Source organism: Nilaparvata lugens, chromosome 1, assembly GCF_014356525.2.
Source record: "Nilaparvata lugens isolate BPH chromosome 1, ASM1435652v1, whole genome shotgun sequence".
Taxonomy (NCBI): domain Eukaryota; kingdom Metazoa; phylum Arthropoda; class Insecta; order Hemiptera; family Delphacidae; genus Nilaparvata; species Nilaparvata lugens.
This window is the reverse complement of record NC_052504.1, coordinates 15877857-16166214: the sequence shown is the minus strand read 5'-3', so window position 1 is coordinate 16166214 and position 288358 is coordinate 15877857. Positions and strand designations below refer to the sequence as shown.

The window sequence follows — 288358 nt, the reverse complement described above, 5'->3', positions numbered from 1 at the left end:
AAGCCGTGCGCAACAACATTTTATGAAATTGTAATAAATATGAATATATAACAATTATAACTGTAACATATATCATTTTACTCATAAAATCATAAACTACATGCTTATATAAAGTTTTCAAACTCACCCTTGCTCCTTCACTTATGAAATCCAAGAATGTCCATGATGAATGTTTTTTCCATTTATGATTTTCCACTTACATATTATAAAAAACACTTTTGAAACAAAACTATCAAAAGTTCAATATACACAAAAAATGGGGAATTTTGTTCACTACAATAATCACGGATAAAAATTTGAAATATTTACACTCACTATTTAAAAAATAATTTCTGACTCTATGTACACACAGAAGATCATAATTTTTTTACTTGAGTCAGATCAATAGATAGAAGAAAGGGCAGTCATCAAAGATGAGATTGACATAGACTAAAGCATGTCCTGGCTTGGCAAGCAGGAGATTCTGCATGAAGAAGTGGTGTCATCAATCCCTCTACAAATGAGTTGAACAATCTCAGTAACCCTTTATTGCACAATTTAAAATTTTGTTCTCAAAAAAATATGTCATACCCCATATAGCATAATTATAATGGAAAAAGTAGAGAAAAAATTTTTTTTCATCTTACTTACCCTTACTGGTCCAAAACAAGGTTTGGGTCTCCTGAGACCCATTGCCCATATGGAGGTGTTGGGCCATATACTCAGTAATCTTCTGCTTGCACACTATTTACATGGTTTTGTTACTATTACACTCTTGTTTCTCATATTCATAGTTTGTCTAGTTGAGGAATTTGATATTGCTTATGATGATGATGATGATAATAATAATAAAAATAATAAAAAATCGTAGTTTATAAAAATTGAAGTTTATAGCTATTTATTCAAATTTGATAATCCATATAGCCTACTAAAAATGTAGAATGAAAGTCCTACTGTATTTCTGTCTTTCCTGTTTCCATTATTTTATTTCTTATTCATTAATTATTATGGTAAATTGAAAAACAGTTCTTCTTATTATTGACACAAAGGTAGACATTACATTTTGTGCACTTTGAAAATGTCTTTGTGCTGCAATTCGGGAGTTTACATCGCTGTCGAATCTCACAAAATTCTGGCCAATGACCTATTTGATCCAAACGGACGTCTTTTGGCGGTGCTGGTGTAGTTGGTCCTTTTCTCCTCTTCATCTGAATCTGCTCTTCTATTTCATTCCTTGGCCGGCCTCGTGAAGAGGTGATAGACTCACCATATCTGCAAAGACACACAGCAAGCTCTGTGCGAAATTCAGACAATGATTTTGCTTTTGCTTTAATATTATTGTCTTTGAAGCATCTCTTCTGTAGCAACCAAGAATTGACTACTGTCAAATCTAGAAGGTGAAAAAATAATCGAAAGTACCATTTCTTGCTTTTGATTCGGTTCCGGTATCGTCCAATGTGACTATCTAGTAAATCAACTCCCCCCATATGTCGATTATAAGTACACACTATTTGAGGGCATTCCACATTCACCGTTTTACGTTCTTTCCTATCATAACGCGACACAATTGATTTTGGATTTACACCAACAAAGGATGATGCCAGTGTAACAATTTTATTGTCTTTCCATTGAACTGCTGTTATTGTCACATTTTCAATTTCAGTAGAGCATTCTTCAGCATATCCTCTGGATTTCTTCTTCATCTCAGCTTCACTTGAAAATTTGAGACCTGGGAAACGATTACATCTGACTGTTCCCAGGCTATGTATTTGTCTTTTTTCCAATTCTACAAGAAGTGGTAGAGTTGTATAATAATTATCAAAATACAACTTATAATGACAATTATTTGGAATAGACCTAGCCATTCTCAATACAATATTAGCACATGCCCCTAGGTCTGGTTCTCCTAGTTGTGCTCTGAGTAGAGGATCATCTTCAAGGCCGCTATAAATTTCTATCTTATATGCAAAACTACTAACACCAGCCAAAATGAAAAGTTTATAGCCCCATTTGTGGGGCTTGGCAGGCTTATATTGTTTCAAAAAGTGTCTACATTTAGTCGCACACATTTGTTCATCTATAGAGAGTGACTCTTCCAAAGGAACAAGGGATAACCTATCATTGAGATGATCAAGCACTGGCCTTATTTTGTGCAGTCTATCTTGATTGTTCACAGCCATAGCATTATTATTGAAATGTAGGTAGCGCTTGATGCTTTCAAATGTTTTTACACACATTGTCTCCATGACAGTTTTGTTTCCAAGAGTAGCATTCCAATAACTACGAGTGTTGGGCAAGCACACTAGTGACATTATAATACAAATCCCTAAGAACCACTCTCAATTGAGTTTTGTCTAATAGAAATGCCTTGTTGGGGTCAAGCTGTACGCTATATAGATGTGTTTCATTACAAATCCTATCTAAGAGTTCATCATTGAAAAAAAACTGGAAAAACTGTAATGGAGTCTCTAATGACAAAATTTCATCAGGTAATTTTAAGCTGCCACTGAAATTGATTTCTTCTTTTTTTTCAAGTGAATTGACTTTCCAAATAGCATTTCTTGATATGGAATTACGTGTGGGTTTACCTGGTTTGTGAGAAATCTGTCTATTGTATTCTGTTGTACTAGTCTGTGCTTCTGTGCTGCTGTGTTGATCTGATGTGGTTTCATTATTTCTGGATCGCTTATTACGGGTAGGCCTTTTTGATGAAAGATTTTCATGTTGTGGTTTCAGGACTTCTAGCGGTTTTTTTCTTTTCATGGATGAATAATTATTTTCTTCTCTGATTCCTGGTGATAGTTCCACATTCAATCGACTTACTGACTGTTCTATCTCAGATTGTGAGTTTGAAGGGGGCGCAGGAGGGTCAGATGATTCAGGAATGTGTGCTAAGTTTGGAATTTTTATATCTCTGCTTGAAGAATTGATTGTAGTTCCTTCATCATCATCCGATTCTTCAAGCTCATCCTCACTGAAGAGTGGAATAACCAAAACATTTTCTAATTCAGCTAATAATTGATCTTCTGATATATATTGGTCATCTGACATTATGATGAATAATTTATATTGCAGGAAAATATAAGAAAAAATCGTTCAATTTCATCACACAACTTAGTAAATGTTCACTGCACTAGCCTAGTGATGTTATGGATGACAGTCTTACAGTGTGAACAATAAAATCTACACGAAAACTATAGAATAAATTTGAAATAATATCACCTCAAGTCTTACTAAGAAAAGTTGGCACAATAGATCACCATTGATGACAAAAAATAAGTTTATTCACAGTATTTAGGCTATCAGTTCACAAGAAGACACATAACCTACAAACATAACCTGGCAACTTCATTCATGTCTGACCGGTGACCGGACTGCACAATGGGTACAGGAAGGAACAAACTGTTTTTCATCGATAACTATTCAATTCTTCAAATTTACAAACAACTAACGTCAGAAATAAAATTAAAGCAGACAATAATGAACTCTCAATATTTTTCCCGAATAATCTCAAACTTTTCAAGCACTTTCAAAATCAACTGTTTCACTCGATCACCTAATGCATAGAGCTACAGAAAAGAAGAGTACCACTTTGATTAAAACTGAACTCTAGCGGACAGTTCTTGAACTAGCTGGTTTACCATGCTTTGGGGATCAAAAGGAACAACATCCCAATGATGCAGAATTAATTTGGAGTTGAGCAGATGTGATAATATGGTTTGGGTCTTGTGGTACCCATTGTGCAACTAAGGGTTAATACGGTACTTTAGTAACACCAATTATTATAGAAGTTATTATAGCATTTTAGCTGTGTAGGCCTACGGAAAACTTACCCTATATATTTTATAACGTTGAAGATATATTATCCAATATCAATGGATGTGTGGTTGTGTGAAGAACTTCTTAATTCATTATGGTGAATTATTATTTTATTCTATTACCGTATATTTTATAAATGCAACGATGAATTTTGACATGACACTTTTTGATTGATTATTGATTGCTATAATATCTACCAGTATAACCTAAAAGCAAATTGTCAAAGCGAGTGATTGTCACTGTTGCCAACATGATTTCAAGAGCATATAGACTTTTGGCTACTTTACAAACGTTTCTCAAAATTGATATCAAGTTGGACAATCTGGAGTGCAGAAAAATTTTTTCCCGCACTAGAGCGGAAAAGTGATTCTTTGCGTTCTGTAATCAGTTAATCAGTGCAGGAATGGCCATTTTCCAAGGTGACTGTAGGAAAAAGTCTTTTTCACCACATTAACTCCCTCCACTGTTGTAGAATTCTGTAAAGTATTCAGCTGTTGAGCTGACAACTCAAACAATTTACAAATTTCTACTGCTTTTTCCAAGTTCAAATTCTCCTCCTTTAGTAGTCTCTCTTTTAAGTTCACATTGTTGATGCCACTGATAACGCGATCTTTGATTAAACTGTCCTTGAGTGATCCAAAATTACAACTTGAACTTAGTTTTTTGAGCTCAAGTAAAAACTCATCAAAACTTTCGCCATCATGTTGATTACGACTGAAAAATATGTGGCGATCCACACTTTCGTTTGATTTCGGAAGGCAGTAGTCCTCCAATTTCTGTAGAATCAATTTCCAATCACCATTTTCTTTGACCGTCAGTCCCAAAGTATCAAGTCGTTCCTGTGCCTCAGGCCCCAAACAATGCAGTAGAACAGCCACCTGAACTTCTTCTGATTTTGAAGTTACTCCTGCCGCCGTAGAATAAATGAGATATTGCTTTTTCCATTTCACAAAATTGTTAGACAAGCTTCCTTCGAACGACAAAGGATGTGGCGGTTTCAAATTCTCCATCGTGTATTGATTATTACTCTCAATAACTGTCACCACAATTCCCTTGTTCACACCAAATGTCAACATCGCTGATACTATTACAGAGATAATCCTCACATACGCGTATCATTATCATTATCCATTTTACATTCATAATCCATTATTAGTCAATCTATTCAGGCAGTATCATCAGCTCATCCTGCTTCTTTATTGTTCCTCCTTCTTCTGTATGTGATGAATTTTTCAAATAGATCTCATGAGAGAGAGAAAAATTGTGATTACCTTTTAAAATGAAAGAATTTGCTAAAGGAATAGTTAGCGACCGAGCGATAAAGCTTACTTATCAATAACTGTATATTAGATAAGAGTACCGTTCTGTACTGAATATTTTTCTAGGAAAATTATTCAATAAAATTATAATTATTTTGCAAATAAAGCACAAATTATTTATGAATCGCTCACCGATTTGAGTTACACTTGTTTACTATCGATCAGATGTTTTTAAAACAGTTCGAACGCAGCTGACTGATTCAATGCATTGTCAAATATCATACCGGTTCTCATGCAAGGTAAAATATCATTCCTAAAAATTATAAAACTATCAATAAAGGATCAAGAATTTCAAAATAAAAAATAAAATGTATGTATTATTGTTGAAATTATTTATTATTTAAGAAATTGTATTATGTGTCAGGTCTTATTGTAACTAAATAGGTCATAGCATGAAATTCTATTATTGATAAAACGGCAGAAATTAATTATAATAATCTCAAACCTAATAAAAATTGTACAAGAATATTAATTTATTAATAATTTAATTCAACTGAACCACATGGTAATTAAATCTCTTGGTAGGTCTAAACCAATCACAGTGCATAGAAATAGCACCAAGACGGTGATCGTTTGAAAGCAACACATGTTAATCTATTATCAGACACCAACCCTGCCTTATCAGTTACACTAGCACGTGTACATTGTATGAGAGAAACTATGTCTATAAGATTAAGCAGTTTTAAGGATTACCTAAATTAAATTATTATTGTAATTAAAGGAATTGTATTCTACTGCTTGCCACTGACGTCATGTTTACGTCACAAGCGTTCTACCAATGGCAAATTTTTATGCAAATGATTACATCGAGATTCTGAGAAGCAAGGTCTAGCCTAAAAGCTTAGAGAAAAGAGCAGCACTTCCCTTTTGAAATCCTTACCGTGTAGATCTCTTTTATAGTTACCAAAGACCTATTTATGAAAATTTCTTGTTCGATTTTTAAATGTTCTATTTGTGATCCAAAATTACAACTTGAACTTAGTTTTTTGAGCTCAAGTAAAAACTCATCAAAACTTTCGCCATCATGTTGATTACGACTGAAAAATATGTGGCGATCCACACTTTCGTTTGATTTCGGAAGGCAGTAGTCCTCCAATTTCTGTAGAATCAATTTCCAATCACCATTTTCTTTGACCGTCAGTCCCAAAGTATCAAGTCGTTCCTGTGCCTCAGGCCCCAAACAATGCAGTAGAACAGCCACCTGAACTTCTTCTGATTTTGAAGTTACTCCTGCCGCCGTAGAATAAATGAGATATTGCTTTTTCCATTTCACAAAATTGTTAGACAAGCTTCCTTCGAACGACAAAGGATGTGGCGGTTTCAAATTCTCCATCGTGTATTGATTATTACTCTCAATAACTGTCACCACAATTCCCTTGTTCACACCAAATGTCAACATCGCTGATACTATTACAGAGATAATCCTCACATACGCGTATCATTATCATTATCCATTTTACATTCATAATCCATTATTAGTCAATCTATTCAGGCAGTATCATCAGCTCATTCTGCTTCTTTATTGTTCCTCCTTCTTCTGTATTAGAATTATTCATTTTTAAAGTAAGAATAAAAGATGTGTGTATGTATGATACTATTTTCTTATGGATGAATTAGTTTTAGTACTAATTAGTACTGTAATTAGTTTTTAGAAAATAATTATTATTGATCTTGTAAGACTGAATTGTAAATCTCTTTTTGTCACAATTTTTTAAAATTGTACACTTTAGTAATTGTGGGAATGTTTGAAATTTTTATGTTTGTCTGTAAATCCTCCTTTTTTAAATAATACAATATTATAGAATTATGTTAATAAATGCTTATTATTGATCTTGTAAGACTGAATTGTAAATCTCTTTTTGTCACAATTTTTTAAAATTGTACACTTTAGTAATTGTGGGAATGTTTAAAATTTTTATGTTTGTCTGTAAATCCTCCTTTTTTAAATAATACAATATTATAGAATTATGTTAATAAATGCTTATTATTGATCTTGTAAGACTGAATTGTAAATCTCTTTTTTGTCACAATTTTTTAAAATTTTACACTTTAGTAATTGTGTTTTATATTTAAATCTTACACTTTAATAAATACAATGTTATAGAATTATATTAATGAATACTGATTTGTTTGTGTATTTATTTCAATAATACCTCTGTGATCTCTATTTCATATTTTGTAGGTATATCGATGACTTAGTATGATCATAGGTGATAACTCCTGAAAAGATATTTCCGCTTCGAACTTCTTCAGAAAAGTTTTTTTTTAAATACCGTAAATAATATTATTGAGGAATGACTTGAAAAAGTAGATCTTAGATGATCTTATTGATCTGTATCATCCTCCATGGTTGAAACAATACAGGATTTATTCTACTCATTTAAATTTAGATCAATTTCCCAGGCTATTTTGTCTAGCCTCTCAACTTGGCCTGTTCTACATACCTGGTAATCCCTATCACCCTCCTATATCTATCTCACACCTACCTCAGTACCTGATAATTTTGTTTCATCTCATAACAGCTTTTCCTTTCCAATCAAATCCTTATGTTAAGATAATGATTCCTATAATTTAATTTGTCCTTTATAATTGTTTTATAACAATACATGTATCAGTTGTTTTATACATGTTTAAAGCGCGTAATTCAAGTAAATTATGAATATTATTAATCTTCTCACTAATTTTATATATTTAGAGTACGATAATCATTTTTTCTCAATTTTGATGTAATGAGTACCAATGAAGATGTTGCATGTAGCAATGATTCTGAAAGGGTAACTAACCTAACCAACTAAGTTGAGTAATGTGAAAAAATAATTATCATTATTTTCTTACTTCCAAGCAAGGCATAGGCTGGCCACTAACGACAGGACATGCATGATGAACATGTCTGTATACATTGTCATATATTCACTTTTTGTGTAGTTGAGAAGTTGATATTGTGGTGTATATTCATATTAAATAAAAAGACTAGGTTTTGGACAATTTCTTAGTCTTTTTATATTTAATCGTTATAATATTATTGTAGGCTATCATCACAGCGAAAGGCTTCGAGCAAAATTTTTATATCTTAGATTTATTGTTGTTTATTTTTTCTTCGCTGTTCTGTTTGAGCTGAAATTATTTTTGTATTATTACAATTTTTAATTTCCAAGTGGTTTATTTATTGTTATGAGCAATTTGTAAGCCTCTCGCTGATGACAAAACATGCCTGATGAACATGGGTGTGTGCATGATAAACTTTCATGTACTGAACACACATGTTTATCATGCATGTCCCACCATTAGTGGCAAGCCTCATACATTATCATAATATTAATTAATTATTTATAGTCGTAGATTCACTTGGGTTTTCTCTCCTATAGTGAGGTCCACGTTATAATAGGAGTGGAGAAAGATAGGAGAACAACGTTGCCGAACCTCTGTGTTGTCAATGCTTTCTATAGACGGTAGCTGATACAGGTTTATTGTTGTAATATTAACTGTTCATTTTCGTTTAAAATAATCAATTATATTTTTTAAGCAAGAAATTATATTTTTCAATAATTTCATAATGAATTTTCATAATTAAAATGAAATATTTTGTCAATTAACTATTAATTCTACATTGTTAAAAGACGATCTGGCAACAGAGCAAAGCGAGAAAGAGATAGCGCTATCCGCTTTGTTGAATAATATTCAAAGACAAGGATAGCAATACCATTGCCATAACGTGAACCTCACTATAGGAAAAGGTATGACTAGGTTACTTTACCTTAGGGAGGTTAGAGGAGGAGAGAGAGCGAGAGATAAAAAGTAGGTAATCACATAACACACATTTTTTTAACCTGCACTTATCATTCCCTCCAGTCTCCCATCCCCTGCATAGTAGGGAGGAGAATGGGTAATGGTAGTAGGGAATACCCACTTAGGATTTCGATTCTAATTCCAATTCTAATATTTAGTCCAATTTCAATACTACTCGATGTAATATGCCTAAGTTCTAAAGTTACCTAAATTATAACTTAACAAATTTTAAATGAACCAACACACTATGTATTTGAAAATGTATTTTTATTTACATTAAATAATATCTGAAAGATAGTCATACTTTGTACTACAAATATACATACTTATCTATTCAGATACCCTGAGGTTTTAATGCGGAATAAATAAGAATAAATTAACAAAAATAAATAGAAAATTTGATTGCTACAGTTATCAATTAATATACACATGGTCTAACAAAAGACATACAAAAATAACATAAAACGTTATCATAACAATCCGTTTAAGGATTGAGAAGGTGGGGGAAAGCTGCATAACTTGCAGCAATTAACAATAATAATAAGTATAGGGTTTCAACTGCAGGATTTATGCAGAAGAATGCAGTCTAGTAAGATTTGAGGAATGGGTTACTGTACGGTCTCTAAACATAGAGAAGATAAATAAATTTGATCTGTTCTGAATTGAAAGTCTGCACTCCAATAAATGCTAGTTACCGTATAGTTTTATAGACAGTACAGTATTCCAGCCTTGCATAGTCAGAATAATAATGCTATGATATACCTCAAGCTAATTTCTTGAGTTTGATGCATCACAGATACGAACATGCTATTCGCACGCGGCATCACGCACTGGCACATCAAGCCTGACAGCTTTCTTAGAGATAGATTATCCGTTGTATTTGGTATCAAGCGTGGCTCAGCGATGGAGCCACTAAAGTCATGAGGTTATATTGGTGTCAATCTGAAACAAATAACAAACAAAAATCACTCTTCGGTATTTTTTTCAATTACAATATACGGTAAATTCTTATTCTCAAAGTAGCCTAATTCTTGAGTAGGTTTCCAAGACATAAAACAAACAAGCAAATAAAACGGCCGTTGAAAAGATATTTGGCTATCACATTTTTTTTCAGTTGAATGTTGATTTAGTAAATAAGTAGAAGCAATGAAAATCTTTTCTGTTTTGTAACTTTATCCATTTGTCAAATTATTTCCAAAGTATCCTAATTCTAGAGGACGAAAAATAGGAATTCTAGAATGTAAGTCAGTAGATTCGGCACTAACCATTTAGCACTTTCCTTTGATTATATCCATATGTGACCAGAGACTTATAGAAAGTGAGATCTTTTTCTAGAAAAAATCTGCTCACAACTATAAATAATTCATTTTTATTCAGGACATGAGCCTCAGCCTCGCCTTGACTGATAAACATTAAACAGCATCATCATTAACAAGATCAAAAATTAATACTATATATCAAGTATACCGGGATGAGTTGAATCATGCTATCTACTATAGGAGGCGGAGCAAATATGAAACTTGGCAACTCGTTTCCACTGACTATAACGTGAATCACACTAAGGCCTGAGTTCACCAAAAACCAATAATAGGGTTGAGCGTTAGTTGGGTGCAATCAGATTATATTAAATTGGTTCTGTATTCACATTGGGGGTTTTGTAGCTTAAGAATCATGGCTGCTCAAACCAAGTTCACGTTACCAAAATCTAAAACTAGTGTTGAGCGTTAGTTGGGGGTGATCACATGATTTTCAATTGATTCTGTAATAGGAGTTTTTAGGGTAAAAATCAAGGTTGCTCAAACGAATTTTACGTTTTGCTGTAACTTGGCCTTAGGGTGTAACTAAACACTGGTATTGCTGTATTGTAATTAGGACTGGTACTGCGTCCTATCATTCTCACTGACATGATAACGTGTATCTTACTAAGGCCTGATTTCATCAAAAATTAAAACTAGGTTTGAGCGTTGGTTGGGAGCGATCAGTTGATCAGTTTAAATTGTTTCTTTAATAGTGCTATTTGTAGGGTAAGAATCAAGATTGCTCAAACCAAGTCTACGTTTTGTTGTAATTGGGCCCAAGGATGAACTCTGTATGAGTTTGAGCGTTAGTTGGGAGCAACCAGTAGATCAGTTAAAATTGGTTCATTATTAGGGGTATTTGCAGGGTAAGAATCAAGGTTGCTCAAACCAAGTTTACGTTTTGTTGTAATCGGGTCTATGGGGTTTTAATTGAACTCTGTGTGACAACTTACATGTTCATTGTTTGGGCGCCTGCGCACTGTAGGCCATCTGGTGAGCGTCGCTGGGGGCGTTGATGGGGGCGGCGGCGGCGAGGGGCAGAGGGAGACTGCGGCCCCATCCGGAGCTGTACGAGTCATGGCCGGACGAATGGATCTCGGGAGCGTGGCTGTGCGAGTGGTGCGGGTGAGTCACCACCTCGTAGGTCACGTGCTTCTGCTGGCTGAACAGCTTCTTGAGGCCGATGACGGCTGCCAACAGGAACGCCAACTTGCTCACCAGAAGGGCTTTCCAACCAACAGAGCCAGCGCCTTGAAAGCCAACACTCCCACCATTCCGATCTTCATCATACCGGCGGCCACCAGGGGTCCAAGGTTCTTCATTTTTCCACGTCCTGAGACAACAAAAAAATTGGAAAAGTCAGAGAACATTCAAACAAAATTCACATAGCCATAACACAACAAGAATGGAGAAGTCAGACAACATTCAAACAAGATACATAATCATAAACTTTCACCAATTTCATGAAATGATCAACAAGGGAGTTGGGAAAATTGACTAATGAAATAAGTCATAGCCGATTATTTATAGATACAATGGCATCACTATAAATGGCCATGAATAAGTGCAGAATAAGGCTCGGTTGCACAAAAGCCTGTTGAATTTTAATCATGATTTAACTCCAAGAGAACCAATCAGAGAAGTATTTTCTGAGAAGAAGGCTTCTCTGATTGGCTCTCTTGGCATTCAATCATGATTAAAATTCAACAGGATTTTGAGCAACCGGGCCTTTAAGTTTGGATTATAATATTATTGAAAATACTAACTTGTAGAATAGATGCATTCCACACTTCAAAGGTGCGAACAGATCAAATATGAGCCATGTTCACAATCTACGTTTAACGCTAATCTATGATTACATGTAGGCATGGTTGCATTTATTATAATGTGTTACATTCCGGGTTTAAACGACTAACTGAAAATAAATCTCCGTTTAAATCGAGATGGTGCATAAATATGCCTAAGTCGCGACGATGATCGATGCCACTAAACAGCTGTGTAAACATTATAGGAGTTATAATAGATGAGCTATAGAAGGTCGATAGTAAGCTGAAATCTACATATCGACCTGACCGTTGTGTTTGTACCCTATCTCATACCATAACGTAGAATTCCTTTATCCTATAACCTATTCTCTGTTCATACATAGGCTCTCAATCAGACTGTTAGGTCTGATCTCCTGATCAATAAGTAAGTTAGTAGTAGAAATTATTTCAAACTAGTAATCAGATTAAGAAACAAGAATCATAACTTGATTCTCCACTCTCTCGGGAGGGAATATAACTTGAGGGCCGATAACTTCCGTGATGATAATGACAGCTTTCTTGGAGGCATCGATAGAAGACGGAAACGTCAAATTAGGTATTCCACTTTTGAGACGTTCGACTGAAAAGTGTGATACGGGACCAAAAGAAGACCGGTCATTAGAATTTAAACACTGGGAACTGTTCTTTCGCGTCCAATTATTGTTGTACTAGAACACCATATTCGGTGTAGGGTACCCACTTCTTGTAACTTTACAGCCTCTGGTCAACGGGATACCTGTTAGACATTATCTAATTAAATTTGAACATAATTATTTTTCTAGAGTACAATTTCAGGATTCCAGTAGAGGAATGAGGCCAAAGGACAGATGTATAGATTGTTGCTGTTGATTAGTATTGCAAATCATCACACTTTCTCCAATTATTGTGAATAAAAACAATGAATTTTCATTGAAGCTTTTTCTCCAATAGAAGTGATAATGATATAAGCAGCTATCAGATAGCAGCAGCTTTGTCTTCAAAGTTGACGATCTACAAGTGGTTGAAAGTAAATGAAAAACAACATAAGAAAGGATAAAAAACATTGTGCTTGAAAAACGAGATGCAAGAGAAACGAGGTCCAATCAGTGGTTATCATTCGTAAAGAATCTGACATTGGAATTTCTCTAGCTAGAGATAGATTATGTATATTATATAATTTTGAAATTCACAATAGTGAGTTCATCCATAATAATCATCTACGATGGAGAATATTATACCATCGTCATTATTAGAATTTATTTTTTGTTATATCATTATCACTTCTACAGACCTGTCATTACCGGCAATTGAAATTACCATGGAATTTAATTATTGTTGCTATATGGTAGCCTCTATTCTTATAAAAGAAGCCATTCTTATTCTTAATAAGCTATTATTAGCCTCTATTCCTATTCAAGTTGTATTGAAGAGAAAAGATGGCATGAGCAATATTTTATCTATGGTTGTATATAAGAAAAAAATTATTTCGAGTTTATCAGTGAACCATCAGTTTGTAATGAAGGGCTTTTTGGTGTCAGCTCTTGAATGATTTTAATATGACCTGAAGCAAATTCATACTTTTTCTATTTACGAGCATAGGAAAGTAGCCTGATCCCATTTCCACGCATGTGCGAGTGAGCTTTTACTTGTACGATAACACAAGCAACTAATCAAATATGAATCTGGCGGGAAAGGGAGAGAGAGTGAGAAAAAGAAAGGCTACGAATGAATGCGAAAGAGCTTTTGTGTAAGCGGAACCGGAAGCAGCTCAGCTATCAGATAGCAGCAGCTTTGTCTTCAAAGTTGATGATCTACAAGTGGTTGAAAGTAAATGAAAAACAACATAAGAAAGCCATTGAATATGGCAGTGGGCAGGATAAAGGATAGAGGTAGGCGTGTACGTGAGATGCAGGTTACAAACGTGACGTTTTTCATGGTAGCTGTTTTGTTGTGTGGCTCAGCCTTCAGCCTACACGCGTGCGGCGATCGGCGACCCGCGCGAGAAAGCCCTTTCGCCGCGACATCGCATACACATTTGTGAATCTCTCACAGCCGCATTTCCCTGCCAAGTCCATTTCCATTATCAGAGGCGGACGACGGACGCACCATCACGTACGGTCAACAGACATCGTCGTGACTTTTGGCGGCATCGGAATTCCGACCTGCTTTTTACGGTCATCTCACTTACTAGATTGAAGGAGAAAGGTGTAATACACAACCAGCCCACACACACCAACGCAGGTCACATCTAATCTGACTTTTCAATCTACTGATGCCATCTCTGATACTGGGCTGCTGCCAATACTAACTGAATATTGTGCCTTACTGGTTCATTGTGTGCTATGCAGTTATGTTGTGGGTACATGTTGATTTTCTGATTGTATTATGTGCGTTACATTGTTCATGCATCAAGAATCTCTAATAAACCCGAAAGAATTTCTGGATTTATAAGTATCTCTTCAACCTTCAAGACTATTGGGTTTCATGTACTGTGATGAAATTTCCAATAAATAATATTTTCAAGCAAATGATTCATTGGATGAACTGTTCCCCTTTGAGAACCACCATTTACCTTATCAGTGAAATTCTTATTCTTTCTCATGATTTATGTGAGAATATAACTCCAAAAAAGGGATATGTGATCATTGGCAGATAGAAAAAATTCGTAATTTCTCAAACATTGAAGCTTCTACAGATTTTCATTATTAAAAATCATGAACTAGTTATTTTCTATTGAATGTCCAGGCATCACTTTACAAATCCCTCACTGGATATTTTCTATTATTTACGGTTCAACAAGAAAAAAGGAAAAGCATCATTTGCAACATAATGTAATTTCTATATCTGTATGCAATATTAATTCCAATCTCTTTAGCCATTTAAGTAAATGTGATGGGACTTCTGAATGGGAAGTTCAATGAACTAGGATATTCGAAATTGGAATGATAGTTGTATCAAGCACTCGTCTCAACGATGCAGAAGTTCAAATTGATTTTTTTTTAATGATTGAAAATCAATAGTTGAAACTTCAAAGATCATTACTATATGAGCGACGAGTTTATTGTACCTAGTGCAATATCACCATACCAAGAGACCGGTACTCAACACACTGAGAATTCATCAATCTCAGAAGGCGAAACCAGAACACACCACTAATGATCGCACATACGGTGGTCAAGGTTGTATTATTTATAACTTTCATCACGTCGTTCCAAATGGATGCTTCACTATAATAATTCTAATCGTGAGTCGCTTTTTTGATGATTTGGATCGTTCAATCCAAGTGAGATCTCAGATCGTAATTATTTTTCTGCTTTCCCATCATGTGCCTGCCTGGCCACAAATCAAAAGACACTACTCTAGATTGATGGGTTCATTCCAGCCGAAGATAGGCGAAATCTCTCTCACCATTATTTTTTCGTCTGGCAAACTTATCCTTATTGCACTTGGGCCGACTGGCAGATAGAAGTGAGGAAGTAATGATAGGCTGCGTTTTCTCCTGGACAAGTGTATACGGGTCAACTCATCCGTCTCACCATGAAATTTCATGTTATAAACATTAATTGGGAACTCTCAATCAATCTGCAACTTTGCCGCCAAACATTCTCATGCTTCAATCATGATGACATTTTTCTTCTTGCACTCATTCTTCAGTGAAATGCAACACATTTTATTTACTGTGTATTTTTGTGATTTTTTCTTCTGTCACTCACTACCCGTCAGTACGTCAGTGATCTTACAAATGTTGCTCTAGCACAGTGAGATATCAATTTCCTGACAGCTTCAATGTCTTTCCTAAAATCATTGCTATAATACTCTTCCACAAACGATTATTTCCTCTAGCGTCTTGAAATTCTCTTCAGTGATGAGTATCGAAATGATAATCAATCATAAATCCGGATTTAACCTATCTTTTCACTTTTATTCTATTTACTAGATTTGGTATGCTTCCTAAACAGTTGGAGAGGAACAGTTTTCGGCTGACCCTGTTGGTCTTCCCTGAATAATTTTGAGAAACAATTATTGTAATCGGTATCATTGATACAATAGATAAATTTTGAATTAGACTCATTTGAACAGAGTTATTACAGGAAATTCATTTTTTATCATCGATTAGCCTCTTGATGTCTATGAAATCATGGAGATACACATGTTTTTCTGAATATTCTTGATATCCGTAACCATTAAACTTGAACGCACCCTAGAAATTTCAAAGATCGTTCCGGAAAGTTGTGAAATATTAGGAATGATTGGTAATGTTGATCAGTCTTTCCACTTTCTTGTTATGAATATCCTTCTGACACCACTTATGCTTGAAATTTAAATGACTTGATAGCGTGATGTAGCTGAAATCTTAATAATTGGATTGTGAATGTACAGTACTTATAAGCAAGTACAGACCTTTCTCCAGCTTGGATGCTCTGTTCTGCTCTCAAGTGGTCTGTGACTGGTCAGTCACTGGTCGCTCCGGTCAGTTTTGACCGCCGGACCGAATCAAACCGGTGAAAGTAATTAAAGCCGGAATTATTAATTATGATGTTCACAGCTGATGCTGATAATTTGCTGGCAGTTTGTTGCTCTGTTTCCTGAGGAAATAGCTTAATCCTTCTAGGCTTATATTTCGTTTTGGCCATTGCTGTATTTGGCTAGCCACTTTTCATTCGTGTTTTTTCGGTTTCACTTGGCCTCCTCATTTATATAACATTACCGATGTGTGTGAATAAGAAAAACGGATTCACTTTCATTTAACCGTATATGGTGTTTGTTTTAGTTTTAGTGCAAATGAATTCAATTACCTTCTTCAGCAATCATAAATCATTCCAGAATAATTTGGGTTTCACACTTTCGATTTTCTACACTAAAATTCCACTGCTTACATTTGAAGATTTGACCGATCAAGTTCATAATACGAATCTGAACTTTTATTACGCTCATTATCTCTGAGGATCACGTCATGATATATACTTTCAGAATTATTCAGTCGCTAGCATCTCTATTCAGGTAGACCAAATGAAGGCTTCCATTTTCTTTATTCTAATGTCCTATAACAATATATTATTTTCAATATAAAATAGTTATTCACTCTAGTGAACATAAAATGTTATGAGTTACATAAAAATAAGTCTTGACAGTTCTCTTTATTTGTTTCCAACTTATTTATCCTAGTTCAATGTCAATTCTATTACCTAGTTCGAATTGACTCCTATTGATGCTGATCAATAATCAATATATTTCACAGTTTAGATGTGTATTCAGTATGTATAGCTTACGATTCTCTTTTAAACACATAACAGTGCAGAATGGAATATTGAATAAATCTATCAGCACATCATCACTGATAAATTAATGAGTTTTGAGGCTTCTGACTCAACACTTGGAAACAATGACCGCACTCTTCAAGTAGCCTTCCTATGTCTCTAACTTTCTATCATCTCATTATTTGAATATCTTTCTGAAATTTCATATCTTCGCCATAAGGACAATGATCACCTACGAATAGAGCTGAACAAGTATTCTCATAGAGTAATTGCAGCAGAGAGTATAGAATGTAATATAATATTATACATTCCATACTCTCTGAATTGCATCTGCACTTACTTTCTCCTCTCTGTCAGTCTCTCATTCTCTCTCTTTCCCTCTCACTCTCTTCTGAAACAATCCTTTGATTACGGTTTGCAATTTTTGGGTAGTCAAACCACAAAAATATATTGGAAGTGAATACTTGAGCTAGTTGAAATAGTTGTTGCGGTCAAGGAGAAATAGAGGAATAGGAGAAATAGACATAGAACTGTTTACATCCGATGTAATAAGAAAGTGAAGCCGGAATGTTTGTTAAGTACGAGTAGTAGGCCTACATCGATGGATGATGCTTGAATTATAGTTTCGGCCGAACTCTGAAATTACTTGGCTACTGCTTGTTTCTGGGTCGCCGTAATTAAGGAGTCAAAGAAAGTTCAACAGCGGTGATAATGTCCGATCTTTATCGAGACAGGTGTAGGCCTCGACCTGATCTTCCTCCTCGGATGAATATTCGCCACTTTAATAGATTGGTCCCGGATCGCCAGTTAATGCCAGCTTAATAAGTCATCCTACTTTTCAGACCCTAAATCAAAGTGTCAGCTACCCATTACTTTCTAAGTGATGTGCACTTCCCTCCTCTATCCTTGCCTACTGCTGAGCCTGAGCACATCTCTCAAGTCGCATCTTGACAGCTGACTTCTAGAGTACTCTTCAATCTCATTCGCACAAACACTCATCGAGAACAAACACCCCCTCCAATAACTACAACTCTATAGTGATGATTGATCTAACTTTATCAAAACCAAATTAGTTTAACCTGGAAATGGGAATATTCGAATACACGGATGAGGTGACGTTATTCCCTGCTTCAAAATTCTAAGATGCCTACTGTCTGCAAATTGTAAGAGGACTTACTTGAAGGCAAAACAGTGTTGACTCATACCTTCAGATTTTTCACACTTGTATCTATTTCGAATTATGTGTTACAGTGGAGTTTGTTTAAGATATAGATCTTACTATATCGAAAGTTAAAAGAATCTGTTGAGTCTATGTTTAACAATCTGTGTTGGTGTTGAAGTAAATCGTTGTAAATCACTTGCACTGTTTTAGTGTACGATACATAGATTCAGTTTATTTTTATCATCACTATCACTATTATAAGAGTATATCAAGTACTAGGAATAAATCATTTAAATTATTTCAAACAAAAATCCTTGTAAATAGGAGATATATTATTATGGATGTAGGAGATTGTAATTATGATGGGGGAGATCTAATGGCTTGGATATTTTTAACTTGGATGAGGTTCTTCTTGATTGGAAATGTTTTGGGGGCGTAAACCATGAAATAATATCCTATGTGCTAATTTTTCAAGCTATAAATTTGAAAATAGCAAAAGTTCCAAAATATTCAGATTCTTCTCAGAACAATTGGAAATTTCAGAGATAATTTTTCCTGCTAAACGATTCATTTGTGATAAAAGTTGAATATACCCATCAATTTGTCATCCTTCTGTCATTAGATATGGATTTAGAATTGTGTGAATATTATTTGAAATCCACTGAATGATCAATTTGGTTTTTAATCGTTCATAGTAATAATTAAGGATTCAATTGTCCCAATAAATAATTTCATCTCCCATAGTGTCAAGGATAAAAGTAACAAGTGCAATAATTGAAAGGAATCTTGGTTTAACTTTCTGATATCCGACTAATACATTCATGGCAGTGGATGTGTTTTTAAAAATTCAATTCATGATGATATTATGATAATTTGGAATGCTTTATGTGGGGTCATTTCGCATTAAGAGGAACTGATTTGAAAGTTGCATGCGAAGTTGTGTGTACGTACTTAGTGGAAGCTTGTCAGCAAAATTTATGCAAGTGGAACACACATCTGTGATTCCAAGAATCCGATTACCGGACTGGTAAAAATGAAGTGCAAATGACCCAAAACAGCAGGGAACCTGGACCTGACAATTTGACAGTCCTGTTAGATGGAACCGGAAAGGCAGCTTTGTTTGGAAATGACGACCTTGAAGCTAATGATATGTCAGCGCAAGTTTGCCAGGTCAGTAGAAACTTGAATGGTAAATATGGAATAAGGAAAGCTATGAACTGGATCCATCTGCTTTTGAGAACTTGAAGAACCAGTTCCAGGGAAATGAAGTGGAGAAATGCGTAGGAATCTCTCAACTTGACCTATTTAAAAATTAGGAAAGTAGAATAAGCAATGTGCCTAATGAGATAATGATGATATTATTTATTTCAATAATATTTTAGCCGAAATATCAGTATGAGAGATTGCATATTTCCTATTGTCTTGAATGCATTCACTGTATTCGTATTCAATCAAAATTAATCAAGATTAATTAAATTAATTGAGTAATACTAATCAAAAGCTAGTATTATATGTCAAAAACTCCTCATGACAGCCAATTACAATTATAGTGCGGTCCACGTTATAACGGCAGTATTTGATTAACTTTGATGTTGCTATCCTTGTCTATCATTCAACAAAATAGGTGGTACTGTCCTTTTTTAGCTGCATAACAATGCCAAATATGTTTTTGACAGTGTGGAAATATAATCAATTAGGGCAGAGAACAGACAACGCTGCTCTTCTATCTTTATCCACTGCCATTATAACGTGGACCTCACTATAGTACAGAATGACAAGATGGGTTGAAAATTGTATAAATCAAAGTGATGCTATTGAGTTTCTCAATTTGACGAGACGTATCGATTAATCAATCAATCTTATTGTAAAATTCAACAATTTCAAATTCAAGAATATAACGATTATCATTATTATGAACTTTGGATATCGTTTGCAACATATTTAATTGGCTTGAAGCTTGACTTATGAATTCGTTGCTGCCTCATATTATTTGACTTGCCATTTCTACATTCTTCTATTGTACTTTAAAAACGAGTACACTAGAATATGAATAAACAGAAGTAGTTTGTTCGAGTACACCTTTTTGAATATTTATAGTTTTTATTCATTATTTATTATAATTTTTCTCATTCATATAAACAAACACTAGTCACTTTTAGACACAGACCGAAAATATTCAAATATGCACTATTCAATGTTATTTAGTTGATCTATTAAAAAACTTTTGAAATTCTGAATAAACCAAAATCCAAGAGAATTTAGATACTCAACACTTATGAAAGTAATCAAGAAGTCACTACTACTCAATACTATGAATATTCCATCCATTCCAATATTTTGCTTCTCCCATTATAGAAACTTGAAACATTTTTGAAACAAACCTGAGCGTTTTCATAACTGTGATAACTATGCTTAATAATCAATAGAAATAATATTATATTTGTATTCCAAATACTTGAATCTAACTCAAATTCTACAGACCTTGTCAATCGCTACGAAGTAGTACACATTACTTATCCAAATTGATTGGATTCAAAAATTATGTAAATGAATGAAAATGCAAATAAATAATTTGAATTTATCAATGTATCTTCGTATTAATTTCGATATTTCTAATTTGAGGTTTTACATAATTCAATAACCTTTGTAAATCAGCAATCCTACTGCAAATGATCAGGTACTTTATTTCAAGTTTCTATCAATTTTAATTATTGATCTTTTTTAATTTTCTGAACTTTTCTGCAGCACCATGAGCACACACATAAATGATCATCAATGGAATAATATTGTAATTTTCATGCTACACTGCAGCATGTTTCAAGACTTTATTGAGAATATTGATTGAGAAGTAGTTACTCACCGGTCTCAAGTGATCGTCCGGCGCGAAGTGAGACGCCAAGGTTGAGGGATCCCTGTTGGTCGGGCTCGGCAGAGAGGACGACATCAGCTTCGGGGAGGACACTCCAGCGGAGGCTGCGCGACTGCACGTAGGCCCACAGCTTCTCGGCGACCAGCTGTCCGGCAAGGTCGTCGTCACTGGCCGAGTCACCCTTGAAGGCCCTCGCCAAGGGCGTCTGAGCCGCGTCCACCACCGGCGACGTCTGTGTGATCACTAGCGACTCTGTCAGCTCGAAGTCGTTCTTCTTTAGTAGCCTGTTCATGTAGGAGACCAGCTTGAGCATGACGCAGGACGCCGTGTCGCGTTGGCTGCACTTGGCGCTGAGTTTGCGCAGGAGGGTTTCCTCGGTGGAGGGCTGCAGCTCGTTCTCGTCCTTGACCTTCTCCAAGGGCGAGCCGAGGGCTGAACAGCTGATGAGCGCCGCTGCCGCGATCAACACGCAAACCGTATTCCTCATGGTGATGATTGGATGTAGTGTTAGTGACCTAGAGAAGTGACTCTCGCCGACGACTGACTGCAAATGGCCTCGACCTCACGGACGCCGCCTCTTTTATCTCAGCTGCTAGTAGCTCCCTATCAATGTCCAGCTCCAGCTCCCTCCTTACCCAAACCGGCTCTCCGCCACCGCCACCGCTACATTACACTTTCAAAAGTAAACATTTCTGATTCTGCTCCTCTTCTTATTACTCTTCCTTATTTACTTTTCAATTTTTCTTCTTCCTCTATTTCTTTTCATCTTCATCTCTTTTCTTCTTCTTCTTCTTCTTTGCCAATTACAATAGATACATTTCCAAAAGTAAACATTACTACTCCTCTTCTTATTGTACTCCCTTATTCACTTTTGTCTCTTCTTCTATTCTTCTTCCTTAATCACTTTTGTCTCTTCTCCCATTTTTCTCCTTTCTCTGTTCCTTTTCCTCTCCCTTTCTCTTCTTCTTCTTCTTATTTGCCAACTTCATTGGATACATTTCCAAAAGTAAACATTTCTACTCCTCTTCTTAATTCTCTTCCTAATTTACTTTAGTCCTATATTCTTCTATTTTTGTTCTTTCTCTATTGATTCTTTTCTTCTTCTTCCTCCTTCCATTTTCTTCATTTTCTATATTTTCCTTCTTCCTCTTCTTTTTCCCCTTCTCCCTCCTACCTTATTCTCCTTTTTCTTCTCAAATTTTCAATTCTTGTTTCGCCGCACTACCATAAAATTTTCAAAACAAAAATACTATTTGAATACCTAATTTATCATCGACGTGAAATAAATATATTTCCCTCAACATAACCTTATAGGCGTTGCCGAGCAAAACAAGAGGTTTGTGCAACGAGCATCAATATTAGAAATCTTAACACGAAGAATGAAGGAACAATTGCATTGATAGATCAATAATAAAAAAATAGAAACAACAGTAGAGGTGGGATTGGAGAAAAAAACCGAAATTAAAACTAAAATCTAAATGGAGGTGACAAAAGATAAGGAGATCAATCATGAATGAGGTGAGATACATTAACACAATGTCATTTTATCCATTCAACTTTATTCCTAATGGATGAATATTTAGTATTTTTCACCAGAAAGTGTTCAGGTACCATATTAATAAGTTTATTGCCTCTTCTTTCACTTCTTCTTTTTCTTCTTCTTCTTCTTCTTCTTCTTCTTCTTCTCTTCTTCTTCTTCTTCTTCTTCTTTTTCTTCTCCTTCTCCCTCTCATTCTTCTTATTCTTATCCTTCATTATCTTCATCCTTCCTTCTCCTTCCTCTTCTTCATCTCTCATTCCTACTCCTCCTTCTTATTCTGCTCCCACTCTCATTCCTTCTTCCCCTTCCCACACTGCTTCCTTTCTCATTCCTTCTTCCTCTTCTCACTCTGCTGCCTCTCTCATTTCTTATTCCAACTTACCAACTAACAAGCTAGTACTTATTCATTCTTTGAACCTGATGTCCACTCTTCGGCTCTTCCTTTCTACCTGGTGCTCGCGAGTTTTGCGAGACCTTGCACGCAGATATTCACCACGCAATACCATTGCACTACAATTATTATTGCTCTAGTATGCGGAAAATGTAGAAAAATATTGTGACTGTGTGAGAATGCTCATTCTAGTGCCCTAGAACACCTTATTAGCACAGTTATTGCCGTTATACAATAAATGTACCCATAGTTGAGAAGTTTTATTCTGTCATTATACCGTGCTTCGATTGAGCGGAATGAATTACATCAATTAGCCTATTATTTCGAAGTTTGGAGTCTTTTGAATGTATACTTGACTAGTCGTCAGGCTTGCTTCGCTCGCCATATCCGTCTAGCCAGGGGGCTTCACCCTTGGACCCCTGACTGGATCGTCGAAAAATGAGATCAGCGGCCTCACTTCGCTCGCTTGCATTTTTCATTTGAGCATGCTTCATTCCATCAGAAATTCAAAGTACTGAGAAAACGCAGAAAAGCTGAGAAAAACGCTGATTTTGGGCGTATCTTTGATGAAATATTAAAGTCACCTCATCACAAAATTTTTAGACCCTACCTAAAACACTGTATCAAATTTGAACATTTTCTGTCTATAACTTGATGAAAGAACTGAGAAAACGCAAAAAACCGCTAATTTTGGGCGTATCTTCCAAATTCCTTCTAACACAACATTATTACACCCCAGCTGAGCTTCTGTAGTAAATTTGAACATTTTCTGTTCATTTGTTCTCGCTGAAGCTGAGAAAGCACAAAAAACGCTAGAAAACGCAGATTTTTGGCGTATCTTTGACGTTATTTCAAATTCCCTCTAACACAACATTATTACACCCTAGCTGAGCTTCTGTACTAAATTTGAACAATTTCATTTCATTTGTTCTCGATAATCTGAGAAAAAACAAAAAAACGCTAATTTTGGGCGTATCTTTTGGACGTTATTGCAAATTCCTTCTAACACAACATTATCACACCCTAGCTGAGCTTCTGTACTAAATTTGAACATTTTCTGTTCATTTGTTCTCGATAAAGCTGAGAAAACGCTAAAAAACGCTGGAAAAACGCAGATTTTGGACGTATCTTTGGGAATTTTTCCAAATTCGTTCTTAGTGCGCCTCTAAAGGGCCAACTGAACATATCTACCAAATTTGAACGTTTTTGGTCCGGTAGATTTTCAGTTCTGCGAGCGAGTGAGTGTGTGAGTGAGTCAGTCAGTCAGTGAGTGAGTGGGTGCCATTTCGCTTTTATGTATATAGATTATGGATCGATTCATTTAGAATCGAATCTATTACTAATCAAGTCAAATCTCTAATCAATCTCATTGTTAAAAAACATGAAGGAAGAACCTACGTGTTGCTTTTGATTGTAAACGTTTCACTCAACAAATTATCTGTAATGATTTGAATAGTGGTAATTCCTGATTATCTTCACCGAACTTAGACACTGTAACTACGATATTAAAAATTCATTAGCATTTCAATAAATGCAATCTCTCAGTAATTTCCATCTCAGACACTGTATTTAGATAATAGGTGAATTTTAATGTAAGATTATGAAAATTTAGATGAATTTACAGTGTTTCAGACCAAATTCATTTTATATCATCCTATTGCATTTTATATCGACCTATGCAAATAAAAATCAAAATTCATCTTTATTTTCAATATAAATGCATGATTTATATAAAAAACTATAATCGACCTCATCGTTCAGTAGTATTCCATGCAAGATTTAAAATACATTTCATCGATGTAAAAATACTTAATTGTTTATCATTTATTTTTCATAACACGAAAATGAATATTACTCTTTGAGACGCTTTCTTCTTCAGGCTATTGAAGCTCTCTGGATCAGATCTGATCTGCTCTCTATTCCAGACCATATTCATTTCCATAACATTCAATTTGTTGTCACATCGTCGTTTGCAGAGAAGAATAAATATGAAAGGCATATTCTGCATAAAATCCTTTCAATCCTTCAATTCCTCTAATTTTTCATGATCATAAGGGTATGATTGCCTAAGGAGCTCGCAAGCAGAAAGTGATTACTGTTCTTCATACTGTAGTCAACCGCACAAAAATAGTCCGATGGAAATTGGAACAGATGCTTGGCTTGAACACATGAAAACTAAACGAGTTTTTGCAAATCTGGTCAGGTTGCCCAGACTAAGAAGCACATTCCTCCAAAATCGTTCCTTTTTCTCGAGGGTAATCGTCATGTATAATTTGTAAATTGGCGAAGACTTTTATGACTAATATTGAATAGTTTTAACTATTATGTTCAATTGTAATCAATTACAATTTTCATGTTCTGCAAACTGGCGTGCTATACAAAAATTAGAATTTTCATAGTTCGCCTTGAATTGAATTGAAATTCTCCATTTTGAACCATCAATTTCCTAATATGTCATTTTCCCTTATTGCATACTTTTTTATTGCGGATTATGACGACTCTAGCTTTCTGCTTTTGCGTGGGTAATGGGAAGCGAAAGGGTGATTTGATGAGATGAACGTCCATGCCTACCGGCGGGGTTCGAACCAACGACCTGGTAGCGCTAGCAGACTGAAGGGTGCAACACCTTTGGCCTATATGCACCATCCACGTTAAACGCTTATCGCTAATCCACGAAGTAGGCATGTTCGAATTTGATTTAACGTGTTTCATTCCAGGTTTAATCGAACAGCTGATATATCTCTGTTTGAACCGACGGCCCTTAGTAATCTCGGCTATCCTGGCCACCGATATTCTCTGAAGCTAACGATGTTATGTAGAAATTTATTAATGTAGCCTAGCCCTAGAGCTTTAAATTTCACTAGGAATACTGCAGATATGCAGATGACATGTACCCATATTGCAGTGAATTTCCCATAAACAGGTTAAACTCCTGTGGAAGAATTTATGAGGATCATAAAAAACTACATTTTTCCAAGCAACCTTAATCGCGTTATGCAATTGGTGTCGTGTGCCTGTAACCTTGATTCCTGTACAATAAATCGGAAGAACTGGATTCGTATTGGAGTCCGACTGGTCCGTTAGAACACTCTTCTGCTGGAATAGTTTCCTGCTATTCAAATTTAAATATAGGATCATTTTTTCTCGTATTCTCAAATTTAATCCCGGTTTCTACCTCCATGCTATCAGTAGTAACTGGAAATGCAGTAATAATTTAGTGGTAACGGAAAACTTCAATCTACGAGTGTATCGAGAATAGTTTGATGAGATGCTTGAGTAAAGCAATTATGGTAATAATGGTATCAGTTATTATGTAAGGTATACAGGTTTTAAGTTTGATTACAATCTCATTTTGTAGAAGAGTAATGGCATCTATTGATGGTTCTATGCAGTTCCAGTTCATTATCGACGAGTCCTTATAATCATTGTTTGATTAGAAATGTTCTGTAACTTTTATTGTGAACTATTTAGTTTTAATCTCTTTATTGGATTTTTTATCTGTTGTCCTCTCAGAGCCAAGACACATGAGGTGTCAGGAAGCTCCCCGATTGGCTAATTGGGTTGGCGTTCGGGAATCAGCTTCCAATCGGCGATTGAAAGACAGTTCCCGAACGTCAACCCAATCAGACAATCGGAGAGGTTCCTACCCTGCCGAAAAACGCCTCATGTGGCTTGGCCCTAACTCATTATCTTAAAAATAGAGGTCTCTCAGATGACTACAGGTGCCTTTTTAGACAATTTTGTCCAATAGAGGCATTTCAAATTCCAACCATAGTTTAACAATAGAATGACATATTGAATCCGTGGTATTTACCTTCTGTGATATTGTGGCATTAATTCTGTGGTATTTGACCTTCTATTTATATGTGTTGTCGAAAATTTCAGCAATTATTAATGAACGTAACCAGTGGGAGGTTTACAGTAGGTCAATATGGATGTTGTCTCTCATATAACCCATCAATTAGTTGTATAACCTTAGAGTTGCACTGTATAGTTTATAGTTCTATAATTTCAAACTGTGAAGGTTTTCGAAATATCCTTCATGATCATGATCAGAAACTTTGATGTCGTATGTCTTTGAGGTTGAAGCGTTCAAGAATACGAATTTGAAACTGTATTTCATTATTAACTCATTTCATACATAACTCATAATACGTGTGCTTACGCAATCATCCAAAAACTTCTCAGATTCTGGAATGTAACAAAAAACTTTTTTTTAAAACTGATGTAATGCATAAGTTGCTTTTGAGTTGGAGAGTATAGAATTTAACCAATTGTGTATCATTGTGAGGTGAATATATGGACATGAGGTTGACTCAGACAGTTTTATTAGTTTTTGGAGAAGAGCTTTAGGAAATTTTTATTAGTAACTCATTGCAAATCATAATTTTCAAGTGTTAAGAAAAATGCATTGTATAATATATTGTGATGCTTCTTGTAAGAGCCACCAAAATTGAAAAATTATAATATACAGCACAAAAAAATCCATCTTAGAATGATTCTGGCAAAGTAGTCTTCATGCTTAGTATATTTACCGGTTATATTGAAATCAAAAAAACATTCTACAATAGTCTAGTGCACCCACTACTTATACTTCACTAATAGTTCTGCAATTTCAGTCACGAAACTGCACTTTATCTGTGTAGATAGAAGAAGCGTTTGCGTATTATAATAAGCTATAGCCTACACCGAAGGAGCTAGGAGTGTACGCTCGTTGGTGAGTCACCCTAGTGAAGAAAGTCATTACCAAGGATCGTGCTTTTGGCACACGCCCTGAAGGAAGTGTGCTTCCCTGGCTGGGATCACTACTTTTACTCCAGAAGAACACCTAATAATTTTAATATTCCCAGGGTTCAACAGGGTTAAAGCCAATATAGTAAACAATTAGCAACGACAGGTTGAAAGAAATGTTTCTTGTTTCGAGGTCGAAGTTAAAGCAACACACCTCATTTCGCAGGCTTCACACACATGCAAGGAAGAGCAGCAGCAACAGAGAAACCGGTTGATTAAGCAGATCGTATTTTCTTATCCTTGTTTGTTACCAGTTTCGGAGTAGGCTGAACTGAACGTGTTATAGCTGAAAAAGCAATCGGAAAACGATTCCGTTCCGGACAAAAATATATAGTTCAAAGAAATTTACCAAATTTAGACCATGTTCGTATGAAAACGAATTAATATTGTCACATACACAAAAACATTTAATTATTGAACTTGAAACCGGTTATCTTTTTCCTACATGTGTAGAGAGAAATTTGATCCAGCAATCATTTCTTCATTCCAGAGCGAGATCTTTCGAAGCAATACGTGAATAAGATTATCTCAGTTTCATTGGAGGCTTTTTTCATAACTCTCCCTGACTGGGTCAACGGCTAGTGGGCTAGTCTTCCTGTTAACAATCATTAACAGAAAGCGAATTGAAGGTAATTATCTTCTCAGACGTTTCACTTTTTGTATGTATATCAACTTGAATATTAGGATGTCCACATCTGCAGCTTCCTTGGCTACGATACCGCTAGTTTCATTTCATTTTTCATCCCCATTAATGAAAATCTATTATCTATCAATCAACAAAATTGTTTTGATTGGAATTGAATTTCCTACTCATGTTTGATTTGACAACAATTATTTTCCTCGATTGAATTTTTTACAGTATCACCTTATTGATTGCAAAGAGCCAATTTTTTCCCAGTTCTCTAAAGTGACTGGAATACTGCTTCCAGCAATAATAATAATAATAATATCGAGTGACCTGGCTGGCTCAGGTCTGGTGTCAGAGTTTTCAGGTCGCAACTGATCAATTTCAGGGCCTCTGACATGACCTAACGACTGCTTTTTAGGCAGCCGGGACCGACGGCTTAACGTGTCCATCCGAAACACGGGAGTGGCCCGAGATAAATATCTTGGCCCGGGCCGGGATTTGAACCCGGGCCTCTGAATCATAAAGCCAGCATCTGATCCACTCGACTACGGCCACTCCTATTATCTGAATTCAAGTCTGTGCTTCCAGCAATATTGATGGTGTAGAGGTTTCTAGAAATTAAAGTCGAAGAATATGTATTGTTTTCACCTGACATGAACTTAATTTCCAGCTTAGTTCATATAGTATGCTTTCTTTGTCATTCCATATCTATAAATATAATATCTGAATGATTAATGAAACTAGACCTTGATGAAACACTTGCTATATTCAAAATTCGTATTTTTTATGGGAATTCCGATATCATAACTATATTTTGTGACATGATAGTTGATTACAGACCAGTAACTGAATACGTTCATATCTGATGTCACATAACAGTCAATTCACATGAGATTGGAATAATTTATAAAAATTTCATTGACTATTCATGATTATATCATAACTATCATTATTCTGCTCCTTGGTTTTTCAATATCTGATTATCGAATGTTTTTTTCAAATAGTGTGATTGTGGAACTAGCCGTAAAAACTCAATTCAGTTATGTTTATCAACTTTATGTAACCAATAAATGCTACTAATCAAATAAACTAACATTATTTTTATTATTGAACTGAATCAACTACAGCTTATTTATCTTCATGAGTTGATTCAAATTCCATCAAAAACTACAGACGGAATTTGTATTTTCATGGTTAAGTAGAATATTATCGACGCGCACTCGCACTGTGTTTGGAGAGTTGACTATATTGCGCCTGAATTGTGGACTGTTGAGTGTTGACTGCGTTGGAGTTGGAGAATGGTGACAGTGCTTACTGCAGTCTGCTAGTGGCAATTGCGAAGGAGTGTCTTCGCTGTTCACTTCACACCTTTTTCGAATACAACTAATTACTCACGAGGAATTTGCGACTTACTAATGATTTATTTATATTTATCAATACACGATTGAGATACCAATTTACTCACTCAACTGGATTGTTGAGTTCAGACTGATTGTGTTGAACAGAATCCACCATTGATCCACGATCGTGGATTCTGCCGGTTTGTTTCACACATCCTTCTTTCAGGTTACAAGTTTTGAGAAGATAGAATCTATTCTGGATCTTAGAATATTCTTAATATTAGAATAATCTATTTTAATATATTTGGATCTAAGAATCTAATCTATCCGAATCTAATAGATTTGAATCTAATCCATAAGGCAGAATCAAAGATTTGATGAGTCCGACTTATTTGCAAACTCAATTTTCATTAAAAATCCTTGTTTTGTAGATATTTTCTACTAGGCGGACTTAGGACTTCATAGTATTTCTACCACTCAAATTACATCCTTTCAAGATGATCCTCATTTCGATATGATTATTTCCTTCGTGATAATGAAAAATACGTCGAAAATTAGATGGTATAGATCGTGATGCTGGATATATTCATATGATAGTATATTTCCTCAATAATAATAATAATAATATTTTCATCTTTCATCTTCTAGAAAGCTCGTGAATATTTTAAAAGTAATGTATTTATGAAATGATCCGTGTATTTATCTAGTAATAATATTCCGATCAGAATGGATTGATTGAGAAGAGTATCCATCAGAGATTCAATAAAATTATTAATTAGAATTTTCACTCCCATTCAATAGAACGAGAAATTACCCTACATAATATCCTTAACTCAATCACTAAACTACAACTTTCAAGATTTGTTTCACATACAGAAAATTGAAAGTATCCTCATAAAATCTCCTCTTTGTTGGAGCAGTACATGCAGAAAATCGGCATTATTTCCATCAACGGCTTTGACCGTGAAATTAACATTATCCGAGAAATTCATTACCAGTAGCCAGCAGAACGGCATGTGCTTCGGAATGAACAATTATTGTTATTGTTAGCGTCGTGATGTTAGATTGTGTAGACATTGCCGGCCATTTCCTGCTATTCGAATAGAATTAGTTTATGATTGTTCACAAAAGTATTACACTTTCGCGCTTTTTTCCCACAAGAGGCTTGTTAGAGAACGAGTTGAACAAAAGAGGCGAACGATCTCATCTACAAATTGGTATGGGAATGGCACTGGTCTGCCCTTAGCAGCCCTGATGCACCTTGACCCCTTTCACAACTTTCTTCTGTCGCTTGATCTTGACCTGAACAACAGCAGCTAAACATGGCTCGCTTGCCCAGGTTCCAGTATCGCGGCAAGACAAATCGTTTCGCCAAGTGTTTCCGCCTATAGCGATCAACTTGTTGCTGCAAACCTCACATCGCCATACGGTACTTTCTATTAGTTGGGGTCGTTACATGCAAAGCAGATGCGATTTTATGAAGGTCATCACATAAAATGAGTTTTATATCAGAAAAATAAGTTATTGGATGGCTTCCTATTCAAACAAGTCGACCTTATTTGTATAAATCGTTAAATAAGGTGATTTACAGTGTGATAAATATCAAATGATCTCATTGATGTACTCAATATTCTTTTGCAGGTGTTATGATGTAATACTTTTCCAATTTCTATTTTTTTATCTATGCTATTGAAATGTCAGTTATTTGGTGCATTTTATTGTATAGAATGCCACAAGGAAGAACGCCAAATGAAGTCCATAACTATAGACCTAACTTACTGGAAAGGCGAGATTAAGAAGGCCAAGAAAGAGATGGGTACCGGAACAGGATAATTAATAAACCTAATTCCTCAAGTGAAGATGATGTTATTGGAATGTCAATGGAGTTTCTGATTGATCGATTGATATAATACAATTATTCATAAAAAGTGTATCTAGAAGCACTAGCCTACCAACCAATTTTACTTGAAAACGTCATTGTCCTATGGATAGCCTACCCAACCCTTATGTATAAGCTTAATGACTCACAATATCTCGCCAAGTCTGTATTTCAAGTAATCAATATTTTGTTGAGACACTTTCTTGGCGCAGCTTAAATTCAGCCGTGAGTTACGAGTTTGACCTGAAATCATATACGGGATTGAGGACACGCATTTCACAATATTCTTAACTTTGTTAATAGATCGCTAAATACCTCTTGACGTTATGATGCCTTGTAAATCTTATAAATCAAATTTGAAAGTGAACTACTTTGAAAATATTTTTTTACCTAATACTTAAAAAAAATTATGTTCCTCACCAACATCATCAGTATAACTATGGAGCATCGAAGCTGTAGCAATATTGAAGGACTGAGAGCAATGTCCACATAGATATAATACCACTGTGGAGGGAAAAATATAAATATATTATATGCTCAGTCTAGGTTTATTTCAGTTTCAGGTAGAATATCAATGAAGACATAATGAACGCTTCTTCATTCACTCCTTATCTCGATTCATTCAATATAAATCATAATATCATAGCTGATTGTATTAGAAGCACAGCAAAATTGTTTGATAATAGACAAGCAATGACGAGTTTACTACAATGTCTGCTTTGGTCAGGAAAGTGGGTTCAAAATCAATCCATATGTTGTGAGCTCAATAATATTCAACTCAGCTTTCACTTGAAGCTCATATTACATTACCTTGAAAGTAAATCCGGACGAACTGGTGGTTGATGAGACGAGGATTGTCATACCAAATTCACTAGAGATTGAGTTTCCGACTCTAAAAAAAGGAGAGAGTTATTGACGGAGACAGAGAGTGTTCGAGATCGAAAAGAGAGTGAAGGGGTACTTGGACACGGAACAATGGACTATAGCATTCATTCAACTTTCATCTCAAATACAAAAATATCCATTACTTCTGGTAGATCTACTGAGATCTGTCAAAGTCTTCTACCGTAAATGTATTTCACGAATTCTTGGTTTGATCGTTGTAACTCAGAAAAACCCAAATTAGTTTCTCACACGGAGTCAATTGAATAAAGTAATTGCAGATTTGAGACACCATCTTAACAGGTTCGTTTAGTCAAATGGGGTAGCTATTTTTTAATAGACTCGAGTAATAGTATCAAGTATAATCTGTATCAAGATATTATCCCCTCCATACTGCTGAAAATCTCTCATTACAATAGATTTTTCAGAAAAAAGACTATCCTGATAAACATCATGTATATAAGCTTTATGTTTGTCAATTATGGGAATTTGTTGCTGATTCGCTTCTACTAATTTACTCAATTTACTAATTTAATCAATTTTCTAATTCATTCAATTTACTAATTTACTTCTTCACTAGTACTCATTCGCTTCTAATGCTATAGCAGAACCTCTTCAAGAAAACTAACTCGACCTTTTGTATCCATTTTAATCGCTTTGATAGTTTCCCATTGGCCTTGAATCACAACTGTAGGCTACGCAGATCAAGTGGATTTCAAGAAATGGAGCATAAGTCATAAATAGGCATATTAATACTTGAACTGATGCTTGGATAGATGACGATGAGTGGAAGACTATAAATAGATGAGCTATCAACTTATTAATACTAGTAGGTCAAAAGCATCTCCCATCATAGAGTTAAAGTCAATTGTTTATCGACACACCACAATAACGCTTTATAGAGTCAAGTGTGTCAATGTGTTTTGATTCGTATACTCCAAGAACATTCAACGTCTGCCCCAGCTACTATAATCAATTATAACACATATTCACACCGATATGGGTGAAAGTTCAGCCTCTTCCGTATCAAGAGTATGCCTGAAAACTACAGTATGCTCAACTACATTTCCATCTCCTTGGTTGGAATTCATTCAACAAGATGCTGTTAGTTGTAAACTCCAAGGTACACTGACACTGGCTTTCTTGCTCAACTAGTTAGCAATTGATGTTGATGAATGTGGCATGCGTTGGAAGTGATTCGAGGAGTTGAATGATCCTGATGAGTTAAAAACTACTACATCGATTAGCTGGACTCTTTTTCTATTAGTATGCTTTCGATAATCAACGGAATGAATGTAGGCTAGGTGTTGGATCATAAATCGCTCTTCTCATCAATCAATCATATCATACAAGTGTTCATACTCGAGTCGTAACGAAGTACTGGTCGGTGTTTGGTACCTGGCGGTCTATTTAAAGATGCACTTCATTGAGGAGATAGAAAATATTAGAATGGTTGATTATCAATAATCATTACCAACAACATGTATGCCTGTTCCGACTGACAACAGCATAAAATTACCTTAATTCCAGTCCATCTGATGATATTTGTAAGTTTTGCCGCGATACAAACCCTGTTCACGTAAAGTTCAATGGTGGTTGATGGGGCCGCCATTCTGCCATTCCGCCATTCTGGTGGGGGTGATTTCTGCATCTAAACAAACTCACAGGATTTATGTCGTGTTTACTTCCCTTAACAATTGAACGTTAACAACAATGAATTGATGATTAATGATTAGGTCTATAATATATTCTACATGTATCATATAAAATCAATCCATCGTTAAACTGTCGGTCCCGGCTGAAGTATGACAGTCGTAAGGCCCATTGACGGCTTAAATGATAAATTCAGGCGGTGAGACCTTCCCGCAAGGTACTCCCCACCAACATAAGCCATACGAATTTACTTTTACTTCAATCCATCGTTGGAAATAACCTTTGAGGAATTTTTATTAGTAATGAATCCCCTAACTATTGTACTGTATAGAGTATAGGTTATTTTCAAATCTAGAGTGGGATATAGTATGAGCTTGATATGGTTATTAATATGTACAGCAGACTACTACTGAAAATCTATTGTTTCGATTGCATCCTTATATTTCCAAGTTGAATGACTTGTTTTTTGTATGTTTTTAATGAATTTAATCACTTTTCCAAGTTGGTGATTGGAAGTACTTGATTTTCCTCTTGGCATAAATCATCACTGAATAGTCCAGGATCCCAATCGTCTTGGTAAAAAACTTGTCCTCGCCTCCAGCTCATCACCTGATAGCTCAGCATCCACTTTCCGTCAAATACTAGCCAACTAATAGCGATTGTAATGTATGATCCATTGGGTAGGTACGCCTGCAGGTAAAACGTGAGCGTTATTATAGTGGAGACCCGCTGTCTTATGACGTAACTGTGGATGAGGAAAGGTAGCAGCTCGATCACAGCAGCTGCAGTCAAGTTCAACAACCAAGGTAGCTAGCTGGTAGCGCACCATAATGTAGAAGCCACACAACTGGTAGCGTTACGTGTTGACTATAAAAATAATTACAGGGTCCGTCACATAGCCTACGCCCACAACATGAATAAACAAACTTTGATTTCAAGCAACACTATCCGTTTTTCCGGGGACAAGGTCGCTGACTACTCTCACTAGTTCATCAATGGTTAACCAGTTCTGTAACAAGGAAATTCTGCCATTTCACCAATGCTAATGAGTTGGAAATTAGTCTATTTTTTCCTCTAATGTTTGATTACATAATAGATTGTAATTTCTAGGTGGATCCAACCTATGATCAAATTATGTGATATAACGTTTTCAGCTGATCATATTTTCTGTCAATTGCAGGGTGATTGAGTAAGTTTATAACTTCTTGAACTAAGTAGGAACAAATATTGTATGGAGCATCATAGACCATGTATGATTGTTATGACTGCCTACTGAGTAGAGGTTCGTCTATTGAATGAATGTTCCCACTCATGCAAAATGCTTCCCACAAAATGTCTCACGATCTATTTTCTTTCCGGAGCCCATAGCTTGTGGACAAACATGCGATGATTTATGCTTAATCGAGGTTTCATTCTGAACAGTTCTTCAATTATGTGCATGAAATGCTCTTTGTCGAAGAATCCAAGGACAATAAGGTATGAGTGCATTCTGCATTGTCCTGCCAATTTTGATTAAATTATGCACTTATGCGATTAATAATTTCAACATGAATGAATATAAGTTGAACTAACTTCCATCAAAATATTGTACAAACATTTTCCAAGTAGTTAATAGGAGATATTAACAGGTTATTAGGAAAGGAGCAATACAGTATGTGAACTATCAAACAATTGATCTAATTATAGCAATATAATCTTTGAATTAGTTAAATTATTTTTTATAAGAAACTTTGGCTTTACGTACTCGTGTTACTACTGCCAGAGAATATGCAATTTAAATTACATTCTATATTTAAATATAGAATATTTTACATTATTCTATATGTAAATATAGAATGTAATGTAAATTACATTTATATACATTTACATACTATTTGGTTACTATCCATCCAAAATCTTGACAATGGAATCGTTTAGCTCTTCTAAAGTACATGGTGCAGTTGGCTCAATAAACGATTAACCTGGATAAACCGGTAAAAATGAAGAACTGTCACCAATTTTGTATTTGGGAACTCTTCTAAAATTGTAGATTCACTATGATTGCAAAACATATCTGAGGAGAGGTTTAATTTTCTCACAGAGATCTTCTTAACAAAATAAAAGTAAATTGATTTGAACATGCACTTCATATTACTGTATTGTGTTTTTATTCCATGACCAACTTATGGGAATATAATTTCTTATCGATAGAAACGCAACCCGACTGGCTTTCGAACTTGTTCATTATTATTCTCTTGAGAAGCTTGAATAAATATAATTATAGGAGTAATGTAAGGATACATGTTTGTACAAATAAACAATATGTAAATCAGTACCATACTATTGCAATAACGTTCATAAAAACACCAGAGAATTATTCATTTATACAAACAGCAATTATTCTCATTCTAATATTTCTCCAATCCAATACCGCATCCAATCTAAATTAAAATCAAGAGAACAAATGAGTCGGCAACCAATTCTTGTTCGATTAATTCGATTCTTGTGGAACAACTCTATCGAATATTTATTTATCTAGCCCCGTGAAACTTGTTCCATTAAAAATCCGGTGTTGTGTTTGGGGATCCTCACAAGAGTAATTGGAAAATGTCTCTGTGGCATTGGCATTGGCTGTGGGTCAGTAAAACAGCGACCTTTGGCCGACAAACCTTGTCCAAGTCCGAATTAGCCCTGTCTTGTCCTGTCTCATGTCTCACAAAACCAGTCCATAAATCATCCCAACCAAGCATCCGTCCGCCTTTTCTTTCTATTGAAACCCGTACGAAAGTTCTACTGGGCGCTAATATCATTTTTTGTATCTTGGCAACAACACTGATAAGGTGGATAAGCTGAAAACTGCGATTTATTATTTCTGAAGATTTCTCTCCATTCTTCCAAATATATTTTCCTTGTGCATATAGCAAGTGACCTTTAGGCTGCATATGAAACTTCTAATAAAAAAGTGAAATCTTGAAATATTTATCTCTTTTTCACTCTTCATTTTTTCAAGTTTCCTTCCAGTTTCATTTTTTTTCAAGTACAAGGTGACCCAAAAGATACAAGAGCTTTTGTATAATGATGATCCAGTATCTTCATGCTACACTAGCATAATAAATGCTTATATTGTTGTAAATAAATAAATGCGACTAACCCCTTGAGACTAGACCCGAATATTGAATCGCTAGTATCACTCCCTCATGTTTCAAATCTTTGGGATGTAAGGCAAGATATTATGTTGAATCACCCACTTATTGTTCTTAATAAGCATAATGGAACACTGAAGAAAAGTTAAAACTCACAATTTATTTATTCTCATATCTGGTGGAATTGCATGTGGAGTTATTGAATTACATATAATTAATGATAATGTGAGAATGTATAATAAAAGTATCCATTTGGTTCATCTCATGACTGCCAAGGAGGTCTGGAAATTAATTTATTGAAATATGAAACAGCAAGGACTAGAAGCTACAGTACATAATTAAAACTTGCAAGCAATAATTACATTGGCACGAATGCCGTAAAAACCATTCAATACAGGACTGAATATAGTAATACAACTGACGGACAACTGGTTCTGAATGGAGAAGCGTAAAAAAGGCAACAGTGTAGATGTGTTACAGCTCATCAACGGATTTCAAATATATATGTCGTTGATTGGAGTATCACTGTTACTTTGGAATTTTGATTATTGTGTAGCAGTGGACTGATCTAATAGAAATAAAAGTTTGTTACCCAAAGGATGTCCGGCTTTCTCTGATCTAATTCACACAGCTGTTTTATTCTGTATAATTATTTTATCTCAAAAATCTTCTACACTTCAAATGAAACGGAGTTGTCCATTCTTGTCGAAATTCAACTCAGGATATCTCGAGCGACGTTTCGCAATAGTCAAGGACGAAAAGAGTCATATCCTTCTTGTAATTACAATTGAAGTGGAGTCTGAACTGCAGGACAAGAGGAAAAACGAAAGTAACTATTGTACAGCTAGCTGACACTAAATAATGGACAACCTTTGCTGAGCTACTTTAAATATTGTGTCATCTCAGCACCAGATTATTTTAAATTCTACATATAATATATATTTTAAGTAGAGAGCTCAAGATTGATAGTAGTCTTGCATTGACACCAAATGAACTTATTGCTTTGTCCATTATCGACCGATTTCATGAACGTAGGAACTACACTTGGTAAATCACTTAATAAATCACTTTACTGAACGAATATGGTGTTAAATTTTACTCATGTTACATCAGTTATGTATTGTTTTCTCTCTGTGTAATGAACTCACACTCCTTTTCTATACTTCCAACCAATACTTTAAAACATTTCCTCCAGAAAATATCAAAATGCCATTATTGGAAACCAATTGACAACAGTTGCTAGAAGGATCATGTGCAATATATGTAAGGAACGTATAGTATTTCAGTGAAAGTTAATTGCGTTGTCTGGAACTGGAAACAGTATTCAACCAGCTGTAGCTGAGATGATTGACTGTTCTGCATATAGAAAGCATTGCGGGATTTGCACTTATTGCAATTGGATTATTACTGGAAAAGCTCTAGGAATCTGCCAATGAACAGTAGTTGACCCACTTATGGTTCCGATCATCCTCAGCCTCTGGATGTGCACAGCAACAAGGCCTACATGTACAGTAATAGAGCTTAGTGGTATAGTGATGCCTTTACTGCAACCACATCCTACACTTGCAGTCTCCACTACTCTTGTCATTTTCCTTTCGCTATCGCCGACTTGGGCTTCCAATATCATTCATATCACGACTGCACCTGTCAAGGACATCCTTTCTACGCCACAAGCCAATCAATCGCCTTCACTCCTCTCATTATCACCATCCGACAATTTCTCCAGTTGTTGGTGGAGCAGACGTGGAGGGCTTATTCAATTATCAACTACACTGATGGAGTTTTCTATGTTTTTGCTATGTTTATGTTTGGATGATCACTGAACAGACAAGATAGAATTATTCACTTAAGATCTCTATTTTATTTACTCATTTTCATTGATCTTGTCCAAATTTCCTCTGTTCCCTGTTCTATTTTTTCTGCATTTTTTAGTTTCTTCATAATCTCTTCTTCTTTCCCTCTCAGCAACATTAACACTTAATGAGACAATGACATGTTATAACACAACTCTCAATAACAATAACTGTAACTCAATTGTTTGTGCTTTTGAGAAATATAACAATTAAAAATGTATAATATTCTGACAAATCCTTCATGAGGCTGCATATTTGTGTATATGAGTGCACATATATACATTAAATTATTGAATTTTAAGCAACTGCGACAACATACGCTTATATATGTAGCTTCAAATTTGAAAATCTCTTGTAAGATATTTATAATTCTTATGAGAGATATGTATTACCGGTACCTTCGAAATTTCTTCTCACGACAATATCCCAAAGGAAAATCGAGCCTGTAGCAGATGCAATCTATCGGTGAACTTGAAAACCTCCTATGAATCAGTTGCTCGCTTGTGATTGGCTGTGGGCGTGTCCGGTAGTGAAGCCTGAAGAAATCGGACCAATCACAAGGCGTCAAATATCTTATGGCGGTCTGACGACCAACACCAGGAGCCAAGCATTTGATGGTGGTCTTCTCTGATTTTCTATAACTTCAAAGACTATTGGTAGCCGAACTACAGCTTGAAAACCTCCCAGATTATGAAAATAAATGTTTATGGCAATTCTCACAACTAACATGGCAGTTTTTGTAATGTAATAGTCATTAATGTATAATGTAAAGTAAATAAATACGAATGCAATTAATAGTCCTTGATTATATTTTTCTAATACATGTTTCTCCGTCAATGTTATCTGATCGTCAGAGTCACCTTTTCTCGATTCTTCACGATATTTGTGAGCTCTTGTGACATTCTTTCTCAAGAAAATTACAGTAAAATTTTATTACAATGAAAATGATAATTTTCCACGTAATTTGATTGCGTTAAAGATTAACACAATGGAATAGATGTAGCTACAATGAAACAATGAAGTTCGTCGCAAATAGCAATTAACACATTTGAAAATAAATAATAAGACAAACTATGTCATTTCTCAAGAGAACAATAATAAAACCACTAAATTCAAGATATGGTGATTTCCAGATCATAATCTCTCATTGATACTGAAAACTTTGCTGGACATAAGTACATAAGCTGGATAATCAGTAAACTAGATTTAGAAAGAAAACTGAACATTTTTAAATCAGGTCAAATTGGATGCATCAGGAGAAGAATTTAGTCCAAGAGAAGATTGAATTTTTCATGGAAATTAATTAAAATGTTCTTTACTTGAGAGTTACACGTAAACCCAAGCTCTTCAGAGAACAAGTTTGTTGAGAAGCTGTAGATATTCGCTAAGTTTGAGGCCAGTATTAGAATTCTGTCATTATTCACAGTGTAACTACTGGCTTGAAACATACAAGAATTTCAGCATTCCTCCATCAGACCAGATATTCAAATTAATACCAGTAAAAGTTCAGGAAGAAGAGAATGTTGAGAGAGCGACGATTAAAGTTGGCGACAAACCACTTATTGGTGGGAGATATGAATCGAAATCCTGAATCCTTTACAAATAGGATTAGATGAGACTGAATGAGGTTCATGATTTGAACGGGAGTTACTGGAGAGGTGACAAGAGAAAGAGAGAGGGAAAAAAGTGGTGTGGACCGGTATTTTGAACGGAGATGGTCAATCATTATCCCACTTCCACAGATAGAGTGGAATACCCGATTATTGGACCCACTTTGCTTTGCAGTGGTGCAGCCTGATCGGAAGACAACTAAAAGGAAGCAGACTTTGGCTGCTGTATATTTGAAGCCGTTATAGTAGTTCTGAGATCATTTGCATTACGTTTATACATTCCCCAAAATGAAACCGGGTTGATGTGCGTGTTCTTCGATACACATAATATGTGTCAATTTGTTGATTTCTTCCTGTTGAAAGCCTGCTTTGCCAAAATGAAATGATAAGATCGAACTCAATATTTGAACAACTTTAGTGAATGACCCACCACCAGTTGGAAGTCGGAATCTGGTTTTATTTCAGTGATAGCATTTCAAATGTGCCCTATTGACGTCATCTATGAACAATATTAATTCGCTCATCCTGATAAAATAGTGTTATCCAATCCTATAGACTGACGTTCTTCCACATTTGGGTGAAAATCAGACATACCGGTTTCAAATTGCATGCATTGGCCCTAGTTAGAAATGCCGGTTTTTTAAATCGGCACACCGAAATTCCTCCCGCATCCTCAGTGACATGAATTCAGATTATATTTTTATGTTCCGGAACATTCTCACAAAAAAGGGTAGAGGTACATGTGCATGTAGTCAGGTCGATTATCGTTTATGTCAGTAAATAAGTGACTGTTGCTGGATTTAAATAATATAGTAAAATATTAAAGGGTTCACATTCGTGTTGAGTTTTAGAATGTTTTCGTTGGGAGTTAAATTTTCAATGCTGATAAATTCTTGATAATTATCTACTTCTAGTAATTATGTATCTAAACCAGGAGTAAAATAGATTTAAAATGAAATACAAATTTTAATAACCAACCAAATGTAAGAAACAAGCGTACATGTAAGTGTTTAAATATGTAGTTGTTTTTTGAATGAAGGGTACTAGTATTTCCGAATTGAAAAAAATTAATTAACACTAGACAAAGATAGAATGTTAGTATAAGTCCTTTGGATGAGGGCTGCAACAGTTCTCACTAGTAGGTAGGCCTACAGTGTTTTTTATTGGTTGGTAGTTGGTTTTGATCTTGATGTTATTTATAGTTACATAAGTTGATGGGTTTTACAGTATACAATATATTGATTTGATTTTTTCGATTTTATTATTGAATTCTTTTCCAACAGGACAATCATTCATATCAAACTCCTGTCATATTTTTGTGCATTGTACATCGCTTGCCTGCACTTCTGGTAAGCGCAGCCATGGTATGTAATCTTGAGGTACCGTACTGCTCAATCTTTTTTAATCTTCTCAGGGGTGCCCACCACCCCCAAGTCCATGGACGCATCCCCCCCCCCTGTGGGCACCCCTATTTACCCGGAATGCAACACATCGAAACAGGGCTCAAAAGTGTTAAATAATCATGTTTTTCCCACATGAACTTTAATTTCAAAAACAAAAATGATTGCCAACAAGAGATTATTGCATCAGTCGAGTTGCTCGAAATGACAACTACTCCACCACTAACTTTCCATAACAGAGGAGTAACAAGATTCGGCCAGGCTAGTAACTTATTCCCTTCACATACGATCCTCTCTTAGAAATTTCCTGCCGCTTTCTGCTCGAACTTTTGAATTAAATTATGGAACGATCTCAGTATCACAGTGGAGTTCTAATCCAGTAGAAAGCGATGTGAGAATAAATCAAATGAAACCGTCTGCCTTGACCGACCCACTGCCGGAAACAGACAAATACACATACACATACACATACATCCACTGCAGCAGTAAGAAGAAAAAAGCCAGTTTTGCCAGTATACAGCTAGTGTCGTATTCGTCGTTATTATCAACACTGAAGCAGTAGAGGAGAGAGAGTGGACTCTGACGACAATGGCAATAGACGACTTCTGTCCATCTTGTTATTGTTGACAAGTTTCTTCTCTCGTCTGCTGACCTCCTATCCTCCCAATTGGTCCAATCATATTTCCATTGTAGACCCAACTTTTCACTCGGCAATTTCGAAAAGGCGTTCCTCCCCATTCATCTCCTATAATGGAATACAATTTAAAATCTCCAAGGTTTTCATTATGGTAACTCGCTATTATTTGAAACCAGCTACAATTTATTACTGAGACTCCTACATATCTCTGGAGAGATATTTCTTTAAGCTTCCCTACAAATTTATTTGGAGGCGGAGTAGATTCTTCTTTGCAATTATTTTAGTGTCATTGACAATGTAGCTGGTGGGTACAGTTTCGACCAAATGAAATCTCTCCGATTCCATTGAGATTTTACTGGTCCTGTACAAGAATAGATTGATTATACTACATTGTGTTTTGAACTTGCACTTTTACACCAGTAGGCTACTCACGGTCAATAAACCTCAACAACGCTATGTGACACTCAGCTATTTCTAGAGAGTTTTTTCACCATAACTTGTGATAATTTATTCGTTTTTCATTTTGTCTTCATCCTACTTGAACTATTGATATTAACTATACTAAATTGGTTTTGTTAACTTGCACTTTTACAACAGTTCTCACGGTTTTCTTGTTTGTCGGGCGCGTTTCATGGCACTGAGCAACATCCTAGTAGCTCCTTGTACGCTGAGGATGTGGTACAGTGCCACGAAACGCGTCCGTCAAACAAGAAAACCGTGAGTACTGTTGTCAAAGTGCAAGTTAACAGCTCAATTTAGTATAATTAATATCAACAGTTCAAGTAGGATGAAGACAAAAGAAGATAAAGAATAAATCATTACAAGTTATGGTGAAAAACTCTCTAGAAATTGCTGACAGTGTCACATAGCGTTGTTAAGGTTCATTTGAGGTTTTATGAAACAATCTGGCGAGAAACAAATTTTTATTTGATATTTTTCAAAAAAACAGTTGCTACTCACTGTTATTACCAGGAACTATAGGAAAAATATTAGGTCAAGACAATTGGAAAAATTCTAGGGAATATATTCAAGGATTCAAGATGCATCCGTTCCTGTGGAAGTCTACGTGATTTTCCATGAATAATCTGCAAGGCTTATTAAACTATATTTAGAAAGAAGAGAGTGACTCTTTGTTTGATGATGGAACCTTGATGATGTTCCCGGTACAAACGACTCTTGCATTTCAGTGTTCTTGCAAATAGAATGAGAATTGAACAAAGTGCGGTAACTTGAAAAAAGTAGGAAAAATGACTTGATATGGAATACTTAGCATCTCATAAATCATCAATTTAAAAGCTCTACGATATTGAACTATTATACAATATTAGTTCTTCAATCTCCAAATATTATCATTCTGTTGATATTCCACCTCCGAACTAGTCACATCATGGCTACTGAGGTAACAATTATTAATCACTTCGAAAATAGATCCTCATTGCAACGCATATTTGGGCTCCCAAATTATTGAAGATAATTACTTACCAATACTTCAATATCTTCAATACTGCCATCGCAGCATTGAAGTTCTTTATTGATAACGATTCGTGAAACAGATTGAAGCAATCATTTCACAATCAATTTTTTAATTCACTTTCCACTTCTAGAACCACTACAAGGGTTCAATGTTTTCACTTGTCCATCCACTTATCATATCATCACGAATTTACATGCTTAATTCTTGTGCACTAATTTTTCTATCAAGTATCATATAGGTTAGTGCAAAGCGAATTAATAGTGAAAGCGCAATGCAATCTTGCACCAGAGAATCAATTAGACATTTCCAGCCAAGTGCTCCATTCATAAATGGATAATGACAGGGGCAAAGTGAACCAGTATGAATCCGAAAGTGACCACATAAACACGCAAGGAACATGAAAGAGAGAGAGAGAAGTGATAAATGAAAGAGAAAGATAGGAATGATGATATAGAGTAGTATTAGTGATTAGAATAAGTGATATGATGAAGATTATTGAACGGGATTTGTATTCTCATTCAATATCCAGTTTAAAATGAGGGTGAGATGCAGGTAGGAGATTGAAGAGTGTGAAAAGAATTAATTGGAATATTTATGGGCAAGTGGATGAGTAACAGGGTACTAAAGTGAGTTGGAAGAGCAAGCAAATCTGACCATCTCGAGAACAAGAATACTTTCATGACGAGCTAATTAGGTAGGCCTAAATGGGAGGATTCAACTTCGTTTATGAACAAATAACTTTGTTTAATAACAAGTGAGAAATTGAACTTGAGTGGATATCGATTCAATGTCCATCTTCATTGCGTTCAAGATACTCGTAGGCCTACACTTCTATCACGGTAACAAAGGTCCTTCTAATTGTTCAAGAATTGTGATTCCAATGTGATTTGTGAAAATATGATTTCAATATGTTGCTTGGAGGTTAAAATCCTTTCAAAGTCAACTTTGCAAGTAATAGAGTCTTGGATAAATTACACGGTGAGTTCAATAATATAAATATTGTAGTACCTATTTTAAAACTAGTGTATACATACCTTTTCAAAATTTTCTTTCTTGTTCTCTTTTCATTCTTTTTTCTTTTTCTTTCTTCTTCTCTCTCACGAATACTTTTCCGTTTGTGATCATAATTTTTTCCTTCTTGTCTTTATAAACTCTATCAGTTAACATGCTTGATTCTTCTACACTAACTTAATATACCAGCGCACAAACCTAGGTTTTGCTGGCATTGTCATATTGAAAACGTGTTATTTTTAGTTCAAGAATTTATGTGTTGATTGGAATGTTAGTGAGAATTTATTACCTTTCTGTCATTTATTATATATTGTATGCATCTATTGTATTGTTTTCAATTTGATAAAATAGATTTGAATTTAAATTTTGAAAAACATAATAATAGACCTATCAATCTTCGAATTATGAACAATATTGTGAATAATTTTGATAGGAGGGTGATTTAAAGATTTGATAACCATACATTCATGGGTGTGCCTAGGTTTTGCTGGCATTGACCGATTAAAAACGTGTTATTTTTAGTTCAAGAATGTATGTGTTGATTAGAATGCTAGTGTGTATTTATTACTTATCTGTCATTAGTTATACATTGTATGCATCTATTGTATTGTTTTCAATTTGATAAAATAGATTTGAATTTAAATTTTGAAAAACAAAATAATATCAATCTTCGAATTATGAACAATAATAGTGAATAATTTTGATAGGAGGGTGATTTAAAGATTTGATAACCATACATTCATGCCTGTAAGGTTTGTAACGGAAGCAAGTGAATAAAAAATTCAGCATACTCGCTGTTTGAAGGAAGGTCACCGTATCAGTACGGCTATGATTGTGAATAGGCGGGAATGGGCTTTATCTTTGCAAGTAGTAAGTTATGTTCGGGTGATAGAAGTATCCGGGTCAGCAATCTTCAATTTTCTCTCGGAAAGGGCACTTTGAGTCCCAACTTTCTCTGCTCATTGAGTAGTGATTTCGATTTGAAATATATTGAAGATTCAAAATGTGGAAGGTCATAGTGGAGAAAACAATCATTCTTGAACTGTAAAAGCATACGGTATAATCATAGGAGCATCTTGTTCTTAGTGAATCGATCTACTCACAAATATAAACATGAATAAATTAGCCAGTTTGTTTCCAGATTATGGATATTTTTGTTACTTCTAACCCCAAAATCTCCAGGATGAAACCCACATGCCAGGATCAATATAAACATAATAATTATTGCTGTAGGTCTACGTAAAAACAATATTCTATTCACTCTTCTCTTTGACAATTATTCAAACATTGCAATTATTGATTCATTATTCATTTGTTATGTCCAAATAAGTGATAGGAAATAAGAAATGGGAGATAAGTAGCCTGATTATTGAAACAGGCAATGAAATATTAAATTTATCTATCACTTATTTGTTTATGGTACAGTTTTAGTTCTGTCACATTTCTCTGAATTCAGAATTTTGTCATTTTATCAATCTGAATTTACTAAAATTCAAACAAACCTGTAAACAGTTACTCATATTCCATTAGTACCTATAGTGAAGTCCACGTTATAGTGTCAGTGTTTGATTAGCAATGGTATTGCTATCCTTGTCTTTCATTCAAGAAAGCGGATAGCGCTATCTCTTTTTCGCTTTGCTCTGTTGCCAGATCGTCTTTTAACAATGAAGAATTAATAATTGATTAACAAAATATTTTATCTTAATTATGAAAATTCACTATGAAATCATTGAAAAATATAATTTCTTACTCAATAAAATACAATTGATTATTTTAAACAAGAATGAACAGTCAATATTACATCAATAAACCTTTATCAGCTACCATCTATAGAAGGCATTGACAATACAGAGGATGGGCAACATTGTTCTGCTATCTTTCTCCACTGCCATTATAACGTGGACCTCACTATAGCAAGTCATCCTATCATTCCTATCGGGGAATTGAAATTTCTGGGATGAAATTCAACTACATTCAATTTATCAGCCGGGGAAAAGTCAGCAATGAATTTACTTCAGTGGCAATCAAAACGAAATGGAGACCATAGCTGCTTATCGAGAAATGAAGATGAGCCTTGAAACCAGAGGAGTCTGAGAATCAGGAGAGTCTTCCGGACAAATTGCTAACCACTTTCGCCAAGTCATTATTTGGGTGCTTAGGAATTGATGAAGTCATGTGGGAATTACGGGAGAGAATTCTATTTCATCAACAGCATTGGGGCTCGTGAAACCCTTCCATGCTCAACCGTTATCTGCAGAGTGTTGAATTTTATCTCAGGGAATGATATAGCTTACTAAACGGCTGAATTCAAAAATTATTTACCATTTGTAGTACCAAGAGTAGATCTACAGGCTCTAAGGTTTTGTCGATAAACTGGTTCACTAGAAAGATAACACAAGAAAAGAGAGAAAATCGAAATTGGAAAATACGGAATTTTCATCGGGATAGCTATTAATTTTATCGTGAAAATGAATAGTAGGCATATTCATATACCCAATTATATTCAGAATATTGGAAAATCTACTTCTTCCGTTCTAATCCATAATCGATTGAATTATGAAATAAAACAAAATTCGAGAAATGAATATTTTTGAATGAGTACAAGGAAAAATATTGAATTTTATAGTTGAAGATAGAGTCTTACTTAAACAAAATAAAGGTTTCAAACCATGAATTCATCAGAATTATATCGTCAGTTCACGTATTCATTTCCATCAAGAGGCTGGAGATTATAGGCTTCAATATAGTTGTCTGTGGTTGACGTACAGTACTACTGTATAAAATTTGTACTGTGTACCGTAATGAAATCTTATGTAATGAGTACGTCACTTATAAGTGACATTCGTTTTACAAGTCTCAAAAAAATTAATGTTTCACAAATCTCATCATCACAGTAATTTTCCTTGACAGAAATAGAAAATAACAAGAATTTCGACTACGTTTTGTATGATAATTATACAAAAAAAATATGATAATCATACAAACTTGATGAGTTCAAAATTAATTGTTTCAAGTGTTTGTGTTTTGTTTCAATGTGGAAATTAGTGAAGAATTGGAAAGTCGCACATAACCTTTATTTGGACAATTTATTTTATGAAATCTGGATGAAAAGAAGTTTTGGACTGTAGTCTGTTTCTTTTGTCCTTAAGTTGATTGTAAATGTTAATTAAATAAATAAATAATAAATAAATAAATAAAAAATAAATAAATAAATAAATAATAAATAAATAATAATAAATAAATAAAAAATAAATAAATAAATAAATAAATAAATAATAAATAAATAATAAATAAATAAATAAAAATAAATAAATAAATAAATAAATAAATAAATAAATAAATAAATAAATGGACAAATAAATAAATTAATTAATAAACTTAAGTTACTTAAAAAAATTTCTATAAATTCGTAAAACGTTTATACCATGAGAAATTCCTCCAAGATTCACCTTGAAGTATAAGTGTGATATACTCTCATAACAAATTCCTGTCATTACTCATCCACAAGTATATTGCCGGCCAGATACCCGAGTTGACTAGGCGTTGCACCCTTTAGTCTGCTAGTGCTTCCTGGTCGCGGGTTCGAATCCCGCCGAATCTCATCGAATAGGCATCGACGTTTGTTCATCTCATAATTCATCCTCACACTTCCCATTACCCACACACAAGCAATAAGCTCATGTTGTGAACGACAATAAAAACATTTGATTTGATTTAATTTGTTGACATCATCCTAAATAATAAATAAGTATTATGTATGTAGACTTTTGGGAGTAAAACAATCCCCTTCTCTCCCAAGTTAGAGCAGCCATGCTGGGGCTGTAAAACTATTCTGTAAAATCTTCTGCCGCTGGCAGCTATTACGTCTATATAGTATCAAAGTATCTAGTATCAGTATCCCCATGAGGAAGATAGTATCTGGTGCCGAAGTAGTGAGCGAGCCCATAATCAGCTCTCTAACTACTCTATTCCTTACGGAATGATTCTACTCTATGCACGAAATTTTCTGCTCCTCAGACTTAGAAACTGAAACTCACTGAGAAACTTAGGCCTACTAACTGAAAAGATTGAATTCTGAAAAGTCGAACTAATTATGAACTGAAAAAGTAATAAAAATAAAGTAGTATTTTAACTACTACTATAGTATACTAGCTATTTTAGCTACTAGTATAGTAGTATTTTAGTAGTATTCAAGCATCAATCTTGTAGTAAAAAAGCAATATTATCGTGCAATTGAATAAACATTGTTTGAATGGCCAGTCCAACATTTACGATGGTAGCTAAAAATGTATGACTCATGTTTAAAACTTAGATCATGCTTTTTGATCCATGTTGATAGCATAAATCATACTTTTTCATTGTCCACCTGTGAAACTGTGCATCAGGCGTAGACGACGACGATACAGGTGACTGACCTTAGAAGAACAATATTGAAATTCAATTCTTCCAACCTGCGCAGACCGAAGACAAGGTGTTAATCTGATCGTGTGTGTGAGCATGGAGTAATGAACAACATGTTTATCTCTTCTGTGGTGTGAGTCATTTGGAAAAACTACACCAGCCTGAGTAGGATATACTTCTGGGTAATATTCCGAATAGAAACTGAAACAAGACTGAAAAAATGTATTTAATACAAAAAATATATATCTGGAGGCAAACAGGTAAAACCCAAAACTTGCCTCTTTAACACAAGTTACACAATACAAAATGTTATAAAGATATATAAAATGTGTGATAGTGACAGATTGTGGGGAGGCAAGTGTTGGCAAGGGGTGGAAGCACCCAGCCCCATAAGCGCAACTCACCGAATTGTATTCAGGTCGTGCGGCAAGCAGCATGGCATACCTCGCCTGTCAGTTTGGCCCACATAAACCGGTTCCCATTTCAGGATGTCCACCCAGCTTCCTGTCAACTTGCAACTTTTGGACACCGCACAGTCCTCGTGATCACAACTCATCTTTGAGGCCCAGGATGACTGCTGTCATTGCGTACTATCTCTCCTTGTCTACAGGTGAATGAAATTTGAATTTATCTAAAGGTGCTTGAGAAGATTAATGGTGGCTGAAGTGATAATAATACTATTGAAACAAAAATATGATTGCTTCTTGACTACTGCAAGTAAGTGACGAGTTACAAAGAGAGTGAATGTGTTTGAAAAGTCAAGTACAGTAAAATTTGTATGTAAAGGGTGAGGGTAGTGAGAGTGCAAACTTTTGCACATATCAGTCATAAAATTTGTTATTTTAAGCCTATCCTGGAAACATACTTGCTGAGCTAGATTGCAAATTGATGCATACATGAGCAAATTTACATTCATAGCTTCAACTCTCTACTATGAATTACTCTTGAATTATTATTTCTTTTATACTTCTTTATGAGGATTATCCCTATTATGAATGAATTCCTATACAAGTGTTGTGCATCTATAGTGAGGTCCACGTTATAATGGCAGTGGTTGATTAGTAATGGTATTGCTTCACTTGTCTATCATCCGCCAACAAAGCGGATAGCGCTATCTCTTTCTCACTCTGCACTGTTGCCAGATCGTCTTTTAACAATGTGGAAATTAATAATTAATCAACAAAGTATTTCATCTTAATTATGAAAATTCATTATGTAATTTTTGAAAAATATAATTTTTTGCTTAATAAAATATAATTGATTATTTTTACGAGAATTAACAGTTAATATTACATCAATAAACCTGTATCAGCTACCGTCTATAAAAGGCATTGACATAAAATAACTAAATGACAAGACAAAGGATCAGCAACGTTTTTCTCCTATCTTTCTCCACTACCATTATAACGTGGACCTCACAATAGAATTTAGGTGATTAATGGAATTTATTTATAAACTCTTTGTAGACAACAGGTCAACACCCACAAGTACCTCTTTAACATAGCTTGAGGAAATCAGCATTTATAAAATATATTAAGTTTGATAGATCAACGTATTTAAATAAAAAATCTCATTAAAGAACTATTGAAATAGCTAGGCTTACTACAGTAATGTGCAGTGTTTCGGATGGACACGTTAAGGCATCGGCCCCGGCTGCTTATAAAGCAGTCGTTAAGTATTCATGTCAGAGGCCCTGAAATTATTGTTCTGCTGCGACCTGAAAACTCTGACACCAGACCTGAGCTAGACAGATCATTAAAAAAATGGTTTATTCATCCTTAATAACAAAATATAAAAACTTGGAAATTAGAATTACATTGGAATAATAGTATACAGTATAAAATTAAATAATATAATAAAAATTCGGCATTATTATTAGTGTACTGTTTAAAGAAATACTCAGAGTGTATAACTAATGTGCTATAATGGCATGATACTCAATGAACTGCTAAAACTGACCAGGATGATGCAGAGCTCTTGCATAAAGCAGCAGTTGGGAGCACTTGGAACCAGAACACTTTACCTTATCAGACAAATTTGAAATTTCAGGGAATAATTTTATTCAATTACTTATCCAACTAAAATTTTAAGGGCCGGTTTCCGAGCTCGGGACTTAGCTAGTCCTATTTAGACTTTAAACAGCTGGAGTCAGTAAATTGGTTTTCCAAAATGGGGCGTAGTCGCAGTCATTGTCATAGTCACGTTTGAATTAAATTTAGAAAAACTAGAAAATTGAACACAAAATAAAATAAAGAGAAAATAGTGTAAAGTTTCAGCTATTTTGAATTATTTAGGAATGTCTTAATTTCGTCAAGGAAAAACGTTTCCAATTATAGAAATAAGAAAATAAAAACTACGACTACTGTTATAAAAGCTGCGACTACGCCCCGTTTTGGAAAGCCAAATTTCTGACTCCAGCTGTTTAAAGTCTAGGACTTAGCTAAATCCTGAGCTCGGAAACCGGCCCTAAAAGTTGTAACAATAAATAGCCATAAGAGTATAGGTGAGTATTAGTAATAAATTTATATCTCATTATAAGGTTCAATAAAAAAATTTATAAAATGAAGTTTCATTATAAAAAATGGTAAGGCTCTTTGTTGGAGAGGATCAGAAAAATTAATAATGATGAGTGAATTCTAAAATTGGGCTGGTGAATGATAGGCTACCGTACTCATATATTACATAGGCCTACATAGTCACAAATTGGATCGTTTGATGGATTTGCTATAGACAATAAATAATCTATCCTACCCTATCTACAGCCTACAAGTGGGAAACTTATTTGTTTAAAAAATGAAATAAATTCATTATAAAAGTACCTGTAAATGGTAATTGTAGTAATATACTGTACGGTATATTAGCTGATAATAATTTATAGTACCTATACTAGACTATAATAATTTTCATATTATAATGTAAATCAGTTTGTATTCACATGGTTGTAGTAGGAAGCATAATGAATAATGAAATAAATAATAGTAATTGATATGTTTCATAGAGAAATTATTTATAAAGCGGAAATTCCTATATAATAAGAGAATTCTACAAAAGAAACAAAACAGATACTGTGAACGTACCCTGGTTGGTAGTTTTAAATTTGGCGCCATGTAGTTAGATTCAAGATGACAACTGCTACAACAAAGACGAATAAAGAATAGGATCCCATTTACATGTTATATCATGATATTAATTTGGGCTCAGAAGAATTTATAGTGGATACACCGATTTTAAATAACTTAATTAAACATTTAGTTTTCTTAATTAAGGTGTGTACTATTTATATCTGCAGTCCTAATTGAAAGTTCTGGAATGGTCCACCTGATTGAAGGCTTCGATTTATTTGAATTTAAACAGCTGTATTCACACACACCTGTCATCAGTGTCATCGTGAAGTGAATGAAGTCCTCAATCCGAGCACAAAACATAAAATATTAATATTGTAGTGAAAATAAAAACTTATTATTTTGCATTGCTATTATAAAAACTAGGTAAATGGCTTTCGATTTATCGTAGTGAATGAAAACTGTTATTTTATTTTATGGGTAATTATTTTATGTTTATTTTTTAGTGTTTAAGGACTACCATTATATTATTTTATTATCAAGGTATTGTATTATTATTTATTTATAGATTTCAATGTAAATCATTGCTACATTATCTGTAGACTGGTTTAAAATAGAATTTATCTATTATTATAGTCAGATTGCGGTCTGTATAACCTTAAATTATTAGGCTTCCCTGTCAGGTACAAAATCGATTCTGGCAACAAATATAGAAATTTTCAACATGACCTTGATATTTCCTTGTATAGTCCTATTTTATCAGTTGATTAATTAAATTTCCTTTCATTTCACTCTGTCAGTTGAGTTAAAATGGTTTTATGACTAAGAAACTTGTTAGTATCGCGTGGGGTCGTCATGCATCATCAATGCCTCTTCTGTATTCATACTTGACATAGCCTATTCCATCTCTTTCACTTTAACTTGTTTCAAATAAAATTGTATGTTTAAAACCTATTGATTGCCAGATCGCATGTGATTTAGGCCTATCTTATTGTATTTATAACTCAACTAAAACAATTCATTATGCCACCTAGGCCTACAAGAGGAATAAAATACCTAAAATAGTAATCCCTAAAAAGCTTGAAAGATTTTTCATTGTTTATTACTTATTTTCATTGATTAGATCAAAAGCTAAATCCAATATTCACATTATTTGATTTCTGACTGCTCCAGCTCAATTACTTATTGTTATTCTTTTTAGAAAGATCTGTTATATCGTCATTTTTTAGTGATCAATGTATAAAAATACAGTTTTCCATTTTAATGATTTTTCACTTCTTTTGAATGCATTAAGCTACATAACTTACTTTATGATGGCTAATAATATATTTATGAAGTGCTTTGTTACTGTCTGCATTTTTAATAAAATTTTCAAGTTCTCTCAACTTGAAGACATTTGAACCAGATCGAGCCGAGTACGATTTACAAGAGTGCTCTGGAATCATCCAGTAACTATTCCCATAGAAATCATATGTTCTAGTGCACTCGTTGGAAATCGCACATGATTTAACCAAAACTCTCTTAAGGGCAGGTCACACCGAGCTCGCGTCCGCGGCGGTAGCGAAGTCAAAAAACTCGCCTTCCACGTTATTAAGTTGTGCAGGTCACACCGAGCTCGCTACCGCGGAGGTAGTACCTCGGCGGTAGTTTCACTTCGCGAGCCAGGCGAACTTTTGAAACGTCTCCTAGTGGGAGTACCGCTAGCGGTAGTGAGCTCGGTCTGACGTGGCCAATCTAATAACATGGAAAGCGAACTCCAGAACTTCGCCATCGGTAGCGCATGCACAGAATACCGAGACTCACTAATAAAGGACATTATTACTGTTACAATAATTTATAATTACGAGTATTTAGCACTACTGTAATTCTATTATCATCATTATTATTCCATATTATATTACTATTATTATTTTATACATTGTGAAAAACTATTGAAGGATTCTCAAAGTACAAAGTCATCAAATCCACCATTTCATATTCATTATATACCTATTCTTATGCTCAGTTAGTAGTACTAACTAATTATTTCAATTTTCTGCCGATTGTATTATTCATTCAAGCCATTTCCTTTCAAAAGAAAAATTAAACAAAGTTACGAAACTTGAATTAAGTCAAGATGATATTGATAGTTATTTCAACTATAGAAACGGTATTATCAGAATAGAGTCTCTGTTATTCCAACTATCGATATAGACTGATAGATCAATACATTGAATAGTGGTGAGATTGGATTATTTAACGTTGCTCTGAAATGATAGTGTTGTTCATTGCCTGAACAATAGTTTTTTTCCAGTTGTTTGACATCAATTTACTTGATGTCAAACTTGTCTTCATCTACTTGTCTTCAGCAAGTAGATGTGTCAGGATAATTTTATTAGCATTGTCCTCATCATCCTAACATAGCCTCATCAAAACAAGAACAAAACCAAACTACCGCTGGCGGACGTTTTTTGGTGTGAACTGCTTCCAGAAAAACTACCTCCGCGGGAGCGAACTCGCTACCGCTAGTAGACGTTGGTGTGCCGCTTTACGTCCGGTTTTACCAAGCCAGGTCCACACATTCAAAAATGGTTAAGCCCGGGTCCGATTCACGAGTGTGCACTGGAATTACCAATTATGTATTCTCAGAAAAATGATATTTTATATTCTCCAGTGCACTCATTGTGAATCAAACCGTGTTCAAATGTCATGATTGAGCTTGGTGAAACCGAATACAAGTGTTTTAATTGATAACTTTGTGATTGCAGGTTGTGGTATGGCTGCAAAGATGCCGGAGCTAAATTATTCGTGTGAAATTTGTGGCGACGATGGACTGACTGACGAAGAAATGAGGCTACACATACTGCTGTGTCACCTGAAAGGTGCCACATCTTGTCCTTTCTGTGATTTAGAAAATATATCTCCCGAAGAGATGCTGGCTCACGTGAACACAGCTCATTTAGATTACCTGACGCCCGAACAGGAGATGTTAGCTTTTATCGATGACGAGGAGGTGACGAGTAGACAGGACAGTACGTCGGCGTGGTCGTCGTTACCCCGTAAACCGTATGTGAATGGAGTTAGGAATAGTAATGACAATTTGAACAATAACAACAACGAGTGTTGTGAAGTGAAGGCGGGGTGCAGCGAGGGGGCCGCCGGGTGGGGTTCGCCGCAACGGTCGCAGCTGGCCCTGAACCTTCGCAGCAGTGCCTCGGGGTCCTCGTCGAAGCCAACCCTGCAGAAGTGCCCCATGTGTCCCTACGCCGACGAGAGCGCCGCTCTCCTGGAGGAGCACATCAACCGACAACACTTTGATCTCACCAGTCCCTCGTTTCTGGCCGACTCACCCTCCACTGCGTTTGCGGCAGTCTACAGCTGTCCGCTCTGTGCACAAACCTTCCAGAACAGTCCTGACCTCGAACTCCACGTCAACATCGAGCACAAGGACATTCTAAGCCCTGCAAAGGTATGCTTTCTGAGAATTTTTCTCATTCTTATCTCTTTTATTAAATTCCTGACGCAAATAATAAAATAATCAATAATAATGAGCAATAGGGTCCGCCCGAAACGGTCACTGTGTCCCGTATTTTGATGAGGAATAACATGTTCCAAACTGGGTTATGTTTTCATCTACGCTTTAATTCATAGATTCAACCCGTGCTGTTATTGTAGCAATATTCTCTGTTCAGGTAAGCAGAGTCCCGTGGTCTGGGGGTATTAGGAAGAGGCTCCGCCCCCGAGCAAACTTTCCAAATTCAGCTTCAAAAAGGGTGTTGAGTTATTTGGGAGTAAACATCTTTTATTTCAATAATATTCCGTTCTTATTTCTTATCCCAAGAGGTTTCGGTACGGCGTACCGTCACAAAAACAGCACTGGATATTGTTTCAGAATCTCAAAGCTACTCGAATCTATTTCTTGAAGCAAAAAACTGAATAAGTTAGGTCTTCCTAAATGTTATTCTCTGCTCATCATTCTACATATCCATTCATTTAAATACTGTATATTCTTGTATCTTGTGTAAAATTATGTGATGAATATAAAATACTTTAAAATAATAAAAATGTAGGGAACTAGTGTGAAGGCAAAATCTATCTTCATCCTTCAAAAAAAGGCAGTGAGGATAGTTGAAAAAATGCCATACAATACTCACTGTAAGCCTCTATTTATAAACCTTCAATTTTGACTTTTCCCTCAATGTATTATTTCTTTATGTGTTATTTTATGTACAGGGTCATTTGGATAAGTATCTTACAAATGGAAATTTCCACAATATCAATACACGAAACAGACATAAACTTCGGAATGAACAATATTCTCAATTCTCATACAAAGTCTCAGAAAAATTTCAATTTCATGTCAATTAAACTTTATAATGCCACTCCAGATTATTTCAAGCACTTGCCTTTGTATAAGTTCAAGAAAACACTAGAATAAATATTAATTATACAGTGCTTATATACTGTAAATGATTTTTTTGACGTTGAGTGGAGTGAATTTTTGTAGCTAGTGTTCTATATTGCTGTATTATTGTTGCCATTAAGCAATTTACTGTTTATATTTTCCTGACAATGTCAAAGTTCAAGAATACACTAAAATAAATATCAATTAGACAGTGCTTATATACTGTAAATTATTTTTTTGATATTGAGTGGAGTGAAGTTTTGTAGCTAGTGTTCTATATTGCTGTATTATCGTTACCATCAAGCAATTTATTGTTTATATTTTCCTGGCGATGTCAATGTATTTCTTGTAAATATTGATGGCTAATAAAATTCTTATGTTTTATTTATGGAATTTTATTTTCCAGGGTTGCCAAGAAGCTGTAATGCGCGTTGATAAGCCAAGCAACGAAAGCTGCCCTATTTGTTGTATGTCTAATTTTAAATCAACTGATGAACTAGCCATTCACATAGAAGACCATTTCAATCAGAAAGGTAAGATTCAATAAAGAGTTCAATTTCATTGTAAAATTTTGTGGAAATCTAGAAGACATAACCTCATTTCGGACTTTTTAATGTTACCTAAATTTGGGAGAGAAATAGTACAAGGTATTCTTAGTTTTTCTCTCCCGATCTGTGCTTCATTGTAAAAAAGAATAAATAACAATGAAAATAAAAATGTAAGCGAAAGTGCAATGCTTCGCTTATTGCTTATTCATCGCTATCATAACACTCGTCATTTCATTTACCTCGTGGACATTAGTGGATTCATCGTTAGTCAATTCAGTTTAGTTTAATTCAACTCAAAACAGTTAATTCATCATTAGATCAATAATATAAAATAATGACAAGCCAGCAGCTATCATATTTCGTTTGGTAACGATTGTCAAGTGATTCAAACTCTATAATTTTTGTCATTACTGATTTAAAACTCATTCAGCAATTCAAATATACAGCGTGTTCAGGAGAGACAATAATAGATTGATGTGAGTGTAATCTTTCTAATTGAACGTTTTAGTTATTGATATCTTTATGATTGATTCTAGTCAAACCTATTTCAATTTAACTTACTGGTTGCTTTTTCGATAATAATTTATACTTGACTTATTCAGTAATAATCTCACTTTTTCTTCTCAAAACTAATATTTTGTATAAAACTCTTAACCAATAATTTCCTATATTTTCAAGGAATCTCACCAATTACACCTGACGTTTCTACCGATCGGCTATTAGCGAAAGAAATGGAAAAGCGTGATAAAGAAGCTAGAAGATTGCAAGAGCAGCACGAATTTGAACAGCTACGGGTAAGACATAATGCTATTTTTCCTACAGATACCCTGAAAAGTGACCATTTGTGCACTGATTGCAGGCTGCAAAGAATCACTTTTCCGCACTAGTGCGCAAAGTGAGTACTTTGCGTACTCCAGATTTGCAGCATGACAACGCAAAATAGTTAGTAGGTTATATGGAGCACCAGTGCAGCAAAATCAAAATTAAGTTGGTAACAGTGACTGCTGTGGCTGCTATAGTGAGCAGAGGTGCAACGAAGCACAACGCGCTAATTATTAAGTAGATATTATAATGGAGGACAACGACAGCACAGTGCCACCACAGCACACACCACACAGCTGCCCCCAGCCATTCAAACACACATACATTATTCAGGCAATTTTACCCATAATTACCCACTTTTCATATTCAATGGTAACTGTAGGAAAAATTTAATGTGAAATACGTGCGCAAAGTTCGTTTGCTGCACTCAAGAAACCATTCCGCCCTCGCCTACGGCTCAGGCGTAAACGTTTCTTTCGATGCAGCAAACTGTCACTTTGCGCACTAGTTGCACAAATAACTATTATCGTAGTATCGTAGATCTATTTTTCAAAACGTTTTCAGATCGACAGAAACGATTTCAATACTAAACCTTCATTTTTTCAGTACTGAACCTCTTTTCGTTGCTTTTGAGAATAGAATATGATTAGTATTATATATTGTTTATCAATATTACAACAGTTTATGTCATTTTTTATGTGAAATTGTTGATATTTGTTGAAATAATTTTTTTCCATCATGATTAGTCAAAGTGCTTGAATTTTCACTTTTATATTGTTTGCTGTTTTTGCCATTTATCAAATCGATTCTACTTACTTTACTTTCATTGGCGCTACAGTCCGATGTGGACCTTGGCCTCCTGCACAATTCGCCTCCAATCGGCTCTCCTCTCCGCCACATTCTCCCATCCTGTCTGACGCCCAAAACACGCAAATTGGCCCTCATCCTCCAGCCATCTCCTCCTGGGCCTTCCTCTTCTACACGTTCCAATCATTTTACTTTTTAACAAATTATGCGGTAGCCTGCAATGCTCCATTCTCTGGACATGTCCCAACCATTTCAACCGTTTCGCCTTTATAACTCTTACAATATCTTCTGGTCCTATGAAATTGGCAATCTCTTCATTATTTCTAATGCGCCACCCATATTCTGTTCTGATTGGTCCCATGATACGCCTTACAATTTTTCTCTCAAAAACACGCAATGCTTGCTCTTCTCTACTAGTCAGCGTCCACGTCTCAGCATCATAGGTGGCCACTGGTCTGATCAGTGTTTTTGTATAGCCGCAGCTTATACATAGGTGATAAGAGCTTTGACTTCATTAGTTTCATGTGGACAAAGTACGCCTTGTTTGCAACTAAAATCCTGCTTTCCACGTCCTCTCGTACCTTGGTCTCACTATTGAGAAGCGAACTCAAGTACTTGAACTCCCTCACATTTTGAAGCCAAACTCCTCCCCCACATTCCATATCACCAACATGTCTTCTTCTCTCGTTTGCTGACATCATAAGATACTCAGATTTTTCTATATTAATCTCAAGACCAAACTTCTTTCCTTAATTTTTTAGAGTTTGGAGCACCAGCTTTGCTTCTTGATATAAGCACCACATCATCTGCGTACGCATATGCTTGCTTGGACTTAGTTACAATACTGCCGCTTGTCTGCAATGCTTTAAGAATAACATCAAGTGCCAGGTTAAAGATAACTGCCGAGAGTGCATCACCCTGCCTTACGCCTCTATTCACTCTAAATTCTTTACTTAACTTTTTATCTATTCTGACACAAGCTCTTGCACCTTCCATTGTGAGTAAGGCCATTTTTTACCAACTTTCTTGGTAAACCACACCTGGTAAGTACTGTAGGTAACTGCTTCCTGTCTACACTGTCGAACTCCTGTCGGAAGTCAACAAATACTATGTGCAAGTCTACATTAAACTCATAGCACTTCTACATTGTCTGCCTCATTACAAATATTTGGTCCGTTGTCCCTCTGCATATAACGTCACTCGCATAAAAATAATTGTGGAGAAGATAGGCTATGTTGAGCAGTGTTATTCCCCTATAATTATTGCACATGAGTTTGTCCCCTTTCTTAAAAATAGGACAAATTATTCCTCTTTTCCATTCATCCGGCATTTCCTCACTTACCCATATTCCAGTTATCAGTTCATGACATAATCTTGATATAATCATGTATATAATATATATAATCACACGTATATAATCACTTCCAGGTGCTTTATTACTCTTCAGCTTGTCGATAGCCTCCTGCACTTCCCGCATGGTCGGTGGCTCCACTAGAGGCTCTGCAGTCATTATTTCAAATCGATTCTACTCATATCTTAATTAAAAGACTCGTATTTTGAATGTTTACAACCTATCACTCATCTCATAAACTTTGTTTTTCATAATTTTGGTTCTGGTTATATCAAATACAAAAGGCTAATAATTTTCCAGTGAACATCATAACTAATTCAATTTTTCCAATCGCATATATGCAGAGTTTCATGTGAATGAATCACCCTCTTTGTATTCAATAGTATACTTGTTAATGTAATAATCAGTGAAGTAGGCCTATATGATGATAACGACTTAACCACTCTCGACTATGCATGGCTTTAAATTCAGGATTGAATAAATTTTGGCAAGTGCCTGTTGCATCTCGTAATTTTTATGCTTGTTGTCAATAGATAAATTATTGAATGAACTTCTTTATGGAATAACAGGTGAGACTCGGTCATTTCACTATTTATAATGGAATAGACTAAAAAAGTAAATAAATAAAAAAAATAGTCCTCGCCACTAAAATGATAGGCTACTGATTATATGAGCTATTCCATCAAAATGATCAATTTCAAACTTATAAGCTAGGCTACTGGTTATTTAAGTTTTCAGTAAAATAAACCATTTAAAACTTGAAGGCCGGATTCCCACATATCAGTCTCAATGAGCATGACCGGCACAGTGAAAATATTATTCCCATAAGTTCTAATGAAACAATTCATACAGTGAGAATATTATTGCCATAAGTTCTATTGAGACTATTCATACTCCGAGCTGAGTGGGAATACGTTGGTCCAATTTTAGAACTCATGTGAATTATATTTTCACTTTGCCGGTCATGCTGAGATTCCAACTTTATTCGTATAACTTTTGAAATCAAGAATATATTAATTTGTAATTTTATTTTCACTGTGCCGGTCATATGCGCACTGATGTGGGATTCCAACTCTATTCGTATTCCATTTATTTTCATAAATTTATTTCGGGTTAAAGAAACGAGACGAGACCTGTACACTGGGCTAGTGTTCCAAAAAGGTTCATCCAGCAACTCTCGACTATCACACTCTATTGTCCTTTGAATCCGCTTCATTATCCTTATTCGTGGCCGGAATGGCCCCGTCTGCTTTCTTGAAGGCAGTTTAAGCTGGTAGGGACTCATCTATTACTTTCCAACTTACCTGTTACTTGTATTCTCACTTTATTATTGAATCTAGATCAGTGTTCAAGTACTTGTTATTCAATTATTTCTAATGGTTCATTTTGATGAAACTCAACTTGTTCACAAGCTGTATACAGACTAACTTGAGTTACATACAATTCATGGTTACACACCACGTGCGCTATTCATCAGCTGATGATATGCGTATTATATTATTAATTTGTATGAATATAATATTATCAAATAATTCAATATAATGTTTAGTATGATAATTATAGCATCAGCTTATGGAAAGCGTACGGCGTGTGTTCGTGGCACAAGTCTTCTTGAAAAAATCTTTATAAAAAATAATACGTTCCTAGTTTGACTAAATTTGTACTTATAATCGAGAGTAATGTGTGTGTTTATCAAATCAATGTAGGCTACCACTGGTTTACAGCTGAAAATGCCTTTAAGTAATCAGACTGGTCCACCAATATATTCCTCGGAGTGGAATCCTTAACAATAGACCACGAAAATGTCGAAACTCATTAACAATAGGCGACCACTGAAGGGTCACTAGAGCTTCTACCCCTTTCGGCGGCCCCGTCTCCTTTCTTTTACCCTTTATTTCCTCCAACATATTTATTTCCTAGAAAAATATTGTAATGTTCTAGGCGCAATATGGCATGGATAACGAAGGCAACTTCCGCGAGCAGAGCCTGACGAATATGCAGCGGGCCGTCTACTCGGGTGAGCTGTCGGTGGCCGACTACTACGAGCGACAGAGTGAGCTCAGGATGGCCGAGAGCAGCGGCGTCGATGATGGCAGCTCCTGCACCAAAGGTATCATCACCTTCATTCTAGTCATATTTTTCATCTCAGACTCTATGTCTAAATCGAATTTATATTTACTTGCAATCTTTCAATTAGCTACATTTAATAACTGTATTTTTTAATTAATTAATTAATTAAAGAACATGATGGCAGCTCTTGCACCAAAGGTACCCTAAGAAGCATCACCTTTATCTCAGTCATAACTTGAGATATGACTCATCTCAGTAGAGACTATCTCAGTCTCTACGTCTGAAATCAAATTAATTTACTTGCAGTTTTGCAATTAGCTACACTCGATTATTGTATTTTTAAATCCTCAGTAGAGACTATCACAGTCTCTACGTCTGAAATAAAATTAATTTACTTGCAGTTTTTCAATTAGCTACACTCGATAATTGTATTTTTAAATCCTCAGTAGAGACTATCTAAGTCTCTACGTCTGAAATCAAATTAATTCACTTGCAGTTTTGCAATTAGCTACACTCGATAATTGTATTTCTAAATCAATTAAATAAAGAACATGATGGCTCATCACTAAAGTTGATGAAAATTAAAAATGAAGCCATACAATAAAATTTAACTGATATGACATTAATGGCTGACTTTATCACCAGTGCTCAAAACTTAGATGAGTAGAAACGATTTAAACTCTCAAGATTTTCAAACTCATGGTTTTTGGTTTCAACAACTTGTTTGGTGCTCTGTTTCAACTTGAAAGTGTGAAAAACTGTGCTTGAGGTGCCTTGAAACTGGATCTAAAATCTATGATTTTTGCATTATGAAGAAAGAGATTTTAATCAACGCTAAATTATATGATAGAACAATACTATATCAGACTGATAACACTTTTTTCGTTAGATTCGTTCATTCAACAGAACTGTGATAAGGTGCAATTCCTTGAAAAGGCGTTTAGTCAAGTTTCCATTAGTTCATGTTTTCTTTACGCTTTTGTAAAATGAATTTATTTTGCAAACTTGGATGTTAATAGGAAATGACATTGGGTAATACGGCGAGGCAGAACATCCAAAAGGATCTCTCTGCCGATAAGATAAAAGCCATATGAATAAATAAATAATTTTGCAAACTTGAATTAAAGTTTCATAACCTCAAAACTATATAACAACTGTACATTGACAGCTATTTTTATCTTGTTTTTTCATTTATAGGTTGGATTGTACCTTTAATTCAAGATTCAATTTAAATGCAAAAGTCAAACGTTCAACATCTAAGATGTTGTAAATATGTTGTGATTCAAGGAAATATGAAGATTCAAGTTTTGGATTAACAAAACTTGAAGAAAGGTCTACATTAGTATGATGGATTAAAGTTTCTGTTCTTGTAGTCTGCATTGGTTTAGTGGATTCTATTTACTGTTCTTGAATTCAACGAAACTTCACCAATGTAAACGCCGCTTTAGCGATGGCTTCAAGCGTAAACTTTTTTTATTTGAAGTTAAAATATTTTCAGTGGCCAACAATATATCTTCTTCTTATAAAAGCAACAAAGCCAACACTTCTAATTCATCTGCCGCCATAACGCTTTACGACATAAAAATCTAATGAATTGTTAAATCTAATGAATTTATAGGTTATGTGCTCCAGTCGCTAGCAGACTATCGAGCGGCTCGATCCGCCTCACTAGAGAGGCGCGTCTCGAGTCGTCACTAAGGAATTGCACCTTAAGACGTGGTATATTTATTTATTAAGAAACTAACCATATCGATGTTGAATGTTTCTGTTATTCTTTTTGGTAAAATGTAGCTCTATTTGTTTACAGATATAGTGCCTCTAGTGATGGCGGTTAGCAATAGTTGCTCAAACGTGGCCCAAACATTCATGTGTTCTACTGTCGACCATTATGCCTCCACGTACGGTGATAGAGGCTGGGGATGCGGCTATCGGTGAGTATATTATCATTAGTTTTGAATCATTTTGACGACACTAGTTTAAAATAATAGTTATTAAAAACTGTTAATTAGTACTCACGTGTACTAATATACGCTTCCAATGTGATCACACTTTAAGGGCCAAACGTACCATCTACGCTTAAGGCTGTTCGTTACACTTTTTTTTTAATTGGATAATCTTTTTCAATATAATTGTTAAGATCATTATAAGAGTGAGAAAAAGTGGCAACTGAAATTTTCAAGTGGTCTAATAAGCGAGTTATGGGTTGTTGAAGTACTTACTTCGTTTTCTTTCCAGATCATAAACGGTTTCGACTATATTATCAGAACTTCTCTTAAAAATTCGAAAAATGTATCTTTCCAAACTAAAACATTTTATTCTTCATATCGTTCATAAATAAAAAAGTAACATTTTTGTAGATTCGATAACTTGTTTATATTGGCATTAATCGCGAAAAACGCATACTAGAACAAAGCCAATGATATACTGAATGTATGTATTAAGAAAAACTTCAATGGAAAACTCGAAACCGTTTATGATCTGGAAAGAAAACGGAGTTAGCACTTCAACAACGCATAACTCGCTTATTAGACCACTTGAAAATTTCAGTTGCCACTTTTTCTCACTCTTATAATGATCTTAACAATTATATTGAAAAAGATTATCCAATTCAAATGAAAAAAAGTGTACCGAACAGTCTTAACGCTAATCTACGATTATATGAAGGTATGGTGTATTTAATTCTAGGTTTAAATGAACAGCTGATCTATCTCCGTTTAAACCTGGTTGGGTTGTTGCAGGAACATACAGATGATGCTGTCGTCACTGCTGCAGCACACGGGCTACAACGAGCAGCTGTACCGACAGTGGTCGGTGGTGGGGGGAGGTGGACTGCCGTCGCGCAGCGCGATGCCGTCCATCTCACGGCTGCAGCAGCACATAGAGTGGGCGTGGCGACAGGGCTTCGACCTGCAGGGCTGCGACCAGCTGGGCGGCCAGCTCTACAACACACGCAAGTGGATCGGCGCCACCGAACTCGTCACTGTGCTCTCCTCGCTCAGGATAAGGTAGGGTCTCCTCGTCACACTAATGGTCTAACATTGAGGAGTTATGCAAGCTACTATGAAATGAAATAAAACTATACTATACTACATATGCCAACAACATAATCTACATAAACTATACTTTGTATATGCATAATTAGTATGATGCGGCAATTTTTGTTCTTGGCATTGACAATTTGCATTGCCATAAGCAATCTGGCTCTGGAAAAAAGTAAGGTTGGTGTACAAAGTTATCCGGCACACATGAAAAAGCTTCCTTAAGGTGCATTTTCGTTTGTGCGTCAACTTCCGCAGTCGACGACGACAAGCATTGTTGACATTCATATTGTCCAAATTTCAAGTGTGTTAAAACAGCTGATCAAATAACTTTTCATTATTTGTGTTTATTATTCAAGAATCGAAACATTTCTAATAATATCAACATATTGCCATTTAAAAGTATAAAAAAGTATAAACTCAACCTCTCCCATTATAACATAATTGAACAGAATCTTTTAAATTAATTAGACAAATCGAAATCTACCCAATCTGAGATCCTCACTCTGTCGTGGTCGGGTCACTTTGCATTTAAGCACAAACGAAAACCCAGATTAAGCAGGCAAATGACTACTCAGCTCATGCAGAGCTGGTTGATGCAGAGGTATGCTGCAGAGAACTAAATGACTTTCATAAATGACTAAAACAGTTCATTGAAATAATAATCTATCTGTCTGATACAGTTTTTACAACTATTTGAACGTCAATACTAAATTCTATTCTTAAGAAGTTGTTTAAAGAATAACAATTACAATATTAGCACAGATTTTGTTCTTATTGGGGTATCCTCCATGTGGGTTCTTTCTGTAAGGTTGTCTCAAGTCATTCGTTTACAGTGATCTTATTGACTTGATGAGTAGAAGAATAACATTTGTCACACTTTTTCAACATACCCATTGATATGCTGCCGAGAGCTCAAATTACTTTCAAAATCGGCTATAACCTAATGGATGCTATCCTTCTGATACAATTTCAGAAACTAAATGAATCAAAAATACTAATTTGTATTGTCAATTTCACCTCATTACCGTATTTCACGTACAGAATTGCTGTTTCGTGTAGGTAAAAGCCTCTATATCATGATAACTTATGTGTCTAAAAAATATGTCTCATTATGTTTCATTACCATACAAGAGCCTGGAGTTCATGTGGGCACCAATATCAGCAGAAATAAATAAAATTCATCAAATAAATTGATAATTTTTGTAGTTTTCATTGCTTCGCATAGAATTGAAGCGTTTTATTACTTATTGGTTACAGGTGTCAACTAGTTGACTTCCACCGGCCCACAAGTCCTAACGGCAGTCACCCGGAACTCTTCAATTGGGTGCTCGAATACTTTCAGGCAAACGATGATTTCAAGCCTCCTCTTTATCTACAACACCAGGGTAAGCTCGCCATTTTCAATTGTGTATCAAATTTCTTCAAGTACTTGATTCTGATTGGTTCTTTAAAATAGTGTTATGATGTAAAACCTTTTATAAAAAGTCTTTATTATGCAATTTTTTTGAAAAAAGTTTATCCGACTTGAATTCTGAAACTGTAATTTATTAGTTGTAACATGGTCGTAGATGAATTCCTATGACTTTTGTTGTTGGAGAGTCCCTTGTGGGAAGGTTCCACCTCGTAGCTACCTTACAAACATTCAGCGATATGTATCTATATACATTACGAATACACATTATTACATTATATACATCACTATTATATATATTACGTGGTTAAGTGGTAGAGTGGACATTATTGTCCAAACTTCGCTAAGTCAAAAAATAAGCAAGTCATTCTATTCTATTCTATATGTGGGGCAGAGGGAGAGAAGGCACCAATCAAATTTGGAGTGGCCCAGGGCCATGAAGGCGCGTCACTACCCCTGGTCTCAATACTTTTCTAAATTTGTATATTAATATCTCAAGATATCTGGCAAAATCTTCCTTTTTACTGATGATACTTTAATATTTATTGAGAGAAGCACTTGGCTTAAAACCAAAAACAGAGCTTTATCTGATGTACTTATTGTGAAAAAATGGCTCGACCAAAAGATATATCACTGAATATTTCTAAAACCAAACCCATGCCAATTTCCTTATCTTATACAACTGGTTACAATCAAGGGGATTCTTAAAATGTATAACTATAAGGACCTTTTAAATAGATTTCGCACATGTCAAAGCATTGAACAAGTCTTTCTTATAGGTATCGAGGCGTCATGTTTTGTTCCAGAAGTAAGTGCATCGAACATATTGGTTTTAAATTGAAAACCTTTCATAAATATAATTATATTAGCATTCAGGTAGCTTGGAGAAATTCTCAATTTTCTCAAAATGACCTATTCAGGCCACAGCCGGACGATAGTGGGCTGCGAGCAGCTGAAGGAGGGAGGCGGTGGCCCCTTGCTGCTGGTGCTGGACCCAAGCCACTCGCCTCACCAGATGCTGGAGCTGCGAAACACGGCTACCGCCCTCGCTGCCATGCGCCTCATCCGCAAGTCGCTGCACGCCATGAAGGCGCGTCACTACCAGGTGGTCGCCGTTGCCGGCATCATGGACACCGAGGCCGAGTACCAGGTAATTCAATGAATCACCACAACTTTGCTCACTTTTAGACTCGTATTACGTTCAGCCACCAGAGATCAACCTGTGGCGGCCGAGTGTAAGGCCGGCTACAGAGCTCGACCGACCGTCAGTGCGTACGTCAGTCGCGCTTGTCTTTTCCATAGATGTTCCATGTATCCGTACAGAGCAGGACTGACGGCACGCATGCGTACGGTCAGGACCATGCGTTTTACACTGCATACGAAGACCATCGGTCGAGCTCGTGCGCATCCGTTCCATCGGTCGACTGACGCGCTATTGAAACAAATAGAATCTTTCAGAGCTGTACTGATCAGTAGCCCGATCGCAACATAACCAATGTGCTGACACCTCTGCACGACAATCAGCTGATATTGGATTGAATAGCATAATGAATGAATTCAATTAATATTGTCATATGCCTATTTGAATTCAGAGTTTTTCTATACATTTCTTCAATCATTTCTAAATTTTTTATTAGAAAAATCATATATTATTATTGTTATCTAAATTTATTTGATCCGTAGCTTAAAGTGACTGCAAGTATTCCCTATGGTGATACAAGCTCGAAGTAACTCATCAAAATTTCTGATGGACATTCTGATGTAGTTGAAAAATTTATCTTCATCCCCAAGCAATTATGTATATAATGGTACTTAATTCCCTTTGAAATGCTCTTTGAGCGACCATCGGGTGAACTTGATATCTACTTCTTTTGTTCCTCCTTTTAAGTTACTAGGATAATAAGCTGCAATTAAACAACTTTTAAACGCGTCAATTTTATGAGTCAGATCAGTTCGTTCGTCAGGAGAGCTCAGGATAGTCAGGATGGTACGTACATACGCACTGACGGTCGGTCGAGCTCTGTAACCGGCCTAAAGCTGGATTCCCACAAATCAGTAACCCGATAGAGAAAATATAGCATGAAAAGATATCCCTTGGTATAGGTCGTTTATGTTCCAAATTTCAAGCATTTTTTTTTTTGTTTACTGAAGCCGGATACTGTTTATTATTACTATTTTGGCCGGGTGAGAATGTAATAACAAAACAGTATGAGAGACTACCAGCGTCGCATAGCTCCTCCAAAAATAACTACCAGGACTATCGGCTTAGTAGAGTTAACAGTGAAATTTGGAATGTAAATTCCCTATACCATGGGGTATCGTCTAATGCTTATCTTATTTCTATGGTGGAGTTGCCATAAAGCCGGCTCCAGACATGCGTCATTCGAGCAGACATCTACACACATGCGTGGTTTGCCGAGCAGTTGCTCGTTTTGGGAATAGCAAATATTCGTCAACTGAATGTCATCTACCGTCAACATGGATGTCGATGTTGATGATGCTTATCCTGCTTTTATAAATAAACCAAACTAACCCTATGTATCCTGTTCAATAACTGTATAGGTCATGAAAAGCCCTAGAATTTCAACTTCAATTGATTAGAAATAAATATTTGTAGAAATTTTCAAAACATTTGAAGAATTTAGGTTATAATTCAGTAACCTGGACGGGACTGATTATTATCTAGTTTTCATCAAGATTTTAGTTTATCAAATGAGCTTTATAATATTAAAAAGTGATTGATATTAATATCTTAACGATCATGTACAGACTGTGATAAAATAAAAATCTTATCTACAAATTAACTTAACCTCAATGTAGATACAAATCCAAAAATAAACAACAAAATGATACAAGCACCAAGCCAAATGTGTGGATGAGGAAAAGTTCGCCTTTTGCCAAACATTCGTCCACTTTGATGTGTGCAAAAGACCTACACTGACCGCGAAAACAACGAGCACAAATGTTCGCTGCTTGTCGAATATCAAACATCCATCCACACTACTCGTGATTCGGCGAGTATGCTTGGTGTTCGCCGAATGCTGCATGTCTGGAGCCGGCTGAAACAAGAGCACGAATGTTCGCTGCTTGTTGTATAGACAAACATCCATCCAACACTACTCGCGATTCTAGAGTGACGCAAATCTGGAGCCGGCTTAATAGGAATAAACCCATTAAAACTCATGGTGATGATAATATTTTCACTGTACCGGTCATGTTCACTGTTAAGTAGAGTTTATATTAGCCAAGTTTTGTTGAGTGATTCAAGAAAACTTGAAACTGCAAAAACATAAACTTGAAACCACTATACCAATGTAGTGAACCATTCTTCAAGTATTCTTGAATCAAATATATGTTCAACACGTTTGACTTTTGCATTGAACTTGAAGGTACAATCTAAAATACATGTGGGAAAATGATATAAGAACACTTGCCAGTCAATGGCACGTTTGTAGAATACATAAAAACAACTAAATAAATAAGTATGATGCAGATGAAAAAGAGATTATACGACTTTTAATTCTTGATTTCAAGGAAACTTGTCTAATGTAAACTCTGCTTAACTGTCCAGCTCTAAGTAGGCTGTAATACCAGTGAAACACCAGGATTGGCTGGTGGGCTGGAGACCCTGGTGTAATGAGCGCGATAAGAACTAATGCCCCTTGACTTTCTCGGCGACTCACTGGTGGCTAAAATTAATATGAGCCTTAAAAACTGTACTTATGATGAAACTATCACTTTCCTTGCCACGGCATGATGCCAACTTGAAGAAATTTAATGGCTACGAGACCCACTCTGCTATGTCACATGTACGTTCTTCTAATGTAAAATACTTATTTTGCAATTATTTCCTTGTTTCAGCAAAGCAAAGTGCTGAGATCAGTGAGAATACCTCAGGAACGATGATTGAACATGAATTGGGCATTGTTGAGCCATTTTTGTAATCATCAAGTCGATACGACTCATCAATCACTCATCATTAGCAGGTTGTTATCGTAAGGGAAACTCGAGTAGTGTTTTTGTGTTGGCTTCACTCATCACACGTGAGTATAAATAATAATGTAAAACTCATCGAAAAATGAGTCAGACTCTGCTCAGGGAAGTGCAACTCAACATTTGAACATTTTATCACTTTGATTGTTCTTTGTCTTTTTGGACGCTTATCAAGAATCATGCAGATTTCATGACTCAAATTCCAGTGAAATCTTATTTAGAACTTAACACAATCAAGTCATCGAGTTAGTAGCAATAATTTCTTATGTGAAATCAAGAAGTCTTTCCAACTGCTTTTTTCAAATTGTATGCTCCAAGCACTTGAAAATTGTTGATAGTAGCTTATAATTCATAAAAAATTGAGCTTAGTTGTGATACAGTTCTTAATATTGAACATTAATTCTATGTCACTAGTTTGAATAGTTAGATGAGGTTCTAACAGTATTAATATATCCTGGGATACATTAGCTGCTATTTCTGTTGAAACTAGTGAATAGGTTATGCAATTTCAAGTAACATCATTCTTTCTGCAGTATTTTTAGCTTATCCTATTTACACCATTGCCTTCAAAATAGATGCAATTCTATTATATATTGAAAAAATTAAATAGTATTATATTTATTAGTATATTTATTGTTGTGATTATAATATATTGAGAATGATACTTTCAAACGTGCACGTTTGCAGTTGCTGAATGTAATTCAACACTATTTTTTATGCTTATTGTTATTGAGAATTGGGGTTCAAAAATTGTCATATTTAAAGTATTGTATGATTTTTGGCTCTTGATCACTGAAGATACGAGGACCTTTATAGATCAGTTTGTCATTATTTGTTAGCAATAATGTTTCAGATAGTAATGTAAGCCAAGCACATATCTGATATATTTTAGCAAAACACGGTCACACGCTTTGAATCTATTCAACTTTCATTAAATTGTTCATTCACCTCATCGTTTGGGCATTCATGCTTAGATTCGTGAGAATTGATGCCTGTTACATTATATTTGAATAGTTTATGCTGTTTCAATTTCCTCCACTTCATCGCTGAAAGATGGTCGGTATCGGGTTCGATTCCCGATGTTGCCTGGCATTCATGAATCACAGTTCACCTCATCACCATCACTCCATTTCATTTCGGAATCGAAGTTCAAACATGAATAATGTGTCTTTAAATTTGAATAGTTTTCTTTTGAAGTGTGTACCTTTCCAATGCGTTTTACCGACCTATGATAGTAACTTCCAATATGACGATCTCTTATGCTACTGATTTTGTACCTGAAAAAAATTTATAGGAGTTACAGTAACACATTATTTTTATGGTATTTTGTTTATTACTCACAAGAAAGATATTTTGAAGATCATATCACAGTCAACCATTTTAATTACCATAATCCATAATTTTTATTGAGAGTCTTGAGTTGTGGAGACTTGACTCCGGTCCTTACTTTATAATATATTGAAATAACTCTAAGAAATCGCTGTAATTTATAACCGTCATGACATTTTCCGCTTCACATATTTCTTTATGAATTCGATGTTTGGCATGTCCACTGATCTTTTGAATGATCGCCCAGGTCCAGGAGGCCCCAAATCTAATAAATTATATTAGTAGAAAGATGCTTTTTCAGTTCAACCATTAACGAGAAAGATGTTCTTCATGAGACACTCTCCAAGATAGACAATGAGGTGAAACAGTATCCGGCCAGAAAACATATGTTCCTATCTACCACAAACCATTTTAATTGTAGTTCCAGTTTCAATTTGTCTTGCTTAGCATAGTGCTTAATTTATTATAATAAGATATCATTGTTGTTGTTGTTGAGTATAATTTAATGTATTTATAGTGGAATTCTTAAATGTAAGGATCTCAGTATTTCTGTTTTTTAGAAAATATGAAATTTCAAATTCAAAAACAAAAATCTATTCTTGATGCTTTTTGAACATATAGCTGAGTAGTAAGTAATCTGCTATTAGAAATGTGCCATATTGTTTTTATTCAAGTTTGTCAATTTCGTACTATAAATTACTAATTTGCTGTTATTCTCATTGTTTTTGTGCAAGATATTTAGATTACTAAATAGTTTTGAGTGAGAAACTGATGTGAAAGATTTAAAAAGCGGAAAGCGAGTTATTCTCGCCAAGTTTTCATGTGGATTTGAAACCTTCAAATCTCACTTGACGTCTTTGTTTGTACATTTGAATAGTCATCTATTAATGTTTCAAATACTGAATATTTTATGCACTTTATGAAAGAGGATTGATTTCTACAGGTTGTATGAATTCAAATTGAGTTAAATTGCATGTCATAGACATTTCCTGTAAAACACTTTACTATAGTGTTCTATTCGCGGATCTTACAAGCCTCCATCACTAGTTTGTTAGTTATAAGATCGATTATTCTGTACTTAAAAAATATCAAATAAGTTTCTTATCATCATCTGAAAATAAATGTAAGATAATTGTGATAATGAACACCGTCAGCCTGATCTTGAATCACGAATTTGGGTTTGGGAGAACATGAAAATAATAACTTTGAATGAATTGATAATACCAATGACAATCTAGTCTGGTTAAGGTATATGCAATTTAGTGTTAGGACCGTTTATAATAGAAATTATCCAATGAGCGTTGTATTTTAAGTTGATTTATGTATTTTAAAATGTGTTTGTTGTTTTCTTAGTGCAACGGGTTTGTTTGGATATTATGATATGATCTGATTGGGTGGTGCTATTATGATATTGAGAAATGTTCTTCATTATTTTGTTGCTGTAAATACATATATATAATCTTATATATGCGATGTTATATGTGAACTGGACCAAACGACAAGATCTCATTACGATGGAACCACACTCAGTTCATAAAAATGAATAATGAGATTTATTATTCAATATTTATATTTTCTCTTGAACTAGTAATGAATCTATATAAAGAGGTATTCAAATTTCACTTTTATATTGTTAATCTCATGAAGAAGATGTAGTCCCTACCATAATTCTACTTATTTGCCATTTTTGTTCTCAATTTATAAATCCTTGTAATTTGTAGGATCTACTTCTCTCAACCGATCATTCACATATTTATATGATTTGTAATTTTATCCACAAATGAATAAATGAATGTATGTATTCCTGCACGTAGCTAACGTATGGATTATTCCTTTATAGATTCTTGCATGTCACATTAATGAATCTCTGCCACAGATTTAGAAATCAAGTCTCGATGGTTTGGAGAGCATATTATTGGAGTGATTCTTTTACTCTGCTGCTTCTAATATGTTCACTACCTTTGTTTGATTTTAGACCATAGACATGAAAAGCTATGTCCACCTGTATCACTCCATCTTTATTGAGAATTTTCATAACTCTTCTCATCACAAAGTTTCCATAATCTTGCAGCGTATTGAAGTTTTGAAAAGTGAAGTAGAGGAGTTGAATTCAGGAGAGCCATGTCATCATTATGCGAATTTGTCAACGATATTTAGGGATTTAGTCAAAGCCACAACTAGTTTCACTTACAATTTCATGGGCCAAGTGAGATTAAGAGTTTTTTTCAAATATCCATCAGATGTTGACAGAGATTGCGGTTATTGTAGAAATGCATGCTGCACTAAAACTTCAATGCTGAATTATCTTCAAACAGCTACCTAGTAAAAATACAGAGATCAGATCTTTTTGTTCTAGAATTAACTAAGACTAGGATTTTTGTTTGATTGCATCGTGGAGAATGAAAGAACTCTGTTTCATTTTATAAGTGAGAATACACTTTTACAATTTGCCACAACTATGTTCAGATAAAAATCGTTGGAGACCGAATAACTATTTCTTTCTATACGTTCAAAAGAGAATCACACACTTCTTCACTTGCTTCCAGACCATTGATAACATTATGCAGATTCTGTTGTCCATCAGAGTCTTGAAGAAAAATGTTATGTTCTCTTGAGAAGATTATGCTTCTGGAAATCATTCTCATCTCTCATTATTCTTGTTTTACTTCATTAGATGACTTTCTTCACAATCTCCAGTGATATCCATAATGATGTCAACATACTTGAACAGAATATCTTGATGGAAGATTTATTTATATAGTAGCAGCCATTTTAGGAAGCCTTTGAAGAACTATCTATTCCAATCACTCAGTTTTGGATGATCGAGTGAGGGTTTGCTCCAAAGCATGATCGGTTGTCACATTTATTAAATTTTCAAGGTTTCATTTGACAGAGAGTCAATGTATAGAGAGAGTCATTGACTGTATAGAGTTAATGTTTCCTTATTGGAAATTATTTTCTACTTCTATGGGTATTTTTTTATATTTTCTAGATATAACACAGACTTATAACATAGTTTGTGTGATTGAATGAAAAAGTATGGGATCTTTTCTCGTACAGTTTCTATGTGCAATTCCAGAGTCCTTCCTTATAGACATGAATACAATTTAAGATAATTTAAACTATGTTACAATAATCAGTCATAATTTCAAGTAGTCATTGATTTTGTTCTAAAAAAACTCCACAAATAGCTCCTGACTTTTTTCAAATTGTATGCTCCAAGCACTTGAAAATTGTTGATAGTAGCTTATAATTCATAAAAAATTGAGCTTAGTTGTGATACAGTTCTTAATATTGAACATTAATTCTATGTCACTAGTTTGAATAATTAGATGAGGTTCTAACAGTATTAATATATCCTGGGATACATTAGCTGCTATTTCTGTTGAAACTAGTGAATAGGTTATGCAATTTCAAGTAACATCATTCTTTCTGCAGTATTTTTAGCTTATCCTATTTACACCATTGCCTTCAAAATAGATGCAATTCTATTATATATTGAAAAAAATTAAATAGTATTATATTTATTAGTATATTTATTGTTGTGATTATAATATATTGAGAATGATACTTTCAAACGTGCACGTTTGCAGTTGCTGAATGTAATTCAACACTATTTTTTATGCTTATTGTTATTGAGAATTGGGGTTCAAAAATTGTCATATTTAAATTATTGTATGATTTTTGGCACTTGATCACTGAAGATACGAGGACCTTTATAGATCAATTTGTCATTATTTGTTAGTAATAATGTTTCAGATAGTAATGTAAGCCAAGCACATATCTGATATATTTTAGCAAAACACGGTCACACGCTTTGAATCTATTCAACTTTTATTAAATTGTTCATTCACCTCATCGTTTGGGCATTCATGCTTAGATTCGTGAGAATTGATGCCTGTTACATTATATTTGAATAGTTTATGCTGTTTCAATTTCCTCCACTTCATCGCTGAAAGATGGTCGGTATCGGGTTCGATTCCCGATGTTGCCTGGCATTCATGAATCACAGTTCACCTCATCACCATCACTCCATTTCATTTCGGAATCGAAGTTCAAACATGAATAATGTGTCTTTAAATTTGAATAGTTTTCCTTTGAAGTGTGTACCTTTCCAATGCGTTTTACCGACCTATGATAGTAACTTCCAATATGACGATCTCTTATGCTACTGATTTTGTACCTGAAAAAATTTATAGGAGTTACAGTAACACATTATTTTTATGGTATTTTGTTTATTACTCACAAGAAAGATATTTTGAAGATCATATCACAGTCAACCATTTTAATTACCATAATCCATAATTTTTATTGAGAGTCTTGAGTTGTGGAGACTTGACTCCGGTCCTTACTTTATAATATATTGAAATAACTCTAAGAAATCGCTGTAATTTATAACCGTCATGACATTTTCCGCTTCACATATTTCTTTATGAATTCGATGTTTGGCATGTCCACTGATCTTTTGAATGATCGCCCAGGTCCAGGAGGCCCCAAATCTAATAAATTATATTAGTAGAAAGATGGTTTTTCAGTTCAACCATTAACGAGAAAGATGTTCTTCATGAGACACTCTCCAAGATAGACAATGAGGTGAAACAGTATCCGGCCAGAAAACATATGTTCCTATCTACCACAAACCATTTTAATTGTAGTTCCAGTTTCAATTTGTCTTGCTTAGCATAGTGCTTAATTTATTATAATAAGATATCATTGTTGTTGTTGTTGAGTATAATTTAATGTATTTATAGTGGAATTCTTAAATGTAAGGATCTCAGTATTTCTGATTTTTAGAAAATATGAGATTTCAAATTCAAAAACAAAAATCTATTCTTGATGCTTTTTGAACATATAGCTGAGTAGTAAGTAATCTTCTATTAGAAATGTGCCATATTGTTTTTATTCAAGTTTGTCAATTTCGTACTATAAATTACTAATTTGCCGTTATTCTCATTGTTTTTGTGCAAGATATTTAGATTACTAAATAGTTTTGAGTGAGAAACTGATGTGAAAGATTTAAAAAGCGGAAAGCGAGTTATTCTCGCCAAGTTTTCATGTGGATTTGAAACCTTCAAATCTCACTTGACGTCTTTGTTTGTACATTTGAATAGACTCATCTATTAATGTTTCAAATACTGAATATTTTATGCACTTTATGAAAGAGGATTGATTTCTACAGGTTGTATGAATTCAAATTGAGTTAAATTGCATGTCATAGACATTTCCTGTAAAACACTTTACTATAGTGTTCTATTCGCGGATCTTACAAGCCTCCATCACTAGTTTGTTAGTTATAAGATCGATTATTCTGTACTTAAAAAATATCAAATAAGTTTCTTATCATCATCTGAAAATAAATGTAAGATAATTGTGATAATGAACACCGTCAGCCTGATCTTGAATCACGAATTTGGGTTTGGGAGAACATGAAATAACTTTGAATGAATTGATAATACCAATGACAATCTAGTCTGGTTAAAGTATATGCAATTTAGTGTTAGGACCGTTTATAATAGAAATTATCCAATGAGCGTTGTATTTTAAGTTGATTTATGTATTTTAAAATGTGTTTGTTGTTTTCTTAGTGCAACGGGTTTGTTTGGATATGATGATATGATCTGATTGGGTGGTGCTATTATGATATTGAGAAATGTTCATTATTTTGTTGCTGTAAATACATATATATAATCTTATATATGCGATGTTATATGTGAACTGGACCAAACGACAAGATCTCATTACTATGGAACCACACTCAGTTCATAAAAATGAATAATGAGATTTATTATTCAATATTTATATTTTCTCTTGAACTAGTAATGAATCTATATAAAGAGGTATTCAAATTTCACTTTTTATATTGTTAATCTCATGAAGAAGATGTAGTCCCTACCATAATTCTACTTATTTGCCATTTTTGTTCTCAATTTATAAATCCTTGTAATTTGTAGGATCTACTTCTCTCAACCGATCATTCACATATTTATATAAATCAATTTTTTGTCATGAAAAGGGGGTTTTACCACTACCTCTACGGTACCAGTATCTGCTTCAACTTAATAACATAGGTGCAACCATGTTTATTTTGAGTGCGGTACAAATTTATTTCTAATCTTTGTAGAATTATTAATGAAACTTTGTTGGATAATTCAAATGAAACATTTATAATTATTTATATAATCTCAAGATCATTCAAATTCTTATTAGCAGCCGTAAATAGACACTACCTCCGTGAACAAAGCCGTAGTGCATTCGTGTGACGTCAGCACAGGTAGGACTCCTAGACCAATAAAAACACTAGCTGATATAAATCAGCTGAAATCAATGAATTTATATTGGTGTAAAAGCCCTATCTGTGCTGATGTCACACGAATGCACTACGCCTTTGTTTACGGAGGTAGTGAAATAGATCGCTCTTGAAAAACGCTTCTAGTAAAGTTTAAATTTATGGTAATTTCCTTTCCATAATATCATTAATATGCGGTCCATGGAAAATGATTAATGACTAGGGTGAAGGACATAGCTATCATTATTGATTAAATTTTTCCCTGGCCAGCATATATAAATTGGAATTCTTTTAGGAACTTAGATATTATCTTAACCGATTCGTAATCAATCCCTGCTCTCTTATATTTACAAATAAGCTTGAAATTACATTCCGTCCTTGAACGCTCGCTTACTATTGCTTCATATTGTGTCTAAAGTTTTAGGCTTACCCTTACCCTTTTCCAATAATTAATACGATTTTTCCCCAATTCAATATATTTTTATATCATTTCAACTTAGCTTTCTCATCAAAGTACAGTAAAATATATAAATAAATTTACGCTTCTTTTGAATTTTAAATATTGAGTTCACATTAATTTTATTTAACTGCTTTAGGACTGAGACTCGCTAGGTGTAAGTGGTGGCCTACTGTAGGTACTAAAGCAGTTAAATTATAGCATACAGTTTTTCATTTTAGATAGCGTTTCTTTTGCTGTCCGTCCTAAATTTCATTGTGGCTAGTTTAAAACTTGAAAAATAAGTAACTAAACCATTTTAAATCTCATGAAATTATATCAACTGATAAAAATATTCAATCTTTATCGAGCAATATTTTCGATATTTCAAAAAACAAATTATACAATAAATTAAATAAAGAACCATTTTTATAGTGATTATTTAACATTCAAGAGTGATATCAATATTTTAAATTATTTCCTATTTTTTAATCATAAAATTTGACTAATTGCAGACAATGCATTATTGGAATTTAATGAGTGAATTGAATGTCTATTAATACTGTGTTATCTATAAGCAGCTATTGCTTTGATATTTTCTCTAATACGTCATTGTGCTTTAATAACTTCAATAATTAATATTTATGATACCTATTTGACTATTTTAAATAGAAAATTCCACTATAACTTAGGCTATGTACACATGGTAGCGTCGCACCGCGCGGTGCGACGCGCGTCCAAAATTCTGCAGTTGTACACATGCGAGCGTTTTATACGCGGCGTCCACCTCCAGTTCAGCAATGGAAGTTGAAGAGGTAACATGTATGTGGCTTGTGTATCGTAGATATAAAGCGAGAAAACGAAGGCAAAGAAACTTTTGCGTTCACCCTATTTTGACCAATAGATTAACGCATGGTGCTTTTGTGACTCTTTACCCTAACTTGAGGAAATACAAACCCAAATTTTTTAACTATTTGCGAATGTCGATTTCATCTTTTGACGAGTTGTTGGAGATCGTAAAGAACGACTTGGCATCAAGTTCTTGTTCTGTTCAGTTCTTGTAATCAGGACTCGCCATATCCCATATGTCACGTCGACTTTTTACTTCTTCTATGAACAATTCTGTGTCAAAATTGTTCATTTTCATGGCTGCACACTGAACAGAGTTGCTGTAAAATCACTACACAAAACAAGTGAACTAGATCAAAGCTCGCGTCCGACTGCTCTCATGTGTACAGTCCAACTGACTGTAGTGTACTGGGAACTGCGCTGTCGCCGCGCGGTTCAGGTTGAAAGTCTGGGCGGCGCAGTGCGCGGCGCGTCCAGATTTTAGTGAGTGGTGCATGTGGACGCTGCCATTAGCTCCATTGTATATCGCACCGCGCGGTCGGACGCGCGTCTCAAACCGCGCGGTGCGACGCTACCATGTGTACATAGCCTAAATCACCATTGAACAGTTTTTTAATCTGAAACAGATGAATTTTCTTTTATTGTTTCCTCAGTTTGTTGTAATCGTTATTAAGTCAATAAGCTGTTATTCTTTTTATTATTACAGAACTTTTCATTTTTTTCTAGTTAAAAACCACCTGTAATAATTATTCTCAGAACATTCTGTTCCTGGTTTGCCGGTTCATCATGAATTCTCTTCTTGAATGTATCATTATACATTACTATTTTTTTTTTCAAATAATATTCATATTTTCCATGATTCAACTTCATGTATTTGCATCTCTAGTGAGAGGTCCACGTTATAATGGCAGTGGAGAAAAATAGATGAACGTTGCCGATCCTCTGTCATGTCAATGCCTTCTATAGACGGTAGCTGATATAGCTTTATTAATGTAATATTAACTGTTCATTATAGTTTAAAATAATCGATTATATTTTATTAAGCAAGAAATTATATGTTTCAATAATTTCATAATGAATTTTCATAATATTAAGATGAAATATTTTAATTAATTATTATTTCTACATTGTTAAAAGACGATCTGGCAACAGAGCTAAGCGAGAAAGAGATAGCGCTATCCGCTTTGTTGGATGATAGACAAGAATACCATTGCTAATGAAACACTGCCATTAAAACTTGGACCTCACTATTTATAATTTTCATCTGAATAATCTAAACAGATTATTGCTAATATTTTTAGAACATAATACAATTCTTGGTAGATATTTTCTTTCATCCGAAATGACGTTCGAAAATTATTCAAACTTTAATATCGACTGTAATTATTAAACTTTTATACTCAGGTATAATTATTTATATTTCTCAGAGTTTATAAATCGATAAGAGCACATTTGAAGTTGTTCAGCTTCAAATTTATTCATTTTCTATTTTGAGTGAGCAATTAACTTTTTATGTACTGTGGATTTTCAAAATCAATCTAATAATTGTAATTCGATTACATCTTCTTGGAATTAATAGTTGTCACTACCATCAACCTGATTTAAATAGTTCTTCCTGGTTGAATCTACTGAAACCCCCAAAGGTTCAGTCAACCTTTTCAATTAAGATTTATGAAAGTTATTATGTGTGTAATATCATAATTGAATTGTCTTTTGTATGCATTCCAAATATTCAAGTGCTAAATGAATTCACTTCTCATCCATATTCACTGTCATTATTTGCTTTCTTTAATAATGTTGTGATTGAATTAAAACTTTATTTGCTAGTTAATAAATTATTATATAAAACTGTTTGAAGTCTCTTTTTTATTCATGCATATACACATATGCATTGGTTGAATATAGGTTTAAGAGTGTAGTTTTGTCAGGCAGTTGGGTTTACAAATTAGTAATTTACATAAAAATTGAAAGAATGTCTTAGTTTTGTTTCAATTCTAATAACTAGAACATGGTGTCCATTTTTTGCCCTGCGGACAACGAGAAATGTTTTTCTCTGCTTCCCAGGAGGGTGATTTCTTGTAGCCCTGACTTTCCAAATTTTTACTTGAAATTACATAAAACATTTTAAAATAGAAATATTTGGGACATCATTCATTTACGAGAAAATCAATGCCAAGGTTGCAGTTACCGTGATACCGGTTCGCTTGCAAGAACAAGTGGCGTTTTGTGATTGTCAGCGATCGATCAGCTTCAAGTCAAACTTGAAAAAATATTCTTCATAATATTTAAATAATGATGTTTGGATATTGGATTAATCCTTGAATTAAATACATTACTGTATTTGAAACTAGGAACATAATTTTATACCTTGCATAACTTCAATGTTGAACACTTAAAAACTGTAATTGCATGTAATAGTTCAGGAATAATGAAATGGGATAGTTCTTAAGAAGAAACATAAATTTATTCACATATTTTATTGAACCCTAAACTCCTACATTAATAAATACAACAGGCTTATCTAAGACATTTCGGATGATTGTATTGCATTAAGTACGCTCTTGAATCAATGTCAAAGCCACAAACAATATCAGTAATATTTATAGGACAAACAATTAACAATTTACAACACAAAAAAGGACGTTTTAACATATCATCGAGATGCTTATTAACAAGATGAGTCCACTCGAACTATGTGGAGGTGATGAACTATATGTTGAATCCCATTTTCTTCATACATTCTCGATGCGCTTCAATCAAGCTTTTGCAGTTCTCCTCTCCATTTTCGATGATGCTGAAATAAGAAAAAAAAAGAATTATTTTGAATATTAGATGTGCAATATCAAGAATTACATACGCTTTCTGACTTGTGTTCAAAGATTAATGCCATTAATTGCATTACATAATGCCAGCGATTGCCAGCTGAGATATTCTACAGGGCGTACACAGAGGGCACATGCTTCTCCTTCCAACATCACAAACAAAAAACCCAATGATAATTTTCCGAAAGAGTAAACCAGATTCCCCCTACTACTGGGGAGAATTCAGTATTTTATATACAAAACACCCCTCAGTGTGGAGATCGACCTTCAGCCATACTAGAAACCAAAAATAATTATTATATACAGGCTGTGGACTCAACTATACGAGCGTTACTCGTGGACTATTTATAGAAAACTACAATATACGAGCGTAATAGACGTGCCCCATATTAGTGGGGCATTCATGCATTCTGAAGACGCGTGGATTAAATTCTGCCCATCTATTACGCTCATTTAGGCTAGCTCGAGCCTATTACTGTGTTGGTAACATTATGATTTGTTCACACCTGAAAACTAGGCCAAACTCTTGCCGAGTCGCTTGCCGCAAGCATGCAATGGTTGAAAAATTGTGGATGGGATATATTTGTAGATGCTAGGCAAGCAAATCGCCTTTGCTCGTCTAGTCTCAACAAAAATAATTAAGAGCGCTGGCATATTAGTAGCTATACATACTATCGCGCTCGTCGTCATTTGTACGCACTCGGCAAGAGTGTGGCGCCGGCATGAGAGTACAGCTAAGAAAAAATAGCGTAGATTTATATCCCATTGTTTATATCATAAGCTAGCTTCACAAAAAAAAACTACGTGGATTATCGGCTTGAGTTAACAGTAAGATTTGGAACATGAATCATGGAATATCTTCTTGTGCTATCTTTTCTCTATGGTACGACTTTCAGCTTAGCTGACGGAGCAGATTTAATACCTACTTCTACGTATGAATGAAACCTAATACAACTTAATTAACTTACTTATAACTTAACTTAGCCTATGCCCCCTAATTTTCATTGTTGGAAATGATTTTCATTTTTTTTGTGATGCTGTAGGTTGTCTATAGCCTATAAAATACTCAGGTATAATACCGCTACATGGTAGATTTGACTCAAACAACTAAAAATAAGGTCATTTTTGCTGTGTGCCAAGAATAGCATTTTGCATTCAGTAGTTCTAACAGATTTAAGGATTGAAAATTTTGTAAATTAAAAAATTATTATTGCACCGAAAGTTGCAATAATATTCCGGATTCAATGACAAATGGACAGACAACTATAGATAGCCTAGTGAGCATTTAGCTGTTATTACTCACTGTACTGCTACTATTATAGAGAAAAATTATTTGATTTTATTCTGATATAGGTTTAGAAATATAGAAATAATAATAAACTCACCATGCATCCCTGACCCTCTTCGTTTCAGGACAAGCACAGCAAGGTTTCAGCTTTTTGGGTTCAGCGGCTTTCTCTGCTGGTGCAGGCTTGGAACTGGAGTCTATGGCCAGAGTCATATTATTATTCCCAATTTTGCTATTTATTTAAAGACAATTCAATGGATAATTTCCACTTACTCAAGGTTAAAACCTACGCGTGATTAGAATCAAATAATTTTTGTTGGTTATGAAAATTTGAAGGCTGATTATTGGCAAGTGCCAACTGGATCAGAACCACGATATTGTAAATGTCAATGCCATTTACATCAATGAGTATTCAAATTATTCAGAAACGGTCACATAAATACCTTATAGGGTTTTAAGATTCATCTTTGATAGGCTATTCTATTCTATTTTCTATACGATGATAGTTTGAGCTGTGAGATAGAGACCAGTTCTTAGTGTGCTATGTTTGAACTCAACAGAAATTTCAAAATGTCGATTGCTCGATGTGCAATTATACGATCTTCAGATGTTCGTGAAGAATACAATTTTTTTGTCAGTCATTCAATCTCATTTCCATGCATGAAATCAAGCCGGTGAACGGCTTTTTTGAAAACAAATAAACATATGATTCTTATTACAGCATACTCTACTGTAATGAAACATATATGTTTTCTTTACAGTCAAGTATCTTTCCTAGTTATGAAATAGAAACAGCAAAACTGCTACAAAAAATCACCTTCAGCACTCCAGGTGGAAGTTTTGTCAACTTCCACAAAATTCCTGATTCGGAATTTGTAAACTAAAGTGAGAGATAAATTACTTTTAACACGGCTCTTTCTCGAAGACGGAGAGGTCCGATGCTCTATTCTCCACTAATCACTCCCACTGCCTATATAGCAGCATTCTCCTTCTTTTGTGTCTGAGTGAGAGAGCTTTGTAACGCGCCGCGGCAACACTCCCCTCCATCTATTGCTGGCAATGTTTCAAGTAGTGTACTGGTCAGCAGGTATGTTGCTTTGTGTATGTTACAGAGATGTCTTCATCACAAGAACATGAAGCAAAATGACACGGCGCATCCAATTGTGCGCAGGATGTCCGTCTGTGTCTATGCTACAAACTGTGGAGGGAGAAATGGGTTTCTCCTCTTCATGTTAAAAGTAATTTATCTCACACTTTAGGTTATGTTTATAGAATGCATGTAGTAACTTCAGCACATGCAGGAAATGTTTTATATTTGTCAATTATTCTTCTTTAGATTATTATGACAAAAATAGTGTATGTTACTTGGACGCGAATGTCTTTTGCAGTGCTGGAATGAAATTCTAGTCTCTGCTAATGCCTTGACTAAAAACATCATTCTCGCCTGCAAAAGGCCCCTTCTCGTCCTTGTGACGTAAGATACTATTGTCAATTAAATTTCTTGAAATTGGCTGTAAAGCGGCTTGTAGACATGGTAAGTGGAAATTTCAAATTAATGATGACTAGTGCTTTCCAAAACCTGTGTCACTTTTCATTAATTCTTATTTATAAAGACCAATGTTTTGTAAAAAATGGAAATTGAGGAAAAGTTACATTATAGTTGTCATCATTCTATTTGAGTTATACAGAGTGATTCATAATTATGGTAAAATATTTTATTACGTGATAGTAGAGGTAAAAATAAGAAAAAAAGTTCATATAAACATATATCCATAAACGCTTCATTAGCGAGCTATACAGGGTGAAAGATTTCGCCCGGAATTCAGTTCCTCTGGTGAAATACACCGATGCGGAATTGTTTGGGGACTAGTTTTTTGAAAACTTATGCTGGATTCATATGGAAAAATATCTAAAAAATTGAATAAAACTAGTCTGGAAGCTGTAGTGTGAGTATTTTTTGAGAAAAGTTGAAATATGCAAAAAATCTGAGTAGAAAAACACAGACTTCTACGTTTGATGCCCAATAACTTTCTTTAATGACCAGTAAACAAATAATTTTTCGCAATAAAAATTGTAGAGAATTTAATTCTGAAAAGAATTATGTAAGCTGTGTAAACTAAATTCAAATAAAAGTTGAATAAAATGTATTCTTTTGTAGTACATTACACCACAAAAATTTGCTGTTTTATGAGGAGAGAACTAATAACTCATAAGTTGTACGGTAGCTGATTGCAAATAGAATATTCGGTTTTTTAAGGAAAGTTTTTCTTATATGAAAGTAGCATATCTAAATAACATTAAACTTATACCAAAAGACTAGTAGATTATGCTATTAAGCCTGGGAGGAAGCTCGAACAGAAGTAGATGATCTCCTATGATTCCTGCCCAAATGTTTACTGAAAACTGATGTTGTGGAAGATTAGGATTGATGGAATGAGGATTCTCAGCTGCCCAAATATGTTGGTTGTTGACGTTAACGATAGCTGTTCTTGGAGAGTGTGCCTCGTCGGTAAATGAAACGGTTTTTAAAAAGTTTGAGTAAACAAGTTTTACTAAAAACCATCGGCAAATACCAGCACAGGGAATACAGTCTCGTGGCAATAGAGTATGAACTTTCTGGAGGTGGTATGGATGTAATTGTTGCTATTTTAGTTTCCTCCAAATAATAGATTGATGGACATTAAACTGCACTGACAATTCTCTTGTGCTCTTCTCTGGAAGTTAATAAATTTCATTAAGAACTTGTTCTTCTAACTCAACAGTCTACAATATTAGATCGGGGTCTGCCTGCATAAATGTGCTCTTTGGATATCAAAGAATCTGTTTCAGACTGACGTTGATGAATAGTGGCAAAAAACCTTGAACTTGGACATACTCGGTTGGGAAAGTTCTCTTGATACAAACGTCTTGCTTCAGTACTATTACAGTAGTGTCCCATCCCATACATTAAATGCATGTCAGCTAATTCGGAGTATGAATAATGTCTAAGATTACCTGCCATTTTTTAAAAGTTAGCACTTAACACAAAAGCAGAGTGGAATGGTTACAAATAACTGGTTAATAGATTGAACAAAAAAAAACAGCATGGTTACAGTAGGCCTAACTTACAGTTTGTTTTTTTTTTTTGTTCAACAGTGAACTAAAATATTTCTGAAAATAATTTTCAGCTGATAATTTCTTTCAAATATTTTCTTATTTAGAACATAATAAATCAGCTGTTTTGGAACAGCTATTATTGAAATCCATGTTTTATTTGCAATCAGCTACAACCTATGAGTTATTAATTCTCTCCTCATAAAACAGCAAATTTTTGTCGTGTAATGTACTACATAAGAATACATTTTATTCAAATTTTATTTAAATTTAGTTTACACGGCTTACATAATTCTTTTCAGAATTAAATTCTCTACAATTTTTATTGCGAAAAATAAAAGTTATTAAAGAAAGTTATTGGGCATCAAACGTAGAAGTCTGTGTTTTTCTACTTGGATTTTTTGCATATTTCAACTTTTTTCTCAAAAACTACTCACACTACAGCTTCCAGACTAGTTTTATCCAATTTTTCAGATATTTTTCCATATGAATCCAGAATAAGTTTTTAAAAAACTAGTCCCCAAACAATTCAGCATCGGTGTATTTCACCAGAGGAGCTGAATTCCGGGCGAAATCTTTCACTCTGTATAACTCGCTAATGAAGCGTTTATGGATATATGTTTATATGAACTTTTTTTCTCATTTTTACCTCTACTATCACGTATTAAATTATTTTACCATAATTATGAATCACCCTGTATATCATACAGTATTATATTAATTATGGAATGAGGCAAATTAAAAATCGGTGGCCACCAGCCACTTCTTTTAATCCCTTCTCTACCTGCCTCAATGTTTCATGTAGGTTTTCATGTAGGCTACTCCATACCTAACAAAGTACAATTATTTTACTTTGATAGCTTCATCAAGGACTGTGTGTAGCAATGTCTTTGCTACTAACTGACCTAGTTGAATAAAGAATCTGGATTAAATTACTGAAGACTCTTATCAATGCTATAATTTCAATTACAAAAACTAGACCTACGGATATTTATCAAATATCTATATATTCAATAAACAAAAACATAGGGGTAAATGTGTAATAACAAATCATGTTTCAAATATTATTCTAATTTCAACTTGGATGGAATCACTCTAGTACATAAATATTGATTCAATAAATATGTAAGTTTCACTTTTATGCCATCTGTTTCAACAAATATGTCGTTTTGTATCCACACCAGTGCCAAATTGTTTGTAGACTATGTAGAAACATGACAACTCACCAAAATATTTCATCTCAATTATGAAAATTTATCATATTACATCATGGCTTCTTGACGAATAAAATATATTTAACATAGAATTGATTATTATCAACAAGAATTAATACCAGATCAGCTTCTCCGAGATAACTTGGATTACATCCATCTACTGTAGAAGGTGGTGGATGAAAAAATCTGGCAACAGTGCCTCCCTATCATCTCCACTTTATAACTGAATCTCACTGTAGCACGTTTCTCTTGGAATGTGAAATGTAGCTGGTCAGGTCTACATAAAGTGGCTAAGTACCAGGATCTCCTTTCAGGCAACTTTATATCATCTCTAAAACTAGTTCGCACTAGAACCCTAGTAGTTCTACCTTCTAAGTGAATTGCAAATTACTTTAATAGTGGAAAAAGGTGTTGAACTGAGGTGCACTGGGTCTTTACCCAAAAAATGTTCAAGTGATAAAACAAAAATATATAATCAGATCACATTAAGATCAGAATAATCACATCAATGAAAATAAGATTACATTATTTATTTGTCAGCTTTTCAGCATTATGGAATGTGATATTCGTAATGTCGGTGGCTCTAACACAAGCAACTGGAATCTGATAAACTGGGGTTTCAAGATCCTTGATCAAAAAATTGATCACGTCTTTGTCACATCCATGGAATTCGCCACTCACAATTGTGTTCTCTGCGGTATACAATTGGCATGGCTTTCCTGAAAATAGTAAAAATAATTTTTGACATTTGATAATTTCTGAATAGACATTGTATAAATAAAATTATTTGAATACATCAGACAGAATGATTGTAGCTATCAGTCGAAAATTGTCAGAAGAAAATTGTTGAATGCATCAGAACTTGTAAAATCAAGCTGTCTTGATGGATCTTCTATTACTATAGGTTCTCGGCAAGCTCAAGCTCTATGGGTCTTCTCGGCAAGGACCAATGTGAGTTAACTGACTCCATCAAATCACATGCCGCCTTACAGCAATTTGGTGTATTCTCAATCTTTGCAGTATAATAGTTGCCAGCTTCTAGCCTGTTCAATGTCCTGTTCATTAATGGATTTGGCACGACAGTATATCTCTCCCTGTCGCCATAAATTATCATGCTCATACCTGTCCTTTGGAGCAAGTATGTATAAGTCCCTTCAACCTGACAAGATCATCAGTGTATCACTCTTGATTAATTCTCATAGGGCTCTGTCTCTGCTGTGATTGCTGAAAGCAATATGCGGTTTGGGTTTTTCAGGAAAGAAGAAGTTGAATCTTTCTTGGAAATAGTTGAAAAAAGTTCTAAATAAACCAGAGTTTTGGAGCACTACATGCAAGGGGGTGCTGGCCATATTATTATTTGAAAGGATCAATGTACAGGTCTTGATTTGAAAATATAGTTTACATTCAAAGTACGGTAGGTGTTTCATCACTCGCCATGGACGAGCCACACAATGAAAGATTTCACACCAGTGCAGAGTGGTGATCACCATGGAGTTCAATGACCTTGGTGTTGTAAACATCAGTTGAAAGCTCACAGTAACATTGTCCAGGCTCTGGTGGGCTCGGTGCAAGTGATGTACAGACCAAAACATTTCAGAAGCTGGATAATATTTGAGTCATCACCAATAAAATTAATATTAAAATAACCAGTTACCACATTTCTACATGTGGAGTGATGTCGATTTATGAAAGGCAACATAAATGTAGCCTACAAATAGGTCACAAAAACTACAAATATAGTTTTGTTCCAATATTTAACATGAGAATCAAAGTCTATTAATTTCGGGAAAGAAGTCAAAAGGACTTGACCTCCTCCGAGAAATTGATTTGCAATAGGTCTAGTATTATCACAGAATAAGTACAGAATGGAAACTTGTAATAAATCGCCTATCTAACCAATGCTTTTTACATGACGCCAATACTAAACACGTCACGTGACCTTGGGAAGTTCCAATCCTGGTCCTCTGATTGGCTCGTAGCAGTGAACGAGATCAATTGATCCGGATCATTGAAGTGATCCGAACCTACCATCAATACTATTACAATGCGGCTCTTCCTAACAAGATGGCGGATTTTAGCGTCAGGGTACTATCCAAGTTTCCGTACTGTATGTATACTGTGGTATTATTATTTGAAGTAATTGAATATGCTACGGTACCTATAACTGAAGACACCACTCGAAGAAATCTTTCACGAAGGAAAGCTCTTGCTTCCTGATTTTCTTTCGATGAAAAATCATTGTTCGATGAGTCTTCAACCTCTGTTGATTGCTCCATGCTATTTATAACACGAATTATATTCTAAAAATGAGAAAATGTAGAAAAACACACTTTTGTTTAGTAAAAAGCATCAATACCGAACCTAACAAGTAGCCTACAACAAAAACCAAGCAAGTACTGTAGCAAAGTAAGTTAGCAAGCACGATGAGCGGGAGAGTAGAGTAACGAATAAGAGAGTAAACAAAAGTTGGTAACACTGCATAGTTTTGTAGCCTTTGAGTTTCCTCTTCACAGAGATTGAATGTTTTCGAGTCAGCTGTCAGAATGTTACAGACAGGAATGTTCCAGCATCACACATCACAGTGGTTGAGAGATGCAAGTTCCAGCGTGTCAGCGAGTACAAAAAAGTTTTCAGTTCAGTTTCAGTTGGTCTGTTGGTTCGTTATCATGTTTTGATGTGATTGCTCTGTCAATCCGGTGTGGAGTGTTGTGAATTTTATTATTTTTCTCTAGAGCTGTATAATTTTATCCAAATAGTTCAGTGAAACTTATTGAGTGATTATAGCTCCTTGTCAGTCTTCGTCAGTCATTCTTCGACTTTAAAGTAAGTTGGTTCTTATTCTAGTTAAAGAAATATTTTTGATTGACATGTGAATTCAAATTTTTATGATTGACTTCTAAATTAAAAATAATTTTATTATTGAAATATTTAATACTCATGAATTGAATCCGTATCTAAATGTTCTCATTCATACGTGATAAGAGTATTTTATTAAATCAGATATGCTGATATTCTTGCCGGTACCGGTACACGAACCCACAATCAATTTTATTACCGGTATCATCTTACATAAAATATAGGTAGCATAAGAAGATATACCATGATATAGTATGATAAACTGTTAACTCAAGCCGATAGTCCTAGTAGTTTTTTTTCAAGTTATGTGACTCTTTAGTCTCTCATACTGTGCCGTTCTTACGTTCTTATATATCCACTCTTCTCTGACCCAGCCAAAAGAGTATGGTAATAATAATAATTTCTCTGATTGCCAATGAATTGCAACCAGAGGAGCTTATTGACAAAACATATTATACATAATTATTATATTATACATACCGTACAAAAGTTGCTAATACTAAACTTAGGCCTAATTATGATACCCCACTATTATAATATGTGTCGGGGTGGTCATAATTTATTCTTAATAGATAGTTAGTAGACAGTAATCAACTTTAGTGAACAAAAAATCACCTTGAGATTGGGAACATAAACTACCTAAGTATACCATGGGACATCTTAAGCTATACTGTATTTTCTTTATGGTATGACGTACCTATTCTAGGAGGGGTTTAATGACGCGCCACTATCAAAATTCAGCACCACCCAGCCCCGCAACTAATAATATCGAGTGACCTGGCTGGCTCAGGTCTGGTGTCAGAGTTTTCAGGTCGCAACTGGTCAATTTTAGGGCCTCTGACATGACCTAACTATTCCTTTTTAGGCAAGCGGGACCGACGGCTTAACGTGTCCATCTGAAACACGGGAATGGCCGAGATAAATATCTTGCAACTCAACACTTCTGAGCATTTACAAGTAACCCCCGCCAAACCCCCCCCCCACCCATTTGTCTTGTCCTACCAAGGGTTGGGGGTCTAAATTTGCGAACAGAACAAGTGAGTCGCGGTATGCTATAGATTTCGATTTCACTAAACAGCTGGCAATGATAAAAACATATTTTAAGTTTCTCTATAGCAAAAAATTGTCTTGAAATTTAGATCAAATAATATTAGGTTGATCGCGAGCACGACCTACAGTGAAAGCTAAATATCGACCTGACCGTTCTGCTTACTGTACACTATAAGAATTTAAATGATTGAACAAATTCGACTCAAAAGTAGTCTGTAGATATATTTGAATTTGACGATATATCCTTTTCCAGCTCCGCAAGGTTGCCAGATTATTTTTTAACCGTGTTGAAATATAATTGATTAGGTGCCGAAATTATGAGAATTTATAGTAAAATCATTAAAAAATATATTTTCTTGACGAATAAAATATAATTGAGCAGTTAATCAGGCTACATCAGCACAGCAGATATGCAGGAATCAGCTATCTACTATTACTATAGAAGGCAATGGCAACGGAGAGAATTGACAACGCTGTGGTCCTATCTTTTCCACTGACATCATAGCGTGGACCTCACAATATTCAGAGTGGCAATAAAGTATGCTTGCAAATTCTCATGTCTGAATCATGCCTTGAACAACCTCTGTTAAAGTTTCCTCTATTAGCAATAAGGTGGGAACTATGAAATCAGTTGTATCATTTTTCAATATCGTAAGTCGGAAAAGGGATCAAGAAAAGAGAAATAATTGAAGAGACTTAAAATGTTGTCAAAAATCCACTTTATTAAAAAAATAAATAAAGTGGATTTTTGACAACATTTCAAGTCTATTTTTTATTAAAAAAATAAATAAAGTGGATTTTTGACAACATTTCAAGTCTCTTCAATTATGGAAAAGTCCACAACATCATTATTCACGCAAAAAACTTAATAAAAGAGAAATAAATCAAGTATTGACGAGTAAGGATATTTTAATATGTGGAACAAGATGGCCCGAGAACAACTTTAGAAACATGACGGCGTGATAGTTTTATACCTGGCATTGACAAGAGTTGAGACTCATTTATCTCATCATGGAAAGATATTGCTTCTTCGACTGCTGCTGTATCTTTGCTCAATTATCTATCCACTTAATTTAGGATATTTAGGAAATTATTAGGATTAATCTAGGATAAAAAACTGATCGTTAGTCCTAGTACTAGTAACAGTTATATTCAATTAAAAAATATATCCATCAACTAGAACATTTTTCATTTATGATTTCATTAGGATAATTGAAGTATTGAAGATCACAGCGTCTTTTTTACCAACTCAAACAAAAGCCAGTGTTTGATGCCCATGAGGCCTATATTGCAGTAACACATTTATATGAAAGGCTGTCGACGTGTGAAGAAAATTTCAGCAGGATAATTGTTCAAACTGTAAAATTGGGAGAGGAGCTGGATATTCATTAATTCAAGCACGTGCAATAATTATTATACTCAGAATGAAGAGGCACAAAAGGCTAATGCCCAAAATGGTCCATTTTCAAATTTATACCACAGTGCAAATCACAATTTTGAATTGAGCAGACAGAGAAATGAGAAGAGCTTCGAAAAATATATCAATAAATATTTATTCATCCCTCTTATGTAATGTTTTTGCTGATCTGACTCATCCAGGCCAGAGAGTATAGAAAACATACTCTTTGATCTATACTATAGAGATTACCTATGTCACATTCTATAATCTCTTATCCATGCTGAGCACAAGTATATTTAAATGTTTTGGTCGAAAAATTGTTTCTATTATTATAATTGAAACCACTTGAAAGTGATATAAAAGAAAGACTTTTGAATTATAGGCGTTTATATTTCTTATCTATACTGTAGTAGGAATTGGAGGAGACTATATTAAGAAATATTTTCTTATTTGAAGATGGAATGGAGTTATTCCAAAGACGGTTCTCGAAACACTCCTGAAATTTTTTCTATCAAACAACCACAACCATGGTGCGTTCAATTTTAATGGTGGAAAACCAAGAAAACCAACCAGAAAAGCTTTCTTTGAAATGAAACATCCAAAGCCTTAATCATTATCAAAATATAACAGACTATTGAGCAACCGGTCCAAACTTTGGTTCATGTAAATTTGGAACGAGTGATGTTTCTCTTTCAACACTTGTGATTAAATGCCAAGAGAACCAATCAAAGAAGGCTTCTTCCAAAGGATATCTCTCAATGCCTTATTCATCATTAAAATCTAACATACTTTTGTGCAACCGGGCCATACTTTAGTTCATATGTAAATTTGAAATGGGTGATGTTAGTTCTTTCAACACTTGTGATTAAATGCCAAGAGAACCAATCATAGAAGGATTTTTCCAAAGGACATCTCTCAATTCCTTATTCATTATTGAAATCTAACAGACTTTTGTGCAACCGGGCTATACTTTAGTTCATGTAAATTTGAAATGAGTGATGTTTGTTCTATCGAAATTTGTGTTTAAATGTCAAGAGAGCCAATCATAGAAGTCTTCTTTGAAAGGACACCCCTCAATGCCTTAATCATCATTGAAATCTAACAGACTTTTGTGCAACCGGGCCATGGTCTAGTTAATGTAAATTTGGAATGAGTAATGTTTGTTCTCCATTCAATAACTGTGGTGCGTTGCAACTACAGTAGGCTGCTCGCTGCTGAGAGAGTAGTGTTGATGGGTCTACGATAATTAATGCACGATTCCGGGAAGTGGTGGCCAGTCATTCAGGGCCGATCGCTCAGTGGGTTTCGTCACACGACAAGCAGTCCTCTCCTCTCTCCTCTGTGTGTCTCCCCTCATCTGATAACATGCGTTTGTTCTTTTTGTTTTGTGAGCTTGCGGCGTTGGTGGTGGTGGTGGTGTACTGACACAGGAGGTCATTTGGGGTCGACATTTTTCTCGTCTGGTATGCGATCTGGGTAGGAAGGGCTGCCACCAAAAACAGCGTGGGATGCTCTCACAATATTCGACACCATCTGTTCTTCATTTCATTCTGGTCGGATTGTTGCATTCGTCTTTGTTCAGTTCTCTAGTTGGAGATCACATGAGTCAAACATTCAACAGATGTATCTTTCAGCGTATAGTAGTAATCAATTCTCCGAGTTACGTACAACTTTCTTGCTGTGAGACTGATTTATATCACCCAGCAATGTTTTTGAAATAATTTAAAACTATACTGAGAAAAAAATCATATCGCATGATGTGATTTATTACCTAAGCTTGTGAAGGAAATCTATAATACAAATACCACTGAAGAACCCACTACTAAATATTATTGTGAGGGCTCTGGAGGGATACGATTTCTCCTGTTGAGCTGTGTTTACACCAAAGTTATTAACAAAATGTTAATAACTTGACCCTTATAGATTCTATTAGATTGAATATAACTTATCATACACATGATGAACATTTATGTGTTTGTCAAGTTCCCTTTCAATCTAATAAAATCTATGAGAATTATATTATTGAAATTTTGTTAATAACTTTGGTGTAAACCCAGCTTTAATATTTATCTTTTCCTAAGGATCATAAAGTACTTAACTCTAGTATTAGTACTAATTCATTGGTATCATACCTTATTCCAGTACAAATTTAATTCATCTTGGACTATACCACAAAATCAAGCTAGAACACAAGGTTCAATAAATAAATGAATCAATCTTTGGGCCATAATAATCGCTGAACCATGATTACTGGTTGATTATGGTCCATTGTTAATACTATAATGTGTTACGTTCTGGGTTTAAACGATCAGCTAATTTATCTCAGTTTAGACTGAGATGTTGCATATGGGCCTTAATAGAGTATTTGGACTGTTGAACCATGGAGAAAAGATATCACAAGATATTGTCTTATCAATATATTATCTTATGTCATCTTTTCTCTTTGGTTAAACGGCATCCTTAATCATTTTCAGGTGTCATGTGGATTTCAGTTGATTATCAACTGAGCTTTTCATGTAGGAATTTAAGATGTGAAACGTCGATTTCTTTGACCCTTGGTTAGCTGTTTTCATGCTTTCAATTTGTATCAAACAGTATCTATAGTGAAAGAAATGGAGCTTAAACCTGTGTAGTCATGTTCCATGCTTCCTCCAGGTGAAGCTGAAGATTACGTTATCCTTGACTTTTCCCGGGTAGCATCTGGAGCAGAGGTCTCATCTATTATTGACGACTGTAAACTCTAATGACCTGCTACTGTAATAATTCTTTTGACCGTCTAGAAATTAGGCTCCGGTTCTGATGTGATGTTCTACTCTGTGGAGCGAATTACGTACAGCCATAGAGAAACGAAATCTTTAGTTATTTAGTTCATCTCTTGTACAGCATTCCACTCTCGACTGTTTGGCCTTCAAGACAAACCTCGGATTAAAGGGCGCAGGCTATCAATCTGTGAATCTCTCGAACTCTGAAAAGTTTAGAACTAATCTGCCGTCGCAGAGATTGCTGCGAACTATTTGAGTGGCCTTTCATGCGTCTTGCGCCGATTTTGAAAAATGATTTGTTATGGACGGTCCGAAAATAATGTCCTTGAAACAGTCATTGGGCTTTGCTCTTCCTGAGGCTTCACTCTTTAATTGTCTGTTCCTTGTCAACAAAAATTAGTTCTTTCCACCAATTTGGTCAATTTTATTTTCAAACATTATATTCAGCCGTTAATGAAAACCGTCGACTCCGTGGAACCATAACGCTTTTAGGAAGAAGTGAATAATTATATAACATTCTTGATCCAACAAGAATTAGGCTTATTCATGATTTACGTAAATGTTCTGTGTGTAAAAAAGTTGTCCATTTACCACTATGAGAAACTATCAAAAAAGAAGCAAAAAATAGCTATTTGTGTGGAGTTGTCATGATATTATATAGCATCACCATAATAAGTCGTAATACTACAGAACGCAGAATCTTTTGTAAACTATTCATAACTTGTGTAAATGAAGCAAAAAATATGAAACCTGCGATTTTTTGGAAAAGAGAGAGTGTAAAATTGATCTCAGCATTGGAATTTGTCAACGATTCATCTTTAAGGATATGATTGACGAGAAGCATGTGACAGAATCCAAAGTCAGGGCAGTGGACTGTGAATGATAATTGGTATTAATACCTACAAATAAATCTCTGAATTCTGTGCATAAAAAACTGATAGCTTGAAGTGTGGTGAGTACGCCAAAAAAAGGCAAAATGAGTCAACAAGATGAGATTTAATATTAATAAAATAATAGGCAGATAGCCACATACAAAAACAAATGTAAGTAGATTAAATCGAATAAAATCTTTAGATGAATTTTATTACAACATGTAATAAAACCGTTAGAAAATAAGCGATTACAAAATCTAAATGAATTTAGGTCAATGACACTAATGACCATTGAAGACTGACAACAATTGATAAGGTACTGTCAATGATACCTGAATTGAGAATAGAAAATTTTAAATGATACAATAATAAAGTTACTGCTGAAAAATTCAATCTTAATGATTTTAAAAAGAATAATAACAAATGACAATGAGATGCAGATAATGCTCTATATATTGAAATGGTTAAATGTTTTGATTGACACTAGTACAAATAAATTCAAGAATGAGAATGTCTTGGCTGACATTAACATAAGCAAGTTCCAAAATCAATGTCATACACATTGAAATATGCGTCAGTGTCCTTAAAATAACGCTTGTGAGCTAAGGGTAGCTGTCAAATACAATGAAATAATTGTTAATATTGAGTACATTAATATAGGCGACATAGGCCTTCAATGAATTGAATGTCAAGTTAAACATCAATAGAACAACTCAGATATGAGAATACGCTTGCAAGCCAAGGGTAGCTATCAAATACAATGAAATAATTGTCAATGTTGAATACATTAATACAGGCGACATGGGCCTTCAATGATTTGAATGTCAAGTTAGACATCAATAGAACAACTCAGATATGAGAATACGCTTGCAAGCCAAGGGTAGCTATCAAATACAATGAAATAATTGTCAATGTTGAATACATTAATACAGGCGACATGGGCCTTCAATGATTTGAATGTCAAGTTAGACATCAATAGAACAGATATGAGAATACGCTTGCAAGCCAAGGGTAGCTATCAAATACAATGAAATAATTGTCAATGTTGAATACATTAATACAGGCGACATGGGCCTTCAATGAATTGAATGTCAAGTTAGACATCAATAGAACAACTCAGATATGAGAATACGCTTGCAAGCCAAGGGTAGCTATCAAAATTGAATGTAATACATATTAAAATCTTGAAATAACGTAGGACAGTGCTCTCAATGAGACATACACTGCAACATATTGAATTCATGAACATAGGCTTGAATGCCGAATAAGTATGGACAATTAAATGTTTTTAATTGCCGTAAAAGCTGAATGATAGCTACAAAAATAATATGAATGCACATTAGAATGTTTGAATTAGAAATAGAGAACAACGTGGTCCAGTATCGACAGTTAGTAATTTCATGAACAGTTATGCAATACATGAGAAAAATGAAAATTGAATAAAACGATTTATGTAACCTGAATTAAATTTTGAGGAAGAGATGCAGCCAGGCAGACAGGCAAGGAATCCACGGTACCCCAAGGAACAGGACATCAGCAAGCGATGATATGATGGCCACGTGATGACGAGAATGGAAGCGTCCAACACAGTAGGCAATTCCAACAATGGGAATGTGAGCAGGAACATGTAGAATTCCAAACAAATAATCCGAATTTCAAGTTGTGGAATTTTCAGAACGATTTCCAAACGGTAGAGAAGATGAAATTGAAAGTTTGAATTTCAAATGTCGAAAACATGTTGATAGAAGAATGGTGATAGACGCTAACACAATACTATGGAACTTTGACAAAGTTTATCAACATAAATACACGAAGAAATTGATGAATAATTGAATCACAGTTGATGAATAGATTTAAAGAATTAATTTGAAGGAATAATTCACATTTAAAAACGTTCAGTAAACCAGATGAATTTGGATGAAAAAGGTTAGACCAGGAGCGAATGTGCACTCACCGACTAGACGTGATCAAAGACAAGGAAACAAGCTAAGGCTCGACTGACAAAGGACAAGCCGGAAATGCTCGATACGTAAGCAAAACGTTCGCAAACGTTTGATGAAAAAATAGCAAATATCTTGAAAGTAAGATGCCTAAAAGACGAAATAAATTCCAAAAAAAAATTGAATAATACAAATATTAAAAATTGAAACGACGAATAATAGACTATTAGAAAACAATCTTGAGTATGACAGTGACGTGTAACCGTGACTGTGACGTCACCGGACAGTGCAGACGGACAAAATGACGTCTACGTAGTAACAGAACAAGTAACGAAGTGGAACCGTTCCAATAAATGCTTTGTCAGATTTTACAGCATGATTGTAAAAGAAACAGTCAGAAAATTAATAATTTGAAGAAAGTTGAATGCTACAATTTGTCGCCTGAACTTCATGAACTTGGATTATATAAAATGTATTTGGGAAATCGTTCATCACTTACTTAACACATTAACTCTGAAGAATACTGAAATGCGTTGACAAAATTATCATTATTCAGCCCTCAAACGAGGAAATCAAATGATTAATTAAGATCTACAAATCCATTTTTAGAATACAATGATTGCAATCAATCACGAGTGCATGAAATAACCAAGTTAGATAAACGTGATCTCTAACTGCAGAATGCTACTGCTCCTGACTTGAGGAAAAATATCATTGTGTTTTTCTTATGTTGCCTTTATCAAATCATTTGTATATAGAACAAAGAAAGTTATATGCCAAACAATCATACAGTATTATCAAAAAGTATTCCAGTTCTGTAACATAGATAATACAATTCTATCATTACAAATTAATAGTTGTAGTATTAGAAAATATTGTATGGTGCACACCAATGATAACAAACCCCTGTATAGTGAATGTTATCTATTTTAGTGGCTCTGTGCAGTAAAATTATAATGGATGTTTTCTCCTATTGAATAGAAGCCTTCTATTGCAGCAGCGGTACATGAAAATAAAGAGATGTTGTAGATATTGTTGAGCTGCTCTTAAAGAGAAAAATAAATGGGACAACACAATTTGTTGGATCTGGAGCGTACCGTTACTTCAAACCATAACAAAGGTATTGAATAATCGTTGTCAACTGAACGTCTTGGTCTCTGATGCCTACTCACTAAAAATAATAAGTTTCTAAAACGATATTGTGTTCCTAATTTTTGGTAGCCTACGATTTTTTCTTCTTGGTCAAGATATTCTTTGATATTGATCAAACATATGAACAGATTTTTCAGACATTTAGGTTTTGTACATGATTCTCTCCAACACAGACATACCTCACAATTTGAGGCAATATTATTATTAAAGGTCATTTCCTATTTGAAATAATATTTTCTCGGTATAGAAACCTCTACAGGTTTTGCCTTATTCTGTTGTCGAAACCCAAAACTAGGCATCCAACTCATCAAAAACACTGCCTATAAGTTAATATGGCGCCAGAATCGCGAGAAGCAGACCACTTATCATGTTTGGTGGATTTGATGGCCATTGACTGCCGAGTCTGTCAGGTGGAGTTTCCAATACACGGAAGGTTGTTGTTACAGCATACAGTGGCATGTCCGTGATAGACAAAGGAAGGTCTCTGACAATGCCAAATCCGCTTACAGCAACGTGCAGCTACTTCTATTTTCAGATAATATTATATACCACCGCTACAACTTTTGATGCATACCCTCGGGCAAGGTCTCTATGTTGCCTGCCGCGCTAACTACGTCATTAAATCCGACACGAGCTCGGCGCAAACGTTGTTTTTACCTTTTTCATAACTTAGCCATCTGACTGATGAAGTAATTGCAGTATTTAGCTACAATAATATTTACTGAGAAATGTTCAGTGAGATCAATACTTAGCTACAATAACATTTACCGAGAAGCGAGAAGTCAATTGTTCATTGAGTAAACAGAGATATTGAAAATTGCACTGGATAATCCAGTTACAAGTTAGCATACCTGCTATCATGTCTATACCATGCAGCCACAACCACGATATAAAGAATTCTCCTTCAGACCACATACAGAATGATTGCTAGCTATTCATATTGTCTTTGATTTAGCATATTTATTCTGAATAAATTTATTTTTGCAGCAGTGATTGTATAATGTTTTGTTTCTTTGCCAATAATTTCAATAACGTAAAGTATCCTCTTTACAACTAACTTCTCTCTATAAGTCTCTATTAGTCTTGTGAGGGAACGTTATACTATACCGGAGATTTACATGGACTATAATTTTATATTTTTTACACTACCGTATATGGTTTAGATTGTGCAATAAAATTTCAGAATGGAATATAAAGGATAGTTGATCAATACAGTGCATGATGCTTCATGAATTGTGATACATTAGGCCTCGAGTGTTTCTTCGCTACTCGTAATGTACTGCATGCAGTTCTTGATTTGTTTAGATAAATGAGCAACTTTTCACCAAAATAAACGAATTAATATTCATATAATCACACTTCTCAATGAAGATGATGATGCCAATTGGATGATAGGCAACCTGCCGCGCGTTGCTGTGTTGCACGCTATTTATTAATACATGCTGTGTTTCTCAATTTATTAGTATGCTAATGAGTTCAACTTAAACTTATATATACAATGGAGGCTTTGTATAATTAAGCAACTTGAATAATTGTTTGTGTTTGCTTTATTGTGTTTGTTTTATTGGTCAGACAGTCAGTCCTTTCACAGCTCTAGCTTCATCACACAAATTCATCACAAATAGATAGTAGCCTGCTTGTTTTTGTACATTCTTGAAAGATTGATTTCAAGTTGCGTATGGTTCAAGTGTTCAGAGAGTGATATATTTTCCAAGGCGCTTGTTGTTTTTGAGTAACTTTCGGTACCTACATGTATGTGGTGTGTGGTGAGTCATACGACTGGACCACTATTAGACAGCAAGAAAGGCAAAGCAGCAATCTCACAATGTGCCCACTCGCTATCCAATCGAGGAAGTTCTCTCTGAGATCAATACAGTATTTTGCCGGTAGCAGGTGAGCCGAAATCCTACTCTATCCTATTATGTGTAATAGGCGGCAATATAATGCTATCGTTACTGCCTACATTGTGCTAGGTTCTATACTGAAGAGGCCTTCAATAAAAATAAAAGAGTTCGATACATTATTATTGAGCCAAATACCTCTAGCTTCATTGCTTTCTTGAGAGAAGTAAATGAGATTATCATCCCACTCCTGTTCCATTCTCATAACCCAAATAAGTGATTGGCCATTGAAAGATATCCTTCAGGCAACTGATTAATGATATCCATAGATAATAATTAGTAGAGAACAGCCAAGTCGTAGCTGAGAAATAATTTATAGACTATTGCTATGAAATAGGGAAATGGTAACATGATTTCCTTGATGCCTGGAATTCCATAATTCCATACAAGTTTGGATTTATCCTTCGTTTGTCGAATATTTGAGCAAATAATGCCATGAAAGATTCGACTTTCGAAGTTTTGTATACCCTGGTTGAATCAAATAAATGTTTGAGCAGTAATTATATTTCCACATCACAGTACCTACTTCAGAGAGTTAATTCAAGAGAGGAAGACAAACATAAAGGAGGCGTCCACATCCTTAATTCGAATTAGTTTTTAATTAAGATTTGAAATTTGAATTCTACACCTGATTTTTTAAATCAGGAAATCAGAAAGATGTACTTTTTGTAGTAGATCCACTTCATATATTATCTGATAATAATCAAATACGATTTCTTCTGATTTTAATCTACAAGACTTCCACCACCTCAGCTACACTCCTACACATAGAGACAATAATTGTCGGCCCAGCTATTTCGAACAAGATCCTACCGCCTATTGTGAGCTGACCTTACACAATTACACATTAACTGTAATGCTCTGTTCCTGACAACAACCTTTGAAAGTAAGCATGCTGTGGAGTTATTCAATGTGAATGCCATAGATCACGGACTAAGTGACAGGCGTAGACGGAACTCGCTTCGGCCTGTCTGTCGTCCCGTGCACGCATGCGTGCCAGCGTGCCGTCCCCCAGGAGCCAACAGGCGAAAGTTCTCCGCGCTGCAATTGCATGGCAACGCAACTCCCCTGCTCACACCAGCTAAAGCATGTCACTTCACTTTCGCTCGACAAATAAAAGAGAGCCGCTTGAAATATTGCAGCCGTATGTTCGACAACGTATGGCGCAGACTGTGTCGCATGTGTCACATTATGTTTTATTGTTTGCGTTCTAGTTTATTTGAACCATTCTGGTTAATATGAAAGAAAGATTTCTCAAGAAATTTGTACAGTGAATTCAGTTTACCGTGGCATACAAGTGGGATAGACTTTTCAAGAGAATGGCGTACAAGTGAGATAGACTTTTCAAGAGTATGACGTACAAGTGAGATAGACTTTTCAAGACGTTTCAACTTGTGTTATTTGGGAATAGTGTGTATTTGTACATAGTAGATTTGTATGATATTTACCTAAAATTGTATTAATTGGAAATGCTAATGTGTTATCTAAATTTGGGAGAGGAATAGCACAAGGTTACCTTATTTTTCCTCTCCCTATCATTTTGATAATGTACTTATTGTATAAATGAATAAAAAATGAATATTTTTATTTGCTCTCGATTCTATAATGAACAATTTCCAACGACTAACTGGGATATCCTTATTTTGTTGGTGGCGAGCGATCCTAAAGACCTCGGTTGATGAATCGTGTACCGTGTTCTATGATTCGCAAACCAAGATATTGCCCCAAGTAGAATTATAGGCCTACCTTGATTATAAAACAAGTTTACTGATTGACTCGAGAACTACCAAACACAGTTTGGTTTACTGGATAGCTTATTGTATTTGGCATCGAACAATAATAAAAGTGAGAACCGTGCATCCGGTATTCCACTGTAAAAGTTTACACTCCCTGCATACTAATAGAACCTTCTGCCTTCGGAAGCTATTTCGTCGAGAGGGAAAGTTGCCGTTTTTATAACACCAGTACTGATGTTTTGTAGGAGATATGAGATTTACAGAGCTCAAGTTGTAATCTTCCAATTAAATGGCAACGAAATAACCTAATGAGTTCCAAATTAAGTTGGACTTAATCAACTGTTTTATTTCGAAAATATTTATAATCACTACCCCATTCTTTCGTGATAACGATTGTTTTTCCCTGTTAGTATTGAATTATAGTGTACTTTACCTCTTTCCCTGTAAATATCTTTAAAAGTATATCATACCTTCTTTTATCACATCCTCCCCATATCCTTCTCCCTCCACATTTCACATCCATCCTCAACTCATTTTCCTCTTGCTTCTGCGTCTACACTTCCGTTCATTTTATCCAAAATTGATCTTTTTTTAAATATACAGTATCACACAATTTAATATTTATTTCTGACTTTTTTCCATATGCATTTTATCATGGTCGGTTTCCCCATATATACCACTTCAAATTCTCGCATAGCAGGCGGTATAAAATACCGCGGTAGAACTTAATTATTTTCTCCAGCTTCAAATGTGTTTGAAATATATTTCAAACTAGATCCGTGTAGCTTTATACAACCAATTAAAAAACTCTGTACTCTGCCTCACTCTTCTATCGTCACTGTTAAAACCTATAAAATGAGTTCAATATCCATGCATACCCGGCATAATGATGATGTCTCTCATCTTATAAGATATGTGACTTTGAAAGAAAAAGTAGACTGAACATATTATGAAAAAGGCAACAAGGAACTTAAGTGAAATTCTAACTTTCGGAATCATTACCGTACACTCGTAATGAGATAAGTACAGAGAAAATTCAATGAACGTTTTCAATGGCTATGAGAAGTCATTCTTGATCGATTCCATGTTCAAAATTGTTCATCCATCTTTGTTAACTGAGAAAATGTGTTGAGATTTCTGAACTACTTCCATTGAAGTCACTGGCTATTTAATTGTATGAGTATGCCCATAGTCATCATAATAATTGGTGTTTTGATTTGGTGTCCTCGTTCACATTCTATTTACTCTATTGTTCAAGTTCAAATTATGAAACAAAAGTCCCGGAAAAGATCTGCAGACTGATAGCAGCAATATTACCCGACTTTTTAGAGCCTTCCATTCAGACTAATAAGATACGAACATCAATTATCTCACTATCTTCTAATCGCTTCGTTACGCCTCAGATCAGAGCAGCAATGAAACTGTAACTCTGTAATCTACATTACATTTACTGGTTTCCATTTCTGTTTCGTTTTCACGGCATAGATGAATAGATGTGAAATTCTGAGTTTTATGGAAACTTCTCAAATTTTTGTTGCATCATAGCAAAAGTTTACATCTTCGTACTAATTAGTTTTCTCATCAGCTAAGATGAGTGTTACACATCTTCGTTTTTGCCTTAATATATATATGACTTACTACCGGTATTAATCATTCTTAAGCCTACTCAATATAGTTGTCAGGTGTAATCAAACCGTGTTATCAATTCTGATGAAACATTTTAATGATAAGAAAGTGAAGCATTTTGAAGTATTTTGAGCAGTAAATTCTAACAAATTAAATTTCAAATAATTGAGAAAATGCTATAGAACCACCATACATAATATGGATGCACGTGAATCTCGAATCAATGTGTAGAATTTCGAAAAATTCCATACCATACTCAAGAATTACAAAAAAATAAATTAGAATCAGTGTTCACATATTATATTACATGCATCTGCATTATAAATAATGTGGACTTAGGCCTACTACTTGTCATAGGGCCTTGGATTATGAATTATTATGTACGATAGCTCAATGATGATAGTGTTGGAAGTGTATAAGGAAACGATAATCATCCATGAAATCCATGAGGTTTTCATGAAATTGCTTTGTATTGATTTTCCACCTTCTCAGTGTCAGAAAAATGGTCAAATTGTTTGTAAATTCAGAGTTTTCTCTAGAAGCGTTCAAATAATTGTGTACTAGCGCTCGATGAAATCTCCCTATTGTGTTGACTGACTCATGAATCCAATTCGGAAGCACGGCGTTATTGAACCCGCACTTTTTTAATAGTGTTAAATTGCTTTTTGTCATAATTTCCATCTCATTTCCGGCTGCAGCACTATGCACGGCAGTTCCACAGCTAGAGATGCGGAAATTGTTCGGACGGTGTACTCTGCCTTGTAGAATGAATAATTTTCCTTTTTTTAGTTTGACAAACACGCATTTTTTCTCATTTGTATCCCTCAACAATAGTTTTCCCTGAATGATATAATGTACTGTAATAATTGTTTCCTTGTACATCTCTTTTATTCGATTACATTATGTTTTCCCGCCAGATATTTCAAGAACATTTACAAAGTGTTAGTGCCGGTCGCACAAAAGCCGGTTAAATTTTAATCGTGGTTAACTTCACGAGAATCAATCAATGAAGCCTTCTTTTCGAAAAAGCCTTCTCGTGAAATTAATCACGATAAAAATTCTATGGCTTTTCTGCAACCTGGCTTCAGGCTGGAAAAAACTTGTTTAACTTGATATAAATTCGTTCTCCAATAATTTTTAACGGATATAATCAATATTTGATTAGTGTATACGAGTATAATGTGGCAGCAATCTAGTCTCTATAATTTTTTTTTATGTCTTGTAAGCCATCATCTTCTAAGTTTACATTATTATCTAAATTTTTACATTTTATCTAACTTATTTGATTGTAAATGTTGACAATCCACTATTCACACGAATTTATAATTGAATTCACCTGAATTGATTGTTTTCTTTTCTTTTTGTTCTAGGTGAGTTGAGTTAATGAACTTATCATAAAATTGCAGAATTAGCGACATAACGACAACCTTTTGGAAAATCCATAATAAGGTGAACCAATTGCCTATATTCTTAACTCTAGTAGGCCTCGCCTAGATAATTTCATTTAATTACATCCCAATTGTAAGATATGCGTTAATTTCTTCATTATACATATAATTTAATACAGGGATGATGTGGTGGAAAAGATAGTCATGTGATGTGCTATTGGGGTTGGTGATTGGAATAGGTAGCCCAACTATTGGTTTTACCTACATTGCTGTTTAGTAGTACTTGATAAAATAGCAGCTTGTGAGTTAGTGTGGTAGTGAGGTATTCTTCTATAAGATAAGTATTGTATACCCTCTGCATTAACAATTTTGTTTGATCATGGTTAACATTGTCGTCAGTAACCATCAAAAACATAGTTGAACTTGAACAAAAACTTACACAGTAGTAATATTTTACCAGTATACTAAAATGTACAATACTGTATCCTATATGAATAGCCTACTGAAGTTTAATGCATGTACTGAGAACTGAATGCAGTACTAGACATACCGTTCTCCAGTTACAATAGACTACAGAACGGTACCCGGTACTTACCTTTCTTTATCGTTGTTGGCTCAGTCCATAGGCCTCCTTTGGTATTTGTAATTGACCTTTCAAACCAATGTTCCATTATCCTCAAGGTCTTACTTATTATAGCATTTCTCTCCTACTGTCAAAGCTTTTATTAGTTTCTTAGCTGGTTTGTTATAATACTAAACTTTGGTTTACTGTAATATCAGTTAATTTCAAACTATATATTATTGATTGATAAGCATATTCATGCAGTAGTATTTTCTTTTCTTGTACCATGTATATAAACTTCTTATTCAAATACTCTCTTTGTAGAGTTGAGTCATTACGGCCTTGACATTAAACGTTAATGTGACAATCAGTATACTCAATCACAACATTATAAGTGGACTACCTACTATTTCAATCTAATGTTTTATGAGGTTCCTATTTCATCTTCACAAATTGCAAATATTCACCTTCCCCATTATTTATTTTCCCGAAATGAAGCTACTCTGCATAAGTTGCCAAACGTTTTACTGTAGAAACAGACAGTATTGCAAGAGAAAATATAGGCCTAGTACAGAATAGGCAGTACTGATACTGTTTTTGTGACGGTACGCGCCGGTACGCCGTATTTACCGGTACGAGGTACCGGTACCTCTTAGGTCAAAACAACTTAATATTTCCTAATTTCTCCCTGAATTTTTTTCCTCGCTCCCAATAAGCTTGAAATAGACATTTTGATGCTAAATTTGAAGAGTACACGTACACCCGGAGTTTCCCCGCCACCCTTCAGAGTACAGCAAGCAGAATCCCCTAGGAACCTAAATTTTTACAAAGACAGTACTGAGTATAGTTTTCATATGACTCGATATGACTCAGTGAATTAAAATATTCAAATTGCATTCAGTTTACAGTGAAACTTATCTATTTTTCGAAATAAATCTTTCAAGATGTGGAATAATGTGGAGAATAATAATTATTGAGTAATCTAAATTATTGGTTCAACAAGATGCATTAAAACAGGAAATTTATCAGTTCAGTAATGGTTAAAGTACTAAACCATAAATCATTATTAAATTTTCTTAATTTATGTATCCAATGAATCATTGAATTATTATTATTATCATGAATCATTATTTAGAATCTATTGTAAAAATCATATCAAAATAAATTTTATTTCCTTTCTTGTTATATCAGTCAGGTCTCTGCCTTTCTATAATCAAATCATTATTAGGATATGATTGGAAATCTCTTGGAAAAATGAAAGGATTGCATGTAGATGTGATGTAGGTGCCTATTGTGATTCAGCTTACATTATTGAGCTATTGTTGGCTTAGTAGTATGGTAACAGTGAATTAGCTGAAGCAACGCAACCTAGGTAATGCAATAAGTGCCGGACCGGGACTGGGCGTAACATGTTACACTGCTAGGTGTTAACCGTCTACTAATATTATAAAGAATTGTTGGTGCAAACAAGGTCATACACGCTGAAATACATTCATAGGCATACGTGCATATATCCTTGAATGCAAGACTCAAAGGCTGGAACTAGGCACTGCATAATGGAGCATTGTTCCTGATTTTAGGCATTACAAAAGAATAATATTCAACTGACAATGATAACTAATGAAGTATGACGAAATGTGATTTTTGATATAGTATGGAAGAGTTTCGGATAATGCAAAAAACTTCAATAGATATTGGTTTAAAGAATTTAGAATCTTTAATAGTTGTCGTGATTTTCGGTGTATTGTATGAAAGAGTTGCTGATAATGTAGAAAACTTCAATGATTATTGGTTTAAAGAGTTTAGAATCAGAATAGTCGTGTTGATTATGTTCGTTAATTTGTATTTGTATTATGATAAATTCCATCGAATAATATTTGAAGCCGTAAACATTCTTTATGATAAAATTTTACATAGGGAAAACTTCATTTTCCTCATATATTTCAAGTGGAAGTCAGATTATTTCTGTAGGAGAGAATTGTTTCTGATACAATGTGCATTATCTTTAGTTGAAATGCCATAAATCTCGTCACATATCTCACAAGAGATGTAGAATATTGCAAAAGATTCAAATGAATCTGATGGACCTCCTAGATAATTTGAATTGTTTGAAGTCAACAATGAAATATTAGATGAAATCGTGTAATAGGCTTTCAAAACTAAATCAATTCAATTTTCATTTATCATTTCTTGATTATTTGCATCTCATTATTTCAATTTGTGATGTTTTTTTAGTTACATTGATAATGGTATTTTTATAATTATTCACAAGAATGATTTATTATCAGTAAATGAAACTTTCGTCATACTGTATATTGTAGGCTACAAATGACCTTACTATTGTATATTGGTAATTTTCTTTGTATATTCGGTTGCCCCATTTCTGCAATGATAACTGGAAAGTATCTGAAAGGCCCGATCTAGTAATAATTGAACTAGATAAAGCCTACAGTACTCGCTTGAATATAGTTGTCAGTTACGCTAGGTAACTGCTGTAGTTACTAGACCATGTTACTTGCCAATCACCAACCTGTAACTTGAATGCAACACCACCTGTAAAGAGTAGAGATAGTGACAGTCAGGCTTCAAGTTCATCCTTGTCATCCAGCGAATCGACAATTTTATTTTTCTCGTGGTTCTTTTTTCCTTCTTATTTTTTTCTTCACAAAATCAAAGCTTAATCGTACTTTGGGAACACGCCCAAATGCTAATCCTCCATCTTGCAGCATTCAATTGTCTATTGTTTATCTTGTCATCTCATTAAGGATACACATCAGGTTGCTTTAAGTGTCCTTGTGCTTAACTTTGTCCTCGAAGATTTGTGTTGTCTCTCAATCCATACTTTTTCTTGGCAATTCTCATTGTTGTCTGTTACGACTCAAAGATCATTCTATAGTATTTATAGTATATAGGTACTATTTTATAGGATAACCATATTTTTCAGCAGTTAGCTGTGTTGTTAGCGAAGAAGAGAATCTGTTTAGTTGCCCATTTGCTATATACATATTTTGGGAAGAAGTTATCGAACTACTTTTCTGAATCTGATAGTATCAAAATCATTGTTATTCACAACATTCTGTAGATAAAAATCAGTAAAAGATGAAGATGTAGATAAAGATTCTCTTCATGTTCAAAGAATGCTGAGCCGTGAACCCTGGGAAAATTATTTGAAAGAGTCCCTATGTCATCTAGAATCTAGTCATCCTAGTGCTGAACACTAATCTCTAGGGCCGGTTTCCGAGCTCGGGGTTTAGCTAAGTTTTAGACTTTAGACAGCTGGAGTCAGAAAATTGGCTTATGATAATATTTTTCTCACTTATTTTCTCATTTCTATAAATTGGAAACGTTTTTCCTTGACGAAATGAAACATTCCTAAATAATTCAAAACAGCTTTAAACTTTACACTATTTTCTCTTCATTTTATTTTGTGTTAAATTTTCTAGTTTTTCGAAATTTAATTAAAACGTGGACTACGACTACGCCCCGTTTCGGAAAGCCAATTTTCTCCAGCTGTTTAAAGTCTAGAACTTAGCTAAATCCTGAGCTCGAAAACCGGCCCCAAGACTCATGTTATCTATCTGCTTTCAAGCTATTTTACAATCATTTTACTCCCTATTCAAAAAGTCATACTGTGTTCCCATTTGCTTCATTTTTCGTGTTGTATTATTGAAACAATTATTAATGAAATACTTGGCTTAAAAAAATTAATGAAAATCAATCGTATTATGACATTCATGGAATCAATAAATGTGGAGTCGTCTACTTGACTTTGTGATCAACATGATTTGAAGATATAAAATTCAGCACATTTTTGTGTAAAAATATCCTCTTGCGGTAAGTTCGTTTCAACTTCAAGTATGTTACACAATTTCGAAAGCTGTTTTTCACATTCCAAGTTTCCTTTTTCCAAATGCTATATAACACAACGTGATTCCAACTCCATATTATTTTCAAAGTGTGACTCATCTCATTCACTTATCTCGCGCTTCACTCTTGACGCCTTGGGAGACCAAAACTCAATTACTTTCAAGTGGACTGATTCATTCCATTTTCATTTATGACTCCCTCGTCCCTTCCCATAATTGACTCAATCAAATATATGTGTGATACGTAGTAGTTCGTTGATTCAATGGCAAGGCCATCATTTCAAAAGAATTTAAACTTGAGCCTATGTTGTCAGTTGTTATTCGCAGTTCAAGCTAAAGGGAGCTTGGTTGTTTAAAGGAGATCTCGTTCATAAAATGTGTAGGCCTACTTGTTCGACTCTTTCATTTTTATCAGTGTATTGTTCATTATCAGCGCATTAATCTTATGCATATTGGAACTTGGAAGGCTCCTATTGTTGGCTGACCATCAGAAAAAATCTGAGCATAATCTAGAGTCAGGGTTCTCTGAAAAGGAATCAGGGTAAGTTCTGCTTTTCAGGTTTATCAAAATGTTCGACTATTGAGAATACATTTTGAATACCTAGCCAGACAACAGTGGTAATCAATCTTTTTCAAAATAGTTTGAAACAAAAATAATTATTTCCTAGAAACTTGACAATATTATTAACGCTATTTACAGACACGCTAACAATAGAAACCACATGGCCCAATGTGTTTTGTGTTTACCCTTGTATATAGCTATTGCATAAGTTGATGGGTTCAGGTTTTGGATATACTTCATCAGTTTTCTTCATTGATATATCCCATAAAATATTGCTTCTTGAGTTTTCTCTAGAAGGTATCGGAAAGGGAAACAATTACACTAATATCTCTCTTCTTCTCAGCCTATATCAATATTTCTCATAAGTGATCTCAATACTTCAAGTTCTCTCACATTATCGAAGTATGGTACCTAACAATGCAAAGTCCACATTCTTATTGTCTCTTTATCAGTATCCTAATCTCAGTACCCTTTATAGAATTATTTTATCACAACATGTTTCAACTAAGATATTTATTTCTATTTATCCACATTCTTATCTTGTCATTATTGTTATGTGAATGATGATAATTTTTTACTTCTTTTTCCTCCTGAATGTTATAGAAGACTGAAGTCATCTTTAATGTCTCTTAAAAATCAGTAGTTTTAGCGAACTTACTGTAATTTTATATCAAATATCTTAATTCAATATGAGTTTTAGAATTTCAAAAATCTTTATCCAACAGGTTATTCAAGAAATCCTAGCCTCAATCCCCTCAATGTCTCATCACTCCTACAGTATTTACACTTCCTGAATGTAATGTAGCTGAAATTCCAAATCTACGCTATGCTGTTCTAGTGTAATCCAAATCATGGCAATCAATTCAAATCAACAACAACAATAAAATAATGCGATCACTCGAATTTCGAAACAGAAAGTGAAACCGGAAGCCCATCTATCGAAATGGAAATTTGTCGCGGCCGACTTGGATTGATTCCCTAAAATTAATCACTCAGTGATTTATCGAGCATCGAATTTTCTGCCCGAAATCGCCCAACAACTAAACGTGACGAATAACATGGACTGAATGCAGCATTGTGGCCTATTTATTTTGCACTCGCTTTCGATGGCATCTCGCTTTCGTTGCGTAATAAACGGCCTCTCAGTTCAATCTGTAAGTTAGCAGCAGTCTGTTGCACTTGCACAGGTTCGATTCCCGGCTAGATTAAATAATAATTGGTCACGTTGTTGTTCTTTCTTGTTGGCCGGGTCGTGAGATTAGTTCTCTTCAACTGAGTTGGTGTTAGCATACTCATGGAATCTGTGCCATCATGTCTGCATTTTAAAACAGCATTTAAATGCCTAAAATTGAGTCAGAGGATGCAAATCAATAAGCAAATCGGCTGTGGAGTTCTTATTTATACAGTTTGTGTAGCCCATACTCTTGACAAACGAGTTTTCGTTCGAATAATGTTAGGTTTGAAGTCAGATAACAATCAAAACGTATTATCATACTTTGTTTCATTATACATTCAATATATAAGCTGAACAGTGATGAACAGTAGTATACTCGCATATCAGTAGGCTTTTCTCCAGTTTATTCTTATTGTAATATTCCTATATATGTTTATTATATGTAATGTGATACCTAGTAGCAAGGGCTTGCCATTTTCACAATCATGTAATACATCCTATACTATTAAACGAGCAATTTCTGTTTATATGTTCAGATGTTTAGATGTTTGTATACTTGTATTTCACCGGATCTCGAAAACGGCTCTAACGATTCTCACGAAATTCAGAACATAGTAGGTTTATAATACCTGACTTCGATTAAAGATTCGATTGTACTAGGTCTCATCCCTGGAAAAACTCGCTGAATGACATTAAAAGGATAATTATATTCATCCTTGGAAAAGCAGCTGATAATAATATTATTTCGTAGTATGTTGATGATAGAAGTGAGTGAGCGAGTTTATGTGTGTGGGACTGTGTCAAAATTATGATTCAGCTGTTGAACTTTTGTAATCATTCAATCATGTACTTATTGCCGGTTGCAAAAAAGCCAGGTTATTTTCAATCCTGATTAATTCCAGTAGATTCATCTCTTTGAAATGGTCTTCTCTGATTTTGGTTTACGTGAAATTGATCAGGATTAAAATTTACCGGCTTTTGTGCAACTTGGCCTTTGTGAGGGAAATTTTTGCATTCCTCTGGGAATTAATCTCAATCTACTGTGATTAGATAGAACATTTCTATATGAATGTTATTATAATTTCTTCTTTCGTAATAAATTTTCTATTTTATGCTTTTGTACTCCAGAGCGAAGCTCGGTCCCCGATATTAGTAAGTTATACATCGTATAAATCCAACACTAATATTTTATATCTATACTATAATAAAGGAAAAAACTGGCTTATACACGTACGGGATACGATAATTATGTTTGACGCATCATCACGTCTGAACTACTGGACTGATTAACTTGAAATTTTGAATATAGATTTTTAATTAACTGAGGTTGGTTATTGGCCTATTTTCAATTCTACAAAATTTCATTACGTCAGAAATTATCTTAGGAAATTGTGTAGATCATATTTTAACGCTTATTCCAAAGCAATATTACATCATACGATATTATTTATCTTGTATTACTGCCCATTGCGATGACTAGAGATTCTCTGGCCGATTTTGTCAAAAGTCTCTGACGTTCATTATTTGTCTTTCCTGTGTAATCAATACTCCTAGAACCAATTGAAGATATTCCTCCTTATGTTATTTTGATACCCGTGGGAAAATCCTTTCTAAATATTGGTCTCAGGATGTTCTTCCTCTTTTAAGCCTTCCGCTACAGGCTAAAGTATTATTATTTTTCAAATTATCTTTTCATTAGCCTTTTTCTCATTTGAGTTACATTATTCCATATAATGTTTCTTGGAACACATTACTGACTGTGAGTTTACTGCACAAATTTATGATGAAAGAAGTATGAGATATTGTAGTTAATAACTAGGATTGACATTCTTCTTGATTATACTCTTCTCTTTTATTGGTGATGAAAACGTACCATGAGTGATTGAATCTTTGTAGCCGTGAAATCATAGATAGTTACCACTAGTAGGTCTGTAAACAGTAGACCTCACGCAGTATTCTCATCCACAAGTACCTGATGTCAACTGTTTTAAATGTTAACAAAATCAGTTCACGTTTGAATTTGTATTCCATAATTTATTAATATTTATGTTAATTTGAACAATGAATAGAATATATTTCTATTCCAGAATTTATATAATATTCATCCAGTTCCGTAATAATCTTTCCATCTAATGAAAATTATTTTTTTTCAATCAAAAATATTATAATTTCTTCAGCATTATTCAGTTATTTGATTATTTTTAATCACCTATTAAATTATTTTTTTCGAATGTGAGATTATTGATACTGATGGACACGCATAATAATACCATGACTGCAAAACAAAAGATTGAAACCAAAGACCTTAAAGCTGCGATTAGACCAAATTTATTAACAAAATGTTATTAACTCAATCCTTATAGATTATAGTTTCTCAGTTATTGAACATAACTTATCATACACATGATGAACATGTGTGTTTGTCAACTTGCTCTCAATCTAATAGAATCTAGATTAAGTTATTAACATATTGTTAATAACTTTGGTGTAAACCCAGCTTAAAGATGCCTACCTCTTCAAGGTTTTTGATTGAAACTATAGACCTTATACAAATACAGTAATAGACTGGCTTCTCCACACATCTGTGTAATCACTTGTCAGCTTATTTATGATGAATAATTCTATAGTCTGATTTTTATATTGGCGTATGAAGGAGGCTCCTTTTTCCTTTTATATTATCCTTGAAATGCAAAATTTCCAAAAACCTTGTATATACGTCGACGCGCAATTTAAAAAGGAACATACCTGTCAAATTTCATGAAAATCTATTACCGCGTTTCGCCGTAAATGCGCAACATATAAACTTATAAACATATAAACATTTAAACATTATTTGAACATTAAGAGAAATGCCAAACCGTCGACTTGAATCTTAGACCTCACTTCGCTCGGTCAAATATTGGTCTCAGGATGTTCTCTCTCTTGAGCCTTCCGCTACAGGCGGAACAAACTTATCAAACTTCATGTGCATCATAGAAAAATACATAAACCTATGTTTAGCACTTTTCAAATATCTTCTCATTAGCCTCTTTCACAACTGAGTTACAATATTCCATATAATGTTTCTTGGAACTTCACATTGCTGACTGTGAGTTTACTGCACACATTTATGATGGAAGAAGTATGAGAAATTGGAACTCAATAACTACATAACTAGGATTGTCATTCTTCTTGATTATACTCTACTGGTGATAAAAATGTGCCATGAGTGATTGAATCTTTGTTTGTGATCATAGCCGTGAAATCATAGATAGCTACCATAATGTCAGTTGTAGTTCTTTAATTAATATGATTGACGTAACCACATCTGAAACATAAAATCGTTCCTCCACTCTCAGATCAGAAAAATCACTCAACCTCAAATGCTTATAACTCAAGAATAGGAGTGAATTTCGCCAATGTGATGACATATTATTCTTCGTCTCGTCAAGTACTATCATTCCTGAGAGTTTGAGCGATTTTAATTCCTGACCATTTTTGCAAAAAAATCATAAATTTCATGAAAAATGCAAATCTCCTAGATTGGGTTGATATTCGAGCTATGGATAGAGGTTGACCTAACAAGTGTCGTGCTATAATATGAGACGTTTCGCTACAATATAGGGTGAGTTATTCACTGAAACATAAAATCTTACCTCTACTCTCAGATCAGAAATATCACAAATGCTTATAACTCAAGAATAGAGGTGATTTCGCCAATGTTATGACATATTATTGTCATCAATAAAAGGAAGTACTATATTAAGTACTGTATTATCATTCCTGAGAGTCTGAGCGATTTTAATTCCTGACCATTTTTGCAAAATTCCATGATGGATTTTTGCAAAAATGGTCAGGAATTAATGAAAAATGCAAATCTCCTAGATTGGGTTGATACTCGGGCTATGGATAGAGGTTGACCTAACATGTGTCGTGCTATAATATGAGACGTTTCGCTACAATATAGGGTGAGTTATTCACTGAATCCACCAACACCAACTGGAATTACTGTAGGCTACTATAAGAATATGAATCATAAATGACTCCTCATCTGGAATCTCTCCTTGAGAATACAATCAAAAGTTGACGTGTTGCATTGCATAGACTCTGTAGAAGGGAATTAATTTGAATGCTCAATTATTGTATTCTGTCACTCCCAATATTAATAATAAGATGATCAGAGCCCAAATTATATTATTACTATTGTGATATCGACTGCAACAGCTAGACCATAGTTGAAAATACTCCTCTTATCTGTCAGAGTAAAGATGAAGACAGGAATTTGTCAGGAGTCAGTCATTTTGTATCTTGTGTACAGGTAGATGAAGAATAGAGATGGGTAGAGAACGTGAGATACCCATTAGCATATATTTACGGAGTTTGAACCTGTCTGCTCTTGGAAAAAAGATGACAACTGCATTCCAAACAACTTTTTGAACAGCATTTCAAGGCCACTTCCTTTGCTATGACCTTATGTGGTAAAAAATCAACTTATAACTCAGTTCCAGGGAGGGATGTGAAAAGTGAAAACATTCCCCCTAACATCATTGATTTATATAATTAAATATTAACTGCTTTGTCAAATTGTATAAAATCTATATTCAATTGAAACTTATTTTATTCTCTTGAATAAAAATTCAACTATTTCACAGGTTAACGAACTCAAGTCCAGTCTTGTTGCATTTGATGACTAGTTCGATCCATGAAAAGTTGAGTTCGATCCACACTCATACACTTAAACAAAAAAACACTTAACAAAAGATCTACTGGAAATGAAATGAGAAATTAATTCAACTTATTTTAAAGATAATAACATTACGTCTGAAACTGATTATGTATTTTCAAATACAATTTCATAAAAATTATTAACTTTTTTCATTGACTTTTTACTCTTATAGTTTATACCAATGTACATAGAATTCAGTATTCTAGGTACCTTGGTTTATACAGTACATAGCTATAAGAATTATAGAGAAATGGAGAATTAAAATTACAGAATAGTTCATATTTCTAAATTCAAAAATAGTTCAGTTGGATTCTATAGTACTTCTCACATTCTAGCATACCTGTAAAATTCCGAACTATTTTGTAATTTTAATTCTCCATTTCTCTGTAATTCTTATATCTATGTACTGTATAAACCAAGGTACCTAGAATACTGAATTCTATGTACATTGGTATAAACTATGTTCTGTTTCCCAGTTTTTTTATACATTCTGTTTTTTTTTTTGATTTGATCATTATTTATTATGTATCTTGTCTATTTCTAGTTAACTTTTTATTTCAATTACAATGCAATCCTATGTTTTAAAGCCCCCGATAGTAGTTGATCGAAACAAATAATTTGAAATTCCATGGTCGTTTTTAAAAGATTCACTTGTTCCTTGAAACATTTTATCTGATAGTAATAATTTTATGATTCGAGATTTATCCACAATTAATTAATGGATTAGTGATGATCCAGTTTTTTGTTCAGATAATTTTCACATAAATCATTTCCCCTGCTCAGGCCCCAATTAACTAGCATTCTATTTTGTCTATGAAGTGAATCACAATTTATTGCCATTCTATCTCGAGTATTGCTCGCTTTATTAACTCATTTTTTACATCATGCACTCAAAATTCCATTTGAGTTTTATCAATCGCGGTTGTGACGCAGTCGTGCAAAAAGTATGAAAACAATCACGTTCTATGGTTCAATGTTCAGTCTTTGTTGCTAGTTTGGAAAATAAAGTCAAATACTTTTTACACACCCTGCTATCAAATTAAATTAAATATACAGTAATGCAGTTTTTGTCCGCGTTTTCTGTAATTTCAGTTCTAAATTCTATTGCGGAACTTTTACTTTTTGCGCTATACGGTAGCTGATCGAACTTAATTTACTTTTTCAATAAACTTGATTAACGTTGCAGCTCTGACATGCTATTTTATCTGCTATTGAGAAATGGAGAAGGTAATTGCACGGAATTGTCGTAATATTAGATAGGGTTAGCTGTCGGTCAAGGACATTGTCATTAAGCTAACTACATACGATAGATAGATTGAGCTATGAGCATGCAATGGGCTGGTCTGTAGGAACAGGAGAAATTTAATGACATACGGTACAGAAGCAAGTTAATAAAAAATGTAGGCCTAACTCACTAGTAGGCTCGTAAGCTACCTGATATTAAGTATTTTCAGTTCTATGCTCTGTCTGATACTTTCCCTTTAACCATTACAAATGTTTTATTCTAATTGAATAGACTAGTACGTACCCTTTTTGTTTTTTTTTCTTCTTCTTCAGAGCTTTTATTTTTTATTAGTAGCATCCAGGCTCTTCCAAGAGACAATTTCAATTCGGCCTACATGAATCTTTGGGTGGTTTAGCATAGGTCTATCTCTTACATAGTCACAATCGGTCTGCTAACTTTACTCTACATTCAAATAGTCAAGAGGGTGGTTCCTTTGTTACTTTAATCTTGTGAAGGTGATGTTATACTAGATATCCATATTGAATGAAAACGACTTGATATTGTCAAACCCACTAATTTATTTGAACAATCTGAGATATTAGTTTCGGTTTTTAGAACATAATCAGTATCTAATAATCTGAAAGTTTACATTGAGCAGCAGGATATTTTAAATACTTGAATGAAGCACTACTACGATTGGCCATTATAGCTGCTGACCAATGACAGTTGAGCTAGACTGTCATTGACTGAGACTTGACGGCTCTCTTGACCGTATTTGGAATACTTGGGTGTGTCCATTATAGTATACTATAGAATACTTGATTGGTCATTATAGCTGCTGACCAATGACAGTTGAGCTAGACTGTCATTGACTGAGACTTGACGGCTCTCTTGACCGTATTTGGAATACTTGGGTGTGTCTCGTCTCGGCCAATGGCAGTCTAGCTCAACCTTCATTGGTCAACAGCTAATCGTTAATCGTCAACCCTACATATTCTGCTAATCAATGTTTAAGCTTTCAGTTTGATCGGTACATTGAGAAAATGATGCCACAATATAATTTAATATAGGCTACATTCATACGATCCATGCTCTTTACCAGTTGTCTAGCCACTGTTCTCGGCGCTCTTAACAGCATTGAAAATTGAGTTTCCCATTAGTTCCATAATGGAAAGGTTTCACAATCCGAAAAACAACAACCAAATTACGGTACTATCCATCGTTCCCAGTATAAAAAGAGCTGAATATGATTGAAGAGGAGATAAGTAGCTGCCGATCAGAGACGATAATAACGACCCAGTCACCGGTGTAAATGCACTGAAATGATAGTAGTCTATAATTTGTCAAATGAGTTGCAGCTCGTTAGATAGCTTCTAACTTCATGGATGTACTTTGTACTGTTCATACCGTAGATGTTGGCACATCAAGAGCCGTAACGGTATGAAGGTGGCATACAAAATAAACAACGAAACGGATGATGGGGGCAGATCACGCAAAGTCCAATGTTAAACATCGGACTCAATTTCAGATAGAGGAAGGAAGCAAGCGACAATGATCACGCACAACTCACAGGAATGAAGAGGAAGACTTCGAAAGAAGGCAAGCGAACAACGACTATCACTGTAGGTACATGTTTCCTCTTGGTACAATCATAACTTGAACGAAGCCTAAATTCAATAAGAGAAAGTTGAATTTCGTGAGAGATGGTAACTAGACTTTCTTGAGCGTCGATTTTCGGTTTTTATGGGGAAATTGTGATTGGTGTTGTTTTCCAGATTCCTTTTAGTAGATAAGATGATTTCGGATAATGCCGATTACTTCGGATTAATGTTGATGAGAAATTATTCCGACGAAGTGAATCATGGATCACCACGAAATCACAGGAGAGCAGGCTGCAGGCAGCAGAAATGAGATTCCTACGCAGAACGAAGGGCTGTGACAGACGAGACCACATAAGAAATGAAGAAATAAGAAGAGAATTGGGTGCCTTCAACATGAATGAAAAAGTTGTATGTCATCGAAACGAGTGGAGGGAACATATTATAAGAATGCCAACGGAAAGAATTCCTTTAAAAATTTTAAATTATCATCCGATAGGAAAAAGAGACATTGGTAGACCTCGGAAAGATGGCAATAGAGGAAATCAAATAAGAATATAGGAAAAGCTGATAAAGAAATTCAAAATTAATAACATTTTATACTTGTATAAGCTATAAATTTTAGATATAATATATTCCTCCAAAACATTTAAATTTTTTGTAGAATGCTGTTGTGAGTCGGAACAGGCAAAAGCCTAATCCATGAAGGCAAGAAGAAGAAGAAGAGAAATTATTGAAATCACGTCTTTATGAAAACTGTTTCTGTACACAATACTTAGTACCAGAAGCAGTAGGCCTACACAATACAAAAACAGAGTACAGGAAAAATACACAGTTGAGGAACATTTCTTTTCTTCTGAATCACTTGTGAAAGGATCCCTCAGACATTTAGGTATTTTTGAAATTTATAAATATTGTGTTAAGTGGTAATACTTGGAACCTATTAGTATCTAAGAATAAATGGAGTCCTAATGCCTCTCACATCATTTAATTAGTTCTCACTGCTCAGTTAGATTGGTTTACCAAATTTTTGAAACATTGGATAGTTTTTTTTTAATAATCCGCACTGTAATGTTACAGCCTGAATAATAACAATATATAAAATAATTCTTGATAAAATGTTAATAGATCTTTTTGCTTTACCATATCGTAAAATCCCATTTACCAAACATACTTCTCAATGTGAAATATTTCATTATTCAATATATTTTGTAAGTAGGTAGTAGGTATTTGATCTTGAGTGAATAAGCTGCATAAAAGAGCTTATTATGAAATGAGTACTGCCCATATCGTCCTATATTATCAATCCTGGCTCGAAGAAAATACATTACTGCACTGTATTCACTATCATTAGTATTATTCCGTTGCATTCTCCAACACTATTGCGAATTTTCCCGTTTATCGCTCTGCTTTTCCATCTTCATTCTTGGATATTTTAGAGGGGACAGAGTTGGTGAATTGTATGTACTTGAATTACTTGAATGAATTGGTTGATATATAATTTAACCAAATTGAGTTTTAGGTGATTGATAGAAGGTCAAGGCTTCAAAATCACAGATACAACCGTCAGGAACCCTTTTGCTTAGAGCATTTTAGAGATATTAGAGCATGCTTGTTGTTCCTGTTATTGATAAGAGTAGCCTCCATTGATAAGATCATCCAACATTCGTTGGATGTTAATCATATATTATATAGATTGAGTTCAGAACGCAGGTTGATGAACACATTTTTGCACTTCGATGCGCGTTCTCTTGCATACTGCATATTATTCTTTAGAAGACTCGTTGGCCATGTAAGGTCAGATTAACTTACCTCTCTTTTCGAACAGAGGCTTGGTCTCGATTATTCATCTATGACTCTCAAGGCTCTTCCTTGTTATCCTCAGAGAAGGAACTTCCTCAGATAGGATACGACCTATTGGATTCACGTATTCTAATTATGAAATATAATAATGATTCTTGTTTTTCCTAATACTAATTGACTCACCAAGTTGAGGCGAAATTCGTTCGACGGCCTTCTTACAAATTATTCTGCAACAAAATACTTCAGCATCAAAGTAAACTCCTGATTTTGTGTGTGATGTAATGAAGTGCCTATGTAATGTCAGTTCGCTTCTGGTCTCTTTAAATCTATTCTAACTGATAATGATGATGATGATGATGCTATTTTACGAGTTTCAAAATCTTCACTTCTCACAGTCACTTCAAATGCCTGATTCGGGAAACAATTTTGAGTCATCATAGCTGAAGAGCACTCTCCATCTATCAATCTATCGTCTTTATCCGTTTAATAATTCCTTATAGTTTAATCTTATCACTTTAATATTATCACGATAATGCCATTATCTGTTCTCAAATATTCACTTACAGTATCTCAGAATCACAATGGTTCAATGGTTTCTTTATAATTCATATATTTTTTGATAAATTTATCACAATAATTCAATACCAAATTAAAATTTAAACCACATTAATTTTAACCACAGACTCATTGGCAAATAAGCACTCAATGATTTCACATTGCACATAATATTAATAACATACTGTAATTACAAATCAGATTGTAACTGATTTATTTAGTAACATATTTATTTATTCATTCAATCATTCAGATTATTGTAACTAATTATTTTGTGTTTTGAATTTATAGAAAACTCGATAGCTGATATTATTCAGGTTACAGGTATCTGTTACAGATACAAATACAAATACTGAGTATTTGAGTGGAGTGTTTTCGAAAGCTAAAGAGATACACTAAAGTTACAGATACTACAGTAACTATATTACCCATAGTAATATGGTTAATATGGTGTAACATTAAATTGATTGAACTGTGATATCCATCATTTGTAATAAATGATTGGTGACCTGTTTGTAAAGTAATAAAAGGGGGCGATCCACCAGTTCCCAGACGGGAACACTGTAATATTGTTGTTGCGCAGCATTTGATGGTAAAGCAAAAGCAGTTGGTTTTTTTTATTATCAACTAGATGATTTTTTGAATTTGAAAGAAAAACATTTTTTGTTTGAATGGGTAATATAGTTACTGTAGTATCTGTATCTCTTTAGCTTTCGAAAACACTCCACTCAAATACTCAGTATGCGTTTGCCTTGAAAAAATTTGTTACACAATCTAATAGGCCTACTTGATCACACGTAATATTAAATAATAAACTTATATTCTCCTTGTTCGTATCTCAAGGGTTCTCTAAAAAATCGACGTTTAAAAGCTTCCCTCACTAGAGATCCCTAACAAGTGGTAGACTGTGAAACATGTGAACTTAATCTTCATATTTAAAGGTCCAGTGATCCTAGCCGAGGGCAATGGCTTGAGAAATGAGTTTTGAGTGTGCGGTTGAAATGATTAGTGGCCGACAAAGTTGATTTCTGATGGCTTTTGTTGCGGTGATACGGTCACGCTTGCCTTTTATGCCGGCTTTATTCATTGCTTTCTTGTTACTTCTGAAGCAGCTAGAGCTGCTGCTGCTACTGCTGCTGCTGCTTATGATGACGTGACGAATCAGCGTGCATGTGGCTGATGTCGATCGAGACAAAGTGCTGCATAAAGCCCTTGTCCAGTGGCCTAAGTCTTTGTTGTGTCTCGTACATACAGCAGTGCAGTCCAATGTCCAATCACACTCACTAAAGAAATTTTCAAATACAGTATATCTATAGCCGATCATACACGCATCTCCGCCATCTTTGGACGGCCTGCGGTTGGTCAAGTTCTGTGGGAACAACAAGTGAAGCCAAACTCATGAGAAGAAACTCATGAGTATACGAACCAAACAACAATTTGAACCATCTTTTTTCCCTGTGTGACCACTTTTCACTCATGTATTATTCCTACTGTTCGTTCTCTTGAGAAGCAGCCTCCCTTTTGTTCGAACTCTCAACTGTTAGCCGTTAACCATTGGTTACCTATCTAAATTTGGGAGAGAAATAGTACAAGGAGTATCCTTAGCTTTTCTCTTCCGATCAGTGCTTCTTTGTAAAAATTATAAATAAATAAATTGTCATGCTAAATTACGGTGGTATGGTGTGATATGAATGTGAATCCCTTAAAATCTTCACTTTTTCTTCAAAGTAGACTTACTGCTCCTTATAATCCCTTTCAACGAATCTATAGTCTTAATGCTCCAACGAAAATAGTTTTCGGAAACCCATTTAGTCATTAGGAGTGTCAAGAAAGGAGTACTGCATCTGCAAAGACAAATGTGGCTGGTGAGACAAAACTCCCTCTGAAATCGGACTCCTAAAATAGAAATAATGGCGTCTAACTTCTGCTGTATGTTGTCAAGATAGCGGAACTCTGTCAAAAAAATATTAATGCTTATTTTCAACACATGAGCTTTGAATATGATACAAAGAAAATGTAAATCTCTGTACCCTTTTAAATTATTTAAAAAATAATTTGAAAAAGTACTGAGATGTATATTTTTATTTGTATTAAAAGTAGCCCTAAAGAAAAAAGACAATAAAATGGCCTACTAGCTGAATTATATTTTTCAATTATTTTGTTGTAAATTACCAATTTACGAATCATGTTGTGTGTGATAAGTCACAATATAAATCTTAACACCCTTCTTGTTTTCGTTCGCTTTCATTTAGTAATTAGTCTTTTTTATGAAACAGTACAGTTTCATTAACTGTTTTATTTGTTACTCAGCCGTACTATTATTGAACGACTACTGTGATTATGTGATTAAGCAGCATGAAAGGATGAAGAAACTTAATTATCATACTATTTTTTGGGCCATTCTTCACCCTTTGAGTGAGATCAAGTGAAGTTTCAACGGTAAACAGTATTATTTACAGTTTTCTTCTGGGTTTAAAATTTTGTGTGTCAGTTGAAAGTAGTTGAATACCGTAATATTCTGCGAAAAAGAGATAGATTGGTGTGAGAGAAAGAGTTTGATTTGTGTGCGTGAGTGTGAGTCGGTGAAAATCTGCCACAATAAGGACGTAAAATGGCACAAGGCTACATCATACAACCATGCACATACAGTACGAACACTCTCTGTTCATTTGTCGATTATAAAGTCACGATAGAACCCACGCTTCTGTTGACAAAATTCACTCGAGCCGAGCATTCTCTCTTTTAATGAACTTCACTTGGTTCTTTTCCAAACCTGGCGAAAATTGAAAAAGTTTGCCATCTTCAAATATTTTGAGGGAGTTGAAATTCAATAATCGTTTTTCAATATACAAGGTCATAGTTTTCTCCCAGTTCTTCGCTACTCTCCAATGAGTAGAACACTAGTAATAAATATTGTGTAGTCTTATAATGTGTAGATATAATGTAATGGGATGGAAAGTGTAAATGTAAGAGTTGTATTACTTGATGATATAAATATAACTTGACTAAATATAATAAGTGTATTATTCAAATGTAATGGAAAGTTGTTTTGCACTCATGATAATTCTGGAATACTTCAACTATCAAATTCAAGCCACTGTCATATGTGATGACAATTTTGACAAAAAGAATGATTGATGGGACACTCCTCAGTCATTCCGTGACAAAAAAGAGATTGGTGTCATAAGGTGGTGTGCATATATTAAAAATGCAGTGCTTACAGAAAAATGAACTTTCTTTTCCCTGCGTGAACCACTGTAGAATATAATGAAAGCTTTCAAATGCCAACAACCCAGTTTTTAGACTTGCAAACTCCTACGCTTTTATTTGCAATCGATTTTGGCCTTGCAGAAATGCTAATACCGTGCTCAAACAACGTTTCATTAGTCTGCCGTTAACTGATTTTAAATTTTGAATTGATAGATATATTGAATACATTTCAATTCTAATAAGTGAAAGGAAATTGTTCTTTGAAGAATTATTCAAGGAAACGACATCAATAATTATTGATTTTATTTTCTGGGTGTTCTCTGATTTTTGAACTTTAGGCGATCGCACACAGCAGCAGGCAGACGGAGAAAAAATCACACGTCTGCAGGCAGACAGACGGACTTTTCGAACATTCGAACTCCTGGGGAGGGATTCTTACTCCGTCTGTCTGCTGATATGTGCGTTCGTCCTCAATGTTCAATTAATATTTCGCCTTTTTCTTATATGATTTCAGTGGAGTGGAACACACGATGAATCTAATTTTGATTTTGAATGATTCCAATCGTAACTCATTACCATTCAAGACACTCCTACCTAATATTCAAAACTCATTTTTCAGAATTTTGCCCCAATTCCATATCTCACTATTTCTCATGTTTGATAGTCATTATAAAGTATATTGTTGTGTTGTACATCCCCACAAATAGGATTTTAAGAATCAATCCTTTTCAATTTTAAAGAACATACCTCATGTCTTGATACTGCAACTTCAACCCCAACGAGGTTGTCTTCGTTAACAGCCATTACTAGCTTTAGGTGTGATAGAAACAATTATAACACTAACCTGGGGACTTTCTGAAGGATTTCATTGATTACACTTATCTCAACTTACTCTTGTCTTTCTGTGAATCTATTATTAGATCAATAGTTATCCTCTCACACCTGATATACTCAGGTGAACAAGAATACTGTCCGATAGTGAAGAGTTTGTTCCATTGACAATCAGTCTCCGTCTCCTGTAAAAATAAGTTGAAAATCGATTAAATGTCAACAGTTCGGTTGTGTTGTGAGTGATGCGGTATTTTTCCATAATGAATAATTATTATGAAAATTGAGGTTGTCAACCACACTCCTCGGTGACTCGGTCCACTCCTTACGATTTGAAAGGAAACTTTGAAAATCTATAAGGAATGAATTATTGAAAAAAATAATATTAATCTATAGGAATGAAACACAAATTGATGTTGTCAACCACTATTATTCATAAATGGAATGAATACACAAATTGATGTTATCAACCACTTCGTTGATCCATGGTTGACAACAATAATTTGGGTATTCATTATGTTCATATTCAATATATTCATATTCAATACACAAATTGATGTTATCAACCACTTTGTTGATCCACGGTTGACAACATTAATTTTTGTGTATTCATTATTAGATTTTTCAAAGTTGCCTTTCAAATCGTAAGGTGTGGACCGAGGAGTGTGGTTGGTGAAGTGAGGGTTGGTGTGGCCAGAAGTAGGTAGGGCACCCCCACCCACCTACCCCATCACCCGCGTCTGCTGATGACGTAACGCTGATGTAATGAATCGCTCGGTCGCCCCACGATCTGACACTGGCCTCTCCCGTATTGCATTCTAGATGCTGGATTTGGTTTCACTGTTTGTGTCTAACTAGCGTTAAAAAGCAGGCCTTTGCGAAGAGTCGAAATCGAATGCAACCTTGTACACGTTACACTTGCACTTTCTTGTCTTGCTAGACTCTTGCTAGACATATAACCATTCTCACTGTTCTCCACTTGGGTCACTTCTATCCAATCAACAACTGAATTTCATAGTTCTAGTTTTCTTTTCTCTACTTTGATTACCAGGGATATTATCGGAATTTCATCAAAAATCAAAATCTTTATTTCGCCAAAATACAATATACGAAATCACTAGAAATATTTCCAATTAATAATACAATAATAATTGAAGTTGCTTTAAAACAGCTATTTCATTTCATGTATGGAATCATTGGCATCATGATGATGATGATGTTGACTGAGACTTCCAGCACAAAAGAGGGATATTTATTTATTTTATTAGATAATAATAGATAGAACATTATCGACAGTATACTTCAATTCAAAGTTTTCTATTCTTTGAAAAAACGATAAAAAATTCATTTTGCCTTGACGTGATAATTTATGCTACTTATACTCTTATTTTATATGCGTAATTTCAATCTCTACATTTCAAAGTTTGTCACCAAGACTATTTCAACACAAAATTTATGCAAAAAATGGTGAATTTACGCTAGCATGATTCCAATACGATAATATTCCTATTCCCAACTTCACGCTACTAGTCTATAACTGGCAAATCAGAGAGCTTAAACTCTATATTTTTTCTTGATAAAATACAATTTAGACCTTGATGTGGAAGCTTAGATTTGATAGAACATGATAAAACCCATTTCATCCAACTCATAAATAGTATATAAGGACGTGCTGGGATGATTTCTTCTAGTTTCGTAAAATCGTAAAGGTTTAGAGTTCAACTCGTCGATCCAGTTTATCGATACACGTTTTCATGTCCCTTGTATTTAATTAGCATAATTAATGTGAGCTTACCTGGGGAAAGACCGCAATCAAATAGAAAGCTCAAATCGCCATTCTCCGTGAGCGAACTGGAAATGAATGAAGTAAAGGTTGGTGAGAAACATTGCAAGTAAATCAGTTCACTGTGAAGAATAGGTAGGCTACGTCAAAATCCAAAGGAATACAAAGAAAAGAAAGATGTGTGATGATATAATAAGGAAATTAGGTTTCCATTTGAGATGTAAATTATACAAGTTTCACATGCCATATAAAAACTCTTTGACAAGATTCACATTGCTCGAGGGAATAATCATATCTCGATCATTCAAGCTAGCCAAATTAGGATTGATTCTAATCAATTATTTTTGCAAGGAAATAAGAATTTATTGTCCTAATTCAATATCTAGTGCCGTCGTGCAGACCAATTCATATTGAATTGAGTTGTGACATTATTTATTGATTAAAGAAAGTTCAATAACAATAATTATACAGTATACAATATACAATTATACAAATAACAATAATTAACTGGAAGTTTAATGACATATCTTCTATTATTTATTAAAAATTGTACAGGTATAATTAAAATATTCAAATGAATACCCCGGTTTCATTATTTCTAGTGTAATAAATTTTGTTGAATACCCACATTTTCCCAATCTCAAAGACAGAGGTGCCCACAGGGGGGGGTTTGGTCGCAGACTGCGTGATCGAAATTCTTGGGGGAGGGGGGGCTCAAAATCATATAAATTATGGAGATGAAATGAATTGAAAAATGTTGTTACCTTTTTTCAGTCAGTAATGGTTAAGTTTTATTTTAAAGAAATGTTCAGTTAAAAGAGTAGAATTTTTTATTTAATTTTAGCGTTATCAGATCCTTAAATTTTCAATAACATAATATATTAATGGACGTAGACTGCGTCCTCGAAATTATTGGGGGGGGGGGAGCTTAAAATAATTTAAATTTAGGGAGATGAAATGAATTGAAAAATGTTGAGTGTTTCAAGGTAGCTTTTGGCAGTGCTTGTGCTTGACAGATAGTGATATTAGCATTATGCTGCAAGTCAGGAGTAGTGCAATTATCGCACAAGTTCTGAAAGTAGGGAAGATTTGAATTTTTGAAAAGATAAACGTCAATGCAGTATCAAAGAACAGCTTTGCAAAATTGTACTATAATTGGGATGCCTCTACAATCGACTATCAGTTGACTACCTTTGTTGCTGTTGCTGAATTGTTAACTGCTGTGCATTGTTCGATTGAAACTGTTGTAATAATGACGAAGTAACTAGGAAGACATTGTGTTGATGAATTAACTGGGAAACAATAGTCGTTTGAAGAATCCACCTCTTTGCATTTGCAACTCTCTTATTCTTTGCGTCTATCTTCTATGCACTTTATCTCTCATCTTCTATTGAGGTCTTTTATCTATTTTATCTGAGGTACATCTCCAATCGCCAATTACTTAGCATTACACAGTTACAAACCACAATAGAACGTACCTCAAGGATCACAAAAATTCTATTAGATTGAATAGATGATGTTTAACAGATTATGTTTGTTGAGTTCCGTTTAATCTTATAGAATTCATATAAGGACGGCAAAATATAGTACGTCCAAAAATCGGTGTGTGTGTGTGTGTGGGTGTAGCTAGCCTTAGAGTATCTGAATTGAATTCAATATAACAAGAAATTTGTTCTATCGTAGTTAGTTGTATCAAGAATTCTTTATATTCAACAACAACTAGGATCGAATTTTTTCTCTGATAAGAATGTATACGTCATTTCAGTCAATTTACACAATGCTAGTGGGATGTCTACTTGACAGGATTCTAAATATGCTAGTAAACTAGACTATCCTCTAGCATATTTTATGTTTGACGCGTCACTATGATAAATCACAAATTAGCATAAGCTCTCCCGATTTGAGTGGGTAATGCCTTGCAAACAGGCTTGCCTACTGAAGGGTGAAACTATTGAAGAGCACATACTGTCACATCTATTATAACTTTCTAATCTTGCTTACATGTTACTAGGATAAAATAATTACACTTGACTGGTTAAGAGAGCATTCTTCAATGTAATTCGACTATACTATAAACCGATAGCAGTAACTGAACTGATGAGCTGAAAGCCATGTCCGGTAAAGAGACCATTACTCGACACTCATATCTCATCTCTTTGAGGAAAGTAGCATCCTATAATGAAGGATGATCCCAACTAGTATGTTGCACAGCTAAGTTTTTTATAGCTACAGTGTACCTTCTCACTTGACTTACTTATACCTTCTCACTTCAGTGATTCTCTACTTGCTTCCTTTCCCTACTACATATTGATAGGGTGTTTTTATCATGATATATATTAGCTTTTCCCACCGTCGCAATTTCACTTGCCGTTAATAATAATTTACACGCTTCCCTATCCTGCGTCATGAGAATTCGGTTCACTTCCTTTCAACCTCTAAATAAAGTACAAGTTTTCCAGTTTCTAGCATCTAATCAGTAGCAATCTGACCAATGAACCTGTGTTTGAAAACTATAGTTTAATCAGAAAAATGGGAATTTCACATGGGAGTCAATGTTTTGTTCAGTAACGCGATGTGAAATCTCCATTCTAATTAATAATGAGAGTGTGCTATTTCTAATACATATTATAATAAGCCATTAGTGCATTCCATCAATCTCAATAAGTGACTTTTCAGAATATTTTGAATTCCAATCTAGGCTACGGATATTCATCATTCATTTTTCTTCAAAATCCAAGTTGGAAGCAGATTGAGAACGGAAGTATTCAGATTGAATGTAGGCCTAAACAGATTTTCCGTCATGTGCCTACACTTCTCACGGTTTTCTCGACTTCTGCAAGTCATTTCCTTCTAAACCTTTATATAAATTTCTTGAACTGAAGATCTCATCAACGTTTGGAGGTTTGCTTAAAAGATCTCTCAATTTGAGAATTTGTTTTGCATTTCTATTCCTCTTTTTACTAATTTTCTATTCTATTATACTGTACAACTGTAATATTGATAGGCTACTTCTAGCTTTCAGTCATAATTTTTTTCTATTATCGTTCCAAAATATTCAGATAATATTGCGAAGTTAGCTCTTAACAATAATGGTGCTCATGATCAGTTCTACCAGTTAAGAATTATTAACTTTTACCTCAAATCCACGAGAGAAAATACAACTCATAATCTAATCCCATAGTTTAACAGAGAAACAACTGATGGATTAGAACGTTTAAGTATTATAGTTAGCATTAGGAGTAAACAAAATATTAAAGAATTTCTACTCTGGAAATAAACATATATTGATGTGTTGCGTGTTCCTTTTGTTCGAAAATCAGCAGTGGTTCAACTAAAAGTCTTTCAGAAGAAAATTGCAGAGAGCACGTTTTCACCACACTGAAAGTAAAACGATTTTAATAAGCAAGCCAGGTATCATGAAAGAAAAAACGAGTTGTTCTAATCGATGCTGTTCAGATGGTCAAGTTCATTGCTGGTGCTGGACATACATATAGTAGCTAAGTAGTTGATAGTGAGTTGACGAACGCGACTTGATCTGAATCTACAGCGACCAGCACTTGTTCAGGTTTGGTCGGGAGTCAGGATGTCGGTCAAGGCTATTCAAATCCTCCTTCCCATCGTCGTCTTCTTGCATCTAGAAGTGCAGCACTTTGTTCAAGAACCGGTCCATTATCACATAATAGAAGAAAGTACCTACAAACTATTCATTCCCTTTTCTGTGCCATTTCCTTGATCGCCGCCAACCCTCTCATTTGTTGTCATTCTCCGTTGTCCGATTCCTTTCCTTTGTCCATTTTCCAAACAGCTGTTATTTGATTTAACAATGGAGGAGGAAAAGGATTGTCTGCAAAGAGCACCTGAAGATAGAAAATTGGTACTAGAATTTCACCCAATTGCGTTCATTAAAATAATGATTGGGTTTCAGCCGCTTGTTAAGTCCATGAGAATAAACTACCGTATGGTATGAAAACTAGTTTTTTATAGTGGCGTGTTCCAGGATATGAAGTGTTTGCTATCTTATAATTTGAAAGACAATTTAGGAACAATGGTGTCAGTGTTAAAGTGTTCAGCTCATCAACTACTCTATTCTGCTATGTAAAATTGCTCTGTCATTTTTTCAATAATTTCATCTGAATTACTGGTGGATCATTCATAAATTTTTCAAGAATGGATAGTTACCAACAAATCCCAATTAAACCTACCTGTGTACATTTATAAATATAGTACGGTAATAAAGCATTAAAATTCAAATGAAAATATCTAGCGTATCAGTATAATATAACCATTGAAATCAATACAATGAATTGATATCAATAACAAGAGTTTTGATATCATTCAAACTACATCTGTATCATTTCATTTAATATTCATTTCTTTTCAAATTCATAATCGATAATACCAAATATACCAAATATTGGAGTTCTTACTCCAATTTCCCATATACAATGGTTGGATGCGGTATCCAAGAAAGTTTATATAGGCTAGTATGTCATCATTTGTCTTATTTTGGTATATTATTTTGTATGTTGTTTTGGTATTTATTTGTTTTATTCTGGTATATTATTCACTCTATCAAAATTTGGATAATATTAATTATTATGTTTCCCAGCTAACAGTGTTACCGTACTGCAGGAAAATGTGTGTTTGATGGATTTCCTTTTCAAGCAAGTTCACTTATTGTTTGCTTCTGCTTTTCAGTATGTTGCAGCAAATACTTCGTGACATGTGGGTTGATCCAGAATTATTGGCAGAGCTGGATGAATCACAGAAGCAGACATTGTTCTGTAGAATGAGAGAGGAACAAATCAGGCGGTGGAAAGTGTGGGATGAACAAGAAAAGAAAAAGCCATTCAAACCTCCATCTATTGGTGAGTGCACTGTTTTTCCTCATTGCAATTTGCATTTTTAAAACAAATAAACTGACGCATTAGTTGGTTGAGTGAAGATACCATATGCTTTTGTGATGAGATTATTTCCTGTTGACTATTTATTTAAAGAATGAAAACTGACTCTAATATTGTGCGATAATAAATCAAAATAAACTTACAAGAAAAAACACAAAATGAAATAACTCATAAGTCTTTGAAATATGTATTGCGTGAAATTAAACCTTAAAATGAAAGGTATTTTTAAAATATTGCCGAAAATCTCTTTGGAGGACCCTCGGTGTCCCAGAGTTTTAGTTCTTTCTACGCCAATGATCGGTTGATGCATATGTATTTGTAATTATTTGATTTTTAGTCTTAATAGAAAATTAATTAAATAAACTCAATAATTCAATTAATAATTTCCAATTAAAATTAAAAATTAATTAAAATTATTAATAAACAAGTAATTAGTCCAATAAGTAGCCTAATTATATGATAATTAGTCGGTATAAACTGACACCACACAGCGTCATTTGCGGTGTTTGTATATTCCGCCGCCTTATTAAATAATCTATTCAACAATCAAGTCCAGTTCTGTCAAAAAGCCTATACAAAAGTCAATGGTTTATTTTCTCTTATTTACACCCGGTTGCACAAAAGTATGTTAACTTTTAATCCCGATTTAATGCCACAAGAACCAATCATAAGAAGCCTTCTTCTCAAAAACCTTCTCTGATTGGTTCTCGTTGATTTAATCAAGATTAAAACTCAATCTGGATTTTGTGCAACCGGGCCTCAGATATTTTGGCCCATATTCAACAGGTGAGAAAGTCTAAAATGAAACCTTACACATAAGGGGTGTTAACTTCTATTTTGGTATAAACCACATTTTATTTGGCCCAGTACAACGTTTACATTGGCTGTCATTTGTTTAGAAAAAATAATGAAGGATATTATATTTTGTATGTCACGTATGTCACCCTGTCAAGTGATTTTCATTTTGAGAAAATTGAATTGAAATTTCAGATCGTGGTGGGGGAAGAAGAGTACAATTCCTGATGGGTGCAGATGGAAATCCATGGACGTGGGTGATGGGAGAGCACAAGGACGACAAAAGCATAGATCAGATATTGGAGGAAGAAGCTAGGGAAGCTGCACGAACACAGGCCGAAAAAGAAGCTGAACAACTCAGGTAGGTCCAAAAATATTCATTCAATTACTTGATTTTACAACAAGACCTGTATCACAAAGTAACTACTTTGTACGTAAAGTAACTTACAGACGTAAATTTTAACTGTGAAGTGGTCGCGCTGATAAGCCATCGATAAGATAAATTGAACTCCATGCGCCTGCTACACCCGTTGTAAGGGTGACCATTTGAAGAGCCGAACTCCTCCAAATACCATTTATAAGTTCAAAAATAGCTTTCCGGTGGATTGGAACCCACCTGAAGCTGTCCACTAATCTCTCATAATCATCCGTCTCATTCCCACGCACAAGTCTAGAACTCATGTGGCCATCATCCTCAGATTAGTGTTTTTCAAACAGTACCCCATATTCGAATGTACAGCAACATAATATGGTACTAGGTAGTGGAACAAATCAAAACATTTTTAGTAAAACATTTAACCTATTTCGGACCATGTGTAACCTTATCTAAATTTGGAAGCGGAATAGCACAAGGTTACCTTATTTTTTCTTTCCCTATCATTTTGATGATGTACTTATTGTATGAATCAATAAAGTAATGTTTGGTTGTTGCCACCGAACTTGGCTTTGTGTTCTTTTTTAACAATCGTTAATAAATATATGGTCAATATAGATTTCTTGGCTACCGTATACAAATAAATGGGAATCTTGTATTGGAACCAAAGTTTAAATTATATAATGTCAATTATTGTTCAAATTAACAAATAGAGAATAATATAAATTAACAAATAATTTATGTATTTATCTATTTGTTAATATAAATTAACAAATAAAGAACAGCATATGGTTCAATTGATTATTAATTCAAGTATAATTACTTGTACGGTACTGAATCAACAATCTGAAAAATGAAACTATTGTATATTCGATAATACATCTACAATACAATAAAGGAAAGAATTGGCTGTTACACGTACGGGATAGAAAATTTACGAATGACGCATCATCATGTCTGAGCTACTGAGCTGATTAACATGGATCTTTGAAACAATAATTGAATGACTAATAAAATTATATTTCCATTCTATTTGTTATATGAACTGAAATATCATAGGCCTATGATATATTATTATCTATAAAAAATTAAATAATTATTAGCCCACTGAACATAAAGAAACTTCATTATTGGGATGTAGTTTTGAAAGTAGAAATTGCTTGAAATCACACCAAATTGAAGGTATTTTTCTGAAATTTTCCGGGGGAGGCCCCCCGGACCCCCTTTTAGTGAGAGGTATAGAATTTTCTTGTTGTTTGAAGGTGTTTTCATTTTCACTTTCTTATGTTATGATATTTTAAACATCAGTGGAAAAACATTTTAAATATGACTTTGTGGGTAATGAAATTGTTCAGAATTCAAAGACAAACCCCAATTTGACACTGGTTTTTAATAAAATCAAAAGAATAGCGAGTTAATAGCTTAATCCCGAACTTAAACCTGCCTCCTAGCAGGTCTAAGTTGGAGTCTAAAATCACCATTTTTGCTCCTGAGATTATCTCATTTTAGCCTGATCCCGATCTCAGCAATCCACCGAGATTATCTTTTAAACTCGAGTTGATCTACGCTTGAACTCAGCAATCCACCGACTGATCTCACTAGACTGGATCTCAGCAAACCGATTTTTAGACCGCCGGTTTTTCCCTGCGATAATTGCCTGTCGGCCAACTTTTGCGCCCGAGCGTGGCTAATCCCGAACTCAGCAAACCGATTTTTGATCCGCGGCTCAAAACCCGGTTTTTAGCCGAGCGTAAGAGATAATCCCGATCTCTGCAATCGCCTCATAGATTCTTAATTAACCGAGGATGGTTATAGGCCTATTCTAAACTCTTCAAGATTCCAGTAGGTCAAGTTTTCAATTAGGCCTTTGCGGAGCACGGGTTACCTGCTAGTTCGATAATAATTGCTTCCACAGAGTATAACAAAGTGGATTGTTAATTTTCTTTCATATGTTTGCAGACTTTCTGTTGAGGCTGAACTGACAGAGTTGCTAGAGATCAGTGGCCAAAATGAAATAGGAACGATAGAGGGAACTGAAGACATCTACTGCTCGGTGGACGAACTGAAGTTGCACAACAAAATACCTGCAACGCCCATCGTGTCAACTCAACTCATCAACGATTCCAGGCGGGATGCCTTACAAGAGATCTCATTAAACAAGGTGAAATACTGGCTTTTCTTTAGATTTCAAATTTTCCTAAATTTCAATGATAAGAAAATGCAAAACATAAACTTATATTTGTTTCAAGATTAGCAATGGAGTTAGTAAACTTTAATGGGCTTGTATTCATTTAATTAATTCATTTGAATGGACTGTATTCATAAAAATATTGCATTAACTTTAAATTTCGTTACATAACTTACTACATTCATATCACAAGTATAGACTGCGAAGGTCGTCATTCAAAAGTATAAAAAGCTCTTGTAAGGATGGTAATTAATAATTTATTTTCTCAACATTGAAATATGATGTAAATGGCATTTTATTCAAAAACAGAGTAAATCGAAGCTAAAGTGAATGCTCTCATTCCATGGACCTCAGATAAGAGATTCTTAAATAATAATTATTTGTAATTCAAAAGCTGTAAGATAGAGGAGCACGATTATTAAAGAGGAGCACTAATCTATAAGTTTTATTAGTTTATTTGTTCTAATCTTCAAAAAGTAAACCTACAAATCTCTGATGACATGTAAAATTCCTGATATTATTTGTTTTTCTCAATTTTTCATACTATTCAAACACGTCTGATGAATGATTCATGCTTATTTTTGAGTGATTCATGTCCTGTTTCTTATTCTAGGACACTTATTAAAACTAATGAACCATTAAATCGATATAGATCTATAGGAATAATGTTTTATTAAATTTAATAATTGCCCTAGTAACATGGACTTCATTTTCTGAATATTTTGCTGAAATGTTTGTTCTGTTTTCAGCCTCACAATGTATCACAAAGGGTCGCCATGTGGGAGAAGAGGGTTATGGAAGAAAGAACTTCTGAAATTTTCAAGAAGATTCAGAAAAAAAAGATGGAAGCCGTCAAAGAAGCCGAGGAGGCAGAATTCAAGCAAGAGCAGCTATGGAGGGAGCAGGGTAAAATATATTTACAGATTCAATTGAAATTTTGTTAAATATTTTTACTTGAGTGATTTTTTCAGGGTGGTTTGCTAATTATTGCAATACGCCTACATAATATGGAGGATGGTTTTGTTATTTAGAAGTTTAAGTGGTATTTAATATTTTTGATTACAATGGAAAGTTCGTTTTTTGCTGTTAATTACAATTCACTTTCCTTTGTAATTAGAAATATCGTAAAATTACAATTAGATTATGATTCTATTAACAATCAAAATGTTGCGTTCTTTTGGGACACTCTTCAGTACCGTACGTTTTGATAACACCGGTTTCAATCAAAATTTTCAGATGTTTTAGAAGCATCTAAATTTAAAAATCTACTTTGTGAAAATAAATAAGGATAACAATTTTGTGAAGTGAACAGCAACAGGACCTAACCTATTTCGGACTATATATGTGTAACCTTATCTAAATTTGGGAAATGAATAGCACAAGGTTACCTTATTTTTTCTCTCTTTATCATTTTAATGATGTACTTATTGTACGAATCAATAAAGAATCCTCATGCTCGTCGAACCTTAAATCTAAAATCTCTTTTGGTTACTTAAATCCTCATATGTGGCTGTGCTAAATATGAGGATTTAAGTAACCAAAAGAGATTTTACAATTATTATTGTAATGTAAATGAATAAATAAATATTTTTCTCAAATAGTGTCATAAAATGCAAATATTTTAAGACCATATTATGAGTTTTGTTGAAGAGTTTTTGTACGGTAGTTGAAGTGTAGTATGAGTTTTGTTAACAGTAACGGTACACGCACAGTGTTAGTGTTTTTGAGATCCAAATAATCGAACTAAGAACAGTCAGTGACTTTATTGAAATAAATGCTTCAAATTTAAATACTTTTTTGTTTTTAGAGAGAAGAGCCAAAGAAGCTGAACAACAGATTAGGGAAATAGCACGTCGGGCCAGAGAAGAGCATCGAAGAAGTTCCGTTCTAGAGATGGACACATCTCCACCCAACACTCCTCTAATAAATACATCACTAAGGTATTCATATACTAAATCCTCTTCCCAATCTAATTCAGTTGTAGGCCTGTAGTTGAAAATTGAAATATCATTATTAGCTGACTATGTGATAACAGAGAATAACCAATTTATCTAATATCATTACCTATCTAAATTGTATATACTATGGTAATATGTACCATACAGCGTATTCCATTGCATTTTTGGTTTAAATGTTATTTTAATTCTAGTGCCATTATTTTCTAAATTGTAATAAATACTAGTTTTAGTTGCTGGTACAATGAAAACAAACAATAGAATTGAAATGCTATTCAATTGTGTTGCTTCTTTTTAGTAAGTTAGTATAGAAAAAATTCTCATTCTCGAAGAAGTTATAGGTAGTATTTGAATAAAATTGAGATCCTTCCAACCAAGATATAGAAAATAATCTATTTGAATAAAATTGAGATCCTTCCAACCAAGATATAGAAATAATATTTTTTCCTTATGCTCACCTGCTGCTCAATTGGGCCTACCAATGTTTCTGTAATATACCGTATCAGTTTGGGCACTCAATATTATTACTATATTTTCCGAAACATGAAATAACTATAGAATTAAATTTTCTTTGAATTATAATACAGTATAATCATTATTTTGTAATAGGTTCTACAGTTTGACTGGCGAAGTAACAATGACAACTTTTTTCATTTTTGAAGAAATATTCAATTTAAGGAGAGTTGATGTTAATTTTTTAAAACTTATGATTCCACAGACATTGATTTTAAATTATTAAGTTATTGATACTTAGTAGCATTTCAACCAAGATTATTCGGTAATACATTTAATCTACTGATCTCCATTAACGGCTGACCGTTGCCGTTCCACAATCTAAACTCAGATTACCTTCTGGTAGCTAAGACCAAGTTTGACCTGTAATCGGAATTGACAAAACACGAATATTGATGATAAGTATATATAACCATTATAGGATGTAGCTCAATATAAAATAATGCTACATGTATTTATTTTGAACCAAAAGATTTTTAGTTCTATTAGGCTACACTTGAAATGAGCAAACAGCCCTGAAAATATGGAATTATAACTTTAATACTTTTTGCAGTGGTGCAGTCAACAAACAGTCGTCGCACCTGGGCTTTGACGGTCCGAAGCCCCCCAACAAGGAGGCCATAATCGAGTGGTTCAGATCCAGTGAGGTCGCTCGCAAGGCTGGACTAGAAACTGACAAAAATGTAGTTGCGCCGTGGTTCCATGGTAAGTAAATAAATCTTCAAATCCAATAAATTTATGAATTAATTGATATATTTAATAATGTGAAATTTCACTTTCTGAGTAGTTGTGAAGGTGATATTGTGGTAGTTATCCATACTGAATAGAAATACTATAATATATTGCCTAGATAGGTATTTATTTAAAATCTGTGGTTGGCAATGTTCAGTCTTTTTATTCAGTACTGTGAAATTGGTACATTTGTGAATTTGGGCATGTGATATCAGGTTATATTTTGTTAATGTATTCAATTTAGGTGATTAAATTATCAATATTTTTTATTTTACTACAAATCTTTATTTTTTAATATAAGTCAATTTTCAAGGCTCCATTGTCAATTTTTTGGACATGTGGGTTTGGACAATGACATTAGATTTCCTATTGCCTAAGAGCTTCAATATTTTCATACGTATCTTAATATTAATACACTATACTACACGTGTTTATTGTTAAAAAATCAACTTTAAAATATTATTATTGATACCACTCGAAAAATGTGAGCTATTCACCAGCTTGTTCTTAGAGAGTTTGCAATTAAGCTCCTTAACACTATCATCGAGGTAGATGGTTCAACTAATAGCCAGGAAGATCATGCAACGTACATTTTCCACTTTTTGTTTTGAAGATATTTCTAGTGGAATAGTAATTATAGCCTACTACTGATAGTCAAACTAGGTTGGAGAATTTTTTGGTCTGACCAAGACTTTGGTGCCTCTGTAGACGATGTTCCTCTCCATTAATAATGTTTCCTCTCCAATACTCATTTAACAGACCATGGTTTTTCTAGAAATAGGTTGAATTTCAAGTGGAGTGAATTTCCGGAACTTGAATGTATATGACATTTCCATATCCGTGTTCCCGCGACAGTAAGTGCATGCTTATTGGAAGTTACTACTGTACCCGTGTACAGCGTAGTTAATAATTATTTAATTGAAAAAAATCATTTTCAATATAAGATACGGTACTGTCTTATTGTCTTCATTGTGAGGTCCACGTTATAATGGCAGTGGAGAAAGATAGCTGAACAACGGTGCCGATCCTCTGTCTTGTCAATGCCTTCTAAAGGCTTAGCTTATACAGGTTTACTGATGTAATATTAACTGTTCATTCTCGTTTAAAGAATGAACAGTTAATCAATTATATTTTATTAAGCAAGAAATCATAAATAATTACATAATGAATTTTAATGATTAAGATGAAATATTTTGTTAATTATTAATTCTACATTCTTCAAAGACACTATGGCAACAGAGCAAAGCAAGAAAGAGAAAGCGCTATCTGCTTTGTTGAATGATAGATAAGGATAGCAATACCATTGCTAATCAAACACTGCCATTATAACGTGGACCTCACTATAGACGTTTGAGTTAATTGAGAAAAAAATGTAATCTATTGTTTGGTTTGCAGGACTGATAACAAGACAAGAGGCTGAAAATCGACTGAGCTCACAGCCGGTGGGCAGTTTTCTGGTTCGAGTTTCGGAGCGCATCTGGGGCTACGCCATCAGCTACAGGGACGAAGACCGCTGTAAACATTACTTGGTCGACGCTTCCAATGGCCATTATCAGTTTCTTGGATCAAACCAAATCGCACATAACACGCTAGGTGAGCATTCCTACATATTTATCTATGTGCAGGTTAATGATACAGTATCATTTTGAGTATACTCTCTATAAGTGTTGTGTTGTATACCTATCATTGGAGACAGGATACTCGAAATGATACAGTATCAAAACAAGATGATTAAATTAATGTGAGCATTTCTTGAAACTCATGTACAGGTAGGCATAATCTTCATGCTCATTCATGTGGGTATAATCTACGGAAAAAAACTCAAAGTAAAAGAGTAATAAGGGACTTATTTTATAAGTTCTATTTTACCGTAGGGTACTATGTAAATACACTTGCATATATGTTTGAGTATTTCGAAGCTGGCAATACTCTCATACAGTAGGTACTGTATTTATCAGGAGATGAAAAAATACAAATAGGCTACTCTTTTTCAAAGAACTTTCATTCACAACATGTTTCAACATAATAATTGTCATGCTCAAGTGAGTGCCATTTTATTTTTGTAAAAAGTTTTTTTGAAAAAAGGGTACTTACATTTTCTATTTCCTTATGAATAAGAGTAGCACTCATCAAAAAGTTGATAATAGTAGGTACTGTTCACTATGTAAGTATATTTGTCATACTGTATCTATATTTATTTTTGGTACAGTCGTTTGTTGTACTGAGCAACGAACAAATAGCATTTTAACAATAATTATTTATCAATACATCTTAACATATCTACAATCATTGAAATATGTACTGAGTCCTGAATATATAGAGTATGTTATGAGTGTCATATAAATTAGTCACTTCAGAAGATAATAATATGTAAGATTTCACACAGTACCTATCGAGAATTTTCAGTGTTTGAAAAATATTATGAATTAATTAGTGATATATTCGGGAGAATTAATGTTGGTGTTTATAATGTACTTCAATGTAGTCCAATACGTACTTGTATTTATTTTGACCTGAAATAGTTTTGTGCATATCATCTGGATTTGTAAAATCTAGTATTAGTTCAGTGGAATGTAAGGGTAGGCCAGAACTATTCTCGTGATCTCTACTATTTGTAGTATTATAAATCTTTACTATTTACTCATAGTTTTGAATGATGAATGTTTTTGTTGGCAGGTGATCTGGTGGCGTATCACAGTATTAAACCGATCACTGTAATTGGCGGTGAGACGCTGGGTATTCCATGCCGGAGGGCAGTCGGGGAGTCCACTCCAGCCATCTTTAATGGACTTCTCATCAAGGCGCGATGACTATCTGTGATCTAATTTATTTTACCAGTTTTTCCTATTGATTTGAGTATGATTCCTAGCAGCATGAAAACGTTATGCCCTCACTTTCAACGTTCAAAATTTGAGCGTATATTGGTTAGTCAAAATGGCGTGTACCGATTTATCAAACAATATTTCAATGCATTTAAACTCAAATAATAAATGTTATGGAACTCCCTTACGAGATGAGAGAATGAAACAGATATTGATTATTTAATTTGTGTCAATATTCATTTCATTCACTCTTTTGTACCCTTCGGAAACCGATGTGTATAATCTAATAATCTGTTTCTTCAGCTCTGTGGACCACATTGAAAGACTGATGAAAGATCTAGTATCAATCCATTAGAACAAAACCTTTAATTTTATACTTTTATACAAGTGAGTTGCTTCTTGGAGGTTTAACCTTTCTTTTCATTTTTATTAATTTTCATCAACAAACTTTCCTCACGCAAGCTTCCTTAAACAGAAAAACTAGCAAGTTTAAATTGTAAAATTAGTAGGTTTTATAAATTGAATTGTAGGCTTTATAAATATTTTTCATTTCTCCTTCATTTGCCTATTCTTATGATACGAATCTCTCATAATGTTCAGTTTATTGGAACTATTCAAGTAATTTACAATTTTTTTCAAGTGACTACAATTTTTTATAATTTAGAATATTCATTAATCCCTTATTAATTGTATAAATAACTAGTCTTAATATGTATTGACAAGAATTATAAATTGAGACTCGCGTTCTCTTTGTCTTCAAGTCGTCATCACCTTCCATTAACACAATGATAGGAGAAAAACGACTTGATAGATGAGTAACTCAAAAATAACCATTTGTAGACATTTTCTATTTCAAATTCAATCCAGAATACATTGATAGGATAATTTATTTCTCTTTTGGAAAATTTATATCGTTGAGATGATTTTTCATCATTTGAAATAATTAATAAAATAGTCAACATAGCTGTACAATCTATGTTGTGTAATTTTTATAATATAGATAGATGTTTATGCAACAGTGAAACATTTCAGATACACCGTAAATGCATTCCTAGTTGGACTATTACTTTTCCTCAATTTATAAAATGTAAATGTTTTGTAAATATTTATTATCATTACTGGAATATTATTACATAATTTACTTTATTAAGCTGTCGACTATTAATTTTGAATGATAGACTATTTAATTAATAATAATTACGTCAAGAATTTGGATGATCATTATTGGATTAACTGAATTCTTCCAATATTTGAAGATTAATAGTATTGTTTGGTTGAGAAATAACTCATAACCAAAATATTTCAAATTCAGCTTTTAAATTCTTCAATCCATTATACAAGGAATTTAAACTGAAAGAATTGAGCTAATACTCTCATACACCAGTAAACATAAATAATCCAGTTATGAAATAACTAGTTGCCATTGAATTGTAGAATTTATTCATTTCTACCATGTTAATTATTAAGCCCATATTTATGAAGTGTTGAATGCCAAGTTTTAAAGTTTTATATGTATTTATTATAGTGAACTTTATAGATGAAAATTGTGATATATGCTTCAAAATATGAAAATATTAATGTTTTATACCAGACTAAGAACAATTTTTTTGAAAACATTTGTAAATTAGACATTAAATAATGTTATATTCTGAGCTGTTATTATCGTTTTTATTTTAGTAATTAGTGAATTAAAATGAATCCTTCAGGGCCGTTTGCACAGTATCAGTTTAAACTAAATTTCATTTTAAACTGGATTAAATCCATATCAAGTCTCGTTCGTTATAATGTTGTCCATTTTTAGTTTAAGCCACCAGTTGATTGAATTCAGTTTAAGCTTTGACTGTGCAAACGTCCCGTATCAATCGCTTTAAGTACTGTAATAGGTACGGTAACGAAATCGCTGAAAATTGTTTCGAGATTTACATAAGTAGGGAGGAAATTACGTCAAATAGGAAACCTGAGACAGTATTTGATCATTTATTTAAAATGGTAAGATCGGTGATCGGTTTCAGGTTGAAAGTACTTTTTTCAATAGGCACAAATTGATTTCACGAATAAAGAAAAAGGAACAATAATACACATCACATAAGTTCAAAAATTAAGGGAATTTATTTCAAAAGTTTCTATCTTTATTAGTACAACTCTTTAAAAAATAGACTAATAAATTATTTTCTAAGTGGAATTACAAAACTCAATAGTTGAGCGTTAGGACGATAACATGAACCTGGGAAGATCCGCAAAGCTTTTTCATGCAATTATTTATCATTCATTATCATTGATTCAATTATTGGTCTAATTCTTTGAAAAAAATGACTTACAAATTACTTTCGAAGTAGAATTACGAAACTTGATGGCAGAGTGTTAGGGAGACAGCATGAAACTGGGAAGATCCGAATAGCTCTTCCCTGCAATGTGGGAAGTTTGAAGTGAAGATTCTAGAGGACCTGTCACATAACCAGGACTTCCAATCGTGTTTGAGGAGCCCAGTTCTTGGTAGATGAACGGGAAGTACTGCACTCTGTGGCTTGACCAGGCCTGCAGACAACAAATCCAATTAATTATATAAAATATTTTAATTGAAAGAAATAACTAAATATAAACATTATATAGTTTGAAGTGACACATAACCTAGATACATTTGGACTGTTGTATAAATTAGAATTGGAACCGTTTTGGGCGTGAGGCGTGAGCCTGTGGTACTTTTCTGTAAGTTGTGTAATTCTGAATGATTTAATAAATAAGTAAATTTATAATAATTGATACATATTCAATCCAATATCCAAGTATATGGGTTGTAGGGAGTTGACGAGATGCAAAGGAAAAAACGTGAACGTACAAGCCTCATTTCCATATTTGATAATGGTCTCACACGTGAGAAGACTTTGACAATAATGCAAGTTTCTATATTAAGGACTGTTGTTGATTATCTTGAGTGACTGTTGTAAGAATCCCATCACATCTCACAACAAATAAATTATTTTGAATAATCACTCATACCTGTATCTCAGATATTCGTCTATGGCCCGGTTTCATGGATTTAATATCTAATGGATAATTAATCCTATAGATTTTTATATACAGATTAATGATCCATTAGATAAATGTCCAAGAAACCGGACCTAAAGCCATAATTTCTGCTTTGCTAGTCAGAAGTGAATATTTTGTTCTTATAGGAGTGACATTTTTTAAATGAGATATTTTCAGTCTGCCAGGGCTTTGAAGATCTTTCTTGTATTGAACTGTCTGTTCAATACTCAGTCTGAGTACTTATATAGAATTCTTCACTTATATTGAACTCAAAGGTTTACTTCTTGCAACTAATTTACTTGTTTGTTAGAAATACTAAAGTAGAAAGGAAATTCCAAGTTGCAACAACTTACAATAGTCAGGTTTGCTCCTTCTTCAAAATTCTTTTGGAAAGTTATCACATTCGGTTTCTCTCCAGGTTCACCTTTGATGAAGCAGCTGAAAATTGGAAAACATTTTGAGACGAATACTATCAGGTACAAAACACGAAAATTAGATACAACAATTTTCAAGCTGATCAATTTTTGGGAGAAGATGTCAAGTAATATACGGTCTTGTGCGAAGATAATGGGAAGGAGGATACTAGGGCGACCATAGAGCCAACCACTTCCCTATACAGAGTGTTTACGAACTCCCTATCAATACTCTAGGGCTAGGGCATTGTTCCTGGGTAAGAAACTTATCTAAATATCATATTTAAATTGTCCGGAAGTCTCAGTTACTCACACAGCGGCCATTTTGCTTTTTTCACTTATTTTTTCTAAATAATGGTTGAACATACGAAATTGAAACTTTGCACAATCATTTATAACAACTGGACAAAGTTAAAAAAATAGTATATTTCGCACCTAGAGCAGAAAATGAGATTTTTGCGGCTTGAAATCGGTTTTCAAGTCTGAGGCCGTAGGCCGAGGACCAGAAAAGATTGAGAGCCGGAAAAACATTTTTTCCCGTGGTGCGAACGATATTTTTCACCACACTACAGGTATTGCTGACAAAATAAATAAAGAATACAAAATAAAGAATACTTGTTATCGTACCAATCTCTTGATTTTAGTGGTAGAATATTTGCAGTCAGGATTTCAGAATCTTTTGAAATTTCACTTGGAAACGGGCGTCGTCATCTTCAAGCATTTTTGAAAATTTGGAATGCGCTAATCAACAATAAATAATTGAATAAAAATGGTTGCGAAGCGAATGCTGAATTAGTTTGATTCGAAACTCGAACTGAAATCATGGCGACTTTGATGAAGAAAGTGGACACTCGCCCGATCTAGTGGATGACTTATTAGCTATGGACTTCCAAGCGGCTGGAAAGAGAACACTTTCTGGCCTAGACCGGAAAAGAAACCTGTTTCTTACGTCAGACGAGAGTCGTCTGCAAACAAAGTCTTTCAGATCTAAGTAGGGACTGGAAAACAGCTGCTTTCTGTGCAGTGTAGCGAAAATATATAATTTTTCAAATTCATAAACAAAATGGCGGCCACTTAAAATGTTGTTTCTTAAATAACTCAGAAACCGTTGGTTTTACAAAAAATAAAAGAATAACTTTTTTTAGTAAATTCAATTACCTATCGATTGATACCTGATTCTTTAAGATTGGACCAATATTAACTGAGATATGGCAGCTTTAGTGATAGGTATTAAATATGATATTTAGATATGTTTGTTACCCAGGAACAATTCCCTAGCCCTAGAATATTGGTAGAGAGTTCTTTAACACTCTGTATATTGAAATGCATCTTGAGAGTAAGGACATTGATGAAAATTTACAAATAATATGAAAATATTACTTCTGGTGTGTGAAATTAATATTTCGTATTTCCACCCCGATTTCAGCATCTATAATATGATAAATAACAGAATAATTGGCTTATACAAGAACGGGATAGGAAATTCATGAATGACACATCATCACGTCCGAAGTAATGGACTGATTAACTTGAAATTTTGCATTTAGATTCTCAATTCACCGAGGATGGTTATTATAGGCCTATTTTAAATTCTTCAAAATTTCAGTAGATCTAGTTTTTAATTATACCCTTGTGGAGCACAGGTTACCTGCTATAGTGAGGTCCATGTTATAATGGCATAGGAGAACAACGTTACCGATCATCTGACTTGTCAATGCTTTCTATAGACGGTAGCTGATACAGGTTTATCGATGTAATATTAACAGTTTATTCTTGTTCAAAATAATCAATTATATTTTATTAAGCAAGAAATTATACTTTTCTATAATTTCATAATGAATTTTCATAATTAAGATAGATATCAATTCTACATTGTTAAAAGAACAATGAATCATACTTTTCAATAATTTCATGATGAATTTTCATAATTAAGATGGAATATTTTGGTAATTAATTATTAGTTCAGCATTGTTAGAGGACGATCTGGCAACAGAGCAAAGTGAGAAAGAGATAGCGCTATCCGCTTTGTTGAACGATATCAATAACATTGTTAAACAAACACAAACACTGCCATTATAACGTGGGCCTCACTTTAGTCATGAGTAAAAACAATATCAATCATTTTGTGTTTCTTTACATAAAAGAAATGAAAGTGACATATGAATAAAACATAGCGTTTCGCCTACAAAAAAGGTGAATATTTCATTTGCTGATACTCGTGCAATGACTTACCACGGAGATACATGAACAGTTGTGGAGATGTTGGTGAGAAAAACAGCTATCAGATCGGAATCGTGGAAGGTTACAGCAAGATGTCTACCGCGGCCATCCCACACCATCTGGTTCACCTCACCACCGACTCTCACAACACTACACAAACAAATGAGATTATAATTGGACAATTAACAGTCAAAGTTACAATGGTGAAGTGATAATAACATTGATAATTTAGCATTTGATTGGGAATCAATCTGGTTCACCTCACCACCGACTCTGACAAGACTACACATACAAATTAGATTATGATTTGACAATTTAACAGTTAAAGTTTACAATGGATGAAGTGATAATAATATTGATAATTTAGCATTTGAATGAGGAATAAAACATCCTCAACCAGAAAATTGAAACATTTTTTTTACCTTTCTATTTAATTTTAGTGACAACACTATATAAACAAATGACATTATAATTGGACAATTTGAAAGATCTCCTAATGGTGAAGTGATAACTTTGATAATTTGACACCAGACGTGAGCCAGCCAGGTCACGACATTATTATTGTTATTATTATCAATATTACTGATAATTTAGCATCTAAAAACATCCTCAACAGGAAAATTAAAACATTTTTCTACCAAGATTCAATTTTGAAAATTATAGTTCAAATATCATTTGGTACTGGAAATTGCACTGAAATTTATGGAAGTGAAAAACATAACCGTAAATTTGAACATCTTATTTATGAAACTTGTAGAATACTTCTATTCTCAAGTGAAATTCAGTTTATACTGTCAGCATTCCTTATAGATTAAGATAGATATCAATTCTACATTGTTAAAAGAACAATGAATCATACTTTTCAATAATTTCATGATGAATTTTCATAATTAAGATGGAATATTTTGGTAATTAATTATTAGTTCAGCATTGTTAGAGGACGATCTGGCAACAGAGCAAAGTGAGAAAGAGATAGCGCTATCCGCTTTGTTGAACGATATCAATAACATTGTTAAACAAACACAAACACTGCCATTATAACGTGGGCCTCACTTTAGTCATGAGTAAAAACAATATCAATCATTTTGTGTTTCTTTACATAAAAGAAATGAAAGTGACATATGAATAAAACATAGCGTTTCGCCTACAAAAAAGGTGAATATTTCATTTGCTGATACTCGTGCAATGACTTACCACGGAGATACATGAACAGTTGTGGAGATGTTGGTGAGAAAAACAGCTATCAGATCGGAATCGTGGAAGGTTACAGCAAGATGTCTACCGCGGCCATCCCACACCATCTGGTTCACCTCACCACCGACTCTCACAACACTACACAAACAAATGAGATTATAATTGGACAATTAACAGTCAAAGTTTACAATGGTGAAGTGATAATAACATTGATAATTTAGCATTTGATTGGGAATCAATCTGGTTCACCTCACCACCGACTCTGACAAGACTACACATACAAATTAGATTATGATTTGACAATTTAACAGTTAAAGTTTACAATGGATGAAGTGATAATAATATTGATAATTTAGCATTTGAAAAACATCCTCAACCAGAAAATTGAAACATTTTTTTACCTTTCTATTTTAGTGACAACACTATACAAACAAATGACATTATAATTGGACAATTTGAAAGATCTCCTAATGGTGAAGTGATAACTTTGATAATTTGACACCAGACGTGAGCCAGCCAGGTCACGACATTATTATTGTTATTATTATCAATATTACTGATAATTTAGCATCTAAAAACATCCTCAACAGGAAAATTAAAACATTTTTCTACCAAGATTCAATTTTGAAAATTATAGTTCAAATATCATTTGGTACTGGAAATTGCACTGAAATTTATGGAAGTGAAAAACATAACCGTAAATTTGAACATCTTATTTATGAAACTTGTAGAATACTTCTATTCTCAAGTGAAATTCAGTTTATACTGTCAGCATTCCTTATAGATTAACATTGATGCTTCCCATTCAACCAATTCTGACAGTTTTAGTGAATCTCACTGGAGAATCACTTCGTACTGACATCATTACTTACAATTTAATGATTAATTTTTCAACTTATCAACTTTTAACGTTTTTAAACTTAATTCTAATATATTTTTCAATTATTTTTAATTATCAATGCTTTTCATCCAACAAATTCTGGCAGTTAAAGTGAACCCACTACAGAAAATTCAAACACCTCACAAATCGGAAGAGTAACAATAATTTTGTGCTGAGTCTGTAAAGCTAAATTCCTACACAACAGTGTTTGAAAGCTGTACCCTGTTTACACGTTGCCAGCTACTGGAACACGTCGGATGTGTTGGTGTAGTTCCACAGCGAGCGTGGTTTATGTGGTTTAAGTAGTGCAGATCTTGGTTTTTAAACAAATGACAGAAACTTATTAAACTTAATGGTCACTTATTAACCAATTTACAAGCAATACTACCAAACACGTGGTTGATGTTCCGGCCGGTGACTGGGACTGGTAGGCAACTGTTGCGTTTACACAGTGCCTGTAGGCTGGCGTCACTGAGGTTACGCGGTAGAGGGAGACGCTGGCGCGCCAGTAAAACAAAAATATTTGTTCTGCTGGAACTGCCAGCTGCTGGCTTCTCCAGTTACTGCCGTGAGCCGTTTACACAGTGCCAGTCGTTGGCATCCAGTGACTGGCTACCTTAACTGGCAAGCCGACTGGCACCGTGTAAATCAGCCTTAAGCTTAATCCGTTTCAGTCCGGCCGAGTGAGTATGAATAACTCATTGGAACTTATGTGAATGTTACTTGCACTGTTGATTTGATAATTTGATTATGTCTTGATTACTGTTGAATATTTGATTTTGATTTGACTGTTCACTGTCACTATTGTGTGGGAATTTAGCTTCATTATCTTCCTATCATTCTAGAATTTGTATCTGCTGTACAAATAAATAAAGTAATCACTTTATAAAATTTATAAAAATGCATAAATAAATAAATTGTAAAATTGAATGAGTAAATGAGTTCAGATAACAATAAAATTTTACACTGAACAGAGATGTGGAATTTCTCCTTATTAAGGTGGAATGATAGATATGTTGTCAATACCTCATTTTATTCCACATTTCACATAGTCATACCTATCTATATGGGCCAAACTCAAGTTCCAATACACTTAAGGCATCATCATCATCATTAGTGATCTGACAGAGATGTTCTCAGTTCAGTTCCACATAATTTATTTGATCTCAACTAAAGCTTCAATGCACCAAAGGCATCATCATTATCATTATCATCATCATAATCATCGTTATTTTTTTGTTAGACTGATTATGTGGAACTGACAACGTCACTTTCATAATAAATTTCATCACTTTCACCACGATAAATGAATTAATTAAATGAAAACATGAGACATACATAAATTATCAACTGACCGGTTGCCGGAAGGAACCGAGATGGCGGTGAGGTCGGCAACGCGCACAGCTCCCCGCCGGTCCTCAGTGGTGAAGACGGAGGCGATCTGGCCAAAGGTGAGCGCGTAGATGGTTGGCTCCAGGGAGGTGACGAACAACAGAGCAGAGCTGCAAGGAGACCAGCACGCGGACACCACGTGACCACTGGCCAGCGACCACCGCTCCGGCACCCACTGCTGCCAACTGCTCCATACTCTGACAACAGTTGGCAACAATTAGACAACACTACTAGTTGAGGAATCACTCTGAGCCCTGTCTAAGTAAACGTGTAAAATATGCTGACATTTAGCAGTATTGGACAACACTATAAGATAGACGAGTTGCGGAATTACTCTGAACCCTTCGACTGAGTGTCATTGTCAATATTGTAGAACCGTTCCATAATTACATAAAATCACACATATGTTGTCAAATTCTACACAGTTGAACTGTGTGGTCACGAAACCATGGTCGTGTACCGAATAAAACTGTATAGAATTTGACAATATATGTGTGTTTATATTTAAATCTAAACTCTGTCTATAAAAAAAAACGTTTTAGAATCTATCAACAATCAGTAGCATTACAGAACACTAGATAGACAAGTTCGGCACTTACTTTACACTCTGTCAAAGAGAAGAATGTGTGAGTAAAGATTGAAAACATTTGAAAAAGTGGGAAAATTGTAATTTATCACATGAAAATATAGATTTTTTAAAATTTGCAGTTAATGAATGAACCCGTTCATCCATGCACGCTTCCTTGCAGCACACGTCAAACAACTCTTTTATTCAGAAATCATGCATGAATAAGTTGAAATATGAACTAACAATGACCTATCTATGTTTCAAATCTCTGATTTTGTTGTTGATGTTGCCAAAGCGACATCAATATTCTGAAGGTGATACAAGTTGATGTATAGAGATGATAAGTATTCCTCTTCAAAGAAACCCTGATTCAATTTTCAATAGCCAAGATTAGAATAATGACGAATTTAGGATTTAAGGAATGAAGAATTCAGTACTTTATTAAGCTGGTTCCACTCAACGAATATTCGACAAACATGCCTTGCTGAAGAATTTGTTAAAGGACTCAAGAAACAAACATGATAAAATTTGCTCAAATTGTGTCAACAAGCATTTAAGCTTGTTTGTCAAACATTTGCTGAGTAATGTAAAAACACTGTTATGTAACAATTAATGTTTTATCAAGATAAAGTATACAAGGTAAGAATCCCTCTTAAAATAGACCTGAGTGAGCAATAAAACCGTACCGTAGTTTACAAAGAACTAGCTGATTTGAAACTTACAGCACAAGCTTTCAGAAACTGTTACAAGAGTATAAACTTTTACAATTTACTAGTGAAGTATTAAATAATAAATTATATTTTAGAAGTACAATAATTTTAAAAATAATTATATAACACTTATTATAAATAACAATGAGGAAGTCTGACTTGTTAATTGGAATTGAGGATTTAATAATAATTATTAGAATCAAATTAGAACAATTCTATGTTTTTGATTATTTATTGATAAGCATTTGAATAAATACAATTTCTCATTAATTTCCATCTTAGTTGTCGATTTAGTTACCTGAATACAAGCCGGCTGGTAGCAGCAAAGACTTTGCGGTTGTCTGGTGCCCAGGTGACCAGCGATATTCCCCCACCACCGATCCTCTTGAGGCAGGTGGCGCGCTCTGTCGACACCTCCCACACCATCATCAACTGGTTCAAGCGGCTGGCACTCACCAACAGGCTTCCCTGCAGCACACGTCAAACAACTCTTTTATTCATTAATCATGCATGAATAAGTTGAAATATTTATTTATTTATTTATTGATATACATATACATATAAAGGCTCACAGACAATACCATGAAGAGCCTTTTTTACACAATTAATAGATAACCATACTACATAATAATAAAAACTTAAAAGATGAAACATATTATGGAAAAAGATAAAGAAGAGAATAAGATAAAAAGTAAATCAAAAATTGAAATAATAATAAAAATTAATAATAAAGATAAAGAAAACAAAAAGAGTTTCAGCCAGAGCTCATAACATTTCATGACTCAAACGAGCTACAAGATAAATTCATTTCACAATTTTTCTTAAAGACATTAAATGAGTTCGAAAACGGATCTATATGTTCATTCAAAGTATTATATAATCTTAGACTTTTAATAAGAAATGAATTATAGTGATGAGTGGTTCTCACAAAAGGGATGTTGAACAATATATTTTTTCTAGGCCTAGCATAAGGTACATTGAAATTCAATAAATTTATGAATGATGGAATATGAACTTTATGATTTAAAATGTTGAATAATAGCAATAGAGCATTTACAGATCTGCGTAATTCTAGAGAGTGCACTTTAAATATCGATCTTAACTCACTAGTTGGAAAATTAAAGGGACAAAAGCAATTAAATTTTTTATGTATAAATGTCTCAGAATTCTATTTTGAATTTTTTCAATTTCATGAATGTCTGTCACATTATAAGGCCCCCAAACTACTGCAGCATATTCAAGTTTACTGCAAACTAGTGCATTGAATATTCTCAAACTAACATCACAATTAGTGAATGGTTTGGTATTGCGAAATATAAAACCCAGTAATTTATTAGCACTACCTAGGGTATAGTTAATGTGGTTCTTGAAATCAAGCCTTGGGTCCATGATAACTCCAAGATCTCGGATGTTATTAACACACTCAAGATTGTCACCTCCCAATGTATGGTGCTGAAAATTGAGAAATGCTACCTGCCAATGTATAAATGGTGCTGAAAATTTATCTGCCTTGTATACACCATGAATTTAGTTTTAGATACATTCAACTTGAGTCTGTTCTGACAACACCAAAGGTTAACTCGATCAAGATCGTCCTGCAATCTGACACAATCATCAATGCTTTTTATTGACCTGTAAAGTTTTACATCATCTGCAAATATCAGGATTTCAGATTCTTTAATGCAATCAGGGAGATCATTAATTAAAAGAAGAAACAAAAGAGGTCCAAGATTAGATCCTTGTGGGACTCCGGTGGGGTTATCATAGTTTTCAGATGTGTGATTATTGTACTTCACTTGGGAAACTCTATCAACCAAATAGCTACGAAATAATTCAATTAAGTCAGGTGAAAACTCGTACGTAATTAATTTATCTAATAATACATTAAAATTAACTGAATCAAATGCTTTCTTGAAATCTAAATATATTACATCTACACGACCTTGCATGTCAAGGTGAGAGGAAACAAACTGTGTGAAAGTCAGCAAATTACTCACAGTTGATCTACTGAACATGAAGCCATGTTGAAAAGGGGTTATTACATGCTTCACATGATCAAAAACTATTATGTATAGAGCAGATTCAAAGACCTTATCAGGAGAGTCCAAAATAGAAATAGGTCGAAAATTGGAAATTATATTTGGTTGACCTGATTTGAAAACTGGTGTTATACAGGCAGTTTTCCATTTCGTGGGGTATTTATTAGTTTTCAAAGATAAATTGAAAATAAATCGCAGTGGTTCAATAAGTATATTCTTACAACCCTTTATAATGTAGGCAGGAACGCCATCAGGTCCAACTGAACGCGTAGCCTTAAGTCCATCAACTGCGGAATTGACTTGATTGGCTGAAAGATATGGAATGGTAAGTACTGGTAAATCGAAATTACGATTACTGTTATTGTGGTTTACATGTTGAGCAGCTGCATTATCGCGATCACCTCCTATGACATCATAGATGGATGAGAAATAATGCGCAAATGCCTTTGGCACATCAGCACCAACATACTTAACCCCATACATTTCCAAACAATCGCCCTTTGATCTAGATTTCTTTTTACTAGCAATATAGTTCCAGAAATGTTTAATATTCGAATCTATATTACTCTGTAGATTAGCTATATAGTCTTTATAAGAATTATTGATTTTAATTTTAATAGTGGCTCTCAGTTCAACAAATTTACTACGGTAATATCTAGAAAAAGTCATTTTTCGTGCACATTTTTTTTTCTGCTTGATTAATTGAATAATATCTCTAGTAAACCATGAGGGGAATTTAGATTTGATTATTATATTAGATTTTGGTACATGCAATGAGAAGGATCTGTATATAATTTCATAGAAATGATCAACTGCTAAGTCAACATCCTGAAAGTGATACAGTGCGTGCCAATCCGAGTTACAGAGCGTCCGGTAGAGTTCAAGGAAGTTAGCTTTTTTGAAATTATAATAAGACGAGTATACAGGCAAAGGCAAGGGGGTATTTCTTAAAACAAAATTTACTCCTATACAAGGATGATGAAGATCCTCAGGGAGCAAAGGAACGTTTTCTCGCAAAACATCTACAGAAAAATTTGCAAGCACCAAGTCTAGAGTTTTGAAACTTGCATTCAATACATTGTTGTATGATTTCATATCAAAAAATGACATGAAATTGAACAATGCTCTGCATTTGTGTGAACCATTACTCAAATTATAGTTGAACCCATTAATTTCATTGATATTAAAATCACCCAACACTAAAACAGAAGACGAACAAACAACCTCATTTGTTTCGAAATAATCAAAAAAAATTAATATAGTCATCTATCCCAGCATTGGGAGAAAAGTAAACAATACATATATAAATAACCCTACCATTAATCAATGTTGATTTAACAAGCAACGATTCATACCTAGCACTTGCATTTCTAAAAATGAGTTGAGCTGACCATTTCGTGTTAACGGCCAAGAGAACACCGCCACCCCACCGTTTACCTGACATAATGCTATCTCTATCACATCTAAATACTCTATAACGGTAATCAAACAGTTCTCCATCATGAATTTCACCATTTAACCATGTTTCAGACAAGGCGACAAAATCGAACGAATCAGCTAACACAGCTTGGTACAGAGCATGTGACTTAGTACGCAAACCACGCGTATTCTGATAAATTAAACTAACAACACGAGAATCACTAATAACAATCTATACGGTATATACTTCTAGAGGAAAAACAATATCATAGCAATCAGAAACAGCAAAGCTGACAACAGAAACAAAATTAGATAAAGAAGATGATTCAAAAACAGAGCTATCAGTAATCAATTTAACGATAATCATATCAGTTTTTAGAATGCCGATAGAGCAATAGGACAACGAATCCAGATAACTATTGATTTAGACTGCATTATCAGCGAGCTTAGCAATGTCAATTTCAGATTTGATAGTATGAATCGTAGTACCTTCACTTTTTCTTATCCTAATATTGCCAGATCTGTCAATCCACAAAAATTTAAAATCACGTTCACTCTTTACCTTTTTAGCCTTCGCAAATAGAATTCTTTTACGTTGACTGAGTGATTGATAGATGTAGATGGGAGAGTCCATAGCCAAGCCCATGTGTCTAGTTGATAATGTTCTTTTAACACGACGCTTCGCCAAAAACGCCTCCTTCACTGTACGGCGAACGAAGCGTACGATTATCCCCGATGACGGCCTGTTATTTAGCGGCTTCAAGCGATGACATACATCAATCATATCCTCTGTTATTTTCAAGTCCAACGCTTTACCCACACCAATAACAGTCTGCGTCACGTCTTCATTTTGAGAGGTAGGAACGCCGAAAATCTCCAGGGTGTTAGATCTGGAGTACTGCTCAGCGTCATCAAGACGCTCCGACAATTCACTCACTCGCTTGGAAAGGTTTTGGTTTTCTTGACGCAGAGAATCAATGAGTTAATTCTGCTTCTCAATAATCAATAAATATGAACTAACAATGACCTATCTATGTTTCAAATCTCTGATTTTCTATCTGTGACCTAACTCTTCAATACTCTTTCATTTATAAATAATGCCAGAATAAGTTGAAATATTAATTAATGATGATATATCTCTTTGGCATTATCTGGTGAATATGCGGAATAAAACATAATTAGTTACCACAAACACATAATTGACCGAGCGAAGTGAGGTCTAAGATTCAAGTCGACGGTTTGACATTTCTCTTAATGTTTAAATGTCTGAATTTTTCAATGTTTATATTTTGCGCATTTACGGCGAAACGCGGTAATAGATTTTCATGAAATTTGACAGGTATGTTCCTTTTTTAATTGCGCGTCGACGTATATATACAAGGTTTTGGAAATTTTGCCTTTCAAGGATAATATAAAGGGAAAAAGGAGCCTCCTTCATACGCCAATATTAGAGTAAAAATCTGGTTTGGTGCAACTTTCCTTACCGTTATGAAAATTGATCACCTGACGCTAGTGTTCCCGCGTATCTCAAGTCTACTATTCAAAGATATGAGACAGCTGGTGATAGGTCAATAACGCTGGAGACACACAAGGTCTGCTATCTCTTCGTAGTGAATGATTTAATAGAACCAACAGTTGCCAACAGTTTGCAATTGCTTATTTTCAATTTTAGGTGGAAATGTTACTGGATATCAATTGCAGAGATTTTCATGCTCAATCTTTTCCACTTGAAATTTTTTGTTTAAATTGTATATATGAAGGCTGATAGTTGAGAATCTAAAATCAAACTTTGCATAGAGGGGGCAAAGCTCCTGAAATTTTAACAGATATAGGACTTATTGCAGTTGATAGAGCTTATCAATGACTATTTCAGGTATGAATTCGAGAAAATCGCGAAAAACCCTGTTTTTGACATTTTCGCCATTTTAGCCGCCATCTTGGATTGCATTTGATTGAAATTGTTCGTGTCGGATCCTTATAGTGTAAGGACCTTAAGTTTCAAATTTCAAGCCATTCCGTTAACTGGGAGATGAGATATCGTGTACACAGACGTACATACACTCATACACATACACACACACACACACACATACAGACCAATACCCAAAAACCAAATTTTCGGACTCAGGGGACCTTGAATCGTATAGAAATTTAGAAATTGGGGTACCTTAATTTTTTTCGGAAAGCAATACTTTCCTTACCTATGGTAATAGGGCAAGGAAAGTAAAAAGTATGAATATAATATCCATCTGGACCATCTGAAAAAAGTTATCAACGGAGAGGAATAAAGTGTTGCTACAGGTTTGATTAAACATTTATTATGAATGATCTTACGCAATTTGTAGATAGTATTAACAGTGTTAGGGAATGTGAAAGTACCGATGAATACTTGAACTATATCCAGCCCCTTAATTATGAATTGAATATTTTTAGTTTAAATATAAGAAGTTTGAAAAGAAATTTTGATCAAATTCTCATTATTTTGAACAGCATGAGAACAAAATTTGAGGTTCTAATTTTTACTGAAACCTGGACTTCTGAAGAAGAAAAATCACTGTTAAACATTAATGGCTATAATTTATATATAAAAAGTAACTCCTTGAATCGTTCAGATGGAATTGTCATGTATGTAGCTAATAGTATTTCCTCGAAAAAAATTGATAGTCCAAACGAATATCCTTTCTTAGCTGTTGAGCTGCAAACTAAAAATAATAAATATTTAGTAACATCCGTTTATAGATCTCCTAGTATAAGTATACCTTTATTTATAGAACAACTTGATAATTATATGAATGGTTCATGCTTTAATTTTGATTATTCATTAGTGATAGGTGATGTAAATATTGATTTGTTATGTAACTCTAAAAAAACGCATGATTATTTGTCTATTATGAGTTCGCATGGGTTTGAGTCCTTTGTCAATAGAAAAACTCGTCCTGCTTCAAATACTTGTTTAGACCATATTTTTTCTAAATCCAAACATAATGACTCATTAAAAACTGCTGTATTAGAAATGTCAATTACTGATCATTATGCGACTGCTCTTCACGCATCAATTAACAAAGATGTTTGTTCTCGATCTAGTAAGCCATGTAAGTTTATTGAAGTGAGGAATGTTAATAAATAAAAGTTGTTAGAGGAGAGTGCTTTAATGAATTGGGAGATTGACGCGAATAGAAGTATTGAAACATTAGTAAATGAATTTGTAAATAATGTAAAAACGTGCATCAGTAGAGCAACAGTTATTAAAAAGGTTAATTTAACTAAAAAACATTTGAAACCTTGGATGTCCAATGGAATTCTAAAGTCCATAACTATAAGAGATAGATTATATAAAAGATTGAAAAATGAACCATTTAATGTAGAGCTGAGAAGGAAATTCCTGTCTTATAGATCTAATTAGAAAAGCAAAAGGTTTATATTATCAATCAGAAATAAATAAAGCTCAAGGTGACCCTAAGAAGATATGGTCTGTGATAAATCAAGCAATTATTGGGGTAAATAAGAATTCACAATTACATGTAAATCAAGATCTTAATGCTTTGAATGACTATTTTGTGAATGTAGGTATAAATCAAGCGCAGGAAATTGATATACATGGACAGAATGAAGATCAATATTTGGAACAAACAATAGATATTGAAAATGCATTTAATTTCAATTTTGTTACTGAAACAGAAATCAAGGAAGTAATCAAAAGTTTGAATGATAATAAGGCACCTGGATGGGATAACATATCCAACAGCGTGCTAAAACTATTAACTGACACAATCTCTAAACCTCTTTCAGAAATTTTCAATTGTTGTTTTTCATCTGGATACTTTCCCTTGCATTTCAAGCATGCAAAAGTTATTCCTTTACACAAGGGGGGGAGTAAAGAAATACCTCAAAATTATAGACCAATCAGCTTGCTAAGTTCTATTTCTAAAATTTTCGAAAAATTGGTAAAGAAAAGATTAGTTGAATATCTAGATGTTAATAAAATCCTTGATAAGAGGCAGTTTGGTTTCCAACTTTGTAATTGTATTTAAGACTTTGTAATTGTATCGGCGGGTTCAAATGACTTACATCGCGGTGAACCGTTCAAGTCGACGTTAAACCAGGCAGTCCAGTCTCTTGCTGATATAAACATTCAGACTAATGTCCTGTTATGCAGTGTACCCTATCGATACGATGATTCTACTCTCAATGAAAATATCTGTAATGCAAACTTGTACTTATCCAGTGCGGTGCGGAACTATACAGGTAGACTTAATATTGACTACATGGATATTAATGCGTTCCTCGTCAGATCTCATTTTACGCGACACGGGCTTCATCTCAACCGGCGTGGGAAACGGACTCTCGTCAACCGACTGACGAATTTTGTGAGAGACTTTTTCAATGCTCGCCCTGCATCCTCGAGAGCCGAATTATTAGCGGAGAAACACAATTTACTTACGCGCAACTCTCACAAGTCACCTGACTCTCCTGTCTTTCAATGTCTAGGATCATATCCAGTCACACCCAGCTCACCAGCCCCTCTCCGCGCGCAAAATTCAGTCATCTCTGTACTGACAGAGAAATCACCTTCAGTTGAAACCATCATCCCGATCTCCTATCAATCACAGGATGAAAACAATTTTTTAGTCAGTTCTCCAAACAATCCAGCTCGTTTTTTAAACGGAACATTTTAGATTCTAAAAATAATCCTAATATTTTTTCTCTTATGTATTGTAATGTTCAATCTCTGAATAACAAAATCACTGAGATCGAGATGATAGGTCAAGAGAGGAATTTCGATGTGCTTTGTCTTTCTGAGCACTGGTTAAGGAAAGAAATCATAGATCTAGTACAGATAAGTGGGTTTCTGTTGTTAACTACCTTTTGCAGAACCTCTTTAAAAAATGGTGGGGTTGCTATATTTATTTCCAACAAGTATTCGGACCATGTCCAGCCTCTTGATTTGTCATCTCATTGTCTTGAATTACACCATGAATTTGCCGGAGTTATTGTTAAAAAATTAAAACTTCTCATCATAGTGATATATAGATCGCCTAATGGTAACCTGGAATTATTTTTCAGTGCTTTGGAGAGACTAATTTTATCTCTGAATAAATATAAGAAAAATAAATATAATATTATCGTAGGTGGAGACTTTAATGTAAATATTCTATCAATGGATTCTAGAAGGTCAGATTTAATAAATCTATTAAAGTCCCTGGATTTACATCTGACAAATTTTGAGGCAACAAGACATAATTCTGCACTAGATAATATAGCTACTGATTTAAATCCTGAAGATTTTAGTGTTAAGGTTGACCCGCTAGCACTAGGTGATCATGATGCACTATGTTTCTTTGTGAGATCAAATTTAAATTCGGGAAATTCTGGTAAAAAACAGAGTTTGCAGCCACAGAGTTTCAGGCCAATAACCTCAAGGGCATTGCACTGGTTTTGCTATAGACTTAGTTTGGTCGATTGGACTAGAGTAACCATTCATGACAGGGCTGAATACAATTTTAATGCATTTTTCAATATGTTTAACGGTTTGTTCTTGGACTCATTTCCAGTTGTCAAACGTAGACCGGATATTTCCAATAAATCTAAGGCTAAAAAGTTTCTCAATTCACCGGCTCTGAACATACTTAAGAATTACGTTTTGATTGCCTACTATAAACTGAAAAAAGAAGGTACAGAATCAGCTAGGTTGACTTACAATAGTATTAAAAAGCTATACAGAAGTGAATTGAAAGTGGCTCAGTTAAACCACAATGCGAATTTGATTGAAGCAGCTAACAATAAATGCTCAGCAGCTTGGAAAATTATTCGAAATAATTCCAAGCCCGCTAAATCTACCGCTACTTCTATCTCAGCAAAGGAATTCAACAAACACTTTATCAGCTCCATTGAGAAAATTTATAAAGATATTGAGCCGTCACAAATTTCTGCTGTTGACCTGCTGAACTCTTCCCCAAAAACGCAGGCAACTTTTGTAATAAAAGAAGTAACCTGTATTCAAGTCCTCGAAATAGTTTCTAGAATGAAGTCTTCCACCACCAAAGACATATATTCTCACTCTAGCTCCCTTATTAAAGAAGTAATTGAATTCATTTTACAGCCGCTCACCACAGTTTTAAATGCATGTATAAAATCATCAGTTTTTCCATCCTTGCTGAAACATTCAAGAACCATCCCGATTCATAAGAAGGGTGACATAAATTTTCCAGATAACTTCAGACCAATCTCCATCCCACCTATCTTTGGAAAAATCCTAGAATATATTATCGCAACCCAACTCTATGACTTCCTTGAATTAAATTGCTTGTTTACAGATTCCCAGTATGGTTTTAGAAAAGGGAAGTCAACAATAGACGCTGTGCAATCAGTTATAACCGAAGTTGAGGAGGGCTTTAATAGTAAAAAATACACAGGATTAATTCTATTCGATCTAAGTAAGGGATTTGATGTCGTGGATCACTGCATCTTGTTGAATAAATTACAGTTTCTTGGTGTCCATGACAATACTCTTAAACTTTTAGAATCCTATTTGGAGGGTCGTACTCAGTCAGTGTGTATTAACTCAAATATTTCTGAGCCACTTAATGTACCACACGGAGTACCTCAAGGGTCCATACTGGGACCGTTATTGTTTCTAGTGATGATGAATGATATAGGATTGAATATTTCATCTAAAATAGTTTGCTATGCTGATGATTCATCTTTGGTCACAAACGATGTGGATCTGGGTGTCCTCCATCAAAAAATGTCTAGCTGTAAGGGTGAGGCTTCAGACTGGTTTAGAGCAAACCGCCTGTTTCTAAATACAGCCAAGACTCAAACATTGGTGCTTGGACTCAGAAAGATTAGTGAGGGAGTAGATAGTGCAAAGCTTCTGGGCATAACATTAGATCAGAAACTTACATGGATACCCCATATTGAAAGTGTTTGCTCAAAATTAAGTAGGGTTTTATATCTCCTTCGCAGTCTTAAGGACTGTGTTCCTTCAAATTACCTGAGAATGTGCTACTTTGCCTTTTTTCAAAGCGTTTACACGTATGGTTTAGTCTTATGGGGCTGCGCCCCAGAGGTTCAAAAAGTATTCTTGCTCCAGAAAAAAGCTATAAGAATTATATGTAACGCTACTTATCTGGAGCATTGTAAGCCATTGTTTATAAAGGAGAAAATTATGACAGTGCACAGTTTGGTAGCTTTCAAACTTCTCCTCCAGATAAAGAATAATTTAGGTTCTTATAGCCGCAGAGTTGACATTCACTGTCATAATACTAGAAATAAGACAAAAATAGATATACCATATACAAGACTCAAAAGAATATCAACAAGTCCAAATCAAGTTTCATTGAAATTATTCAACACATTACCCGAGATAGCCAGGAACCTACCAATGCCAATTTATAAGAAAAACCTAGAGCGCCTACTATTGAATAATCCTTTATACTCAATTTCAGATTTCTTCCAACTACCAGTGAAGGACTATTTTCAAGTCAAATAGGTAGTGAAATAATTCAATAGGCTACTAATCATGTAAATGTACTTAATTGTTCTTCCTCAGTTTTTCATCTAATGCAAGACAATTTTGTATTTATTCGATACATTGTTACTTTTTCTGTATTGTCAAATCAAATCGTACTAAGTGTAACTTTCACTGTATAATTCAAAACTTAATCACAATTGAAAGAGTTGATAGCACCCTATCCCGTAGAAGTATTTCATATTTGAGAAATAAACTCTATAATAAAGTTCCAAGAGGATGGTTGATAAAGAAGCCTAAAATAAAAGATTTCCATACCTGGGTGAAAGAAAATTATTTTTATTCAATTAATGATTTGGTTTAATATTGATTGATGTTGTATGAATCTTAAATTCAGCTTTATGTATATCTTTAATTTATTGTTATTTCTTAGAATAGAATATTTAGTTGGTTGAATGTTAATTACTGTTAGCCTATATTATAATATTGTAGGATCATTTTATATATTAATATTAATGTATAAGTGAATAAGTTATATTAAGACTCCACGTCGGCGTACAAGTTTTCTTTTGCCGACGTGTAGCACAAAGTTGTCAATTTCCTTTCAGTTGTATTCTGTATATATTTTTGTGCAATAAACGATTTGATTTGATTTGATAATAAACATATAGAAAATGACATGTGTTCTCTTGGCAAAAGACTGAGGGTTTCACCTTTATGTAAACAATTGTAATTCTACTCATTTACTTTTTTCATTTGCCTTTGTTCAGATATCTTTATAGAAAAGTAATTCATTGCGATGAAATGCATTCATAGAACTGTTTAAGAATAGATTTGTTCAATGACGATAAAAAGTAATAGGTTCAATGACAATAAATAGTGTACATTAAAACCTTCCAGTTGCAAATTATATTATATTGAGAGAGGTCAAATATTGCAAATACGAGACCATCTTGTTATAGAACTGACTAGAAAACTATTTCTAATTTTTGAATCAGATCATTGTTTGTAGAACATACTAGAAAAACTATATCTCATTTGTGAATCAGATTATTGTATTGTAACTCACATCGGCGCTGAAAGCGATACTCGATATTTCTGTGTGATCTTTTCTCTGCAAGAGCACAGCTGTTGACGAAGATGGTCGCATAACAACCGAATTCGGATCCACCGTCCAGATCAGTATTCCTGAGGCGCATCCCACAGCCAAATCAGATGTACTCAGTGGTCTGCAAAGCAACAAATCGATTCATCAACATTATACTAATCTGATGATAATAATTATAATATCTGGGATGATAATCTGTACTATACAAAATAATAGTACACGAAAGATCGGGAAATGTGGTTCCACGCATCTTCTAATCTGAACTAGAGAACTAATTAACATGAAATTTTGAAGATTCATTCTGAATTTAATTAGGTTGGTTATGGGCCTAATGACATATAGGTGTTTTTGAATATTGTATAGAGGTCATTACTGATTTTTTTTAATAACGTTGAAGCTTTTCAATTGAAGATTTTTTGAACAATTTTGGATCATGTACAAGTTTACTATATCTATCCATCTATAATTTATTCATTTATTTATTAGGTTAGCAGTAACAATCGGGAAAGAAAAAACAGGCTATTGCCCGAAATTTCCAAATTTAGTTTCAAATCGTCCAAATATTACACATAGGTTATAATATAATGAAGGAAAGAATTTGCATACACACGTAAGTGATTGGAAATATACAAATGACGCATCATCACGTCTGAAATACTCAACTGATTAACTTGAAATTTTGAATAAATATTCAGAATTTACATAGGATGGTCATAGGTCTATCTTCAATAGAAGACAATTGATTCTAATGTGATAATGAAAACAGATTCAGTTTACACAATTATTATAAACGCCCAACCAAACATACTTTTCTGTAAATGATTCTGTGGTGTACGCGCAACTCACAAATGAAAGACTGCGGGTTCGAGGCCAATCAAAATCATATTTTGTTGCTGAGATTTTTCAACTCCGATGAAGATTATCCACGTAATTTTAAAAAAATAATAAATAATTCATTTTTTTATGTTTCGTGGAAATAGAGTAATTGCATTTCACAATAAAAAATTTTCTCCAGTGCAAAGCACGGGTTACCTGATAATCATTGATAGCAGGTATCAATTGAATCAAATCATGGTCAGGTAATCATTTAATCAAGTATAGTAAAAACTTCCAATTCCATATTGGTTAAAATTGAAATTATAGTATGGAACCAATATATACATTTTGATAAATTCTTGGAGCAATTCTTTAAACTTGGTAGCAAAATGTATAAAATGTAGATAAAGCTGACCTCCAAGCTAGACAGGATACGTTTCGTTGCACTTTGCATTTGAGCAGAGGAACCAGTTTGGTGTGAGATGAGAACACTCTGACCGAATCATCCCGGGTGGCCAGTGCTATCTTCTTGCAATGAGGATGCCATTCAATACAAACAATACATTCTTTGCCGCCTGGTTGCTGCTGTATTTCCGTATCCTGCAAAAAACAATCAAAGATAGACATTGAAAAGTGAAAAAGCAACGATGAAATTGAAAAGTGATAGTGAAAAAGTATTCATAGACTGATGATAAATAGGAGAGTAAGAGACTTTCTTATTTATTAGTTTTGAAATCAGTAGAATATTCAGAAAAAAATAAAGACTCCAATATTTAAAGAGTAATATAAAGACTCTGTATTCATAAAACATATAAAAAGTAATAATATAAAAGAGTAATATAAAGAATATTATGTATTTCCCGATACAAAGACTCCAATTTATTTGAAAATGCTTTCAATATGAACTGAGTCTAATTGAGAAAATACTGTATGGGAGAGACCTGACTAAGTAAATACTGTGCATATGACAAAATAGTTTTGTGAGCTAGTTCAATAAATCATAATACGAAAATTGTGTGATAATAGTATACAAAAGTGAAGTTGAAAAACAAACTTGAATCAGTGAATAGTTGAGCTGAAGAAATAAAATATCAGTTAATTTCAGTTATTAACATCACATAATTCAATTTATTTTTTCTCCAAATTCTAATATTAGAGTCAGTAAATTTTACTGTATACGTAAGTATAAAAGAAAGGATGAATTTAGAAAAGATTGGCAAAGGATAAGAGAAAGATATGCCAGGATATGATATACAGGATAGTAATTTGTAAAAAATGAACCGAGACTTTAATCACCTCGAGCTGGAGTTAGGTAACAGAATGGTAAGCAAATAAATATATGAATGTAATAATTAATTAGCGTACCTTTGAAGATAGAAGAGGAATGCGTGAACATATCCTATTGACCTTATTCATTAGAGACAAAGTTTGGATACTGCAGAATTTTAATAAGCTATTAACATCTTCCTCAGACTGAGCAGCTATTTGTAGAGCTTCTCGAAACCCATTCTCATACCTAGAAGAGATTCAAGTGGCATCAAATAGATTTAATCATACACAAACGATTAATAATATTCACAGATATTATCTTAAAATGTATGAATTCAGGGCTACTTATATTTATTTATAAAATAGAATTATAGAACCTTTTTTGAAATTAATAAAATAATAGATTAAGGATACAAATTATAACAACTAGTTTCAGTGATCCACACCATCTTCAGGTTTGAAAAAATAATTTTAAATACTAGTTTTAATTTGTATTTTTAATATATTTTTTGTTAATTTAAAAAATGGTTACTATAATTCTATTTTATGAATCAAATATATTAGTACAATTTATCAGTGTTATAAAGGCAAGACTTATATTTTTTTGTGCTCAATATTATTATGCATCATGCTATCTGGTTTTCTTGTTTCTAAATTGAAATTTTACTTATAACAATATTTCTAATTCAAGGTTTCACTTTCAACTATATATTTTGCTTAACATTTAAAATATGATTGTAGATTAGGTTACCTAACCATATTTCTTCATTGTATATTGCTCAATATCCTATAGTTCAACTGTTCTATTTTGGAAATGATGCTTGTAAACAAATTAATAAAGAAAATGCTTTTATTAACAAGTTGAATAATAGAAGATATCGATTAACTAAATCTACATTATATGAAAGCGAAGTGGTAAAAATCTGTCTAGTCATCCCTAGATTTAAAAAAAACTATTGAATCAAATCTAGGAATTGGACAGGAATGTTAAATAACGTGAGTGAGAAACGGAATGATATTAGATTAAAATATGATAATAAGAATGTTGCCATACCACGCATTTTGTAATCTCTTCCAAATATTTTCTGTTACTGGAAGGAACACGTTTATATTAGAATGAGCAGCAGCATTGTGTAACATATCTCTTGTTATAACGACTTCCGGTAAGTTGTCCACCTGGAAAAAGTTTTATCAACTGTATATTTTTTGACAATCATGTGATGATCATCTATGTTCATTTGAAAAAAAATGATATCATGTTTAAGTGAAAATAACACATGAAGTTTTAATTTTACAATAAGCTAATTAGTCACAATATACTGTATTGGAATTTTCCTTGTCCTGCACAACAGGAAATATTGAAAGAAATTGATACTGAAAATATTTAATGTTGAGCATAAAGATTATTAGAAGTGTTGACTTACTGCTTTTGTATAGAGATGCAGATTTACAAACTCTGGAAGACAATATATGAGACGACCTTCGGTTTCACATAGAGGTACTGAGTCACCAGAGGGCGGAGGTGGAAAATGCTCCAGTGAGCATATCCTATTCAAAGATTCTGCAATATAAAAAAAGATAAACAATACATTTATGAAACCTATTGATTGATTTATCAAAATTGAGTTACTTCTAGACGTATGAGGGATATGAGTTTAAATAATACCTTAAAAATGATACTGAATTATCATCAATCAGTGCTTCTCAAGTCCTCATGTTGCATGACCACAAAAGGTTTTTACATGTGCGTGGTTAATGATAAGTACGCTGGTGAATTGATGAGATGTCGTTTATTTGTTCAATTTCATGTTAACAATTCAATCAAATTTTATGTGGGTGCCTTTTTGACAGCCTATATCTAGGGTAACGCCTACGTTTCTGGAAGTAGCATCATAGTATGATGAAAAATCCTCTCAATGGTCCTTCTTTACGAAACACTCGCGTCCCCATTTGGGCGCCTGTGTAGTAGACATGCAAGCGCACGCCGTGGAGACGTATAAAGTTGGGAACGAGTATTTTTCCTGGTTTGTAGATGAGTTGAATGATACATCCGGGCTTTGCCAGGCCCAGTACCGCCGGAATGGTGGTTCCACTCAATGCAGGCTAAACTACTCCATGATACTCGCCTACCGACTTGGCACTGACGTTGGGTATTAGTTCGGATATCACACCTTACGTGTGGTTCGCGGCCAGTCTATATCTCACTGTTGGAACATGTATTACTTTGGCGTCTAGTGTTATAACCTTTTAACCTACGGATAAAATACTAGCGTAAGCGTAAATCAATGGACACCTTTTCAAATTTTTGGTTGTAATAGATTTAGTATTTTATTCTGATGATAAAATCATACAAATTTGCCAACGATCATTTATCATTGATATAAAAAAATGCTAACCTTACATTTTATAACAAGTTTCACACACTTCCGAATTATTATAAACTCAGTGAATTTTGCTTTGCCTGCAAGACAGGATTGCTTTGACAGTAAGCCTGAATAACACTTGGGCCAATCAATATGAAGCGTTTTTTTCAGGCATTTATAGACGAGTCAGGACAGGAATCTCAGTTCACCGGGAAAAATTGTGCTGTGCCTGTTGGTTTTTTTCTATTCATTTAAATAAATTGTGTTCTGTGTATCATTAAATAAATAAATGAAAGTTGAGCTTTTATACATTTTTTAGACTTAACAGTAGACAAATCAATGATCTTAATTGTAAGGCTAAATATTGAAGGTCTAAAATAAGATACCGTATTTTTTGTGAAAATTCTAGACTAAATTTTTACTCATGTGCAAAACAAATTTATAAGAAAAGCAGTTCAAATAAACATTACCTGTGATATTCATTGTTTGATTTAATGAGAAAATTATAAATCCACTGGAAAACAAAACCGTTTGACAGCTTTTAATAAGTCATTTCTTTTTACAATCAAGTTTCAACGGTTATAACTAACATAACCTTAAAACCTGCTGTCTGCTTTGGCGCTTGGCATGTGTTTTGGCGGGCTATCAGCTGTTCCTGTCACTTCCATTTGAAGTAAGGCACTATAAGACGTTTTTACAGTGCCCTAATATGAAGCACCAATATTGATTTATCCTTCTTGGTGTGAAGGTGATCAACGTTTTTACAACAGCTCAGCGAATTATTCATATAATTATATGAATAAAATCAGCATAATGCCAAAGTCTAAAAAATTGGTTCCTTTTGATACATGAAAATATTTTACTCGATTGTTTTGAATCTTTCCCGCTGTTCCTGAACTGTTGCCACTCCTGATATTTTAAGTAAAATATTATTCCATTTTCTTGAAGATTATTTTTTCAAGAGTGGTTATAGTGAAATTAGATTATTAATTCGTTTTTGTTAAGAATTTGTCAAATTCTCAATCACTTCACAATACACTTTAAACAACTACTTCTGAGAGCCCCATATCTAAATTATTGTAGATTTTTGAAATTACTAGAACTAAAAGTGGACTAGTATTAGTTGTGCGATAGATGCCTCAAGTAAAATGATTATTTTAATTAAATTTTAATATTGCCAATTTTACATGATTTATTAAGAATCAGAAAGTGATAGTTGAAGTTTAGCTTTGCACATTTGAAATCAGCAGTGACCATGCTATTTGTCATCCTTGTGCAATTTGAAATTGAGTTGATTGAGACAATGCAACATCTCAGCATTATGATGTTTCCTTAGCTGTTAGCTTAAACCAGATAGAACTTCTATAATCTGTATTCAGTGCTTAAACCAAGAATGGGAAAAACATTATGATGAATATATGATATGTTCATGAATTGCCAATTGATTAGTGTAAAATGTGGATGTTGCATAATGACTTTTAGTCAAGTAAAGCTGCATTTACACCGGAGTTAATAACACGAGTTATTAACAAAATGTTATTAACTTGACTGAATCGTCAAAAATTTCTCCTAACAAAAGCTAATAGCTCATGTTTTTAACAAGATCTTGTTACCAATATAATTGACTTCCATATGATTTCATTTAACGAGACTATTCATAAGATATAACAGCCGGAATAAAAAGCAAAAAATTGTCTTCAAATTTTAATTGAAACATGTGTGTGATCATTAACATAATTTATCTTCATCTAATCTAATGTAAATAAATTATAATGGGTTTACACCTTTGCGCTCTCCAGGCCAGTGTCAATGGACATAGCCGATTCACTTGTAAGCTCAAATTTGTTTAGTGTCTGCACTTCCGCTCAGCTCTCCTGTCCAGTTCTGCTGGACAAGGCTGTATCCATCTCCCACTCATCATAAGATCCACCCATGATGCCTCTCCAGCTCGGATTTAGTTTTGCAAACAAGTCATCTCATAGTTGAAAAGACAGTATTTGAACTTTGAAGTTTTTGGAGGCCTCATTTCATTTTGTAATACTTTTTTCAATAACAGTCAAGTCACATGCTTTCTTTCTTCTTATTTTTTCAATAATTTCAAAAATAATACAATATTATCTTGAGAGTTACGGTACTGTCACTGTCTTCAGTAGTATACTCTTCATCCCTATCATTGCCCGATAATTCAAACTCTGATTTTTCTTCTTCCAAGGCACTCCTTATTTCTTGAGGATTTAATTCTTGGTCAGCCATAACGAAAATTAAAGTCAAAAATTGAAAAAAAAACTATGAAAACATACCTTCACTCCAACTCACCCAGCTTAAAAGTTAACAATATCTATTACTAGTTATTGAGGTATGAACGCATTATACCCACAATGCTTACTTATAATAGTTTCATATCTCACCGACAGACTGCAGCTCTTTACAGACAATTAGAGACGATAGAGAATATAATACAGAGCAAAATATCCAACTACGCAGTTGTCCAGCACTACTGGACATGAGAGTGCATCAGAATTTTAGTTTTGTCAAGCCATGCTGGACAGGAGAGTTGAGGTGTCGATTGTAATGCAGTAAATTAGGAGTGGATTGGGAAAATGGTGCTGTCCAGTGTGACTGGACAGGAGAGCTGTTGGGCCACATTCATGTTAAAATTAACGAGCGCAAAGGGTTAAAACAAAAGTTTTCAACATAAGTTAATAACACTTTCTTTTGACTGCTAGTTTTGTTATCAACAAAAGTTAATAATTTTGTCATTTGTTTTGTCTGCAGCTGTAGTTACTAGGGAACAGCTGTAGCTGTAGGGTAGGGATGCTGGGCGAGGGGGTTGTGGGGAAGATAGTAGCCTCTAATTAACCACAAAGTAGGAGGAATCTTCTTCTCTGTGTATCAGTGGCGGATCTACGGGGGGGGCTTTCGGGCTCAAGCCCCCCCCAAAACGCCTAAATTTTTTTTTTGTAAGAATGTAAATTTTATACAAATATAATTTGTTTGAAGCTGGTGAAGTATATTCATTGGCAAGAATGACCTAATTCCACTACTACGTCTTCAATTGTATGATATCCGTTAACGTTTTAATACTTTGTATAATATCTTAGTTACATTTACATTGCCTGCCCGCTCCGTTTATCTGGTTTCATTGAAACAAACGCGCACTATAGAGGACGCACATACAGTGACTTAGCGGTTTCCCCTAGAGGCGTCGGCGCTGGTTCCCCCCCCTCCTTGGAACAACAGCCCCCCCCAAAATAAAATTCTAGATCCGCCACTGCTGTGTATTAACAAAAGTTACCGACTCTTGATGGATAACATAAATCTTGATAACAAGGAATTTTCTGTTGAAAGCACAAGTTATCAACTTTTTTCAAGAGATTTTTTTTGTCGATTCAGTCATGTTGACAACTTTTTATTATAACTCATGTTAACAACTCCGGTGTAAACGCAACTCAACATGATGTTATTAACTTTTGTAATTAACATCATTTAATAACAAAAATGTTAAAAACTTGTGTTATTAACTCCGGTGTAAATGTAGCGTAGTCTGGAGGATGCCAAATCTTTCTTACCCGAATGTTTCTGTCAATATGTCTTCAGTAAAATGATTCTCTATCACATGAATCATTAAATTCTTCCCCTGATAAAGATTCACATAGATGAAGATAGGAACGCAATGTTGCCATCCATTTCCACCAAATTATGTGGTAGATTGCTGTGATTCACGTCATATTTGATCTGATTTAGTAGGATTTTTATGTATGAAGGGACAGATTCAAAGGTTCAAAGAACCTTATACCTCAAGCTTATTGTGTGTCCCAAGGACATTAGGTGGACAGGAGTTTTCCCCTATACTAACATCCAATTCATCAACTATAGTGAGGTCAATGTTATAATGACAGTATTTGATCAACTTTGGTTTAGCTATCCTTGTCTATCATTCGACAAAGCCGGTGGTACTATCCTTTTCTAGGTCCACAACGATGACAATTATGTTTTTGACAGTGTAGAAATATAATTAATTAATGCAAAGAATCGGCATCACTATTCTTCTATCTTTATCCACTGTCATTATAACGTGGACCACACTATAGTTGCTTGCAGCCAAACAGAGACCTCTCCTTGCACCTTTTAGTCTCTTGTGATCCAGTATGATATGTTTGGCAGTCTGTTCAGACATATTGGTCCTCGTGACCTGCATGAGTTTCACTCCTGGCCTTTTTTGTAGGTCCTTCTGCTGAGGTAGGGGTCACCAAATCGCCTCTAAGGTGCCTGCCCTGGCTACCCTTGACTCAGCATCTTGATCCACATTAAGTTTCACTCATCTCTGACCTCCTGGGTTCTCTTTTTACTCCTCCAAAATTTTGCAGGGTCAAAAGCTTCACCTCTCTCATGAAGTTTTGCCTGAATGGCTGTCCTGCTTTTGATCAGTGGTAAGGTTTGGTCTCTCCACCACAATGATGATGATGTCGAATCTATGATGTAGCGTAAACTATCCTGATGTGTTCACCAAGCTCCTCCAACCCACAGAGGGCTTAGTCTTAGTGGTTTATTGTTAATAATGATCAATTATCTTTTGTCTGTAGAGAAATTGTTCCTTCGTTGATTTTATGATGACCAATTTTCTGTCAAATAAATTTAATTCACCAAGGAAACATATTTTCCGTAATGCTGTCATACATCTTCATAATTTTTGTGATTGAATATCCTTTAGTGAGGTCCACGTTATAATGACAGTACTTGATCAACTTTGGTTTTGCTATCCTTGTGACAGAATCCAAGGTCAGGGCAGTGGACTGTGAATGATAGTTGGTATAAATACCTACAAATAAATCTTTGAATTCTGTGCATAAAAATACTGATAGCTTGAAGTGTGGTAAGTACGCCAATAAAAGACTAAATGAATCAACAAGATAAGATTTAATAATAATAAGATAATAATAGGCAGATGGCCACATACAAAAACAATTGTAAGTAGATTGAGTCAAATATCTTGGGATCAATAAAATAATAATAGGCAGATGGCCACATACAAAAACAATTGTAAGTAGATTGAGTCAAATATCTTGGGATAATTACAACATGATAACAGTTAGAGAAATACAAAATTTAAATGAGATTAGGTCAATGACATTAATGACCATTGAAGTCTGACAATAAACGAAAAGGTAATATTAATGATACCTGAAATGAATATAAATTGAGTGCTATAATGAAAGTTATTGCTGTAAGGTTCAATCTTAATGATTTACAAAAGGAATAATAATAAATGACAATGATTAACAAAAGGAATAATAAATGACAATATGCTGTAAATAGTGCTCAACAAGTAGAATACATAAAAATATATGCGGCATAGGCCTTCAGTGATTTGAATGTCAAGATAGACATCAACAAAAATTAATAGGCGTCACTGGCCTTAAAATATCACTTGCAAAGCCAAGGGTAGCTGTCAAATCCAATGAACTAGTTGCTACTATTGAATACAATTATATAGGCGTCAGTGGCCTCAGAAAATCACTTGTAAAGCCAAGGGTAGCTGTTAAATACAATGAATTAATAGGCGTCGGTGGCCTTAGTGAATCACTTGTAAAGCCAAGGGTAGCTGTCAATCCAATGAATTAATAGGCATCGGTGGCCTTAGTGAATTGAATGTCAAGAAAGACATCAATAGAACGATAAGTAGGCGTCAGTGGCCTTAGAAAATCACTTGTAAAGCCAAGGGTAGCTGTCACATCCAATGAATTAATAGGCGTCGGTGGCCTCAGTGAATTGAATGTCAAGATAGACATTAATAAATCAATTATGATACATACGTAAATGAAAATTGAATAGAATGATTTACGTAACCTGAATAAAATTTTGAAGAGGAGATGCAGCCAGGCAGACAGGCAATGAGTCCGCAATACCCAAAGGAACAGGACATCAGCAAGCGATGATGTGATCTGGCCATGCGATGACAAGAATGGAAGCGTCCACCACAGCAGGCCAATCCCCCAGTGGAAATGTAGACAGGAGCATGTAGAATCCCAAATGAATAATCCGACTTTCAAGTTGTGGAATTTTTAGAATGATTTCCAAACGGTAGAGATGATGAACTTGAAAGTTTGAGTTACACGAGGTGAAGCCAATTGTAGAAGAATGGCAATTGAAGCCACACGAGGTTGCAATTTTTGACAAAGTTTATCAGAGTATATGTGAAGCAATCAATGAATAATTGAATCACAATTGAAGAATAGAATATATGATTAATTTGTAGAATAATTCACACTTTAAAAACGTTCTGTAGATCAAATAAATAGCGATGAACGCCCACACGAGGTTGTGAACTTAGCAAAGTTTATCAGAGCAAATATGCAAAGCAATCGATGAATAATTGGATCACAATTGAAGAATAGAATAAATGAATTATTTGAAAGAATAATTCACCTTTAAAAACGTTCCATAGATCCGATGAATAGCGAAAAACGCCCACACGAGGTTGCAATTTTGATAAAGTTTATCAGAGTAATATGCGAAGCAATCAATGAATATTGAATCACAATTGAAGAATAGAATCAATTTTTGTATCAGTTTTTTGATGCGTTTAGACAGGTTACGCTGAGAAAAATTCTCTGTCAGTTTTTTATGAAGTAAAAACTGTGATGTTTAATTTGAGCTATCTTCCCAACCATTATTTTAGTAATATTAAAAAAATTCCTGTCTGTTCCACTTGGATTGACACTTTTTCGGCATTTGTGATTGAAAAAAAAAATAATTTATTGGCACCAATATGATTTTTCTCATCAAATGCAGTTCTTGGATTCTGAGTTTCAATCACCATCAACACCAATCGCGATCAACGAATCAAGATCACACCAATCACCAATCCAATTCAACATAGCAGGTCGGTTCGGTTCCGGATAGTGAGAGAGGGATAGTGTCTGTCTTGTAATGGAGGTGTTAAAATTATAATTGAGTTTCTTCTTCCTTGCTATTGGTAAATTGGTAAGTAAATAAAAATAATATCTGCTATTAGCAAGGCCAAAATCGTTTTTGTTGTCAACTCGTTTATGAATGCTATGACCATATAAAATTACAGTACTTCAGCTTCTGTATAGAGTTATTGTTTGTAGATCCATGCTTGTTTTGTATCATTGCTTTGTGATCAAAGAAATACCGACTCAAGCTAATATCAATACTATTATCAGTGTAATGCAATAACTATTTGATGTCAGTTATATAACAATATTATTTACTCTTTTTGAATTATCTATGATTTTTCATTACGATATACTTCCTATAAATTTACACATAAAATAACAAACACTAGATAAAGTTGAAATTTTGGTAAAAATGACAAAAAGTTCTCAAGGTACGGTACCTATTTTTACTTTTTCCACTGCAAAAATTCTGTAAAATGCATTGGTTTGCTCTGTTAAAAATCCTATTTCTATGGTTAGGCTAAGTTCTTATCATGAAAATAATTCTACTTGAATAATTGTTTTTTTAATGTTTTAATCTAAAATTATTTTGATGTATGATAAATCAATGTGATCATATTAATTTTTGAGGTAAGCTGTGCATTGCCGTATTTACAAAAACTCATTTTATCAGAATCTGTAGTTTATAGCCTAAAAGTGGAAGGGAATTAGGAGATTTTTTATCTTGTATGATTTGTTGTAACAGTTCTAAGTCTTTCAATTTAACTTTGAGTGTGAGCTTAGCATCACTATTCTTTCAATTCAGATCTTATTCACTAACTACAATTAATTAAGTTAGTCATTGCAATCAGCCTTAACGTCAAAGTATGTTGTAAAAACATTCAATTTCTTATTTTTGTAGGTATTTGAATATGTGATATTTGAAACGACTGATAAACTATTCGTCTTGCAATCTCTAATTGCATTAACAGCATAAACAATTTCTTGAAACTGCAGGTCGCAGTAGTCTGGACCTATCTGGTAGTCTATTTTAGATTTTCAATGTGTGAATTATTTAACTGTCTTGAGAACAATCAGGAGTATGGCTTGTTTTTATTTTTCAGTTTCTCTACAAATATCCCTGGATAGATAGCGTCATGTTTACATAAAACTCGAAATACCCATAGCCTACTAATTATGTCACTTGATTAGCAGGTGTCGCTAGCGTTGAGATGACTCCAGTTATTGTTTATTTATACTCACTTCAAGTGTAATAGGCCTAAATATTTTCTTTAAGTCACCGAGTCATTTCTGAACAGTTGAATCGAACAGTCTAAAGAGAAGGTGATATTTATTGAACATATTCATTACCAATCCAGGAAAAAATTCCTTCACTAAAGAAATTCTACATCTGGGTGCATCAATATTTGCACTACTTTTTTTATGAGAATAAATCTGATCTCTCACAATGAAGTGTGCCTGATGAGTCTTGACGTACAGGAGCGATGCCAATGTATACTGCCCATAACTTAACATGAGTGCGTGGGCCCAGACGATGGAAAATGGGCTCACATTGAGCATTAAAATAAGCTAGAGTTGAACTGATGCACTTTCCTCTCTTCTGAAACTTTCGCAGTTCCCCCTTCAGTTGCAGCAGCGTGCTGTGACTGAAGACAGTCAGTACTTGTAGTATTTTGAAGATTTGTCCAACTTACAGTGTTCAAGGCGAACTGTACCAGAGGTAATACCTTTTCTTTAGCAGGAGAATTCTCTGACATGGCTCCAGATCACTATGTCTTAGTTGATGTGACTATGGGAGAGGACACGGTATCTATGCTTTTAGTAGGAACTTAGTGGGTAAATGCCTCTTCAGCTTCAATGTGCCTCCACATCATAAAGGTCACCTTTGAGAGTCGGCTACATACCATGCTCCCATGACAAAAATAGTATATTATAAATCCAATAACCTCATGTCCGGTTTCACCAAACTCGGTCAAGTCGGGTACGATTTACAAGTGTGCACTGAAATTATTGATGGTAACCATCGCCATAGAAATCATAATGTTCCAATAAACTCGATGTAAAGCGTAACTGATTTGACCATGTTCAAATGTCTTGACCAAGCTTGGTAAGACCAAGTCTTCATCGTCTTTTTTCTTCAAGGTTACTTTTACTGTAATATAAATCTCAGTACATTAATGTCGGAAACATGTTGTGACAAAATAATTTAAAAGGGTACTGATATTTATATTGTTATTTACAAGTCTTCATCTTTTGTCCGTTACAGAAAGATTAACTGCGCCTCACAGTATGAAAGTTAGGAAGGTCTGGATCTCCCCCACATTTTATTCATTTATTTATTCCATCAATCTTATTACAATATTGGAAAGATAGTACAGGCGTTAGCCCAAAACTTCTTCTCTTCCTGAATTTATTAGCCTACATTAAAATTATCCAAAGTGATGATGTTAATCACATAACAATTTCAATGCACAGCTTGTTTGAAGAAAACCACAAGTCACTTTACTCAAGCTATTGGTTGCCCTCTAGAAAGTCATCTGGGAATCCTCATCCTATGCTACTTACTTTAATTTTACTTTATGCGGCTCTACAGTCCTGGGTGGATCTTGGCCTCCTCAACATGATGCCTCCAGACTTCTCCCTCCTGCGCCTTCCACCGCCAGATCGCCACTCCTAACACATGGAGATCGCCCACCACGTCACTCCTCCATCTTCTCCTTGTTATTGTATTATTAATGGTGCTCTCTCTCTCTCTCTCTTCACCACGTGGACTAGCCAATCGATTCTCCTGGCCTTTATGACCTCACAATATTCTCTTCTCCGATCACTTCATCAATCTCACAATAATTTTGATACAATTATTGTATCTGGCTCTCCAGTGTCTTCGCATTTTGGTCCCCATATTCTCCTGAACATTTTTCTCTCAAATGACCACAGCGCTCTCTCATCCTTGCTCAATATTGTCGACGTCTCTGTTGCATATACTGCCACAGCCGGCTTTGATAACGTCATCTACATTTCTTCTTTAGTTTTACGAGAGATGTAAATTCTCTCGATGCTCTTGAAAACTCTTTGATTAGTATTTGATATGCACGATTGTCAATCATGATCCTATTCATTATTCCATGAATATTTATATTATAGAAGTCAGTGTCATCCGAAGGTATTTGAACTCAACTGACACCTTTCTCTTCAAAAACCGAAATCCTGTGCTATTAATCTGTAAATGCTCCGATCAAATCAAAGAGTTGTAGTGGATTAAATAAAATATCAAGCTTTTGTAGTTTTGAAGATCCTTGTTGAGAAAAGCAATATTGGAGGGAAATTTTACAGCTCGTTGCATCACAGCTCAGTTATTATTCTGAGTATCATCGTATTTGGTAGTGAGATGTTGAAGCAAATCGACAGTGAGTTCAAATTGTAAAATGGATCAGAGTAATTCAATTGATGAATTGTAAGCACATTACGAGATGAGTTAGGTTTCTCAGTATTATTATGTAATTTTGCTATCTAAAATAATTGAAATATGACTTGATTTGAATACATTATCGACATATCCAAATACCCATTCCGTGGGTGGTAAATTGGACGAATAATAATAACTTAATAGTATTATTTATTATGGGGTTTAAAACTGAGATGTTTCAATGCTGCTGAGTCTTTTCAATTCCCCAATTTGCCAAATGCCAAAATTGAATGATATCGTTCATATTTAGGTTTGAAAATATAATAACGAATATGATGTCGAGAAGCAGTCTTTGACTAATACCAAGAGTCTAGTCTCTTCCGATCATTGAGAATCTCTAGATTTCAATTTAAATTTTCATTTCAAAATGATTTGCGAATTATGGCTTAACAAATATTTTTCTACAGATTTTCAGGTTTATACTGTGTATATCATTAGCATTTTCTTTAAATTTTCAGTTCCTTTTGAAACTATCCAAGTAGACCGTTTAGTATATGTTCAGTTGGAGAAGAAGCAGATATTTATAATTTTGCTTCAAATAGAAACAGAAAAAATGTCCTTCATATTTTTTGTCAGATGTTTTATCTACCTTTCGATCAATAAATTGTTGATGCCAATAAATTTTACTTTGAAAGTTGACATAAATTTGATTTGCATGAGAGTTTTGTTCGATTTCATAGATTAGCTCATAGCGCACGATTGTTTCAAGTAGACGCCGTAAACCTTGGTTCGATATGTATTGAAGACATGCGATTGTATTTCTACATTTCGAATAAGTTACTTCTGTAAGTGTATCTAAGAAACGAAAATATGTAAATTTTCACTTGAAGATATGACATTGAAATAGAACATTTGAATCCTTCTCATTTTTCACTGACATTGGATTCAATTCTGCACTACTAGTTTAGGTTTCGCTACAATCAAGCTGAGGTAGCGAAGCAGACAAGCCAATTCTTATTCTCTATTTGAAAAAGTGTATGTAGAATTCATTGTTGAGAACAATCCGATCTTCTCCAATAATGTTAATCAAACTAATATTAAAGTGGTAGGTACTATAGTTTTGTTGGCGCAATTCTTAGTAAAATAGGTAATTTACTTACAGTTTGATTTATTAATGCTTAATAAGCTTACAGTATTGAATTCGCAATGCTTATAGATCACTCTTTTCTTTTCTTTAGATCATTCTTTTCTACACAGTTATGGTAAATTATTTCTAAATCTATTAGTACTTGGAAAAATGTATAAATTTTCACTGAATAAATTATAGTAGCCCTATCGCTATCGCTTATATACAGAGCTATGCTTTTACATACGAATGACTCATTAACTGAATGTAATGCGTTAATGCCTCATCGCTGAATCTATTTAATTCATGAGTAGAGAATTCACTCATCCATTGCTGGTTTTTATGTTATGGATCATATAACACGATTTGAAAAATGTTACTACTCTTGTCTAATATTGATAATTATTTACAAATAAAATTAAAAATAAACTTTTTAAATATTTTGCCTAGGCCTATAGTTTTTATCTTTTCAAATAATTTAGTTTTTTAACAAAGTACAATAATGCAGTAAAAATATTCCAATATTCTTTCTCTCTTAAGAAATTTATAATTGGAGATTTTTTTTTCATCACCACATTTGTGCCACATTTAAGCTGTAATTAAACTCATGAACGTATTACTTCATAGCTTTTTATTCCTTATTAATTGAAAACATCATAATTTGACGTAACAGTGAGTAATACAGACAGGAATTGTTTCTAAGTAGGTCGCTCTGTAGATCCAAGGCTATTTATAGCCAGTCACTATATAAATAATACTCAAATGCAAACTCATTAATTGTCGCCAAATCAATCACATCGTGATTGAAAGACACACTCTCCTATTGAGAAATTCTTTTATCTTTCCGTTTATTCCAAATGTAATGATTCAAAAGTAAGTTGGCTTGCAAGCTTGGAAAATCTCCAATTTCATTGCAGGGATACGTGTTGTATGTCCAAATTTAGGGATAAATTTGCACAGCTATTCAAGTGATTCATAATGTTGAAAATATAAATTCACTTTTTCTTCTGATTGAGATAGAAATTGATGGAATAGTTCTGTCAAAGAAGTTGTTTAGGTACTTGAAACAGAGAACTGTTCTTATTTCCACTTATCAAGTTGAATGCCCCCTCCTGATTTTGAATTCACTACAAAATCATTGGTGGTCTACCATTCATTAGTAGTCAAGTAATTGAAATCACAACTCCATTCACGTCTGTAGGATTATTTACTTCATCAGCAGTAATAATTATTATAGCCTACTTGCCAAGAATAGAAATCACTATTCATTCTAACCACTGGCAACAAGGGTAGACTATTGACTTCTCATGGATGATTTATATATTTTGAAGCTATTCACTTTATCACTTGGATTGTGGTCGTAGAGAAATACTGCTCTGGCTAACCGTTTTATTGATAAACGACTTGTATTTGTAGTTGAATTGGACTTACATGAAACATGAAATATCTATTGATAGAACTCATCCTGAGAAATAGCATGTGTTGTATTTGATCCTATATATTTCTTGTTGAAGTTTGAGAATTCCCCGTTGTCTTTTGTCGTTTATGACCTACCTCACGCAAGCTATGTAGAACTATTAATTTCATAGTACTGGGTACTGCGGTAATAATTGTGGAATTGTCACGCTCAGGTTGAGTGCTTCAAGCTGGACTAAAATCGATGGTTGAAATTCTTGTAATATATTTTTTAAATTGGCTGAATTTCAGAAAAAATATCAAAATTAGTTATTGAATTTCCCTTGGTCCTAGGGATACATTCTAGTCTAAAACTTACCCTCTCCCTCCTAGAATGTCTGTTCACTCATTTTTGATGACAGATGATTCAACTCAAGCTATCAGCCAAGAAAGCTCTACTGAGCGTCAACCGGACTTTGACTAGACTAACTTGTTCACATCACTTGGACTTGTTTACTGTGTACTAGTATGCCAGTAACAAATTTAGACGCCAGCCTGTACTCATTTTAATATTATAAGCATAATTCAAGCGTTCTAATTTTCACGACTGGACATCGAAAATTTGTCGGTTTTCTAACATTGTCCTCTAGTTAATGGCTAAAATAATGACACAATAAAGCCTCTCTACTCTCTAGTCGTCAAAATATCCTAATTTCCAAGTCTCAATGAAAGATAATGTTCGATATAAAAATATAAATCTTTGAGGATAAGTGAATGAAAGAATGTTTTTGTCCCAGTTGATATATCAAATCAACTTGTCAACTGAATCATGCTTGATGTATCAAATTTATCGACTTATCGTATTAATGGCAAACATAAAAAATTGTATTGAGATGAAATTGCATTCTAGCAAAATAGATTCGTTGTTCTATTCGTTAAAGGTCGAATCTTATCAGTTTCAATCGGTTCTTATCATGCAAAAAGCTGGTGGCAAGACGAACAAAACAAATTCTTTTCTCAAGTGTGAAGCTGCCAAGAAGCAGTATCGAGAAATGACGAGAAGGCTAACAATTTTTATCTACGCAATAGCCTACTCTAATTTAAATCGTTTCATTCCTTGTTAACCAACAAGTTGAAACACCTATCAATCATATAAAGCTATTTTCTAGTCACTGGTGGGATTGAGAGAATTTGGCCTAATTATAGTTCTATAGGTTTATTTTGATAAAAAAATTGGGTATGCTCATTGCTCAACTTGTTTGATGCTATGTAATTACAAAAGTAAATAAAAAATATTGCATGACACTTGGAAAATCATATACAGTATAAATATATTACTAAATCATGCAGCATAAAAGTGTTGTTTTTTTCTCTTGGTAACTAAATAAATTAGCTCCCATAGTTTTCTATAGGCCTATCTATATCTTGAATCGTTCTCCAAGATATATTTATAAAAACCTATGGGATCGCAGATCGCTATCTGTATGACTCTTGATGTCATTCAAATGCTCAATATTCAATAATAGAGTATATACACAGTCAGTGTGTCTACATAAAATGTAAATACAATGCTATGTTGCTTTTTCATTTCAAGTAGATACTGTATGAGAATACTGTATTATTGAACATTATTAATAATTTTTGTTGTTTATTTAAGGAATAAAATAGAATAGAATATTTATTTCGCCAAATACAAGATACATAAGACAAAATGTAAATTATAATAAATCAAATTATAGTATTTATGAAATTAAATTATATGATTCAATAAAACTAAGATTTTTTATTGAACAATCTTAGCGTTCCTGAACTAATTCCAAAATTGATAGTTTAACTGATGACTGTTGTGGTGTGTGTGTTGCAGATTATGTAGTATTTTGGCATCACTGAATCACAACACTTCCAAAAATGGCCACACCATACGTGGTTCAAACAGTTCAATCACTGGGCCGTCCCTGCACGCATGACTACTGTGATCACGTGGGGGGCAGCAAGGCTATGAGAAGCCACACGAGAAGCTATGCGGCCGATCGCGCCACTGCCATTCACTGCTGCCATCAGCCGCCGCCTCCGCAACCGCCCCCGCCTTCCTCGACCGCCTCTCGGTGGGACACTCGCACCAGGGCGGCAGAGCGCGCGTTCACCACTCTCAGTCCGTCGCGCAGAAGAAGCAACAGCGAGGGCAAGGACGGAGCGCGGGGACGGTCTGACGACAACTGTGATAGACAACTCAGTCACTCCTTCAACGAGTACAACCTGCGTTCGGGCACCAACTACTACGAGCGTGCTCACGCCAGAAGCAGCAGAAAGTACTATCACTGCGAATCGACTGAAAAATGCAACAAGCCAACCGTTGCCGCGTATCCCCTAGTTGATAGGTTAGACACTGCCACGCCTTCCTACCTATGTACGTCGAACTTTCGCACTAGTAGCAATATTTGTAGACAGTTTTTGGCGTCCTGTGAGAACAATGTCGATGTGAGGAATAGGTACGTGTACTTTTCGAAGAAGTGCAAGAACGAGCCGGAGCAGAGGGGGTGGAAGAGTGCCGCCGGACAGGAGGAGAGTGACAGTGACAGGTACAGCCAGGAGGTGGAGAAGCTGCGCAGTCGGCTGCGGGAGTTGAAGGACGCACCGCAGGACGGGAAGAGGGTGCGGCAGAACAGTGAATCGGAGTGCGGCGGACTGGCGGCCGGCGGCCTTGACCCCGGTACCAAGCGGCCCAGGGACAACTCGCATCAAATCAGGCCGGTCAGTCATCATAATCTAATAATTATGATAAATGAATTATTTTCAGTAAAATACAATGAATCAAATTAATAAAATGTACGTGATTATTATTATTAGCGTATGGCTTTGAATGGTGGGGAGACCCAAGAGTAGTTCCACCTCGCCGTATACAGTCCAAAGCTCCCTAATGGGAAACCTGACACTAAGGTTATTGTGAGCACAATGATACACAACACAATGCACATTATATTAAAAATTCAATGTAAATTTACTGCAGATATAAAGAAATTTTATTTTTTTTCGGAAATTAACCTGCTCAACTATGGGAAACCCATGTACTAGAGCAGGTGTTATTATCAGTTGATGTTGGGTGGAGATGCAAATACATTGTGTAAGTGAGTTTACATTGGGCTAATTATTATGTACATCTTCTTTTCCAACCTCCCCCTCTTCTCTGTAATATAGACTATGCAGTAAGGTGAAACAAAAGAAATATTGTCAGCTGTTCCACATAAATCTTTTAAGTCAAACTAAAGTTTCAATGCACTTCATCATCAGTGTCTTCTTTGGTTAACTAACCAAAAAAGACTCTGATAATTCATTTTAGACAAACTAAAGTTTTAATACACTCAATGCATCTTCATCAGTTGGTTTTTTGTTAGACTTACCTAAAAAGAGTTTCCAAAAAATACCACTGATGATGATGCCCTAGTGCATTGGGCTCAAATGAATTATGTGGAACTGACAATATTTCTCTTATTTCACCTCAATAAGGAGAAATTCCACAACATCTATTGTTCATAATGTAAATTAGACTGTAGTTCTGTAGATTTACTTTCCTACCTCCCCCTACTATGGAATATAGACTGAGAGCCATTGGAAGGGATTTTGATCGTAGACTGAGTGAGAGTAATTTGCAAATAACTTATCAGAAATATAATTATGCCAGAGATTATTTTGGCGATTCGGCGTAGTATAGTGGACTAAAACTTAGCAACTTCAGTCTGCTGTCGCTCTCCCGGTCATGGGATCAATTTTCCATCAGACATGTTTATTACATAGTTCGCCCACGTACAAGTAGAAGACGTATGTGGGTATCGTCAGAAAATAAACTTCGTGGAAATATTATTTACATGAATAGTTATTGCTTTTTGACTCCAAAAGTATAAGTTTTTGATACAGTCTTATCAAGTTGATTTAATGTTGCGATTTCTTGATATAAGATTTTTTTAAAGATTACGTCCTAAGGACTCCAGTTATGGAGTATAGAAAAAAACTTCTAGAAAGTCGCCTTTGTAAGATAATAAATAAATAAATATAAGACAAGTCCGGTTAATAATTTTACATAATCAACACTAAGTTAACATAATTCAACACTGAGGCCCGCCGCAAGGTAGACCCACGCTAATCCACGAAAAGCAACCCACGCCGTGGGATGTTTTGTAAACCATTGCTTGGCTCCTCCAGACATTGAGAGAACCAATTAGAGAAGGTGTTTTTGAAAATACTGCTTCTATGATAGGTTCTCGTGGAATTAATCACGGTTAAAATTTAACTGTCTTTTGTGCAACCGGCACTAAGTAAATCAAACCTAGTCTTGGTTTGAAAGGAACTCTTGTAAACTATAAAATATTTTATAGTCTATCAACTATATACTTATACGTTAATTAATATAATTATGTAAATATCATTTTTTTACATATACTTTTTGATTTGTTATAGTTGATTTCTACCTTGGATGAACCTGTGAATCCTGCGATGCTTGTTCCTAGAATTCCTCGACAGAACATTCCGAGCAGTGAAGAAGTGACTTCTGTTTCTTCTGACTCTGAATTTGCTGACAGGTGAGTTATGAATAGAACCTGAATTTATTAGCTGCTAGTCTTACTTGAATTTATTACAAATATTGAATTAAGTAGGAAAATGTACTGAAATTCTTTATTGTCCAAGAGGAAAGTAGTATTTCCACCAGAGAGTTCTCAACTTACTCATAAGATACTTGTTGATGATTGAGGCCCAATAATTATGGTGGCTGTCTCACTTATTTCTTGTGCACTCATGTTGTTTCAATAAACTAAGATAGTCTACTTTCAAAATTTCATTCAGTATTGTTCAATTGAATTAAAAGCTTCAAAACCAATTGGCAATCAACTTATACTTGCTAGTTTGTAATGGATTAATTAGGATTGAAAAGGGCTATTGTTTTCAATCTTTTAATGATTTCAATTTTTATTTTTAGTGCCTGTGATGAAGATTATTTGAAAGGAGAACCTGAACTCGAAGTGGAAGGTGAGTTCAACTTTGAATTCTGTTAGTTTTTGTTTGCAGAAGATTAATCCTGTAAGTTTGAAGGTTGATCTCCCGGAAGTAGGTCTTCAATTGAATTTTAAAATTTAACCGTGATTTTACTAAAACAATATTTTTTCAATACTGGAATATTCTTGGAAACCAATTGAGTGTATTTTTATTTGACAAAAACTAATACTCCTTGGAAAGATATCGTTTTCTCTTGAAAAATTTTCAATAAAGAATGTTGATGATAATATTAGAAGTAGATTCAATTGAATTTTGTTTATTTGCAATGCTTAGTAAATGATGGAGTGATGAAGGAAGTATGGAGGCAAACAAATATACAGACGGCTTCACAAGCTTGTTGAGCAGGTATGGTGTAGAGAACAGCTCCCAGATGAATGGAAGAAAAGTATTATTTGTTCCATCTACAAAAAGAGGGACAAACTAGACTGCCGAAACTATAGGGAATATATCTGTTGAACACAACATATAAAATATTCACTACAGCATTAAAAGCAAGATTAGGGGTGTACGTGGAAAACATAATAGGATAATACCAGGCAGGATTTAGGCCAGGTAGATCAACTACTGATAAATTATTTACCCTCCGACAGATTACAGAAAAATGTTGGGAAAACAATATAGATATATTCGCAATGCTTGTTGACTTCAGGCAGGCCTATTACAACATCACAAGAGAGAGGCTGTATACAATCATGTTAGACTTTAACATACCATCAAAGCTGGTGAGGCTAGTCAGAGCCACAATGGAGAATACGGTTTGCCAAGTCAGAGTGGCTGGAGAGCTGACAGAATATTTCGAAGCGAAGCATGGCCTAAAGCAAGGAGATGGAATTTCACCAATGCTCTTTAACTTGGCACTAGAGCATGCAATAAGGAGGACTTGGATAGGTGTGGAACACTGATGATGAAGTCAGTCCAAATACTAGCCTATGCAGATGATATTGGCATACTTGGTAATCTATGATGGCTGTGAAAAATGTAGAAATGGAGTTGGTGCATCAGATGTTGGGCTGGAGATAAACACTCGAAAAACAAAAGTATTGCTCCAGAGTAGACATAATCGAAATAGACTCGGACAACTTATGGAATGTGGAGGAAAGCACTATGAAGAAGTTGACAATTTCACTTACCTAGGGAGTTGCATAACGGATATTAATGAGGAACTCATAGAAGTTCAAAAACGTATCACTGCCGCCAACCGCATATTTAAAGCTAGGAATATACACCGTAAATGCAAGTTAAAACTATATAAAAGCAGGACAGTGGTGTGCTACGGAAGTGAGACATGAGACAGGCCTACAACCATCATTGGTTAATTAAGAATCTACATGCAAAATTTTAAGTTAATCAGTCCAGTAGTTCAGACGTGATGATGCGTCTAACATAATTTTCCTATCCCGTACGTGTATTCTGTACTTTATTATAGTATAGATAACTAGATCTTACACATGCTTCAACTTGATAATTCGTCAACATTTTCAGAGAGTGCAAATGATGCTCCACTTTCGCCCAAGATCTCATCGATCGAAGTTCATGAAGTAGTGCATTGTTCGCCCTCACCTTCGCATGTGGTTGGTGATTCCCTGGGATCCATATCGCTCAACGATAAAGCACCGACCGAACAACTTCCAGGTAATTTCACTATGTAATCTAGCACCGCACTCCAATTTCCCTAGTGAATCACATTATGATTACCTAATCACTTTATGATTATCGAATCACTTTATGATTTCTTCAAGTGCTATTTAATGATTTCTAGGGATTTCGGAGTAATCTTACTCATCTTCATTCATTCACGAATTTATCTTTTTTAAAATGGATGAATGAATTTATGTGCCAAAAACAAAATACAAAAAAGCTTTACAAAAAATAAATATACGCTACTGCACTTGGCTAAAATACATTCATAAAAATTAGGGAACTATTAATAAATATTCATTCATTTATTAGGTTAAAACATCACAATATTGGAATGAAAAAACAGACACAAGACCAAAGCTAACTTCTTGAATACGCTTCCTGAATTTAGTTTATTGGCTTTCACATAGTTTCTCGATTCAGTTTGATGAAACGTGAATAGCTGTCCCACTCCTCTAATTTGATTCTATGTCAACAGCAGTTACAATAACGGATTTCAACAGCAAAAGTCTGATGGTTATGATTCTACATTTATACTTCAACCATTTTCACAATTTTCTCAAGCTACAAATTAGATTGAATCAAAATTCAGAAAGTCCTATTACTCAAGCTTGATTCTCTCAGAAATTGTATTTCAACAGTAACAGTCTGATGGTTGTTTTTAAATTCCTACTTCAACCATTTTAACAAGTTTCTCAAGTTACAAAATTAAACGGACTGAAATTCAAAAATTCAAATTCGTTAAGCAAAAAATTCTAAAGGTCTGAAGGAGCTGAGGAACTCAGTTGCATATCCATACTTTTTCACTATTAAAATAAAACTTGATTTTAAAAACACTTATGGAGTGAAAATGCACTTACATTAGTAGTGACGATTGTTTCGACCTGTGTGATGAAGACAGTCTGATGATGACCGTACAACAGGTCTAAACGATCGTCACTACTAATGTAAGTGCATTTTCACTCCATAAGTGTTTTTAAAATTCAAGTTTAAGCTGGGGAAGCTAATATTTAGTTGAGATATTTCACATGTGCAAAATATGTAGACCGCAATTTGACGTATTAGAGTTTCTACTCAATATGGTATAACTTCAGATATGGGAATAATACAGTGAACATTGAAACCGTCAACATAATCAATATTTTCCATCTTATTCTGTAAATTGTTTATTATTATTAGTAGAAAAGAACTATTTTATTGTTGACAGCAAGGAATTTTTCAAACTTCTTTATTCTAACAAATATTACTAATAATTAACGATAAATTGTCAAAATGATTGGATGAGAAGAAATATAAGGTTAACCTTTAGCTACTTCTCTCCCGAATTTCCATAAAATGATTATGTCCGAAAGAAGGACTTGAGGATTTTATGAAAATGTCCAAAAAATGTCTTCTAATACAAAACTTGGACTTATAATAAAGTCTATTGTAATTTTGGACAATATATTGAAATTTTATTGATTTTCACTATTCATTCAATCAATAGTTACTTTTCTCTTACTTACTCCCAGGGACAGGGATATACAGTCAGGCAGCACTAAGAAACAGCTTCCAGGTGGCAATCATACCATCAATACCTTTTCCAAATTTCATCATATTCTAATTAAGTCTTTTGTGAAAGATGCTTTGTAAATTTTGAGTTTATAATGAGAATTGCTTCACTTTTTCAGTGTTGTCCAGCAAGCAGATAGGAGACAACGCTCTCTCCGCCAAGAGTTCAACTCATCCCAGTCTGAGAATCAGCCTTTTCTCACACGTACCTCCGTTTATACGTTTCTCCACTCACGACATCAAAGGTGACAAAATCTGCATATTTTCTCGTTGATAGAAGACGAACTTGATGATAGAATAAACAACAATTTTTGGGCATTTTATTGTAGATAAAAATCTTTCCAAATAGATCAACGGGTCTTCACTTGTTTTATTTCGTAAGTCTGTTGTTTTTATAAGTTCCCATTTACATAGTAAGTTTTCATTTTCATGTAGTTTTTACTTCTGTAATCATTTAATTTGATAATTTGTTGTTTCAATTTTTTAATTTAATATTTCGCTCTTGGAAAATTATTTTAGAACCGGTTTTCAATCTAAATCAATATCTCAACCTTTAATCAAAGTATATAATACTTCGTTCCAATTTATATTACGTTCCAATATCATGTTCTAAGTAGTTTCAGCATATCGCCCTAAATGAGCCAATATTGGTTGCATTTATTCAAGCAACAGAGTTCATAGCAATGGAACGAATATCTATTGTAGAAGTAAAGGCAGAGACACACCGGTCATGCAGTATTATGATCTCACTCTGATCCGATCACGGCCTATAGTGAGGTCCACGTTATAATGGCAGTGCTTGATTGGCAATTGTTATCCTTGTCTATCATTCAACAAAACGGATAGCGCTATCTCTTTCTTGCTTTGCTCTGTTGCCAGGTAGTCTTTTAACAATGTAGAATTGAAAATTAATTAACAAAATATTTTATCTTGATTATGAAAACTTATTATGAAATCAGTGAAAAATATAATTTCTTGCTTGATAAAATATAATTGATCATTTTAAACAAGAATGAACTGTTAATATTACATCAATAAACCAGTATCAGCTACCCTCTACAGAAGGTATTGACAAGACAGAGGATTGTTTTGTTTTCCTATGTTTCTCCACTGCCATTATAACATGGACCTCACTATAGAATGGTGCATGTCACACACACATGTCCGTCTTATGATGTCTTACCTCAACGGCACAGTATGAGAGACTACGAGCGTCACACATCTTCACGGGAAAGAACTACGTGGACTATTGGCTAGAGATAACAGTAAAAGTTGCGACATAAACGTCCTATACCATGGGATATCTACTTATGCTATTACTGTTATCTCAAGCCGATTACTGTCGATTATTGTTTTGTTGGGGTGAGAGTGTATGAACGGCACAGTATGAGAGACTACGAGCGTCACACATCTTCACGGGAAAGAACTACGTGGACTATTGGCTTGAGATAACAGTAAAAGTTGCGACATAAACGTCCTATACCATGGGATATCTACTTATGCTATTGTTTCTCTGTGATATAATTCACCCAAATAATAGACAGCATTCACTAAAAAATTAACAATCAGATTTTATTTTTATCTTCGAGCACCGAGCAGAATTTTTGAATAAGATTAGATAGTTAATATCTCATAATTTTATTCTGTTGTCATATATTATTCTCTTTTATGAATTACTATTGTTCATGTTTTAGAATCGAACGAATGGTGTGGCACTTGGGGAAAACATATGAAATCACTTTGCTTCAAAACAATCCGTGATTTCCAAAAAATGAACCATTTTCCTGGGTCATTCCAAATCGGTAGAAAAGATCATCTATGGAGGAACTTATTACGTCTTATGACTAAATTCGGAAAGAAAGAGTAAGTAGGGTATAATATTACAAGGAATCTATGTAATGTATTATCCAACCCTTTCTAATTGAGTAATTGAGATCATTTGGAATCATTAAAGTAATAAGCTGAAATGAAAGTATATTGTCAGTTGCACGTTGCACATGTAGGCCTGTCACATGTTACATTAATAATTATGTTATTGTAAAGACAATATATTTTTAATGCCACCTTCATATGGGAAAATTTCATGACATATATATGTGTCTATAAATTTCATTAAAATGAATTGATACTGCACGATTTATTTATTCAACAATTATGAAACACATAATCATAGAATAATTATCAAAGCTACTCATCACTCTAACTAGATTCTAATTTTCAATGAGAAATTGAAAGTTGAGCTTCTTCATTTCAATTAACTGAATTTGTTTCTTGATTGTGACTGATTGTTTATTATAGTTCATAATGGAATTCTACTGTAATTCAATTGCATAAATGTTTCTCTAATCTTGCTCAGGTGTTTGTAGAACTCCATATTCATTGATCCTGTGCAAATTTCTTGGATTTTTTAATGGAAATATCAACACATTAGTATTTCTTATTGTTTTTTATACAGTACGATAAAATGTGTTGATGATTTCCAGGTTTGGTTTCATGCCGCGAACGTACATCCTGCCACAAGATAATAAGCTTCTCCGCTCAGCTTGGGAAAAGCATTGTGGCAAGGAAAGGTGGATTGTGAAACCGGTGAGTTTATTATTAACCAATTAATGTCAATGAAAAAATACAGAAAAGGTCCCATAAAAGAAATAATGTACTAAATTATGTTGAATAGATTGAGAGAATTTTCTCGCATCATTGTGTTTTACTTTATTGACCGAGAGGAGCGAGTTCCTAATTTTGACTTGAAACTCGAGTCTGTATCCGTTTGTGGGTTTGTATTTTCGACGATAACTTTCGAATCAACTTCATATTTTTCAAACCATTACCTACAGATTGAGTATATTGGCAAACGAAATTGACTCACTCCTTCGTCCTTTTGTAGTATATAACGGGATAAAATTAAAAGAACATGAAAAATTTTTACCTAATAATTTTTCATTACAAATACAAATCAGCTTTTTGCTTTCGGATTCATTGTCAACTATTGATAATTAATAAATAATGTTGTATTTGCTTGACATTGCAGCCGGCTTCAGCCAGAGGAACCGGTATCAAGGTTATTCATAAATGGTCGCAAATCCCCAAGAAATGTCCACTGATTGTGCAAAAGTACATTTCCGATCCGTTTCTGATCAACGGAAACAAATTCGATCTCCGCCTGTATGCGCTGGTGGCCAGCATTAATCCTCTGCGCATCTACTTGTACGACAATGGACTAGTGCGGTTCGCTTCAGGTATGCTATCTCCATTTCTGTTTACAGTACATAGTATTTATTTATTCATTTATTGATCGAAGCAAACAAATACAATATTTAGAGAGGAAAATTACCCTATGCCCAAAACTTTTTCATTTCTCAATTTTGTCTCAAATTGTCAGATGTTGCCAGAGTTTACTGATAACCTGTATCTAAGATTGATAAATTTACATCTAGGCTATAATAAGTGATAATTTCGTACAAATGAATATCTAAATAAATACCGAGTGTTTCAAAAAGAATGACCCAATTTCAAACAGTTATATTTATTTAAATAAATGATGTACACAAACCAATTTTACATAAAATTACTCACAGAAGTATCAAGTTTATGATTATAAGTATTCTATGAGCCCCCTTTTGAGGCTCGGACGACATCTAGACGGTAGCCAAACTCATCCCAGACTGTTTGCAAAATGTCTTCTCGGACTGTAGCTACTGCATCAGTTATATATCAGAAACATAAACACGATCTTTAACGTTGTTCCTTCCTTAGTACTTGATATTGATGAGCTAAAACCCAGGATAACTGATGCAGTAGCTACAGTCCGAGAAGACAAACATCTTGCAAACAGTCTGGGATGAATTTGGCTACCATCTAGATGTCGTCCGAGCCTCAAAAGGATGGCACATAGAACACTTATAATATCATCATAAACTTGATACGTCTGTGAGTAATTCTATGTAAAATTGGTTTATGTACACCATTTTTTAAAATAAATATAACTTGAAAATTGAGTCATTCTTTTTGAAATACCCGGTATATGAAAAATGTTTAATTAACCAGTCTAAACATTGAATTTCATCAACTGCACAGAAAAACGTTTTCATAATTTCCAAGTATTACAATGATTTAGTAATTCCTAATCAAAAAATGGCCATTAATGCTTGAACCATGTTATGGTGAATGAATAAAAAACTGCAAAAAATTACTGAGAATTTTCATTTCATTCTATAGATTATCTCATTTGCAGTGATTATGAATGAAAACAAGGAGAAGCTATTACAAGATAAGATTCTTCTCGTAAAATAACTTGAAGAATTAATTTAGGATAGAAAAAACTGATCGTAAGTCCTAGTACTAGTAACAGTTCTATACAATTTAAAAAAATCTATAAACTGTAAAAAGCATACAATAATGGGATTGAGATCATGAAAGTGTAGTGTGGATTAACTGAATACTGAGAATCAGATCAGTAATATTGTGAACCACTACTTCTCTATTGATGACTTGAGAACCATAGTCATAATTTATGAAAAGCATTGTCATAATTCATGACTGGGTAGTGGACTAGCTACATTACGCCTACTAATTGTAATAGAATTTTCTTCGATAGATGAATGATGATTTCAATTGAAGATTAGGCCACTCCAAGAACCCTAGAGGCGAGCGATGAATCCAATTGTTTTCTTTGAATACATAACTGGCTTCTATTCTTGTGTACAATCGTGATTGGAAACTCTTCATCATATAATATTTAGCTGTTTATTTATTCAGTTTTCAATTACTCTTTGATAAATGTAATGATGATTTTAATCAATTATGACGTTTTTAAATAAATAGGCATTCCGAATCCCCTAATGATAAGTGGCTAGAGAATTGAATTGTAATCTTTTAAGAAGTAATCACACAATATAAATTCGCTCACTCTTGTTGCGCATTATATAAAGATGATAATATAAGCTTTTATATTATTTTTCAGTGAAATATTCGAATGATCTGTCAACGCTAGTGGATAGATACATGCACCTGACAAACTACAGCATCAATAAGCAGAGCAGTCAGTACACGCAGAATGAAGATGCAGGTGCCTGCCAAGGCCATAAGTGGTGAGTAGACTGACAACCTTTTTAATCGAGTTCATTTTTTATTTGTCACGTAACTAACTGCCAAAATCTATTTTTATATCGGAAAATTGTCTGGCGTGAAATTTAGATTATTCTTTGATCATTTGTTATAAGTGTCACTACTGACAATCAAATCTGACATTTACAATAGAATGCTCTTGAATGAAAAGACAATTGTCCATTTTGAAATTTCAGTTGCTAGCCAATAAATTGTTATAAGCAACTCTAGAAAACTGTAATTTGTTTGACCCATAGAATCTCTATTCTATGGTTCCTTGGCATATTATACAAGTTTGATTGAATTGGACCTCTAATAACACTCTTCTTTCATAAATGGAAACTCTCTTCTGTAATATGGTTTTCCCATCTCGAATCATGAAAGGAATGTGTGAGGTATAGTAATAATTATAAAATTGGAAAACGTGTTATTTTATAGGATGGCATATCTATAATGAGATTCACATTATAAGGTCAGTAGAAATGATAGGATGGCATAGTTGTCAGTTATCTATTTTACCATCACCTATATAGCTGTGATTCAAGTGTCCTTTTATATCTGATACATTAATTGTAGCCCTTTATATCTGATATATTAATTGTTATATCTCGTATATTATTAAATTGTTAATAATGAACAATTAGATCTCAAATTATTAAATTCAATAGGAAAATATATTTTTCCTACAGGTACCTTGGAAAATAACCATTTCTGCACTGATTGCAGGCCGCAAAGAATCACTTTTCCGCTCTAGTGCGCAAAGTATTACTTTGCGTACTCTTTATACTTTGTGTATTATCTTGCAGCCATCCCAATCAGCTGTTAACATTGTTGGCGTGTATTTTGAATGCGAATTTGTTCTATCTATATTCTTTCTGATTTTCAAATAAATAAAAATGAGAACTCATTAAATTATACATTTTGAATATCATTAATTATTCATTATTTCAAATAATATTTTTTCATTCATAAATTGATTGGTTGGAAAATTATTTAGAAATTAAGATTTACTCAAAATTATTCAAATTTTCAAATTAATTGGATTAATTTAATTTTTAATTTGAATAATTTATCGATTATTAATTTTCAATTGGATTATAAAGTTTGAAAAAAATTGGTCATTAATAACAAAGTTATACAGACAAACATTAATTTGATGGATTTCAGCCAGTCATTTTACCCATAATCAATCACTTCTCATATTCAATGGTAACTGTCGGAAAAATTTAATGTGAAATACGTGCGTAAAGTTCCTCTGCTGCACTCAAGAAACCATTCCGCCCTCGCCTACGGCTCGTGCGTAAACGTTTCTTTCGGTGCAGCAAACTGTCACTTTGCGCACTAGTTGCACAAATAACTATTTTATGATTTGATAAAATTTAATAATTATTGCGGTTTTCTGAATTATATTTTTTAATAATTTAAGAGTAATTTTTTGTTATTGAGATTAGATTATCTAGTAGTTCATTATATTTCAACATAGCCTGCAAACAGTTTAGCAACGTTGCGGAGCTAGAAAAGGAAGGAGCTATCTGCTTTGTCTATTGACAGACAAGGATAGCAATGTAAATTCAGGTGCTGGCCTAATAACTTGAATCTCACTATAGAATTCAATAGAACTTTGCCTCATAAAAATTCGTTTAAATCTAATCATGGCAAAACCAACCCGTTTCTCATAATGTTAACACTCACTTTCATATAATTCGATTCTATTTTCCATGATCATTTCTTTCTAATGACTTGGTATTTGTTGTTTCAGGACCCTGAAGGCGTTGTGGAGCTTCTTGGAGAAGCACAAAGGCGTGAACGTGCAGCAGTTATGGGCTCGCATGGTTGACCTTGTGATAAAAACTGTGATCAGTGGCGAATCGTCGATGACCCAGCTGTCGCACGCCCACCTCACCTCTCGCTATTGCGCCTACGAGCTCTTTGGCGTCGACATTCTCCTCGACGAGGACTTGAAGCCATGGCTGTTGGAGGTCAGTGTAGCTCCTTATTCATTTATACAATATTTTGTAGTATTACCTAATACTGATGTTGTGTTCATGAGTCTGGGTATTACAACCCCGTTTAGTAATGATTTTTTGTCTACCTGGATTATCACTGAGATTGGTTTCATCATAATATCATGATGTTGTTTTGAGGAGACACACCCTGAGCCTCTGAGCCTGAGCCTTTTGAGTAACACTGATAGAGTTAACTGATAGGGCTTCGCTCAAATATTTTCCCTTCCCAATTTATAAAAATGCTAAACAGCTGCGTAATGTACAGATTTTCCACAATCATAAATTTTCAATTCAACGACCTAGTCCAGATTAATTTTTCAATAGTTTATAATTTATAAGTTTCGGTAGTCGAACTCCTCTAAGTACCATTCATGAGTTTGAAAATCGCTCCCCGTTCGTTTGGAACCCACCTATAGCTGTAGTTATTCCACTCATCTCTAATCTCACTATTCACATAATCTCTCTCACTATCATCCCTCTCATTACCCAAGCACAGCCCTATTGCTCATGTTAGAATCATCCTCAGTCAAAAACAGAATCAAAATTTATTATTGTATCATGTAATATCGCAGTTTAATAAAAGATCGATCAATATCTTGAATCTTTTAGTGCCCGGTTTCACCAAGCTCGTTCAAGACATGGTAAAACATGGTGAACATGGTAAAATCAGGTACGCTTTACAACGAATGCATTGGAACATAATGATTTGTACGGCGACATTCGATAATTCCAGTGCACAGTTGTAAAGCGAACCCTGTTTGACCATGTTAAATAATGTCTTGACCGAGCTTGACCTAGCGAGCATATGAATCAGTATCATTCAACGAAAGTAGTCGCCATTCTCTTATGGACCGTTTTTACTCTAGCTAAGGGAACTATTTGAATCAATCAGTTATTGCTATACAAAGTAATAGCAATTACATTTTATTACAAAGTAATAACTACTTGTTGGTATTGGTGTTTTTCAGGTGAACATATCTCCTTCGTTGCACTCGTCGACTCCTCTGGATACGGCTGTAAAAGGTCCCCTGGTCAGGGACCTCATGAACCTGGCAGGATATCAGATCCCCAACAAAATGACTACCACGCAACAGGTGACAAATTCAACCATCAAAAACTACCTGTTCCACACTGTGTCGAAACTTGCAGATTTATAAATACATCAATAAATCTGAGGCCCTGTTTCTAAGACATTCATTGCATATAATGGTCCATTAGATTCAATAAGAATCCTAAAAACCAAGACTATGAGTGTGAAAGTTTCACAGAAATTTCGTAATTAGAATAATTGAAAAAGCACAGTTTTATTTTTGTCACATCCACATTTATTAGATTGTACACAGGACTGAAGTTTCGTGTTGAAATCTACACATCTTCAGCTGTAATTAGAATAATTTAAATAACTTATTTTTTCCCTTTTCTAATAAACACTTTATGCAGTATTACTGTTATCTTCCGATAGATAAATAATAATTTTTGTCTATATCTATTATACTATTCCATACAGTAATAAAAAACTACTTTATTAGTCAATACAATTACAAATCAGAATATATAGATATCACGTACAATATAGACTAGATTAGTACCCCATTCTTTGACAGCAGTTACTTATTATTTTTCTGTATAAATATCAGACATTGAATACTTATGTTAATACACATACATGTTCCAGTATGTGATTCCTTATGGAAGTATATTGAGCTGTGTAGGTTTTGGTTTTACTTTTACTGGTTATTTCATGTCAAATTTATCTAATATTCTCAAATTTTTTATAGAATAGTTTCATAGTAGAACTCTTCTTCGTTCAGAAAATGTATGGATGAAACAATTTTACTTACTGTACTTGTCATGTAATTCAAATTGTTGAGATTGTTGCCTTTTGCTGAATCTTGTTTTCAGTATGGATCTTGTATTATTTTGAAAATATGTCTGTTCTGTTTCAAGGATTCACTAGTCCCAAATCTTGGAATCAATGGTTCATTGTGCTATGATCGAAGACTGTATACCACTGTACTTTCACCTGCTGAGCGATACAAGCATAACGAATATCAACAAATTGAATCGAGAGATGAGGTGTGTATACATTTCCATTAATTCATGGTATTAGAAAAGATAGATAAGTCATACAGGAAGTAAATGAACAGATGGCCAACTTTTGGCTAGCTTAGTATAAAATCACTCAATAATGAATAACTTATTATTGAACATTTTAACATATTATTCATTTATACATTGATACATACAATATCATTATCAATTATGAATGATTGGGTAAGGAATAACAGGCTTAAAGCCCAAAACTTTTCCTCTCCCAAATTTGTTCAAAAATAGGTTATGTTGACACTTCATTATTTTTATCCAATTTTGAGTCCAAAATAAAGGCCCAAACTAGGAATTTGAAATTAGAAAGGTAGAAAACCAAATTAAATTAGAATATTTCCCTAAATCATCACTGATAACTGAAAAATACTATTAAGTTTAGTTACTGTACTAAATAATATGGCTTAGTAGTTTAGAAACATATTCAATTACTTTTTTATTATTTATCATTCACAATCATCATTACGATTGAATTCTTCTTCGCTTTGCCTTATTTCCATTATTTGGGGTCGGCTCTCTCCTAGTCACGCAGTCGGCAGTTCACACGATCCTAGGTCGTCTCATCTGTAATATTTCATTGTTCCATATTCTGTTACGATTGAATAGAATACAATATAAGTTTAAATAAATTCAGTAGATTGAATTACTTGATACAATATCTTTTTTTTGGAATAACATCAATTTACATTTTTAATTAATTCAGTTTTATAGGCTTTGAAGCATGCTGATTGATTGATAGTATTGAACAAGCTGTCAATTATTGTGTCTTTTAATGTGTAATTAATTTTTAATTGCAGTATCTGGATAGTATATTGGAAGACTTGACTCCTGACGACGTCCGACACCTGATTCAGTACGAAGATGAACTCACTCAAATGGGGAAGTAAGTCATTTCAAACAACGACGTAACATAAAAACTAAAATAACATATTCTGAAAAATAATTTCTCATCTATGTAAATTGGCAATATTCATAACGCAGTAGCCTGATGGATCAACACCAATATTTTTATATTGCGGAACTATATTCAAGTTGATTTGCTGCTACTGCAGATTTTCCTGAAAAAGTTGAACTGAATAAATTAAATAATTTATAAGAATCTAATCTTTTATGCAAGAAAGTTCTCATATTTCTATATTAGTTATCCCAGTTTTTTGAAATCTACTAGGAATATATGTTTTCAACACTATGTTTTTAACATTGCAAATGAATTTTTTTTAATATATCAAAACTATCAATGCCACTTTCCAAGAACCGTATGAACCAGCATATGATTAGATATTAATCTCATTTTTTATAGTTGTAAAATTACATTGAAATGTTATCTCAGCTTGAGTGATTTTTAATATCTTACTGAATTTCCATTCTCTTCAACCAATATTACATTCATATTTTCAGTTGCTTGAAGTACAACGATATTGATCTTATTTGTATAATTGATTAGAAAATCTGTCAATGATATTAATTTCATTTCCATTTCATTCCAGCTTCCAGAAAATCTTTCCGACAAAGCAGACACATGAGTATTTCCAGTTTTTTGACAATCCGCGTTATTATAATATGCTATTTGATGCTTGGGAAACACGTTATCACAAGAACAGAAGTAAAGGTAAGAAAATCCTACTATGAAAATAACAGTTTTTCATTAGTCGCAAAATATTTTGTATTCTGAAACCATTTACTTTGCCTATTTCTGTTTCGAGTCTTGTCACTATCAATGACTATTTTCAGTTACAGTTTATTAACCTCTGATAATTATCAAAAAAAAAAAGAAATTCACTAATTCCCAGATTGTTGTCTTATTTGAATTTTTTAAGGCATGTTTATTTCAATCAATTTAAGAGAGGTAATGTTTATTTAGAAAATGTTTACACTTTTGAAACAATAGTTTGTTGCCTATTCCCATTGGATTAATTTATGATTAAATATGCCCTCTATTATTTCTGTAAACAGTATAATGATAATTCTGCAATAATTATGAATTATCATAGAATAATTCACTGATTGATACATTGTATTATATTGTTTAAAATAGTTAAGTTGAATAGTTAGTTCTTCAATAACATAAAGAATCCTTTTTTCAGGTGTTCAATTACTGGAAAACTTGTGTTTGCAAAATGTACATCTTGAAGTCGATTATGCTCAACAAAAACGAACAAAGGTAAGATTTTCCAATTTCAATTTTATTCATACTTGCTTCACATCTATTTTCTCATTACATTCTTCATTTTTTCTTTTTTATTTCCTATCATCAAATTCTAAATTTCTATCATAGTATTTTAATTAATCATTATAATATTTGATTAATATGAGAAACGATAATAGAAAGATCAACCTAAATTATAAATTAATAAAACCCCTGAGAAAACTTAGTTCCTTAGGAAAACATTACTGCTAATTATATCTATAGTGAGATCAATTATCTATTAGATCAGGCATGTACGTATTTTGAATAAATTATTTATAAAAATAAAACTTGAATATGGTAAATAATTGTACATTTTAAAAGAAACTAATTGAAAGTATTGTAATTTTGTGAATGCTATGCTAAAATATTCATCGTTATTTTAGTCTTCAAAATCTAAAAACTTTTTACTCAACTAGCAATTATGTCACATTTTCATAGAGAGAAATAGATCAGAATTATAGTTGTATTTTTTAGACTATTGAAAGATACTGAACTAACGACTATTTAAGCTGTAATAACCGAAAAGTAAATAGTGCTGTAATAGATCATTCCAGTATTGCATTTTCCGCGATAAAATTTGAAAATATTCTTTTAGATGTAGTAGTTAGTTACTTGAATATTCACAGGTTTAAACTTTCTGTCCAAAGAATGAGATGCCTGGAATTCGATGAAAAAGTTCAGTAATATTTTAGGTTGAAACATCTTCATCGAATTTTCTACTAATCTGTATAAAATAAATCCGGAAAAATGTTAGGCCTTCCCTCCTCTCAAATTTTGTTTCATGCATTCATACATTTTCATACTTTTATATCTTCCCTCTAATTTAAAAACATAATCATAACAACTCTTTTTTATCCTGATTTATTCACTCGCATCATCTTATTCTAAGCTACTTTTACTTCTATTTATTTGTAAGTCTAAGCTCCTATCAAATACAATGATTTTCATTTATGATAGTATTTGATTGATAATTCCACGATTCAGTTTTGTCCTTGGTCGAAGAATCTGAAGCAAATTTTATGAATGAATAAGAATTGTTAGTAGATATTGAAATAAGTTTAAAAGTAAATTTGTTATTGAGTAGAACAGAGAGTAAGTAGGTTGAGCATATGGAATAAACTTGTTCAATTCGTGAATCACCAACTAGAAATAGTAGCAATTGGTGGTGGAAATTTTTCCTTGTGTTTTGGCTCTCTTTATCATAATTTTTAATGAAAATTTAGGAATGGAAGAAATCTTGGTCCTCCTTACTGAGTTCTTGGCGGCTAAAGTCTAGGCCCGGAAGATCATTAGCTCTGAAAAAATATTACTCGCCAGGTAAACTAAAAACAAGCGGTGTTCGAAAAGCTCTGTTGATAATCTTTCTGTTTGCACAATCTTCATTTTCCTGTCAGATCTGGTGGCTTGAATGGATTGGAATATGGGCTGTTCAAATAATGCTTATTTCCACCTTTTTCAATTTACTAACGGAGGTAAAGTTATAGAATGTTTCGTGGATTTTTTTAATTCTCTAATGTTCATACTTTTTCTGAAAGTGAAAGGTGACTTCAGTCCTAAAAAGTAATTCTATAGGCTAAAATGAACAGAATCCGACCTCGAAAAAATTGCAAAACAAAATAATTATTAAAATGATTCTTAATTTAGAACATTTTTAAAAATATCGAAATTCTTAATTTTTACACCCGGATGTTGAAAATCTAGAACCTGAGTTCACTAGGACAATTTTTAGTCCGTTTTATATTGTAAAATACTTTAGTTGTACTGGGATCACAAGTTTTTAGGACACCGAATATTATTTGTATGTTTAAAATCTATATTCTTGGATTGGTGACCATTTTTTTTGGCCAGAAACAACAGTAACTCTTACTTAACTCTAACCTATTATCAATACATCTCGTACGGGTGACATGCGACTATCTAAAACGGTTCAGTCTCATCCACGTCTCAGTAGTGAGGTACAAGACAAGAAGGCATCATGTTTAGCCAAATCATGTACTGCATTTTATAAAAATGGGCCTTTCATCAGCTTTAAATCAATTGACCAACATAAAGGTTATTCAAATCAATTTCTAGTTTTTAAATCGTGGCAATAAGCTCCACTTCTTAAATATGAGCAGTCTTTGATGGTATAATTTTTTTCGAAAAATATAATGATTGAAAATATATCAAGAAGACTGCATTCAATATTGGGTGTTTTATATTTTGGAAGCTGTACCTTTTACTGTAACTGTTTAGTATAAGCCTGGAGAAAAATGGTTACAAACTAGTTCATTGTTCTATTTGTGTTTTTATAAGATTATGATATGTGAATGTGATTATTTTTATCTCCCTTGAGCTTGAATTTGAAAATAATATGAAGTGATTGGAAAGTGGTTGGAAACTTGGAGGTAGGCCTACCTAAATACTACAAAAGTAATATGATGAAATTCCAAGCTTTCATTGCTGAATAATATTATTGTATTGAAAGTGCAAACCAAATGATGTACGTTTTGTATTGATTTTTTCTGTAAAAAGGACAAAGTGTATGGTGTGTTGAGGAAAATATACTGCCACTATAAGCGAGCAGAGGCGTGTAAGTTTGGCATTTGGGTTATTGTTGGAAGTGCAGTCTCTACAGAGCGTGTAGTTGAGCGTGTAGTCTCTCTCCTCCTGTGTGTTAGTGCTAATTTATTTAGTACCGGTACAAGATTTATTATTGTTGAACAACTTTCAAATTGAATTGAATTGCAGTTTGATGGTAACCGGATTATAGACTATTCCATATCGTAGATACTTCAAACATTAATTTATAGATTAGAATAATTTATCTCATACAGTTATAGGCTATCGTATTAGGCTAGTAGATACTAGATTTTCTTATCATTTATATTATAGTTAGAAAAAGTATTTCAATATTCTTGTCAGTTTCGTTATAATAATTAGCTGTCGAAATCCATGTTAGTATTGGACGTTATGTATTTCTTGTAGCTATCTTGAGTACTATATTGGAATGGTTTCGGGAGGAATTCGATTAGAAACCGGAGATGATAGAAAGAATGTTCATCCACATAGTGTGATAAACGGTGCCTCCTTCAATAAATATGGAGGACGACTTTTACTACTTCTTAAAACTATCAATCTATATACTCCAGATATTTTTAACATATTCACGACCATGTTAAATTCACTTTAGTAAATTGAAAATTTAATGAAAATGAACGTTAAAAAATGAAGAAATACATTCTATTTGTAAGCATATGCATCCAGAAAAATAAATATAGACTGTTATCGTAAAGAGGATTATTTATCAATTGAATGTAGAGGAATTGAACCCAAACATTTTTTAGCTCAATATTCATAAATTTATTCTTCTGAAAATAATTTATATATAAAAGAATCAATATCTTTGAAATTGTTTTCTAGATTGAATAGAAGAAGTAGCTGTCTTCTCTAACAATGTTAATAAAATCATTTCTCCTCGCTCCATTGTTGCAAAATACTGTACATTGTATTCGTAGCTCACATGCTGCACTCAAATTCATTGATAAAAATAATTTTTCCCTGAAGCTAAATGCTTCAATAGGTTGTCGGTTAATTTTCAAGTTGAATAGCTCATTCCTCCTGATGCACTTACAGAACTCAGAGTCCAAGTGATTGTTATATTTTTCTATTACATTACTCTTTAAATGATTCATTATTTATTTTGTTCTCCTTAAATATAGAGTACGGCTTTTTCTTGTGCTCCTTGAGCTATTAGTCAATATTGTTTAAAGCTCCTTAGTATTATTGTAGAAGAAATTGGAGGAGACTTTTCCATTGTAATTTCTTGTATACAATTACTCATATTTAAATTACCTTTATGAAACTTTCTAATTTTTTCTCAATATTTTCGATAAGTTCTTTAATAAATAAGCCAAAATAAATATAATATGCAGTAGATGCAATTGCGATCCTATATTACTATCTTTTAAAAGCTCCTGAATACTTCAGCAAGGCTAAACATTTTGAATTGTAAAATTAATAATAATTGCTCAAAATATTTACATAATTTTACTTACTAGTGTGTAATGCTTCAGAAATATTTTGCTAAATAAGCTGGCTCTATACCATTTCGCGTATTTTGATGATAGTAACATTAACTTATTATTCAATTGGCCTTAATATTGTCTAAAGAATTAAATTTCTGTTACTAGTTTTTTTTCTAAACTGTCATTTTTATCTTGTTACACTATAATACCGGTTTTATTTATAATTGAGTTAAATTACATTTGTCGCCGTATATTGAAGGAATAAAACTTGTACAAGTAATGACTCGGTAACTATGACAAAATATCCAGTCAAAATGAGTTATTGAATTGTTGTTTCCACTCGGTAACTATGACAAAATATCCAGTCAAAATGAGTTATTGAATTGTTGTTTCCACTTGAATGGCTTTTTTGAATGGAGTTCACTAGAAATAATTCGTAAATATGCGTATTCCTCAATGCTCAATGATATATACTATGATTCGAATATCTTTTCAGCTCGATCTTTGAAGAAGGGGTTTATATGTGGAGGACATCATGTTCATCGGCAATGCAAATTGTTCTTTTAATAGATCAAATAGGTATATTATGTGAATATTTCCTTGCTGTTCTGTATTCTCATGAAGAATTTGAAAGGGCATCATGAATGGAAATGTGTTTTCAGCTTCCTTCTCTAATATAAAACAAGACCACCTTCCCTCGTATGATTCCAGGTCTTGATTGATTCATTGTAGTTTTTTCTTGCACAATTGTGATAAAAATATGGTTTCTGATTGTATGATGCTGGTTTTTGGGAAAGAGGTTCATAGTTACATGCATGGAAGCATGTGCTTTTGCCGGAAATGGTATTTTATAAACACTGAAAATAAATGTACATTGTAATTTTCGGTTCGGTTGTAAAAATACTGGTGTCGAAAACGTTTTGAATGAACTGAGTTGAAAAAAGTTGGATCAGTTGAAAATCTTTCTGTACACTGTATAGAACTTTAGACGTTTTTATCTTATGTTCGAAATAGAGGGTTTAGATAAGAGATTCTCATTGAGAATCGGATTTGAACAATCTCGTCAGTCTTCATGAAAACAGTAGTAAAATTGAAAATATATTTGTTATGTATTAATTATTATATTATTCTAAATATTTGATAAAATAATGTACCAAATATTTATTATTCTCATGCTCACCAAGTGATTAATAGTCAACTTACTGTACATCAATAGTTAGTTACATAGTTAGTAGGCTATGTTGATTCTCTGTTTGGTAACCTACAATTACTAACGTTACATGATAGAAAAAACATTAAATAACTCATGTTATTTTTTGTAAATAGGTTAGGTGTAGTAGTAATTGTTCTTTATAAAGTATAAAGACAACCCTTTCTCTAGTAAAGTTGAAAATCAGTCAATTTAGATTTTTAGTAGATATCTTAAATAAGTGTTTGGAAAGAGATGCAAATTGAGTTTACTGGCTCTCATCAATGCTAATTGAAACACAATTTATATTTCCTTCCCATTCATAACAATCTGATTATAGAATATTTTTGGATTCTACAAAAATATGCTAACTTATAACAATATATGGAACAATTATTCAGGATAAATTTATTCTATCTGAATAAAAAACCTGATTTCCCGTTCATTCTCCCGGTAATTTTTAATCTATTTCTTGTTTTGTTGATAAAAATTCATTTCCAATTATATTTCATTATAATATCTTGTTCTGAAGACCTAAATGTCTTTCTAATCAGCTTCATAGACAAGCTTATGACAACTGAAAATGAACAATCATTATTGAAAATAAGTAAACCTGAGCAGCTAAAAGCTGTTATTCTGTTTTGACAGTTTTTGAAAATTTATAGCACATTAGTAGAATTTCATTTTTGTATGTTGTAATAAAAAATTAGGTGGTCAATGATGGTTGACCGAAAATAAGCATCTTTTCAAAACACTTATTACATAACACTAATTCTCTCCATACATTTTTCAATTTGTTGGATAGAGTTAGTAATTCATCATCTGCATCTTTTCTGAACACTTGATATAATGAGCCATAATTATTATATTTAATTATTATATAAGAATCTCAAATTGTTAGATAGTCAAAGTAATTTATCTTAATCGCAATATGTTTTTATATTTGCTTGCTTGTGTAGCATCTCGTTTCCTTTCATGAGAGATATTGGGTTTCTTGTTTGGTGTGGAATTATCAACTCAATATTCTACTAGATTCTATTTAAAAATTATTTGTAAATACTAGAATAGAATATTTAAATTTGATATAATATGTATCATTCCTCTTGACTATACTTTTCTGTTCGAACTCCTAAATTTATTAAGCTTGTCGATTGGAATTTGATTGAGGATCCTCTATTCTACTCACTAGATATTACAGTGCAATCAGCAAGTTGCTTTCAATATACATTCCTCCATTGTTATAATTAACTATCTGTAAAAGTAATAGTGTAATCCTGTTGGTAAGGACAAAGCATTTTTCAATGTTTTTAGACAGTCTCCTATCTCTGAGTGTTTGTTACAGTATATAACTTAACTTATATGCTACTAAGATTTTCTAGCCTTCAGTTTGAATGCAGACTTATATAATCAACTAGACCTTTTGCGTATCCATTTTGAAGACATTTTATTTCATGAAAACTTATTAGACTATCTAAACTTTAACTTGGACTAATCTAGATCATCTCAGTAATCCATTCTTGAGATATTTTTAATATCATGCAAACTTATTACAAACTTTAACCCTATATTCCCTCTAGTTGTTTTTCTAATGCTCTGATTTCTAGATTTGTATTAATAATTATGGAGTTCCTAATACATTAGTTTAATAATTATTCCACGTATTGTTTTTTTTCTACTAGACGAATGTTTATGTAACAAATTGTTTCTTGTTATATAGTAATAACCAACGTACGGAATTGAAAGGTAATTTAAAATGTCAATATTTCCCATGAGCGGCATTCAACTCTTCAATTATCTAAAATTCTGTTGTCGAACAGTATAATTATAATATAATGAATTTATTAACATTATAATTATTGTATTGATAATATTCATTCAGAGTTTGTTGAAATGCTGCATAAGAAATTGATTTTTTTTTCTTAATCTTGGACACATTGAAAATAGGAGTGTGAGTTGCTTTTTCAACTTTAAATAAACTTTAAGAATATTTTGGACTTGAAATAAACTAGATGAAAATTGTCGCCACCATATCGATTCTTTAAAGCCTAGGATCGAGCAAAAAGTTTATATAATGCAATCAAAATTATTTGTCTACTTTTAAAGTAAAACTAATTATCGACTATTTTCAGTTAATACCATTTATATAATCCAATTGAAATTAGTTGAGTACTTTTAAAGTAGAACTAATCATCGAATATTTCCAGTTAATACCATTACTACAATAAAATTTATTTTTAGACAATGTGACGTATTTGATATTACGATTCCAAACAATCATTACGGTATAAGGATACAGATCTGACATTTTTACATTAATCCTCAAGCTCTCATTCTAAGTACATGTTAATTGCTTGACTGAAAACTCAAACAGGCTGATAATTTCTCAATCAATCTTCAATTAGTATTCCACTCACACTACTTCAGAATTTATTCTGAGTCTGTTTAATCGACTCAGATAGTAAAACTGTTTGACTCGGATAGTAAAATTGTTCAAATGTTAATACTTAGACTGGACGCACACTTTATGCCGTACGACACGTCACATAACCTTACTCTACTTTGAATCAACCAATAAATATAAGTGAATAACAAATCTATAATATAAAAATAGCCAATCTATCGATAGGTACTATCTGTTTAAATGGGGGTTGCGTTGTTACGCCTCGTCAGTTGGTTATAAGTAGCAACACGGTACGGACGGCAAGAAACAATCCATTCAAATTCACTCCCTTCTAAGGAAAAATTGAATCAAAAAATTAGAAGATTATTAGCTACTATTCACTATATTTTTCTATTCTTCAATGGTGAGAATATAAAAATGCCCCATTTACATTAACACAAACTAAATTTATTGTAACGAAGTGACACTTGAGTATTTAAAAGCAAGCAGTCAGTACATTGCTTTTATTTAGTGTGCGACCATCATTACAAACTGATTGATTCATTGTCATTTTTTACTCGATATTTCCGACTTCCAGTTAGGGTACTTGATGTTGAAATTTTGTACTTATGTAAAAGTATAAAGCCATGCCATTCTAAAGAGGCAATACTTGATGTTAAAATTTTGTACTTATGTAAAATTATAAAACCTTGCAATTCTAAAAGTCGGATGATTTGAAAGGATTATTCATAAATTTCAATCGAAATGAATGGGGTAGAGTAATGAGAATGAGGTTGCGTTTGACTGTGCTAGGTGTTAATTGTTTGTATTGTGGTTTGATGTAGGCCTCAACGAGCCATACTCAAGTTCATCAAGCAGCAGCTGCGGAGGCAGCGGGGGCGGGGGCGGCAACAGCGCAGGAGGGGGGCTCCGAAACGGAGGAGGAGGAGGTGGACGAAGGGGCGGACGAAAAGGCAGCCGGCGGAAAGCGGCCTACACTGCCAGATAAGCCCAGGTACACACCTCATCAATTTCTCATTTTATTAATTCACATTTACACAATCACTACATCAAATGAATGATTGGGAGAGAATCAACCGGATAAACCTAAAACTGTTCCTCTCCCTAATTTTGATAGAAAAGAATTCAAATCTTGACTTTATCTTTCCAATGTTTATAACACCAGCAAACAAATTATCTCATTATATGATCTTCCCTCTCTCTGAAATATCAATGTTGATACTACAAACCATAGAGAAAGCATACACAAGTAGATAGACCATGGTTACCCTGTACCCATGTAGTCACTTCATCAAGATTTCAGTTGATCAAGAACCAGCTCTGGTAGGCAACCTCAGTTCGTCCAGTTTTCAGTACGTCAAGTAGCTTGTGTTGCTTTCAGAGAGTCACCACCCAACAAATTATCTCATTTTGACATTATCTTTCCAATGTTGATAACACTACTGTAGAGAAAGCAAGTAGATAGACCATGGGTGGCAGTCACTTCATCAAGATTGCAGTTGATCAAGAACCAGTCCGGATGGGCAACTTCAGTATGTCCAGTTTTCAGTATGTTGAGTACCTGTTGCTTCCAGAAATTCCAGTAGATACAGTTTCGTATATTAGATATATTTTGTAAGTTCTTTATGACTCATATTGAACTGTATTAGCACCTCTCACCTGGGCACAGGATTTTCCTTGCAGGTGATTGGTTTCTTATATTTTGCTGAAAGTTTTGTTTTTGTATAGCTATTGTATTGAGGAACCAATAAAGGTTTTTTTGATTTGATTTTGATTGAAAACGAACAAATAATTCTAATTAATATCATTATATTGCCATTTAAAGGATTAACTCGATACTTCCAACCTCTTCCTAACTAAACCTACCCTTTAACCAACTTCTCACTATCCCTAACTAGTGTGTAGTGAGCTGACGTGCATCAGCCTGCAACGAAAACTTTATGACTTAGAAACTTGACATAGGGAGGTACTGATTGGCTCAACATCCTACTTCTTTCAGTATTTCAATCAGTATCCCTGTGTCGGATGGTCACGTTTCTTCGTCGGTCCCGGCTGCCTACAAACAAACGTTAGGTCAAGTCAGAGGCCCTGAAATTAAATTGATCAGGTGCGACCTGAAAACTCTTACACCTGACCTGAGCCAGCCAGGTTACTCGATATTATTATTATTAGCATCTCAATAACTGTTTAAAATAGGTGACGAACTGAAAACTTGACTAACTGATTTACTCGCTGGACCATTCTGTACTGATTGTAACAACTGTACGTTGAACATGCTAGAGTAGAGCTAGACCACACAGCTCTGTACGCTCAAGCCAAGTGCGCTTCAGTGTGATCTCTTCAAACTGTCAGCATTGTTTCAATGAGGAGCAACGATTTGTAGTACTGTAGTGAGGTCCACGTTATAATGGCAGTGTTTGATTAGCAATGGTATTGCTATCCTTGCTATCATTCAACAAAGCGGATAGCGCTATCTTTTTCTCGTTTTGCTTTGCAGATCGTCTTTTAACAATGTAGAATTAATAATTAATTAACAGAATATTAATCTTAATTATGTAAATCGATTATGAAATTATTGAAAAATATAATTTCTTGCTTAATAAAATATAATTTATTATTTTAAACGAGAATGAACAGTTAATAAAACATCAATAAACCTGTATCAGCTATCGTCTATAGAAGGCATTGACAAGACAGAGGATCGGCAACGTTGTTTTCCTATCTTTCCTGACTGCCATTGTAACGTGGACCTCACTATAGGTCTGGCAGACCCATTGCACAAAGCAGCATTACAATACATATTCGAATGATAAAAAACATATACACAATATTAGACTGAATATAAGTATCGTTAAACATACTGAAATTATGTTATTTATTGGGAATGCGCTAATTGTGACACTGAAGAGACTCTCATTGTAAGAGGTCTTGATGGAGATCATTTGATTAGAGATCTTGCCAAACATAAATGTATCAACTCGCTATTTCATGTAATGAACTTTATAAAATCCCTAATAATAAGCCTAATAAGCTCACTTTCGACGGTGCAAAATCCCTACTTCTTTTTTTCAACATTGTGTTGAAATATCTACTCGTATATGCTTTCTCTATGCTACTACCGTAGGATCCCAATAACACGAACACTTTGATGTTACGGTATAATTTCAAATTTCGGCAACTTATTTGTGATCGATGCTTAATGAAAATTAAGTCTTGAGATATATTTTGTCTCATGGTCCCTTCAGCCATCACATACATTATCAGGGTTCTCTGTGATCTATTCTTATTCTTACCAGTAAATAACTAATTGTATTTTATTATAGTCCACCATTTATTGTAGCCTGCTCATCACTATTGAGTGTAATTAGCACTAAACATTTATAAATATTCAGAATCATAAAAACTTGGAATTATTTAGAATATTATAATGTTATTATTGATTGTTTTTTCTTTAGGGCTACTCTTGAATAGAAATAAAAATAAAAATCTAATCCCCTTTTTTAAAATATGTTTTGAATCTATCGATTGATCAAAATTAATATTTTCAATCATATTTCATTCTAATTTTACAATTGAAGATGCCAATATTGGGATTTTAAATTCGTTATTTGGTATCGTCATCATTATGCATTATTGAACACTCTCTGTTTCTCTCAAAGTGTGTGTTCATTCGAAAATGCGTTGATTTCTTTTTATCACATTGAATTACTGGAATACCAAAATTTACTTGAAGCTTAATTTTATTGCAATGTAATTTAGATTTATTCCTAGCAAACACAGTCCAGTCATGATTCTACTTCTTGTCGAATGCTTCACCAATTTAAAACTTTTGTAGTTTTGAATTAATGAATTATAACTAAATCGCTCAATATTTGACGTTTTTGATCCTAGAATTTTTTGCTTGAAGTATTTTTTTAAATTTCACTACTTATTTGAATTCCACCGTATATGATTTAACTGGTGCCAAAAATTATTTTGATTAAAATACTTTGGAAAATTAAAGATCGTATTCACGATAGTTGAGCAATATTTATTTAGTTCCATAGAAGTTACAAGCAATATAGTTATTATTGTATTGATTATTAGGTATTCTTCATCAATGTCTTGTAAATTAGTGAGCTCAGTTGTAAAGGAAGCAATACTTAGTTCATTAGTCACGAGAAAAGGCTTGGTGCTTTCGAGGCCGCTGCAATTTCAAGTTTTTTCTATTGACAGAGCCTTAAATACCAAATTTCGTATCATCATTTAGGTTATCAGTGAATTTTCATCCTTAATATGATTTTATATCACTTAATAAAAGTCTCCAAGAAAAATGTTGAGCTGCGTTAGAAATTCTTATCGTAACACTATTTATGAATAATATGCATTACATAATAATGATTCAATTATCTTTCGAACGGTATTGAAATCATTCTCCCTATCTTTCATACCATTCAATTGTACCCTTTGTTGACATAGAATTTAAATACACATTGTCAATTATGGATAACTCACGTGAATGTGGCAACTACACATCAAGTTATGATAGTAAATTGATGACGATTCCTTCCTTAATTATAAGATAGTATTATCCATTCAAATTCGAAACAACTTTTTCTATTCATGAACGATTGGAAGAGTAAATTCACTTATCGATATTGTTAGTCGCGTTATTAGTTGAATTTATTTGATAATATCTAAAACTGTTTCAATAGTTTTCGGTCAGCAAATCGAACCACATATCATATTAATGACTTTTAAACTCACTCAATGATGATCTCGCCTTTAGTGTTTCTCTAAACTAAACTCAACTCTTGTTCAGCTCTATTTAAACAAAAAGTGTTGAATGTTGATTTTGTAGTCGAAGAGCTCTGATGCGTAAGAAGAGCGCAGCGATGATATTCCGTTTTGTGAGTTGGCTGCAGAGAGGCCTTGAAAAAGGAGCATCTTATTTTTAAAGGTGATTGGGCTCTGTGACTGTGACTCTTACTGCCGCCTTTTCGTTCAGCTCTGCATGCCCGATTTCAACCAATCAATCCAAATAAACATCGCACACAAATGCATGTCATCTTATACAGTAATCTTTCTTAGTAGTCTACCACATTGTTGGATCTATCAAATTATAGTGTTCTTCTAAAGCTTGCCACTAAAATTCCAATTTCTCTACTGGAAGGAATCTTGACAATTTTCGATTCCTCTATGTCTCACCAGTACTCGGTTGGCAAACTGAGCCTTCGTTATCATCTATCTATTTCTGTTGTTTTGAGCAGTCACAATCATACTTGTACAATTCGACTCTAGCCTCGTTTCTCTCATTCAATCTTCAGCTGTGTTGTAACTCGTTGTGTCGTATCTCTGGTATAGTAGTTTGTAATTCACATAATATACTTTACTTTGGTATCTAACTTATCATCACAGTATTTTAGAAATGTAGTTTTTTCCGTTGTGTGTATATATATCATAGATAATAATCGAACTTGAAGCTTTTAACTTTTGCTTTCAAGATTTCGCTTGTAGAAATTGAATTTTCAAGTTTTTATCTTCTCAATTGTATCAAGCTTCACACAATTTTCTAATATTCATAGCTTATCAGATTATTAAGATTTAAGTAAGCTTAATTCTAACAGTTGTGTGATAGTTTTACTGTCTAATAATTTAGTTGAATTCTAAAAATATATTAAAATTGAGTAAATTTTGTTAATAGAATATATTTTTAAATTGTTAATTGTATATGAATCACTGGTATAAAATGATTACAACACAAGATCTGGAATATCTTGGAAAGTGATTGTTACATACAACTATACTCGTATTTCTGTAATTAACTGTGAATCGTGGCGTTTTAAGCGAGTCTCAATTTAGTGCTGCGTCTATTAGAACAGCGGCCGAATTAATTCCAGCTCAACGTCACGTCAGTGTGGTTACTCTCCAGAGCATAACAAAGTACTTGAGGTATGAAGAGATTCAAGCGAGACTCCTGGCACAAGACTACACTTTAATGATCGACCAGCAACCTGAAATATTGTTGAAACCTGTACAATGCAAATGCGTTTTCTTCAAAACCTCTGTCAGTCTATTATTTACATTTTTTGACTTGGAAGATCAATCTTATCAACTACAATCTATTCAATCTAATCTCATTTACAACAGCATTTTGAATATTTTTTTTCCAAAATATGAAGGAAAGTTCTTAGATGAGAATTGACATTTGTTTAGTTTTTTAAAAGTATAAAATATTATCTAAATCTAGAACAAATTCCTTGGATGAAGGTGAATAACTTATTTTTTTATTATGGAGTGAATCTCAAGATTTAGCAGTTATTCAAAGCTGCTACCAAATACGTAATAATTGAGTGAAGTAAAGTAATATTAGATCTGTTATTATTCATACTCTTGCAAGTAAATAATTCCAAATGAAAAAAATAATACGTAATAATTGAGTGAAGTGAAATAATAAATCTATTATTATTCATACTCTTACAAGTAAATTTCAAATAAAAAGAAATCAGATTTTGCATTTGTTCAAATGCTAATGAATATATTTATAATGAATTATTTCAAAATTTAATATCAAAATTAAATGCTGTCAACCATCCTGAAGACTTCTGCTACTACAAATATTAACAACAGCTACAAGGAAATTAGATGAGATCAACTAGGATTTCCATTAAGATTTATTATTTTTCTCTCTTGTTACTCGTACACTTCTATTATTTTTTATTCTTTAAACTTATGAAGTAAATATTCCTAATTTACAAGTGTAAGGTTGTGCAACAATTTTGGAAACGTTTCACTGGTGATATTTTTGAAAGTTTTTCGCTTTGGGTACTATCAAATCATAAAAATAAAAAAGTTTCTCAGGAAATTGTTTTTCTTTATTATTTTTGAAATATGAGCGCCTAAAGTTGAAATTTTTGTATCAGATCATTTCAAATTTGGTAATATGATAAATTAATGAAATTTTGAGGATGTTATAATTTATAATATAATACCTATATAAATTATTCACGGTAGTATTGGATATAGTTGTAGTATTATTGATTACTATTATTTTGTTTTTTATTTTTTGTAATCATATCAATTTTTGAGAAAGTTATTTAATTTTCAAAAAATAACTCGACTTGAGTGGTTTATCAATTAGAATATTATAATATATATTTTGGAGTTATTTCCCTCAGCAGAAAAACTTTTCCCAACTCTAATGTATTATAATAAAATTATATATTAGTTGTGATCTATTATATAGAATTTTCATCAAGAAGATTATAATAATTAATTATTTTATTTATGATCAAATCTGAGTTCAATGTGATGATGACAGATCTCAAAGTGCCAATATCAGAAAGTGATTCAAATACGAAACAACAATAGATTTTTCCAGCCTCGGCAGTCTTTTTAGAAACTCGTGATCGGCGCGACTCGGTTCCGCGTTTCCTTCAAATGTCCAAACTGTTCAGTTCCTCTTTTCTTTCTTTGTTCGGCTCAGTTTTCTTTCTCCATCTTCGTGTGTCTGTGACGGTGAACGTACGGAAGGCAGCGGCAGGAAAGAAAGAGGTAGATTTTTCTTCTCTTTTTTCTCTGTGGTGCCCGGTGAGAGTCATGCACCGTTGAGCACATCCCCGGCTGGCGATTCAGTGAACCGTTGCCCCCCCCTCTGCTCACTCCCCCACCCCCACTCTGTGACCGTAGCTCATTGATAGTGGCGTTGGTGAGGAGGAATCCGTGAAAGACGCTCAGGTCGGTAGTCGGTAGTCGGTGCTGTGCGTGCCAACCTGTGCGCTGTGCGTTGCATTGTCTCCTGTTCTCCTGCCTGCCTCCTGTCGCAGTCTCCCAGTTGCACCGGTTACTAGCAATGGCACTGGAAGAATTCACGGGCGCCCTTGACAGGCCCGTGGTCCTTCGGTGTCGTAACTAGTAGCCGGATTAATCTTCACAGACTTTTTAAAATTTTAGTTTATTTTAAAATAAGATAGGTATTATAACATTTCATTTATAGACTAACGTCTCTGATGATGACAAGGCAAAATACAATATTGCTCATACCTTCACACTAAATTTTGAGATAAAGTGATTAAAACTATTATTAAACTAATTTTTATTTTAATTTTAGTTATTTTAAAATAAGATAGGTATCATAACATATCATTTCTAGACTAACTTATCTGATGGTGACAAGGGAAAATACAATAGCCTATTGATCACAACTATCTAAAATTTGATATACAGTTACTAAAACTATTATTAGACTAAATTGTTTTGTAGAAAATTCAAATATAAATTTATTTCAGAAAGTAAAAATATTTAAACTTACATCACAAATGCAATGAATTACAATCAATTCAAATAAACAGTACTCCTCACAAAAAATAATAAATTGAAGAATAATAGTATTGATAGTATCAATACTTCTACTAACTAGTAAAAATTATAATGTACAATCAAACTGAATGGATTGAGGATTATTTTATCATTACATTATTATTCAACACACCTAATAGCATAAGCTTGGTGGAAAACTAGTGGCATAAGTGAGAAAGTGAGAATATTATCGTATAGAGTAAAATTTTTGTAAGAGTTTTTGGCTATTATGCCTGTTGTTTCCAAAGTTATATTGCTTTTTTTTCGAAATGAATTAATAAAAGTGTAAAATGTTTTCAACTTTAACGGAAATGTTAATTTTTGTCAATATAATTTTACTTTCAAATTTAATTTATCCTTATGTTTACCATCAGATACCCCAAAATCTCTGAGGATTCACTTCATATATTTTGACAAATAAAAGTTTTGGAGAGAATGTCATCAGTATTAATGTATGGCAGACTTTTGTAATTTTGGGTTATTTCAAAATTCACTTGAAGAATAAACTTCTCTTCCATATTGTTAATCTATTTACAAATTAATTAATATAATAAGATTTACAGTCACTAAAATGTCATCACGTTGAATCTCAGACTTGATTAATTTTGTCTTTTTTTAATCACTTCTACAATAACTTCCCTGCTGACAAAGTGTAGAATACATTGATTCATTCATTTTCAAATATTTTTGTCAAAATTTCTCTGTGTCATGTATGGGAAATTAGACTCCATTATTACGATAGGCCAACCACAGACAATTAATATTCACTGAAATAATATTCAATTAATATTATACTATTAATATTCACTGACAATAATTCCACTACTAAAATATCATATCTACTAAAATTAAAAATAAATTTCCCATTAATTCCATTATAATATGAATTATCACTTTATCCAGACTGTTTTATTTATTCTATTGTAGAAATAATTGCACAACAAACAGAATTGAAGTTATTGTTTGTTTTATTTCGAAAATGCATATTATGCATAATATCATAACAATTACAGGTTAATTATTTCATTTTTTATTATTATAGCACGTTCACTTGATTAAATTTGTTAAATTTTCAATCGTCCTGCTGAAATATTTGTTTGAAAAATAATTGTTAATTTTTTTCTAAATAGAAATCAGTTCCAATCAAATGTATCGAATTGATAGGTATTGAAAATTGTTTTTTAGTTACCGAAGAAATTTAGGAAAATTGACATGTTAATTTCCATGTTTTGTTGCTATTTAGCTTGTAATTAATACATTTATTAAATCTGTTATAATTTTAATTTCTAAGATTTGGGTAAAGTAGCTATTTTCATCATTGTCAGAAATTTTTTAATATTCTGCTTTAATGTTACTTCAATGTTACTTCAACTTTAATGTTCAATTTTTTTTATTTACTGAATAGCTTTTTATTCTACTATTATATTTGCTGTCCTGAAAACTATTTTTTGCTGTTGATGCAGCCCTAAAAACGTGGCCATAACGTATATTTTTGCCGATTATGTCAGTCTTAATACATTGTGATAATGGCTAACTGCTAGAATTATGTTTACTCTATCATATTTTGTTTCTCTATTGATTCTAATATATTTTTATGAAATATCAGAATAATGTTCTCACTTGATAGTTTTAGTTTTTTAATACTTTAATTATTTAAATTGAAAGCTCAACTTGATGGTTGAGTGCACTGTGTAGTAGCCAGTATTCAAAATTAAAGGATTTGAGGTTTTTTATAACCGCCCTTTTTATAAATATTATATTTTTTTAAATAATATCCTTAAAAATGATATCCTTTAAAAATATATTTTAATATGTTTAAAAAACAATCCTTTCATCCTTTTCCCAAATATTACTCATTTTCTTCAAACAACTCACAAATAACATTAAATACAAATTATAAATTAATTACAGTTATAATTATTTGTGATAGTTTCAAAGGTTAATCAGCGATCGTGTCAAATTGAATTTCGTATCAAGTTTTTCTCCTGCTAGATAATATATTGTATGCAAACGCACATTTTTAGTAACTGTTCAGCTAGGTACTATTAGCCGAAATCTCGATCGAATACGTATTTCTCGTACTTGAGGCTGTGCAAAGGCTAAAAATAAACTTTCTACTGGTGATATTTTTCAAAGTTTTTCTATTTGTATATTATCAAGCTATCAAAATGAAAAATTTCTCAGAATAACATTTTTTCCAATCATTAGGATACTTTTTGAGATATGAGGGCCTAAAGTTTGAATTTTTGGGACAGAACATTTCAAATTCCGTAAGGGATAAATCCATGAAATCAGAGGATAGTCTACATTCTTCATGATATTGTTGATTGAATAAAACAAAAAAAATTGAAAATATCAATTTTTGAGAAAGTTATTCAATTTACCAAAAATAACTCAACTAAGAGTTATTTTTGGTCATTTCTAGTAATTTGAATAACTTTCTCAAATATTGATATTTTCAGAAATTTTCTGTTTTATTCAGTCAGCAATATCATGAAGAATTTATCCTCTGACTCTCATGGATTTATCTCTTACCGAATTTGAAATCTTCTGTCCCAGATATTTAAACTTTAGGCGCTCATATCTCAAAAAGTAATGATTGGAAAAAATGTATTTCTGAGAAAACTTTTTCATTTTGATAGCATGATAATATACAAATCGAAAAACTTTGAAAAATATCACTAGGAGAAAGTTTATTTTTAGCCTTTGCATAGGCTTATAATCAGTATAAATGTAATGGGCCTCTAATTCATGTCTTGAAGAAAAGTGTACATCTCAAGGGGAGCATGTATGATCTCATCACACCATCCCCTATAAATATCATGTTGGTATCCAGTGGCTAATATCATAGAGTACTTATAATTACTTTGGTTCAACGTCAACAGTATAACAATATATAATTTGTTCATTCCTGAAGTAGTTCGTCATTTCTCCCATATTATTACTTCATTCAGAGTAACTTGTTGAGTAATATTACTGTCATTCTCTCTCCCATTGAAAAGGTTACTATTAATAAATATGCTTCATTCAACTTGTCTTTTATTTCATATTAGAAGTAGGCTATTGTTGTAAATGATTTTTTATTCTATTCAATTCTGCTACGATTCGTAGTTGAGCAATGACTGTACTAAAAATGATTGTGATTTGAACATTAAGAAACGTATGCATATACGAGAAAGATTAAAAGATTTAATCTTTAAATAAAGATTAAAAGATTTAATCTTTAAATAAAGATTTCTAAGTTTATATTTCTAAGAAAATACCATTTTCATATTTATTATTTTACATGAACATTTATTTCGCTCATAACTGTCTAATTACTTCTTAATTGATATAATTACTCTTAATATGAAGATCAATGATATTTATAATTATACTAGCTTACCCGACGAACTTCGTACCGCCAAAAAGTCAATGTATCTCATGTCACACTTGACTTTATTTGGTGAATCATGAAATTTATCTGACAATCAATATTTTTATTTACATCTCAATACGGACTTCCTATGTGCTTAAAATTTCCGTTTTAATACCAGTAAAAAATTTTATCACAGAGTGACGTGTTTATTACAGCTGATAAGTTCATATGCTAAATCATATTATCATGATGATCTTCCCGTTCTACGTTAGCCGCTCGGCCGACAATTTCGAAAACATAGATCTGTAAAATGGATTAATAAATCATTATTATTAGCCCCCCTATTAAAATTTCTGGTCAGAAACCATCCCCAATATTCACGCAACATATTCCTAAAGTTTCATGCCGTTCTGTCAAGTAGTTTTCGAGTCTATAGGGAACAAACAAACTAACAGACATTCATTTTTATATATAGTGATTAATAATGTCATGAATTAAACCTCCATTAAGTCACGCCATTGACTATGCAATTATGTGCAGGATCTTGCAATATTTGGGTTTTCAAATTTGTGGAACTTATTTTGAATTTCTGTTATCAAAACAACTTACAATCCTATTGTATATATATATATATATACCATTTCAATTGATTTTTCATCAAATTATATTTCTTATTTTGTATTGCTGACGACATTCAAAAATTCTATTGCATTTTTTATAGCTATCTTCTTCTATATGCTGGAAGTATCTTACTGTAAAATTCTGAAGTATCTGGAAGTATCAGTATTCCACGATTGTTCGTTCTAGTATCACGTAAGACCAAACAATTTTATTCGACTGCATCTTCTCCAGCATAACTTTCTCCAAAATTGGTAATAAATTATTGAGCAAAACTTTAATAAGTTACCGATTTCCAAAGCAGGGCCGCAAGCCACTGAGTATTGTAATCAAGTCACTCCCAACGTGAAGTATACAAGCTTTATATACAGAGTGAGTTACATATATATATATATATAACTCACTCTGTATATAAAGCGAAAAAATTATATTAAATAAAAATGTGTAGTGAAAGAATTTAAAGTAGTGAAATTATAGATTAGAACTGTAGGCTTCACTGGAAGACTTTAACAATAAAAATTAATATTTTAGGATAAGAAATAAGAGAACAAAATTAATGGTTAGTCCTAGTGACTAGTTTTAATAGAAATAATGAAAAAAATATGTATGGGAACCCTTCAATAAGTTGGAGTCTGTTGTAGATATAATATTGTAACTTTCAGGCCAATACTCTACCTTTTGACGTACAACTGAATTTCAACCCCTCATAAAGGGTTGACTTAGGGGTTGTAACTCGAATATTTTAGATGTAAACACCCATTGTGTGGTACATCATTTTGAAGGCCCATTCAAAACTAGAAAGATGACATCAATAAAAATGTTGTATGCTACTTGTATCCAATCAGCCGCCATTTAGGATACAAGTATCATAGAACATTTTTATTGATGTCATCTTTCTTGTTTTGAAAAGGCCTTTGAATGTACCACACAATGATGGTTTTTTACATTTGAAATATTCCAGTTACAACCCCTCATTTCTTTAAAAACTAAAACTCTAATCAGCTGCCATTTTGGATACAGATAGTATAGAACATTTTCATTGATGCCGTCTTTTAAAAGGCATTTAAAATGATGTACCACTCAATGGGTGTTTACATTTGAAGTATTCGAGTTACAACCCCTAAATCACCCCTTTATGAGGGGTTGAAATTCAGTTGTACGTCAAAAGGTGGAGTATTCACCAATAATTTATCCTGAAAGTTACAGAATTATATCCACAACAGTCTTCAACTTATTGAAGGGTTCCCATACATATGACTCACTCTGTATAGTGAAATGAATAGCTTTTTAAAACATACATTAATGAACACAGTAGAAACATAATAGCCTAGTTACAGAGAAAAACTATAAGAAATAGAATCAAATATCGTATCCTACTCTTAGGCTCGGTTTATAGAACACTTATTAAATCGAATGGACCATTGAACATAATATTTTATTTATGAAAAATAATTCCATAGTACCCTTTTGTTCTCACAACTAGTTTCGGCATTTCCAAGCCATTTTCAAGTTTTTTTCCTAATCAAATAAAAATGTCTTAGAAATACCGAGACTAGTTGTGTTTTATAAAAAAAATTGAAAACAAAATGGTAGGCCTATTATGGAATTATTTTTTATTAATTAACAAATCAAGTAGTGCTTTTAAAATACTTCATAAGATAATATTAAGTATTCATTTATTGATTCAATTATATTTCATTATATATACCGGTAGGTACTCATAGATTTAATGGCCAATTACATTCAATATGTATCCCAGAAATCGGGCATTACTCGTAAATAGAAGAAAATGTAATAGCTTTATATGTATAGCTTTTTATTTAAAAGCTCTTATACTAGATTCTAAGATGTATAAATTCTTATTGATTATTCAAAGTACTTCATGAGAAATTCAACATAATTCAGAAACTATGATTAATTTATACTATTAGAACGATCAGAAGCAACTGAATATAAATATGTAACTGCGTAAAATCGTACACCCCGTTCGCTAGCTGCGCTCAAGCCGCGCGCCCGATTTGCGTCTTAATTGTTGATTTTAGCTATTCGTAGAAAACCCACAAATATTCCATAGTTAAGCCTAGTTTATAAGATGCCAATTGGCCCGAAATTCAACTGTCTCCGGGAGTAGACTATGGATAGTCAATTGGGCCCAGCGAGCCTCCCACCACTCGGAATCTCAGTTGTCGCGTCAATTGTCGCCGTGTGAACGGTGTAGGCCAGTAGCGCTGTCTTGGTTTTGCCAGTTCAGCTGGTTTAGTCACAACAGATGACGAGAACTCGGACATGTTTAGCTTTCAACTGACGTGCCAATAGTTGGCCGCGTATAAACATCTTCTCGTTTAACTGGCCTGGCCTCCGACAATCCGCAACCACGTGATGTCAATTGTCCAAAGACAACTGTCTCGCCGATTGGCGATGTGTAAAGTAGGCTTAAAATTATTGTCTTAGGACAATTGTCATCAGGTGGTTGCGGATTGTCGGAGGCCAGGCCAGTTAAACGAGAAGACCAACTATTGGCAGCTAAACATGTCCGAGTTCTCGTCATCTGTTGTGACTAAACCAGCTGAACTGGCAAAACCAAGACAGCGCTACTGGCCTACACCGTTCACACGGCGACAATTGACGCGACAACTGAGATTCCGAGTGGTGGAGGGCTCACTGGGCCCAATTGACTATCCATAGTCTACTCTCGGAGACAGTTGAATTTCGGGCCAATTGTCGGGACAGTTGGCAAGACAATTGGCCTGAAGTGTTTATACGAAGATAATAATCTCATGCCAGTCAGTTGCCTTATTACAATTGTCTCGCCAATTGGCATCGTATAAACTAGGCTTTAAGGTGCGTTTTCGATTGTGCGTAAATGCCGTCGTCGACCACGACAGGGAGAGGATCTCAGATTGGGTAGATTTCAATTTGTCTATATAACCTTAAAAATTATGTTCAATTATGTTTTAATGGAAAAATTTAAGTTTATACTCTTAAATGGCAATATGTTGATATTATGCGAAATGTTTTGATTCTTGGATAATAACACAAATAACGAAAAGTTATTGGATCAGCTGCTTTAGCACACTTGAAATTTGGACAATATGAATGTCTTTAGACAACAATGCCTGTCGTCGTCGACTGCGGAAGTTTTCGCACAAGTGAAGCTTTCGCTGAAAGTGGCTGAACAATTTGCTGTATCAATGAACGTATGAAATTAAACTTTAATCAATGAACGAGTACCCATAGTGAGGTCCACGTTATAATGGCAGTGTTTAACTAACAATTGTATTGCTATCCTTGTCTATCATTCAACAAAGCTGATAGCGCTATCTCTTTCTCGCTTTGCTCTGTTGCCAGATTGTTTTTAAACAATGTAGAAATATAATAAATAAACAAAATATCTAATCTTGATTATGAAATCATTGAAAAATATAATTTCTTGCTTGATAAAATATAATTTATCATTTTAAACCAGAATTAACTGTTAATATCACATCGATAAACCGGTATCAGTTACCCTCCATAGAAGGCATTGACAAGACAGAGGATAGGCAACATTGTTTTCCTATCTTTCTCCACTGTCATTAAAACGTGGGCCTCATTATAGTCATTTCATTTTCGATCTCAAGTAAGAAATGTTTATTGTGAGATTCACGTTATATGGTCAGCACCTGATTAACATAGATTCGCTGTTCTTGTCTGTCATTAGATAAATCAGATAACTCTATCCTGTTCCAGCTCCGCACTGTTGTCAAACCGTTTGTTTGCTACCACCATACAAATCTTGGTACATACAAATTTGTATTACCATCAAAATCTTTTGTCTGCTATGTAGAATATAATAATATCGAGTAACCTGGCTGGCTCAGGTCTGTTGACAGAGTTTTCAAGTCGCATCTAATGTTTTAGGAATTCTGACATGAACAAACTACTGCTATTAGGCAGCCGGGATCCGAACACTTAGCCATGGGAGTGACTCGAGAAAAATTCCTTGCCCAGGCCGGGATTCAAACCTGGCCCTCTGAATTATTAAGCCAGCATATAATCCACTCGACTACGGCCACCCCTTCACGAATATATATAATGAATTAATATTTAATCTCAATTATACAATTTGATTATCAAATCTTGAGAATAAATATTTTCTTGGTGAATAAAAAATATTTGAGAAAGAATAATTGATCTAATTGATCGTTATTAACAAGAATAAACAATTAATATTATACAGGGTGACACAGAATAACGGAAACTTGAAAAAAACGCCATAAAACATTAGTGAAAAGGGCAAAAATGATTTTATTCAAACTAATGTGAAGTTCAAGACTCGCCATTCGAGAATTAATAATAACATCTATCACTTTTTGACAATTACTTCTTCAAGATGGCTTCTTCCTGCACGAATACACTCTTGAAATCTGTGTTGAGATTCCTGAACGAATGCTGCAACATTTCAGCTGGGATATTGTTAATTTCATTTTGAATTGTCTGTTATGATTCAACCACAGTTATTGGTCAAGTTGTGAAAACGTTTGATTTGAGATAGCTCCACAAACAGAAAATCACAGGTGGACAGATCATGGGACCAGGAAACGCAGATGTTGCAGCGATCAATGAGGAATCGTCAACAATGATTTCAAGAGTGTACTCGTTCAGGTGGAAGCCATCTTGAAGAATATTATCAAAAAGTGATAGATGTTATTGATAAATGGCAAGTCTTAAACTTCATATTAGTTTGAATAAAATCATTTTTGCCCTTCCCACTAGTTTTTTATGCCGTTTTTGAAAGTTCCCGTTATTCTGTGTCACTCTGTGTATGCCAGGATGACTTGAAACATAGCTATGGAAGGTGATGAAAGAACAGAATTGACAACCATACCGTCCTATCATTACACAGGCTATAATTATAATGAATCTTACATTAGACTGAAATAATTGTCTATTTTAGTAATTACATTATACTGTATTAATAAATAAGTTGACAAATGTACCTTCAATTAATCCATTTAATCTACCGTAAAACTACACCTCAACATTGTAACTTACTCTGCAGAATAGATGTTTGGAATTTATGAATAGTTTCATCCTATCATTCCGACTGACTTTCACTGTAAACTGATATTATTGTCTAATTATTTAGAAGATTTGCGTCAATACGAGGTGTTAAAAGTATCTTCATTCATATAATCCTGTTAATCTACCGTAAAACTACACCTAAACATTCTAATTTGCTCTGCATAATTGGAATTTATGAATATTTTCATCTTATCATTTCCACTGACTGTATAATCATTGTCTATAACTTTGAAATCATTGTCTATTTCAGAAGATTCATCAGATTCATATTAATAAATGAGGTTTCAAATGTATCTTCATTTAATCCTGTTGTAAAGCCTACACCTAAACAACGTAATTTGCTTTCCAGAATAGATAGTAATTGGAATTGATGAATATTGTGGCTTGTGCTTTTAGTAGGCCCTAAATTGAATTTGGATTGTTTCAGAGAAAAGTGGGGTATAATTCCGACTGCGATCTGCCGAGCCGCTCGCACGAGGAGTGGCAAGCCAGGAGTGGTCACCAAGCCGTTCCCTCGCTCCTCCTACATTACGCGGCGCACTGCTCACCTGAAGGCCAAAAATACTCGCTCGAAAACGTGATGTCTCTTCAACATATTTCCCTCTTGCTTTGCTAAGCTTTTTCGCAAACAAATCGGGCATAAAGTAAAAACAGTCGACAGTTCGAAAAGTGTAGTTTTTTAGACAATTATGCATAAATTAATAGGCTAATGATTGAAAGTTGTTTATAGAAACAAATCTATTTTCATTGTGATTTATCTTTTTCTTCGATTTAATAGAGGTAGCTCAATATTTACATTGAAAAGATTAGAGCTATTTTTTGGTTAGATTGTTATCCAGATATTTTTCCCCCAGAAAGATGTATGCTAAACGAATCATTGTGTATTCTTACATGAAATATCGAATCGAGCTATCAATTGTTGCATCAAATTATAATCACAGATTTTACTTCGAATTCTACAACATACTATTGTTTATTTTTAATCCCCCTACTATTATAATGATATATTATTGAGCTTATAGAGAACGAAGATAGAAAATCTTGCTGTGACATTTTATATCTAAATTATGCTACGATTTTTGCCATTGTGAATCTTTAAATTTTGTGCGATATAATATTTATAATGTATCAGGAAAGCAATAATGTACTTCCATTATGAACTTTGTCTATAATCTCGACTAAAAGCAATATTATCAAACAATAGTATAATAGCTTACTCTATTTTTCTTTGTTTTCAAGTGTGTGTTATATTTATTGTTCTTATTGATGTGTTTAAATGCGGATCAAAATTTTGAGAATAAATTTTTTTCTACATTTCTTTGTTATCTTATGAAATGATAATTCTTCCAATCACAACTTGAATAAGGTCATAGTTATGTAAACTTTCAAAATTTAAATAAAGAATATCTCTATTCATTCTAAAGAATGATGAATAAAGATTTTGAATGGGGCTGGAGTGGACAAAATAAATAATTCCATTTTTTATACTTATCTACTTATACTATGGAAATGGAGGTGGATAGGCCATACTTTGAGAAAAAGAGAGGGAGCAATTGGAATCCCCAGGGAAAGAGAAAAAGAGGTAGGCCAAGGATTTCATGGAGGCGAACAATAGACAGCGAGCTTGGGAAGGTGAAGAAGACATGGCGAGAGGTGAAAAGAATGGCGGAGGATAGAGATGGATGGCGGTTATTCGTGGAAGCCCTATGCTCCAACCGGAGTTACAGGAATTAAGTCAAGTAAGTCATACTAATCACTCATAACACTTTATTGTAGATTATCTACTAACATAATATTTACAGCAAATGAACCAATATTCAAGTTAAACAAATAAATAATAAAATTCTGTAGGCTATAAATAGGCAATTCTATGAAGGCTATTATTTTCAATATTCTTTTGCTAGGAATTAATAATAATAAATCTTTAGATTATTTGTAAAGCTAGATTCTCAATTAAATAAAATATAAAATTGCTAATAGTCTAAGCCTTTGAACTATTTGACAAAATAATTTGTGATGTTAACTTCAAAAGTAAAATAATTAGCTGTCCGCTTGGTACCTCTTCTTTCAATTGGTTTTGAAAGTTTGAAGCAAATATCTCCAATATCAACTGTTGACTCATCTGTTACATCTGAAAATTTAAATTGAAATATATAGCATTACTTTGTAACATAAATAATTACTCAAATAATTTGAGTAAATATGATAAATCATAGAGTGGGGCTAATGTAGACAATGTCCACAGACCACAGTGGCCTCTATGTACACTGTCTACTCTATAGGCCATTTTAAGAAGAAATAGATTTAACTCATAGAAATGAATTGGAATCAGAAGCTTTCTGCCTGAATAATCAAGATTATATAAAAATATTTGAATTAAATTTAAGGAAATTTTTCAAACATAAACAGTTAAATGATATAATTTCTGTAATTTTTTTCTGATTCAACCTCAAATGTGATCGACTCCAAACTTACAGATATTTTTAGAAGTAATGAAGACAGATTCATAGAGTGCAATAATTACACATTCGAAAGAGTGGAAAACTTCAAATATCTTTCAAGATATTATCACAGAAGATAACGATGATGAAGATGTTAGATGATGAAGATAACGACGTTGAAGTTGATATAAAAGCAAAAATAGCTGCAGGAAATCAATGTTATTATGCACTTAGCCAATACTTAAGATCCAGAACACTCTCAAGGAAAATTAAACTAGAAATCTATGAAAATGTTATAAAGCCAGTTGTGTTGTATGGGGCAGAAACCTGGGTTTTGAAAAAGAAAGATGAAGACCTGAGTATATGGGAACGGAAGATACTGAGAAGAATATACGGTCCAGTATGTATTAATGGAGAATGGAGACTTCGTTCGAATCAAGTGCTGTGTGACGATTAGAGAAAACCACCTATTGTAAATGAGATGAAAGTGAAACGCTTGAGCTGGCTAGGTCATGTAGAAAGAATAAGCGATTCAAGAGCCGTTTAAAGAGTCTTTAGAGAAAACCCAGATGGAAGAAGGCTGAAAGAACATCCACGCAAGCGCTGGCTAGAGGATGTAGAAGATAATCTTCAAAAAATAGGGGTTGGAGACGCAATGCTGCCGACAGAGAGGAGCGGAGAGGCATTCTATAGGATGCCAAGGCCCTGGATGCTCTGTAGCATCGGATGGATCAGAGGATTAGATTATTTGATGCATTGTTTTCAATTGGAGTGCGCATACTTATCCGCATCGTATAAGTAAGTATGAGCACTCCAATTGAAAACAATGCATAGAATCTAATCCTCCGATCCGTCCGATTACGATCTGTGTGCGCCCAACTTTATACTGAATTCATATTATGAAGAGAACCTTTAAGAGTTTTTCTTGTCATACTGATTCTCTAAATTGATTAATTCTCAATCAACTATTGATCAATGACTCTCAGTTAACCTCTAGAATGAACTGTTTTATTGTGAATTCATAAAACCATTAAGAGAACCTCGAAGAGTTCTTATCTTAATGATTCCCTAGAAAAATATCCAGATTTTACTGTGATCTCATGCTAGTATAGGTTGAAGCTCTTATCATATAGGGTCGATGTCAAACGAGGCAAACGACAGAAGAGTCCTGCGACAGTCGAGAACAGCGACGAAAGAGACCTGCTACATTCGAGGCCAGTGACGGTAGAGGACTCCTGAAAAAGAGGCCTCAAATTTAATGTCGCCTGCGTTAGGCGACAGTTGAGGCCTCTCTAATTTTTGTACAGCCCCGACAGTCGAGACCTGCGACCGTAGAGGACTCCTGAAAAAGAGGCCTCAAATGTCGCCTGCGTTAGGCGACAGTTGAGGCCTCTCTAATTTTTGTACAGCCCCTACAGTCGAGACCTGCGACCGTAGAGGACTCCTGAAAAAGAGGCCTCAAATTTAATGTCGCCTGCGTTAGGCGACAGTTGAGGCCTCTCTAATTTTCGTACAGACCCGACAGTCGAGACCTGCGACGGTAGAGGACTCCTGAAAAAGAGGCCTCAAATTTAATGTCGCCTGCGTTAGGCGACAGTTGAGGCCTCTCTAATTTTTGTACAGCCCCTACAGTCGAGACCTGCGACCGTAGAGGACTCCTGAAAAAGAGGCCTCAAATGTCGCCTGCGTTAGGCGACAGTTGAGGCCTCTCTAATTTTTGTACAGCCCCTACAGTCGAGACCTGCGACCGTAGAGGACTCCTGAAAAAGAGGCCTCAAATTTAATGTCGCCTGCGTTAGGCGACAGTTGAGGCCTCTCTAATTTTTGTACAGCCCCTACAGTCGAGACCTGCGACGGTAGAGGACTCCTGAAAAAGAGGCCTCAAATTTAATGTCGCCTGCGTTAGGCGACAGTTGAGGCCTCTCTAATTTTCGTACAGACCCGACAGTCGAGACCTGCGACCGTAGAGGACTCCTGAAAAAGAGGCCTCAAATTTAATGTCGCCTGCGTTAGGCGACAGTTGAGGCCTCTCTAATTTTCGTACAGACCCGACAGTCGAGACCTGCGACGGTAGAGGACTCCTGAAAAAGAGGCCTCAAATGTCGCCTGCGTTAGGCGACAGTTGAGGCCTCTCTAATTTTCGTACAGACCCGACATTCGAGGCCAGCGACGGTAGAGGACTCCTGAAAAAGAGGCCTCAAATTTAATGTCGCCTGCGTTAGGCGACAGTTGAGGCCTCTCTAATTTTTGTACAGCCCCGACAGTCGAGACCTGCGACGGTAGAGGACTCCTGAAAAAGAGGCCTCAAATGTCGCCTGCGTTAGGCGACAGTTGAGGCCTCTCTAATTTTCGTACAGACCCGACAGTCGAGACCTGCGACCGTAGAGGACTCCTGAAAAAGAGGCCTCAACTGTCGCCTGCACTAGGCTCTCCAGAATGACAGGTAGCACCGAAAGAATTATCATTGAATTAGTATGGATTTACCAGCAATTGAATAATATATTATATCCTATTATTCCTTCCATATTATGAATAAGTATTGCAACTTTACAACTGTAAATAGTTGCTTCTTCATAAAAAACGAAATTTTCAAACTCGTAAATACCTTTTTGATTCTTGGATGTCAAATTGACTATGCATCTGAAAATGATTTATGTCAATAAATTAACTTTTATTTCTATTAAGCTCAGCATGTAAAATAAAGAGACCCGCATCTTTCCACCCTCCAATATTAAGTTACATCAACAAAGATGGTCAAGTCTTATAAAATTGAAAAGAGCATTCAGTTCACCCGGTAGTATGTTTGATATGATTCCAGATATGTATGTTTGATATACATTCCAGTACTTGGATGATGGTCCCTGTAAAATCTGACAAAGCATTTATTGTAACGGTTCCACTTGTTACTCTTTCCGCTACTACGTAGACATCATGTCGTCATTTTCCGTCTGCGCTGTCCAGTGACGTCACAGTCACGGTTCTACGGCACTGCTATAATCAAGTTGGTTTCCTATATTATTCGTTGTGTTATTTGTCGTTTCAATTTTAATATTTGTACTATTCGATTTTTTGGAATTTATTTTGTCTTTAGGCATCTTACTTTCTAGATATTTGCTACCTTTTCACCAAACGTTTGTAAACGTTTTACTTACGTTTCAAACACTTCTGGCATGTCCCTTTTTCAACCGAGCATTAGCGGTTCCTTGTCTTTCAATGGTTCCTAGTTGGTGAGTGCACTTACGCTCCCGGTCTAAACTTTTTCATCCAAATTCATCTAGTTTACAGAACGTTTTAAAAGTGAATTATTCTTTCAAATTAATTCGTTTATTCTGTTCTTCAATTGTGATTCAATTATTCATCGATTTCTTCACTTATTTATGCTGATAAACTTTGTCAAGATCACAACCTCGTGTGGGCGTCTATTGCCATTCTTCTAACAATTGGCTTCACCTCTTGAAACTCAAACTTTCAAGTTCATCATCTCTACTGTTTGGAAATCAATCTAAAAATTCCACAACTTGAAAGTCGGATTATTCGTTTGGAATTCTACATGCTCCTGCTCACACTTCCACTGGAGGATTTGGCTGCTGTGGTGGACGCTTCCATTCTTGTCATCGCATGGCCAGATCACATCGTCGCTTGCTGATGTCCTGTTCTTTTGGGTACTGCGGATTCCTTGCCTGTCTGCCTGGCTGCATCTCTTCTTCAAAATTTTATTCAGGTTATGTAAATCGTTCTATTCAACTTTCATTTACACATGTATTACATAATTGTTCATAAAATGCTACAGCATTTCGATAATGGACCACGCTCTCTATTTCTAAGTCAAACAGTTTTATGTGCATTTATACAATTTTTGTAGCTATCATTCAACTTTTTCGGCAATTAAAAACATTTAATTGTCCATACCTTTGGTAATCGAGCCTATTTTCATGAATTCAATATATTACAGTGCATGTCTCATTGAGAGCACTGTCCTACATAATGTCAAGGTTATAATATATACTTCATTCAATTTTGATAGCTACCCTTGGCTTTACAAGCGTATTAATATCGACCAAGATATTCAATTTTGTTGATAGCTACCCTTGGCTTTACAAGCGTACTAATGTCGACCAAGACATGCAATTTTTAATAGCTACCCTTAGCTTTTAAGTGTCATTTTAAGGCCACTGACGCCTATTAATTGTTCTATTGATGTCTATCTTGACATTCAATTCACTGAGGCCACCGACGCCTATTAATTGTTCTATTGATGTCTATCTTGACATTCAATTCATTGAAGGCCCATGTCGCCTGTATTTAACTTGGACAATCTTTACATTGTATTTAATAGCTACCCTTAGCTCTTAAGTGTCAATTTAAGGCCACTGACGCCTATTAATTGTTCTATTGATGTCTATCTTGACATTCAATTCATTGAAGGCCCATGTCGCCTGTATTTAACTTGGACAATCTTTACATTGTATTTAATAGCTACCCTTAGCTCTTAAGTGTAATTTTAAGGCCACTGACACCTATTAATTGTTCTATTGATGTCTATCTTGACATTCAATTCACTGAGGCCACCGACGCCTATTAATTGTTCTATTGATGTCTATCTTGACATTCAATTCACTGAGGCCACCGATGCCTATTAATTGTTCTATTGATGTCTATCTTGACATTCAAATCACTGAAGGCCCATGCCGCCTATATTAACGTATTCTATATTAGTAATTATTTCACTGTATTGATAGCTACGCTTGGCTGCAAGCACATTCACATATTTGAGTTGTTCAATTGATGTCTAACTTGACATTTAATTTACTGAAGGCCTATGCTGCCTATATTAATGTATTCTATTTGTTGAGCACTGTAAAATCTGACAAGCATTTATTGGAACGGTTCCACTTGTTATTCGTTCCGCTACTACGTAGACATCATGTCTGTCTGTCTGCGTGCTGTGTCTTTTGTGCGTCTGCGCTGACCAGTGACGTCACAGTCGGTTCTTCGACACTGCTTCAGTCAAGCTGGTTTTCTATACTTTTATTCGTATTTTTTCGTCGGATTGTTTGCCGTTGCAATTTTAATATATATACTATTCGATTTTTTGGAATTTAATCTTGTCTTTAGGCATCTTACTTTCTAGTTATTTGCTACTTTTTCACCATACGTTTGTAAACGTGTTGTTCGTGGCTGTCATTTCCGCCTTCCCTTTTTTGTTGCTAGCGTCTTTAGGTTTTGCTGTTTGTCTTTCAATGGAGGTCGTCGAGTGTGCTTCCTGCGCCCGGTCTAAACTTTTCATCTGAATTCATCGGACCTACAGAACGTTTTTAAAGTGTGAATTATTCTTCAAATTAATTCGTTTGTTCTATTCTTCAAGTGTGATTCAATTATTCATTGATTTCTTCACTCATTTACTCTGTTAACCTTTGATAAACTTTGTCAAAAATTGCAACCTCGTGTGAGCGTTCAGCACTATTTATTGATCTACAGAACGTTTTTAAGTGTGAATTATTCTTCAAATTAATTCGTTTGTTCTATTCTTCAAGTGTGATTCAATTATTCATCGAGTTCTTCACTCAGTTACTCTGTTAAACTTTGATAAACTTGTCAAAAATTGCAACCTCGTGTGAGCATTCATCGCTACTTATTGGATCTACAGAATGTTTTTTAAAGTGTGAATCATTCTTCAAATTAATTCGTTTGTTCTACTCTTCAAGTGTGATTCAATTATTCATCGATTGATTTGCATTTTTGCTCTGATAAACTTTGCTAAGTTCACGACCTCGTGTGAGCGTTCATCGCTAGTCATTGGATCTACAGAACATTTTTTAAAGTGTGAATTATTCTACAAATTAATTCATTTATTCTATTCTTCAATTGTGATTAAATTATTCATCGATTGCTTGCATATTGCTTTGATAAACTTTGTCAAAAATTACAACCTCGTGTAGGCTTCAATTGCCATTTCTCTACAATTGGCTTCACCTCGTGAAACTCAAACTTTCAAGTTCATCATCTCTACCGTTTGGAAATCAATCCAAAAATTCCACAACTTGAAGATCGGATTATTCGTTTGGAATTCTACATACTCCTGCCTACATTTCCACTGGGGGATTCACCTGCTGTGGTAGACGGTTCCATGCTTGTCATCGCATGGCCAGATCACTTCATCGCTTGCTGATGTCCTGTTCCTGTTGGTATTGCGGAGTCATTGCCTGTCTGCCTGGCTGCATCTCCTCTTCAAAATTTTATTCAGGTTATGTAAATCGTTCTTTTCAATTTTCATTTATGTATATACTTATTGATTTATTAATGTCTATCTCGACATTCAATTCACTGAGGCCACCGACGCCTACTAATTTGTTTTATTAATGTCTATCTTGACATTCAGTTCACTGAGGCCACCGACGCCTACTAATTTGTTTTATTAATGTCTATCTTGACATTCAGTTCACTGAGGCCACCGACGCCTACTTATTATTTGGTTAATGTCTATCTCGACATTCAATTCACTGAGGCCACCGACGCCTACTAATTTGTTTTATTAATGTCTATCTTGACATTCAGTTCACTGAGGCCACCGACGCCTACTTATTATTTGGTTAATGTCTATCTTGACATTCATTTCACTGAGGCCACCGATGCCTACTTATTGTTTGGTTAATGTCTATCTTGACATTCAATTCACTAAGGCCACCGACGCCTATTAATTTATTGGATTTGACAGCTACCCTTGGCTTTACAAGTGATTTTTTTTGAGGCCACTGTCGCCTATTAATCGTTCTAATTGATGTCCATCTTGACACTCAATTCATTGAAGGCCCATGTCGCCTATATTCAACCTGGACTGTCCTCACATTGTATTTATTAGCTATCCTTAGCTCTTAAGTGATATTTTAAGGCCAGTGACGCCTATTAATTGTTTGGTCGAAGTCTATCTTGACATTCAAATCACTGAAGGCCTATGCCACATATATTTTTATACGTTACTTGCTGAGCATTTTTTACAGCTTATTGTCATTTTTTAATCATTAATATTGTACCTTACAATAATAACTTTCATTATAGCACTCAATTCATATTCATTTCAGGTATCATTAATACTACCTTTTCAATTATTGTCAGGCTTCAATGGTCATTAATGTCATTGACCTAATTTCATTTAAATTTTGTATTTCTCTACGTTGTTTCACATGTTGTAATTTACCCAAGATATTTGACTTAATCTACTTACAATTGTTTTTGTATGTGGCCATCTGCCTATTATTATTTTATTGTTCCCAAGATATTTGACTCATTGTTTTTGTATGTGGCCATCTGCCTATTATTATTTAAGGATTCAAAGACTTAAAGACTTAAAGATTCAAAGACTTAATCTACTTACAATTGTTTTTGTATGTGGCCATCTGCCTATTATTTTATTGATCTCAAGATATTTGACTCAATGTTTTTTGTATGTGGCCATCTGCCTATTATTATCTTATTATTATTAAATCTTATATTGTTGATTCATTTAGTCTTTTATTGGCGTACTTACCACACTTCAAGCTATCAGTATTTTTATGCACAGAATTCAAAAATTTATTTATAGGTATTTATACCAACTATCATTCACAGTCCACTGCCCTGCCCTTGGATTCTGTCAAGCACTATCTACAGCTCATTGTCATTTATTACTATTCCTTTTGTAAATCATTAGATTGAATTTTGCAGCAATAACTTTTTCATTATAGCACTCAATTTATATTCGCAATTCAGGTATCATTAATAATATCTTTTCAATTATTGTCAGGCTTCAATGGTCATTAATGTCATTGACCTAATTTCATTTAAATTTTGTATTTCTCTAACGTTTTTTATTACATGTTGTAATTGTCCCAAGATTTTTCGACTCAATCTACTAACACTTGTTTTTGTATGTGGCCATCTGCCTATTATTTTATTATTATTAAATCTCATCTTGTTGACTCATTTGGTCATTTATTGGCGTACTTACCACACTTCAAGCTATCAGTATTTTTATGCACAGAATTCAAAGATATATTCGTAGGTATTAATACCAACTATCATTCACAGTCCACTGCCCTGACTTTGGATTCTGTCAGTCCCTAAACATATTTTTAAGTAATGGGAATCCATTACTACTGCATTATGCCTCCTTCATTGACAGATATAAATATTTATCTATCTATAAGACAAGATGGTGTCTGTCTGTTTGTGAGCTCATCATGCTTGAAATACTTGACTGATTAAATGTAATTCTTCACAAAGATGTCCTGTAAACCGACAAGTGTCATAGGCCTATTTTCGTTCTGAAAATTCTTTAAAGATAAGCCCTACACGATCCTTCAAAGTTAATAATTGTGCTTTTTTATGACGGAAGTTTCCATTATATGGTTTTCAACAAATCAGATGTTATAATCATTACTAAATGTATTTCAAAACATGTATATACACTAGATAATGATGCACTATTGACCCATTGGTACAGGTACAGTCTGGTATCGCAGTAGGATGTGTCCTCAACTGTCGTCTGCTGCAAGTGACTCTAATTTTAGTACAGGCCCGACAATCGAGACCTGCGACGGTAGAGGACTCCAGAAAAAGAGGCCTCAAATGTCGCTTGCGTTAGACGACAGTAGAGGAGTAGAGGGGACTTAAATTTTCGTACACTCCCGATCTGACAGTTGAGGCCTGCGACGTAGGCGACGCCCGCCTCGTAGGCCTCAACTGTCGGGTCGGGAGTACTCCCGATCTGACAGTCGAGGCCTGCGACGTAGGCGACGCCAGCCTCGTAGGCCTCGACTGTCGAGTCGGGAGTGTACGAAAATTTAAGAGTCCCCTCTTGTCGTCGGTCTCGACTGTTGCACCCCCATCATACAAACGTTTCCACAAAACTGTGGTGAGAGTTAGAAACTTGAAAGTTGGTTTTCAATAGCAAATCTAATATCAATCGCATTGAGATTTAGTCTGTGAGTTCAATGGTCATTAATGTCATTGACCTAATTTCATTTAAATTTTGTATTTCTCTAACGTTTTTATTACATGTTGTAATTGTCCCAAGATTTTTCGACTCAATCTACTAACACTTGTTTTTGTATGTGGCCATCTGCCTATTATTTATTATTATTAAATCTCATCTTGTTGACTCATTTGGTCATTTATTGGCGTACTTACCACACTTCAAGCTATCAGTATTTTTATGCACAGAATTCAAAGATATATTCGTAGGTATTAATACCAACTATCATTCACAGTCCACTGCCCTGACTTTGGATTCTGTCAGTCCCTAAACATATTTTTAAGTAATGGGAATCCATTACTACTGCATTATGCCTCCTTCATTGACAGATATAAATATTTATCTATCTATAAGACAAGATGGTGTCTGTCTGTTTGTGAGCTCATCATGCTTGAAATACTTGACTGATTAAATGTAATTCTTCACAAAGATGTCCTGTAAACCGACAAGTGTCATAGGCCTATTTTCGTTCTGAAAATTCTTTAAAGATAAGCCCTACACGATCCTTCAAAGTTAATAATTGTGCTTTTTTATGACGGAAGTTTCCATTATATGGTTTTCAACAAATCAGATGTTATAATCATTACTAAATGTATTTCAAAACATGTATTATACACTAGATAATGATGCACTATTGACCCATTGGTACAGGTACAGTCTGGTATCGCAGTAGGATGTGTCCTCAACTGTCGTCTGCTGCAAGTGACTCTAATTTTAGTACAGGCCCGACAATCGAGACCTGCGACGGTAGAGGACTCCAGAAAAAGAGGCCTCAAATGTCGCTTGCGTTAGACGACAGTAGAGGAGTAGAGGGGACTTAAATTTTCGTACACTCCCGATCTGACAGTTGAGGCCTGCGACGTAGGCGACGCCCGCCTCGTAGGCCTCAACTGTCGGGTCGGGAGTACTCCCGATCTGACAGTCGAGGCCTGCGACGTAGGCGACGCCCGCCTCGTAGGCCTCAACTGTCGAGTCGGGAGTGTACGAAAATTTAAGAGTCCCCTCTTGTCGTCGGTCTCGACTGTTGCGCCCCCATCATACAAACGTTTCCACAAAACTGTGGTGAGAGTTAGAAACTTGAAAGTTGGTTTTCAATAGCAAATCTAATATCAATCGCATTGAGATTTAGTCTGTGAGTTCACTGCACATCAAAAAATGTTTCTCAATTGTAAAACTTGATAAATAGTTTTTAAAATTTTATTAAAAGTGTATGGGCCAGCCATTTGAATCAACCACGATCACCCACGGCCATCTAGCATGCCACTGCCATCAGCCGCTCTGAGATTGCCTAGTTCAATATGTAGATGGCACTGTTCTCTCTCTGCTTTCCGCTTTTGCTCCCCAGTCCCCACTACTTGTAACCGCCTTTTGAGGAAGCTTGCTGTTCTGACGCTACATGGTTGTTTCTCTTTTTAAAGAAGTTATAAATGTATTACCCCTTCACTTGTTTGAATTTAAACTACTACTGCGACTAGTTAGGAAAAGTTATTGTGAGAGTACTCCACTAAATAATTATCTAGATTTGGATCTTCTTTGTGTAACCTCTTTGCTGCGACATGGGCCCATGTATTCATCATTGCCAGTGCAAGTGAGTCCTGATTATCTGAACGTGCTACCGCCTACCAGAACGAGGAGAACGCTCTTACAGTCCACTGTGAACCCACCATACCCGAACGAGACGCTTTTAAAGGTAACAATTTTATTTTCTGAGCTACTAAGTCACGTGTTTAGAAGCCCACCTCATTGGCTCTAACACGAAACCTGGTCACTCCACAGCCGAATATTGGAGGAAAAACGACCTACGGACAGTGAAAACGCTCATTTCAATTTATTCTGAGATTTTCTTTGTGAGTTTTCTTGGAAAATCGTAAATTTTCGATTCGGACACTTTCGACCGCCATCTTGTATCAAAATCTGAAAACATCGATTAGTGACTTATGATATCGACTATCGAACTGTTAACTATCGAACTTTTACACCCGGTTCGATATAACCTAAAAAGTTTTTTTTTGGTTTTGAACTTCAGTGCCTAACAGTCAGCTACAAACTTTTACCGCTAACTGTGTGTTTTCTTACCACTAAACGTAGTGAATTACCGCCTATCTTTTATTAATTGTAAATATTGAACTACGAACTATTGATTTTGAACATTGATCTTGAACTATTTCTTGTTAAATATGAACTTTTTCGGCCATTAACTTAAACTTTTCCGACCGCTAACTGAACTGTCTTCACAGCCCGCAGAAGCCGCTTCTGTTCTAACACCTGGCCATTTCCTAGTAGGTGGACCCCTGACCGCACCACCACAACCGATAGAGACTAAAGAAATACTATCAACTCGCCATTGGAGACATTGTAACCAATGACACAATTCTTCTGGAGCCAATGGTCAAAAGAATATCTATGCACACTAATGAACCACACAAAATGGAAGGTTACTGAAAGCAACTTAAAGATTGACGATTTGGTTGTAGTCAAATCAATCAACACCTTGCCGCTAAGCAGAATTGTAGCACTGCACCCTGGCAAAGATAGACTTGTCAGAATAGCGACAATCGTAATGCGCCTCTGGTAATATTGTCAGAGACCTAAGTAAAATTCACCACCTCATTTAGAACAATCTAACAATGTTATTGTAAATAGTTTGGTTTTACCTGCATAACCTGTGACTGTCCGCGTCGCTTTGTTGTCGCCGCCTTGTGTTATCTACTTTGCCGCAACATCCTGATGACCACACCTATGTTTGCTGCTTTGCTCCACTTAGCTGTTTTGATGACCGCACCTCTGTTGACGCTCAGCTCCACTTCTATGACCGCACCGCAGTTCATGTCTACGTGCATTCCGCAACTTGTGCTGTGCCGCCCCACTTGTCTTCACGTCACGCTCCTGTGTTCACACCACATTGCTCTGGACTTCTCCGCTCACTGTATTCAAGACCGCAGACCCATCGCCATCTAGTTATTGCCGCCCGCCCTGCCGCAATGTACAGTGTTTGTTGCTGCTTCACCCGATTTGAAAACTGTTCGTTTTTGGGGGGGAGTATGTATGGGCCAGCCATTTGAATCAACCGCGCTCACCCACAGCCATCTAGCATGCCACTGCCATCAGCCGCTCTGAGATCGCCTAGTTCAATATGTAGATGGCACTGTTCTCTCTCTGCTTTCCGCTTTTGCTCCCCAGTCCCCACTACTTGTAACCGCCTTTTGAGGAAGCTTGCTGTTCTGACGCTACATGGTTGTTTCTCTTTTTAAAGAAGTTATAAATGTATTACCCCTTCGCTTGATTGAATTTAAACTACTACCGCGACTAGTTAGGAAAAGTTATTGTAAGAGTACTCCGCTAAATAATTATCTAGATTTGGATCTTCTTTGTGTAACCTCTTTGCTGCGACATGGGCCCATGTATTCATCATTGCCAGTGCAAGTGAGTCCTGATTATCTGAACGTGCTACCGCCTACCAGAACGAGGAGAACGCTCTTACAGTCCACTGTGAACCCACCATACCCGAATGAGACGCTTTTAAAGGTAACAATTTTATTTTCTGAGCTACTAAGTCACGTGTTTAGAAGCCCACCTCATTGGCTCTAACACGAAACCTGGTCATTCCACGGCCGAATATTGGAGGAAAAGCGACCTACGGACAGTGAAAACGCTCATTTTAATTTATTCTGAGATTTTCTTTGTGAGTTTTCTTGGAAAATCGTAAATTTTCGATTCGGACGCTTTCAACCGCCATCTTGTATCAAAATCTGAAAACATCGATTAGTGACTTATGATATCGACTATCGAACTGTTAACTATCGAACTTTTACACCCGGTTCGATATAACCTAAAAAGTTTTGTTTTGGTTTTGAACTTCAGTGCCTAACAGTCAGCTACAAACTTTTACCGCTAACTGTGTGTTTTCTTACCACTAAACGTAGTGAATTACCGCCTATCTTTTATTAATTGTAAATATTGAACTATGAACTATTGATTTTGAACATTGATCTTGAACTATTTCTTGTTAAATTTATGAACTTTTTTGGCCATTAACTTAAACTTTTCCGACCGCTAACTGAACTGTCTTCACAGCCCGCAGAAGCCGCTTCTGTTCTAACACCTGGCCATTTCCTAGTAGGTGGACCCCTGACCGCACCACCACAACCGATAGAGACTAAAGAAATACTATCAACTCGCTGTTGGAGACATTGTAACCAAATGACGCAATTCTTCTGGAGCCAATGGTCAAAAGAATATCTATGCACACTAATGAACCGCACAAAATGGAAGGTTACTGAAAGAAACTTACAGATTGACGATTTGGTTGTAGTCAAATGAATCAACACCTCGCCACTAAGCTGGCCGCTAGGCAGAATTGTAGCGCTGCACCCTGGCAAAGATGGACTTGTCAGAATAGCGACAATCAATGCGCCTCTGGTAATATTGTCAGAGACCTAAGTAAAATTCACACCTCATTTAGAACAATCTAACAATGTTATTGTAAATAGTTTGGTTTTACCTGCATAACCTGTGACTGTCTGCGTGGCTTTGTTGTCGCCGCCTTGTGTTATCTACTTTGCCACAACATCCTGATGACCACACCTATGTTTGCTGCTTTGCTCCACTTAGCTGTTTTGATGACCGCACCTCTGTTGACGCTCAGCTCCACTTCTATGACCGCACCGCAGTTCATGTCTACGTGCATTCCGCAACTTGTGCTGTGCCGCCCCACTTGTCTTCACGTCACGCTCCTGTGTTCACACCACATTGCTCTGGACTTCTCCGCTCACTGTATTCAAGACCGCAGACCCATCGCCATCTAGTTATTGCCGCAATGTAAATAGTTGCTTCTTCATAAAAAACGAAATTTTCAAACTCGTAAATACCTTTTTGATTCTTGGATGTCAAATTGACTATGCATCTGAAAATGATTTATGTCAATAAATTAACTTTTATTTCTATTAAGCTCAGCATTTAAAATAAAGAGACCCGCATCTTTCCACCCTCCAATATTAAGTTACATCAACAAAGATGGTCAAGTCTTATAAAATTGAAAAGAGCATTCAGTTCACCCGGTAGTATGTTTGATATGATATACATTCCAGTACTTGGATGATGGTCCCTAAACATATTTTTAAGTAATGGGAATCCATTACTACTGCATTATGCCTCCTTCATTGACAAATATAAATATTTATCTATCTATAAGACAAGATGGTGTCTGTCTGTTTGTGAGCTCATCATGCTTGAATACTTGACTGATTAAATGTAATTCTTCACAAAGATGTCCTGTAAACCGACAAGTGTCATAGGCCTATTTTCGTTCTGAAAATTCTTTAAAGATAAGCCCTACACGATCCTTCAAAGTTAATAATTGTGCTTTTTTTATGACGGAAGTTTCCATTATTTGGTTTTCAACAAATCAGATGTTATAATCATTACTAAATGTATTTCAAAACATGTATTATACACTAGATAATGATGCACTATTGACCCATTGGTACAGGTACAGTCTGGTATCGCAGTAGGATGTGTCCTCAACTGTCGTCTGCTGCAAGTGACTCTAATTTTAGTACAGGCCCGACAATCGAGACCTGCGACGGTAGAGGACTCCAGAAAAAGAGGCCTCAAATGTCGCTTGCGTTAGACGACAGTAGAGGAGTAGAGGGGACTTAAATTTTCGTACACTCCCGATCTGACAGTCGAGGCCTGCGACGTAGGCGACGCCCGCCTCGTAGGCCTCAACGTCGGGTCGGGAGTACTCCCGATCCGACAGTCGAGGCCTGCGACGTAGGCGACGCCAGCCTCGTAGGCCCCGACTGTCGAGTCGGGAGTGTACGAAAATTTAAGAGTCCCCTCTTGTCGTCGGTCTCGACTGTTGCGCCCCCATCATACAAACGTTTCCACAAAAAACTGTGGTGAGAGTTAGAAACTTGAAAGTTGGTTTTCAATAGCAAATCTAATATCAATCGCATTGAGATTTAGTCTGTGAGTTCACTGCACATCAAAAAATGTTTCTCAATTGTAAAACTTGATAAATAGTTTTTAAAATTTTATTAAAAGTGTATGGACCAGCCATTTGAATCAACCACGCTCACCCACGGCCATCTAGCATGCCACTGCCATCAGCCGCTCTGAGATTGCCTAGTTCAATATGTAGATGGCACTGTTCTCTCTCTGCTTTCCGCTTTTGCTCCCCAGTCCCCACTACTTGTAACCGCCTTTTGAGGAAGCTTGCTGTTCTGATGCTACATGGTTGTTTCTCTTTTTAAAGAAGTTATAAATGTATTACCCCTTCGCTTGTTTGAATTTAAACTACTACCGCGACTAGTTAGGAAAAGTTATTGTGAGAGTACTCCGCTAAATATCTAGATTTGGATCTTCTTTGTGTAACCTCTTCGCTGCGACATGGGCCCATGTATTCATCATTGCCAGTGCAAGTGAGTCCTGATTATCTGAACGTGCTACCGCCTACCAGAACGAGGAGAACGCTCTTACAGTCCACTGTGAACCCGCCATACCCGAACGAGACGCTTTTAAAGGTAACAATTTTATTTTCTGAGCTACTAAGTCACGTGTTTAGAAGCCCACCTCATTGGCTCTAACAAAAAGCACTGATATAAACAGCACTTATGGAAATTTGAGTAGAGAAAAGTTTAAAGTAGTTGTATATTAGAACGCTAGATAGAGCTGGTAACTATTTATGATACGATACGGAACAATAAATTGATACTGTAAACTGTATCATTTAGCAACAGTGAATAATTCTACAAGCAACATATACGTAATGCAATACCATGATACAATATTGATAAAGTAAACATTACTGTCTTTAGGAATTTCTTCATGCCTGAAGAAATCCAATCCATGTTGATTATGAGCTTATAGAGCATTTATTTCTATTCAATTTAAAGTATAATTTGTCAATTGGTCTATTGTTGTGTTGCAAAAATGTAGATTCCACACTCAACACTAAAGCTGCTGCAAAAGGTGTAGGGAAATTCGTAGAATTGTGAAATTATACATCAAATTCAAGAGAATTAAATGCTCTATAAGCTCATAATCAACATAGATTTTTTCCATCGATTTTTAAAAAGTTATAAGAGCAAAATAGGAAAAATTGGTGGCGAACATGTTTTTTCAAAAATGTCACACCTTCAAGAGCTGATATCTCGATAACTAGAGGAGATATGGAAAAAGTTTTGGAATGGATATTGTACATAATTTCTGGACATTATGTAATGTATAAACAATGTGATGTATTTTGTAATTTTTATGACCTGTGATTCAATGATGTTAAATTTGTTTTAATTGACTGCTATCCTTACAGTTTGAAATATTTAATAATGTGATGTAATTTTATGACCTGTGATATATTGTTAAATTTGTGATTGCTTATATGTTTTCTGACGATGTATTGCATTATTGTTTTTAATGTTCTGACAATAAACAAATATTGAATCTTGTAGTAAATTATGTAAGCTTTAATTTGTTATATGACAGTCAAGTCCTTAAGATACATAGTTATTTAGTTGTTTTCGAGAAACCAAAAATGGTAGGCCTACCTTTTAATCCCCCCCCCTTTAGCACAAGTGGTAGTGGTGGAGGACTTTTGATATGTTTACCTCCTTACTACCCTTAACAGAACTGCGGGGTCAAGAATTGTCTTCCAAATATTCCTCTCTATAACCTTTCCTTGACTGAACTAATATGTTTAGTTCTAGAAAATAAACCTCATTTTTATGTTTTGTTCTAAAGATGGCGAGTAAAAAACTAAAGTATAAAATGTGAAAGGGTCAGGGGTTAGGTTTTATTCAATAATGTTTCATAAGGATAAGTTGGGTTTTTGCTTTTAAATTGCAATATGCTAGAAGGGGCTAGGGTTCAGGTAGAGTTGTTTTTTGATGTTTCAAAGGTGGAAGGTTAGGGGGATAGGATTTAGCTTTGAAATTGCAATATGCTGGGAAGGATTAGGGATTTTTCCAAGTGTTATGTTTATTAATGTTTCAAATGTGAAAGAGTAGGTTAGGGGGTTAGATTTTTCCTTTGAAATGACAATAATGCTGACTTAGTTATAGGCTAGTGTTTTTTTACATCAGTTTAATAACAAACGTTATATTTTATTGATTATATTTTTCAAAAGTACTCTTTCTTTTATTAAATAAAATAATAATATATTGATTTTTATATTGAATTCAATGATAAATCATTAGTGGATAATAATATCATCATCAAATTAATAGAATGATGATTGGCTGCAGTTACAGTGCCCGGTAACCATCATCACAGAGAACGTTACATTCAAAGAACTGACTGAATGGAACGGGAAAAAACCGTTACTAACGCTTGCTCAATATGGTGCTGACTGAGACCGAGAGTGGTTTGTAAACAAACTACTCTAGATCAAATCTGTAGGTTATGATTGAGTTTTTTTGTTAATTATTTAATTTTTCAAATACTTAAACCCATAATTTATTTTAGTTAATAGTCTCTACAAGATAACAAAAATGCTGAAGAGCAAGAGATTGAAACGAAAAGATCCTGATGAAACTGAAGACTGGGTAAGTTGAAGCTCTGTGAGCTAACTAAGAAGCAGTTTCAAATAATAAAAACGTAATTGGGCACTTTTAATTTTTATATTTCAACACTTGTATTTTTAATTAAAAGCATTTTGAGTCAACTAAGGAGTGTTTAAGCCTTAGCCATCTAGTTTTATCTAGTGGTATCTCTAGTTTTATCACTCTACCGAATACTTGATAACTAATTTGAACAAGAAACAAGAACAAAGGAAAGAAAAAAATTCAGTCTTTCTGGCTAGAAAATTCCGGTTCCATGATTTTTAATCCACATTCCTGTGTCTTTGGCTGTGTTCAGAAGTTTAAGCTGTATGGTGAGGTGCATTACAATATCTTTTTTTTGAGCCCAAAAGAGGATTGTGAGGCTCATGTTTGATAAGCCAGCAATGGAACCTACATATTTAACAATACAGATTCTACCCATCCATATCAAATAGACTCTTATAATTATAAGCCATTCTTTCAAGCCTATCTCAAATTGTTGGATTAACTGGCATGTCTTCAAACTCAATGGCAAGGCGATATACACTTTCTTACCCATAGCCCGGTTCTCCTGCAACCTGCAGATCATTGTTTACCCGACTACCAGAATATTGACAGTCCCCAGTCTGTATGTGTATTATTTGTCAGACTTTGCTTACAAAGTGACAGATGATTGGACGACTGGTGCAGATATTCATCATTATGGTGTTCAAAGATTTAATTGGAGTGGAACAGACCGTACAAATTTTTATGAATGGAATCCCAATTATATGGCCAACAATTTGAGATAGGCTTGAAAGAATGGCTTATACCTAATAATCAGAGTCTATTTGATATGGATGGGTAGAATCTGTATTGTTAAATATGTAGGTTCCATTGCTACAGAAGCTAGTAATGTATTTTTGTACTAATTAATTAAGGGCAAAGATAGAGTAGTAGAGAAGTTATGTTCTGACACATTTGAATACATGCATTACTTCTTATCACTTTTCCTCATCTTCATCAACGACCTCAGGCTGGATGGAAGTGCCCTCCTATTTGCAGATGACTTGACCCTAGTTGCCAGATATGGGAATGCTGATGTAGCAATCCACAGGTCTGTCCAACTGTTGGAAATTGGCAGTGATTGGTTCCGGGCAAACAGACTTGCATTGAATTAGAGGAAGACCAAAACCTACTCTGCACTCCCATACAGAATCGATCAATTTTCGAGGAATGCAGTGTGAAGCTTCTCAGATTTACGATGTATGCCACATTGACATGGGAGCAGCATGTTGACATTATCTGCAATAGACTTCAAGTGTTACATATCTGATGCGCAAGCTGAGAAGTCATTTTTCTTTGGAGTACCTAGTTACAGCATACCATGGCCTCTTACACAGCTGTATCAATTATGTCATTGTGCTTTTTTGGGATCATGCAGGCGGCTGCAAAAAGATCCTGCTTCTACAAAAAGGTTATCCGGATTATCACCTCGTCTCATCGGCTGGAACACTGTACGCCAATCTTTATGAGACTGGAGATTATGACAGTCTATAGGCCTAGTCAGTATTTGTTTTGTTTGCTGTTACTGTTAAGAAGAGGCCAAAATACCTTTTGTAGTTGGCCAAACCAAAATGGGTCCCTCAAGGTCGAAGTTTCTTCTTGACACCACCACCCGTCCCTACCAACACTGTTGCCACTTTGTACTAAGGGTGGCTAGTAAGAGAGAAAGTGAATGTGTGTGTGAGAGAGGGTGTGATAGTGAAGTATTGTTCTTGTGAGGAGTATTGTTTGTCTTCTCTGGATTGTTGACTATGACGAGGACTATATTATAGTTCAAAGTTTTACAAATGTATTGTAATGATTTACATAATGCAAATCTAATCATAGAATTGGATTTCTTCATGTCATGACTCAATAAAGAGTTATACATTATACATAACAATATTCTTTCCTCCATTTCATGATGTTGAAGAAGATAGCGGTGGAGGGGAGGAGGTAACGGGGGATGTTATTGTTCTAACTTCAAAGAATGACACAATAGAACTTTTGAACCTGACGTGCTCAAAAGAATTTGTGACAGGTAGTGACGGAAAAGAGGAAGAGAGAAGGTATGAGAAGGAAAGAGCGATCTTCAGGGTGTAGAAATATAGTCAATGTATATAGACTGGTCGAGTGAGGGGTGGCAACATTGCAGTGGCCTTGAGAGGCCCATTCTCGTTTGGGGAACTATAGCAAAGAGGATACGTACACATCCACAACACAAGGAGGAGGAATGGCATCGATTTGCCTGATGCCAGACTGACTCGATCATAATAGCTTCCCTGTCCGAGAATTCAAGATTTTCTACAGGATGCCGGTTTTTTCCGTGAGCAGGAAGAAAATATCTTTGCGGGGGCACTTCGTGAGACGCGTGTGAGTCTGGCACTCTTCTCCCTGGATGAAGAGGCAATAAAGTGTTTTTTGAGCGCTATGACTGGCTTCTAATCTTTATCTTATTTGTTTTTATTATTTTGGTGCAATGTATCCTGCAAGTGCTGGTCATAGATGGAGAATACTGAATGCAGCTGCCTTTGAGATCATACTTCTCAAGATCTTTTCGGTAGTATTTATTTCTAATCTAGCTTCTAAGCTACCCTCTACCTTCACCTCTTCACTAGGTTTTGACCCATTGTTTTTAAACATCTTCAGTGCCAACAGTCCTTCCCTCTTGATGAACGACAACATGGCAAGCCCGTGTTTGTTCTTCCTCGGATTCTATAGAATTCCTCTTGCTCACTCCTCTATAGTGTTGAAACGTTGCTTCTTACATAATAGTGAAGCCAAGTTGTGATAGTATCCGCATTAGTTATAGGAAATGAAACTTTCTGTTTGAATTCGGTTATTCATGTGGTTATTATTCGGTTATTCATGGTTATTTATGTCTCCGACATGCTATTTTCAGGGAAAATATATGGACTTGAAGAAAAGGAAGCTGCAAGAACAGTTCACGTCTGAATCAGAAAATGTGAAGAAAAGTAGTGTTGGCAGCAATCTTTTCCAGGGAGTCTCAATATTTGTCAATGGATTTACAGGTAAGTTTTTTTTAAACAAGTTCTATGAAATTTTTCAATTGAAATGTTCTGTCTGAAACCTTAGCAGCTGACTGAGACGATGACTGTTGTTTTCATTAGGACTAAGATTTGTCAACATTTTAAAATTAAGATTATCACAGATAACTTTTGAAAACCCTATTTAATAATTTGTTATCCACAATAAAAACTATAGGCCTAAACAAATAATAATTAGCTTCACAATTCAATGTCTTGCTACAACTCATTGGAGCGCTTTTCGAATACGATTTATCCTTTTTCAACTCTAGACATGCTTCAGTGAATTCAGCATAATTTTAAAATTCAATCATACAAATACAATAATTCATACAATGATTGAGAGCCAGTCAGTGATTGAGTGTGAGCCAATGATTTTTCAGCCCAAGGATGCTTTTCTCCTGAAACTTTACAGTATTGAATATAAGCTCTGCTCATTTTGCTTAGGTACTATCATAGAATATTCTTCTTAATTCTTATTGCTTTACAGATCCATGTAACTTTTTCCATTTGCCTTTCAGATGGAAGCTGATGAATACAAATTAGCAATCCAAACTGTATAATATAACATTATAATAATTGCATTGATGAAGTTATTATGACAAAATAAAAAATAACACAGTTTTATTTCACATTTATTAGAATTGTACACAGGACTGAATTTCGTGTTGAAACCAACAATACAGCTGAAGATATGTTGGTTTCAACAAAAAACTGCAGTCCGGTGTACAAGTCTATCACAACAATATCAACCACATATCAACACAATATAAACTCTCATTCAACAAATTCTTATGCCATTGATGCTAAATTATATTGATTATTCTGTTTCAGTTCCATCAGCGGATGAGCTTCGATTATTGATGATGAAGTATGGCGGAGTTTATCATCACTACCATCGGCCAAGAATAACTACTCATATAATAGCGAGCAATCTACCTGATGTCAAAATCAAACAATTCAACTTCGACAAAATAAAACTTGTTAAGCCAGAATGGATCACTGATAGCATTAAAGAAAATAGAATTCTTGATTATAAAATGTACATGCTCTATTCCAATCAGTCAAAAACTCAACCAAAATTGAAATTTGAAATTATGAAGCATTCGAGTTGTAAAACTTTAATGAGTTCTAAGGTTGAGGACGAAATGAAGGAGAAATGTCTCAAATCTGAGTGTGCTGTTGTTATAAGCCCCAATGATAGGCCTTCTTTTGAAAGAATCAATACATCGTCAAATTTCGATGTAGATGAAGGTTCAAATCCTATTCAAGAAGAAATTGTTGCAGCAGAAGACCTTCCTGGATCATCACCAGAGAAAGCTAATTTAGAGGTTGACGAAAGAACTCTAGCAAGAAATGATAGAATACCTGATACGAATTATCGTAGTCACCATTCCAAGTCTGTTGAAAACCCCGTTATAAATAAGTGCAATTCTTATACGAAAACAGCTTCTGAAGAAAACTTTCTAGATGAATTCTATAGTAATTCACGTCTTCATCATATTTCAACCATGGGAGCTACATTCAAGCAATACGTGAATGATTTAAGAGAAAAGAGCGATAATACCTTCCCAGCTATAGATGAGTTGAAGCAGTGGTCATTACAACACAAACCAACCACTTCGATCGATATTGCTGATGAAGACAGTCACTTTGATTGCATGCAAAGTCAGAAGGATACCGATGAAAGTGTAATCATGCATATAGACATGGATTGCTTTTTTGTTTCCGTTGGAATAAGGAATAGACCGGAACTTAGAGGACATCCTGTAGCTGTAACTCATGCTAAAGCCAACGCTCAGGTTCAGCCTAGGAAGGGTGTAGATAGGAAAACTGAAATAGACATCTACAAAACACGAAGAAACGAAAGGTACAAATCGACATCAACAGAGAATAAAAATGTAGATAGCAATGTCAGTGAAGTTGATGCTAGACATAGTTGGGTGGATGTGATTGGTGAGTTGGATTCCATGTCCGAAATAGCTTCATGTAGTTATGAAGCAAGGAGTGCTGGTGTGAAAAATGGCATGTTTCTCGGACAAGCAATTAAATTGTGTCCGAATCTCAAAACAATACCATACGATTTTGAAGATTACAAACAGGTTTCCTACACTCTCTACAATACAGTTGCAGAGTAAGTAAATTGTTCTTTATTCATTTTTAAGCTTGCCATACAATGCATGCGTAAGATATTCTTACCAAATAGTTAGAGAACAATCAAAAAATAATTCTTGTTGTCACAGTCTTTTAGGTTCTTTAGTAGGTAACTTTGTGAGACATATTTGCTATCCTTCAAGAAGAAATATCAAATCACTCCCTACGTAATAAGGCCGAGTACAACAAAGGAAAATTATTGGAAAACTAGAAGAAATCAGGGACACTGATAGTAATACTGGTATAATAACTCATACAGTGACCACCCATTTTAAAATGGAAAAATCATGAGTAATTCGCGGTTTTCAAGAGTAAAATTTCAAATTTTCCAGGTAGAGTATCTGCGGTAGGCCTATATGAGGAACAAGATGATACATTCCTAAAGAATTTATTATGGAAATCTTCAGTTTGATCTTCCATGATGAATTGCGAATAGCGAATTAAAATTTCCAAATATATTGATAATTTTTGACACTAAAGGCTATTTTGGTGAGGAATTAGTGCATTCTTTCAACTACTCATGTTTGTGGAGTGCTTTCAGACAGGATCCATTTTCAAAACTCAGTGAACAGTAAAAAAACGAAAAAAATACTCATAAAAATAGACTACAGTGTCAAAGTTATCAATACATTTGAACATTTATTATGTATTCCGAGTCATACTTTTACTAATGAAGCCATACATATATATAAAGTAGCATAGCCGATGTTTTTAGATATTTTTTTTAGGTTAGGTAGACTAGTTCAGAAACATTGCCAATTATTATTGCTAGCCATCAAGTGTTTTTTTATTTGAGTTTATTGTTAACCCTTAAGTACTGGCGCGGGGTGCTCACAGACCCAGAGAGGTAATTTTGTGATGTTTCTGGCCTGTGTTGGTTGCACTGCTCAGCTCCTTAATACCTTCAAGTTGGTTCATTAGTCACCCTCTAAACCAGTTTTCGCCTGTTTGTAAACATTGCACTACGTTTTTGTGAGTGATAAAAGTGACTGGGGTGTCACCAGACCCCCGCGCCAGTGAATGTGTTTCTTTTTTGCTATGTTTTTTATTCACAATTAATTAACATTGGAATTTGAAGTAATACTTTTTCATATTTTTTTTATTACTTTATAAAGTTCTAAAAATGAATTTAGAAGAGTTGAATGAAGCCAAAGTTAAGAAGTTTCTAAAAACGTTTGTGAGGAGTGCATCGACCCACAGAATGAGTCACAATAGAACAATGTAGAGAGGAACAAAATATGTAAGTCAATTATTTTAGTATAATATGCAATAAAAATTATATATACTGATATACGAATATAAGAATATGGGTACTAATAAGTTATATTAATTTTATATGTTTATGAATGAGTATTTTGATCTGCACCAAGAATTAGCTTATCTCTACAGAGACGAAATTCTAGTGACTTTAGATGAAAAAATTAAGCAAACTACCATCAAAATTCAAGGAATAGTATTTTTTTTTAGTAAGTTCCATTGTTCCTAAGTAAGAATCATTAGTTGAATCAACTTTTTCTGTCATTTATAATTTTTCTTTATTTTTACCAAAAATCACTACATTTTTTTTTGAAAATTTTACACAGTTTTGAATAAATACCAAAATTATTGATAGTTCTGGTATATATCCTTTTTATTCATGGTGAAACCATTCCAAACAGTCTAGAGATTGAGATAACCAGCCTAGTTTGATAAAGAATGAATTTTTCAATTAATTAGAGAGAAAATTTGATGGGGGTCTACCAGACCCCCGCGCCAGTAGTAGTGTCTCAGAAAACCGCGCCAGTACTTAAGGGTTAATGTACACTTCTTTACTAAATTAATTGAAATCTATGAACATTTCATGAGTAATCGGAAAAATCCATGAGGAATTCACGGTATTTTTCCCGATTAGTAGAATCAGGAGGAATTCAAGGCTCTCCCGGTTTTCTCGGTAGGTGGTCACACTGTCATATTCATTAAGATGAACATTTTATTCATCATAAGCTGTAGTTGACTTCTATTTCAAGAAGTTAAGAAGAAGTACTTGTGCTTAATACCTTAATGCTTAATATGTGCATTGAAGAATTAGATGTAGCTTATCTTGGTATGATTTTTATCAGTACAATATTCATGGAAAAGGAATGCATTAGTGTGATAACACACAGCTAATCTGGTTATAGGAGGGATTAGATTTTTATAGGGGAAAAGCCTCCGAGTTTTTAGATCTTATTAATTTGTATTACCAATGTTTCTTTAAATTGACAAGTTAATAAACATTAACACATCTCTTGTAAATTGGGATTGGTTTTTTATGACGTTTCCACATCTGTAATAACGTGTCATCATCTTTCTTCCAATCACTGCGAGCAGATTGTTGATTTTTGGAACACAGTATTTATAGAATAATTTTGAAAGATTTCAAAATTTAGTAAAAACTGGATTTAATTTTGTCAATCATTTCGATTTTCATCAATAATTATTATGTATTCCAGGTTCACCTTGGACATTGAAGCTGTCAGTTGTGATGAAATGTTTGTTGACTGTTCTCGACTACTGAAAAAATCATGCTCGACACCATCAGACTTTGCGACATTCCTAAGGCAACGCATCAAAGTGAGTAGGTGGACATTTATTAATTTTCCCCTCATTTTGATTCCAAGATTCTGATGTCAAAATAGTTTCAATTTCATCATATTATTTATTACAAAAATATTTGTCACTGACACCTTTAGGTAAAATATATTCATCCTCCGGAATTTGAACAGTTTTCAGTTCGTTATCAGTCCTTGAGATACTGAAAGAAATAGGAAGTTTTATTAAAATAGAAAAAAATGTATTGTAATGCTGTTTTATTCAATGGGACTGTCAAGACTTAATACTACAAATAAAATCAATCAATGCTGTCTTTCTCCTTCAGGGCTACTTTTAATATAAATAAAAATTCTAAATCTGAGTACACTTTTAAATTATTTTTTTACATGTTTCGGCTACTAATGCCATTTTCAAGTCATTACTTGATTTATATTTTATTACAGATTTATATTTTTTATTTATTCAATCAATGCTTCTTATTCCAAAAATGCTGACAGTTTGAAGAGAATCTGGCAGTAACTCACTTAGCTCAAGCGTACAGAACTATGTTAGCACATTGTGGTCTAGAGTGTTGAACGTAGTTACAATCTGTCAGCACGTCATGGTCCAGGGAGTACCATCAGTTTGTCAAGATTTTAGTTCGTCCTCTATTCTGACCAGTTATTGAGATACAGAAAGAAATAGGAAGTTGATTTAGTAGGAAGTTGAATAGTAGGATTCAGTACGTCAAGTTTTCACGGCATCAAGTTTTCGTTGCATGCTGATGCACAGCCAGCTACACCGGTGCACACTAATCGGGGGGTAGTGAGAATGGGTTAAGGGAGAAGGGAGAAGTTAGTTAAGGCTGTGCAAAGGCTAAAAATAAACTTTCTACTCGTGATATTTGATTTGTATATCATCAAGCTATCAAAATGAAAAAGTTTTCTCGGGAATTTTTTTTTATCATTACTTTTTGAGATATGAGCGCCTAACGATTAAATTTTTGGGACAGACCATTTCAAATTCGGTAAGATATAAATCCATGAGATTTAGAGGGTGGATTCTTCATGGTATTTTTGATCTAGTAGAGAAGAAAGTTTCTGAAAATATCAATTTTCAAGATAGTTATTCAATTTACTAAAAATAACCAAAAATAACTTTAAGTTGAGTTATTTTTGGTAAATTGAATAACTTTTTCAAAAATTGATATTTTCAGAAATTTTTGTTTTACTAGATCAACAATACCATGAGGAATCCATCCTCTAAATCTCATGGATTTATATCTTACCGAATTTGAAATGTTCTGTCCCAAAAATTTAATCTTTAGGCGCTCCTATCTCAAAAAGTAATGATCAGAAAAAAATTTCACTGGGAAAACTTTTTCATTTTGATAGCTTGATGATATACAAATCAAATATCACGAGTAGAAAGTTTATTTTTAGCCTTTGCACAGCCTTAAAGGTTAGGTTCAGGTTTTGCTTTTAAATGGCAATATGCTGGGATTATTTCAAATTATTTGATCATTTTCAAATGAGATAACATAATACTGTATCCATTGGACTTTCTGAAAGGAACAGGTACTTGACGTGCGGTACTGAAAAACTGGACGTATAGTTGCCTACCTAGGCTGGTTCGTGATCAACTGAAATCTTGATTAAATGAATGACACCCGTACACTTAATCATTGCTAGGCTGTGCAATAATTTTGTGCATGGTTAATGTAAAGACGGTTGAGGGGTAAGATTGTGTATTAGAAGCCATGCATTCCAATGGTGATTTTGAAGAGGTGTCTGATTTGATGTAGAGTTGATAATATATACAATATATAAAGGGAAGATGATTAATGGAATGATAGTTTTTTCTTATTATTCCAGGATATTAGACTTTAGCGTTTGGTGATGATAGTGTTGATAAGGTTGATGGCGTGAAAGGAATGAATTTACTGAAATTTCATAAATTAACCCAATTCATTCTCAATAATCTCAATACCGCAGATGCACATAGAAAGTCCTCCTCACACACATTTTTATTCATATGTTTTATTTACTAGGATAGAACCGGTTGCCCATGCTCCACTGGTTTTGGTGTGAACAGACTACAAGCTCGTTTGGCAACAAAAAAGGCAAAGCCTAATGGACAGTATCACATCCAAAGCCGCGACATTCTGACATTCATAAGAGACATCAGAGTTGCTGACCTTCCAGGTAATTAATCAAATTGAATTACGAATTTCAAAGCAATCTTCATATTTTATTCGATGTTCAGAAAATATTATATTCGTTTACATAAAATTCAGATTTGTTAGTACTTTTATCATAATTGGGGTTTTTGGATTCTACTGGTTTTAATCTGTGGACAAGTAATATTTATTGATTACCGTATATCTTTTTCAGGTGTTGGAAGATCTCTGTCTTACAGGCTGTCTGAAATGGGAATTCAGACATGCGAAGAATTGCAAAATGAATCACTAGTCAAGTTACAAAAACTATTTGGAATGAAGACAGGAGGAACTCTATATAAGTGAGTCTTCAGATCTTGTCAGTATTAACCCTAGAAATTCTCTATCCCAAATCAATACAATTTCCTGAACAGTAGTATAGTCACAAGTTTGCTTCTTAATATTATATTAGACGGTAATAATCAGTTGAAAATTAAAAAATCCTTTTACTTTGTCAAAGTGTACATCGCCATTATTTTTAAATCAAACTTGCGAATTATAAATTGTGCAATAAGTTTTCCAAATAAATTATCTACCAACCACTTCAATAACGTTAACAATATGTATCGCTTATCAATTTACAATTCATTAGAATAAACGATGAAATGCTACAGTAATTTTTGAAATTTTCAGACCTTTCAATATTTATTATTTATTTTATTTATTCATAGACAATAGATACAATTATTCAGGTGTAAACAACAGTCATTCGCCCAAAACTTCTTCCAACCTTGATGTAAAATGAACAGTCTAGACTCCAGAGGTTATGTAGAGCTCATGATTTGATTTACACACAATTCTAAGTCCAAAAAAATGTACCTATCAACTTACATTGAATAACGTACAAATCATATGAATGATTGGTCAACAGGTTCAGTCCAAAACTGTCCCTTTCCCAAATTTCATATTGTTCTTCTTTCTCTTTGGGACTTTTTTAGTGAAAAATCGAAAAATGAAATCTAGTTCAAATTAAGTGCTTCATAATTTGAAAAATTTGAAGTAATATCCCTGCAATCTTCCAAACATAGATCTACATTATTCTGATGTTTGATTATTTGATAATTATCGAGGAAGAAAGAAATATTTGACAACCGTAATGATGATTGAAATCCAAATTGAAGAAAAACTAGCATTAGAAAGTCTTACATAATTTGGTCTCTACAAAAAGTTTTAGAAATTGATAAAAAATTAATAAAAACAATATAAAAACTTGTAGTTGTAGTACCCTTTATTACTAAAAACTTGAAAATATTTCAACGACTAGTTTCGTCTATAACTTACGTCATTTTCAAGTTGAAATTTAGAAAATAAATGCAATAGGGTTGATTAGCCATTTCATAAAAACATTTCACTTACATGGGCTACCTTTGTACAAATTAATAAAAACTTGCAGTACCCTTTATTATTAAAAACTTGAAAATATTTCAACGACTAGTTTCGACCATAACTTTGGTCATTTTCATTTCCTTAAACGACTGAGTTGTGAGGTTGAAAAACGCCTACACGAAGTTCAGATGAGAGCAAGATGCATAACCCTGAAATTGATGGTTAGTAGGTACTATTCTGCTAGATCTATGATACTTGAAAGATTATACTATTTGCACACTCTTGCATTCTGAAATACTAGCTAATCTTGCGATTCTTGAATTCTAATAATTTTTATAATAAATCATTAAAAATTGTTGTACCCTATATTGTATGATTAGTGTAAGTACTAGTAGTTCTGTGAACAGTAGACCTCGCGCAGTTATAAACCACAGCCTCCTCTTATTCTGTCCATCAGAGTAAATCCTGTCTTTATGTCGTGTCGGCGAGATGTCGGTATGAAAATGGCTAATGACTGTTAGGTTGTTGTATCAAAAATTCTAACATCAAAAGCTAATCTCCTCCAAGACATACCGGCAACAGGTCAGCCCGAGTTGAAAGCAGAGAAAGGTCGAGAGAAAATACTATAATATCATTCTAGTTACCAATTGCATGCGTCATTTCATGTAATTAATAGTGCATGCAAATAATAGTCCACACAACAGACGTTTTTTCGCCAAATTACATTGAGATATTAATTGCATGCAATTAATAATCCACTCGACAGCTGATTTATGATGAATAATTCTATAGTCTGATTTTTACGGTAATATTGGCGTTCGAAGGAGACTCCTTTTCCTTTTGTATTATCCTTAAAATGCAAAAGTTCAAAAAACCTTATATTTTATACGTCGACGCGAAATTCAAAAAGGAACATATCTGTAAAATTTCATGAAAATATATTGCCGCGTTTCGCTGTAAATGCGGAACATAAATAAAACCACAAAGAGAAATGCAAAACCGTCGACTTGAATCTAAGGCTGGGCACACACCAGTTAGTCAAGACAAGACAAGACGTGATCAGGCACGTTTAGTCACAATACTTCACATTGTGGTTTATGAAGACATGTCTAATTGCAATGACTAATCAGTGCGTGTTGCGTCATAAGCAACTATGTGAAGTATTGTATCTTATCATGTCTTGTCTTGTCTTGATTATCTGGTGTGTGCCTAGCCTTAGACCTCACTTCGCTCGGTCAAACATTATAAAATTTTAAATCTGATACATTCCGGTTTTTGTATGTTCCAGGTAAAAGCAAAAGGGGCACCTGAGGAAACCGCAAAATTTCTCGGTCATGGTGTGTGTGATAATGTAGCTAAATCATCCACATTGAATTTACCTGTCTCTGATGCCTCTTCAATACTCAGGTAACCGGCAAAATATGTTTAATTCGATCATGATTACTTTTTTTCTCTCATTTGTTTTCCCTTACTTATTTCCATTGCACATTATTACTTCACTAGTGTACTAATGACAGTCAATAAAAGCTGGATTCACACAGTATCAGTGAACGCGTCTGGTACAGTGGAAATATTATTCCAATGAGTTGTAAAGGGACTATTCACACCCGTTCCGGCCAAGCAGGTATGAATAGTCCCATTAGAACTCATAAAAATGATATTTTCACTGTACCGGACACGTTCACTGATACAAATATGTGGGAATTCAGCTCAAGAGCCCTCTAGCAAGCCAACTGGCTAATTAATATTGGTTTGGTAGCCTTTTAACGTTTTGTTGCAAAGTTATTGCTAATTTAAAATGAAATTTTACTAAGAATGAGGATCAATCATTTACCACTGATGCATAGGCCTATAATTACAGTATGCTCACAGCATTATCTTACATTAGAACCCAAAAGTCCTTGTATTGACATAAATAGTGATAGCGTGTTCCGTTAATACTTCAAGTAAGATTCTAATTAGTATCAATCATAGTTCTATTTTTTTATTGTTATAATAATATGTAATAGAGAGTTGAATGTAAGAGAGAGCCGACTGCGCCCTAACTTCGCTCTCTTGGAAAAATGAAGGCAGACCTATTCTAATCAATTCATTGTTGTTTCAACATGCCCTGTGATAAAATGGAAAAATGAAGGCAGACCTATTCCAATCAATTCATTGTTGTCTCAACATGCCCTGTGATAAAAATTCTCATTTTTCGAAATTGTCTTTCAGGGAAGTGATTTTGATTTACAAAAGGTTGAAGGTGAATCCACAAGATTTAAGAGGAGTTGGAATACAGTTGTCGCGTTTGGAGTCTGCAAAGCCCACCAAAACGAACACAGCTATTGATAAATTTCTGCGACGAGTTGATAATTCCAAACCGGGAACCTCATCGTCCAAATCAACAGCCTGCTCTCCCACCAAACAAGTGACAGCACAAAAGATTGAGAGAGGTTTTGCTGTAAAAACGAGAATTAATGAACATGAAAATGCCTCCAGCTCCTCAAACTTTGAGTGCCCACCAAATTTGGATGAAGAGTTCCTAGCAGCATTGCCTGAGGATATTAAATTAGAGCTCCTGAGAGATCGTAACCTCCTCAACGAACAAATGAAATTGGTGAATGAAAATCAGGAATTAGATAAAAGTGAAGAAATCCATGCAAACCGTCTCAATTCTGAAGATGAAATTCATAATCTTACTATATCTCAGGTATGTCACTAAATCGAACTTTTAATAATCATTATATGTTAGTATCCATTAATACACACATAAAATTTTTGATAAAGATGGATTTAATCAATCTTGAAAATTGTACCTTGGCAAATCTAACAACTAGATCAACTAAACCCATCTTTAGTCGCTCTTTTTTAAACTTGGTTTCACTCAAATACTGCACAATATTCTTTTCGGAAGTTTTCTATTTAACCTGCAAACAGGCACTTACCCAGTTATGGAATATTATTAGATTTTTATAGTTATATAATGTAATCAATAATTTCAATATAATGTTTATCACAATTATTATTCCACGCTTGACATATTTTCAAGACTTATTCTCAGCTCAGGATTGTTTGACGAATATTCACTTTTGAACCAACATTGCTTATTTTATGGATTTGCCATCTAATCGATTTCTAGTTGGCCTTATGTAGGTTTCACGCAATCAAAGAAACTGGATCTCCATGAAACGCAGTGTGCACAACCCCGCGTAATCTTTTCAGTCTATTGCGAGAAACTTTCGTTTCATGTTTCCTGAGACTTGTTTTACAAAACGCGTTTTCCGGTGTGCACCCCGCCTTATTTACTTGGGTTAGTATGACATTGTCTGATAATATTATTGTTATAATAAAAGATTATAATACTATGTGCATTATTTATTCAATTAAACGCTTTAATAACTATTATCCACATAAAATAATAGTAATTAATAATTCTATTCATACAAATTACAGTAGGTTCTCATTATTCAATTTTCATTTTTAGATTGATGAGTCTTTCTTGGCTGCACTGCCAACATGCTTGAAAGAAGAGATCACAGAGAGAGCTTTGAAAAACCGACAAAACAAGATGGCGGCTCTTGTAGAGGAAAAAGGATCCCAAGAAGGTTGGCCTATTGTCACTATTCAATATAATTATAATATGTTATTATTTATAACTACATAAACCATTATTGATAAAGCTAGATTAAATAACTCTTTGAAATTGCAACTTGTCATAGAACTTCAATTCTTGTCATAGCAACTTGAAAGATATGCTTCATGAAACCTACCTGTGTCAATAATAATTATTATTTTGAGAAATAATTCAATCAATTTCCAATTACATGATAAATACTCCTTAGAAAAACCAACTAATTTTTTCTTATTTATTTGTTTAACAAACGTTGGCTCCATAATGCACCTGTCTACAATAATGTACCAATAATATATGTTGAGAATCTATTCAATTTTATTTCCAATTACATTATAAATACTCCTTAGGAAAAATCAACCAACAAAAAACAAAATTTGCACCTCTTTTTTGTGTTCAATGATCTTCAACTTGAACAAAAATCTTTGGGTAACTTTGGATGAATTAATAATAGAGGAATTAGATCATTCTTGAATATTATTTAATACAGGAATCAAATTCACACGACAATTTTCGTACTGTCAATCTCCTAGTTTCCTGTTGTATGATTGGAATAGTTAGTCTTGTTTTTCATGGATTGCGTGAATTAGCATAATCAATTGCAGTTCTATCAACAAAGGTTATTCATTACTAAGTCAATGCATTGACAATAATCCTTCCAGTGTGTGTTTTGTGAGCTGATAGAAACGCAATAGTATACTGTAGATAGGACAATGCACCCTTAGCCGCACTTTTTTAAATGTGGTATCACTTCAATACTGCACAATGCCACAGTATGCATTTTTGGGAACTACTGATGAGAAAACGATAAAATAGCAATAAAGATATTGAAGAATGTGTATTCAACGATTCGCCATCAAATCTTCTTTGAAGGAAGATTATACTATTATAAATTTTGATTAGGTGTGATGCTCAGATATAAGAACGCTATATGTAGAATACATTTTTGTATCGGGTTGATTTTGATCGACTTATATGTGTCTATAAGATAGTATTAACATAAGGCACAATATGTGTATATTGGTAAATATTGTACTAGAGATAAATTATCAAAGATAATGTTATACAGGGTGTTTCAGAAGTAGTGTCGAACATTTTAGGGTATTGTTCCTGGATGATAGGAGACCACAAATGACGTATTTGAAGTGTCCAAAACTCAGCGGTTATCCTTATAGCTGCCATTTTGTTTTTTCACATAGGAATTTTTATCTCAAGAACGAAATGTTGTATTGATCTGAAATTTGGCATGAATATTTATGCTATAAAGACTAAACTTTAAAAATTAAAATGAAACATTTTCAATGTACATATCCAAAATGGCAGTCATTTTTAATTTTGATTGCAAATTCCACGAAAACCGTTCACTTTACAGAAAATTTACAAGACACAAAAAAGTTAGCAAATTTTATCAAGATTTCAAGGATACCTCATTTATTAAGATTGGTCAGAGAATAACAGAGAAATTAATTATTTTTGTACAGCATGCATGATCTTGTACAAAAAAGATCATCTAAAAAACATTGTAAAATCAGCTGGATGGTCATATGGAGCCATACCGAGTTTCAAAGCTTCATCTTAAATACAATTTGAATTACAAATGAAATATTGATGTTTAAATTGTGAAAAGTGGTCATGCATGCAATACAAAAATAATTAATTTCTCTGTTATTCTTCGACCAATCTTCATAAATGATGTATCCTTGAAATTTTGATAAAATTTGCTAACTTTTTTGGCTTTTGTAAATTTTCTGTAAAGTGAACGGTTTTCGTGAAATTTGCAATAAAAAATTTAAAATGGCCGCCATTTTGAAAAGATTTTTTTTACATAGAAAAGTTTTTTTTCTATTTTTTTAAAGTTTAGTCTTCATAGCATAAATATTCATGCCAAATTTCAGATTAATACATCATTGCGTTATTGAGATAAAAATTCTTAAGTGAAAAACCAATATGGCAGCTATAAGGATAACCGCTGAGGTTTGGACACTTAAAATACGACATTTGTAGTCTCCCATCATCCAGGAACAATACCTTAAAATGGAAAAATGTTCGACACTACTTCTGAAACACTTTGTATATCAAAGCCACAGACATACGATATCTGCTAAACGTGTTTTGCAAAATCCTGTGTACTGAGGCTAATAATTTCAATAATATGTATTTTCTTGTGAGAACATTATTTGCTATGAGCGTTTTGCGTTGCAGATGGTTATCCAGAGGCTGAAAGTTCGATTACTACAGAAGAGCCCATTTCGTTGGATGAGGTGAGGGATATGGCTCGTGCTTGGGTCTCACAACAGCCAGAACCCCAGGAGGCAGATATTCAGACATTCGCTTCTTATCTGAATAAATTCATTCTAAGTCATCAATTGGATAGCTTGAATATCGCCATCAATACTTTATGCAGGTATATAATTTATTCTGTATAATGCTCCTAATTACAAATATTGAATTTTCCATCACATCCTTATTTTTCCTTGAATTATGCGAACATTTCAGCTATTCAATGTAGCTGAAGCACATATAATTTGTCAAATAATAGACATATTATAAGCATCATCAATAAATGAACGATTCTATATTTTCTAGATAGAAAACTGTTCAATATATAATCTTTTCAATCTCACTCACATAGGCCTATAGTTCATTCTTCGATCATTTCTCTATTTAATGTTTTTCAGAAAAAAATATTGTTTTGTTCTCATTTCCATGAGTAAACTTCAGTGTATCACACTCAACTTAATAAAAATAGAATGATAATTAATCTGAACTGAATAGCAAAATCCTCTTTATTCTATGCTTTCCAATCCCAGCTAATTAAAAATATCAACATTGATTGAGCGAATATAATATTAAATTAATACACCTTTTTTAAGATATTTTGGTAATGCTTATCAATAAAACACATATCATCGTTATTTCTGCTTGTTTTTTACATTTATAATTCTTCAATTTCAGATCAATCTTATCAAAAAATGAAAACTTGATGTGGAAAAAAGGATACCACTTAGTAATCGAACTTGTCCAGGAAACAATGAGAATAGAGTATGGTGGTCCACTGTATTTGGACAATGAATTGCACAGAGTTGACAGGTGACCAATAACATGTTCACATTGTTGCTATCTACTTATTATGATATTCATGAATGGTTTGTTTGTGAAACACGTAATGGGACTGAAAGTAATGGAAAGTATGGTTATCTTGCATTTGCAAAATCAAATATGGACCTCAAATGTAATGATTGTTAAATTTTTAAAAATATATTTATGTTATCTTCAGTATATATCAGTATTTATTTGTAATATTCCAAATTTATCCAAATTTATGTGTCATGAATTCAATGTGGTTATTCATCTATCATCAATAAATGAAAAATTAGATTATTCAGTATTTCCATGTAAAATGCAATGTTATTTATAATCAAATTCAAAATTAATGCAAAGCGGTACAAATGCAAAATTTAATATCCAAACTAATATCTTATTTTAGACATTATTTAAACAAATATACCTCTTCAAAATAGAGACCCTTTTTACTGGTGAAGAAAGGAGGATAGTTTTGTATCAAATCGTCATAAAGATCCGACAGTTTAGCATAGGAGTGATTGTTTTTTCTAGCTTCATGAGCGAGCCAATCATTGAAGATTCTTGCCGTCTTGATTGCCCTCTCTGAATGAGGGTTGTGCTGCTTTTCGCCCCACTCATACGAGTTCTTTTCCGGATGAAATTGAATTCCAACGAATGGCATTGTTCTCGACTCGACCGATGAAACGAACTCCAGGTTGTTGGAGTCTTTGTTCAGTGTCAACACTCGCCAATTCGCCATCAAGCCGGTTTCTGTCATGTTTTTCCTTGTTATGCAGTATCTTTAACAAATATTCTCGTGTTACTCAATAAATTTCACAGCATATTCAAGAAAATCTGGATCCGAAAACCTAATTTACTATAGTCAACCGCACGAAAATATTCCGATGGAAATTGGAATTTTCAGTCCAATCCACCCTATAGGATTGTATGCATAAGATGAGTGCAAGGTTGCCAAATACTAGTTGATCAACAATATCCACAGCTTATTATGAATGAGAATTAGTATGAGAATATGAAAACAGGAGGAGAGTCACAAAGCTGAAATTCTACAAGACCATGGGTATCCCAGTGTTAACGTACCATATGGAAGCGAATCATGGGTACTAGGTAGAAAAGAAATCCAAGCGGCTGAGATGCGCTTTCTAAGGAGTGTAAAGGGATGCACAAGATTGGATCTACTCCGAAATGAGAACATTCGAGAGGAGCTTAAGGATGAGCCACTGAATGAAGAAATTAAAAAATATCGAAATAGATGGAAAGCGCACATCGACAGAATGCCAACCGGAAGAATCCCTGTGAAAGCACTCAACTATAAACCAGTAGGTAAGAGAGACGTTGGAAGACCAAGGAAAAGGTGGTCTTAAAACTAGACACGATTTTAAAGTTAAATTCTAATTATATGTTTGATAAATTTTAATTTCCAAGGCTATTTTAAAGACCGAAACAGGTAATCATGTCTATACCGTGGAAGTCAGAAGAAGAAGAGAAGAATATGACAACCAGAAAGATGGCGGACCTGCCGAAATATCTCATTGTCACAGTAAGTGAATGAATTCATTTAAAAAATTGAAAAAAATTCATTTGAAAAAATTTGACCGCTAGTCGTTCTTTTCAATAGCAAAAAAGTGATATAATAATAAGCAGTTCGTGATGGAAAACACCATTGAAAAATATGAGAATGTTCTTAAGCTTGTATTCATTGGCCTGTAATATTAATTTATTGTTCAACGGAATTTGTTAAGTAAGTAATGTCAATGAATAAAACTTGATTTTAATATTTCCATATTACAACTGACGAATTGGCAACGTTCTTTGAGGAGGAACTCATCAGTTCTAATTTCTATTGAACTATTTTCGTGCGGTTGACTATAATACAAATACTTCAATATTAACTCTCGCGTTCAGTACAGAATGAATAAAGTTTGTAATTTATTGATAAAAACTGTCCTAATCAAATGTGTACTCATAATTATAATCAATAAAAAAGTAATTATTGGTTGTTTTAATCATTAATAACAATTATTAATATTGGTAGAGGAACGTAATGAGAAAGGTCAATGGAAGGAACTTTTACTGACATTCTATATATTTCCAGCAGCTCTAAAGCAGTTCGTACATGATACAATTTTTTACCATGTCCATCACAATTCTTCAAATCTTGTCCAATAAAGAGAGACCAATAACGTATCATCGTATAACCATAAAGCCCAATACCCTAAAGTATACAAATAGCCCAAAGCATACAACCTTCCATAAAAATGTGTCAATTTCATTGTAATATTTGTTACTCACTTGTGATGGTTGGAAGTGACTGGATAAGAAGCTAATGTTGTGAGAGTTTCAACGCCGGTTCGACTGTACAATTTACTTTTTCTAAAGCCTGGTTGGAATTGCAGAGGGAGTCCGACATTTTCACTGCGGCAGTCGGTTCTCAACTCTTTCTCGCCATTAGCCAGGTGCATTAGCAGCTCAAACCCCAGACAAACTCCCAGAATTGGGATGTGATCCCCTGCTAGATTAGCCTGCAATTTGAACAAAAATATATTGGAATACAGAGTCGATTCAAAGCCACTTAATGGAATTGCTCGAAAGTATCTCGCTTTAAAATTAATGTTTTTCATTCACTTTATATAATTATTATGAATCATTGTCATTTTCGCAAATAATCCTCCTGGTGTTTTTATTGAGTGTTGAATGCAGCAGTATTATTTATTTTTTATACTTTCGGCAAAACGATTATTAGCGTATGCTTCATGTTTGCATGGAAAAACATGAATGAATCAGATAACTCAATTATTTCCACTTGGTTGATTATTTTCATTACTTGTGAAATTTGCAAGCTTCTTGATCAGCATCCTATACTTTGTATACAATGTGATTGTAAAACTCAATTGTGCTATATAAGATCCGGACGTTGGCGCAGCTCTTTTTGCACTGAACGTTCAACTCTAGAGTCTAGAGGAAGAGATTTTTGAATACTGAGATAAAATAGTAAAAAAATCTGGTGTGGCGCACTCACACAACTTTCCTCGGCCGTTATGAAAATTGATCACCTGACGCTAGTGTTCCCGCGCATCTCAAGTCTACTACTATTCAAAGATCTGAGCCAGCTGGTGACAGGACAATAACACTGGAAACACACGAGGTCTGCTATCTCTTCATAGTGGATGGTTTAATAGAATCAACAGTGTTGTCAACAGTTTGCAATTGAAATAATCACATTTTCTAGAATTTCGAGCTTATTTTCAATTTTAGGTGAGAATGTTACTGAACATCAATTGTAGAGATTTTCATGCTCAATCTTTTCCTCCTGAAATTTTTGGTTTAAATTGTATCTGAAGCCTGGTAATTGGGAATATAAAATCAAACTTTGCATAGATGGGGCGGAGCTCCTGAAATTATTACAGATATGAGTCTTATGGCAGTTGATAGAGCTTATCAATGACTAATTTAGGTATGAATTTGATCAAAATCGTTGGAGCCGTTTTCGAGAAAATTGCAAAAAACCCTGTTTTTGACATTTTCGCCATTTTAGCCGCCATCTTTAATTGAATTTGATCGAAATTGTTCGTGTCGGATCCTTATATTGTAAGGACCTTAAGTTCCAAATTTCAAGTCATTCCGTTAATTGGGAGATGAGATATCGTGTACACAGACGCACATACACTCATACACACACAAACACACATACAGACCACTACCCAAAAACCACTTTTTGGACTCAGGGGAACTTGAAACGTACAGAAATTTACAAATTGGGGTACCTTAATTTTTTTCGGGAAGCAATACTTTCCTTACCTATGGTAATAGGGCAAGGAAAGTAAAAAGCATTGTGAACACTTAGTTACATCTGCATCGATGAAGTCCATATGTGGACTAAATTGTGGAAACATTATTCTATATTAATGCAATAATGTAATGTGATTTTGATACTTATACGGAACCGTATCTGTGAATCAGACCCAAATGTAGAGAAGGGCTGTACCCGCTTTAGCTCTGTAATAGATTCAGCCCTCATCATCAAAAATAGCACTCTGACAACCCCCTTCTTATTGGATACTTTTGTTGTATTGAGTAGAGACTGAAAAATAAGTACATCAAATACCATCATTCTTTATCAGCACCGGTTGCTCACCACCTGTTATTCAGACCAATTTATATTTAAAATAATTTCAATAAAATATACTCGTCGTTACCTTTTCTACCAAATCATAAATTATCGCTCCAGCTTCTGCGTAGCCATCTTTCACATCAAATCGGCATGAACCTCCCGGAAATAGAATTCCATTCAATTTTTGTATTTTATTCCTGCAATATTCAAGTTATTTCTTCATTTCCAGAGCAAAAGAAAGCATTTTTTAAACATTTTAAATGTGATCAATAAAAAACAATTTTGCGACATGGGCGATATATTAAATTTGTGATGAGGTTTATGAAGAATGACGTGTATTGAAATTTGACGCTTTAGAACACTTGGACCCGGTTTCACCCAGCTCGGACAAGACATTTGAACATTCGCTTTACAATATTGTGCACTGGAATTATCGATAGTAATAACTATCGCCATAGAAATCATGTGTTCCAGTGCACTCATTGTCAACCGTAGGACCACCTGATTTGACCACCGGGCATTTATATTTTGTTACAAGATCGAATAAACCAAATAACCTCTAATCACTTTGTCAAGAACAATACAATTAATAGAAAAACAAAACTAATATAAAACTGGGCATATAATAGCTTCTTCGATAAGGATATGTGATACCTAACATTTTTGCTCTAATTATTTTGAATGCCACAACAATACAGTAACTATAATTATTGAATTTATGTTTTTTATTGCTTATGATGCCTACAAGCGTGGGTAATGGAAATCAGAGCGTAGCCGATGAGATGGTGAAAGATGTCCATGCCTACCAGCGGGATTCGAAGCCACTGCGGACTGAAGGTTGCAAAACCCCAGACTGGGTAGCCTACTAGACCAACCTGGCTAAGTGGAATAGCTTGTCATCTTTGTTTCGTCTTCAATCTTCCTGCTATTTGGTCATACAAATGTAATATTATACGGTACCTACATAGCAACTTGTTTTATCTCATGAAAAATTGAAACAGGTACTTACTGATAATATTGTTCATTCTGACCTATGAATAAAGGTACAACTCGTGCCCCCGAACCCTCTACCGCCTTCACATAAGAAGCAGCAATATAACTGGTGTAATTGGGATACACTTTTTTCAAGGATGCAGTTAGTTCCTCTGTTAGAACCCCAATCACAGGGAACTCAAATGAGAGTACTACTGGTAGAACTACCATCTGTACCAGAATGGCAATCTGAAAAATTTAATATCAACAAGTATAAATAAAAAATGATGAATAAGTTTCAGGCCTACAGTATGTATGATGAAACTTATCTTCGTATAGGCCTATAGTGAGGTCCACGTTATAATGACAATGGAGAACAGCGTTGCCGTTTGTCTGCCTTGATTAATTACATTTCTACATTGTTAAAAACGGACTTGGCAACGTTGCGGAGCTGCAAAAGGATAGTGCTATCTGTTTTGTCGAGTAATAGACAAGTTTAGCAACACCAATGCTAATGAAATACTGCCATTATAAAGTGGACCTCACTATAGTGTATATACGGTACTGTAGAATGTGGGTCTCATTTTTTTGCTACCTACCCATATTGATCAATTGGCTTTCATTTAATCTTCTGCGGTATTTTATAGAAGAAGAATAATTTCATAATACAAAGATAGGTCAATGAAGTACTTTGAATTCACATTTAATTGAATTTAATATTCTTTTGGGACTGACATAAACATCTATTCTAGCATCATGTAAATATTATTTATTTATAAAATAGAATTATAGTACCCTTTGAAATTAATAAAATAATAGATTAAGAAAACAAATTATAACAGCTACCTACCTATAGTTTCAGTGTTCACACCTTCGTCAGGTTATAAAAATAAATTTCAAATTTTGAGAAGTATTTATACTAATTATTATAGGAGTAAAGTTTTCATTGTAATAGGAATCATTCTTCAGCTTCTATTATTGCTTTTAACCTCTATCATCTTTTTTAAAGTTTTGGGATTGTTAGATTTTGTATTATGGTAGAGGAATATACATTTTGAAATTCCAATATTGTGTATTTTTTACAAAATTCGAGTAATTGAAAACATATTCTGTAGATTCTTCAAAATAATTTAATCAATGTTCCCTTATTTACTGGTATACGGTAGCCAAAGACCTTAAAGAGATATGATCTTTAGGTCAAAGACCTAAGAGATATGCATCTTTAAGGTCTTTGAAGGTAGCGAACAATTAACAATATGAAATTTGTATTCACTAATAATAACAGTACTTACACTATTTTTCACAACACCTACCAATATTATCGTAGGCTATACTACTAAGTCTTATCTTACAATAATAAGAAAACAAGGATATTGTCAAATTTCACTAAAAAAATTATTAAAAACTTTAAAACAGTACGCAGTACAGCTGATGATGCGTTGATAAACGTGAAACCATGGTACTGTTTTAAAGTTTTTAATAAATTCTTTAGTGAAATTTGACAATATCCTTGTTTTCTTATTATGGAGAGATTTCACATCAATTCTACTAATCTTATCTTACAAGTTTATAATTATACAGTTTTAAAGACATTCTGTAGATTTGAGACTTGATACTTCCCTATCTAGGTACAACGTGATAAAACTAAAATTCAGATCTTATTGAAACTAAAATAAAGATCATTTTTAAGCCTATATTAGTCAATATTAAATTTATATCTTGAAGTAGTTTTTCTGTACACTGTACTTACTAGTTTCTTCATTGTGAATGAGCATTAACTTGGTACCGTAATGAACTTTTGGAGCAGTATGACAGATAACTTGTCTCATAGTTATCTTTTAAGTACTTGAGCACTTGCCAAATAATAAAAGATAAATATTATTATCTAGCAGACTGATGTTCTGAAATTTGATTACTCTGCTTCATTTCTCTAATAGGTCAATGTCAGTGGAATTTATTCACAGCTATACACATGCACTGTTGTTTTCAGCGGCCGAATGTGCTATACAGCTCAAAGAGCAACACAGTTTCTGAAACTGTAAAATGTGGTTGCTGTTTTGGATCCCGGGCTCCGCACTGACATGAGTCGGTAGATTTATGTTTTCCCCGCCCGTACCAGGGGCGTCAATGAAAACTTTTGTTCATATTCTGGTCAAAAAGTTACAATCCAATATTTTTCGACCAAACTGTGAGCAATCTTCGATCTTAGATTGGATGAAACACGTCATAGCCTATACTGTATATGCTACTTTTCAGAAGCTTCTCATAGACCTTCAGTACCGTAGGTTTGTTGAGATCTGGAGCCCGCAGACCTTTTAGTGAGATTCACCTTATATGACGGCAGAGTTGCCAATTTTCTGTTTATCACCGCCTTCTGTAGTAGATGTGAGTCATGTGCGGTAGGCATATTACTAAACTATTCAAGTATATACTTCAAGTTCCTATAGATAGTTGTAGAGCTATTCTATCTTAAAAATATATTTTTTCATGATTTTTTCAATTAATTCTCATAATTAGTTCATTAATTCTCATTAATTAGTTCATAGTTTGGCAATGATACACGATCCAAGATGAGGCAATGGTGCGGAGTTACAAGATAAGGATCGAACTATTTATCTGTTTTGTCTAATGACACAAAATGATGAAAAGCCAATGTGCTGACTATAAAGTGAATCTCTGTAGACGCGCTGTATTAGCTTACCTAAATAAAAATTGTGTTATATTATCATAGGATGAAAATTTATTGGAAGATTAGGAAGACTGGTATAGCCTACAAAAAATGAATATGGTCATTTATTCCAGCTCAGATGAAGAGCTGCCGTAATTAAAGTAATTTGATTGTATGGTATGAGATGTTGTGGTATTTCTCCATAATTGAAAGAATAAGACGTTGATATTGTCAAAGTTATTGTCGATAAGTATTGTGTATTGACAATATCAACGTCTTATTCTTTCAACTAATTAAAGTAGTTGAACTCTTATCAAATCTGAGGAATTACAGAATCAGATTCGATTCTTTCACCTACTTCTATAATGTTTAATCGTTATAATTTTAGCAAAGAAACCATGGTTGAAATTTTCGAACTAATCTTGCTTTTGTTCTTTAAATCAACATATCTAATTGATCTGTTTATCTTGCTTTCATTCTAATCCACGTTATTAAGTACTATAGTGTACTTATTTATTATAATTTACATTATTACAATATTGAATGTTGAAACATGTTGTGATAAAATAATTCAAAAAAAGGGTACTGAGATTTTTATTTCTATTCGTATTACAAGTAACTCTAAACAGAAAAGAGTTTACATTATGTCTATGTACAGTGATATTTTATTTTTACCACAATGGATCTTATCAGACTCAGTGGAAAATTTTTGTCAAATTGTATAAATAAATTCAAAAATGTCATGGTTGTCAGCACATTTGCATAAGTTAAATATTTAAAATAGTTGAAAAAGTAAGTGGCTTCATTGAGGCAACAATTTATAAAAATGTAATAGATAATACAAACTAAAAAAATATTTTCTACAATAAAGTGATTTTCAAACTTGATTTGATGTATCGATTGTTTAAAACGTTAAAACACAGTCATCTGGGGGTGACGAAGCCAAACTTTGAACTGGAAATGCTACTTTTCGATCGACGTACAAGCTGTAAGGTTTATGTAATGCTCCTTTGGGCTTTCTAAAAGTACACTAACAGCAAGGTGGCGTGGCTCTGTACATGATAGCAACATCTTTAATTGTGCACAAGTATATGCTGATCATGAATCATGTGTCTATCCTAACAGTTACTTAATAGGTGATAGTGGCTGTCTTATTAGAAGATACATTACATCTCACAAAGTTTGGAAAAGAAGAGTTCCAAGTGTAGCCTAGGGTTTACAATGTCAATGATAATTATTGTCACTGGTGTACTTCATAATATTGATATAAAAGAAAAAGAAGAACCTCCAGGAAACCATAAGTGGTACTGTATGCTGCATCAATAATTTGTAGACATATCCCATCTATATAGACCTAAGGATAAGAAAAAAATTTCAGTTTGCAATGGTGTTAAAGCAACAGTATTACGGAAATTGGTCGATCAACATTTAATTTTCCACACACTGATAATTTATATAGTGAACTAATTCAGGTATGAAATATAATACTGAAAACGTAAAATCGACATACATTCAATTACAAAATTATTACAAGTTGATATTTACACTTAGACTATTATTTATTAAAAGATACTTATACTATGCAATGAAATGAAAAAATACATTGCGTTCATTTGTTGCCCACATCAAAATAAACATGTCTGTAAAAAGAGAGGTTTCCATATTCGGTTTGTGGTTGAAGTAGCATAGCATCACTACTATTCATGCATAAAAATCTGGTGTGGCGTACTCACACAACTTTCCTTGTCGCTATGAAAATTGATCACCTGACGCTAGTGTTCCCGCGCATACTAGTTTACTATTCAAAGATCTGAGCCTGCTGGTGACAGGACAATAACGCTGGATACAAACGAGATCTGCTATCTCTTCATAGTGAATGATTTAATAGAATCAACAGTTGCCAACAGTTTGCAATTGAATAATCACATTTTCTCAAATTTCAAGCTTATTTTCAATTTTAGGTGAAAATGTTACTGGACATTAATTGGAGAGATTTTCATGCTCAATCTTTTACACTCGAAATTTTTCATTTAAATTATATCTGAGACCTGATAATTGGAAATCTAAAATCGAACTTTGCATAGATGGGGCGGAACTCCTGAAATTTTTACAGATTTGGGACTTGTGACTGTTGATATAGCTTATCAATGAATATTTTAAGTATGAATTTGATCAAAATCGTTGGAGCCATTTTCGAGAAAATCGCGAAAAACCCTGTTTTTGACATTTTTGCCATTTTAGCCGCCATCTTGAATTGCATTTGATTGAAATTGTTCGTGTCGGATCCTTATAGTGTAAGGACCTTAAATTCCAAATTTCAAGTCATTCCGTTAATTGGGAGATGAGATATCGTGTACACAGACGCACATGCACTCATACACACACACACACATACAGACCAATACCCAAAAACCACTTTTTTGGACTCAGGGGACCTTCAAACATATAGAAATTTAGAAATTGGGGTACCTTAATTTTTTTCGGAAAGCAATACCCTTTCCTTACCTATGGTAATAGGGCAAGGAAAGTAAAAACATATGTAACGTGATTTAATGACAAAACGACATGAAAGGGAAAAAATTAAATGCTTACATAATTGTACAGGAAAAAATACTGTAGACCTGTTGTAAACTGTACACATTAAATTACTTTACATTTGTTTGTATACAAATCTATATTTCGGTAGCAACACACCGAATATAAAAACCCCACTTTTTACAGACAAGTCTATTTTGATGTGTGCGACATAATAAACACTCTGTAGAACAATAACTTAGCCTTGTAATTTTTTCAATTTTAAATCTAGTACTTTTTCTTTTTTTTGCGCGTTTTTAAACTTAATTTCGGCAGTCGCTTTTTCAATTCTGAGTATCTCCATTCTTAAAGAATGTTCTTCATCTAATTTTTTAATTTTATTTGAATATTGTTCTTTTCTATTTGTCGAAATTTCCTCCAGTTTTTCGTAGACGTCATACATTTTTCTTTTTTTATTCGCTACTTGAGTGACAGAATCAAGATTTTCGTTGTATGTTATATTGTCAGTTTTGCCTTGGAATTCCGGAATATCTGGTACAACAAGGATTTCTTTGGCAGGTGATATAGGCCTTTCACGACTTTGGCAGATAACGACTTCAAGTGGATCTGGATCAATTTCAATGTCACCTGCAAAAAACGAATTTTATTTTTATACACTTCTGTAAGATTTATGAATAACGTAGGTCCCAATAAAGTGTCAATATCTATACTTTTATAACAAGATCAGACAGTAAATTATATAGGATGATAATAAAACTATAGTCTATGGTAATTTTCTTCTAACAATCTAAATAGTACTTGAAATGATTAAGTTCATAATAAATTTCCAATTTTTATAGAAATAAATTCTCACTTAAGTTTCTTCAATAGAACATTTTATTTCACAAACTTCTGAAGCCTTTTTGCACTAGACTAAGAACTAGTTGCGTTGAATTCTCACCAATAGTTATTATTTGTTATCATTTGAATAGAATAAACTGTTGACTAATCATAATATGTTAAAATATCACCTTTCTCACTTATAAGCTAACTATTATTTTAATTAAGATTATGTATCGGGCTTTTGAAACTTTCAACTGGTACAGTTTTTCGAATTATTTTTATTTGTATATAATCAAGAGAAGTATTATCCATAGTACCGAAATGAAACAATTTTATTCTAAGGCGAAACTTTTTATAATTTTTACTTTTTGAGATATTAGCGCATTTAAGTTGACATCATTGGGGTGAGTCATTTCAAAGTTGATAGCAGAGATAAAATCACCTCTCCTGGGGACTACAACACCTTGTAGTTGGTGGAGGGGCTTGTGTACTCCAATGACCCCGAGAGCTATGCCGGCGGTAGTGTAACTACCAATAGGGCCACACAAGTCGAACAGGTCGGAACAGGACTGGATTTAAGGAATCAATATATAAAATGTATAAAAAATAACAGGACATGCAACAAAATACGATTTGGTACATGGAATATGATTCCATGAGATGAGATTCCTAAGAAAATTGGTGAGCAAAACGAGAAGAGATAGATGGAGATATGAGAGGGTAAGACAGGAGGTGGGAAGGAAGGCGCTGAGTGAAGATGTAAAAGAGAAGCAGCTCAAATGGTTCGGACATGTCACCAGGATGGAGGAATGTAGAGGGGTAAAGCACGTGGTGGAGGCCAGGAGAGAAGGAAGACGGAGGAAAGGAAACCGCGGAGACCGCGAATGTATTGGGAGAGCTGCCTTGAAGGCCTAGGTCGAGAGAGAGAGGTAGTTCCATGAGGGAAAATGAGAAGAAAGGCTGGGGACCGGGAAGTGTGGAAGAGAAGGGCCGAGGTTTGAACCCCTAAACTGTAATGGCAGAAGGGGGAAAGAAAAAGAAGAAGTGGTAAAATCATGTAGTTTTGAGGATAAATGATTCAAAATATTGTTTATCGAATGAGTGACATAATAATGGTAGACATGATTTCTCAGAATATCAATTCTGGAGGATTTTTTTCCATTAAAAAAAAAACAATTTGTAATTTAATTTGAAAACGTGAAAATATTCTATTGAAATTGATATTCTAAAAATCAAGTAAAAATCAGTTGATATTCAGTTGATAATCAGTTGATATTCTAAAATCAAGTATTCATTCGATAAACAATATCTTGAAGAAATTACCCCCAAAATTTTTTTTTTTTAATATTTAAATTTCAACTTATAATAATTTATCCAATAATAAATATCTATCTTGATCATGTACATTTAAAATCCATTAAATCTTGGCTTCAAAATCAATATGCTATTTATTCAATAGAGTGGAAAGCTTTGTTTTTCAACCATCGTACTCACACAATTCGGTTATTATTATTAGTTTTCTTTATTCATGTAAGTTACAATATTTGCTGGCTAATAAACTAATTCTCAATAAATGACGATATAGCTTTATTTAATGAATTTTACAAAATATGAAGAATTATTGATCAGAATGAAGATTGAATGCAATTTAAATTTCTATTTTATATAGTACAGTATTGAAATATGTAATATAGTACAGTATTGAAACTTCATAAATCGGCTGTGTTTCAACAAATAATATTGACAATTCTTGGAAAAAATTATAAATTGATATACTTTCCATTAACACGGCTGGAAAAATATTCAGAAGAAGCTAAGAACTGAAGTGTAAAACTGCGTTTACACCAAAGTTATTAACAAAATATTAATAACTCATTTTTTATAGATTCTATTAGATCGAACATAACTTATTATACACATGATGAAATGAGAAATGAAATAAATACAGGCTTGAACGAATATTGTTCATCTGACCTTCCTCTTTGTCTTACTCTTACCTTCTTGGCAATGGTTACTGCTTGAATCTAATGGATTTGTTAGTCGATCTACTAGTTCTGAAAATTCTCGTGTAACACTGTTTGAAATTGTAGGAGAGCAGGACGAGCATCCACCAGATGCATTTATTTGTTTCTGAAACGTAAACAATAGTTTGAGTCTTCACCAACTGCACAATGAAATCTAGCAATTTAATAATTAATAGTCATGTAATTTACTAAAATCAATTACCAGATTAATCAGAGAAATAACATTCCTTTGAACTGCAATCCAATCAGTGTGATCATTTTCATCCAATCATTGTAATATGGCAAGTCAGTTAATAATTTTTGAAAAAGTTTCAATTATTATTAGGCGAAAATTCAATAATTAATAGTCATGTAATTGTCGTCTATATCTATATGCAGACGATACAGCTTTGTTGTTTGAGGGGAAGAGCTGGGATGACGTGTTCCGTTCGGCTGAGCTCGGTTTGGGTGTTGTGAAGGATTGGTTCGACTTCAACCGACTTACTATCAATATCAGTAGAACAAAATACCTCCCTATTTCTATCAGAGCCAATGGTGACCCAATTGGTCTAGAGCTGAGGTTACACACCTGTGGCGCACCGAATGTTAGTAGGACAATGCAATGCCAATGTGAGCATATTGAGCGGGTGCAGGAATACAAATACCTGGGTGTAATATTTGATAGTCGGCTAAAGTGGATAAACCATGTAAATTATACGAGAAACAAGCTCAGAAAATTTATTTATGTGTTCTCTTCCTTGAGTGGGATACTCACACAGAATATAATAAAACAAGTATACTTTGCCTACATCCAATCAATCTTACAGTACGGTATCATAGCACGGGAGGTGCGTTTAAAACTATTTTATCTCCTCTATCTATAGTACAGAAACTTATAATGAAAAGTGCCCTATGCAAGCCAAGAACATTCCCATCAGACGCACTATTTGAAGAATTTAAGGTATTCAACGTTCAACAATTATATATAAGAACTCTAATCCTGTACATCTTTAAACAAGATCCAGCTTTATTTCCATATATTCAACACAATTATAATACACGAACAGCATCAAACGTAGGTATTGGTAACCCTAGACTCACTTCAACTTTCTCTTCCACTTCCACATTTTATAAAATGCATTTCCTCTTCCAAAAATTACCAGTGCACTTGAAAACACCTGGCAACAGGAGAATAAGCCATTATAAAAAGATGGTCAACAATTGGGTGTCTTCTTTGAACATTGAAGAACAGGAAAGAATCCTAGTGTCACCTTACTCACAATGAAATCTAGCAATTTAATAATTAATAGTCATGTAATTTACTAAAATCAATTACCAGATTAATCAGAGAAATAACATTCCTTTGAACTGCAATCCAATCAGTGTGATCATTTTCATCCAATCATTGTAATATGGCAAGTCAGTTAATAATTTTTGAAAAAGTTTCAATTATTATTAGGCGAAAATTCAATAATTAATAGTCATGTAATTGTCGTCTATATCTATATGCAGACGATACAGCTTTGTTGTTTGAGGGGAAGAGCTGGGATGACGTGTTCCGTTCGGCTGAGCTCGGTTTGGGTGTTGTGAAGGATTGGTTCGACTTCAACCGACTTACTATCAATATCAGTAGAACAAAATACCTCCCTATTTCTATCAGAGCCAATGGTGACCCAATTGGTCTAGAGCTGAGGTTACACACCTGTGGCGCACCGAATGTTAGTAGGACAATGCAATGCCAATGTGAGCATATTGAGCGGGTGCAGGAATACAAATACCTGGGTGTAATATTTGATAGTCGGCTAAAGTGGATAAACCATGTAAATTATACGAGAAACAAGCTCAGAAAATTTATTTATGTGTTCTCTTCCTTGAGTGGGATACTCACACAGAATATAATAAAACAAGTATACTTTGCCTACATCCAATCAATCTTACAGTACGGTATCATAGCACGGGGAGGTGCGTTTAAAACTATTTTATCTCCTCTATCTATAGTACAGAAACTTATAATGAAAAGTGCCCTATGCAAGCCAAGAACATTCCCATCAGACGCACTATTTGAAGAATTTAAGGTATTCAACGTTCAACAATTATATATAAGAACTCTAATCCTGTACATCTTTAAACAAGATCCAGCTTTATTTCCATATATTCAACACAATTATAATACACGAACAGCATCAAACGTAGGTATTGGTAACCCTAGACTCACTTCAACTTTCTCTTCCACTTCCACATTTTATAAAATGCATTTCCTCTTCCAAAAATTACCAGTGCACTTGAAAACACCTGGCAACAGGAGAATAAGCCATTATAAAAAGATGGTCAACAATTGGGTGTCTTCTTTGAACATTGAAGAACAGGAAAGAATCCTAGTGTCACCTTACTCTCATTGAAATCTGAGTCACATATTATTATTCATGACATTCTGCACAAATGAAGATATTCTTTTGTGTGTGTGTGTGCGCGCGTGTGAGTGTTGGAATGGATAGTTTTTTCTACCACAGTCTAGTAGCCTGTTAGTTTATTGCCTTTTTTTACATGATTAGCCATCGTTCATCCTTATCAATCTCATTATGCTGCCCATAATATATTTTTCTTTTATCATACGTATATAATTTTTAGTTTTCATTTTCCACTTAGATTTACTTATTCATGTGAAATTAACTTGTATTATTTACTTTTTATTCGGTTTTATACTTTTCTTTAAGTTGGTTTAAAATAAGATTTTTCACAACTCGCTTCTCTATCACAGGCATGTGCCAATAAGAGAAGCCTCCAAAATTGTTTATCATATGTACTATTTATTGTATTGTAAATTTTGGAGAATAAAGAATTTCAATTTCAATTTACTAAAATCAATTACCAGATTAATCAGAAAAAAAAACATTCCTTTGAACTGCAATCCAATCAGTGTAATCATTTCAATCCAAACATTGTAATATGGCAAGTCATTTAATAATTTGAAAAAGTTTCAATAATTATTATTAGACCAAAATCCAAATTGAATACAATTAAATGCAATAGACATTACCATTTGAATAAAAGAAATATCACAAGTTAAGTCATTTCTAAGTTGAAACATAATCTATTGGCAAAAAATACTTTATAATTTAATTTCTTTTCTAGTATAGAAAAAGAAATTATGAAGAACATGGAAGCATACAAGATTTCTCCCAAAAATTGCTTCCATAACAAAAGCTCTACTCTTGCCTGTCTGTGCAAACCTTAGGGTGGCCACTAATAAAGGGTGAGTACACTCATGTCGTCATACATTGTTGTGCAATCACAGCGAAAGGCTTCAAACAAAATGTTTTGAGGTTAGGTTTTTGTATCTAATTTTATTGTTTATTGTTTTTGAAGGGACGGATTCAAGGATCCGAAGGTTCAAAGAACCCCACACGTCAACCGAAGCTTATTGTGTTCCCAAGTAGTATGTTAGCTAGGCAAACCAATACCTATGTCCTTTACAAGAACAGTAGTTTTTCCTATACTAACATTCCATTCATCACCTGGTTGCAATCCTTGTCACAATCCAGTGTGATATGCTTGGCAGTCTCTTCAGACTGATTAGTCCTCGCGATCTACGTGAGTTCCACTCCAGGCCCTCTTTGTAGGTCCTTCCGCTGAGGAAGGGGCGGCTAGGTTGCCTCTAGGGCGCCCGGCCACCCCTGACTCAGCCTCTTGACCCACATTTGTAACTAGATTTTCACCCATCTCCGGTCTCCTGGGTTTTTTCTTTTTGGGTCAAAGGCCTCACATCTCCCAAGAAGTTTTGCCTAAATTGCCGCCCTTCTTTGAGCAGTGGTGAGGTTTGGTCACTCCACCCACAACTCGTGACCTACGTGAGTTCCACTCCTGGCCTTTTTGTAGGTCCTTCCGCTGAGAGAGGGGACGCCAAACTGCATCTAGGGCGCCCGGCCACCCTCGACTCAGCCTCTTGACCCACATTTGTGCCTGGAGTTTCGCCCATCTCTGGTCTCTTGGGTTTTTCTTTTTGCCCCTCCGAAACTGCCCTGATGGGGCAGATCTCGTGGGTTTGAAGGCAAGGCAACTTCTGGAGTTGCTTTGAGGTCCATTTTAGTTGCCTCCTACGACAAGCATGGATACTGTGGGTGAATTCTGGTTTTCAACACATTCTTGAGTACGATGATCGACTCAAAGCTCCCCCAACCCACAGGGGGCTTTTTTGTATCTTAGATTTTTTTGTTATTTTTCTCTTCTCTACTCTATTTGAGGTTGAAATATTTTTCATAACAATAATTTGTGATTTTCCAGTGGTTCATTTATTGTTATTGGTTGTATATTTTATGTTAGAAGCTGTGGTCAAACAGCTGTTTTTTGTTCGAAGCGAAGCCTCTCGCTGAAGACACAACACAATGTGTGTATACACATGTCCTGTCGTTGATGGTCACCTTTGGATTGCAGCATTAATTTTATAGACGCCAGTGCTGCCAGATTTCACAGAATCCAGCGAGCCAATGAGTTAAATGTGTGAGAGAAAGAGCGAAGAGAGCCTTTTTGATATAATCAGTATAATAAACGGCAACAGTGTCATCCTATTGTTATATTGAAATAACATTGGCCATAAAGCCCCGAGCTGCAAACTAAGGTTTGCATAGGATTTCGTAAAAATTCTATATAGATTTCTACTATTTAATACTATTATTTTTATTTCATCAAATTCTTATTTTATAGAATAAATTATTTATTTGTGGGCTGAAAGTGGTGTTTTTTAACACGGTAGGAGATAGTCTTAACGCTAACAGATAGCATAACAACAGTGCTCATTCAGTGTGACTTATTTATGCTTACAATATTATGAAGCCATTGAAAAGGTCTTTGAGAATCACATTTTTATCGTATTTGCGATTGTGGTAGTTACTTGACATTTTTTTACTTGAATTAGGCTCTAATATTTCCCCTTCAAAGTTATTCTATAACATTAGAGATTTTTGTTTAAAGTTAGTTAGAGTTTTATGGTTGATGAAAACAATATAAAAAGTTGTAGTACCCTTCAAAAAAAGTTAAAAATATTTTAATGACTAGTTTCGACCATTGGTCGTTTTCAAGTTAAAATGTTATCTTTTCACATTTTAAAATATTTTGAAGTTTTTTTTTAATAAAGGGTACCGTACTACAAGTTTTTATATTGTTTTATTAATTTGAATAAAGTAGCCCATATAAGTAAATTAGTTTTATGGTTGTATTAAATGAAAGGTTTAGTAGATTTTGAACTCAAAATTGGTTCATAATCTACAGTTTATCCTTTCATAAAATTTTGTTTGGTTCACGTTTGAAACTTCATCAATAATTTAATTTTCAAATATAATTTACTTACTACATTGCAATGTCGACGCAGTGTCAAGGACTTCGCGAGAGACCACAAACTTCAACTGAAGGACTACTCGGGATTTCACGAACGTTGAGATGACTTCAACTAGCTAGGCTACTTTCTTCAATGTACTAGGAGGATTTTATTATTATAATCTTTAATTGCAGAATTTTCCTTTTTTCACAAAGACAATCGAGACAAAATTATGAAAGCAGAGGAGTTTTGGTTGTCACGATAGCAGCTTGATTTTCAACACTTTGAATGCTGTAGTGTAAAGATGTCATACTCCTCTACACACATCATCACATGAATGATCGGAGTATGACTGCTGATTCTACCAGTGACGTTTATATTGATTTGCTTTTTTATAATGTTCAATATCTCCGAAATAAAATAATTTTATTGTTTGTGAAATGAATAATTTAGAATTGATTGTTAGCACGAACAGGAAATTCAAGATAATGTCTTGAACACTGGATGTGCCCTGATGAACTTGAACTTTTAAACATTTCTAATTATGAGTTGGCAGCTTTCTATAGTCGAAGAGAGTACCAGTGTGGTGGTGTAGCCATTTTATTGATGTGAATATGTATGCCCTATTTGCATATTGTGTCGATGTTTCTAAACAATGCATTCAGAAGGCTTAATTTGCCAGTGTTTCTGCTGTGCATGCAAGACTGTATATTGTTTTAGTGTAACGCTCCGCAGCTGGGAATTTTGACAACTTCCTTCTAGACCTTGAGAGACTGATTGCTGAGCTGACCAGGGTGAACCCAGGCTTTGAGGTTGTGATTGTAGGTGACTTCCATATAGATGTTCTGAATGAAGGCTGACAATAGGGCTAGTGATTTTATCAATCTCCTTCGATCTTTGGACAATGTGGCTACAACCTTGAGGATTGATGACTGCATCAGGTGCTCTACCTTGAATTTTTCCTCAGTGACCACTTTGTTGCACCACTGAAGTGTCTAATCTGGTGTCTGAGCCAGTGGGGCTTCAGCAGATTATATGGATGTGGCCCATTACACAGTGTAGATAGCAACGTCTTCTCCAGCTGCTTGCTATACGTGAACTGATGCTTGTGGCAGATTGTTGCAAAACTGAAGATTTCTCACGTCTCATTTCCCATCAAAAAGTATGTGCTTTTTAAATATTTACTTAGTAACACAGTGACGAGACTACAAATAATTTATTATATAGTGTTTCATAATGGAAAACATCAATAGTGTTTTCATTGCGTGGACATACTACATATAGGCATGTCTACAAGTGAACAAGTCGAAGAAGAGTGATAAACTTCCCTAAGGTATGTCAATGAGTAGGAGAAATTGAACATTGTGTTCATTAAACATGCATAATCAGTTATATCATTAGTTAGCTAGTCAAGTTTATCCCTTACAATAATAGAGAAAACTATGAATTGATAATTACTAATAGGTACCAATTTCCTCCAATCAATCTATTGTGATAGTATTCTGGAGTTTTTTCATCTGTCCAGTGTCAGAATAGCGTTAAAGCACAATTGAACCCTCACATTACATAATATTATGAATTCAAGAGAGAATTCTTTTTTCTTTTAATAATTTCTATATTATGTAATAATTAGCCTATTTTGTACAAATAAAAATATACTTGAATAAAATTTCCAAGTATAGTTCTTGTTTTTTTTAGTGGGATTCTATTTTTTATGCTCTTAAAAGTTATTCCAAAATAACTAAAATAAGCCTGTACGGTACTTACTCTGTCTTCTGATTTCTCCCTCTTCGCCTTCATTTTCAAATTTTCCAATAACGTTTTCAAAGCTTTTAGATCTCTTACACCCGTGGTTTGAATAGCGTTGAATTCATTTGCGATCGCCATCCAAGCATAGTTTTTTTCTTGTATATTAATTCTGTCAATTTTTCTGTTTTCAACCACAGTCTTGTATCTAAGTATAATCTGCATAAACTGTTCTTTTTCTTTTTCCGTATAGTTTCTTCCTCTATCTCTCTTATCCATTATTGTTTAAAAATGTTGTAATGACAGATTAAAATATTCACTATAGACCTACTAACTTGATATAAAACAGAATATAAACAAATTCAATACAACGACAATAACAACAAACAACTTAACTTAACCTAATTGTTAAATCCCTGCAATTTGAGTTTGAGAAATTACAAATTTACAAGCCTCTCATTTGTGTACGTTCTAGCAACACGCGCGTCATGCTGTAGAAATGCTCCTCTAGCATAGAGGAGTATGCGCATGCGCTGGTAACGTATCTGTTGAAGCAGCTCCGTTCATTGTGACAACTGGTGTGACTGGCTTTCAGTGAAACTGCAACTGATTCTCCACTGCCTCACACCATTTATTCAGGTTGTCCACTTGACTGGCCACTGCAGATTTCTTCTACTTTTTTTGCATTATAGGAGGTTGATTCTAAATATAGGAAGAATTGATGAAAGTCGATAATAATGGTTGAGAGAAAATTTGCTTACAGTAAATACAACAAAAACTAAATTTCTAGTTTTTTCTCTGACAGACCGGACGAGACCACCGGATTCTTCAATAATTTTGCATTAATGTGGAAGCAACAACAACCTGTGTGATTCAACAAGTCAATGGAATAAAATATTCAGGAATAATAGTGGACAACAAATTTAAATGGGACAAGCACATTAATCTATCAATTACCTGGATCAGGAAACTTCTCTACAAATTCTATCAACTCCGTAAAATCTTCAACTATTAGACATTGAAAAATGCTTATTTTTCTTTGGTGCAATCAATTTTAAGATACATCATAATTATCTGGGGAGCTACGAATTTTTGACCGAATGTAGTGAGGTCTATGTTTCAACTCTATTTGCTTTTGTCTGTCTGTATGTAACGCGACTAGGGCCAAACACGTTGATAGAATTCGATGATATTATTTGGCAGGAATATTCCTTTTTCAACTGCGCGTCGATGTATACACAATTTTTTTGAAATTTTGCATTTTAATGATAATATAAAACAAAAGGAATTCCTCAATACTCTGATATCACTATATATATCATCTACTTTGAAGATAGGATCAATCAGAGTAAATAATTATTATTCATAATCAATCAGCTGACAAGTGGATTATGCATTGCATGCATCACACAGATGTCTGCCCATGTCTATTATTTCTATAAGGTGAAGTTTCAACATTTTTTTATGATGCATGCCCATCAGTATCAATATTCTCACATTTGAAAAACAAATTTAATAGGTGATTGAAAATGAAATAAAAAAATGATTAAATGAACTGAATAATGTCAAAGAAATTATAATATTCTTGATTGAAAAAATAATTTTAAAATAGTTGAGAAATATTTTTACCACATGGAAAGATTATCACGAAACTGGATAAATCATCATATGGGATACGAATTCAAATGTGAACTGAGTTTATTACATAAGTGAGTTTTTGATCTTGGAGAAGACAAATAACAGTTTTTAAGAGTAAATTATGATTCAACTGTGAATTGTGATTCAACTGAATTAACTAGTACAGGTGACATCAGATACTTATGGATGAGAATACTGCGTGAGGTCTACTGTTCACAGATTGACTAGTATACACTATACAGGTTGAACCTCTCTATAAACTTCAAAAACGAATTCTAAAAATGATAGATTTTAAGGAGAATTAACTCCCCACGAACATTCTTTTTAAGGACAGTAAAGTACTGAGTGTAAGACAACTCTACATACAGGCTATCATCACATGAATGAGGGTAAAATTGCTCCTTCTTTCGCAGGCCTATTACTTTTGTAGATATTTTTTTAAATGCCGCTGTAGATTATAATTAGTGTACAATTGTATTTTACATATACTACAATTGAAATGAGATGATTTCTCAGACAGTCATGATAGCTACACATGTTCATTCATTCACAATGGCTGCACGACTGTACATGCTCATTCATTCACTTTTTCAAGAAAACGAAGTAACAGTTATTGTTCCAAGTAGCAGGTAGCAAACTGCTCCAACTCAAGCAGATACTAAACTTGCGCAGT

General features: G+C 34.1%; 11 protein-coding genes and 1 long non-coding RNA gene across 18 annotated transcripts; 4 read left to right on the top strand and 8 right to left on the bottom strand.

Annotated features, from left to right (window-relative positions):
* Positions 1-4190: 4190 nt before the first annotated feature.
* Positions 4191-7235, bottom strand: LOC120349521. The gene is made up of 2 exons (XM_039419895.1): positions 6082-7235; positions 4191-4439 (listed from the first exon to the last, which is right to left on the bottom strand). Exons 1-2 carry the CDS (start codon positions 6514-6516, stop codon positions 4191-4193), a joined length of 684 nt encoding a protein of 227 aa, XP_039275829.1. The 5' UTR covers positions 6517-7235.
* Positions 7236-9153: 1918 nt separating this feature from the next.
* On the bottom strand, positions 9154-21843 carry LOC111064556. The gene is given in 4 exon segments (XM_022352304.2): positions 9154-9845; positions 11155-11427; positions 11430-11534; positions 21266-21843. Coding segments are annotated over 3 exon segments (870 nt in total). The 5' UTR covers positions 21762-21843; the 3' UTR covers positions 9154-9845; positions 11155-11158.
* A 31405-nt stretch (positions 21844-53248) lies between these two features.
* Positions 53249-74453, top strand: LOC111056717 (zinc finger-containing ubiquitin peptidase 1). 3 transcript variants are annotated; one of them, XM_039431930.1, is made up of 10 exons: positions 53249-53374; positions 55696-56396; positions 57739-57865; positions 58559-58674; positions 62802-62970; positions 64738-64861; positions 65669-65935; positions 67229-67356; positions 68303-68532; positions 71244-74453. In XM_039431930.1, exons 2-10 carry the CDS (start codon positions 55704-55706, stop codon positions 71286-71288), a joined length of 1899 nt encoding a protein of 632 aa, XP_039287864.1. In that variant the 5' UTR covers positions 53249-53374; positions 55696-55703; the 3' UTR covers positions 71289-74453. The 3 variants fall into 3 exon arrangements, with proteins under 3 accessions (XP_039287864.1, XP_039287859.1, XP_039287869.1); XM_039431925.1 differs by having other exon boundaries at positions 53253-53428; XM_039431935.1 differs by lacking the exon at positions 53249-53374 and adding an exon at positions 53473-53491.
* An 8264-nt stretch (positions 74454-82717) lies between these two features.
* LOC111056714 (cytochrome c oxidase copper chaperone) lies at positions 82718-84944 on the bottom strand. The gene is made up of 2 exons (XM_022344104.2): positions 84483-84944; positions 82718-83069 (listed from the first exon to the last, which is right to left on the bottom strand). The coding sequence occupies exons 1-2, from the start codon at positions 84596-84598 to the stop codon at positions 82985-82987; spliced, it is 201 nt and encodes a 66-aa protein (XP_022199796.1). The 5' UTR covers positions 84599-84944; the 3' UTR covers positions 82718-82984.
* A 4196-nt stretch (positions 84945-89140) lies between these two features.
* LOC111056712 (gem-associated protein 7) lies at positions 89141-91173 on the bottom strand. Its single transcript, XM_022344103.2, has 2 exons — positions 90851-91173; positions 89141-89411 (listed from the first exon to the last, which is right to left on the bottom strand). The coding sequence occupies exons 1-2, from the start codon at positions 90966-90968 to the stop codon at positions 89218-89220; spliced, it is 312 nt and encodes a 103-aa protein (XP_022199795.1). The 5' UTR covers positions 90969-91173; the 3' UTR covers positions 89141-89217.
* Positions 91174-91215: 42 nt separating this feature from the next.
* On the top strand, positions 91216-145184 carry LOC111056709 (SH2 domain-containing protein 4A). Of its 4 annotated transcripts, XM_039431988.1 has the most exons (10): positions 91276-91515; positions 107357-107435; positions 133944-134113; positions 135140-135305; positions 137277-137478; positions 138255-138411; positions 139313-139445; positions 140527-140678; positions 142101-142298; positions 143382-145184. In XM_039431988.1, the coding sequence occupies exons 3-10, from the start codon at positions 133945-133947 to the stop codon at positions 143513-143515; spliced, it is 1311 nt and encodes a 436-aa protein (XP_039287922.1). In that variant the 5' UTR covers positions 91276-91515; positions 107357-107435; position 133944; the 3' UTR covers positions 143516-145184. The 4 variants fall into 4 exon arrangements, with proteins under 4 accessions (XP_022199791.1, XP_039287922.1, XP_022199792.1 ...); XM_022344099.2 differs by lacking the exon at positions 107357-107435 and having other exon boundaries at positions 91216-91515; XM_022344100.2 differs by lacking the exons at positions 91276-91515; positions 107357-107435 and adding an exon at positions 112003-112343.
* LOC120352278 lies at positions 123045-129314 on the bottom strand. Its single transcript, XR_005571740.1, has 3 exons — positions 129258-129314; positions 127527-127650; positions 123045-123096 (listed from the first exon to the last, which is right to left on the bottom strand). It is a non-coding gene; the product is annotated as an uncharacterized LOC120352278 (long non-coding RNA).
* A 429-nt stretch (positions 145185-145613) lies between the features above and the next one.
* LOC111056711 (aladin) lies at positions 145614-171043 on the bottom strand. Its single transcript, XM_039431957.1, has 11 exons — positions 170887-171043; positions 169478-169614; positions 169108-169229; positions 168150-168300; positions 167200-167384; positions 165930-166089; positions 154230-154399; positions 152617-152850; positions 150382-150519; positions 146908-146992; positions 145614-146062 (listed from the first exon to the last, which is right to left on the bottom strand). Exons 1-11 carry the CDS (start codon positions 170897-170899, stop codon positions 145889-145891), a joined length of 1569 nt encoding a protein of 522 aa, XP_039287891.1. The 5' UTR covers positions 170900-171043; the 3' UTR covers positions 145614-145888.
* A 6072-nt stretch (positions 171044-177115) lies between these two features.
* On the top strand, positions 177116-229189 carry LOC111052023 (tubulin polyglutamylase TTLL4). Its single transcript, XM_039432049.1, is given in 19 exon segments — positions 177116-177400; positions 185128-186014; positions 187716-187837; positions 188233-188282; positions 189792-189941; positions 191618-191767; positions 192831-192854; positions 193121-193361; positions 193982-194084; positions 194527-194734; positions 196459-196585; positions 198361-198580; positions 199576-199701; positions 200555-200683; positions 201508-201593; positions 202198-202319; positions 202795-202871; positions 211320-211489; positions 228300-229189. Coding segments are annotated over 18 exon segments (3102 nt in total). The 5' UTR covers positions 177116-177400; positions 185128-185171; the 3' UTR covers positions 228454-229189.
* An 18484-nt stretch (positions 229190-247673) lies between these two features.
* LOC111053254 (DNA repair protein REV1) lies at positions 247674-266076 on the top strand. The gene is made up of 12 exons (XM_039419894.1): positions 247674-247866; positions 250790-250919; positions 251769-253068; positions 255560-255680; positions 257689-257842; positions 258032-258158; positions 259292-259403; positions 260471-260589; positions 261397-261874; positions 262649-262769; positions 264998-265199; positions 265751-266076. Exons 1-12 carry the CDS (start codon positions 247813-247815, stop codon positions 265887-265889), a joined length of 3057 nt encoding a protein of 1018 aa, XP_039275828.1. The 5' UTR covers positions 247674-247812; the 3' UTR covers positions 265890-266076.
* LOC111053256 (gamma-glutamyl hydrolase B) lies at positions 265563-272868 on the bottom strand. 2 transcript variants are annotated; one of them, XM_039431881.1, is made up of 5 exons: positions 272713-272868; positions 271000-271211; positions 270076-270187; positions 268172-268401; positions 265563-266658 (listed from the first exon to the last, which is right to left on the bottom strand). In XM_039431881.1, exons 1-5 carry the CDS (start codon positions 272722-272724, stop codon positions 266286-266288), a joined length of 939 nt encoding a protein of 312 aa, XP_039287815.1. In that variant the 5' UTR covers positions 272725-272868; the 3' UTR covers positions 265563-266285. The 2 variants fall into 2 exon arrangements, with proteins under 2 accessions (XP_039287815.1, XP_039287818.1); XM_039431884.1 differs by lacking the exon at positions 272713-272868 and adding an exon at positions 272255-272465.
* Positions 272869-274208: 1340 nt separating this feature from the next.
* Positions 274209-286504, bottom strand: LOC111053259. The gene is made up of 3 exons (XM_022340108.2): positions 286069-286504; positions 278985-279117; positions 274209-276792 (listed from the first exon to the last, which is right to left on the bottom strand). The coding sequence occupies exons 1-3, from the start codon at positions 286324-286326 to the stop codon at positions 276404-276406; spliced, it is 780 nt and encodes a 259-aa protein (XP_022195800.2). The 5' UTR covers positions 286327-286504; the 3' UTR covers positions 274209-276403.
* Between the last annotated feature and the right edge of the window lie 1854 nt (positions 286505-288358).

Excerpts from the sequence above, each read along its gene's own strand:
- LOC120349521 (XM_039419895.1), bottom strand. The coding sequence starts at position 6,516 with ATGTTGACATTTGGTGTGAACAAGGGAATTGTGGTGACAGTTATTGAG. Across the intron at positions 4,440-6,081 it reads AACTAAGTTCAAGTTGTAAT|TTTGGATCACTCAAGGACAG; the intron begins TTTGGATCACAA and ends TCAAGTTGTAAT.
- LOC111056717 (XM_039431925.1), top strand. Across the intron at positions 56,397-57,738 it reads ACATTCTAAGCCCTGCAAAG|GGTTGCCAAGAAGCTGTAAT; the intron begins GTATGCTTTCTG and ends TTTATTTTCCAG. Across the intron at positions 67,357-68,302 it reads TCTTTATCTACAACACCAGG|GCCACAGCCGGACGATAGTG; the intron begins GTAAGCTCGCCA and ends TGACCTATTCAG.
- LOC111056714 (XM_022344104.2), bottom strand. The coding sequence starts at position 84,598 with ATGACTCTGGCCATAGACTCCAGTTCCAAGCCTGCACCAGCAGAGAAA. Across the intron at positions 83,070-84,482 it reads AAGAGGGTCAGGGATGCATG|CATCATCGAAAATGGAGAGG; the intron begins GTGAGTTTATTA and ends TTCTTATTTCAG.
- LOC111056712 (XM_022344103.2), bottom strand. The coding sequence starts at position 90,968 with ATGGAGCAATCAACAGAGGTTGAAGACTCATCGAACAATGATTTTTCA. Across the intron at positions 89,412-90,850 it reads AGTGGTGTCTTCAGTTATAG|GAAAGCCATGCCAATTGTAT; the intron begins GTACCGTAGCAT and ends TACTATTTTCAG.
- LOC111056709 (XM_022344099.2), top strand. The coding sequence starts at position 133,945 with ATGTTGCAGCAAATACTTCGTGACATGTGGGTTGATCCAGAATTATTG. Across the intron at positions 134,114-135,139 it reads ATTCAAACCTCCATCTATTG|ATCGTGGTGGGGGAAGAAGA; the intron begins GTGAGTGCACTG and ends TTGAAATTTCAG. Across the intron at positions 140,679-142,100 it reads AGTTGCGCCGTGGTTCCATG|GACTGATAACAAGACAAGAG; the intron begins GTAAGTAAATAA and ends TTTGGTTTGCAG.
- LOC111056711 (XM_039431957.1), bottom strand. Across the intron at positions 169,230-169,477 it reads TGCATCTCTATACAAAAGCA|GTGGACAACTTACCGGAAGT; the intron begins GTAAGTCAACAC and ends AACTTTTTCCAG. Across the intron at positions 154,400-165,929 it reads GTATCGCTTTCAGCGCCGAT|GGAAGCCTGTTGGTGAGTGC; the intron begins GTGAGTTACAAT and ends CGTGTGCTGCAG.
- LOC111053254 (XM_039419894.1), top strand. The coding sequence starts at position 247,813 with ATGCTGAAGAGCAAGAGATTGAAACGAAAAGATCCTGATGAAACTGAA. Across the intron at positions 247,867-250,789 it reads CTGATGAAACTGAAGACTGG|GGAAAATATATGGACTTGAA; the intron begins GTAAGTTGAAGC and ends TGCTATTTTCAG. Across the intron at positions 257,843-258,031 it reads CAGAGTTGCTGACCTTCCAG|GTGTTGGAAGATCTCTGTCT; the intron begins GTAATTAATCAA and ends TATCTTTTTCAG.
- LOC111053256 (XM_039431881.1), bottom strand. Across the intron at positions 270,188-270,999 it reads CAGAATGAACAATATTATCA|GAATAAAATACAAAAATTGA; the intron begins GTAAGTACCTGT and ends TGAATATTGCAG. Across the intron at positions 268,402-270,075 it reads TTTATGATTTGGTAGAAAAG|GCTAATCTAGCAGGGGATCA; the intron begins GTAACGACGAGT and ends TTCAAATTGCAG.
- LOC111053259 (XM_022340108.2), bottom strand. The coding sequence starts at position 286,326 with ATGGATAAGAGAGATAGAGGAAGAAACTATACGGAAAAAGAAAAAGAA. Across the intron at positions 279,118-286,068 it reads GGGAGAAATCAGAAGACAGA|AAACAAATAAATGCATCTGG; the intron begins GTAAGTACCGTA and ends TTTACGTTTCAG. Across the intron at positions 276,793-278,984 it reads CAGTAACCATTGCCAAGAAG|GTGACATTGAAATTGATCCA; the intron begins GTAAGAGTAAGA and ends CGTTTTTTGCAG.